General features: G+C 39.6%; 22 protein-coding genes and 1 pseudogene across 29 annotated transcripts in view; 9 read left to right on the forward strand and 14 right to left on the reverse strand.

Moving 5' to 3' along the window:
• Window positions 1–15,178, reverse strand: part of LOC140539023 (phosphatidylinositol-binding clathrin assembly protein) — a 16,637-nt gene extending 1,459 nt beyond the window's left edge. Inside the window, exons 1-17 of one of the 3 annotated variants that reach the window (XM_072661615.1) lie at window positions 14,204–15,178; window positions 11,127–11,269; window positions 10,870–10,945; window positions 10,670–10,772; window positions 10,428–10,521; window positions 7,802–7,913; window positions 7,527–7,633; window positions 6,380–6,421; window positions 4,028–4,113; window positions 2,717–2,771; window positions 2,381–2,523; window positions 1,952–2,049; window positions 1,505–1,621; window positions 1,394–1,424; window positions 896–1,028; window positions 656–679; window positions 430–486 (exon numbers count right to left, since the gene is read on the reverse strand). In XM_072661615.1, coding sequence (XP_072517716.1) covers window positions 430–486; window positions 656–679; window positions 896–1,028; window positions 1,394–1,424; window positions 1,505–1,621; window positions 1,952–2,049; window positions 2,381–2,523; window positions 2,717–2,771; window positions 4,028–4,113; window positions 6,380–6,421; window positions 7,527–7,633; window positions 7,802–7,913; window positions 10,428–10,521; window positions 10,670–10,772; window positions 10,870–10,945; window positions 11,127–11,269; window positions 14,204–14,333 — 1,551 coding nt within the window. In that variant the 5' untranslated portion in view covers window positions 14,334–15,178. The remainder of the gene's footprint in view (window positions 1–429; window positions 487–655; window positions 680–895; window positions 1,029–1,393; window positions 1,425–1,504; window positions 1,622–1,951; window positions 2,050–2,380; window positions 2,524–2,716; window positions 2,772–4,027; window positions 4,114–6,379; window positions 6,422–7,526; window positions 7,634–7,801; window positions 7,914–10,427; window positions 10,522–10,669; window positions 10,773–10,869; window positions 10,946–11,126; window positions 11,270–14,203) is intronic. The other 2 variants (XM_072661617.1, XM_072661616.1) reach the window with 2 other exon arrangements.
• A 134-nt stretch (window positions 15,179–15,312) lies between these two features.
• On the reverse strand, window positions 15,313–22,506 carry rab38c (RAB38c, member of RAS oncogene family). The gene is made up of 3 exons (XM_072661712.1): window positions 21,960–22,506; window positions 21,103–21,383; window positions 15,313–16,546 (listed from the first exon to the last, which is right to left on the reverse strand). Exons 1-3 carry the CDS (start codon window positions 22,150–22,152, stop codon window positions 16,379–16,381), a joined length of 642 nt encoding a protein of 213 aa, XP_072517813.1. The 5' UTR covers window positions 22,153–22,506; the 3' UTR covers window positions 15,313–16,378.
• Window positions 22,507–27,620: 5,114 nt separating this feature from the next.
• Window positions 27,621–33,857, forward strand: rab39ba (RAB39B, member RAS oncogene family a). Its single transcript, XM_072662833.1, has 3 exons — window positions 27,621–28,000; window positions 28,791–29,017; window positions 30,822–33,857. The coding sequence occupies exons 2-3, from the start codon at window positions 28,803–28,805 to the stop codon at window positions 31,246–31,248; spliced, it is 642 nt and encodes a 213-aa protein (XP_072518934.1). The 5' UTR covers window positions 27,621–28,000; window positions 28,791–28,802; the 3' UTR covers window positions 31,249–33,857.
• On the reverse strand, window positions 32,648–45,374 carry slc7a3a (solute carrier family 7 member 3a). Of its 2 annotated transcripts, none has more exons than XM_072662831.1 (12): window positions 45,278–45,374; window positions 39,458–39,918; window positions 39,136–39,297; window positions 38,776–38,947; window positions 38,544–38,662; window positions 38,175–38,397; window positions 37,759–37,898; window positions 37,473–37,575; window positions 37,134–37,360; window positions 36,676–36,842; window positions 36,305–36,413; window positions 32,648–34,800 (listed from the first exon to the last, which is right to left on the reverse strand). In XM_072662831.1, exons 2-12 carry the CDS (start codon window positions 39,822–39,824, stop codon window positions 34,655–34,657), a joined length of 1,935 nt encoding a protein of 644 aa, XP_072518932.1. In that variant the 5' UTR covers window positions 39,825–39,918; window positions 45,278–45,374; the 3' UTR covers window positions 32,648–34,654. The 2 variants fall into 2 exon arrangements, with proteins under 2 accessions (XP_072518932.1, XP_072518933.1); XM_072662832.1 differs by lacking the exon at window positions 45,278–45,374 and adding an exon at window positions 42,372–42,431.
• Window positions 45,375–50,295: 4,921 nt separating this feature from the next.
• On the reverse strand, window positions 50,296–56,708 carry snx12 (sorting nexin 12). 2 transcript variants are annotated; one of them, XM_072662043.1, is made up of 5 exons: window positions 56,332–56,708; window positions 55,504–55,599; window positions 53,448–53,572; window positions 53,244–53,334; window positions 50,296–52,234 (listed from the first exon to the last, which is right to left on the reverse strand). In XM_072662043.1, exons 1-5 carry the CDS (start codon window positions 56,494–56,496, stop codon window positions 52,229–52,231), a joined length of 483 nt encoding a protein of 160 aa, XP_072518144.1. In that variant the 5' UTR covers window positions 56,497–56,708; the 3' UTR covers window positions 50,296–52,228. The 2 variants fall into 2 exon arrangements, with proteins under 2 accessions (XP_072518144.1, XP_072518143.1); XM_072662042.1 differs by lacking the exon at window positions 50,296–52,234 and having other exon boundaries at window positions 52,273–53,334.
• Window positions 56,709–57,475: 767 nt separating this feature from the next.
• Window positions 57,476–64,959, reverse strand: LOC140539061 (porphobilinogen deaminase-like). Its single transcript, XM_072661672.1, has 14 exons — window positions 64,742–64,959; window positions 63,637–63,690; window positions 63,282–63,354; window positions 62,330–62,379; window positions 62,104–62,159; window positions 61,893–61,970; window positions 61,625–61,702; window positions 61,418–61,493; window positions 61,184–61,297; window positions 60,681–60,719; window positions 59,949–60,068; window positions 59,613–59,666; window positions 58,457–58,543; window positions 57,476–58,374 (listed from the first exon to the last, which is right to left on the reverse strand). The coding sequence occupies exons 1-14, from the start codon at window positions 64,781–64,783 to the stop codon at window positions 58,198–58,200; spliced, it is 1,098 nt and encodes a 365-aa protein (XP_072517773.1). The 5' UTR covers window positions 64,784–64,959; the 3' UTR covers window positions 57,476–58,197.
• A 2,187-nt stretch (window positions 64,960–67,146) lies between these two features.
• Window positions 67,147–89,659, forward strand: afap1l1b (actin filament associated protein 1-like 1b). 2 transcript variants are annotated; one of them, XM_072662329.1, is made up of 19 exons: window positions 67,147–67,245; window positions 79,130–79,255; window positions 80,385–80,468; window positions 80,573–80,661; window positions 80,846–80,957; window positions 81,058–81,156; window positions 81,628–81,839; window positions 81,945–82,124; window positions 82,279–82,371; window positions 83,090–83,168; window positions 83,892–84,047; window positions 85,243–85,454; window positions 85,591–85,736; window positions 86,014–86,086; window positions 86,290–86,404; window positions 86,517–86,684; window positions 87,545–87,720; window positions 88,396–88,524; window positions 88,846–89,659. In XM_072662329.1, exons 1-19 carry the CDS (start codon window positions 67,224–67,226, stop codon window positions 88,870–88,872), a joined length of 2,298 nt encoding a protein of 765 aa, XP_072518430.1. In that variant the 5' UTR covers window positions 67,147–67,223; the 3' UTR covers window positions 88,873–89,659. The 2 variants fall into 2 exon arrangements, with proteins under 2 accessions (XP_072518430.1, XP_072518431.1); XM_072662330.1 differs by having other exon boundaries at window positions 86,293–86,404.
• A 2,765-nt stretch (window positions 89,660–92,424) lies between these two features.
• Window positions 92,425–96,670, forward strand: grpel2 (GrpE-like 2, mitochondrial). The gene is made up of 4 exons (XM_072661651.1): window positions 92,425–92,585; window positions 93,898–94,051; window positions 94,245–94,326; window positions 94,836–96,670. The coding sequence occupies exons 1-4, from the start codon at window positions 92,506–92,508 to the stop codon at window positions 95,159–95,161; spliced, it is 642 nt and encodes a 213-aa protein (XP_072517752.1). The 5' UTR covers window positions 92,425–92,505; the 3' UTR covers window positions 95,162–96,670.
• Window positions 96,671–97,574: 904 nt separating this feature from the next.
• Window positions 97,575–99,466, forward strand: nhp2 (NHP2 ribonucleoprotein homolog (yeast)). The gene is made up of 4 exons (XM_072662077.1): window positions 97,575–97,848; window positions 97,954–98,023; window positions 98,700–98,805; window positions 98,968–99,466. Exons 1-4 carry the CDS (start codon window positions 97,692–97,694, stop codon window positions 99,091–99,093), a joined length of 459 nt encoding a protein of 152 aa, XP_072518178.1. The 5' UTR covers window positions 97,575–97,691; the 3' UTR covers window positions 99,094–99,466.
• A 16,736-nt stretch (window positions 99,467–116,202) lies between these two features.
• Window positions 116,203–117,406, reverse strand: foxi3a (forkhead box I3a). The gene is made up of 2 exons (XM_072662288.1): window positions 116,854–117,406; window positions 116,203–116,741 (listed from the first exon to the last, which is right to left on the reverse strand). Exons 1-2 carry the CDS (start codon window positions 117,404–117,406, stop codon window positions 116,203–116,205), a joined length of 1,092 nt encoding a protein of 363 aa, XP_072518389.1.
• Window positions 117,407–119,124: 1,718 nt separating this feature from the next.
• lcp2a (lymphocyte cytosolic protein 2a) lies at window positions 119,125–136,433 on the reverse strand. Its single transcript, XM_072661894.1, has 21 exons — window positions 135,903–136,433; window positions 135,474–135,536; window positions 133,841–133,887; window positions 132,998–133,063; window positions 132,826–132,854; window positions 131,160–131,203; window positions 130,871–131,051; window positions 130,391–130,482; window positions 130,231–130,288; window positions 129,758–129,820; window positions 127,591–127,613; window positions 127,126–127,145; window positions 126,337–126,450; window positions 123,668–123,692; window positions 123,226–123,238; window positions 122,774–122,864; window positions 122,578–122,618; window positions 122,417–122,499; window positions 121,251–121,325; window positions 120,970–121,119; window positions 119,125–120,491 (listed from the first exon to the last, which is right to left on the reverse strand). The coding sequence occupies exons 1-21, from the start codon at window positions 135,978–135,980 to the stop codon at window positions 120,366–120,368; spliced, it is 1,482 nt and encodes a 493-aa protein (XP_072517995.1). The 5' UTR covers window positions 135,981–136,433; the 3' UTR covers window positions 119,125–120,365.
• Window positions 136,434–139,769: 3,336 nt separating this feature from the next.
• Window positions 139,770–142,721, reverse strand: zmat2 (zinc finger, matrin-type 2). Its single transcript, XM_072661980.1, has 6 exons — window positions 142,687–142,721; window positions 142,186–142,276; window positions 141,174–141,297; window positions 140,848–140,921; window positions 140,617–140,762; window positions 139,770–140,497 (listed from the first exon to the last, which is right to left on the reverse strand). Exons 1-6 carry the CDS (start codon window positions 142,702–142,704, stop codon window positions 140,354–140,356), a joined length of 597 nt encoding a protein of 198 aa, XP_072518081.1. The 5' UTR covers window positions 142,705–142,721; the 3' UTR covers window positions 139,770–140,353.
• Window positions 142,722–143,347: 626 nt separating this feature from the next.
• On the forward strand, window positions 143,348–145,247 carry slbp2 (stem-loop binding protein 2). The gene is made up of 8 exons (XM_072662662.1): window positions 143,348–143,394; window positions 143,497–143,631; window positions 143,775–143,843; window positions 143,953–144,036; window positions 144,115–144,261; window positions 144,378–144,545; window positions 144,862–145,006; window positions 145,077–145,247. The coding sequence occupies exons 1-8, from the start codon at window positions 143,348–143,350 to the stop codon at window positions 145,245–145,247; spliced, it is 966 nt and encodes a 321-aa protein (XP_072518763.1).
• Window positions 145,248–147,153: 1,906 nt separating this feature from the next.
• Window positions 147,154–154,779, forward strand: fam53c (family with sequence similarity 53 member C). Its single transcript, XM_072662390.1, has 5 exons — window positions 147,154–147,532; window positions 148,682–148,860; window positions 148,963–149,028; window positions 151,697–152,541; window positions 153,207–154,779. The coding sequence occupies exons 3-5, from the start codon at window positions 149,022–149,024 to the stop codon at window positions 153,480–153,482; spliced, it is 1,128 nt and encodes a 375-aa protein (XP_072518491.1). The 5' UTR covers window positions 147,154–147,532; window positions 148,682–148,860; window positions 148,963–149,021; the 3' UTR covers window positions 153,483–154,779.
• Window positions 154,780–161,889: 7,110 nt separating this feature from the next.
• Window positions 161,890–164,489, reverse strand: LOC140539775 (claudin-10-like; annotated as a pseudogene).
• Window positions 164,490–175,606: 11,117 nt separating this feature from the next.
• timd4 (T cell immunoglobulin and mucin domain containing 4) lies at window positions 175,607–181,558 on the reverse strand. The gene is made up of 7 exons (XM_072661772.1): window positions 181,348–181,558; window positions 180,168–180,506; window positions 179,988–180,056; window positions 178,662–178,753; window positions 178,422–178,533; window positions 178,297–178,330; window positions 175,607–178,197 (listed from the first exon to the last, which is right to left on the reverse strand). The coding sequence occupies exons 1-7, from the start codon at window positions 181,403–181,405 to the stop codon at window positions 178,116–178,118; spliced, it is 786 nt and encodes a 261-aa protein (XP_072517873.1). The 5' UTR covers window positions 181,406–181,558; the 3' UTR covers window positions 175,607–178,115.
• A 1,622-nt stretch (window positions 181,559–183,180) lies between these two features.
• Window positions 183,181–191,204, reverse strand: havcr1 (hepatitis A virus cellular receptor 1). 2 transcript variants are annotated; one of them, XM_072662226.1, is made up of 7 exons: window positions 187,909–191,204; window positions 187,277–187,618; window positions 185,650–185,751; window positions 185,464–185,504; window positions 185,274–185,364; window positions 185,142–185,178; window positions 183,181–183,920 (listed from the first exon to the last, which is right to left on the reverse strand). In XM_072662226.1, exons 1-7 carry the CDS (start codon window positions 187,979–187,981, stop codon window positions 183,800–183,802), a joined length of 807 nt encoding a protein of 268 aa, XP_072518327.1. In that variant the 5' UTR covers window positions 187,982–191,204; the 3' UTR covers window positions 183,181–183,799. The 2 variants fall into 2 exon arrangements, with proteins under 2 accessions (XP_072518327.1, XP_072518326.1); XM_072662225.1 differs by having other exon boundaries at window positions 185,650–185,754.
• Window positions 191,205–191,300: 96 nt separating this feature from the next.
• havcr2 (hepatitis A virus cellular receptor 2) lies at window positions 191,301–195,990 on the reverse strand. Its single transcript, XM_072662227.1, has 6 exons — window positions 195,817–195,990; window positions 195,353–195,691; window positions 194,640–194,711; window positions 192,873–192,928; window positions 192,670–192,754; window positions 191,301–191,762 (listed from the first exon to the last, which is right to left on the reverse strand). Exons 1-6 carry the CDS (start codon window positions 195,860–195,862, stop codon window positions 191,698–191,700), a joined length of 663 nt encoding a protein of 220 aa, XP_072518328.1. The 5' UTR covers window positions 195,863–195,990; the 3' UTR covers window positions 191,301–191,697.
• A 37,270-nt stretch (window positions 195,991–233,260) lies between these two features.
• Window positions 233,261–242,397, forward strand: adra1ba (adrenoceptor alpha 1Ba). Its single transcript, XM_072662296.1, has 2 exons — window positions 233,261–234,574; window positions 239,293–242,397. Exons 1-2 carry the CDS (start codon window positions 233,614–233,616, stop codon window positions 239,865–239,867), a joined length of 1,536 nt encoding a protein of 511 aa, XP_072518397.1. The 5' UTR covers window positions 233,261–233,613; the 3' UTR covers window positions 239,868–242,397.
• Window positions 242,398–245,401: 3,004 nt separating this feature from the next.
• ttc1 (tetratricopeptide repeat domain 1) lies at window positions 245,402–252,956 on the forward strand. Its single transcript, XM_072662780.1, has 8 exons — window positions 245,402–245,473; window positions 246,020–246,604; window positions 246,956–247,016; window positions 247,543–247,655; window positions 248,898–248,934; window positions 249,113–249,261; window positions 249,434–249,488; window positions 252,646–252,956. The coding sequence occupies exons 2-8, from the start codon at window positions 246,044–246,046 to the stop codon at window positions 252,780–252,782; spliced, it is 1,113 nt and encodes a 370-aa protein (XP_072518881.1). The 5' UTR covers window positions 245,402–245,473; window positions 246,020–246,043; the 3' UTR covers window positions 252,783–252,956.
• Window positions 252,957–256,368: 3,412 nt separating this feature from the next.
• Window positions 256,369–265,034, reverse strand: pwwp2a (PWWP domain containing 2A). The gene is made up of 2 exons (XM_072662779.1): window positions 263,912–265,034; window positions 256,369–260,618 (listed from the first exon to the last, which is right to left on the reverse strand). The coding sequence occupies exons 1-2, from the start codon at window positions 265,015–265,017 to the stop codon at window positions 258,689–258,691; spliced, it is 3,036 nt and encodes a 1,011-aa protein (XP_072518880.1). The 5' UTR covers window positions 265,018–265,034; the 3' UTR covers window positions 256,369–258,688.
• fabp6 (fatty acid binding protein 6, ileal (gastrotropin)) lies at window positions 264,030–272,350 on the forward strand. Of its 2 annotated transcripts, XM_072662783.1 has the most exons (5): window positions 264,030–265,267; window positions 269,828–269,896; window positions 270,705–270,880; window positions 271,640–271,729; window positions 272,195–272,350. In XM_072662783.1, exons 2-5 carry the CDS (start codon window positions 269,830–269,832, stop codon window positions 272,255–272,257), a joined length of 396 nt encoding a protein of 131 aa, XP_072518884.1. In that variant the 5' UTR covers window positions 264,030–265,267; window positions 269,828–269,829; the 3' UTR covers window positions 272,258–272,350. The 2 variants fall into 2 exon arrangements, with proteins under 2 accessions (XP_072518884.1, XP_072518883.1); XM_072662782.1 differs by having other exon boundaries at window positions 264,031–269,896.
• Window positions 272,351–277,508: 5,158 nt separating this feature from the next.
• Window positions 277,509–285,394, reverse strand: part of ccnjl (cyclin J-like) — a 13,578-nt gene continuing 5,692 nt past the window's right edge. The window contains exons 4-6 of the mRNA XM_072662056.1: window positions 279,446–279,745; window positions 278,964–279,123; window positions 277,509–278,546 (exon numbers count right to left, since the gene is read on the reverse strand). Of these exons, the coding sequence (XP_072518157.1) occupies window positions 278,066–278,546; window positions 278,964–279,123; window positions 279,446–279,745 (941 nt within the window). The 3' untranslated portion in view covers window positions 277,509–278,065. The remainder of the gene's footprint in view (window positions 278,547–278,963; window positions 279,124–279,445; window positions 279,746–285,394) is intronic.

Below are 285,394 nucleotides of genomic sequence, written 5' to 3' on the forward strand. Positions count from 1 at the left end.
ACTTGTTGCCAGTCCTTATGGGTCAAGTTAGAAATCTCACAAGCCCAGGTGAACGCTGTGTCTGGTGTTGTCGTGTTAACAGAGGCACTCTGGCAGAAGCTAAAGAACGCTGCACATCTCACAACTTAAACGTTCCCTGAAGTAACGCCATTTATAACTTTTCGCTAACTTTTTTTAATTTACATAGTTCTCTCACGCGACTTTTGGCATGTTGGTGTATGTCAGGAGATCCAAACTGACTAGTTGACTGTTATTTAATTGCTGAAATATACTGAAAAAAGAGCTTATTCTACCTTTTCTGCTAAGTTTCAAGTTTTTTTCTTTTTTATATCTAGCAGTATTCAGGCACAAGGCAATTAAAAGTGCTTTACAAATGGACAGAAATATATTTAAAACTGAGAACTACTATCTGTTCATAAAAAATCCTACCATCCCATATACAGGCACTTGGGGGGTTGTCATTGGAAATGCTACCGGAGCTGGTGCCTGAAAGGTAAAAAGAGAGAGATTTTGTATTATAAATATTATTTTTATACATCAGTGCAACATTGCTGACAAATTACTAAAAATTATTCTTAGAACCATTACATAAATGAAGACATTGCAACAAAGTACATCACAAAATGGTTACAAAAAAATCACTGAGGGGCCTTACATAGCCAGTATAAATCATTCCATTCTGCAGCAAACAGAAAAAAAGGAAAGGAAGAAGAAGAGGGTTAGCGAGCATTGTGCAGTTTCTATTCACACTTACTAACATTCAGATTATAAGACTTTTCTTTCACCTTTGCAGTTGTGATAATATGCAGACCCCAGGCACAAAAAACATCTAAACGTAAATGTACTAAAAAAAGAGGGCAAGACATGTTTCACTTAAAGGAGCAAATATTTTTACCATTTGTGGCATGGGAATGGGAGCAGGAGCCAGGTGTGTGTGCCCCCATGGTGCAGTGCCACTCATGGCTTTAGACTGCCAGTGAGAACCTCCTGTGGTTTTCTTTTCCAGGTGAGTCCACTGCATCTCTGGCCTAATGAAAAGGAAGCATGGAAGAACTTCACACACCAAAACCATGAATAGTGTTCAGTTAGTCTCTCCATATTTATGCCCTGAGGCCTGTGGCCTTAATCTAAACATTATATTGTGTGATAGTAAATAATTATTTAAGCATTTATGTATGCAGTGCATTTTTGGTTTAATATTTAACTTTATACAAATTTAGTTTAGTACATGTTTATAACATCCAATTCTTTCCTGGTCTATTCACACAGAGTAGCTTTAACCTCCATTGTTCCTTACATTGATTAATGGTTTACTAGAATTGCTACAAATTGTGTTTTTGTGTTGCAGCAACGAAATACTGCATATTGTACTAAAAATAGAAAAAAAACTCACTTTTTGGCCGGAGGTCCTCCAAAGTGCAAATCTGTGGGAAACAAAGTAAAAAGTGAAACTATGTACAATATGAAACTGAATAGTTAAGTGCGATGTGAATAAAAGACCTACTGCCCACAAGGTTGGCCAAGGAGGAGTCCAGGTCGTTAGTCAGTAACTTTCCTCCATTGTGGAGTTGTGTGCCTTGACCATGGACATGTGAAGAGAGAGTGGGCTTCAGCAGTGGCCCTGCAAGACAATCAACCTACAATAGGAGAAAACAGAATAAATAAGATAAAAGGCAAAGGGAGACGGAGAGTGAGATTAGGTACTAATTCCTTTTCTCACTTTCTCAAAGATATTATCTCTATATACTCTTATAGGACTCATTTGTGTACTTTTGACTCACCCAGAGAAAGTCCAGTCAAAGAAGGCAAGTTGCACAAAAACAGAAATGCATGACAAAGGTATCACTTACATATACAAGAACACATTCATGGTATTTTATTTTTCATAGTAAAAATGAATATTCGATGCAGCAGAAGCCTCTGTGCTCATTAATCTGGTCTTAGATCTTACCTCCCCAGCCATTATTATTGGCAGGCAGGGTGGTGTTCTGAACAGGGGTGTTGAGGTTGTGTTGAAGGTCAAAATGATCACTGGTGAAATTGTGCACACTGTAGGAGACAAAGGATGAAAAAAAATCATGTTTTATTTTATGAATTCTCTCTCTCTCTCAACTAGAACACTTTCCCAACTAACAGTTATACATATACATACATACACCATATTGTGTTTTAAGCCTTTTCTTTTGTATTTAAGATGTAATTTGTAATCTGTATTTAAGTTTGTATTTAAGATGTAATTTTATTAACTTCACTATTTCTTTGAGTGTTATGTATAAGTGTTTCAGCTTTGCGCCAACATTTAGCTGATATTCACTAAAATATATTCACTATAAATATAAGTATCAGTTGTTATTAGTTGCTTCAGAGGCATTAACTGTACCCGTTTGTGATGGGTAGATCTGGTGGAGTGGAGAGGAGCTCAGTTGCACCGCTGCTGGTGCAGGTACTGTTGGCACTTCCCACAGACTGCCCGCTGGGAGACACTGTTGGGGTCTGCATGCCAATATCTTTGAGCTGTACTCCCTGGATATATAAAATAAATAAATAAATAAATAACAAAACAATATATATATATATATAATTCTTACTAAATTTGTCATGTTGAAATGATCAATTATTAACTCCAATTATATTACCTTCTCATTTAAAGGAAGTAATCAAGGAGATTAGACACAAGAGAAGCTAGACACAGAGACAAAAGTATGAGTTTCTGCACCTTTGTAGGCTGTAATCTGTCACCCTCTGCCTCCTGAGCCTGCTGTTTCTCATCCCTGCAGATGGAAAAGATAAAAAACAATAAGAGTGTCTGGAAGCAAAGATGCAGATGCTAATCTAAACAACTGGGGACAAGTCAAACTTTCAGATTTAGATCCACTCCATAAGCACCTGCAACTACAGATGATTTGTAATAGCATGAGATAAGTTCTATTTATACACATGGGTGACTGAATTACTGTGTATAATGATGGTAAATGATACAATGAGAAGCTGCATCAGTAAGAATGTGTCTTATCTGTAAAGAGTGTTTCCTGTCACGCCTGGGGGAACGACTGATTAGTCAAATTTTACAGAATGCATAATGAAGATTCATGTCACTCTGGCATAATGAGGTTTCTCTCGATACTGATTCTAATACAGAGTATTGACTTAATACCAGTGCTACTTCTTATTGTTCAAAAAACATATCTCTCTCTGAGTGGAACTGCATGAGATCATTTCTCTGTGTGTAGAGTCTGTAACTACGTCACTTACAAAACAGGAGAATAATTCATACACAATAAGAAATGCATGAGGTGTACAACAAAGTATGTTATGTGGATCAGTTACTTCTGGCTGATGCCAACTCCTTTTAATAAGATCAAAATTGGTCCCAATACTAATCCAGTATTGTATCTGCACAGCCAAAACTACAGAGAAATCACACTTATATGAAAGTAAGAGTACATTTATGATCATTTTAGGTCAATAAGTGGAAGTATGTCTGCACGAATATACTTGACATTTAAACATATTAAAGTATCTAAAAAAATTACAAATCCTTTAAAACACAAAATAAACCCTCAAAGGCTGAATTAATCAAATATGATACATGATCTTTTGACTTGCCTGTTGAACTATTGAAAAGAATGGCAAAAAACTTGCGTTTAGGGTCCCCTTACTGGACTATGAGTGAAGTACAAGCATGCATTTATCACACCATTACAACATGACATTTTACTACATTCATGCAATTTAATGTATGATTTGAATAAGAATTGTTCTATGTGTTTGAAAATGAGTGTTTAATGCACTAAAATAACTATAAAAAAGTCAATAAAATGTGTGATTTTTATTTATTATTTATGTGCCATACAAGGTTATGTATAGTAAAAAAGTACAATTACTCAAGTATTTTCCACTTTGTGTGTCTGTGCACCACTATCAGTGACAAGGTGCCATCCTACAGGGACTCAATTAAGCAATTGTTTTGTAGGGGCTTATATAAGCAGCCGTCTGTACGATGAGGACAGCTACAGTGTAAATGTACCTGTTGACAGAGGAGAGCTCTTTGATTTTCTTGCCCTCCAGAGAGGCCAGGTGTTGCTCAAGAGCTTGTAAGAGACTGCTTGGGGCCTGATGGTGATGTAGTTTGAGGACAAAAGAGAGATTTTAGGCACACCAGGATATCTGTGGACACAGAGTACAATACAAAAGCAAACACACACACACACACACTTGTTCATTCACACAAGTGTACACACACCTACTATTACACTTGACAGGATACACATAACATAATGTGTGCAGAGGCACACCAAGAAAGACTCTTACTCGCTCTTACTTTACCTCATCCACACACTTTCACACACACAGACATAACATATACAGAATCACAAAAGGAAGGTCTGCATTACTGACAGAGCCTAATAGTGTTCATGAGCCTCTGAAATCAAAGGGAGACAAAGCAAAAAAGGTTTCAGGTAGGAGACGCTTACACATGCAAAAATGTGTTATTTCCCATGCAAGCTTTCTGACACTTCATACGGGGCTTTGTGAAGCAAACTGAGGTCGAGGACCTCTCGAAGGGAGGGTTGAGGCTATGAGATACGAGTACTAGACTGACCTACAAGAGGAACCTTTTCTGACCATGCAGAGGATTTCATAATGCACAGATAAAAGAAGCCACAGCAGAAACCTGTTAACCTTTGGATTCCACCTGGATTTCAATTTTTCAGACTGCGGCACTGCAGCAAATGAAATAAGGCAGTCTATGTTTTGTGTGCTATGTCTTTTGGAATTGTTCGGTAAACATTCGTCTTTCAATCTCTTTAAGGAAGCACATTTTAAAAAACAAAATCATTTGGAAGCCAAAGGAGGTTATCTTGGGAAAGGCAAATGCTGGATGAGAACATGACTTAAGCATTTAACCCAACTGCTTTTTACACAACCAATCAGCTGAGAAGATGCATTCGCTCTTCAAGGAGGTGGTTTCTGTTCTTACACAACATTTGCCTTTCGACCACTAGATGTGTCCACTTTGCATGCCAATCTGAGGAAGGCTATCCATGAATAACAAAAGAACAGATTTCTCAGACATGTAGCTCTACAAAAGAGACAATTCAAGGAGAAGCTCACTGAGAAATCTGAAACATATGCGACAAAACAACAGATTGTTCAAAGAAGAGAGTAAAACAAAGAAAGAGCGAGAAGTTAAGGAAAGGGTAACGTAGCTGTAGGAGTGTACAAAAGGCCATGATGTTATCTGTCTCAAAAACGCAAAACATTCATTTAACCAGAGAAAATTGTCAGCACGGAGGATTGCTTAACAAAGCTGCTCATTTTTGGGAAGCTGCAGCTTCGTACTATTGATGAGGATCCATTTCTGATAAAGATATTACACAGGCCTTCTGAATACTGCTTCAGCGTAAGTAAACAAGGCACTCCTTCCATTTAAAAATGTTTTTTTTGACATGGTTAGGTACCACTGTGTAGTATGCCAGCCCAACACCTTTAGGAGTCCCTGTCTGATGTAAATGAAAATGTCAAAAATGCCAAATGGTGGCAAACTGAAGGGGGAGATGTATTGCCCAGCACCCCTCTGGCAGTCGGCGTGGAGCACAAGTGAAAGCAAGGTCCAGCATAAGTTGGAGGCCTAGCCTATATTTGGCATGGCTGCTGACTATAAAACTTCAGATGGTGCCAGGCAGAGTCTTGTCCCCTGCTCCAGTTTTAAGGCATTCTTTCGTTTGTGCACATTCACTGCTCTTCCTGTGGCTAGTCAAGCACAACACCCGACCAGTGCTAGAGATATATAGCAATGGTGAGCGCCTACAACTTAACAGGTTTCTTCGTTGGGTGAGTGCCATACCCACAACGTGACACTAGTCACAAGAAGGATGGTAAAGTCCAGCACGGTCAGCACAAACACCATTGAGCTATATATCAGTCAGCATTGGAATCAGAAGCGATCGGATTTCTCATGGGTGTACCAGTAAGAAATGGTAGCTTGAAGAGCAAGCACTAAATCTTGATGAGACAGTACCGCAAACCTCAAATAGCCTTAAGTGGCTTTCATTCCTAATAGAACACACTGAGCTAACACACATGGTAATATTCAAGGCATAAGCTTTAAATGAGAGCTTCTCTGAGGTCCAAATAGAGCAGCTTTAGTACCCATTTACCTCGGATGAAAACAGAAAATGCAAAACAGCACATCAGATTCCCAGGGAGAGCGCGGGTATGGAGTAAGTTTCTGGAGGCCCCTATCCTAAAAGTCTGACAGATGAGGGGTAAATCATAGAGGAATGGGGGCTGGGGATGGACGTCTATGGGGTGAGGTGGTGATGAGAGTTTAGGGTGAAGTCACATGGGAGAAATTGAGATGAAATGTGCCACTAACCTGTGAGAGATCTGGGATGTCAACCTGATCAATTCCAACTTGCTGTGACACAAAAAAGGAAAGGAGGGAGGAGAACGAAAAAACAAAATGTGAAACCAAAAAGGTAAAAAAAAAAAACGTAAAAACAGAACAGAGGTATGTGGAGGAAGGAGAAAGAAGAATAAAGAAAAAAGAGCCATTACTCCATGCAGTGTGTGTGTGTGCATGTGAGCGTTAAAGAAAAGATGGACAACGGGATGTACATAGAGACAGACATCGAGGTTGTGGACGCTGGTTTCATGGATGATAAAACACTGAAATGTCACTTTAGGTCATGTGAACGGAGATGGAATATTCGTATGACTAGGTGAGAAACATCCAAAAGAAACACACAACTAATGTTGACTTTGAAAAAAGGACAAGAAAAAATGGCATACACACATTGTTATACAAATAAAGAAATGCGCTCTTAAAGTCAACTTTAGTCTGTTTTTGGATAGCACTGCACCCTATTCCTGAAGAGACAAATTACTCAGCCCAAAAAAAAGAACAAAAGGAAAAGAAAAGAAAATCTAGAAATCAAGAAGGATGTGCTTAGCATTTTTCCAAAATATACCTCCATACACAGCAAAACAATATGCTATATAAAGAAAAAGAAAAGGCTAAACTCCAGCCAACAAAATGTGGCACAGTTGTCAAAAAAGTGATTTTCTTTTTTCTGCACAATCTCTCATTGTCTGACTGTGCTGAAAGTGTCAAGGAGTGACTCACTACTAGTGCATCTACAGTATGTCCTTGCATCTTGCATCTTTTAGATAGAGTCCTTGTGGTCGTACCACCAAACCAATATCCTGCCAGCATTGACAACTGTGCCCCGCATTTGGACTGCAAAACGTAAAAGTCAATGTTTGCACATTTACATCAAAAGACTCAAACAGTTGATTTTCATCTGAATAAGTAAGCATTGTTCTTATTGTTGCTGAGAGGGACAGATAGATTGAGAGACATCTTGCTAACGCATGCAGTGCAGGCACCAGATCAGGCAGCATGAGGGGGGACCTTTGATAAAAAAATTGAACCGAAAGGCAAGAGGGGCAGTCATCAAAAAAGAGCCTGCATGGAGGAGCCCAACCAACCCATGCACTGCGGGAATACAGAAACATTTTACCTCAGCCACTTTGAGAAACTCTGACAGCTTGGTCATCCTGGTAAGAAACCTCTTGTATATTTCCAGGGCCTCTTTACACTGGTGCTTCTTCATATCAAAATATTTCTCTTTGAATTGAAAAGAGGGTTTGTTACAACAGCTGCTCATTGATTATTTTACACAACGTTCCCATAAGACCATAGCAACCGAATTCCAAAATGGGACTGTAACTTATAATGTAATTTAATGTAAATATTTAATTATATAGTTATATTAATGACAATGTACAGTATTACCTAGAAGGTTAATGACACCCTCATTGTAAGCAGCAAAGATGCGGATAGAGTCCTTGAAGAGCAGCATGAAGGCACCATTGATCACGCCATTGGTCAGTTCATTAGAGCTGGCCTACAGGAAAATTCACACATACATATAATTACACTTCGAAAGTGGATCTTGTAGGATTCTCAGGTTCTCAGACAGTTCTTTGCAGATCTCTGCATATTCACGGCAATCATTATCAGGGATGCTGCACATCATAATCATATTAAATGCTTTTAGGGATAGCTAATAAGTATTAGACCAATATCAGCAGAACATGTTGGATTGAATATCAAAGGTAAAACGGGACTCAAATCCAATTCTGTTACAAATTAAGCTTAATACAGCACACACATCTACTATGTCATGTTGTTAGCTGTTTATGTTCTCCAGTGGGGTTGTAAAGCGCTTCTGCTTAGAGCAGGTTTAGCAAGATAGACCAGTTTTAGATGCTCATTTTGACGACTTTTAGAGCATTGGTATTGGAAAAGCGATATTTTTTCATTTCAAAATGCCTTTTAAGCAGAGAATGAGAAATAGTATAATTTTCAATGCATAACAAACACAAACTAAAATGTCAAACACTGGCCTAACTTGAAATATGGATATACGCTCTGCGATATGTACATGACATATGCAATAGTCTTTAGTTATGTATTTGCTTTTGTTTTCACCCTTTTCCCTCTACTACATTTATCAGTGGTCAGTAAATTCGAGGATGACACTTGGTCTTCAGACACATCTTAGAACTGAATTCCTCCAATAGCAAAAAAAGAAAAGAACAATAAACAGTATTTGGCATTTTAGGACATAAGACTTTTCTTCCTTTTTTCTTTTTTCCCTTAGGTCCACTTAGGAAATTTGTGTGGGTACCAAGAAACTGGTGTTACTAATGTATACATGACAAGAATGAAACAGGCTGTTTTTATTACTGTGCTTTTAAGACTGAAATATGAAAATAGTCTCTGTTCTGACTCATTTTCCTGTGTTGTGGCTTGTTCAAAAGGCAGTCCAGGCTAACTTCTAAACTGTTATAGGCAGATGTATATGAAAAGCAATGTTTGTTTTTATTACAAAATATATATATATATATATATATATATATATATATATATATTATTTTCTATATATGGACTCTATAGACTGAGCGACTCATGACGCTTTGAAATGTTACACTTTTTACATACTACATCAAATTATGGAGCATTTTTGCGTTAATATAACAGCTTAAAAATCATTGTAATGCTGCACTGAAAATAGTGTCACTATGGTTACTACTGTGGGCTCGGCAAGCTGTGTAACTTCGGAGACGCGCAGGATAACAGTCAGGAAAACGTGGCATATCTGTGAAAAATCCTGTAATATTACTGTACCACGTCAGTCCACATGCTTATTTTACTTTCAATGACAATTTTGTTTCTATTAGTTTGTTTTTTAGTGGCGGCTCAACATGCGAATTACACTTTCCGACTGCAAGGGGAGCCTAGAGATAAGAATTACCATTTTTTTTCATAGTGTTGCTTTAAATGAAGCTCATGAAAAAGCCACAGGTATTAAGAGCCAGTGTAATTTATACAATTTATCTTTCATTACTGTCATACTATGCACACCTTGCAAGTGAGGGTTCCAAGGAAATTAGGTGATGCAAGGCGCAGGCTTTTGCCATATTTTTGTGAGAATTAAGTAATTGCTGTAAGAACCCAACTGAACTACACTACAATTTCAGCTGCTAATTTAGCAATTCCACCAGCAGGTGCAAACAAACTGTGCTGTTTATGGAATAATGTCTTTAACAATCATAGTTATAAACACTGCATGGCACCTAGACATGGTTATGACAGCTGTTTTGGATTTGCTATCTTTTATGAGCTCAAAAACCTATTTGGCTATAGGCTACATGCAGAGAGACATAACTAGCTCCACCCTCATTCCATGCACGAACAGTGTGGGTATAGATGGAATTAACCTCATAATACTTAAAACCCACGCTCTACTGCATTTTTACTCACAGATGTGCTTGTTCTATTGTCTTTCGCTGCACTGCACATATTAGCGTTTATCTAGTACTAATTCCTGTCTCCACTTAATTTGCTGTGTTTTAACAGTAAATCACGCTAAATAAATACATCAATGTTTTATTATTTCTTTACTTCATCAAATTGAGGAGGCTTTTTGGCAGGTTTAAATATTTGCTCACATCTAGTATGCACCTTGCACACAAGCACCTCAGTCTCCTCTGCTGTAAAGCTGTCTTTGCTCTGCCTCTCTAAGTGAATCTTTCATTGCTCTTAAAACACTGGTTTTAAAAGTAAGAGACAAGCAGCATGATTAGCTAAGAGGATACTAATTAATCACAACACTCCTATTTCTACTTCTTGTGCACATAGTACACTTTACTTGGATTATATGCATAAATATTGTTTTTTACACACCCTCATTTCCTTCTAAAACGTAGCTGCGATTGAGCAGGTCAGAGAAGACAGAACCTCAGGTGTTAAGCTAAGATTAAAATTGACAAAAAGACTAAAATGACTTGGCTTTCTCTCTCGGTCATTAATTCACTACCACACTTCTCTATCTATTCTGATTCATGATATTTACCTCAAAGTCCAGGAGGGCGTCCAGCTGGTTCTGAATGATTGGGAGAGTTTTCATCAGCTTCTCTGTGCTCATGGTGCGCATCACCCCATCAATCCTAAGGAGAAGTGAGAGCTTACAGGAGGTTGCACAAAGGTGAAAATGAAAGACAGGTTTGTATTTTTCCATGCTCGTGTCCATGGGGGCTTTCTCATTATATGCATAACCTTCATCTCTGGAACTCCCGTCAAAATCAACCAACTCACCCTCTCTTCATCTTGGTGAAGTCGACCGCTACCAGCCTGTAGGACATTGCCCGTTCGTTAAGGTATCTGCTATACCGTCTGATGTAGGTGGACATATCATAACCTAGCAGAGAGCACAGATTTTAAGGTAACTGCACTGTCTACTAACAATTTTTAGAGATATCTCTGCAGTGTGGATTTCTTGATTAAGTCTCGCTCACCTTGTAATGCACCTTTATCTATGAAATTATTCAAGTTAAAGAGTGTGCTTCTGGATGCAAGGTACTGGATGAACCTCTGTTTGAAAGGACACAATTAAACATTGGACAAAGCCATCATCATTTAAACCGAGGAGGAATGCAGCACTTCTGAAACTTCTGAAATGTTTAAATACAACGACCTTGAAATAATTACAGTACAATGCTTAACATACAGAAAAGAAAAGGTACAAATGCATTGCAGTTCGTTGACAGCTTACCTCATTGCCGTACATCATGAGATGGTGAGTGGTGATAAGGGTCTTGAACACCACAACCCAGCTTTGATTGGCCGTCCTCTCAATCAGCGTGTCAGCCAAATGAGGTATACTCACACTCAGCTCATTGGTGCAGTGCATCAGATCTGGGCATTTTATACAGAAACAGGAATACATAAAATATCTTACACCCTTAGCAACAGTACAGGCATACATGTGGGGGCATATATCCCACTGCATTTTCCTACTTTTAATGGAAAGGCACTTAAGACCTTTTCTTAATTCCCTCAGGCTTGCCTCTGCTCTGAACTTGTTAACAGACAGCTTAATTGATTACCTGGTCCCTTAATCAACTATGCACAGCCGTTATTTGTCAACTGAAGAAAAACTCATTTCGACTTGTGAAGCCTGGTGCCTGGTCACTTTCTCAGCTGGCCCTTTTAGGCATGCAATCAGCAAACAGTGGAAACACATTCCTGTTTGGGATTCAATTTACACTGGAAGTCCACACTCTTGAAATATATTACAATCCTTCACAGTGTTGGAGAATGATAACGTTCAAATAGACCTAGGATTATTTATTCATGATACAGCCAGGTGAGGACTTTGTTAATGGCATAGCAATTGCAGAGGGGGAAGAGGGGCACAGTGTTCCAGTATCCTGGAGCAAGTTGAAGTTAAATGCCCTTACTTCAAGGGCATAATGTAATTTCCCCAGCGTGAGGGGAGGGACTTCAGAACCTGCAGACATACCACCCAAGTATACAGTATTACAGGAATTCCACCCAGTTTTCAATTTCTACGCTATTCCATCAGGATTTGATGTGAAGTGGAAAAAAAACGACTGTGAAGAAACGATTTACAGTAAGAAAAAAACAATTTACTTTAAGGACTACTTTACATGTACGTTTCTACCATTTATTTATTTTTTACCATATATTTATTTAAAATTTCCTTCCCAACCCACTCAGCACTCTCCATATCACATGTATTGCTTCTGACACTGGGAGGGGGAGGACTGACACATGCCTCCTCCGACACATGCGCAGCCACTGCATCTTTTCAAACTGCCGCCGTGCAACCAACGGGTACTCAGATTTGGTGCATCGGCTAGCAGACGCCTGTGCTGGTCAGCATCACACTAAAGTGACGTGGAGAGAGATAGGGAGCATCTACCCACCTGGAGAGAGCAAGTCCAATTGTGATCTCTAAAGCTCTGGCTGCTGAAAGCAGGCAGCATGACCCAGGCTACCCAGGCTGACTTCTCTACCATTAATATATTTTAAAAGCCTCATGTCTCAGGCTAATATTTGGTCATACAATTATTGTGAACAATGTCTCAGGCATCAGACAACATATTGCTGAACCATATTGTGTAAGCAGTACTATTAGGCAGTAGTACAAAAGACTATGGACTTCTTGTTCATATTAAAGTATGAATTTGTACACATTTTAGGGTTGTATTTGCAAAATTTTTGAAAACTCTTCCTGTTAATTGGAATTCCACAGATAAAAAAAACAGTTTATTAAACCATTAACATGTAAACAAGGTTTCTAGAGAAAGTTACCAGGTCAGAACTCTTCACATTGGAGGTGACAATAACCAGACATCTGAAGAATGCTATACAAAAAGGTTGAACATACACTGCCTGCTGTCTGAGACTGCTGCCAGTTTTACAGTGAGTTTGAGATCAAATTGTGGCCTAACCATGGTAGAGAGGTACATACAGAGAATTTTAAGGCAAAACATTTTTACTTTCACTACTATTTTACTATTTTCATTGCAGGTAAAATTTGAGTGGATTCATTGGTCATTGTGGATAATAAATAAAAAGGTTATACCTCTGCTGTAGCCATCACGACCCCTGGCTTCTATCACCACTGCTAAAAAGAAGTCTAAGTGGCTCAATTTCTTTAGAATGAACCATTTCACATTTAGCCTCTCTGAAAGGCAGCATTTATATCATAACATACAGAGATGTTGACATTTTGAAAGATCAGTGGAATTCCCCTTTTATATGAACTTGATGGAGACTGAACTGGGATTAGCCACTGGATTACAGTGGTGGCAGGGTGGTGAACAGCCAGCATGCAGTATGGAGAAGCTGTTCTGGTCAATTCAGCATCAAACTGTAATTAAGCACACAATGAAGCATGCAGTATATATCCTCTACCAACCCAAGCACCTCTGCACTGACAGTCCTCTGCTATTAATGACTCAGAGGGCAGTGAAAGGCAATAGTCGATTTGAACGGCATCAATGAGGCAATGTTAAACAACCATTTAATCACTGCTTTTGTGCATGTGCCTCAACCTGAGCGTTTACACAGCAAACCTCACATCAGCACACAGTGCAGCACGGCCATACACAGAGATCAATATCCTTTTATATATTGATATGTAAGACAACAAAGGAATAGCGAGATGTCAGTGAGAGGTGTGTGTATGTATGTGTATTCATCAGGCTGCTTTGTAATAGTGCAATGCTTTACCATTACCCCCTTGCCCTTGATGCTGCATGTCATTTGCTATTGATCAGGCAGCTTTGAGGTGATCAACTCCTGCGTAGGCTGCTCACTACCTGAGACACCTGGATATGTGTCTTAAAATTAGACACACTGAATCGAGCCTATATGCATTGAAAGCGTGAAAATTGAACACAATGTGTGTCAGGACATTGCTTATGCCAACAGCTCTGCCCATTACGTTACAGTGAGGCCCCATATTCAGCTGGGGCTGCATATCGGCGGCCAGTGAGGCATTAAGACGCTCTAATTATGCTTGAAAATTAATGCAAAGAGCTGTTAAGACTGTACGGGCTGCAAACTGGGCTACTACTCTGACCTTCAATATAATGAATGATAACCGGTGATAGTCTATCTGAGACGTGGATGGGATTTAAGCACATAGACATAGCTAGAGCATAGAAAAAAAAAAACACACACACACACACACACACACACAGAAACACACACACGAATCGGAGTGGAATCGAGGGCCAAAACCCTTGAGCCTCTGTAACAAAGCGCTAACGCTCCACCATCGGCTTGCCAATTCAGAGGGCCGTCTACTTAACCTACAGTCGAGGTGCTTCTTCTTGGGGGCGCTGACTTCGTGCGTCGTGGCCTTGCACACGGCTTTGCTGATGGCCGATCCGGTCATGCTGTGCTGAGCCGCGGCGATCCGGTCTGTGATGGACTGTCCCGACATAGCTAATAATGATTCACGATAGAAAAAATCGTCTCTGAGCAAAAGAGAAAAAGGAGCACTCGGTGCAGGGGTGGAGGGAGGGGGGGGGGGAAGCCCGCTCACGTCGCTTTTCTGTGTGCGGAGAACAGCAGCCTATCCTGACAGAAACCCGAGCGGAGAAGAGGCACTGACATTCAGATACAACCGGGCTACCGGCGAACAGACCGTCAAGGGCGAATGACTGGCGCGGATGCGGCTAACGTTAAAAGCCCGATGTCATGGATACGGCGATGTTCAAAGCGCGTTAACGTTAGCCTACTGAAGCGGACCTGCCCTCAGTGCGAGCTATAGCACATCACTACTGCTGCTGCTGCTGCTGCTGCTACCCTCCCGTGTCGCCGGTTAACCATGTAACTGCTGCTCGAATACGGCTAGCCGGATGATTTCGACCTTTCGAAAACCGACTAATCTAAACGGAACGGGCCGAAAGCAGGTCCAAAATGAACGTGCTGGGTCGCTAGTGTCAAGCCCGAAAAGCAGCAGCAGCACAAAAAAACAGTAACGGCAGAATTCACATCCCCACTAGTACAACCCAGTCAGTCTGATTAGGCTAGCAGCTACAGCTCAGCATCGTTTTCACATTCCTTCGGCTCTCCCTCACGGAGCGTATTCGTAAGATGCTTAAAGCGCGGGAAAAAAAAACACATAAAAGGGTTATGTGATTATCCGAATGGCGGCTGCACAGTGACACTGGTCCTAACCGTGCCAGTTCAACATCTCGTCGCTGACATTTTTTTTCTCTCGTCCACAGAGGAATTTCTCCCAGTTTCTGCCTCACAGTTAAGGAGCCGGACGCTGCGCGCAAAATGGCAGTTATGGAAATCAGGTGACTCGGGGAGGCTGCTGATTGGCCTGTGTCCGAGTAAAGGGGGCGGTGCCTTACCGCGGCATCAAATGGTCCAGATTTCATAAGCACCGTATAAGAAACTGAAGATGGCCGTTTCAAAATGCTTTATTGATACATCATCTCTCAAACAACACTGACAACACCTCAGCCTGCACTTGATGGAGACTTGAGACAAACTATGAGGGAGATTAGTCATTGACAGAGGTATGGCGGTGTAGTCCTCCTCATGTTGATTAATGTGGTCCAGTGAACAGACCAAGAGTAAATAAATACTGTCTCACAGGTGAAGAAAGAGGGCTAACACCTAAATCAACAGGCTGTTTTACATTCACACAGTTGGTCCTATTTTTAATAATCATGACAATAAAAACATTGGAATGTTTGTCTCTCAAAAGCTGTTGTGTATTTCCATAACCTGTCAGAAATGGTACTTGTTCCCTAGGATGAAAACCATGCACATCTACCCTTTAAAGGTACGAAATGTCCTTATGCTGTCCAATTATGTACACGGAATAGTTTCAAATAAACACCTGCAGTTAATATAGGACTTTAAAATGTTAAAATAACTGAGAATAACAGAATATGATACAAGTAAAAGTATCTGTACCCAGAAAAGTAGAATGTAGTACCTTTCGAGGATCATACATTCTACTGTTCAGATGTTCTCCACCATCTGCTCTACCGACCCAGTTTACTCAAGCAACCCATCTGCCACATAACAGCACACTGTAATTTGAATTGATTGCTAGACCAAATAACCTTGTGTCCTGTTTTTGCATTTCTCAAGATGTTATTGGTCCAACAACCTGCTCAGTGCTGTGCTGCTTACTGAATATCTAACATAACATAACTATGAACAGATACTTTTCTATATTTTTCTCCACACTGTTTTTCTTCCGGGCTGGAAAAAGTACTGGTGTGCAGCACGCTCCACAAGTTATTGGGGTCACACCACATCCACTCCAAGACACTAACACAGATGAAGAGCTCTATGTATGCCAACAATAAATGCTTTTCTATATTGTAATTCTTTTCCTTTGTCTTATTTTCATAGATTTCCTATGGAGGAAGGCAGCATGTGTCTTGTTCTTCCTCCCTCTCTATCTCTCTCTCTCTATCTCTCTCTCTTTCTGACTTCTGTTCCTCCTCAGCACAGGTTTCAGAACTTGGAGCATGCTGAGCAACTGGCTCGGCCCTGATCTTTGGTGTTGTTGTTGTAGCCAGGAAGGGTCACTGTGTCTGGATCGGAGTCGCTGACAGTGTTCTCCTCATGGGCCAGTATGTGTTGCACCAGGCATCTGGCTGCTGTTTCAATATTTGTGTTCTCCTGCGACAGAAGTGAAGAGCAGACAAGAAAGTGTCTAAAATCAAGTACTTTCATACCACAGTGCAGTCAACAAGTATTCCCTCTTTTTCAATGTTTGTCACTCTAAATGGTTCCAGATTCTCACAGGAAAACAAGATAAAATAGCATATAAAACAAGAACACATAAATACATGATTACAGTTTTTAAATGACCTATTTATTTACTGAAGGACACAAGCTTTACAACTGCTGTTTTACCCATGTGAAAAATACCCCCGATGTGTCATAACTAATTGTGCCACATCTCATCTTTCTCTCACATCACTGTAGATGAAATGTGGCTCACTGTCCTGTAAAGAACTGCTTTAGTACAATCACACTGGAGGCCGTCCAAGCAAAAAATAAATAAATAAATAAATCGTAACCTTTGAATGGTGATGTATTTATATGCATAGTCATCAACTAAAAATGTGGGGGCAAAGGAAAGTAAAGGGCAATGATACCTCAGACTAAATAAGGGAAGGGGGGGGGGTGGCATGTCATAAATATATGAGATGAGTGCACATGAAGGCCACCATAAACTTTATGTTGAGTGGGAAATTCAGATTTTTCGATGAGCCCTGACTTTTGGAGTTTGGGGTGTGTCATTAAAAATGCGGATAACTGTAGAAATTGGTTGTGTGTTAATTTAGAAGCAACACTTAAACACTGCAGTCTATTTTTTATGGTTTACTCTCAAGCACACATGGATGAGTACATGCTACTTGTGCATTTTTACAGTAATTGTAAATATATTTGCTCTAAAAAGCATTTTCCCCAGGGTGTTTGTGTTGTTTTCAACCAAAACCACTTGAACAGAAATCATGCCGTTCTTACGAGCTCCAAAGTACGTTAGTAAATGCCTCTAAGGGGCACTTAAAGGCAGCATAAAAGTGTTAGGACACTCTGAAAACAATCATAATAATGAAACTGTACTACGGAGTTGGAAAACAGGACGAATTGTAAGTTTGAGAGTCGCTACTTCAACCAGAACCCTGCACTATTTTTTTATCATGCTTGGGTTGCAGTGGCAGAAAATTTTATACTTTGATGAAAACAAATGTTCCTGTGAGCGAATATTGATTTTGTTGCTTGAGGTCTTTAAATGGTCTTAAAATATATATTATTTACATTTTAAACATGGCATGTTTTAATTGAAGACTGGTTTATTACCTAGGGAGATTATTAGAGTTAAAAAGCTTTAGTGGGTTTTAAATCCTGGACAATTTTTGGACATTCATTTTGAGTTACTTTCTGCTCCTGCTGGGCAGGTTTTAAGGAAGATTTAGGATCTCAATAATGTCTTTTCAGCCATAGTATCATTCAACATGATTCAGTCATGCTGGTCTTCTAAGGCAGGCAAAAACACCAGCACAACATGAGGTATAGCTGAATTTAGTGTTTTTTATTGTTCTTTAAATATCATTTTGATCTAATGTTATTATTGGTGTGTTAATTATTGTTGGTGTGGTGCAACAGTAACACCACTACCTGCCAGTCAGGTAATACACCATGTGGGAGACCGGGGTTCAATTCCCAGTCTATGGATGACTATGCTACACTACACCAATAAGAGTCCTTGGGCAAGATTTCTAACACTGCATTGGCCCACCTCTGTAATAAGAGTAACCTTGTAAGTCACTCTGGAGAAGGGCATCAGCTAAATGACGTAAATGTAATTATTATTACTTTTTAGCGCTATTGTTTTTTTTAGACACTCGCTTTTTTTATTTATTTTTTTATTTATAATCCCTATTTTCCCCTTTTTATGATCTGCTCATAATATAACAAGAGATGACAGCAGTGCAGACTGTCTACACTGAAACTGAGCTAACTTACACATTTTCTATGATGTTAGGTCAGGGGATCACAAGACCCATTTCAAAATCTTGTAGAAGACTGTTTTCATCTTCAGCCTTTTAGTGATTTTTTTTGTTTAATGCTATTGTATAAGGCTTGCTAGATCCATCCTCATCCTTCACATTTGGTAAGGTGTCCTTTTCGTGAAATGCGGGTCCTTTTTTTCTCCAAATGTAGCGAGCTTTAAACATTTAGAGTTCTTTGAATCGGTTGACAGTTCCAAATTACAACTGCTGACATGCCTCATGATGTTGTTGATCAAGGTCTGAGATCTTGAACAGTGAGTTTGTAGGGTGTTCATACTTTGGTACAAGCCACACTAATTATTTAGTTTGTATTGAAAGGCAGCGTAACTGTGCATTAGAATTTTCTTAAAATACTGGCCTTTATATTTGTTAGCTACAGAGGCTGTTTACTACTTTTGCAACAAAATGTGTGCATATGTCTACATGTCTACATAAGTATGAGATAAATACAGTTGTGTAGTTAAAATGCTGCTCTATGATGGTAACATACTTTATACTCAAGCCCTTGATGATCACATGAAATATGAATCACAATTCCAACACTGCATGCATACCAATGTCCTTCAGCCATGCACTATGATCCCTTTGTTATAACGTGACATGCTTGTGTAATGACCTATTTTGAATTCTGTATGTTTATATCTATATATTCATGTTTTTTCAAGCATTGCAATATCTTCAGCCTGTGCTAAAATGACTGCCCTGATACAGTATATGAAAATCATGTGACTACAGTGACTGCCTACAGAAAATGGATTCTGCAGTAAAAACCCTTTGGCTGAAGGCTTTAACAGAATAACACTTGTTCTCAGGGTCTGGCCATCGTTGCAATAGAAGCAATGGGTTAGATCACATTTTTCAACTCGTTCTATTCCTCAAACAAATTCAAGCAACCTTTACTGAATATGAAGGGCCAGTTTAAAGGTTCTTTACACTCACATTTCAACAATTCTTTATGTAGGTTGGTGTGGCGCAACAGATAACACCACTACCCACCACTGAGCTACCACACCATGTGGGAGACTGGGGTTCGATTCCCAGTCTGGGTGACTTTGCTGCGCTACACCAATAAGAGTCTTTGGGTAAGACTCCTAACGCTACACTGACCCACCTCTGTAATATGAGTTACCTTGTAAGTCGCTCTGGATAAGAGCGTCTGCTAAATGCCATAAATGTAAATGTAAATGTAAACAAAAGAGGTTCTTCTATGGCTTTTATTTTTTTATTTCTTTTTAAAAGTGTACTTCATTTATACAGGAATAAAATAGATTACATCAATGCAGTTTTGTCTACTTCTGCAGTTTAGTTCACTTCTTTTCTGAAATAGTTGTCCTGATGTAATACATTTTCTTTATGTGAAAATGATTTACACATTAGTTTTGCATGTAAAATTGCAGTTGTAGTAGATAAAAGGGAAGCATATTTAAAATTTCCTTCCAGCTTTGTGTTTGTTATAATTAAAACATGGTTCACAAGTCACTGTCAAATCTTAACTCTGTTTTAAGAGCAGTCGCCTCCAGACCCCACACAGGTGTTAATATTTATCTCAGTTGCTGCTTTATGGCCTTTTCGTGTCACATTCTTACTGCTCCTGTCTCACACACTGCTGTGTGTTTCATTAGAGAGGTGCTGTGAGTTGAAATGTGTGCCCCTCTAAGCTGTCATATGGAGTCACACTGGGTTCATGTGTTTGTGGAGGCTAATTCTCTCTCTCTCTCTCTCTCTCTTTCTCTCATACACACACACAAACATTAAACACTGACCTGTAAATCATCCCTACCACTGTGTCAATAGACAGAAAACACCAAACAGTCATTTAGACAATTCCTTTGGGTGGAATTGTTGATCCAATTATTAAACATTTTACAAGACGATGCCACTCCTTCAGCCAGTTCAACACACATCCATGCAAAGTGAAAAATCACTGTGTAGTACAAGTTCTACTACAGTTCTATCATACAAGTTCTTCCATAGTGGACAGTACAACTGTTTTACCTCTGTTTAACTGTAACTGTTTTTTAATCTGACTCTCAAACCTCTAAAACTGCAGGCAAACAATTTCATAACTAATTTCTATAGAACCTCATGATTTATATATCATTTAGAAACTACTATGAATTATTCAGTAACTACTATGAATCATTCAGTAATTACTATAAATCCTTCACTAACTACTATACATCCTACACTAACTACTATGAATCTTTCAGTAACTACTATGAATCATTCAGTAAGTACTATGAATCATTCACTAACTATATAAATGATTCACTAACTGCTATTAAAAAATTCAATAAGTACTATGAATCATTCAGTAACTAAAAGGCATTATTTAGTAACCACAATGAAACTGATATCTACACTGTAAACCTTTCTTGCAGTTTTTTAGTAAATAATTATTTACAGCATATGTTATGTGGGCATGACCATGTGGCACTAAGATGCAGGCTTACAGTTAACAATGTAGGAAAAAAGTGCATGGTAAATTAAAGCGTGGCGACACCTATGACCAAGTATGGTTTTCTGCACTGGTCTGACCACCAGCATTATCAGACATCAAAACCTTAACATAAAATAATATTAAGATCCGGTATCTGATGGCTACGGAAAGGCAATTTGGCTCTCTGACACACCGTGATACTGCTTACTAACCTTGGCCGACGTTTCAAACCAGCCCACAAATCCGTTTTCTTTGCAGAAAGTGTCAAGTTTGGGAATCTGTGAACACACACCCTCACGCAGCTGATCAGATTTATTGGCCAGCAGAACTGCTGGCACGGGCTTGCCGTTGCTGAGCGTAACCTTTGAGTCCAAGTCATCCTTCCACTTCAGAACTGCATCAAATGTGGAAGCTCTGGTCACATCGAACACTATCAGTGCTCCCACAGCCTCTCGGTAGTACACCCGTGTCATATTCCCATAACGTTCCTGCCCTGGAAGACATGAGAAAATAGGATCACAACTCCCATCAAGTTTAGAGCATTTATTGGTATTGTTTATGATTAGGAAATGTCATCTATTCATAGTACAGTGGAAAAGTGAGGGGGAGGAGGAGAGAGAGAGAAGGGGGAGATGGTGGAAGAAAGAAATTGGGGGAGGTGGAGGGAGAGAGAGAGAGAGAGACAGAGGGAGAGAGAGAGAGAGACATTGGCACTAACCTAACTCTCATGTGACTCTAACACGAGAATGAGAGCAGCAGCAGAGATTGTACCAGTAGAGACATGCATTCCTCAACACTCCCCAGAAATAAACACCACACACACGAGCTAGCTAATGAATGAGTCAGGCAATAAGATAGAGCTTGTAGGAAAGCTTATTTGCCAACAGCTTATTTGATTAAAAGCTATTTACTAATTTTTCCCAACCCACTCCCTCTTACAGATTACACAGATGCATAAAATAAAGCCTGTCCAATTCCCTAAAGCAAATTTAACAAACTTACTAGACCCATAAGTAAAGCATCAGCTATATGCACAACTCAATAAGAAGGTGGAAAGGGATTAACATACCAGCAATGTCCCATAACTGCAGGCGGATGACTGTTTGGCTGTCCCAGTTCAAGACTTTGAGAGCAAAATCCACCCCAATGGTTGCGCGGTAGTGCTGGGAGAAGATCTGATGAACATAGCGCTTGATAATGGACGTTTTCCCAACTCCGAGGTCTCCAATCACGAGCACTTTGAACAAATGCTCTTGCTGCATGACTAAGATGATCTACAGGCTACAGGAGAACACTAACCTGCAGTCTATCCGTTCAGCGAGCGGTTCACTGTTTAGATCCCACCGGCCGTACAGTCTGCACGAGGATGTTTCTCGTGAGCTCAGTCATTCTGACAAAAAAGTCATCATTTGCAGAAGATTCAAGTAGTTCACGAAGAAATCACGATTCACTTATTAGGAGTGTGAGGTAACTTAACAAAAGAGCAAAAAACAACCAAACTTTAAAACCGTCGTTCTACGGAAGGAAAACGAGTGTTTTGCTAGTTTACTAGGAAGCACAATTTCCAAAAACACCCAAATACTTACTGCAGTAAAACCGCACGCACAAATTACTGTGGCGTTATTTCTTCCCACCCGTATTCACGCAATCCCTGCCCCTCCTGCGTCGTAATTGGCTGATTCCAGGCCATGTTCTGTGCTGGGATTGGATAGTCATTTGTACTGACAAAGCTTTCCATCTATCAGCCGTCAGTCTAAGTGAGGGGGCGGGGCGTTAAAGAACAAAATAACGCCTCACTGTGAGCCGCGAAGGGAGGAGCTCCCGCTGCCCCGTGCTAGCACTGCTAACATTGCTACGGCCCGTGTGAAAGTGCATTTTCAGAGTGAAAACCTTTGGTCATGTGCAGATACAGCACTTCTGCAGTTCTTATGATCCATACAGCTGCCCAATCACTTTAAACAATGTGTTAATGCAGTATGTAAATCAAGACCATTAGTTTACTATATGATCCCACACAAGTTAAATCAATTATTATGGGACAACATGAATAATATTATACAAACGTAAACCTAATTTAAAGGCATCGTAATATTTGGGACATAGGTCTTCACCGGTGTTTATTTCTCAGGTTTTTCGAACCTGTTTCCTTAAGGCAGGGATAAGAGAGCCTTCAGCTTCCAGTCTTCAGTCTAGACATTTTGCACATTGACATCTTTGGAGCTTGCTTTTGCAGTTCCACAACGTCCGGACCAGAACTGGGCCAACGCAAGTCAACGCAAGAAAACCAAAGGCTGAATACAGTATTACATATGGCCAAGCAATGTGCCAGTTAGGCTTGGATCCCTGCGTGCCAGGTGCCATGCGTCACTTCAACCCGGAACCAGCCGGCATATCATACGGCTGCTGGGTGTTGGTTGGCATCTTACAGCAGCAGGCACACCAACCGGCACATTCTAAGGCACCCTGTATACTACCTGGCACATGTTAAAGCAGCCGGCACACGAACCGGCACATCTTAAAGCAAGGGGCATGCCATCCAGCAAATCTTAAAGCAGCTGTCACACCAACCGGCACATTCTAAAGCAGCCGGCACGTCGACTGGCACATCTGGCTGCTGCCAGTCCACCGTTTTCATCTCACGAAATGCGTGAAAGCGCACCAGCTGCGTAAAAACGCACAAAACCGCGTAAAAACGCACCAGACGCAAATTAATGTGCGTTTGGTAATCATGCGTAAACGCTATGGAGAGCGCTCAGACCAAAACCAGAACCACTACATGGAAAAGCGAACAGGGTAACGTGGGACCTTTTTGGCACACATGAGAACAGTCCACTAACACTGCAGTTTTATTGAAACGGATCTTACACGCAACTCAGCTCCGTGCGTAAATTCCTAGTCTCCAGCCATATATGTTAATATTTTGCTGTTTTCACATTTTATGATCTATGTACAATCTATGTAAACTGACTGTAATTAGCAGCGGGAGATAGCTGGACTGGGGTAACATTTACTGCTCATTGTGGGTTTTATGACCATAAAAAATAGACTCGTCGCGTTTAGAAAATACACTGAAATTGTTCCTTTATTTATCTGTTAATAAATAGTCTGAGACATTTTCGTTGTGCAGTGAGTGCAGATTCGATTGAAATGTTAATTATTGACATTTCGCCACCGTTAAACTGATGCACCCATGCGTTTTAGCGGCGCTAAGGACTTTCCACATTAGTAGCGCTTCCGGTTAGACATTACAAACAGTGGCTCTTCTGTGGTATCCCCAAAGAACCATGTGAAGCAAGTGTAGCATATTTAAAATGTACATCTTTTTTCATTGCAGTCTTTTTATCAACCCTTATCAACAACACAAAGAAACGACGAGTGCACCATGCGTAAAAAGGCACCATGCGTAAAGACGCACAGAGCGTAAAAGCGCCCTACACACGGGAAAATGCGCGCCCTGCGTCAACGCCCTGGAGAACGCTCAGACAAAAAACTTCAACATAACAGCTGAATTACACACTCCTTCAGATCACACAATGTTCTCCGACTTACTGATTCACCCTCTTTACTATTTACAGTCAGTGCCATCAGCGCACGGTGGAGAATGTAACGTAAAGACAAAAATCTAAATCTTTTTACTTTAACGTCCATTGCTCCAAAGTTTTTTTCTTCTCCTATAAAGCTGCTGCCTTGAAGACACAATTTGACAATGAATTATATGACCCATTCTTAAAGAGTGAGATGTCTAGACTAGGGTTTAATTTACAGCTCAGTTAAAGTCTAATGTCTATAGATAAAACACTTGAGTGCAATCTGACTCAAGGAAATGTTATATATTATCATATTATCATATTGCTGGACCATCTATAAACAGTAAACACATTTACTGGTGTAGTCTTAATAACAACCAGTATTGTTCTAATACCAGTGTTCTAATTGCAGAGTGAGATTTACAAAACACATCGAATCAGGATTCAACATTTGAACTTATGTAGAAAGAGAAAACAAGTGAAAGAAGAGATAAAAAAGAATCTTCTACATTAGAACTCCTTCATATGGATGCAAAAAAAACAGTTTATACTTAAAGCATAAAATTACATAAAATTCTAAGAAACAAATGTTGCTCAGGGACCCAATAGTTGGTCATAACTGTTTCGGCATAAATAAAATGTGACGAAAGGTTTGCAGGCTGTTTTAAGATGTGCCGGGTGGTGTGTCAACCGCTTTAGGATGTGCCAGGTGGTGTGTCAACTGCTTTAGGATGTGCCGGGTGGTGTGTCAACTGCTTTAGGCTGTGCCGGGTGGTGTGTCAACTGCTTTAGGATGTGCCTGATGGTGTGCCGGCTGCTTTAGGGCTTTCTGGTTGGTGTGTCGGCTGCTTTAGGATGTGCCTGATGGTGTGCCGGCTGCTTTAGGGCGTTCTGGTTGGTGTGCTGGCTGCTTTAGGGCTTTCTGGTTGGTGTGTCAACTGCTTTAGGATGTGCCTGATGGTGTGCCGGCTGCTTTAGGGCTTTCTGGTTGGTGTGTCGGCTGCTTTAGGATGTGCCTGATGGTGTGCCGGCTGCTTTAGGGCTTTCTGGTTGGTGTGTCAACTGCTTTAGGATGTGCCTGATGGTGTGCCGGCTGCTTTAGGGCTTTCTGGTTGGTGTGTCGGCTGCTTTAGGATGTGCCTGATGGTGTGCCGGCTGCTTTAGGGCATTCTGGTTGGTGTGTCAACTGCTTTAGGATGTGCCTGATGGTGTGCCGGCTGCTTTAGGGCTTTCTGGTTGGTGTGTCGGCTGCTTTAGGATGTGCCTGATGGTGTGCCGGCTGCTTTAGGGCATTCTGGTTGGTGTGCCGGCTGCTTTAGGGCATTCTGGTGGGTGTGCTGGCTGCTTTAGGGCTTTCTGGTTGGTGTGCCGGCTGCTTTAGGATATTCCGGTTTGTGTACCAACTGCTTTAGGATGCTGCAATTCTCAGCTAGAGGCTGAGATGTTTCTTAGGATTTTTTTGGGTGTGAGGGATCCCACTCATGTGCTAGGTCTAGTGCTATGGAGAACATTGACCACCCAAGGCCTGTTCTCAAGACTCTACAGACAGAGAACATCCAACCTAACTGCATCAAGCCACCCCAAACAACATCACCAGCAGTGGCTCACTGATCCTCTTCTGTGCTCCCCCAGCCACCTGTTCTGGGGTAACAACCACTTGCTCTAGCTCCATTTTCTTTGAATGCTCCAGTTCTAGCTCCCCAGGACATTCAAGTTTCCTGTGCCTGCTCTCAAGAGGGCTCCAGTTCTTGTTCCCTGGGTTATTCTAGTTCCCAAGATGGCTCTAGTTTCTGTGCCCTAGGACAGGAGGCCTCCAGTTCATGTTGCCGGGACGATTCCCATTGCTGGCTTCAGGTCTTGTGAGCTACCAGGATTGCTCTGGGCTACCTCCAGTCCTTGCTGTCCAGCTGCCATTTTGCTGGTCTGATCTGATTTCGCCTCAGGGGCCCAGACACCCTATCTCTGTTGTGCATCAGGGGTTGCTCCTCTTCCTGTTTCGGTGCGCATGGCCAGGCTATGTGCTTCCTTGTAAGCTTTTGGACATGTATCATCACTGCCAAGCTCTTCTCCTGATGTGGATCTGGAGGCCCGTCTGATGTTAGTGAAGTCTGCTCCAGGGATAAACACATATGCTTTGTCTTACCAGTTAGTGACATCTCTGATTTCCATTTCTGAGCCCTGATTCATATTTGATTGGATTTGCTGTTGTGACCCATTGTTTTGTTTCTTGGTTCTATGACTATGGACCTGTCTGTGATGTACCTGCAATGCCTGTCTTGACCCCTGCATGCTTTGATGATAAATATTGGACCAGTCCAAATAACGTCTATCTACACATGCAACCTGCCCCCATTCCCTAATCATTTCAAGAGGCAAAAACATTATGGAGGGCACTGTATATTATAGTAGAAGTATGGTACAAAACTGTAGAAACTGTTCTTGTACCACAGATCTTTCTCAATATATATGTTTCTGTTGTCAGTAATATTTGGTTACCGATAAAAAAATTAATACAACGTCAATATGCTAGTCATGTGCAACTGTATAGCTTTACAGCAGCATCTAGTTGTGCCAGAATGATAAATGGAGCTGTAATCTTAAAATGACAGTATATCATAGAAACCATAACAGTATATTTGACCTATTGGATAAATATGAATAAACATAAAACAGATAAAATAGCCATTACCAATAAAATACATTATTATCTGATATTTGATTCCACATTTCTGAACAGTAATATACAGATACACAAACAAATATATTAAAAAAACATGAATATTAACTAGCTGCCATCTGCACAAATGAAAGAAGTAGCCTTCAATAGTACAAGCCACTAATTAGTACAAGTACTTCTTCCAAGATATCATTAGGCAGTACAGTAAACACAGCTACATACAAGCTAACTGCCTTCAGCCTGGTTCGCCTTTTCTTTTTAACAGCATCTCCTTTTACTGCACGTTTGCTGTAATGCGTTTAAAAGACCTGCACTCTAGGCCTAAATGGCCCTGTATTGATTGGACCATCTGGACAAAGCCTCGGCCACCTTTTCCTGACAGAGTTATGTTGGTGGTCGACCCCTGTTGTAGTAGCACTGCTGGCAAAGCGCCTCCCACCGCCGTCCAAGTGGCTAATACGGGGGCAGTATGCTGATGCAGCAGGGGCTACGCCACGGCGCGCGTTGGTGGTCTGCGCCTCCACTGCGTGGTTTACGGTACTGGTACTGATGAGGGATGAGTCAGGCTATATGATGCTGATGATCCTGCCATTTCATCAGCACATTTTTACAAACATCTTTTCATCCCTTATAATGAGAGTGGCGGCGTGCTTTTGCGAGCTGTTTGGGGGATTTCTGAAGACAGTCGTTGTGAAAGTAAACGGCCTGCCCGGGTGGGCTTCTCGGTAGCTTGGTCGCATCTATAAAGCGGAAACTAGTTGCATATTATTTCCTAAGAAGCGTGCTCGGGGTGGCCTTGAATGCTCTGCCTGGGAACGGCGCTGACGGCATCGCTGCTTTTCCAGCTCGGAACACAATGAAGAACATGGGTTTTGCCATCGCAAGACACTGAGAGGCTTAACTGAGGTAACCGCAGCGCACTGCTGGTCTGTCGGTGTTGTGCGTAAATGGAGGGCTTTAGCTTGGTGTATGTAGCCTAGTTTAGGGCCCACACACACGCACGGGCCTTCATTACGGCGTTTGCTTGCAAAATAAGATGTACACACTGCACTGGATCAGTTGTGAAGACGTTCAGATGAAAATTGAGAGTTGTGTGGCTGTGCTAAGGCAGCTCTGACAGGGCCTTCAACAGTAGAGCAACACTACACAGAAGAAGGCTGTCGAAAATAGAAGTAAACATGATGTGACAGCTGGGCTTTTCTCCATATACTCCATATGAAGACACCCAAACCTACTGAGCCTTTGTGGATCCCATAACTTCATTTAGTTGTCAGTGCTGATTTCATAGATATATTTCAGGATGGGGAAAAAAGCAGTGTACATTGTGTCCCAGCTTACTTACAGTGCTGCAATTATCAGTAGTTGTTGATATGAACAATATTTTTTTATGTTTACATGCAATATATTGTTGTTGTCACATAAAACCTTGTAGCTACATTTTCCAGTTTTCACTTTTTGACAAAATGTGAATCTGTCAGTTATATCAAAGTCGCGTGATAAATAGACCAATAGAAATGCTCTGCAATGAGCTGGAATACAGTCTTTGTACCTTGCCTTTCTTTGAAAGCTAAGAACGGTTTTCTCGTCTTACTGTAAAGTTGCAGTTTTGGGGATACAGGGTTTCGGTACTGGTATATAACTTTTAATGTTTATAATTAAAAACATGCTGTGTCCCTGTTCTCCTCTTCCTCTACAGATCTCATAAGATATGGAAGCTATATGGCTGTACCAGTTCCGATTGATCGTCATCGGCGACTCGACGGTGGGGAAGTCTTGTCTGATCAGGCGTTTCACAGAGGGTCGCTTTGCCCAGGTTTCGGACCCCACAGTCGGAGTGGACTTCTTTTCCCGTCTGGTGGAGATTGAACCAGGCAAACGCATCAAACTTCAGATCTGGGACACGGCCGGGCAAGAGAGGTTCAGGTATGTCTAACGATATTCTCTGACATTTCACATGCACCCGAGCAGCCCTTTCTGAGTGTGTCCTCTGATAAAAGTAAAGTTCACCCTGGCCTCCAGGGCTCCGCTGTTAGAACTCATAAACTCAGACGGAAGGAATGCTTGTGGAAAGCTAGACTTTCTCTCCTTGTCATCTTGCGGTGCGAGCCGTTCAGCTTATTTTTAGGCTACACCTGGCTGTCGTCTGCCTGGTTCCTCTTTTCTGTTCTAATTTCATACTGCTTCACTTACAATCAGCAGCCTTTGCTTGAAAATTGATTCTGGAGTTTTTTTTATACCCTTTCACTGTGCATCGCTCTGCTCTCATCACATTTGCTTTCGTGTGATAATAATTTGGGGTGTAAATCCGACAGTGATTCCACCGTGATTCATTTACATTTAAGGCACTCAGCATGCATTTTGCTATAAACTAAAATGAGCACATGCTTTAATGAATATTATTATTAGGGAAGTTATATTAGAGATCTGTAGATAATTGTTTTAAAAATGATTATTTACTGCATTTGTAACCCATTATAAACAAATGGTGCATTTCTTCATAATGCTAATCCAAACAGATCTAGTAGCAACTTCTGCATTTTCTAAACATGTAGCTATCACTGGCTTGTTCAATTTTACCAGTAGCTCACCTGACTTTAATGAAGGATTGATTAAATAAACTAGGTACTCTATGGGGATAGTAAAAACTGGGCTTCTTGGAACAACACACTTACACACATCAAATCACAATGTTTTGTTTATTAATTTATTTATATTTATATAAAATATTTTTTCAAAAACACATACACTTATTGACCCAGAAACATAGCTTAACAAGTCACTTTTGCACAGTATTGTATGTCAGTAAAAAAAAAAAGGATATTATCATTGATGTTTAATTCTCTCAATTAATTACATCGGTGCCGTTACATTGTATGATTACACCACACTTCAGTCTCAAAACAACTTCTACTCCCAAGCAATTAGGCTGCTGAACCGCTAGTAGTACAGTGTATCAGTCCGGTCCGCCACAAAACTATCTCTCCAGTCTCATCACACCTCCACCCCATACAAACACACTCTAAAACCTGCAGCCTACTTACTTACTGGAGCTGTGACCTACACTTGAATTCACACCTTATCCAGTGTCTAAATGTAGATAGTAATGTAAACATTTCAGATATATATTAACCTGTACATTTTAAACAATAAGTGCCATATTGTGTGTATGGTGTAAGTTAATGTGTATATATTCTTTATTTTTATTTTGTATATATTGGTGTATAATATATTTTTTTCTACCGTGAGGGACTATGCACCAGTTTTTCATTCACACATTTACATTTACATTTACATTTACATTTACGGCATTTAGCAGACGCTCTTATCCAGAGCGACTTACAAAGTGCTTTGCTATTTACCCAAGAAAAGCCTTAGCTAGTTAGAATAGACTAATAATACAAAAGATACCTCCAAGCTTAGACATTACTAAACACAATACAATAAGGCGACCACACGATACAGGAACAAGACTAGAGGCATAATCTATGCAGTAGTACGATATAGAAAGTACAATTTAGACAGGTCAGACTTGAGTTACAACCCTGTTATATAACATAAATACATAAACATGACATAGCAAATGTCATTCTGTCATACATTTGATGTCATCAAACATTAAAGCATCTGTCATGACATCTGAATTGCCACCTTTGTATCGATCATTCTTTACATAAACACTTCCTAGTGATCATGCTTCCTGACCTTCTCCTCCATGTGTCTATTTTAGGTCCATCACCAGAGCGTACTACCGTAACTCTGTGGGCGGCCTGCTGCTGTTTGACATCACTAACCGCCGCTCCTTCCAGAATGTTCATGAGTGGCTGGAGGAGGCACGCAGCCATGTGCAGCCGCATAGCATCGTCTTCCTGCTGGTGGGCCATAAGTGTGATCTGGAGGTTCAGCGGCAGGTGAGCCAGCAGGAGGCGGAGAAGCTGGCGGCGGCATACGGCATGCGCTACGTGGAGACATCGGCGCGCGACGCCATCAACGTGGAGAGGGCTTTCACCGAGTTGACCCGAGACATCTTTGAGCTAGTCAAACGGGGCGACATCACCATCCAGGAGGGCTGGGAGGGCGTGAAGAGTGGCTTCGTGCCCAACGTCGTGCACTCATCCGAGGAGGTGACCAAGAGCGACCGCCGCTGCCTCTGTTGATCGACCGATGCTTGCAGGTGTACCATGCTCCTTTGCAAAACCCAGTCATATCGTGACCCCTTAAGCTTGGCAATCTAACACAGCTCCTTTCCTCCCTCTCGGTGACCTCCCAACCACAGCTGAACATAACAGTGCCCCATGCATTAATCACGAGGACACATTTTAGGACACTTCTTCTAGGCTTCAGCTTCTCCTGTTTACTTCAGGTAAACTTCACTACTGATTCCTAGAGCTTGATCATGTGCAAACATCAGTTTTAAGTGCGAGAACTGCCCCACTTCACGAAGCTATGAACTTTGGAACGTGAAAAAAGGATGGGCCCCTGCATGGAAAAGCATAAGCATATCCAGGACAAGGACCGCTTGAGTATGTGAATGCATTGCCTTCTTGACTTGGTCCAAGTCTTCTGACCCCAAGACAGAAGCTAAGTTCACATACCTAATTCAGTCATCGGTGCCCAGCCCCAGTATAAATGACTTGAAAGGGGATGTGAAAAAGGATAACCAATCAAATCGGAGTGTCTGTGCATCTGTGCTTGTTAGTTTTCTTTAGCGAATGCATTGTGTCCTTCATTTTCAGCGAATACACGCCCACTCTTTTAGAGGAAAATGAACTGTCCAACAATTAAAAAGCTTCTGACTTCTGGTTTTATGTCAAGCATATCTTTGGTCACATTCTGTCAGCTTTACATTGAACTAATGTTAATTCTCATATATTGTTCGTCCCCATATATAGCCCCAAAATTTAAGTAATGACCACAAATCTTTGTCCAATATAGATGTCACCCTTTATATGTTTACATTTATTTAGCAAAAATTACTAGCTTTTTTTTAACTGTTCTTAAATGCCTCAATTACTGATTTACTGTTACCTCTGACTTTCACTTCTTCTTTGGGAAGTCAGTTGGAATCTTTCTCTAGGGTTCAGAGACGAGTAGAAGGATGGCAGTTGTGTGTGTGTGTGTGTGTGTGTGTGTGTAAACCAAAACCCTCTCATCTGACATTCCTTTCACAAATCAAAATTGCACGTCTAACATCCAAACCTGTATATTTTTACCCCTTCATATATTTTTAACTCCTATATCTATCTTTGATTGAAATGCTCATATGGGAATCATTTTTGGAGCTTTCTTCACTCCTTCATCTCCATCTCCTGTCAATTCAGACCGGTAGCTGCTGAGGTGTATCTTTTTGACTTACTGACGTTCTCATTTAACAGGTTGAACTGGCTATTAACTGTATTTATGGATCTTGTAAGAAAGTCCAAATGTAATACCAATAAAATGTGACTTGAAGAAAAAAAAAGAAAAAAAAAAAGAAAATCACATCACTTCTGGACTGATGTCTTAAGGTTTTGGGTGCGAGATGTTGAATCCTGTGAAAAATCCTGTGAGAAGTCATTTAAACATAACGATTTTATTTAAAAAAGAGGACATTTAAAATACAGCTCCATTTGACATGACATGTATATATTTACAGTGTACAAAATCCAGTGACCAACAAAAATACAGTTTGTATTAAAGGTACAGCATGTACTGTAAAAAAACAACAACTAAGCAACAGTTCTAGGAAGGAATCTCAAAGGCATGTGGCTTGAAATGACTTTACAAGCCAGTCGGGTCTTTGAGGTTTAATTTGAACTTCAGGCACTGTTCTATTGGAGTCACAAACCTCCAAATGATAAACAAACCACTGTTGGGAAGCGTAACGCCTGAAAGCAGACACAAACGTATCTCTGAACACTTGCAAATTTACATGTAGGAAACATGTAAACATAACTGTCGTATTTTTGTACACGCACAAAGAAGATGGTGAAGCTATACAAAAATATGTTTCTAACCAAGCAGAAATAATTATAATAATAAGTACTTAACAAACCTAAACAAACAAAAGTAAATAAAAGATCAATTGTTACAATATCATAGTTCAATATATATAATATGTATATACAACAGTAAACTATCACTCACTACATAAAAAATTATTCTACAAAATAGAACGAATAGATAAAAGATGAGCACAACAAAAAACAAAAAGCAAGTTTCAATGGAAACCACAAGTATCTATACCATGAGATATGATACAAAGGCCATTCATAGCCAATTCATTTGGGATTTTTGCTTTAGTATCTCTCCGGATGACTGTTTCACAGTTATTCTACAGTTTGCTAAAGCAAAATAATGAGAAAGGGGCATATAGCAGAGCATATTCTTATAACATAGGTCCCTAAGCTGGACTAATTCGTATTACAAGGGGTTTAAACCAATGTTTCTACTGGTTTCCAGTCCATAAGCCTTTAAAACAGTTGTTTAAAAGATGTCAGTACTGAATTTTGGCCTTGTGTGTTTCTGTAAGGTTTCTAGGAACCCTGTTTGAGAGTAACTCTGCTCTGGTAGACACTTCATCATTTGGTTAAAAGGGCAGTAAAGACAGCAGAATGAAACAGAGATAATTAACAACCTAGTAGGGCATTCTCCCATTGCTGAACACACACACACACACACACTCTCTCTCTCTCTCTCTCTCTCTCTCTCTCTCACACACACACACACACACACACACACACACACACACACACACACACACACATCTATGCCCACACACACACACTACAGTACTAATCAATCACATTAGTAGTCCTGATTGCTTTGTCTAATTTTCATTAGAACTCATAGAAAATGCAGTACGAAATGGTTTAATACTGAATGAACTGCAAACACACAGGCCTAAAAACATCACTGCCAATTCTCTGCATGTCCAATGTCAATGTGTTTTTTTGTGAACATGCAATGCCCAAACACTGATTTCTGCTACCAGTATTTAGCACTGTTTAGTGGTTGTGGCTGCATTCTGTACATCAGCCACTAGAGGACTGTACAATGTCACACTGCTGCACTCACAGAAACCACAGGGTGGGTTGGAAACCATTTTGGACTTTGTAGCAGCTTTAAACAGAAAGGCCTTGGTCCTAGCTGACAATGTGATTATGGCGAGATTAGAAACAAAAACAAAACGGACAGTCGCCACAACTGCTCACACATACCCTGTATACACTTTTCTCACTGTCTAATAGACACAGGCTTCTACAGTACTAAATGAGTACAGCAGCTCCAAAAGCTACAGCACACATGACCAATATTTTCTGCTCTTGAGGTGCACACTGTATAATGAGCATGAGCACAGACTAACCAATATCATGTAAAATGTCTTCAATGAGTTTTGACTTAAATTCTGTAATATGCGTTTTTGTGAATGAATGCAATCAAGGTTTGTTCAAATAAAGCTTTAAGAAAACGTCCAATAAAGCAAAGATCTTGCCGGCTTTTTAGATTCGTCACACTGAATTTGCAGTCTTCACTATGGAGCTGTAGTACTTCATGGAACAGAGATGATGTCGGAAGTCTTCATCAGGGAGAAATGCCCTCTACCTCGCTCTCATCACCTCCTAAGTAAATGGGGCTTTTAGTCTTGGTGCTCGAGCCGTATTTTCGCTGGGTGCTGTTTAGGGCCTCTGTGCTGTTCCAGATGCCATAACAGAAGTAGATCAGGAAGCCTGGGAGAAAAACAAGGAATTATAGCAGTTAGGATGATAAAAAGAAAGGCCGGAGAAAGTGAGAGGGCAGTGTTAGTGTTTTAGAATGATTAAAGTAGCTGCTTATATGAAAATGAAATATATTGCCATATGATAAGGAAAAGGAAAGATATCCGAATGTATTTGAGACGTTCTTACTACATGTGGCTGAGGGGGGCAGGGGGTGACAACAAAACTACTGTTACCATACTCCTAAATACAATACCAACAATACCACACAAATCCAAACTTTACTTGCTAACAGGGATTCTACGATACCAGAAATTCAGAAGACATTGCCAATACCACTGAAATTCTGCGGTTCTGAATACCAACTTTAATATCACAACGAAAGATAAACCATTTAAACAGATTTCCACATGAATTCTTCAATTGTTCTAGCAGGATGGAAGTAGGATGCAGCCTTCGGTTAAATGTGCTATCTTCTCTTCAAGTAAGTAAAGTAAAAAAAAGAAGAAAAAAAAAAGAAAAAAAGAAAATACTGTTAGAGGTGTAAGAAAATATCAATCTAACGAAGTCTGGTTGAAAATGAACAGTTTACAGGTAAAGACTGGTGGCAGACAGTGGTTCATTTTGTGTTGTGTTTAAACTCCGACTGTTTGGTAGCAGTGTTGTACTCGGTCTTCAGAGCCCACTGTTCTGATTGCACAAACCGAAAACTTTTTATTTGGCAGTTTTATGTATATTATGGAGTTTTATTATACTATGACAAAAACAAGTAACAGAGTATATTGAATTATAGCCACAGTATCGTGACACATCAAATTGCCAGGTTCTTGCTAATACGCAGCCCTAATAACATGTGTCAATAACATAATAATAACAATTTCAAAGTTATGGTGGCATAGCATATCTATTGCTTTATACCCAATATGCAAATAGACGCCTATGTGTAACAAGACAAAATACAATATTAATATTACAAAAACGTAGTCTTCAACTATTTAAAACAAACAATAGTGTGTTATGAAACACACTAACTGACCTTGTTCCCAGTTCAGTGAAAAGTAAAAACTTTAACATTTTAGGTTAAGAATGCCTCGTTTGAGGCATTTCCCCTTTTTGTTCTAAAAGCTCGGTGACACCGTTTGCATACTAGTTCATGGAATACTCGTCTCTGATCATCGGACTCAAACGCAAAAAAAAATAAAATCCATACTCAACTTTTGGGATTCCACCATCCCATGAATCGTAACAGAACAGGTAGTTTTGGTACTAAAACTCGTGCTTGTGAAATTTGGTTATATATTACATTCATCCACATTCATCCATCACGTGGATACTTTGTCCATAGCTTACAGCGTATTTCCCATAAGACTGTGTGCACCAAACCATGACATCTGCAACACCTAAACAACCACATTTTTATTGTCTTACAAATTCCTCTTTCGTTGTTGGGCCATTTAATGGGATTAAACAGCACTTTGATCAATGCCTGTTTATATAACTTGACTTTATTACTCACCAATGCCCATCCACACTGCAAAGCGGCACCACGTGGCCAGGTCCAGCTGCATCATGAGGTAGATGTTGACAAAGATACTGAACAGAGGCAGCCAAGGCAGCAAAGGCACCTGCAGGACAAGATTAGGCTTAGCTCCACTACATAATACAAGGATCATATCAGTCTAAATTGGTTATGTTGATTTAATAAAAAAAGAAACAAAAATGGTCTGCATCATGGTCTATCAATGGTCTACACCTAAACAATTGTCCTTTTGATACACATTCCCCCATTTTATTTTACATGCAAATGAATTCAGTCTTCGCTCATACAGGTCTTCCAGAGATCAGAACAAAAGTACACACTGAAATCAAAACCATCTGATGAAGTACCTTGAAGGTGAGAGCCTCCTTGCTCTCAGGCTGCCTCCAAATGATGATTACGCAGAAGAAGCAGAGCAATGCCAGAATGACACACACTGTCACCCATATGGGCTGGCCTGCCATCAGCTCATCCAGATTCACAGCCAGTACCACACACAGCAAAGTAATCAACACCGCTGTGGAGGAGACACACACAGATTACTCACGGCTCCTGATGGACTAATCTGGATCAAAAAGCCTGAAGACCTTATTGGCTTTATGCAAATTAATAATTATCCAGGGCTACAGTTTAAGCAAAGTTATAAGTATATAAAGGGTTTTATATAGTATGTTTTAACAATAGTGGAACTCTTTTTGGTGCTATATAGAACTATTTCTTGCCTACAATTCAGGGCAATTTAGGAATTTAGGAAAAATGATCCACAACAGAGAATGTTTTTTTTTTTTTTTATGTACAAAATTCTTACAGATAATGGCTGTTGTGGCATAGACAATGGTTCCAGACATCTTGGTCGGGATGTCCCTGGAGGGAACAAAGAGCAGTTTTGCAGAAAATTTCTCTCTCGGAATATGATCCTCTGAATCCAGGCCATATTCATCGCCACTGTCTCCAGAAACAGCCACCTTCTCTCCGCCCACCAGCTCCACCAGCTTCTCACTCTGACTGGATGAGTTCAGGGTACCTGGCTGGTACCTACACACACACACACACACACACACACACACACACAGGTCAGTCATTTAAGATGGCATATAACTTTGAATATTTATGAAGTTCATTTTCTACTATCTGATCTCTGGCATACCTGAGAATGAGAACACACACAGCAACCAGAGAGTATGCCAGTAAAGTCCCAATAGACATGAGATCAACCAGTGCAGCCAGGTCAAAGATGAAGGCCATGAGTGCTAAAAGAGATAAAAAACCAGTTCAATGTGGCATACATTGATTTGAACTGAAATGCTTCAAGTTCTTTGAGGTGAGCTGTTTGGAGGTCAAAGGTGAAAAAGTTAATCTAATTAATCTAAAAATCTAATTATGGTAGAAGTAGTATGCAGATGGAACCACTAAGCACACAGAGCTTCTCTCACCTGCTACAAAGCCAGACACCGCAGTGGCCAGCAGAGGTGTTCTGGTGCGCTTGTTCATTCTGGAGAGAGCACGAAACAGCAGGCCATCCTCCGCCATGGCATAGATCACTCGTGGCATGGGGAACATGGAGCCCAAAAGACTGAAAGACAAACAATACATCCACGGACTGTAGTGAACTTTGCTTTTCTGGAATAAGGCATGCCATCATCAAACATGCACTTGCGGCACATTATACCAATATGCTGAGGAGTTTTTCAGCAATGTTTGCCTGATCTTGATCTTGGACAGGGATGTCCAATTCTAAATTAGGTGTGCTTAAGCATAAAAACATTAAACCGGGCTGGCCTACAGCCCTGCAGGACTAAAAACCGGACTCCCCTTTTGTAAGGAAAGGGAACAGAGGCTAGTTTCTTACCTGGTAGAAAGGGCGCAGAGTGAACCCACAGCTACAATGTAGCGAGCTGGTGCCCATCCAACATAGCTGAAGGCCTCAGGCAGAGGGCTCTGAGTGTTGAGCTTGTAATAGGGCATCATGAGGGTGAGTGCAGCAGACACACCAAAATAGGCAAAGAAACAGATGAGCAGAGATGCCACAATTCCCACTGGAATGGAGCGCATTGGGTTCTTGGCTTCCTCACCTACATCAAAGTGTATGGATAAAGTGAACACCTTGTATCTGTACTCAGTTATACCAACCAATAAAGTGACCGACACTGACAGACACAGTATAGAGGAAAAGCAGTTCTTGTCTGGAAGCTGAAATGATGAGGACACACTGACTCACTTGTGGTTGCAATGCAGTCAAAACCTACAAAGGCATAGAAACAGGTGGCAGCACCAGACAGGACTCCACTGAAGCCAAATGGTGCGAAACCTCCAGTGCCAAACAAGTTCTCCACGTCCCTGAGATAATGAGAGCACACTAAGTCTGCAGCCATAAAATGCAAACCAGACTGCAAACTGATCATTTAAGTAGTCTACAATAATAATAAAAAAAGATCATGTGCAGAACTTACTCTGGCGTAGTGACGTTGGTATCATTGACAAAATCGTTGTAGGTGAGGTTCCAGTTCTCTGCATTGCCCTTAACAAAACCAGAGATGATGACAAAGCCCAACACCACCAGGTTGACGCCAGTAAAGATCTTGTTCACTAGCGCGGACTCGCTCACACCAAATGCAAGCAGACCTAAAGAGACATAAAAAAATATTATTTTACAAAACTTCAATATAACAATATTTCCTTGCACACCTATAAATGTCATTTGTACAAAATGTAAACATGTATAACATGACTTCACTGATGTACTAACAGTACAGTGAGTCAAAGGAGTGTTCAAGTTAAAGAAATGCCATCCACGCTTATAGTTTGCTTACCAGTCAGCAGTAGAATGAGAATGAGGGCGAACAGATCTGGATACTCAGCAAGCACGTTGCCTGGAACCCTTATGGCCATGGAAGATTTGAAGAAGCTGGATATCTTCTGCTCTACCAAGTTATCAAAGGTGGAGCTCCAGGCTCGAGCCACACTGGCTGTACCTGTGTAATGTGGAAGGGGAAGTTCATTAGCTACTATGCTTAAAGCTGTATGCTGTAGACAAAATGGGAGTACTCAGCTACATTATTGTGTGTGACTGCAATTTTATGCACTGTTTTAACAACTGCTGCCTTCTGCAATATCAGTGTTATGAAGGCTCACCAATGACATAGGACAGAATGAGGTTCCAGCCAGTGATGAAGGCCCAGATTTCTCCCACAGTTACGTAGCTGTACAGGTATGCCGAACCCGTCTTAGGGACTCGAGCTCCAAACTCTGCATAGCACAGCCCTGCCAACATGGACGATAGGGCTGCCACCAGGAAGCAGAGAACGATAGCAGGTCCTGCTTTCTCTCTAGCCACTTCCCCTGCCAGCACGTACACACCGGCTCCGAGAGTGGACCCCACTCCCAGTGCCACCAGGTCAAGAGTGGACAAGCAGCGGGCAAAGCGTGTCTCCTCCCCCGAGCAGTCCAGAATACGGCGACGCAGTAGCATGCGCCCCACAGAGGCTATTTTATCCACCATGACTAGACGTAGCAGAATTCAGTTAATAGTCAGGAAATTGGAGATCTTTGTCAAAAGTGACAATTCTTTAGCAGCAGAGGTTTATGGACAACACCTGGATGAAGAGAAATGAGACAGAAGAAGCAGACAGGATTAATTTGGGTAGGCATGTCTAGGTGTGTAAGAGAGCTTCCTGTATTATGTGACTTAGCTGTACTATGTGCAAATAAAACTGCATTCCTGGGTTTTTACGTAACTGCTCCAGGCAGTACATGACTGGCTGATCACCATCATCATCTGCCGCACCTCTAGCTCATTAATTCCAGGCCGTCTTTAGGGCTTTTTTGAATTCCAACCACAAATGGAGAGCCATGAAGCATCCAAGCAGCTAATCATTCCTACAGAACAACCAGTTCTGTGTCCTCAGATTTCACACTGCTAATCAAATGTTTGGCTTTTATTGAAAACAGACAGCGAGACAGTGATGTTCAGGCCACCTTCAGGGTCCTGTGTTCTTTTACTCAATGAAGAACTTTTAAGGACACTCATAGATTAATCTCTCTCTGTGTGTGTGTCTGTGTGTATATATATATATATATATATATATATATATATATATATATATATATATATATATATATATATATATATATAAATACATAATATGTCTGTACATGTATATATTACACACATATACAAACACACATGCCATCCATCTTCATTTCTGGTATTTTATTGAAATCATTATTTGAAATATTCCACTGGCTGCAACACAAGCCCAATGATCAATCCGCCCCGTGATTAACAGTTGGAAACGTGTTCCTATCATGAAACATTGCACACCTTTTTTCTCCAAAAATACTTTTGCTCATTGCTGCCAAGAATTCCAAAATGCAGCAGACTTGTTAAGATGTTCCTTTAAAAACATTTGCTATGTTTTGTAAAGATGATTTTCTTCTGATGATTCTTCGATGAAAGCTAGAGCATTTATAAAGCTTTGGAATTTGCATTACCTGACCTTTCCTGATTACTGCATACAAGCCACAGCCCTAACAAACTATTTAAGGCATGAGAACTTAGTTTAAAAAAAACTTTAGACATCATCTTAATCAGTTTGTCTTCAGGGGATCAGTTCATCTTCTAATCACTTTTCAATAGCTGACATTTTGACCAGGCTTGGCCACCTTTGCATGCCACAGTGTATACATTTTTTAACAAAACTCTGTTAACAGCAGCACCAACAAAAGCCAATTCCCAATCGGACCACACAATATAAATGTATAAATATTCAATATTCAGAGTCTAAATATTAGGTATTTATATCACAAACAATTCACATAGAAATGCTACACCCTGAGAATCTCTATACAACAACAAGACCATCCAAGTTTATGTAATCTGCAGAGGAAAGTCTTGCAATATCATGAGAGTAACTGATAACCAAGACAAACTCTACACTGTTCGGTGTAAACCTTCACCATGGATATCTGACCAGCTGGAACCATCACGCCTACATCAACACCTCAGGCTTTGTTACTGCTATCAGAATCGAGCTGTGTTTAAAAAAAACAAAAACAAAAAAAAACAGGTCTCAAAAGAACCAAAGCATCTACACTGATACTTTTCATGGAAAGTTCAAGGATGAGAACACTGCACAGCTGGCAGTTTCCCTTTACTCACAGTATATCAATTCACATGACCCTTACTGAGACTGAGCTGGCTGTGCTTCACCAATATTGACATTACACTAAGAGTGTCTAGTTCCTTACCAAGGCCATCATGTTCCTATTAGTGACATTTACAGTGTCAGTACACATTATTCCTGCGTCATTGTTCCAGCCTAATAATGGATTATGGATAATGGACAATTCAACTATATAAAGAGGCAACAACTTGCATAGTCCAAGTATTGTTATGCAGTGGGTCCAGACTGAGGACCAAAGAACTCCATACTGGGAGGCAAAAGCGTGGGACTACAGAACTACTCCTTCGTGTCAAAGCACTGACAACAGACAAAACACTGCTGCATTTTCCAAAATCAGACTTCCTGTCCAATAAGAGAGATCAATTACTCAGACAAAGTCCTAACATGACCCATTCCACCACGAGGATGTGAAAAGTTAAACAGCTTCAATCGTATGCTAAAAATGGGCTCATAAAAAGTAGTGGAATGTCTCGTACAGTACCGTGTTTGTACATCAAAGGCACGTCGGACAAAGAAGAAAGTCGGGGGGGGAAAGGTAGAAAAACTTCCCTGTAATTCGGCATACAATGGTGAGGCTGAAATAGACCCTTTTATCTGTAAGATGGGCTGTTTCTCTTGGCAGAACACTTGGCGAGACTTAAAGGTTTGATCAAGATCAGTCTGGGCAAGAACGGAGCGCTTAAGCCACCACTAGGGCCTTACACAACACACATACAATGACTGCCTTCATTCGCTGCCCATTGGCATACCCTGCATTGGCGAGAGAACACACTTTCAGAGTGCATGCAGTGTGATTTCCATACAATAAATAAAGCAAATAACCCTAAAACAAAAGCTTCCACGGCCTATGCCTTTCAACTCACGGAGGTGAAGTCGTCTTCCCTGCTATTCAAAGCGGTCTTCCTCCCATTGCCTTGAAGGCTATCAAAAGCAAAGCAGAAGGTTAAGGAGTGCAAAGCAACCCGTGGCCTTGAGAGCGTTCCTTCCAGTGAGAGTCTTCCAGAGCTAATCGCTCAGCGTGTGTGAGGTTCTCGGAAGGGTTAGAGTGTTTTGTTCTGGGGCTACTGCGAGGGAACAGCTAAGATAGGCCACCCTGCGTCACCTGGACCCGACTGTGCTAATCTCTTTCTTGTGGTCTCCACGAGGGCGTCTAGGTGATACGCATGTGCCTAATTCTTTACGGTCCGACCTGGCCATGAGAAAGTAGTGCTAATGTCAGAGATACTCTTTCCAACCACTGCCCTATTGCTTTGCTTTATGGCCCATCGAAAATAAACACAAGAAACCCACTGAAGCCTCCTTTTGGATTTACGTGACTAAAACATTTGGCCAACGACCCATTAACTATAAACAACTAGACTGCTGGACCTTTAAACAGAAAGGTCAGGGAGGCGTAGGGAATTGTGTGTAGAAGAGGAGGAGATGCCTGCTCGAGTGAATGAGGATGGCAAGCGAGTGAATGGGGACGGAGATATCGCGTTGTGACTCATCAGGCTTTTCTCAAAATAAATGCCGCAATGCACCTTAAGCAGATTACGCAAAGACCAACCTGCTAACCTGCTTAGACAGAAGGCTTCAATTAGAAGTGTGTTTTTGTTTTGCTTCCGTTTTCCACGTCACATTACGACTATTTATGAAGCTCTTACTACAACTACTTTAACCCATTTAACTTGTTACAACTGATCTAAACTACATCTAGGGGTTCAGTGTGATAAAACAGAATTCACAACTCTCAGGGTCCAGCACAACACGGCCTGCAAATCTGCGAGGCCTTATCGGAACACTGTACGGGAGCACATAAAAGGCCTATTCAGTCTTATTACAGTCACTCAGTGTGACAGGATTTACTAAATCCTCACAGGAACCAGCTTTCCCAGTGTCTTTTTCTTGCCAAATTGGGGTCAGTAATGTCTCTAGAACAACCGATCATTTCACTGAAGCTGGATGAAGCCAGCACTTGAATTGGGTGGTAGGTTGATATTACAGAGGATTAGCAACATTAGGCAACATTAGTTCACATCTCTTGCAGGCGCACACACACACACACACACAGACACTGAAGGGTCCACATGCTGTGACCAAACACACTAGGAGTTTATTTATTTTGTTACACACAGAAACTGTCAGCTCTTCAGACCTGGAGAAACTGCTCGGTGGGGGTTTAAGGAACCACAGGTTCCATTTGCTCTTGGTGCCGTATTACCAGGACACAGCATGAGGACATGAGTGTGATCTCCACATGGTTGAGATGAAAAAGGCCTGATTCCAGTAAAGATTCGGGGTGGCACACCTTGCTGAGAATGAACCGTGTAACGTGTCCGCTTGGTGTCAATACCACCTATCCCAGCAGGCACTGCACGTCAAGCTGATTTTAGAAAGACGTCGGACAGACGATGACAATTAGATCGACGTCAAAACTAAATGTTGAATTTTGGTTGAGGATCACGTAAAGTCACGTATACGTCAACAAACCCACACTGGGTTGACATCACGCTGCAACATCAGACATGCGTTGACTTGTGCTTACTTGACATCATGCCATAAAACGATCGACGATGGCTGATCGCTGGGATGATCGATTAGCTAGTATAGGACTGCAAACCCGCGAGTCGCTTCAAAGTGAACCGGATTTGTCTGATTCATAACATGAACAGATTTCATCATCCCGACTGACCAAGGGAGAGGACGGGCTGTATTGGTGGGACTGTAACAGTGCCCCACACCTGGACACGAGCTAGCTAGCTACAAAAAGATCACACCCATATAAGTCATTCAGAGCTAGCCAGTTAAAACGGGCATTTCCAAAAGCGCTCAGCAACAGATGACCTGATCTGCTTCCGCCACTTTTAGGGTTTGTGCTCGTTCAAATTCCAGAGAAGAGCGGGAATTTACACAGGGGTCAAAGACTGCTGCTAATGTTTGCTGTAAATGACGTTATTTCGCTAATGTCTCTATTACACAAGGGCAGCGAATATGAGAAACATGTCAGTTTGCAAATAACGTGGCTAGCGTAATTGTGCACAGCTTGCTGCTCAGCAAAGCTGAAGCACTCGCTGCAAAACCACTAGCAGGGGGGCTAACAATAACATTGGGGGTAATTGCAATTCTAGCACGCGCAAGTAAACAAACTACATCGTGCTTAAACTAGCTACATGGATGCCAATATCCAAAAATGCTAGCTAGCTAAGTTTACTATAAATAAATAGACAAATAAATCCATGAATAAATGCATGCACCGAATGATGCAAGAATCTGGACACGCTACTGACTGCTCGTTCAGAATTACACCAGCACCTTAGGCACCCACAGTGATATCTAAGGTTAGCTAGCTAGATTTTAACTAGCTAGATTTTAGCTAGCACTTTAACTTTAATGTTAATGCACTGATTAGTAAGCTAGGCGTTATATCAATTTTCTAGTACCTAACACATGGGAACAGACATTCCTCGTGGATCCATTCATTCATTGTTCTCATTTGTCGCTTTTCCTATTCACACAATTTTTATTTAGCATGCATTTAAATAATTCTCAAATGCACCGCTTATTTCCCCCCCCGTTGTTATAAAATTACAGCAGTACGCTAAAGCTAGCTACCTAGAAAGCAGCGGGAAGGATTGCATCATTCTGTAATACTATCAGGCGAGGCTCAATGTGTAGTAGTAGCTTAGTAACGTCGCCTTTCTTTAGCAACGAGTAAACCCGTGGCTTAAATGCACAAAAAAATCGCACAAAACAAAAGCCTGAACGCGTAGTCGAATAGTGAAGTTACCTTTTGTAGATCTTGGACTTCGCTGTGTTTCTATCTGCCGGCGATCATTCAATGAATCAGTCCCGGGGAACACGAGCCCACCGTTTTTCTGCTTGGATTGTGACGTTGCCCCGCCTGTAAACAAACCCGCCCCCTCACAAGCCCCGCCCCTCATTCATAAGGGCAGCAAAACCAGCCACAGTGAACAATTGTAAGATATCCTTCTCAAACTGTTGTGAACTGTAAAGGCATAAACATTAGCGAAACAGTAACAATACTCTTTCTCAGCAGTCATTTAGAATGCTAGATATTTGAAAGTGGATAGACATGTCCAAAAATGCCTGCAAATGCCTGCAAATCTGTTTAGCCTTCCTTTCTGAAATCAAAGATATTCATAGGGAATTCATCCCAAAGGTATTGGATGACAAACTTAGAGATCAACTCAGAGGTCTTAGCTCCGCTGCTCCGCAGTCCAATCTTTAAGGGGTTGACACCCCTCTAGCAGATGCTTGGCATTGGGTATGGTGACCTTAGGTTCATGTTTGTCCCATCCTATTGGCAGTGTTTTTCTATGGAGATTATATTAACAGTGTGTGCAGTTGAACATGTGTCAGTAACGGCTGTGCTTGCAAGTGGACAAATAGTGGGCCATACATTGGATTTTAAAACAACAGCTTTGCCTATAACCAACTGTATTTATGGGCATAATGGCTGTCATATCCTTAATATACATTCAATCATTCATTCAATTCATTTCCGGTAGTCATACCTTGTAGGATTACTCAAACGCTTGTGATGTATTGGACATCCATCCATTTTGTATACCTTTTCCATGAAAATTCAGATGACTTACATGGTTTCTCCTGTACAGTAAACTGTTACAACTCCTGCTCTATTTTGTGGGTCTATGGCCAAGATTAATTTCCCTTCACTTTGAAGCCCATAGGCACAAGCTACGTCACCTAAAAACTGTTGACTGAGGATTGTCATTTAGTGATAGTCTTCTACAGAAAAGTACAGGTAATAATATAATAAAGCGTCCACTTTTAATGAAGTGCATTCTTTACATATATTTGCATAAAGAGCGTTCAGATATGGTAACATCTGGGAACCCCTTGGTCAAAACACAGTTCGAATGTGCTGAATACAGTGGAGTGTAGATAACCACATCCTTTTAGTCCACATGGGTCACATGCATAAAGAAACGGGCCTGTCCAAAAATAGTAAAAAGTTATTTGATGTCTAGTAATCTGGCTGAGCCCAGAATATTTCTGTTTCACCTATCTAGACAGGTCAAGTATGTGTTGTATTGTCTCGATAATATCCGACTGATGTCTAAATGTGACCATACATTGTATAGCGTTTCTATTTCTGCAGGAGAATGACAGATCCTTCCGTTGTAGATTCTGCATAGAGTCTTCTCCAGGTATTTGCTTTGTATATGAAAACACACACACTTTTTCCTGTTTGCTCTGTCACGTACCTTTTTGTACTATAAAGGCTTACTTTGTCTTGCGTTTGTGTGCATGAATGCATGTTGGGCAGTGTTCCAACAAAAGGAAAGAAGCTTACTGTTGGAAACTTTCAACTTCTTTCAGTGTCAGTAATAAGCTGACCTGAGGGGGGTGTACCACGGTATCCGCTCCAGCTTTGCCGTCAAGCTCAATAAAATAAACAGTAGTGTGGAATTCTGCACTCACTGGCCCTGTGAGAAGTGAGGGACGTTGTACTGTCCGACCGCGGGAAGCGGTTTTCCTCTCATTGCTGAACCTAAGTGCACTTTTCCAAGGAGGGAGAGCCTTTATTGTAAGGAGCATCTTTGTAATGTCATGTTTTTAATTATAATTTGTTTATCAAAACTGTAGTGATAATACATTGAGCCGTCTCTTTCAGTCTCTAATTTGCTGTGTTTCATAGAAACATTGCAAGTTGGAAAACAATGGAATGAAGTACTGCAAGAGTAAATTCTGCATATTTGTAAAAATTCTTCCATTGGTACATGTTGACATTGGAGTTTTGGGAGATTGGGAAGCTGAAAAGGGAAATATACTGTAAAAAATGTTGCATAAGGCAGTTGAGGTTTTAGTATTGTTTATGGAACAGATTCACTGGTTTATAACATTTATTAAATAAAATAGATTAATGTCACAGAAACCAACACATGTACAGACATTATTATGCAGATTTTTAGTTTTTTGCTATAGGAAATAACAAACACAGCCACTGTAGCAAATCAATAATAACATAATTATTTAATAATCATTATAATACACAATTACTCTGTCTTTCATAACCTAGAAGTATGCTACATAATATATAGAGAAGCCAGATGAGTTTTGGGAACAGGGTAAAAAAAGGAATATCTTACCTACTATGAAGCATGAGGCTGGATCTATCATTCTTTGAGGCTGTGTTGTTGCCACTGGCACTGGCGATATTACATGGGTGGAGGGAAGAATGGATTCCACAAAACACCAGCAAAGGCTGTAGCCTCACAATTACTGGTTTGTACTACCTGAAGAGACGCAGACTGAAGCTTCTGCAACGGCCTTCACAGCCTGCTGACCAAAACATCATAGATAATTTGTCAATATTCCTTAAACAAGCTGTACATGTAAGATGACCCAAAAGTATCTCAGAACTGGAGTGAGAATGTATTCCAACAATAAGAACGTAAAGATCTTTAACTGCTGCATTAAGAAGAGGCAAGCAGGGGTTTCTGCCAAAGGGGGTGTTCCTATTTATTGACTCTGTAAGTACTTAGTAACATAACTTTTTATAGGCCTCAATAATAAATGCAGTTTGTTTTTCTGTTATGAAAGACAGAGTAACACTGCATTAGGATTAGCTATAGGATAGATTTATTTGTGTTTAATGCATGATTGCCTACATCGGCTGTGTTTGAATAGACTTTATTTGTCACCTACTCAGACGGCAGTGATAAACCTGCCTAGACTTCTTAGTACAACTGGTCTTCTAGCGATTCTACTCTATGCTGGAGCCTCGTGGGCTCTACTGGGCTTGTGGAAACTGCTTGGGCCTGTATTTCTGCTTTCATCTGCTTCCATCCCATCAAGTTGAGTGAACTGCTAGTCTCCCATCAGTAAAACAATGGTGACCAGTGGAAACCAGGTCACAGCTTTACATCCTGTGATCTCATCCACTGCATTTTCACTGTTAACAAAGCACTAGTAATCTCAGTCCTGTCCCATGTGGCTGGACCCTTCAGCAGGGTTTGGACAAAGAGGGCTGAAGTGTCTGGATCAAAGAAAGCCCTGTGCTCTTTGACGTCGGTGGATATGATGTGTCGGTTTGTATAGGCATCAAAAATATCCCCTTTAGCTTCCACTCCACAGCTTAATGTGTCAATCATGCGTTATGCCCAAATTCACTGCAAACTCTCCTACACACACACATACTGTGCATAAGTGAGAATGAACTCTCAGAATAATCAGACATTCAGAGAAGGCCCCGGAACAAAACCGGAGGAATGCAGAGGGAAATAAAAATGTAAATTTATTCAGTTCCTGAATAAACTTTTGTGGTGTTTGATCCATTGAACTGAATCAAGACCGAGCAGATTTAGAGCATAAGCAAACTTCTGAAAGCTCTCAAAAACGGTTTCCAGGCAGATTAAGACTAGTCCTAAAGTCTGTCTCATTTAACCAGTGTCCAATGCTTTACTAGTTTCATACACAGTTTGCTGTGTAGAAGTTTAAAAAGTGCTGCAGATTTATAAAAATAAATAAATAAATAAATAAAAACCTAGAGACAGTTCATTTTCAGAATGACAGTAATTATGAAGGAGAAACCCAGGGAGTAATCTATCATTCCGGGCTTTTTCCTGGCGTCTCCAGACACAGCCTCTGGCCTCCCAACACACATATTGTGTTTGGCTACTTCTGCTTCTACATCTCAAAAAGACTAAAGCTTAGGTTAATATTCTCAGCACAGACGTTTTTAAGTGTTGTTTAAACTACTGTTTACTGTTTGACTCACTTAACCATGTTTGCGGCGTGTTTACAGTCATTTAGACACAGCGAATGTCATGTTCGTGTATATACTGTATGACACCAGAGTGTAACGCTGTGCTCGTGTTGCGTAAGAAAAGAGTGCAGGTGGGTCAAAGCATTGGACGGAAACAGCGCCACCTGTCGGAAAAAGACAGAGGCAGATGTAGGAAGGAAAGAGGTGAGATCGCCCCCTGCTGTTTGCCTTCAAAACGGAGGTCAACAATGAACTCGATGAAAAGCGCACATAGCACAATCCAGTCTGCGTAGATCTGCTAAATAATACCAGGCGTTTACATCCCGACCATTTACCATTTGTAAACACGTATAGAGGAATTAGTTATCATCTCTACTGCTAAAACCATTAAATGGGCACATCAGAACATTTGCATTATGTTTAAGAAACTTGCCTGGGTAGTGAAATGACCCCAAAGATTTTCCAATTACAGAACATCCAGCACATCGTATGTAGTTGTGTGTGTGTGTGTGTGTGTGTGTGTGTGAGAAGGATGGAGAAGCTGAAATGAAAAGTACACATTAATTTGCTCTAAATATTCAAAGTGTCTCCAAAGACCTTTTTCCACCACCAGTTTAATAAAAAGTTGTATCCCACCCCTAAATCACAGGTCATATTCAATGATATCTGACATTATTCCGAAGGTCCAAATTATTAACCCACATTAACAAAAGAAATACATTTTTTAGTGTTTCTAAAAAAACAAAAAATAAAAAAAAGGACTACAAAGTATGTCGCGGCGGTGACGTCACTCTCACACATTCCACGAATGGGTGGGTTTTGTAGTTCAGTAAAAGTCCTAATTCTGAGAGTTCATTAATTAGAATTATTTCAATAGCAAAATAACAAGTGAATATTTTACTTATTACGACCAGCAGGTGGCGCTGAACTGCAGAAACAAAATACCCAACCCCACTGTTCTGATTATGTGTATTTAATGCTTAAATAATTATATTATATAAATAAAAAAACAGTACTAATTAAACGCAACACAGGACATTAAGTAGTCAGAGTAAAGCAAGCAGGGGGAGATTTATTTAGGGGTAGAAATGACATGACAATCTGTATGAAAATAACTGTGACAATAACTACTGCACTTATACATGTTAATCATAGATAGTCTTGAATCAGCAATACCACGAAGCAACCAAAAAAGAAAAACAAACGAACAAAAGAAAACATATAATCTTGCAAAGGATGTGAAATTATGCCATCAAACGTGACCTGGTGTCATTGGGTGGATGAACATTTCTTGTTTTCACAGTGATTGAATATGTACATTCCCGACAGCAGTGTTATAACACCAATATAAAGACTAAGCTAACAATGGTACAAAACTTTGCAATGAATGCTTTGATATAAAATATATTTAGTCATTTAAAGATATAGAGATGACACATGAGGGGAAACATGGAATGTGGAACAGGAAGACATTTTTCTTTTTATAAGGGGTGGTCGTAAAATCTCTCGTTGTCTTGCCTTGCTACATTTTTGAAAAAAGAAAGAAAATCTGAATAAAATGCGAGCCAAAGTATACTAACGGTACAGAGCCCCTAACCTATTACTTTAGAAAAAATAATATTTAGAGACTTAAGTTTTCTTGATTTAATAAAGCATTCCCTCAATTGAATAAATCATTCCCTCTTAAAAAAATCTGTTCCCTCAAGTCAATAAATCGTTCCCTCAAGTCAATAAATCGTTCCCTCAGTTTAAAAATCTGTTCCCTCAAGTCAATAAATCGTTCCCTCAGTTTAAAAATCAGTTCCCTCCGTTTAAAAATCTATTCCCTTAAAAAACACCCTCTGTTTAATTAAAGCATCCACACTAAACTGAGGGAACCATTTATTAAATTAAGGAAACTATACATTAAATCTTCTCTAAATATCATTTTCTGCTAAACAGTTAAAGGCTTTGATGACAAAAAGCAAAAATTCTTACAACAGCCGAGTAACACTGAAACAAACGGGGTCCTCGTTATAGGATACTCTCCCCCCCTTCACTCTGAGAGCAACCCTTCCTCAACCTAAGGCTAACACATGACCCCACCCTCACTTAAAAAAAAAACAAAAACAATGAGTCATGCACGTGACACCCTTGTGCAGTGTCCTCAAGCCTGTATTGTTTGGCCTCTACATGTTGAAGAATGCAAACCATGGGGACTGAGATTTAGCACGAAAATAAAGCTTATGTAGTGAAAGGATCAGACTTGGTTCATTTCTTAATTGCTATTTATATGTGTAGGTTTTAAATCAGGGTTTAGTGAGAATGCATCTGATTTTTATTTTCCCAAAGAGCACCTGAGTGAGCGTGCCAGGCATATACACACACAGCCTACAGATGAGGCATTCCTCTGAGGGGAAGGGTGGGCGCTTTAGTCTTGCTGTAGCATCTGAGAATACAAGTGCAGACCATTTAATGACCTTTAGTTGACATGGTTCTCTTCAAACTAAGCAACCATTTACATTTGTCCCCAATTTGAGGACGCCACATCCAAGAACTACTAGGAGCTATGGTAGAACATCTAATATTACTTAATATAACTAAATTATGCATGTTTACAATGTGAAATTATACAAGAAAATACAGAATTGCTGAGTGTGGCGCTGTAAACAACATGTTTGATCAGTGCAAATAAAATGGACTCACCTGTTACATAACATTATATGCAGCAACATGCAATCATGACATGCAGTCTACAACAATTGAAAGTATCTGTACTACTTGATGTTGCATGATTCGAGAGTGACAAGCAGATGCAAAAAGAATTAGCAAAGCAAGAAAATGGGGGACAAAGTTATGCCTGTTGTAAGTATGGTAATGATTATGCAGCTTTTGACAATAGTGTTGAATTAAAGAATTAGCTTCCATGCAGACACCGGGTTACCCCAACAGTAGTTTACAACATTATGATCTCCAAAGGAAAGAAAACCCCAAAACTTACTTCATTCATACCTAAAATGGAAGAGAGAATAAGTAAGATAAGGTGGGAAATAAAGACACATTTCGCTTGATGTCATTAAATCTCCAGTCAGCAGCACTTAACTAGTTTGTTATACTTTATTTACAGACAAATGTCACAGGCACAGATTGATTAACACAGGAAGAGAACATAAATATAGCGTCATTCTGAGGAAAATGACTAGACTTTGGCAGGACAACTTTTACAAAGTGGGCAAATACTTTGTCCTCTAGGTAGTGGTGTCTGAATCTCCGGATCATCATGATCTACTGGGCTCTTTAAGCACTTCAAGCACCTCTAGTCTGATACCACATCAGAATGGGCAAGTTCATTTCTCAATTTCTCTCTGGCTAATGGTCATACAACAATACTTGCATTCCAGCAGTGTGATGAATGTAAAGGCCCTACATTTTCTAGGTTACTAACGGGAACGCATACGTACAGCGAATTATCAAAAGTACTTGTGGAATGTTCATAATACAATATATAATATCAGACGTGATATTTCTAATAATTTAAGGAAAATCTCCTACATGAACGTCTATATATGTGCGAGCTGATTGGCAGGTACCAGTAATAATTAGAAATTTGAAAGTTTGTTTGAGAGAAAAGTGAGTACTTTTAATTCTGCTCTCCTCTCTTATAAAAAGACTCCACAACTGCCTGAGGACAAAGACATGAGCCGACCATCTTTGTTTAGTGCTACAGCGTTCATGTATAATCATATAATGCACACGTACACACACGCTCTAACAAGGACATTGCATGGATGTAATAAAACAAGATACACTGTGTGTGTAAAGAGCAACTCTCAGACACGTGTACAAAACATCATCTGCCCAATATATTCAAGTCCTGCATTGTTTATGATGCATCTAGATTTACTTGGTGTAAAAATAAACGTTACTCTGCACTGTCTGCAGATGAAAGGGAAATAGAAGTTGATAACAGCAGAAAGAAGACCCTCCCCGAGTCCCAGTTTGGAAAGCCCTACTGCCGTACTTTTCCGGGGATGTAGTTCCGATCAATGCTCTCCTCCTGCAGGAACATGTGAAGACAGCGCTCGTTCTGTGCCAAGGGATGCCCAGCAATTCTGGAACAGCAAGGGGGCGTGGGGGTTTACAAACCACTGATTAGTATATTTTGTGCAGCTCTTAATTTAATAACTACAGCAGCGTGGTAAAATGTGTCCGTTTGGCTGCTAACCTGTTAATAAACTGTTCAAGTCCAACTCGTCTCTCCTCAATGAAGGACTCCTCAAATATACCTTCATCTCCACGGAAGGGCAGCTGTCTCTTCAAAGCTTTCCCAGGCAGAGGAGGCACAACAATCTAGGAGATGTTGTCATATGCAAAGTCAAAAGCAAGTATAACCAAAAAGTATAACCAAAATGAGATTTGCATTATACTATCCAATATATGTTATATGCAAGGAAGAATTACAATCATAATTTTTTTTCCCCAACAATTTATTTTTTTTCCCAGCACGTGTCCAAGAATGAATGGGTGAAGCCACGCCTTTTTAAATGACTAATTATAGACTACGGTCAATGACACAGCTGAGAATAAAGTGGTGGACTCTGCCATGTGTCTGTCAATTTTTTGTTTTGGCCCCTTCGTTCTTGCAAAAGGCATCTAGTTCAGTAAAGCTGGGGTTACACTTCTCTGATTTCCCAAGGCTTTAGATTTCTCTCTTTTTAGGTCTAGTCACAGAATTCTGATGATGTTTAGGTCAAGTGGCTGTAAGGGCCATGGCAAAACCTTCAACTTGTGCCTCTTAAGGTGGTCAACTGTGGATTTTGAGGTGTGCTTAGAATGATCATCCTGTTGTAGATGCAATACTCCCCCCCCAATCGACCGCTGCTTTTTTATTTTTATTTTTTAATTTTTTTTTTTAAACATACACTTTGATACTTTCTTCCCAAATTGTATTCAGTTTAATCCAATCTTCACTTCACCAGTAAAATGTTCTCTGTGCCACTGGCGGCAACACAATCCTAAAGCATCATCAATCCATCCCTGTGCGTCACAGTTGAAGAGGTGTTCTTTTCATCAACTTCTGCACCTTTTTTCTCCAAACACACCTTTAGTCATTGGGTCAAAATGTTCTATGTAACTTCGTCAACAGGACTTTTTTTCTATGAAGCTAGTTTAGATATCCTAACCCCCCCCCCCCCCAGTCAAACAGGGGTTGTGAGATTTGCCCATCAATCTTACAAGCAGTTTTCTCCGAACCTTTTCCTGGTCTTCCTTGACCTGCACCGTTCCTGTTAACTGCCATTTCCTATTTCCATAATGAACTGAGGAAACAGCTACCTGACAAGCTTTGCTATCTTCTTATAGTCTTTTCCTGCTTTGTGGGAATCAATTAATTTTTCTGAGTGCTAGGCACCTGTTTTAGAGGAGCCCTTGATGAGGTTGAGGGGCCAGAGTATTTATAAAGCATTAGAATTTGCAATGCTTAAAATGTGCTAGCCTTTCCTAAAGATGATGTGCAAAGGCCAAATCATCTAAATTCTATTTTATTTATAGACAAGACACCCATATTCACCATTTGTGTTGGACACAGATGGAATTTGGCCTCCGCCTTTTAACTCATCCATGCAGTAAACACACACATACACATTAGTGAAACTCACACAGCGACTGTGAGCACACATGCCCGGAGCAGTGGGCGTCTGGGGAACAGACAGGGTGAAGGGCCTTCAATAAAGTAAATCAGGTGAGCTGCTGGGAGAACTGAACAAATCCATAGAGTGTCTGGAGTTCAGGAGAAGTCAGCAACCGAACCTGTGTTTATTTGTGTTTGTTATGTTATACACTTTTTACAGGTACACACACAGTCTTACCATGTAAAAACACTGTATTTCTGTATATACTTCTCAGAATTTACTGCAGCAGGGTAGCTGAATTAATATATTGGCACATCATGCAAAAAACATTTCTCTCCATGTTTGCTATTTTTCCCTTTTTTGACCATTTAAAATCAGGCAGTTATTCTTAACATTATGTCCAGATTTAATGATATATACAAAAAAAAAAGCTCCAAAACGACTTGGTAGTGAAATGATTATACACAGACATCTACTGAAGATAAAGAAGGGGTTTTCCTTCTCTTGTAAAACCACTGTTTTAGAGAAACAAGGCTTTTACATGAAAGCATTACATCCTTGTCGTGCTCCACGCCAGTAGGCAAGAGTAATATTAGGTGCAGAAGTGATCTAGTCTTATAACGTTAGTGTGTTTTCTGCTTGCTTTCTTACCTTACTGTCTCTTTCTAGCTCATTTTTCAGCCACTCAAAGTCGCTGTACCGTCTTCGAACACAAGAGTCCTTCAACTTGAAAATAGGGAGGTTGGTCTGTTTACAAAACACAAAGGCCAGAAGGGTTTAAACACATGACTTTAGTTCGCAGTCGAAATGCCTGATTTTGTTTTTATTAGTGGCCTGTTTTTCTGACAGACCCGAGTACTACGCCTTTCTTAAAAACGTGTATGACTGCATTAACGAGGGTCAGAAAATGTGGCTCGTTAGCGAAGTTAACAACAGGCTGGTCCTAAAAATACTCGCGAATCAAGAGGATCACTGCTTCTGCTAAAAACAGCACAGATACTGTTAGCAGAAGCCTCTACCGATTCCTACAAAGTAACCTAATTAATTAATCAAAATCGTATTAGGGCCGGAGCTAACGTTAGCCAAGTTAGGAAACTAGCTAGCTTGCTTGCTAGCTGGGGCTGTCAGAACCCAATTTGCGCAGCTAGCTAGATAGCTAGCTAGCTTAGACAATTAGCCTGCTCGCTCTCCTCAAAATAACGTTATATTAAATAAATTACGATGAACCGACAATGAAAGTATACAGCACAATAAGTAAAGCAAATCAACACAACGATAACTACTTCATTAACTTCAGTAAAACAGATGAATCAGGCAGGTTGTGTTAGCTAACGTTGGAAAGCTAACCTAGCTAGTGCTAGCTAGCTAGCGCGAAGTAGGCCGAGACAGATTCCAGGTCTCTGCATTGGGAACTCAGCCCGCCGACCTCAACCAGCACAGCCAGCTCTCACCTCACTTTACCCATCTGCAGTCACCTACCCTCATTCGGACTTCGTAAGTAGTAAAACGATTCCGCCCAACTCCGATAGTTTGGGGGTCGTAGACGTCAATTTCCAGAAAATTGCTCGGAGGTCCGTAAGCATCCGTGAGGTCCTGGGGCTTTGAGTTTAACCGGCGAGTGTCGGCTACCGTGGGTTCAGACATTTTTATTTCTGGCTAGCTAGCTACTTCTGGATGTAGTCTAGGACACGCACAGACGATATTACGTGATTAAGACATTAAATCCGAAAAGATGACACTGACTAGATACTTTGCAAGCCTCAACTAAAAATTCTGCAGCTCAGCAACACCACAGGAAATCCCGTCTTTCTCAATCCTGTGCGATATTTGCAGGCTTCTAGAAAACGTGTGACCAGCCCTGTTCTCCACCCCGACCAATCAGAAAGCCGGCCCCAGCCTTATTGGCAGGCGGTGGTCCAATAGAATATGGAAACATGGCTAAAGGAGGCGGGTTTGCTAAGGCTCCTCGGTTACAGAAGGGAAGACGCGAAAGGATTTTAGGAATTCGAGGATTAAAAACATATATTTTTGTATGATATGGTTACATACTATGTTGTTATTTGACACCAAACTGTCGAAAGTCGTCATTTTGTGCTCTCATATATTGTTCTTGCATTATTCAACTAGTGGACTACCCCTCCCTCTCCCAAAATATCAAGAAATGCCAGCATAAAGAACTAGTATCTTTAGCCAAAGGTGACTGAGAATGAACTGAAGGGGGGGGGGGGTGCTCAGAGACCTTTGATAATGTGTTAGTCTGAGTAACAATAAAATATTTTATTTTTAGAAAGCTATAATAATACAAGGGCAGATAGCATGCTACCCTTGTCTGATCAAGGGGGACTGGAGGCAACCACCATAATGAACTTAGGCTAGGGCAGAAGTGAAGTTTTGCTGGACTTGTTCTGTAACCAGGGTTATCATTTCTACAATAAGAAGATACTGGATGCTACACACAATCCTAGTGAAGATGTAGGATGTTCATCACATGATCAGAGGGACACTCCCCTATAAGATTATGACCAGAGGGCCGAGAAAAAACATGTTACCAGAAGCAGGTCAAATTCAGGGTACAATAATCACTCAATAGCAATTCAGGGTTTAAATATAAATACAGTGTTTAATGTGGGGGGGAAAGGCTGCAGTAAATCAGATTGGAAAGAAAGATAAATGCAGCCATAAAGGCAAGAAGACATGTTATCAGTAATATGACTGTTAAAACATTAAACATGGCAAAAATCACCCAATAATGAGTTTATGGTATTTGGTTGAAATGATAAGAGGCACTAATCACACAAATGCTAATGGTATCTAAACAACACTTACACATGAAGGCGATGAGGGGAAAAAATGAAAATAATGCAGCAAATGGATAATAATTCAAGTTTCATTTCTGCATGTATTGTGTCATTTTTATAAGTAATAAATATAAAACATTGTTTTTTAGACTCTAAAAGACTGCTGAGGTAAAATGAAAATAACATTGTCTCTTAGGCATCTAGCTTTCACAAGGCTGTCAGACACCCTTCAGACAACGCTGAGACACGCTGTTGTCTATTAGCATCTCAGCAGCAGGTATAAAATGATTATCACTTAAACTTGTGAATCTGAAAAAACACATTACTGCATTGCAAATCTTCGGGTCAGTGACTGGTACTTGGCACAGGATGTTATGTTCATATTTATCCTAGAATTGAGTATGCAGGTCAGGTAGGTACATCAATCTACAATAGTTACAGAAGTAGTAAATGCCTTGGTAAAGATATTTTTATGTATGCAAAGTATACAGGAGCTCAACTGTGTCTGAAGTTTTCCTGAACACTGCATTGTGGGACATGAATAAAACTACCGCGCATCATTCAGCTGTCTGGCCACGGTCAAAATCTCTTTGGCCCCTTTGCTCAGAAGCAGATTGGCGAGGTCCACCCCCAGCTTTTCCGCAGCATCCTGAGCAGCACCGGACACTTTCAGCGCTGTAATCCCCACGCGCTGGACTTTCTCATCAACCTTTTCCTGCTCCTCCTGTAAAGACATTAATAATAATCAGCCTAGGTGCACTTTTAAGCTCATTGTTCATCATTATTGAACAAATGGGCATAATAACCTGATTGTCCAAAGCAACGCTGGTCTGCATCGTGTCCTTCAGACTATCCGAGCCATCTAAGCTGTACACTGCTCCAGTCAGGTAAAGCTGGGTAAAGACACAACAACAAAAGCTGTAACAGTTTGAAGATTTTTCAGATCAAGGGTGGCAAACCTTTTTGAGGTCACATTAAATGCAGTCCAAGGTCAAGGCAGCAGGACCCATTTTGTCCACATCGTTTGAAATGAGCATGAAGTTCTAAATTTGCTAATGGATAATTACATATCATTAGTACATTTGTAATAAGATGAATAGTGTGTAATAAACCTATTCATAGTAATAGGTTTGTATACCTATTAATAAACAGTGTCAGTATTCAGTGTTTGCCTGCAGATTCTCACAGTGCTCTAACTGCGATAGTGAACATCTCAGTTTCCTCAACTCACTGATCCAGTGACTGAGATGATCACGAAATCAGATGGTGTTACTGGTTGGGGAAAAATCCCACCCCTCATAGAAATGAACGGCAATTTTGACTGGTTCTGCCTCGGAGTTTGACCACAGAGGGTTCACAACCTTATATATGATATTTGGTTTGAGTATCTGATGCCCAGCCCCAGCTAAAATACAGACTGCTTGGTTTTGCTGCGGAGTTTAACCCCTTAAAACAACCTATGGCCCGCAGTCAGCCCGAAAGGGTTACAAATGACAAATTAGTTCTATTACCAAAGAATAGAAAGGTGTCTGCCTGTTTGTGGTACATTAAGTGTATTTCCCCAAAGCATTTTAGCATGTAGATCATTCTTAATTGGTCTAGCAAGCATCACACTGAACACTCTCTCTATCAGTCAAGATTATTTTAATTCTAAGATGCTTTTGGGCAGCTGGGCCCAGTGCAGTTAGAGAGAGTGGATTTCTTTTAATGAGTGTCTGAACTCAATTAAAAAGCTGCTGTTTAGAACATGGGTTCTAAATTTATCTGGTGGGCTGGATTAGAGCCTTTATTGGACACCCCTGTTTTAGATGTCTGTTTTAAGCTGTAAGGGTAATAATTTCTTATGTATTACTTTAACTGAACCAACTGAATTACATGCGTTTGTGTGTGTGGACCAACTGAAATAGAAATATTCTACTGAGCAGTTTTTGACCGTGTGTGTAGTGTTAGGGTTTGCTCTACCTGGGAATTCTTCACTTCTGTGTGAACTGCAACTGGAACACTGCAGCCTCCTTCCTGAAATAAACAGCAACACATTGAGACATATATGAGTCTAAATGACTGATCTATAATCAGGATTTATCACTCCTTTTAGTTTTATCCAGTGCTATGTGAAAACCAGAAACTGAGAATTTTGAAAAGTTTAATAAACATGGGTCATTTTGAGTGGAGAAAAATCTGCCATTTTAGGGTGGGAAGATGCTTAAAGGTGTGTGTGTGTTAATGAGTGAGAGCATGAGCACAAAGGCTCAGAGAGAGACAACAGACCTACTTCAGTAGGAACAGTAGAATTCTCACCAGATGTCTGAGGAAAGCTCTCTCTGCAATGCAGCGCAGCACAGTGTCTGGATCATGCAGCACTGACACCATCTCCAGAATGTCCTGATCACTCGCTCTCACCTCCACGGCCAAAGCACCCTGATACAGCACAGCACGACAGCCTGGTCAAAACTACACCCCACAGTTGCTGCACTTTATCTAGTAATAGCCTTCTGCTTCTTACATGAACACAATTGCACAGATTGTGAATCACCTAAACCAAAAACATTAGTCAATGAGCAGAGACATGTTTGATTTTCATAGTTAAAAATTGCTTCTTTTGTTTTGCACTGGAACTACAAGGCTAATGTATCTAACACAGAAATTCAGAATTGCAGAATTGCAGAATTGAACTGCAAGCATATTAATCACGCATTTGCCTCAAACTGCATTGAGTTATTAGGTAATCCCAAAAAAGTGAGCTCATTTGGTTTGTGACATTTTATGACATGTTACATGTTGACATCATGTTTTTTAATTAAAGAATATAAAATGCAAATACAAAGACTGAATATTATGCAAACTGTGGCCTTTTAACCTCTTTATGCCCTTTTGACTTTTGTTACACAGGATTATGTTACTAAGTAATCAGTAACTACACGCAAAGCCTAAGTTTATAACAATGGGTGGTTGCTTACAGGATTACAAGAAAATTGTGTGTGTGTTTTTCAAACTATCACTTTATTGAAGAATTACAATCAAAGAACCTACCTGTCCAACTGCATACATGCAATCTTCAGGACCAAGGATCTGAGAGAGCAACAAAACATCAAGTAAATACAATAGCAAAGTACTTGAGAATGACCGGAAATAACAACACCTTAACCTAAAAAAACCCTTAGCTTGAAACAGCTATTAAACAAATTCAATATAATTTAGCTGAAATTAATTGATTAGAAGACTCTCAACAGCGGGCTGTACGATACTGGACAAAACTGGCAGTGATATTTTGTTGTTCTGCAATATTTATTGCAAACTTAAACAAATAAAGAAATTTATACTAGGCTTCTTTAGATCCAGCATGTCATGATATTAATTGTGTCCTCTGTATATTGAAGTATACTGGAGTAAAATAAATCATATTTAGCAAATATAATCTGCCTTTGGTAGATATGTCATGAAAAATGAGAACAATGGGAGTTTTCCTTTTGTACTGAGCAAGTATATATTGTGTGCAGCCCAACTCTAAACTTCCTGAGGAGATGCAGACATACCTGACTGATTCTATTGTCCCAGCCCATTCTCCGCAGCCCAGCCGCAGCCAGGATGATGGCGGAAAAGTCATTGTTTTCATCCAGCTTCTTCAGGCGAGTGTTGAGATTGCCTCTCTAGGTCACATCAATAAGGAATAATCCCGATATCATATGTTCAAAGATTAATTAATTAATTAATTTCCAAGTTAATACCTCAACTGTACTCAAACTGAATAGAACCCATCAAAAAGATACAATGTCCTTAAACTCCAAATGGGGAAACCTTTTCTTTAACTGTGCAGCCCGGCGAAGAGAACTGGTGCCTATGACACTAAAAAAAAAAAAAAAGGAATATGGAGGCATTCAGGCCAGCCTGCTTATAAAAAGGACTACATACAAGACATACGGATTAAAAATAACTTCCAAAGAAACACATGAAAGACAAAAGTGTCAAGATCATACCTCTTGTTTGGTAGCAAATCCAGAGATTTGCCTGCATTTTTTGGGTGCAAAACCACTGCATCATGGGGACTTTCTCGCCTTTAAAAACAAAACAAAAAAGTATGTGTTCCTCATAATATACATACATAATATATTTAATAGCAACTCAAAAATGTGTTTTTGACCAGCTGTTTTACTAAGGGAGGGTCTCAGGCCAAGAAACATCAGAAAGGCTTTGAGCCAGTACATCTGTTTCTCAGTATAGAGGCCCCACTGTTATTCTACTTACTTGAGCACAGCTCCTATAGTGAAACCCACAGGAAGGATGGTGGGTAAGTCTTTCAAAGAGTGCACAACCAGGTCCACCCTATGGAGAGACAAGGGCCAACAGCGTCTTTCATTTAGCAACACAAGCACTGGGTTACAATGGATCAAACGCAGATCAAACACAGCTAGGACAAGTTAGTGGATGTGTAGAACATTCGCAAGAGCTGACTTACTCGTTTCTTTCCAAGGCATTCTCCAGCTCCTTTGTAAAGAGGCTCTTTTCACCTATCTTTGACACAGAAAATGATTACTGTTAGTAATGCAATGTTTGTGTTTGTGTGTTTGTGTGTGTGTGGGGGGGGGGCTTTCATTCTGTCTTATGAAAGCTTTATGTTGGCAACATATGACATAACATTTCAGTTTTTAATTTTCAATTTTCAATTTTAACAAAACACTTACCTTTGACAGAGCTGTGTCAAGTATTTTGTCACCTGTTGTTGACATAGCCACTGAAACAAATAGAATAAACCAGATTTTACTGTCTGAGCTCACTGACAAGGTCTGATCTCACAATGACAGTCAATATCTCAATATCTCTCTATATATACATACACTTATATATAACACTTTTTATACCCTTGCTTTCGAATGAGCAAATGTCCCAATACTTTTGGCCATGTAAGGTATTTAGAATAGTTTTCTGTCAAGTTCCAAATTTTGACCACACAAGGCATGCTGACTTTACAGGTTTCTAATTAGAAGCAAATTAAGAACGTGGAAGGAAAGGAAATATTATTATAATTATTATTGTCCAACAATATCTAAATACATGAGAAATCTGCTGGTGACTGAAATTAATTAAATGTCTAATAAACCGAATAGCAAGAGTGCCTTGTGTGAAAATACATTCTAAATACATTACATGGCCAAAAGTATTGGGACACCTTCTCATTCGAAATCAAGGGTATAAAAAGTGTGTTGGAATTACTGCCCAGGAAACGCTTTCTACTGAGGATTTCATTGTATTTAGGGACAAGAGCGTTAGTGAGGTCAGGATGTTGGATGATCACCACCCCCACCTGGCCCCCAACTCATCCCAAAAGTACTTCATGGAGCACCATCATTCCACAGAACACAGTTCCACTGCTCCACAGCTCAATGCAGGGGGGCATTATAGCTAGGCATTAGGCACGGTGCCAATAGAATAATTTAATAATGAATGCTAAATGCATTCATTAGTAGAGGTGTCCACAAACATTTGGACATATCATCTACATTACTATATTAGTGTTTAATAAATCATCTAAAATACCTTTAGGTGTGTTTATAATATGTCAATCAACATCACATGAAAGTGACTCAAATGTGTTAAACATCAGTAGGCGCCCAGTAAGTGTTTCAGAGCTCTTACCTATTTCCAAGAGCACATCAGGGTATAACTCTTTAAGTTTCTCAGCTACGCTGTCTGTCTGAATGCGGGCCAGCTTAAGAACACAAAAATATTAGGATTATTTTGCTTATTTTCAAGTACAAAATGTAGTTAGTTCATAGTAGGCTACCTTCACAAGTATAATTTAAAACAACAGCGGCTGAACATGAGAACAACATATATAGGAATGAATTAAAAACAATATAAAGAGTGAAATCTTATTTAGATATATATCACAAATATCTCTTATAATATAAAAATAGTAAAAGTGCAGCAAGTATTACCAATTACATATTTCCAATTGAATACTTCCATTGTAGTTCCATTGGGACCCTACCTGGCTTTTTCTTGTCCCAATACGAATAACCCTGCTGACTTTACCATCTCCATCCTGTAAAACACACATAAAACCACAATGAAGGAAATATACTTAGTTAGCTCTCAGTTTACCTGATTTTCCCCAAATATAACCCTTTCAATGAATGTACAGAAGCTAAACATCTAATTAGAGCTTACTGATTTAAAACCTTCTCTTACCCTGAAGTATTTATACGCTCCGTCTGCCATAGTTTTAACTCAGTGAGTAATAATGAGGTGCTGGCGCTTTGGATGCTTGCTCTGAGTAAGAAAGTGTAGAATGGCACATAGATACAATGTCCCACTATCAGTCCAGATGTGTGCAGGGGTCTCCGCCCCGTATCCTGGCTTTTGGTGATAAGGATGCCTGTTCACAGTGTCCGTTACAGGGAAGGGCGGCGTAAAACACACAGTGGTAATCTGGTAATCTTTAAGATTGACAGCGCTAACCATATTAAGCACTTTTACTAGAGTTGCATCACCAAAAGGTCCAACAGCACTGGTAATGGTTATCCTCACTATTTTTAGCCAGTTTTTATCTGTTACACACTATACACACACATTATATTAACATATTCCCCTTCTTCATACACTGATGAAGTCAAGGACCAGGGTGCAACATTGCTAATCCAAAGACAAGCCTGCACTATTCTTGACTTCATTACCAACACAGTTTATTTGACCCCTATCATCAAACACGTCTTATTTAATCCTCGTTTTAATGTTCATTGCTAGCTCATTTTTAGTCTATAGAGTTCCTGCAGAACTAAACTGCAAAAATGACCCACGTAAAAAAATCGCTGGTTCAGTGATGTCCTAAAAACAAACACATCTAAACTATTGGTTTCCTCAGCCTCCTTTCTTAAGAGAGCCCTGACTGAGATGCAGATCATCACCTTGCAGACTGCAGACTTCACTGCGATTTGCATCAGTGTTTAACTTCTTCACACTTTTACACTTTCTCATCTTAAACTCATTTGAATAATAATAATAATAATAATAATAATAATAATAATTAATAATAATATTATTAATATTATTATTAATAATAATACACATAAATAACAGAGCTCGTATATACTAACCTTCACCTGAGATTTTGTTTCTGAATTTTCTTCTACAGACATGTTGGCAACCTTAATGATGTTCAGCTAGACCCCAACACGATGCTGCACATCCTAACCACCAGTGACTTTTAACTGACACGCTCTTCTGGACTTCTCAGTACCAGGTTTTGTGTCTGAGCGCTGAGATGTGGAGGTTGAAGCAGATCTCCTCAATGACTCTGAACCGGAGAAATCATGTGGACCCCAAACCCGGAAAAGACCGTTTGGTTATAGTATTCTTTTCAAAGTAAAGGTAGGAAACGGCGCTAACACTGTTTTCAAAATAAAAGTCCAGGCTTAGCTCTGCACAGCAGTCTGAACCTCAACTATGAATTGAACTAAAATTGCAAAAGCTGAATGACTGCATGTAAACTTATAAACAACAAATGGTTTTGAAATTAACATAACATAATATACTACAGCAATTCACATAGAAATAGAAAATGAACAGGCAAGTCATCTAAAGCCACAGACCAACAGTCAAACAGGTCAATGACTCCCAACTAACTCGCATAATCACAGTGTGGGCATTGCCTGATTAAATTAATAATTAATAATTCGAGTGGACAACTTCATCCTTTATCACCATTTGCTGTTTTCATTAAGTAGGACTTTCTGCAGACATATACACAGATAAGGCAGAATTCATTGTATCCTACACCAAGACTGCAATGACCCACAAGAAATGTGAACATACATTGCAGCAGAATTTTCCAGTCCAAGAGCAAAATGGGAAAAAAATGAAAAGAAGTATATACTTCTTAAAGTAAAGATACCTACAAGCTGAGTTGGGGCAACTTCTGCTGCTATATCTGATTAGAAAAATAAGCATTTCAGGGCTGTCCAATTGTACTGAATGCAAAATGCTATCCTTAAAGCCTACAAAAGAGCCTAATAAGATACTAATGTAAGATTAGGCACTTACCTGTTTATACAAATTCACATTGCAGGCCTATAAACATCCATACATCTGTACTGGGACTCACTGAAAAGGTCTTGGTTAACTGACCTTTAACGTGCATCAACTACATCATTTTTTCTTTTCATTTTTGATGTAGTTTGTGCCACAAGTGATCTGATTCTCTGGCTGACCATTAGGGGGGAAAAATAACACAATCATTTCAAGGAGATCTGTAGTCTCAGTGCTGTGCTGACCCTGATGGTGACTTGATTAAAAGTGGTCAGTAAATCTAGTAGACGGGACTTCACTTTAACTGCACTGGTGTAGGCCTGTGGCGAGCCCAGCAGGCGGAGCTACAAATTCATTCATTGAACTTAGAAAAAAAACAATGCGGTTTGTTGAGGCTGAGACTATTTCAATAGGCTCTTAAAAATACAGCCTGGGCCCTGCAGCTTTGTGTCAGAATTAGTGTCTTTTATGTGGGCATATACAGATTTGTATGAAGGAGTTGAATCAAAGAGCACTTTGTAGAATTTTGTTTTATTTTATGTCAGAACTTTTTCTGTCGTCTTGGTTGATGCCTTTCTTTAATTTTCTTCTTTCTGAAAAAATGAATTAATCTGATTAGCTTAAACTATGATCTATCATACATTTTCCTCTTGAATGAAGCCTAAAATGGTATGTACTCTTTATAAATCTCTTAACTGTGGCTAACACTGTTTTTTGCATGAAGCTAGATAGACTGTTGCATAGTCATTAAAACCTGGTCCATTATGTGTCTACAGCATGCATCAGAATCACAAAACAATATACACCCAACAATGAAACCAAGCACAAATTAAAGGCAAAATAATATTTAAAAATATATATAAATGACAAAGATAAAGGACAAAGGGAAAAGAAGAAACACTGCAATTTACATTCAATTCTGTCCATCATGGTCAGTCGCTATTTCACCCAAAAAAAAATAATCTTCCTTGGCTAATAAAGTGATTGGTGTACACAGTGTATAAAGTGTCCAATACCGTATGCTTAATAAATACCCAAATCAGAAGAATACACTACATAATCAATAATGCATCTATTGCATTTCTATTCCAGTATAGTATTAGTGTGGCATAAGCTTTTAGACACAGCCGTTCTGCTTGTAATAAGGAATTAAACCTTTGGGCGCTTAGACCATGAAGACCGTTCAGCAGGAACGCTCTTTATTATTATTTTTTATTACCTACCCGTATTCCGACACATCCCGCCTCCTACGCGTGGATTGGCTGGTAGCGCATTCTCACGGCAGGCGGGCTGCTCGTGGTTCTGGTAGACCTAAACTACCAGCCAATCACAGCGACGGAGGCGGTACTTGTCAGAATTCTCGACGCGTATGAGCAAGAGCTACCGACCAATCCCCGCGCAGGAAGAAAACGGGTGGTAAAAAGCAACGTTGTTCTCGCATGGTCTCCACAGTGGCAGTGTTGTGTTGGCCGCTGACGCCGTGTGGAGTCAAGCTTATGGTAGCTGCACGTTGGAGCGCTCCGGTGAAGTGAACGGTCCTTTCTTTTCGCGATGGAGAGCACAGATTCTAACTGTAAGTACCAGTTTCCTTTAAAAACTTCCTTTAACGACTACATTCTTCAAAGACTTTTACTCTCAAAATCCTTCTTTGCTTTCGGAGACTTTGATGAAGAGTGTGAGACTGTGTCAGTACTTCTGCGATGTAAAAGTGCATCATAAAATGCACGGTTAGGCCAAACTAATCCAAAATACACTACATACGCATGTAGTAGAATATAGTAATGACAGAATATATAATAGTGTTCATCAAGCCAATCTCATCATGGTATTTCCGTGATATATAGATAAATAAATAAGTTGACAGACAACAAAACATTAATAGAATGGGATAAGCAGATAGGAAAGGTGCTTCTGTGTCATCACAGATGAATTGTGATCTAGAGATGTTGTAGCAATTTAGAAATATTGGTATAATCAGGAGACAATGGAAACTACACCTGGAAGGACTTACCTGCTCTGTTTAGTGGTGATGCAATAGCCAAGCAAACTTCAACTGCATGATGTCATTATTGCCTACAGCCTATACAGTCATTCTTGGTGTATATTCAGTCACCAAAAGGAAAGCACTCATGAGTACTTCACTTCCTCTCTATTACTCTATTATACATTATTACAGCTTGACTATCTTGGCATTTCTGTCCTCTGGGTACTAGGGTGAATAATAATAATTTATTAATAATAATTAATAATAATAAGAAGACATTTTCTTAAATGTTTGTAGAACCTCTACATTACATGGAGGTTCATAAAACTTTACCTCACCCTCATCTCCCTTAACCATCCACTGAAAGGTTCCTCAGAAGCCAAAAGTGGTTCTTCTATGGCATCACTCCAAAGAACCCATTTTTGGCACCGTGAGGGGTCAATGGACATTAGCTGGACCTTTTGTCAGTGACACTTTTTATCCTTTTCTGTAGTCCACCTCATCCTTTCACCTACCTATCAGTTTCCCTTTCCTATCACAGAGTGGTTTAGAGCCAGGACAGTGTGTTGGCTATTTCTGACCTGAGTGAAAACGGCCTTGCCCCTCATCCGGGAAATCCGCTCCGGAGTGTGTTCAACTGTGTGTTTGTTGCATGGATGCCAGGAAAAAACAGGCCATTCACCAAGTGCTGGTTACTCTTTTTAGTTTCTGAATCATTTGGAAACTTCCCTTTCTGGGTGTGCAGGCTTTTCTTCTCTGTTGAAAAGGTAAGTCCACTGTGGTGATGAACCACTCATCTTTGCCTGTGGTTTGATCCCATCAAAGGGTGTACAGTTTCAGCCCTCTCTTTTGGCTGTGCTCTGAGCAGTAGTTATGAATAGTGTGAGTTGTGATTCTTTAAACTCCTCTCAGTTAAATGAAACTAAAGTTTGTAGCTAAAACCAATATGGGTTCAAGGAGGTCACCATGCTTTTTATTTCTAGTAGACTTCTATTAGTCTGATAGCCTCTCTGCTGTGTTTTTAATAGATTTGGACCTGCAGTGTAAGCCTGCATCCTATAATGGACCCTATTGATGAACGTTTTAGGCAAACTTTACACTCTTAAACAATAAAGGTGTGAAGAACCATTACATTTGTAAAGAACCTACCTTTACAAGGCATCACTCAAAGAACCCTTTTTAGAGAGCTGGATCACTTGTAGATTAAAGGAATAATTATACGAAAAATAGAGAAATACACTATATACACATCATATTAGCTTTGATATTTGGAATATCTGATACTGTAAATACATATCTGTCTTAGATAGATAGATACACGGTATGTCCAAATGTTTGTGGATACTCTTTTAATGAAAGCACTTAAGTTGTACCCATTGCTAATACAGATGTGCAAATGGTACACGTGGCTTGCTTATCCCCTGTAATGAATTACTGCCAATAGAATAGGATTCTCTGGAGCAAATATGAATCGATTGGCCCCATGCATAATGCCAGGCGTGAACTAGAGGGATATAAAGCCCCCCAACATTAAGCTGTGGAGCAGTGGAACTGTGTTCTTTGGAATAATGAAGCTCCATCCAGTACTTCTGGGATGAGGTGGGGAGTTGGAGATGAGGTTTGGTGGTGATCATCCAGCATCCTGACCACACTAACAATCCTCACAGCACTGCTCCCAAATCTAGTAGAAAGCCTATCCTGGACAGCAGACACAGTTATTCCAACAAAAGCAGGAAACTTTTTAAAATACTAATAGTGTAGACAGACAGACAGACATGGAGATATTTTTAAATTGGAATTTAAATTCCAATATTTAGAAAGCGCGTGTAATACAGATTACTTAAAAATCCACCTAAACATTTTCAGTAATTCTGATTTAACATTATTTTGCATGGGAAGAAATGATGTGGTTGTGTTGATGTGGGTCTTTGCTTAGTGGGTAGATGTTTTTGACCTGCGTACTGGACACATGCATTGGCTAATAAAATGCTAAAAACATATCAAGATTCATTGACATCCTTCAAATATTATAGCTATAGAAAAGACATGTCCTGTAAGATCTGTTTTTATTTGCTGATACTGGTTGGGCCCTGGCTAGAGATTTGCACTAATGCCTTCTCCTCCACATGGCACACGTCTATAAATACCCACAGTTAGAAGGAAACAAAGGCTCCACTCATTTGCAGCCTGTGAGCCCTGATCCACACAGACCTTACAGTGTGTCTTCCACTTGCATTCCTCAGGAGAAAACATCAGCCACCAAGAGCAGCTCTTCTGTGGAGCTCTTAACGGGTTAGTGGAGGACATGACTAGTCAAGCCCTGGCTCAAACGGCCTTTGTGTTCTGGTCGGTAGCTACTCTTTGACTCATGTCCTCAAAGAGCAGAAATCAAAGCTAAACATCAGACGAGTTCGCTGCAGGTTACTGACTAATGTGTCAGCGTGTTAATAAGAGGTTAGGTCAGATGTTGAAGAGGATGGTCTGAGGTGATGTTGAGAGTGATATGCTCTTCTTCCTGAAGAGATTAAACTTGGAAATGAAAAAAGATTTAATGTGGAATTTTTTAGAGTGAGGGCTTGAAGTGTGAACTCACATATGAGATTTATAGCCTCATAAAGACAAAACCTGGAGGATGATGACAGCGACAATGATTCACTCTGGATAGTTTGCCTCAAGCACAAAAGAGTAAGTACCTATTTTACTGTAGCTGCCCTGGGAGCAGGGCCTGATGCAACCTGGATGGCCAGAGCAGGAACAGGAGCCGTAAGTGGCGCAATCTGAACAGGAGCCATCTGGAAACTGGAGTGACAGGAACTGAAGTTGTCTGAGGAGCAGGAACTGGAACTGAATTGGCCCTGGGAACAGGAACTGGAGTAATCTTAGGAATAGGTAGTGGAACGGACTTGGGCACAGGAACAGGAGCCCATCTGGGAGCAGGAACTGGAAAAACCTAGAAGCAGGAGCTGGAGCCTTCATGGGAGAATGGGGACTGGATTTGTAGTTGGCAACCCAGTCGAGGCAGCTCAGGGAGCCACCACAGGCAAGGTGGCTCAGAGTGGCATATTGATGATGAGAGTCTCAGGCTCAGTCGCAAGTGCTGTCCAAAGCACCTAGTGGAACCTTGGGGGCAGGCATTGGATGTCCAGTGCTCTCTGTAGCACCGGGCGGAGCCTTGAGGGGCAGGTGTAGGACGGCCAGTGCTCCTCCAACCAACAGGCGGAGGCCTTCAAGCAGGACAGGACACTCTGAACCATCGAGCAGGATTGGAGATTTGGAGGCCTCAGGCACGGCTGGAGTCTTAAAGGTCTGTAACAAAACAGGAGACTCTGAGGTCTTGTGCCTCAGGCAGCGCATACATGTGGCCAGTCCGAGTCAGATCCTCGCAATGACAGAACCGTAGCTGGTACAACTCACCATAGTGGGCTAAATAACATAAGTGCTCTGCCATAAAGTACATTCAGTGGTCGGGTCCTCATGGTAAAAGCTGGGATGTGCTGATGCTGTGGAGACAGACTTCCCAAGAGCTGATTTGGAAACCTCAGGCTTTATGTTGTGTTTCATAAGTAGTGGACCAATAGAAATACGTATTTTGTAGGTAGTCAGGTGAATTGGGATCTTTGGTGCAGGTTGTTTGGAGCAGACTGTGTGGGTGTATAATTATAAATGGGACTCTTATGACTGCGTGACTTAGATCTCATGACTGCAGCCCAGAATTAAGCAGGCAGCCAAGCTCAGAAATGGCAAAACCTTTTTCTCTGAGCATGAAATGTCTTAGATGAAGCATTGACCAGACTGTGGTGGAACAGAACATGTGGTGACATTATGTTTTTTTAGCAAAATGTGCAAAAATATGTATCTATTATTTGTCTGTATAAGTGTCTGTACAGGAAGGTTCTCTGACCTGGGCATGCTTTTCTGCACTGGCCATATGCTCGTTTATTTTTGCTATCAAAGATTTGGTTGAGGTTGCCAGTCTTATGATACTGATTTTAGCTAGTTGGTTAGCAATGTTGTATTTAAGAAAATCCATTGGCATTCTGAAGAAAAAACATGTTTTTTTACAGCAGGGCATGATAGCGCTGATTTTCTAAAGTTTAGTTCACTTTTGTCAAACAGAAATCCAGCTTTTACTCCTGGAGTTTCTAATATGGCCATGACTCTGTCTACAAAATGATGACACAACTTTAGAGGTCTATCTCTATCCACAAGGGACTCTAACAGTCTACTATTATCAAGTTCCTCTTGTTCTGGAGTTCGTGCTCCATGCACAGCTCAGATAATCTGACCTTCACTTCTTTTCCCAGGGTCACTTAGCCATCAAGATTTGATCTTCAAAGCTTCCCTCCCCTCCCTTTTCAGTTATGTGGTCTGTTGCTTGTCTGAAATTGACTCCACCCAATAAGCTGTCGTCTGCTGAAATAGTCAGCATTAAATTATGCCAACCCTAAGACCATGTGGCCTCCATGTGACCTTGAGTGGTGCGCACAAAAGCCTCTTCTATGTGCCACTCCTGCATATGTGTGTATTCAGGGGATTAGTGCATGAGACGCCCACCCGCAGCATGAAGCTTCAACAGCTGATGAGCCTTTTTTAGGGAGTGTGTAGCATTTGAGGTCCAGTGCTCAGTAGATGAAGAAGGTCTGAAATCTCATACCTGTGTCTGTGCCACAAACACACAGCTGGGTTGCATCAGTTTTGGGTAAATTTGTGATTTGGGTCTTTAGTTGAAGTTTTACTAAGTTCTTAGTTTATACAGGTTACTTCAGATTGTACCACTGAAGTCATGTCTTAGCAGGTAAAACTCATTAGTACTGGAAAAGTACACACCTAGTGCTCGGCGATATGACCTTAGGTCAAAATCACGATTAATTGACCATTTTACCTTGTTTATGATTAATGAACATAGGCTGCTCGAGTTGCTCAGTTGGCTCTGTGTTTGAGTTCTCCAAGTTGCTTTCATGTCGCAGACTGGATGGGGCAGAGTCACGTGACTGCACATGCTGTAGTATGTTTTTAAGGGGGCAGTACATGAACATCAATAAGAATTTTAGAGGTTCTTTAAGGTCAGTTTTGATTGATTTTCAATTCATTGCCCAGCCCTAGTTTACACCCTAGTGATACTTAGCTAAGTTAGCCGAGCAAACAGAAAAAGTAGGCTACTGGTAGCAGTTAACCTTTGTTCTAAATGAGCCACTAGTTTCTGGAGAGCTCCTAGCATAACCACTAAAGAGGTACAGGTTCAATGTCTCAGATGGAGGTGATTGAACAGTGAGGGGACAGAGCAGTGAGGCATTGCGGGTTGGGGGTAACTGACAGAGTGTCATATTTGGGAATCTGAAGCGTAGAGGAATAGGAAGCAGAAGGTTGGCGTTGATAGAAAGTGCTTTCGTCAGTCCAGACAGGAAGCCACAGCTGCAGGACATATCCTCTGACCCACAATGCCAGCGCCTCTGGACACCACAGCTGCTCTCAGCTGCCTTGCCCCATGAATGTGTTGTGTTGTGTTGTGTTGTGTGTGTGTGCGTTTGTGCATGTCTGCAAATGAGTGAGTGATTGTTTGTGTTGCGTTTTTGAGTTCTCCACACTGCATTGTCTCCTTTCCTCCAGAGTGATCTCACTGTCTAATTTTGGCCTTCATAATAGTACATTGTTGAAGGGGACCTCGCTTTGGGTTGCTGGTCAAGCCATTTCTCTGTAATGATGCATGTGTAAACTGAGATCTTATACTTTCTGCTATAGATAGACTTTAAAAGCATGTAGAAAGTCATAGTTTTCCTAAACATATGTGGTTTTAGATGAGGGAGGGGGGGTTATTATATTGCTTTTGTATTTTCACTTTATGTGAAATGTTGATTTGTAGGGAATCTACACTACTGAACCAAAATCAGTGACATTGCTTTAATGACAAGCTAACCAAGTGTTTTGAAGCTATGAGGCAGCTAACACAGCTAACAAGTAATGGACGTTTTTATTTCACCTAATAAGATAAGATAAGATAAGATAGTCCTTTATTAGCCCCACAGTGGGGAAATTCACAGTGTAACAGCAGAAAGGGATAGCAGGACACTCAGTTACAAAAATTTGGATAAATAATTTACACTATATACACAATATAAATAAGAATTAAAAAAGCAATAAACAATATTATCTACAGCAAAAGACTCTTAATTGCACATGGGGGTGGGATATTGCACATAGTATTCCCTGAACATGAACATGTGTGTGTAGTTAAGTGTGTGTGTATGTGGTCCGCTGGGAGCAGTGTTGGTTGTGTAGTCTGACGGCAGCAGGAAGGAAGGACCTGCGATACCTCTCCTTCACACACTTGGGGTGAAGCAGTCTGTCGCTAAAGGAGCTGCCCAGTGCTGCCAGAGTCTCATGCATGGGGTGGGAGCTGTTCTCCAGCATGGATGCCAGCTTGGCTGTCATCCTCCTGTCTCCCACCACCTGCACTGGGTCTAAGAAGCACCCCAGGACAGAGCCGGCCCTCTTTATGAGTTTGTCCAGTCTCTTCTTATCTGCCGTCGAGATGCTACTGCCCCAGCAGACCACTCCATATAAGATGGCAGATGCCACCACTGTGTCGAAGAACGTCCTCAGGAGTGCTCCCTGCACTCCAAAGGACCTCAATCTCCTCAGCAGGTAGAGTCTGCTCTGGCCTTTCTTGTAGAGAGCTGCAGTGTTGACTGACCAGTCCAGTTTGTTGTTCAGATGAACACCCAGGTATTTATAAGAGTCCACACTCTCGATGTTCATACCCCGGATGTTCACTGATGGAGGGGGGTGTCTGCACCTGCGGAAATCCACTACCAGTTCTTTGGTTTTTCCAGCGTTTATCTGCAGATGGTTCTGCAGACACCAGTCCACAAAGTCCTGAATAAGTTCTCTATACTCGCTGTCCTCCTCATTGGATATGAGGCCGACGATCGCTGAGTCATCAGAGAACTTCTGGAGGTGACAGGTCGGTGAGCTGTACATGAAGTCAGCAGTGTACAGGGTGAAGAGGAACGGTGCCAAGACCGTTCCTTGAGGGGCTCCTGTGCTGCTGACCACCAAGTCAGAGACACAGTCCCGTGCCCTCACATACTGTGGTTGGTTGGTGAGGTAGTCCAGTATCCAGTTTGACAGGTGACTGTCCACTCCACAATGTCCCAACTTGTCCTTTAGGAGGCCTGGCTGTATGGTGTTAAAAGCACTGGAGAAATCGAAGAAGGTGATCCTCACAGTGCTGCCGGGCTTCTCCAGGTGAGAAAGAGCTCTGTGTAGAAGATAGATGACAGCATCATCCACCCCGACACCAGGCTGGTAGGCGAACTGAAGAGGGTCCATGGATGGGCTCACCAGAGGGCGGATGTGGTTGAGGACCAGCCTCTCCAGTGACTTCATCAGATGGGAAGTCAGTGCCACCGGCCTGTAGCTGTTTAGTGGCATCATACAAACCGCACTCCTCAATCCTTGCACACTTGCTTGTTAAATAATCTCAAATAGACTTCCGTGGCTGCTATGTGGTTTTTGACACCGCATGACATACTGTTACCAATGAAAGTGGATGCTAATGGATGCTAATACTGTTTAATACTGTTTTTATTATTATTTATTTATTTAATTCAATATACTTTTTTTTGTTCTTACGTGTCATACATATTACATATCATCTTAAAAAGGGTCTTATACTTGTTAGCTACTTGTTAGCCAGCTTGTCAGCTCCAGTTCAGAATCCCCCCAAAAACATTTTTAGGCTGATGGACTGCGTTTGGAACAAGAGAAAAATGTACATCTGATTTCTGACTGATTCATTGGCTTGTTCGAACCTGACCTAGTTTTTGGAGTAGGTTAGTAGAGGGCCAGACAGTGGATAGGGTTCGGAGGGGGAAGCTGTGTGGGAATGAGAGTCCCTCGGAAACAGGACGGGTGACTCCCTCATCCAAGCCAAAGCATACACACACACACATACACGCATACAATGGCCCTCTGGAGAGCGGCAAGCATGGAGTTGTGATTGCGCTGCTCTCAGTACAATAACAGAGATATCCTTCTCTCTGCACTCTCAGCTTCCGCCCCATTCACCTTCCTCCTATCTCATTTTTGGTTTACACACATACACACACATACACACACTTCCACTTCCTTCTCTCAAGGAGAGAGGAAGAGCATGTCCTGAGGAAACAACCTGTTGTCCATTAAGTGCTTTCTCAGTGAAAAAACGAATGAAAAGAGTCTTAGCTGTGATTTGTGCTAATTGTGTCCCCTCAAATAAGGTCAGCTAGCAAGAGCCACTCAGCGTCTGATTGCTGTAAACGTCTGAATGAAAGGTCTGTGTCCAGCAGCTTAGTCTTTAAAACCTATTGTATGACAAAAGTGTCATCTTTTTGATGCTATTAGTGATTTTATATATATATATATATATATATATATATATATATATATATATGTGTATATGTATATGTGTATATATATATATATATATATATATATATATATATATATATATATATATATATATATATATATATATGTATGTGTGTGTTGCAAGTCAATTTTATTAAATTGACTTGCAATCACGTCTTTGTGTTCTTTCTCAGATTCAAAACAGCAAAACAGTCAGGAATGAGGAGGAGGACAGAGAGAAAATGAAGAGGGGGTGGTTAAAATAGTGAAAAAGTAAAGTATGTCTCTGCAGATAACTGTAGCCGTAATGAAGAGGGACTGAGAGTGAAGAGTAAGTCCAATCGTACAGCAGCTCTGTGCACTAAAACCACATTTCACGGGAGAGTTCAGCTGCACTGAGGATTATCCCAGGATTTCTGACTGCTTCTAGTTTTTGGAAAATGGTGATGTCCGCTCAGCTGTCGAGTCTGGAGAGATCTCTTGCTGTCTTTTCTTGGCAGCTCTGAACTGAGAGAGATTGAGAGCGTCCCTTGTGCAGTAATGCTAAATTAGAAACGTGTGGATGTACTGCTGACAGGTTTGCCCTGGTTTGCCCTGTCCTTCACTGGCCTTCTGATTGAGAATACTCACATTCATGGACGCAGCTCCACTGTGGATCTGTCTCAGTGGTTCTGTGTGATTTCATGCTTTGCTTTAAAGTGATTGTTTGTCTGACTCGTAGTTCTAAGGAAATTGCATTGTTTATTTACGTACGGCCAAAGAAGCCTGCCACCAGATGTTTTTTGGGTTAAAAAGAGAAAGTGCTAGTGGACAGGCAGAAGAAGCTTTCCACATGCTGCATTCATTACTGTTGTTTAATAGCAATTGCACTCATATCAGTAAAGCTTAATGAGTAGCAGGTAGCCTGCAGATCCTTATCTCAACAGAGAGTCGCTTTCGGTCTCTTCTTACCAGAGTCAGGGTGTGGTCTGGTGTGAATTGAGAAGTGTTAGCATGTGTTGCTGTGTGGAGCACACTCTCAGTGACCATGATTTAAACCTGACCTTTACCAGATAAGGAAAAGCTCAGATGCTTTAATCTATACTCTTAGAATAGGGGGGATATTTAGGAATCTTTACAAATGTAATGGGTCTGCTCTTAAAAAAGGTGTTGTTTAAGGGTTCTTTAGTAAAGGCTTGATGTAGAACCATGGAAACCATGGGTTTAATGTCTATGGTTCTTTGCCTGGTAAATGGTTCTCTGTGTTGTAAAATCTTTTTATATATGGTTCTTCAAATAAGTGTTTTCTCTTCCAGTTATCTCCTAAATCTGGTCATTTTCCAATTCCCATCCAATAGCTAGGACTCCTTTATCACACAATGCCACCAATGCTGGGAGTTGAGGTGTAAGGCTAGGGTGTACTTCACATGTCACAAGCAAGCCAACCACATTTTTTTCTGCTGCTAACAGAACATCATTGGACACCTTAACACACTTAGAGAAGAGTGCTAAATGCCAATTCTGTCAGATCATCCAACAAGACACCTGCTCTGACTAGCAGCATGCAGAGGGATGGTGGTAAAGGGAGGACCATTTATGCTCTCTGGGATTCCTGGCCACATGTTTAGGTGGCTGCACCTAGTATTATTAGTAGTAGAATCAACACAAAACCGCATATAAAAAAAAATGACAAATTTTATTAAAGGAATATATGGATATATGTTTTAATATACCAGTGCATTTATATTGTAGTTGTAAGTAGTCTGTTTAGTACCAAAAGATGTTCTACTTCTAAGTCATAGACGCAGCAAAACGGTGTCAGGAGAATGGTGTCAGGAGAGCCGGTTTTGCACAGTTCTGGATTGTGTGTTTGAGTGTTTTGTAATAAAACCGGCTCTCCCACAATATACGTACAGTGACATGATGAAACATGAAAGTGTGTGGACAGAATGTTTGAAGTTATCATAGAAAACTCTTGGAAAGTTGATCTTTAGGTCTGAGTGAACTAAAAACTAGCCATGACCAGATTTAGTCTTTCAAGTTGGGGAAAAAAAAAAAAAATATCTGAGGCTTTGCTGGCCTAGAATTTGAGGTTAGTCACTGAAGCCAATCCGTGTATAGAGAACTTTCACAAAACTTGCAAACATCATTCCTTACAATGTGTGAGCAAAGTTATCTTCTATACAGAGTAAAGGTTGAGACCAGGGTTTTCCAAAAATAATTCCTTGTTTGAGGAGGGGGTGTCTGGTTTCCTGTGTTTGTTAAGACCTTCAGAACAGTGCTGCTATTGTTTTACGTGCACAGTATTAGAAGAACACTGACATTTGAAATCAATTCAGGTCATGCCCTTATCATTGCCTGTTTATTGCGTTAAGCACTAGTTGTTTTGGCTTGCTTTTTGCCCAGCAGCCAGTCAGAATGGCCAGATGTCCAGTTTCGACAGCTGAGGACCTTTCCCTCAGTGCCATGTTGCTGAATAGTGTAGTGCTTGGGCATAAAAGCTTAACGGTAAATGAACGACTGCAGTCGTGAGTTTAAGGAGTGATGAATGTATACCTTTACCTGGTGGTAGAGTTTGGCCATGTCATGGGTGAAACCTTGAGCTAGTATTTTTGCAGTTATTTTCTCTTCAATCAGCCGATTCAAGGCATGTCTGATGTCTGAAATTTGCTTCTTTGCTTTTATTTTGGAGCTATGAGGCTAAAACATGTTTGTTGCTCACGGAGGCTCATTTGGTATCATGCTAACCCTAAAGTGTATAGTATGCTATAAAAAGAACAGAATTACACCCCATGGCTATTAACAGAAGCAATCTGGACGCTTGTATTTTACCCATGCTTTTACTCCATCGCATCATTGCTTAACTTTACATGAGTTGAGGCAAGTGTGTGATAATTTACGTGTGCAGTTTGCACAATGCTTGCAGATGGAGTATAAGCTGCCATTACCCGTTGGCTAGTCTGTAACCCCAGCGCAAAACTAAAATAGGCTTTAGTCACCAAACATTTTGGAATTTTTTGGGGGTATTTTTTGCTCCTTAGCTGATGTAATGATAAAAAAAGCTTAATTACTTCCCTTCACTGATCCCTCCACTGTGTGTGTACAGCCATGGAGCACCTGTGGAAAGAGCTGAACGTGCTGTTGAAGCTGCTGGAGCACGAACAAGTGAGCTCAGCCACTGCAGAGAAGATGACTGTGGTCAGAAACCTGCTGGGACAACTACAACCATCAGGTAAACCCAGCACACACACACACACACAGCTTTAGGTCATTATGTTTATGATCTAAAACACAGACACATACATTAGGAAGCAGACTACAGAGATCTGGGTCTTTTAGTGGATCACAAAACTTATACAATATACAATATACACTATAGTTTTAAATGGGATAAACTGCACTGTTTATATGATAATTCAATATTTTGTGAAAAACAGTAAGTTCTACAATCATCTCCAATCATCACTATTAATATATTGATGCTATACACCTGTAAATATTGATGTTTTGTGGAGTCATCGACAATTGTGCTCATAGTTTAGATTCATATACAGTATGGACAAAAGTATTGGGACATCTGCTCATTCATTGTTTTATCTAAACACAAGGGTAGTAAAAAGAGTTCATGCTGATTTTGTTGGAGTAGCCGTCTCTACTGTCCAGGGAAGGCATCCCACTAGATTTTGGCACATTGCTAAGAAGATTTGATTACATTCAGCGACGAGTGTTAGTGAGGTCAGGATGTTGGATGATCACCATTTCACATCATTTCCAGCTCACTAACTCATCTCAAAAGTATTGGATGGAGCACCATCATTCCAGTCAACGATTCCACTGCTCCACAGCTCAGTGCTGGGAGGCTATAACCCTCTAGCCCCCGCCTTGAATTAGACATGGTGCCAATGGATTCATGTTTATCTGTTCCAGAGAGTCCTGTTCTATTAGCGATACTTTACCACAGGGACTAGACAAGCTGTGCATGTGTGTATTTGCACGTCTGTGTCAGAGTAAGGGGGTGAACTTAAAGTAGCTGAATGCATTTATTAGATGGGGTGTCCACAAACATTTGGCAAGTTGATTCTCAACTTTTGCACACTGTTGCCGTTGTGCTATAGCATTCTTTATTTAATGAAACTAATTTTAATACATGGCAGTGAACACAAAAGTCCGTTAATATATGTTCACATTGGTGTATTTAAAAAGAACTCCATGGATTAGCATTTTTCCTCATGTTTTAAACCCCGAGCCATAGAGCACCTTTCATATCTAATTTTAGTCAATTCCCCTATCAGATTGTACTTTCTTGATTATTGGTGTCTTGATTCCATTTTCTGATTCCATAATCCTCTTTCTCTGTGCAGTGACTGGAAGTGACTTCATTTATATGAACACTTCTCTCTATGGAAATGGTACAAGCTTTGTGGAATCACTGTTTGAAGAATTTGGTAAGTTTGATTTTTTTCTGCAGGTTCATGGACATACTTATTGCTGTGGACATAGCTGACCGTTACTTTCGTTTACAGTTCTATTGTAAATATTGTATGTTCAGATTGCGACCTGAAGGAGTTTAGGGAGTCTCCTGAGGCGCTACAAAATCAGGAGGAAGAAGAAACATCTAAACATCCACCATCAAAATCAGTAAGACATGCCAAACCAATAACCAGTGTAGCAGTTATAGACCACCATGTGTGTTAAAAATCTGTGACAGCATACATATCTGCACCTGATGTTTACAATGTAGAAAAATTAGATTGTTTTTGTTACATGCAAATTTTTAGAATTTTTGTTTCTTGAATTTAATTTAATAAATGCCTTTCCTCAGAGCCCCACAGACACGCCCCCTCCATTGCCCACCACACCCCCTCCTGAGGATTACTATGAGGAGGCTGTTCCACTGGAAGCAGACAGTATACCTCAGTATATCACCACCCACAGTAATGCTCTCAGAATATTATTATTATTATTTACTGCCATAAATCTGTATAGCATAACAGACACAACCTCATCTCTTACTGACTTTGTCTTCTATATCAGGCAATTCCAGTCCACCAAATTCAATTGAGGATGCCTATTACGAAGATGCTGACAACAATTACCCAATAACTCGTCTGAATGGCCCATGCAAAAACTCTTGTAAGGAACATCCGTTTTTAAAATATGCATACAGTCTATGTCTGTTGAAGGAGTGCAAGGTTTTTCCATGAAAAGAATCATTTGTTTTGGGAAACTGCTCTAAATACACGTTAAAATACTTTCCTTGAAGCCTAACTCCATCCAGTTGCACAACCACAAGCAGAAATAAGTTGGCAACATCGTATCCCTTGGTTTTTACATAAATTCTGAACGTGTATTTTAGCATTACCCACTGGAATAGGTGTATGAGTTACTGTATGTGTCTATACTGTACAATATGTATTATGTGATATCAGTTACTGTGCTCTTACTGTGCTTGAGAGCTGAACTGCCTGTGAAAAGCAATAATGGATTGCATCAGCAACCACAATATCTTAAGAAAATAATAGCACATCTGTAAAAAATACAGTATTCTGTTCTATAGCTTACTTGATACTCCCATGATTGTGTTTATTATTTATATATTACCAGACAACGACTCAGATGCCCTGAGTAGTTCTTATGAGTCATATGATGAAGAGGATGAGGAGGCTAAAGGTAGAGAGAGGACACACCAGTGGCCCTCGGAGGAGAGTCCTGTGGGCCCAATGAAGGACTGCCGCAAATATGCCTTCTTACTACGCAAGAAGCGATTCGGTCAGTGGGCCAAACAGTTAACCATCATCCGAGAGAACAGACTACAGGTCAGCAGTGCTGGCAATACACCTACAGTACAAACTAAAGCAATTTTAAAAGTATAAGTATGGTCATGATGAACAATATCTAACAGTTATCTGCTCCTTCCCTAGTGTTTCAAGAACCCTAAAGACCGCACTCCACACACTGACCTGCCTCTGAACCTGTGTAGCGTCATATATGTGTGCAAAGACGGTCGGCGCAAGAAGCATGAGCTTAAATTCTCCATGCCTGGTGGAGAGTCTTTAGTGCTGGCTGTGCCGAGTAAAGAACAAGCTGAAAGCTGGCTTAAGGTAATTCAGTTGTTGTCTGTAGACAGTGAGTGTACATACGGTGGCCTTCTAATAAAGTGGCCAGTAAATGTTCATACTTGGCTCATAGAGCCCACCATGTGACTAAATATCAGGGGAGTTCACAGATGTTCTCTCTATGGCTTAACCAATTTAGGCCATTCAGGACGTTACAACTATGTCAAACACCACAAGTGCACAAGAGACGTCCTGTTCTCCAATGATCCATCGCAAGACAGAGTTGGACAAGGTGAGCCATATATACACTGATCTACCAGTTATATATATATATATATTGTGGAAAAGTCAAAAACCACCCTTCAGTTATTTATTCTCTAGTCAATATGGCACTAACAGTTAAAGTTGTTCCTTTTCTATGAGATATTATTGAGGAGATTACATATAAAATGTGCACAGAAGTCAAAGGTGAAAAATAAATAAAACAGCATCAGAATACACCAATAAATGGGACTCCTAACAACTGTGCAGGACCTGCTAGACCTTCCTGTCAGATTAACAGTACTTTCACCTTTGTGAGAGAAAGAATATAAAGCTCTCTTGCTTCAGATCTAAATAAGGTCCAATGGTGTTTCTGTCCCAACATTTTACTTTGAGAAGATGTCTCAACACCTTGTGTCAGAAAAGGCTGTGGAACTGCTGTAATTCAATAAAATCTATCTGCCTAAACTGCTGCTGTCCACAGAACAATGGACTGACCACCCCTGTGTCCAGATCTTAACACTATTAAATGTATTTGTGATTACTTGAAATGTGAGAACTTCGAAGGAGTGGAAAAAAAATAGTGGGAAAATAAAAATATTTATATATATTATATATATATATATTTAAGGCATTTTGTCTTTTCTGCATTTTATTCTGATAATGAAAAAGGAATAACTTGTAGCCTACTGTAAATGTACAGTATTGTGTGTTTTATGTAATTTATGTGACATTTTCTGTCTTTTTAGATGATGACTGCTGATAAACATACCTCAGATTCCGACAGTATTGCCAATGGAGACTCTGCTCGGGAGAGTGGTGAAAACGGTAAGCAACATGTTCATTTAGTTCTGCTGTTCCTGCATTGTTTATGGGTCCATTCTTGTATTGAAGGTGAAAATAAAGGGTTAACAGGCAGATGGTCACTAACCACAGTGAGTCAGTTTACTGTCCTTATACGGCATACAGGGAAATGCGTCAAACTTATTGTCTGTGGTGATTGTATGCTACAGATTTAGTTCACAGTGATTAGATTCAACTAAAACACTGGAGTTTTCCTTTTAAAAAGCATCAATTTAAAAGTCCCTTAAAGGTTCTTTAATCCATGTAAAGGTCTCTTTAAGGGCATCAATTCAAAGAATCCTCTACAGCCAACTTTAGGGGATATGGTCTTGCCTGAAAATCCCCTGCTGAGGTCAGAAAGTAGACAGTGTGTTCCAGATACAACCTGCTTCCCTTGAGTTCTGTCACATAAGGATTAGACAATGGCAGGAGGGATCGGAGGAAGGATGTATCTGGTTGAGCCCATACTTTTTGTGTTTGATGTGCAGTTTTAAGAATCACAGTGTATTTTGTGTGTGTGTGTGTGTTTTTTCTACAGGCTGTTTCAAATGTTTTTGAAACCACAGAGAATTACTGAATTCAAAAGTAATCGTTAGCATATCTATCTAGAAAAGAAGCTGGAGCTTGAACTTTGAGCATGTGTGCTGAAGTTGTGTCATATCCTTTGAATGACTCCTCTCACGGTGCCTGCTGTGGTTGCTTCTGTAGGGAAGGTTAAGAGGGGGGCATTCTCTGAGCTGACTGGATCTATGAGTCGTGCTGCCGGCCGAAAAATCAACCGCATAATCAGTTTCTCCAAGAAGAAGCCTCCTCTGCCTGGAGAGACCACCACTCTCTCCCACACTGATGACAACCCACGCTGTGGTGAGAGACTTTCATCTGAAAGTTATTCAGTGTAGTCATCATTTCAGCTCACATTTTTAGCCTCAGAGTGATGCATCAGCATTTCTAGCTGCACTAGGGGGGGGCATTGAAAATGTGGTAAATGTTCTTGCTGTGTACATCATTGCTATCTGACCAAAACCTCACAATTCTTGTCATTTCGATTCGTTTTCCAGAAAGGGATCAATTTACACTCTTCATTCAGAATGCTGCATAATTCAGTGGTTGAGATATAAACAAACTCATTCAGATGTGATTGTCTTTAGCTCTGGATTGTATTTAGCCACAAGTATTTACACTTGGTAGCCAAATATGTCTCCAGGTACTCTGATCGCTGTGTGGGACAGAACATGCAAATTTGCCCTTTGCTAGACAATTACTACTGGTGTTTCTGTTGTACTGGGAGGAGTTCTGGTTGTGGAATGTATCTTGGAGAGAGATATGAAATGCGTCTCAGACCACCTCCTGAAGTGGTTTGAGTGATCGGATTTTGTATCTGCTTTAAATGCATATTCAGTGCGTTTACACTTGCATTTTATGTGGCTTGGCCATTTTCAGATATTATCTTGTGACCAGATGTAAAGTAGGTCTTACTGATGAAAAGATTCTGTAAATGTAAATGTAGTAATTTTATTTACTATCCAAAACCACCAGTGAACCTACATGTGTCTTATAGTAGTAGCTGTTATATGTAATTTTGACAATTGTAAAAAAAAAATCATAATTTCAGCTCACAACAGCCAAATAACAATATCTGACGAAAGGCAGCGTATTTGTAACTATTTGCTGGAATATTTATGTAGTCTATGTAACCAATGTAGACATTTGATCATTTTTATTCTATTAAATTTCTCTACAATTTGAATATAATATTTAATATTATATTATATGAACACTTCGTAGTGGATGGAACAACAGAAACAATCCAAAATTACTTGAAACAGAATCTTGTTGATCTAAGAACTATAAGAATCACATATTTTAGAGATGAAAGCATGTGCATATATCTTCTAATGGGTGACCTTTCCCACTTGGTGATGGCTATCCAATTTAGTCTTAGTATTTATTTTGTTTGTTAGCTATGCTAAAGAGGCTAATGGACCTAACAAGATAATGGAAGGTTATATCAGTTAGTATCAGTTCAGTTAGGATCATCTGTGTTCTTCTCTCCTCTCAGGTTATCTGAATGTTCTAGTGAATCAGTGCTGGAAGGAGCGTTGGTGTTGTGTGAGGAGTGGCACTTTGTATCTCCATAAAGACAGAGGAGATATACACACTCACGTTAATGCTGTGGCTCTTCGTGGTGTTGAGGTTTTACCTGGTCTTGGGCCAAAGCACCCCTTTGCCTTCCGTATCATGCGAGAAGGCCATGAAGTAACTGCTCTAGAGGTATTCAGTTAGACACACATCATCGATTGATGAAAGTTTCCATTTTGTAATATTAGATTTAACCTTGCTAAGAACACAATCTTGTGTGTGTGTGTGTGTGTGTGTGTGTGTGTGTGTGTGTGTGTGTGTGTCACAGGCCAGCTGTTCTGAAGAGATGGGTCGCTGGCTTGGCGTGCTGTTAGCAGAGGCTGGTTGCGCTACCACTCCTGAGGCTCTACACTATGACTATGTGGATGTGGACACAATCAGCTGCATTAGAGATGCAGCCCGCCACTCGTTCCTGTTAGTAGAGCTCCTTGTATGCTCATACTTGTTTTATTTACAGTTGTACAGTTGTGTATTCGGACAGTGGTGTAATTTTTTCCCCCAAGTACTTCAAGACTAAAAGTAAACAGTGAAGTAACGCAACATGTAGTATTGGGATGCAAATCCTAGTTCACTTTATTTGCTTAAATTGAGTGTTTATTAATTTGATTGTAATGTTTTTGCACAAGGTTGGAGTATCCTGAAACTGTAATCCTGTATTTGCTAATACTCCTCCCTGTTCTGCTTTCTCCAGATGGGCCACGTCCTCCAGCAGTGCCTCCACTGACTCTCGCACCTATGACGAGGTTCCCTATGAGAGTGTTCTGGTATGTTACTAAACTGATAACGTATTACCACAATGGGGCCAGTCATCAGTAGAGGTGTAAAATTGATGATATATGCATTATACCTTCTCCCCCCATTCACAACTTCTCTCTTTTTCAATTGACCCTCTTCGTTCTGCCATTGTTCTGCATCTTTCCATTCTCATCGTTTTACTCTCTATACTGTCTCCTCATGATCCCATTAGCAGATAGAAGAGACTCAGGCTAAATCAGGTCCCTCAGTGAAGCGCCACTCGTCATTCTCCAGCACTGATACGCCAAAGGTCAACCCCCTAGTCACTGTGAAGAGACACGGCTCTTGTAAGTCCTTACTTGCTCTTTCAATGGTTTAATGAGAACCGTCTGTATCATTACCAGTCAGTTCATTGGAAATGAATGGAGATCTAACAGTTAAGTGTATTATGTCTCTCAGCTGTGAATCAGTATGGGAAATACGGGAAGACGAGAGCAGAGGAGGATGCACGTCGATATTTAAATGAGAAAGAGCAGCTGGAGAAGGAAAAGGAAGAGATCAGAAAAGCTCTGGTGTTGCTCCGCAAAGAGAAAAGAGAGGTGAAAGAGGACCTTAAAGGAGCCACGGGTAAGCATGACAAGCTCTCTAATTACACAGCCTGAGCAGAAGCAGTGCTGTGAATGATCAGAATTTATAAAACCTCAAAGATATTTAGTGTCCTGAGTTTTCCCTTGGATCATGTATGATGTTATGGCGCCACCTACTGACAAAATCTCTTAATTAAAGGAGTTTAAATGAAAGAAAATCTGCATATTTACATACAGTACTGTGCGAACATTTTAGCCACCTGTGAAAATTAGAAGTAAAAATCTCCTGGGCAGTAATGTTTTAATTACTCAGTAAAATACTAATATTAGAATAAATATCAATGACATACATAAAAAGTAGTGATTTTATGTGTTCATTAAAACATTTCCAAAGCTCTCCTCATGGGACTCATTTGATTATTTTGTATAGTATCATCCAACAGCTGGTTTGGTAAATTAATGCTTCATGATGTTAAATCAGATGAGCTGCTGATGGAATTGATCGAATCCACAAGCTGGCTGGGAACGTTTAGGAGAAATCTGGAACCAAGCTACAAACTAGCTCACAAGATAGTAAATACTTTCTTTAAAATAAGAAATTCTTTTCACTGTATTTATTTGCATCTGTGGTAAAATATGGGCCTTTTAATAACAAAATAGAAAGGTTCAGTGTTCACAAAGTTTTATGAAGAGGCCCTGGTCATTTGCTCCGCATATTAATATAATCAGTACTCATAAATCTTACAGCTCTATTTTTGCACCATTTGAAAAAACATTGAGCGTTGTATGACAATTACATTAACCGATGTAAAGGCTTCTGGAGATACAACATTTCCTTAGGATAGCAATAATATCTATGATGTATGGCATTACAAGTGTGTGTGTATGTAATATGTGCAGGTAAGCAGCAGAAGAATTTGGAGAAGCGTGTGGCGGAGCTGGAGGAGAGCTGCAGGGGGAAGGAGGCTGAGAGAGTGGATCTGGAGCTGCGGCTCACTGAGGTGAAGGAGAATCTGAAGAAGTCACTGGCTGGAGGTGTGCTGGGGGCACCTGCTGAGAACAAACCTACTAATAAGGTACTAGACCTACATGCCAGGGTCTGAACAGCACTACACTACCACTACTGTTTACATACATGCACTAAATGTCCAAAAGTATCAAGCCATCTCTTCTAATTAGTGAATTTATCTACTTTAAAGTGCACCCATAGTTGATCCAGGTGTACAGCCAGTTTCACAGCTTGTTTCATCTTTATAGAAAAGCATTGGCAATAGAATTTGCAGCTGGAGCAACTAAATATAAGGTCACCATGCCCAACTTTATATTGTTTAGGCCTTTAATACAATATACATATATAATTATGTAACATACATAATATAATTGCAAACAACATTAAGTTTTTTAAAGCTTTTTAAAAAAAAAAAGAGAATTTGCATACCTTGGTCTTAGGCTCCCCCTACAGTTGATACAAAACCATCGCTGAAAGTGAAAGAAGCATGTTTGAAGAGATATCAGTTGTGACTCAGTCATACCGTACTGATGTTATATGTCTCCATCTAGACCTAATAAAAGCAAATATTATACAAAGAAGATTACACATGTCTACATTTTAATGTTTGGCCACCTAAATGTGTTATGTTTTTTTAGGGGGGCATACCTGACATACCTATTATTAGCTATTATTAGATCTAGCAAGTATTATTATAGATTTTTCCTCTTGAGTTAATTTTTTTATACCTCTTTTCACTCAGGGTCAGATAAGGAAAGCTGAAAGTCCTTACAGTGAGGCCTCTCTACCTGTGAATTGTGCATCTGAGATGCGCAAGCGTCCTCCATCTCTTTATGCATCCACCAGAGGAAACGTCATGCAAAAGGCCAAGGTACTGTTCAGAAAACTAAACTAAAGTAAACGTTACACATTTTTTTGACCTAATCTCTATCTGCTGCATCTGTACCGTATCAGTAATTACCACAGATCATTTTGATGCCATGAAAACATGTGAAACCCTGTTGCCTAGAAACACATTCCAGTGGGCAGTGGGCAGTTGCTGAATTCTCTGTGGTAACTGTCATTGATACAGATGCAACTGCTACAGATTATGGTGAATAATGCTAAACTGTATGTTTAAGCAAGCAAAGGCATCTTGAGATGTGTTGAGCTAAATCTGGTCTGTCTCCTGTCTCTTTCTTCCCAACTCCAGGAATGGGAGTCAAAGAGAGGGACTTAAAACAGAGACTGTCGAGAGAATCCATGCTGTGATTTGTTTGAAGAGCGGAGAGTCTTGATCCTATCTGACCTTGTGGTCAGTGTGCACAGTGGACTGTAGATTCAGCAGCTTTCTTTTGTTCAGCTTTCATACACATATGGTTATATTCTTTTAAGCAGCGTGGTGTTCTGTATATGAAACGTCTGCATGCTGAGAGATATGTTTCTGAAGAGGATTTCAAACCTTTTGGAGCAGCTCCATCATAAACATTGAAGGTGTAATTATTATGTTGTCTGTTGAGGAGATGCATCAGCTTGACGGTTTACATGGTATTTACGTATCTCTGCCAATAATGGTGTAAATACACATATGTTACATTGCAAATACGGACCACAACAGATGAATCCAACCAAACTGTGCATTATTTCTGAATTAATAAGGTATATTCTAAAGATTTATTGAAAAGAAAAGGGGTTGTACATGTTCAAAGTTAATTGTAAGATTTGAGAGAAAAAAGAAGTAACTTGTTTGACATTTATGGGAAATATTGGAAGGATGAAAAGGGAAAGGGGTGATTTTTATGAACATAAATAATAATAATTCTTGTCTATTACAAAAATGAGTTTATTAAATCCCTACTTTGGGACTGAAGTACAATGTCATGTTTTTCTATCATAACCCTATACTGTATATCTAAAGAGTACTTTATTTGACACTTTTCTTTTACTCTATGGCACTTATTTGTCCAGGTCTATTTATTTATTTCTGTTTTGTACATAAAACCATTTTTGAACTCCTCTCAAAGCTGTTTTATGTGTCCATTAGTAAAAATTGTTTATCCAGTTGTAAAAAGGACCAGTTGTAATAGTGGTGTCAATCAATTATTGTGTTAATCATCACATTATACTGCAAATCATCATGATTAATTACAAGTTTTAAATGCTAGCTTATTACTTTACTGACTTTGTTTATATTTAAAATGTGATATTTTTATACAAAACTACCAAACATTCAAGCTACTTAAATGTATGCAAACAAACAACCAACATATCCACAGCCCTAATTTCAGTTAGATTGTTTAGTATGTTGAACTAGCAATTTGCTAAATGATTCAGTCTGTGTAAATGGCAGGATACTCAATGGACAGTATATTCAGTGCACAGTATAAGTTAAATAAAACTGCAGGCTACTGAGCAGTACCACCCGGCATATCCCACAGCAGATGACACAATCTGCCACACCCTAAAGCAACCAGCACACCAAGTGGCACATCATAAAGCAGCCAGCATACAATCAGGCACATCAAAAAGCAGCCAGGACACCAACTGACACATCACCCGGCACACCCTAAGGCAGCCAGCACACTAACTGGTAGTCTTAATGCAGCTGAATCACCAATCAGTACATCCTACCACAGCTGGCACACCATCCGCAACATCCTGAAGCAGCCAGCACACCAACCGGCACATCCTGAAGCAGCCAGCACACCAACCGGCACATCCTAAAGCAGCCAGCACACCAACCGGTACATCCTAAAGCAGCCAGCACACCAACCGGTACATCCTAAAGCAGCCAGCACACCAACCAGCACATCATAAGGCAAAAGGCACACTATCTGGCACATCCTACAGCAGCATGCACACCAACTGGTTCACCATCCAGCATATCCTACAGCAGCTGGCACACTGCCTGTCACATACTAAAGCAGCTGGCATCTGTATGAACAGATTCTAAACTCTGGTCTGACTGAAGATGGATTTTCTTTTTATTTGTATTTTTTAATTTTTTTGTCATTCTGTGTTTATTCTAAGGTATTAGGTACATTTTTGAATCAACAAAATATACAACAAATAATTTTATCAAATCATACTGGAAACTCTTTTCCTAACCAAATTCAAGCTCAGATTAGTGTGTGTGAGGGAATTCTTAGCAGTGCTGGAGCATGAACATGAGTCCTTATACATTCAGTTTTTCTAGTTCTGAAGTTCATCTCACTGCTCATTTAGAGCACATACTGGTTTGTTAAGAATACACTGGTAAATGTGTTCCCTGTTTCTGCCCCAGCAAGATTGGCAGCATGATTGACTGGTGCAGTTAAGGGGCATTCTGAGATATAGAGCACATTTTTACGCATATATTGAGTTTTTACACATCTGGTTTTTATGCATGATGTGAAAAACAAGTAAAAACCAAAGTACACTCAAGGATAAATGCTCTGCTCATAGTGCTGCAACAGGTTGATATCAGTTTAAGGGTGGCGGGTTCAACTGCGTCAATTTCTGGAACATTATAATCGATTTGTTTAATTTGAATTTGTATTGACTTTTTTGTGTTTTTTGTTTTGCCACATTTGGTGTGCCGATAGCCTGTTGATGAACTGTCTGCTTTAATGTCCTGATTGGTTTGCAGACTGTTTAGGATGTGCCGGTTGGTGTGTTGGATGCATTCATATGTGTTAATATTGTTTGCCTACTGCTTTAAGACATAGTCATTGCCGTTAGATGCACAGCAGCCTGGTGATGTGCTGGTTGCTGTGCCAGCTGTGTTAAGATATGCTGATTGGTGTGCCGGCTTTTTTAGGATGTGCCGGTTGGTGTGTCAGTTGCTTTAGAATGTGCCACTTGATGTGCCAGCTTTTGTATAATGTGCCATCTGCTTTAGGATGTGTTGGTTGGTGTGCTGGCTGCTTTTGGATGTGCCACTTGATGTACCAACTATCATAAGATGTTCCAGTTGTGTGCTGGCTGCTGTAAGATGTGCCGGGTGGTGAGCTGTCTGCTTTAAAATGTGCTAGGTGGTGTGCCGGCTGCTGGGAGATGTGCGAGTTGGTGTGCCAGCTACTGTAAGAAATATTGTTTTGTGTGCCAGCTGCTCTAGTATGTGCTGTTCGGTGTGCCGGCTGCAGTAGGGTGTGCCGGTTGGTGTGCCAGCTACTGTAAGAAATATTGTTTTGTGTGCCAGCTGCTCTAGTATGTGCTGTTCGGTGTGCCGGCTGCAGTAGGGTGTGCCGGTTGGTGTGCCGGCTGCTGTTAGAAATGTCGTTTTGTGTGCCAGCTGCTCTTGGATGTGCTGTTTGGTGTGCCGGCTGCAGTAGGGTGTGCCGGTTGGTGTGCCGGCTGCTTCAGCATTTGCCAGGTGGTGTACTGGTTGCTTTAAGGTTAAGGTTGTTTGTAGGCCTAAACTGCATTTCCTCTATTTCATACATTTTTCTCAGTTACATATATAATTTATATTCACACAATGTGCTTTTTAAGTAAATATAATAGGTCATACTACGAGTTTTTCAAATAAATATAATAGTAAAAGAAGCTTAGGGTATAATAAACAAGTTATTTTACCATTTTTACCTTATTCTTTACTGTAATAGTAAAAGTAGCCAATAACATTTTGACTTAAGTCCTAAAAGCCTTCTTAAAATTTTGCATTTGTGAAATCAAAAGTGTATTTAAAAAAAATATTATTTATTTAATAACTGATAAGTCATTTTGTTTTGTGGTATCTTGGCTGTCGCTGGTCAGTTTATGAAGTTGTATTCTCTGTAATGGTTTTAGTGTCAGTTCACTATAATAAACCTCGCTTGGTAACTGCAGGGAATCCGGAGCCCAGAGAAGGAGCAGTGAAGGACGCCGCAGCGACTGATGTAGCTCGAAAGAAATGGCCGTACGCTTTCTGTCTTTGCGTGGGAAAAATTCAGTCGACATAGGCAGGTTACCACTGAAGCTGTACAACGTAAGGTAAGGACGTAGTAACTAATTACTATACAATTATGCCTCTACTGACTATATTAGTGAGCAACATATGTTTACTATCCTAACCTGTGTATGTACTCGCTAACGTATGCTAGCTAGCTAATAGCTGTGGATGCCGCTGATAAACTCACGGTGAGCTGAATTATGGACAGCAAAGCAGGTTTTATATGTATTGTTGATTTACGCACTTATTGTATCTAGGCTATTTTGCTCTTGTCAAAATGTCAGTTTGGCTGACAGGTCCCACTGAGGCGACAGAAACCCCGCTGTCTACCCCTTCTTTAGGCCTCAGGCTGTTTTTTCCCCCATTAGCCAGAACAAGCTAGCATAGCTAGCTAGCTAGCTAGCACTAATACGGCGTCTCCCTATCCGGCTTCTGTGTGCTGCATATATTTGTAACGTTTCTCATACTGTAGTATATCTACCTGTAACGTAGCTCTATAACAGCTCATTAACAAACATCTCTCAGGTTAAATGAATATGGAAGAGAAGAGAATCGACAAGAATGTGCCTGTGTGGGGAAACGGTTCAGGTTTGGTATCGTTACACAGCTCAGTGTAAAAAAAACAAAACAAACAGCTATTGTGTAAAATGGATGTGTGACTCTGTTTGTAAGATAATTAACACAAAACTGGGCACACGGGTTGTCAGGTTTTTAGACGGGATACAAATGAGGTGTAGCTAGTCAGCCAGTACTGTGTGGCTAGCTAGCGAAAGGCCAACGGTAACGTAGCTACGTGCCGGTGGTGTGTAGTGTAATGGTGTGTCGCGTGACCGCCAGTAATTTAACATCCAGCCGGTGATCTGGAGAGGTCGCTATTTTATTTGGAGAACTGTCCGCTCTCATCATCTACTAATCTCTCTCTCTCTCTCTGTCCAAATCTATCCAGACACTGCTACTAAATAGGAAATCGGCTATTTTAAGATGCTGACAGGTGTTCAACTGTGTTCCTTTAATTCTGGTGCTGGATTCACAAGTGTGAAGTCTTCTGAGATGTGCTTTTCCACCCTTAGTTTCATAACTTAAAAAAAAGTCCAGATAAATCTTATCAGGAATTGCTTTTTATCACTCTAAAAACTATAATAATTGGTGTTATATTAATTATGTTCCTAAATATTAGCTTAACCTTTGCCTCACAGTGCTACTTTTAGTAAAGGAAACCAATGGCTTTGTGACCACACTTGTGATATTTTCCTAGGATGCATTTGTCCCTCTTTACTGCAGTGAAAGGCTCTACTCTTTAACAATAGATGTTGGAAAAACTGCTGTTCTTCCTTGCATCTTTTTGTGCACTAGCTCCAATATTGGCTTCTTCAGTACTGTAGCGCAGAGAGGAAACGACTGTCATAGTGATGATGGCGACGATGATGATCGAAGTCACACTGTTACACATGTCAGGATGTTGGAGATGAGGACCAACAAACTGGAGGAGCAGGTCCAAGATCTTACAGTGAGTTTCTTAAGTAAAAGTATGCACACAATGTGCTTCTGTGCACCTGTACAGTAAAGAAAGATGTACTTAAACTGCTGGTTTAATAATGTGTATTTTGTAAGAACTAAAAAAAAGGTCTGAGCATTTATTTTACAAGGTAGAACATCCTTATTAAATAGCTGTATTGATGTAATGTCTGTGTTGTTCACAGGAAAGGTACAAAAGAGCTCTAGCTGACTCAGACAATGTTCGGAGAAGAACTCAGAAGTTTGTGGAAGATGCCAAGCTCTTTGGTAAAGCTGATAGTGGTTTGCAGACACCGTAGACTAGAGGTGTTAAAGTATTGGTTAGCCAAGATTAAATTTGCATGGTTTTACACTTAGTTTAGATGTAGTCAAAAACATGTTTGATATTCTTTAGCATGGTGTTAGCTTTTAAGAAATGGTTGTTGCAAAAGACTGATGTGCATATGACCTCCCTAACCTTTTGTGTGTTTGTGCATGCACTGTAAGCAGTTACAAATGAGTGTTTCTGATGGATCAAGGTAGTAATGTGCTCCAACAAAAGTTAATTATTTAGGTTATATACAGGCTGATAATGAACCTCTGTGACTTGTTTATTTTATTTTTATACACCCTCAAATTATGATTCATTATATTTAAGTTATAGATGTGAGAAATTTAAGCCTGGAACCACCAGTGGTTCCCCTTCTTCGTCTTGTAAAACTAGACAATATTTCTGTCCCTATCCAGTAATCAACCGTAGTTTGATAGTCATTAAATTTGTAATGTCTCTTCAACAGGAATTCAAAGTTTCTGTCGTGACCTAGTTGAGGTGGCCGACTTGCTGGAGCAAACTACAGGGAGCATGGAGACGATGAGCCTGACTCAGAACCTGGCACAAATCCAGGGAAGGCTGCAAGAAGTTTTCACCAAACATGGACTGGAGAAGATGACTCCCATGGGGTCCACGTATGACCCCTACCAGCATGAGATAGTGTGCCACACTCCAGCAGACGGAGTGGAGCCCGGCACTATAGCCGTGGTAAAGCAAGATGGTTACAAACTTCATGGGCGCACTATTCGCCATGCGCATGTGGGCATCGCTGTAAAGACACAGGAATCTTGATTACAGGGTTTGGTTTATTATACCACCCTGACTTGAAGCTCTTGTACATTGCATGACTGCATTTGTTTGAATTTCTGCCTTCTGTAAATTATGCATTTACACACCAATCAGCCATAACATCAAAACCACTGGTGCGATGTGAATAACATTTTATCGTCTTGTTACAGTGGCACCTGTTAAGGGGTGGGATATACATATTAGGCGGCAAGTGAAACTGATTTGTTGTAAGCAGAAAAATGGGCAAGCGTAAAATGATGTGATGGCTAAACAACAGAACATCTCCAAAACATCAGATCTTATGAGGAGTTCTCAGCATGCAGTGGTTAGTAGCTAGTAAAAGTGCTCTGTGGAAGGACACTGAGTGAACATGTGACTGGATCATGGGTGCCCAAGGATCATTGATGTGCCTGGGGAGTGAGGGCTAGCCCGTCTGGTTGGAGCACACTGAAGAGCTACTGAAGCACAAACCACTGAGGAAAGTTAATGCTGGCTATGTCTGGTCAGAGCTGTTCTGGTGGCACGAGGGGGAACCAAAACAATACTTGGCAGGTGGATTTAATATTATGGCTGATCAGAGTGTATGTAGATGCACACAAACATGGCTATAAAGCTGATGATTCAGTCCCTGATAATAATTTACTTGTTTAGTTTGTTGCAGTGTTGATTATCGATGTGTTCTTGCTTATTTTCATGTACAGATTTCTGTTTCTATTTAAATTCTGTAGTTAGTTTGCACATTTTTTTTGGTTGGTTGATTAAGACAGATGCTAAGACTGTTTTTATATGTATACGTTAAGATTCAACCACAGTGGAATCTACATTACCCTTACTGGTACCTTATTTTTCAAAATAAGACCTCATTGAACCTTGTGATTGGGAGGTATTGTGTTGGAAATTGTTTATTTGGGACCCTGATATCATGAAGTTTACAGCAGCGTATGTGTTTGCAGCAGTACAATGTGCAATCCAGATGTCATTGTACTGTAACTTCTGAGGTTAGCATTTCTACGGAATTAGAGAAGGTAAGAGCACAGCCTGAATAGCCTCTTTGTAAAGGTTTACTCAACAGTGGTCATTTGACATGCTGACAGTTTTGGGATGTGTCATATTTTGTGCCTTAATGTTAGATCAGCAGTGCCCAAAGAGCAGACTCTAACATTTTCTAATATTAATAAGTCTGTATGAAAAACAACTTGGAAGATTGTTAGTGCACCTTACACTGTACATATGAAGTGCAAAAACAGAGGGACTTGATTTCTTCAGTGTTAGATATTTTTTATATATATTATAAATATATAAATATAAATAATTTATGTTATAGAAATAGAATTGTAATATTTTATGTGTATATATTTCAGTCATGTGTCCAGTCTATATTTGTCTTGTAGTGTGAAGTCACTGAGAGCTCAGATGCCTGTAGGAAATGTAGTTTGTGTATAATATGTGGCATGTTCAATTTAGCATTACTTCTGCTTTTTGTAGCTGTTTTAATAAAACAGTTAAACTATATGATCCTGGCTCCTGTTTTGCTTTGTTTAATCAACAAAAATGTTTGGGGGGCACTAATGTTTATGAATCACAACCAAGAAAAAAAATGGGATATGGGCAGTGTTTTGCTGTGGTGACCTAGTTGAGGTGGCTGACTTGCTGGATCAAACTACAGGGAGCGTGGAGATGATGAGCCTGACTCAGAACCTGGCACAAATTCAGAGAAGACTGCAAGTAGAAAAAAATGGGATATGGGCATCGTAATGTTCATGCACAATAATCACATCATAGGGTGTGCATCATCAAATTATTTAAAACATGTCGTACTACAACATTTTGCTACTTGATACAAAAGAAAAAATCTGCACAGATCTCATTTTCTGTGATATACAGTCTGAGCAGAGCCAGATTCTATCTGCCCAGTGTCCTTAATTTTGCTCCAGTCTTGGATACACTGAGTGCCTTATTAATATCGTGCCATGTTGCATCATTTACTCCGGGTGACAATTCATATATTTCTTTTAATATCACAGTGTATTTTTTTTATATTGCCAAAAAATGTGTAGTATCAGTTTTCCCAAGTTGAGCATCCCTTAAAGCCATAAGAAAAAAAAAATATTTTGAGACTGTTCCCTTGGTTTAATATATCCTTCCCACATTAATTGGTGGAGTGTACAATTTATTAAATGGAGGGAACATTTTTTTTATGTCTAGGGAACGATTTGTTAAGTGGAGGGAATTATATATTTTTAATTGAAGGACTGTTTAAGATCTATAAATGTTATTTTTCTACCTTGATACTTTAGAGGCTCCATAAAGTGTAAACTTGCATTACTGTAATGTTGTGAATCTGTGTTGTCAGGATCGTTCCGCCCTCACACTAGGGGCACTGTGTGTGTGTTTGAACAGAAACTGGAGGAGAGCGTGAAGAGGGAGCGGAAGGTCTCTGATAGAAATAACTCAGGTCTAACACGTGTGTGCTGTGCGGCGACACAAAACATCACTAAAACAGTGGGTGTCTGCGATTAGTATATTATAAAATATGACGAAGATAAAGAAAGAGAAGAGCGCTACGGAGGAGGTAGAAGCTGGAGGTACGGAGAAATCCTACCAGGATCTAATAGCCAACATAAACCCCATCGCTAACCCTTTAGCATCGCGAAAGTTGAGCAAAAAGCTGTACAAATGCGTCAAAAAAGGTAAGAAGAGCATGTTTACCTCTTATATGCTCGCTAACAGACTAATACTGATGTGTACAATCTGAAACAGGCCCTTATGAACCGTTTTCACTGTTTATTCTGCAGCGGCCAAGCTAAAACAGATTCGCCGAGGCGTCAAAGAAGTGCAGAAGTTCATAAACAAAGGAGAGACTGGGTAAGATATTAAACCACGTGTTAAACCCTGGTCTTATTTATGTCTTAAGGCTTATTTAATGTTGTAATGGTGAGTAAAACGTTCACTAGCCATACGGTGGCTGTAGAACATGGGTTCACTCCTAATCACGAAGAACCAACTGCTCCGTTCAGCAGCCCTGATACTGCATGGCCAGGGCTAGGAAACGCTGCCCTGGGCGTGCGTTGGGTGCTGAGCATGGCTTGGCTGGCCAGTTGCACCCATGGTCTGTGCTGGATTGCGTGTTTTTGATTTTTCTCAGGGAAAGCATGTTTGCTAACTCAAGTTGGATCAGTTGGATCACTCTTAAACATGCAGGGCAAGGGCACTTCAGAAAGCACTGCTCTAAGCAATGCAGTACTTGAAGATCAGGGGTGTCCAGTTCACAAAGTGGTTAAGTGGATTAGGTTCTCTTATAAAACAAGCTGGAGGACACCTTACTCCATCCCAGTTTCCTTTGTTGCAGTGAAAACTTGCAAACGTCCTGACTCTCTCTGGACAAGACTGGACACTTCTCTAAGCATTGAAACAGCTTTAACCTGTCAGTTCTGTGTAGAACAGAATAGTTTGCTTTACAAAATGAACCATTTTTAGAGTGTAAATGGATGAACGTAGTTGATTTTGTAAGTATATAATTTTTTTTTTCTTGCTTTTTCAGGATTGTGGTACTCGCCGGAGATACACTTCCAATCGATGTATACTGTCATTTTCCAGTCATGTGCGAGGACAGAAACCTACCCTACGCGTACATTCCCTCAAAAGTGGTGAGTTGGACCATTTGTGCTTTCTCTTCAGACATACTGTCAAACTGTGTAGCGTGTTCTTCATGCCTGACCTTTATGAATTCAGCTAAATGTTACATCCAACAGACAACTTTATACTAGTACTGCATTAATTGGTAATGATCTGTTCAATTTCATCACCAGGATTTGGGTTCCTCAGCTGGTTCAAAGCGGCCCACATGTGTGATCATGATCAAACCCCACGATGAATACAAGGAGGCTTATGATGAGTGTCTGGAGGAAGTCTCTGCACTCCCTAAACCCCTCTGAGTGAACTGTCCTCCATTGCTGACCTTTGAACTTTGACGTATGTTGATGTGTGGCAGCACAGTTGTAGTAAGATGTGATGATGGGCCTCACAGGTTCATGGACATTTTCTTCAAAACCAGCAACACCAGGAGTTCTGACGTAATGACCGTTCGGCTGAGAGAATGACCATTATGCTCTTGGGGGTTTCTTTCTAAACCTGTTGCCTGTATTTTTCATAGCTTATTCTGTACTGATGTTCTGTACTGATGCTACTTTATGTTTTTCCTGATATTTTAACTTTAATTTGGAAAATTCTGTATTTTTACTTTAAAGGCTAACCTGTTCTGTTGGTGTGAAGATATCTGAAGTGCTCTCAGTAAAGTCTTTAAAATGAGTTCATTTGAAACATTTTTTCTCCCTTCAAATAAGTGCACCCCCCCCCCCTTTACATCCCATTACCTAGATTACAAGTTACATGGGCCCAGATAATTTCAGACAGTGTTTAACTGGCAGAACATTATTCTCTAATTTTGAGTCTCATTATTTGTCAGCATTTATTTTGCATAAGCATTTGCTACAATATTGGCATGTTCAGCTGGTTTACTCACTGTTTAGGAGAGATCCCCCCCACCCCATTCTTCCTGGCAGGTTTGCTGCAGGTTGCACGAATGGCGATTTTTCTGAAATTTCCACAGGTTCTTGATTCTCGGGTTGAGATCTTGGTTTTTGACTTGGCCGTTGTACAACATGGGACAAACAAGGATAAAACTGCAGATATAATAAGCCCTCCAGCTGTGGGCGCAGAGCATCACTGAAAGTTAATCCCACACAACAGTTAGCAATGATCCTGCTCGGTTAACAGTCAGCGTTGGGGTGGGAATGAAGTGTGTTGTAATAAAATGTATACTTGAAGTGTGTATGGCACAGAAACGCCTGTACTTTTAGTCCCTACAGTTAAAAAAAATAGCCCTAATCAGGTGTCTGATCAGGCACTGTACGTTAGCATTTTCTCACACCAAGCCTTTGGTTTGAGTGACAGGCAAACGGAGCTGATCCTCGGTTCTGTAATCTGATGGAAATATCAGTGAAAACCACCTAACTGTTCAGTGTGATGAACTGCACTGACAGGTAACCTGTAACTGTTACACTCTGTAACAGTTACACAAACCCCTCACCACACACACACACACACACACACACACACCCTTTCCCCCACGCGCAAGTTCGTTCTTGGCCCCACACGGATCGCCCCCCTTAGGTTTGATTTCTGCAAACGTAAATAATTGTCATCAATCTGGTTAAATCTGCAGTAAAATCACTATATATATATATATAGCTGAGGTATGAGGAGCTATCAGACGTATAACAGGTGGCACAGACGGTCTAAGGATTTTGGGAATCGCTAGCTTGTATAATACTGTATTTGGTATTTAAACAAATCAAATCAAAAAATAAATAAATAAGTAAATAAATGAAATACTGAAAGCTCAAGCTGGCCTGAGTTCATGTCCATAAGCGTAGAGTAAACTGGCATAAGGATTTTGGGGTAGCTTTGTCTGAAAGAACCATCCCTCTGGACCTCTTAGAAGGCCTGTGTGTGTCACTGCAGTTCTCCCTGAAGGTTTTATTGACCTTTCAGACTTCAACTTGACCTCCACCACGGAAATGACCGTTTGGTAATTACCGTTACCGTTGGTAATTACATTACGCTCTGCTCAAATAGCTTCCTCAAAATGCTTTGCTATCTTATATATTCTAATGGTCTTCTGATAGCTTTGTGAACATCAGTATGGCAGCTGCTTAGAGGAGCCCATGGATGGCTGCTGACTGTTTGAGGAGTCATTTTTATATTTTGTATTTATAAAGTTGTGAAATTTGCATCATCTGACCTTTCTTTATGATGATTATGAACAAAACAAAGCTCTACAACAAGCTGATTAAGGTCTGAGAAACAGTTATTTGAGAGCGCAAATCTCTTGTGGTGCCCAAATGTCTGCACGGCGCACCTTTCCTTGTTTTTACTCCAAAATTCATCACTATTTACAGTGACAGAAATGTAGACCAGGGGTGCCAATTTTTTTATGCCACTGTAACTGCTTTCACAGAAACCCACAACCCCCCCCCCCCCAGATTTTAATATTGTATGTGAATTTATTTTTAATATAAATGTAATGTAAAGCAGCTGTAATGTAATACTAAGAATTGTCATAAAAATAAGAAGAATTGGAGGGGTATTTTGTGTCCGCAGAGAATAAGCATAAAGTCTAAAGATGGGATGAGATCCTTATATATGATATTATCTGAATACATCTTTGCTATTTACAAATTTGATAATTGTATTATGACAGCTGGAAGTATGATGTATACAAATGAAAATGAAACCATGAAATGCCTCTCCAGAACTAGCTGCAGCTAAACTGAACTTAATATGGAGATGAACCCTGCTATAGACAGTAAACCCACCCTTTCATGAAGTATATGTGGTAATACTACAAGAAACTATGAAGTTTTTATATGATCGTATAATACTTCTATATTAACACACATTACACTCTTTATACAAGCAGTCTAGTGTAGCTGTGTTGTTCCTCTTGCATGAATATGACTAAGGTGTCCACAAGATGGCAGCATTGTCTCTAGTACAGAGCCTCCATATTGGCCGGTGATGAACGCTGTTGAACAGAGCGTGGCGCTGTTCCGCCATTGCTTCTCTTCTCTGTTCCCTAAGTGTAGATATGTGAAATAGTTTGTATTTTCATCTTCTTTAATATTATATTATTTAATATTCCACTCTCTCCTGATCACTGTTATCATGTTTCCCCCCACATTCAATCTCAGCCTTGATGCAAGGTGAGTGAATCAGGGATGAAGCCTCTGTGTTTAGTGAGGAAACAGAGTGTGTTAGCTGTTGAAACTGATAAACAGACCCCACTCTGACTGATTCTCAGTTCTGCTTGGCTTCGGTGCTTGTTTTCTCTGTGTTGACATCTTAAATAGTTCATGCTGAAATACACATTAATGCTCTTGGTCCCATGATGTTTGTTGTGTTTAAGCATTTATTTTACCCAAATCATGTATATAAGCCCAGGAGAGGAGTTCTCAGTCCCTCAGTCACTCCAAGGCCTGAGAGCAGTGCTGCTGGCATGGACCATATGAGCCATATTCAGGAGGTGCTTTTTTTTTTTTTTTTTTGGGAAGTTAGAAAGAAGACTAATATGTCAAGGACAAAATACTGACCGTGGATGACGAGGCTCTTTCCATGAGAATGAGGTCATTTTAGCTGCTCGCCCGAATACCCAGTATGATTACCACGGATTACACCTGAGGACTTGAGGGCTACATTTCATTCAAGTAACTTTCAAGAGGATATGGGATCAGGATATGGTCTGAGAGAGCTTGCATGAAAGCCACCATTGGCCGTTACCATTCCCTGTGTAAGATCAAGGGGCACGAGCTGTTGGTTTTATTCCACGTTTGAGAGAGAAACCGAGCCCGAGCGTAACAGTCTTTTTGACATAAAGAAGCCAGGTTTCCCTTTTCCATGGATTTCCTTTATTTTTAATGTCGAAACGTCATGATTTTATGTCATCAATCTTGGTTTTGGAGCCAGAAGGGGCGTTTTAATTGGATGGGCACCTCTATGATAAATGGAGGTCAGAGTCCAGAAAGTCAAAAGGAAGTTTTGGCCACATGGCTGGGCTTGTGCCTTGCTGTTTACTCTCAACATCACACACCTTCGAGGTACACACCTCTGAGTCAGTTGTGTCCAGGGGCACACAGCCAGCAAGTGCCATCAGTTTACAAAATGGCCTTTGTAGTTTGGCAATATTTTGGTGTACACACTCCTAGACCTGGCCACCTGCAAGCCCTTGGGCTCTGAAAGACCTGCATCATACACTATTTTACATTTCTGCCTGAAGTTCTGCTATAACGTTTGTGTACATTTTTTTAAAACACTACTTACCTTCAGGATGAATAGATGTGTATTTAGAAACTTTAGTATATTTACATACGGCTGTGGATGCCTGTACTGGACAGCTTTGTGTCCACTGGATTTTGGGAATGTGCTGTTACTGTCCTTTCCTAGAGCTTGTTCAGGTGCTCTAACTGCCCTTTCTGCTGCATAGATTGCGTGATGTGCACCAGTGATTACAATGTTGTGAATCAAAGCATGATAAGAAGCTCGGAGCACAACGCACTGTGCAGATACTCTTTTACTCTTTCACAACCTTGCTCAAAACCTTTTTTTTTTTTTTTTTTTTTTTTTTACATCTACCGCCGCCGCCTTCATCTCTGCTCACATTTTCCTTCTGTCTCTCTCTTTTTATTTTTCCATTGCTCTGCTGACCTGCTTTATGTACCAGGCTGGTTGTGTAAGACAGAGAAGAACAGAGGATGCAGGCAAAGCACTTAAATCATGCAGATGATGTTGTCCGTGTGTTAGTGCACTTCCTCTTCTGCACCAGGGCCCAGCTACTGCGCTTCTTGGAATCTGGAGTTTTAAGTTGAAAAGTCTTATTTGGGGTTTGGCATGGTTCTTGCGTGTGTTTATTGTGTCAACAGTACACCTGCCGCCTGCCCTCGTCTCTCTGGCATCAGCACGCGCCGCCGTGACACCCTCAGTGCTCACACTTCTCCCTCTTGTCTCCTCCAGGCACAAACAGTGGTCCAACAGGGAAGGCCACTTGCTATTCTGCTTAAAAAAAAGTAGAGCATTGGTTCAAAGCCAGGTCCTGGAATATGTCTGTGTTTAAAAAAATTAATGTTCTTTGTACAAATGTTCTCTACAAATTATTCATAGAACATTTTAATGAAATTAATCTTATGAATACTTTGAGCAGCTTACAGAGTCAGGGCTGAATAACACCCTTTTTGGCAGAAATCACAGCTTGCAAATGCTTTTTGTAGCAGCGAAAAAGTCTTTTAGTGCTTTTGGTTGAAATTTTCTCCCACTCTTCTTTGCAGACAGTCTCTGAGATATTATTGGATAATTTTCATGTCGTCTTCTTTTCTGGTTCTGCCCTAAAACTGGTGGTTTTGCTAGTATTTTGTCAAATCCATTCACCTGTGCAATATTGTCAATGCCACTGGCCTGATAGATGCTGCCCCCCTTCTTCAAAGTTGACAAGTTCTTTTCGTAAAAGGCTGCAAATGTACTTTTCTTTCTTGATTGTGGCCAAAGAGTTTCATTTTGACATCATCACTCCACATAACTTGGTTCCAAAACTCATCTGGTTTGTCTGGATGTTCTGTACCATACTTCAGAAGGTGAGTTTGTATATGATATTTCTCATGGCTCTTTTGTGAAGATTGTATCTGAAACCGTGCAAACCTTTGACTCAGATGAACTCCTTGAGATTCATTTTCTTGGTCTTGCAGAACTCCTCTTGACCTTTAACAGTTTTCTTGAACTTACCTTTCCTAAAAACAGTCTACACTGTAGAAACTGCAGACTAAACACTCTTCTTCTGAACTTCCTCTGCCTTATGGGCCTCAGTTACTGTTTTTAACAGTTGCTTAGAGGAGCCCATGTGAAATGTGTGTTAGTGTGAGGCTTGAAGAGTCAGAAGATTTATGAAGCATAAGAAAATAAGAAAATTTGTAAAAGTCCTGCAATGCTTAGGGGGCTCGAACATTTGGTATAGGCCATGTAGATGACATTTTATGCTGATAGGCTACAGAGGCTGTGATTACTTCTCAATTACAAATGGTCAAAACTTTGAAAACATTTGTGTTTGAATACAATATTCTTTTAGAAAGAATAATACAATAATACAATAGCAATTATTTGCAAAAAATATTCAGAACAACAGTGGAAAACTTATTTAAAGAACCATATTGTCGCTGTTGGACAAACATTCTTGATGTTTTTTTACTTAATGGCATAGTTAGAAGTTGTCAATTTGGAGATTTTTGGAGGTTTTTGCATGACAACAAAGATATACAAGCCAGTCATAGAGAAGAACCATTTAACTAGACAAAGAACCGTTCAGGCATTCAAATGGTTCTTTATGTTTTTGTGGTTCCATCCAGAACTAATTACTACCTTTTAAACTACCCATTTTTAAGAGGGTAGCTTAGTCATTTTTAAGATAAAACGTAGGATCACTGTCTATCAGCTGGTATTCAAGATTTCAATATCAGCATTGTGAGGGAACAATAACTTTGTTCTATCTATTAAGCTCCCTAAATTGTCTTTATAAGAATGTATTTCCCCTTTCATGTAATGTTTTGGATCCACTGCTGTTTCTCTTTTTTTCTTTTTTTTCTGTTCAGTGTAGCATTTGGCTTGTTAATTGGCTGATTACTTGAATCACATATGTACAAGCAGGCAACACCACCAAAATATGCAGGACAGGTGTATTCCCAGACCAGGTTTGAGAGCCACTGCAGCAGTTCCAAATGCTACTGTGCTGTAGAAGTGCTTCTATGCCACATGTCTCAGCACACACAGTGTATTACATTTGTCTTGTACAGAACATGCAAACACCTTTCCATACCCCTACTCATAAATCATGTTCTTCTGGTGTGCTGTTCCCTTTCTCTGCCCCGTGCTTTTCACTTTTTTTTTTTAAAACCCCACCACACCCCACCCACCAGCCCCCCATATCTATCCCATGCAGTCTGGCGTGGTGTATACCGCTGGCAGGTGCTGGTGATAAAGCAGGTGTAGCAAGAGATTTATTGATTTTAATCACCTCCTGTTGAGCAATAATTCTCAGTATGGAGAGACACTAAGACATACACCCACTCATTTGCTCCACTGAAGGGATGGGTTAGGGATGTTTAATGCATGGACTTCTCATAAATAAACTGCTCTCAGTATATCCTACCATCGCTGTTAACAAAACATAAGGGAACCTCAAATATCATTATATATTATATATATAGTTATATATAGTTATATATTTCATTTAAAAAAAAAAATGATAAGTGTACTACTGTTAAAAAGTTAGAATTAGTTTTTTCATTTGGTTGCGGACAGAAACAGTGTAAAAGTGTTCTAATGTGCAAGCAGGACGGATTCTGATGAGGGTGGAAAAAAGACATGTCCAGAGGGATGAACGGTTAAATGTACCAAGAAAGCTGTGGAACATTGAGAATGACTCATCCAGAATGACTCAGAACTGGTGTTCAAAACCAAATCATGAGGTGGAACTTGACAGAAAATTATTTTTAGTAGATAATAACAGCACATTGATACAATATATTGATATTGTAAAACCAACCAAAAAGCCCAGAATAAATTGAGTGTGATATTTGTAAAGAATAAGCTTGTAATATTCACTGCTGTTCTGAACCACTTGCTAACATTGTATTATTTGTGATATATTGTTTTTTTGTTTTTGTTTGCAAAATACATAATTGTATAAAACATAAAAGTAATAACCACGTTTTGGGGTGTTCATAATATAAATAAAATAAATCTGCATTTATATATAACAGCAGTGAATCTGTGAATATTACAAGCTTATTCTTTACTCAAATCACACACTGTTATTCCAGGTAATTCTGTTTTTGATTTTGTAACCCAAAATAAAGGACGGCTGACATTTTCAAATGGTCATTCACACAAATCGACTTTTTGTAATCATATATAAACAGTAGGTTTTGATTTAACAGTAACCATATATGATATCAGTGGAACAGTTTCAGATTCTGAATGGAACTTGTATACAAATGAAGCCGAGTGGAGGATGAGGTTTTAGATTGTGATGAAAGATTCAGTGGGAGGACAAAAGGTTTGACAGTTAGCTTCATAAATAAAAGTTCACGTCAGACTTGGAAAGAAACTACTACTTGACCTTTATTTGCATAAGAGTGACATTTGTGTGTGTGTGTGCGTCTAGTAGAACTTAGCTGGGTGTCAGTGGGCCTGCAGGACGGCTTTGGGGCAACCTGTTCTCCTTTTCATTGGGGGCTTGTGGGGGCTTGTTCCATGACTTTGACAGCTTTGCAGTTCATAAACTCCTGTCAGCTTGGCTTTACACTTGAGTGCACTGAAACTTTACACTCGGAGATCAGTTCAGCAATCTACTGTTGTTCTAACGGAGAGAAAAGCTACTGATAACTGATAAACCTCTGGTGACAAGCCACCATCTAACATTAGCATCCCTGTGCCCTTGCTCACCTCACTGAGACATTCTGTCCAAAGTTCAGTTACAGGAGACTCTCACTGCACGTTATGCTGCTGGTAACACGTGACTGAAATTCTGAAATGTACCTTCCTCTGATATTCAGATTTTTTGATGTTTCAGATCCGTCTTGGATTACATCTCTAACCATTCAACACTTTAAAAAAAGGTGTTAAACAGAGAACATGATTTGAACAATGATTATGAATATGAAATGGTGTTTTCAGTTTTTTAATTGATCAGGATTGGTTCCAGTACATTTATAAGGGATGCACTGAATTGATCACAGTAAACATGTGATACGTTTGGCAGTAATTACGTTGACCCAATATAATTCTTGTTCGTAATGTCAATCCTAAAAATGTACTGATATAGGAATTCTTGGCTGATAGTGATTTCCGATATTTTTCATATATAGTTCTGCCAAAAAACATTTAACATATAATAATAATAATAATAATAATAATAATAAGTTAGGCTATGCCTACCTGGATTATTTATTCCAGATTTCTATAAATGTTAACAAATATTGGATCAAAAAGTATCATTGTGCATCTCTAGTAAACTCAAATCACCCTGTTTTAAATGATTTTTTTTTTTGGGAGTTGAGTAAAAGTCAGTTGACCTCAAGTCATCCAAACCCTTATAGGCAAGTACTTAGGACAGTAGGGCCACTGGGTGGGCAACTCTATTGGAGAGAGTGACTCTGGATTTCTTCAGACTAAGCTAGAGTCACCTCCCCCTGTGCTCCATACATTTAAAGGCTTTAGCTGAAGGCCAAAGCCCAGCAAGCGGAGTCTGTGTGATCTGAGCTGAATGCGTCATCAGCATATGTAAAGGTGTGTCTGGAAGCCAGTTCAAATAGGGCGTTGTAGTTCTTGGTGCCACTTTCCTGGCTATTTTATCACGTTTCTGTTGACTTTATCTTGGGCACTAACTCAACTCTCAAATATCCATTGCCCCAGCAAGTGTTTGTTTTTATAAAGTTTTAAAGTTCTGGTCCGACAGCATTGTAGTGTTGTGTCCTAACCGCAGCGTAATTAGTCTCACATAATAGATTTGAATGCAAATCTACAGAGTAAATTGTGGTGTGGAGACAGTATCACTTTTTATGGTCTTTTATGGTCCTAAATATCATACCTGTGATTAAAAAAAATCCTTATCCTCTTGTGAAATGTTTTCTTTCAACAAAACATTTTAATCTTGTGTGTCGTAGACAGTTATAATCCCTTTCAACCACAAAAACATGCTGATAAGGGTCTAATAGATTAAGGCGCTGCCACCAAATGTGGTAAAGTAGGCCTCTTTTTGGTCACGCTGTGAGCCAGAGTGATGACTATGCTTGCCCAGGAGACATTTAGCCTGATTTGATTGATTACTGTGTTTGGGTGTTTGGGTGCAAGCACCTCTGTGCGTATCGCAGGATCTCAAACCTGTCACAAAAACGTTTTTTTTTTGTTGGTCTGTAAAAGTAATCCCCTGTCCAGACAACAGAATTCATGGAAAACGGGGGATCTTTGGTGACTGTCGCCTGAGTGCTCAGTTTTAGAGTGTGTGTGTGTCTATGTGTGTGTTTGTTTACTCTGTCTCGTTCAGACATGGTGGCATATGATACGGGTAGAGAGCGCAGTTATAGGGGTGTGCAGTGCAGGGGGTGAGGCAGGCTGGGGCAGAACCACAAGGACACTCAGAGGTCTACACTACTTTTGAATAATACAATCCCTATTAATTAAATGTTTAAAGTTACAGTTCCGCTCCATTTTGTACAGGTATACTGACTGTCTGATTAAGACTGATGGCTAATTAAAAAATGTATTTTATTTATTTTATCCATTTATTTTATTCTCCTCTGTCCTGCATATGTAAGATGGTGACAATTGAATTAAATGTTGGTCTCTTTATCTTGTGCCAGTGAAACTGATTCCCCACAAATTTAGAATGCATTCAGAAAGTCTTCAGATCCTTTCACTTTTTCACATTTTATGTTGAGGCCTTAATAAAAAAAAATGTTCCTCAGTGTGCACTCGATATCCCATAATGACAAAGTGAAAACAGAATTTTAGATTTCTTGGCGAGTGTATTAAAAAGGAAAAACAAGAATTTCACATGGGGATAAGTATTCAGACCCTTTGCCATGACTCTTGATATTTAGCTCTGGGGGCCCATTTCTCTTGATCATCTTTGAGATGTTTCAACACCTTGACTGTAGTCCACCTGTGGTAAATTCACTTGATTTTTACATTTACATTTTTCACATGATTTGGAAAGACACACACTTGTCTATTTAAAGGTTTCACTGTTGACAAAGCATATCTAAGCAAAAACCTAGCCATGAGGAGGAATGAACTGCTTGAAAAGCTCAGGACTAGGTTTAGGCACAGATCTGGAGAAGAAGACACAAACTTTCTGCTGAACTGAAAGTTCCCAATATCAGGCACTGCCTCTCACCTGCCAACATAAAATGTGAAAAAGATGAAAGGGTCTGAAAGGTGAAAGGGTCTGAAGACTTGAGTGTCTTTTATTTTTAACAGCTAATCAAATTCATGTACAGAAATACACTTTTAGTTGATTGGTAAAAATATTTAAAGCACTTCTTACTCTTACGTTCTTGATTATGTTTTTAATGTAGATATGTTTTGACTTTCAATCAAGTGTATTTTTGGCTCCATTCTTTTACTTTTACTTTTACTTACCCAAACTTTCACTTGGGCTCATTAGTGTGTTCTGTTTTTTAATAGTCTTAACAAATGAAATATTTTGACACACAGTTGGTGCATTGTGGGAACATTAATTTCTTGGTTTGTTCATTATTAGGGTACAGGGGTAACAGTACAGCATATCACATTGTATAGAATTGCACTGCAGCATATCCTATTGCGAGTTGTAATGTATTAATTTAATACTCAAATAAACTGACAGATGCTACCATATTGAATCAAATTCAGAATTTTGTGAATCACTACACCCTTACTCATTGTAGTTAGTGATTTCTTTCAGTTTTACTGGACTACAGAGCTAAAATGAGAAATGAAAAAAATATAGATTCATGCGTTTATTAGCACACTCGACAACTTTCCTCTGTTTGCAATAAACCATTTAAAAAAGGGAAAATAACAAGTTCTTTCTCCACACTCAACACAAAATGTCCCTTGTACTATTCTGACCTGCTGCAAATGTGATGCATAGCCAGACCTGCTTCTTACAGCATTTCTAAGGAACCATAGCCCATTCCTCATGAACAGTGGCCTTCAGTTCATACTTCTGAATCAAACATCCCCGAAATTTCCAGTTTTGGAATTCTGTTTTGTGGAGCGATGAATCAAATATTTTCAGGTCTTAGGATCAGCAGTATGCCTGGAGGAGGAACAATTATGGATTCAATCAAGTATGAGTAAATCCTAGGAAAAAAACTCATGCTTTCTGTGAGGAAGCTAAAGCTTGGGCGTCATTGGACCTTCCAACAAGACAGTGATCCCAAATAGACCTCAAATTCTATCGAGGATTTGTTTCAGGAGAAGTCCTGGAAGTCTCTGGGGTGGAATAATAGAAAATCTTTGGTGGGATTTAAAGATTTGTCACAGAAACCCATAAATATTAGTGAGCTGGGGGCCACTGCCTATGAGAACTAGACTAAGATTCCTCAGGAACATGGCTGGAAGCTGGTGTCTGGCCATGAATCAGGTTTGTAGCAGGTCATAAAAGTATAAGGGAGCTCCATTAAGTACTGAAGACGCTTGTAATGAAGGGGTGAAATAATTCTGAGACTGCAGTAGTTGTGGCATTTTGTGTTGAATTAGGAAAAAACACTCATTCTATTAGTTGTGTTGAGCTATTTAAAGTGTTCTTGTTTGATTGATTTATTACAAACAGCTGAAGGTTTTACATCTTGCTAAGAAACCAGTTTGCAGTAGTTCTGGGCTGATTCCTACCTTTCTCAGAATCATCCGTAGCCCATGTAGTGAGATCTTGCATGGAGCCCCAGACCGAGGAAGATTGACAATAATTTTGTGTTTCTTCCATTTTCTAATAACAGTTGTTGCCTTCACACCAAGCTGCTTGCCTATTGTCCTTTAACCCATGCCAGCCATGTGCAGGTCTACAGTTTTGTGACAGCTGCTGGCCATGGTGGAGAAGTTGGAGTGTGATTGATTGTGTGGACAGATGTCTTTTATACAGGTAATGCATTCAGACAGGTGCAATTAATACATGTAATAAGTGCAGAATAGGAGGGCTGATCAAAAACTTATTTCATGCAATAAATTATTTTGAAATCATACAATGTGATTTTCTAGGTTTTTTTATCTCTCCATTCTTTGTAGGTGCGGAAACTTCTGCAGTGTATCTGCAGTGTATCAAATACATTTTTCCCCATTGTATGTATACAACAGGAGCATGCCTGAACTGTATGGTGCGTTTCATAAATATACTGACCAAAGTTCTTAATGATTGCAGTTTTACAGTAACTGCATCATAAAATGAGTTATTGTACTCTTATATTCTTTACTCTTTTGCAGTTTCTAATATGTAATTGATTAGATACATTCTCACACAGTGTCACAGTGTTGTCCTGACACCAGTTTGCAGTGATGGATTGTATTAACTGCTCCTCTGTACAGTTATGAATGGTTGTTGTTTTTTTTGAGAAGGGGGCCTTGAAGGAGGTGAAACTGCACTTACCCAAAATAACACTGCAGTTGCTGTACAACCAGAGCAGCCACCTTACCTCCCAATCAACTTGTCACGGACATCTGCTCATTTGGAGGCAGCACGTTTTTTCACATCTGCACTTGATGGAGCTGCAGGGCATCTTTAATCAAGCTGTACTATCTGTCCCCCATCGGGACATGTGTTTACAAATAACACTGGCCTCTTGATGTGGCATGTGTCAGTAAACACCAAGCACACTTGTGCTGTTGTTGGACGAGAGATGGCTTGTCAGAATTGACGTTTCTCTTATTCTTAGTTAGCTTAGAACAGTACAGCTGCTTCAGACAATGATCATGTTGTTGCATCAATAAAGATAAAAGTGTAAGTGCGTGTGTGGTAAAAGGACTGGGTTGGGCTTAGTGTATGAACAGCACACGGCACACTTATCACACTATCAGAACATCTCTGATGACCAGATGATCAGTTGAGGTTTATGTTGCCAGAAGATCTACAGTAACACTGCAGGACCTTCTGCAGGGTTTGTTAAAAAATAAAGGTGCTACAAAGATGAAAGATCTTTGAAAGATGCCATGGAAGAGACAGTTTTGGTTCCACAAAGAACCGTTTTTGCAATAGAAGACTTTATCAAGTGAAAGCTCTTAAAATATTTTTCACACACATCTCTATTACAAACATGGTTCTTTATGGAACCAAAAATGGTCCTTCTGTGTTTAGCACCTTTATTTTTGTAAGAGTGTAGTGTTACTATCCTTTGTAGATCATTGTAGATTGTGTGATGAGAACTGTACAACTGTAGATTATAACATGTCAAATTTCCCAGGCCAAGATTATGACTAACGTCAGACTGTAAAGGATTTTTGGTGATTAAACATTGAGAGATATTTAGTCTTAGGCTAGGCTTAGTGTCTGGGAAACATGGTGCATACCTCAGGTATGAGTTTCCAAGTATTTGCAGAACAATTGAAAATAGTTTCTCAACAATAGGCATTTAGATTAATAATTGAATAATTAATTGACTGACAAATGACAATTGCAACTGACAACCAAATGATGGCAAGACATGACTAAAACTCAAAATTGTAGATACAAGACTTTGTTCTGACAGTGATACTTAATTTGATCTCCACTATGGAGGTTCTTGATGTTCTGAAACTAGGACACTGACAGGACATTGATATAAAGTAGTGGATAAGTGAAGAACACAATACTATTTCAACAGAAGTCCTTAGACAAGATTGCTAACTTTGCATTTATCCACCTTTGTAAAAATAATTAAATAGTAAATGCCATAAATGAACATTGCTATCCATTTTCTATGACTTAAAGTTCAACAGAAAGTGTTTCAGCATTGAGTTGAGGGCCGTCCAGACAGCTTCATCTTCATCTAAATTAACATGGCAGGCGCATAACTGTAAATACAAGGGCACACTTTCTCTGTTGTTCAGATCCAATCAATTACTATTGATAAGTCAGTGAATGGCTGTGTTTTGGAAATAAGCAGCGCAGGGGGGTGGTCAGGAATGTGTAATAATAGAGGAGGAGGAGGAGGCTGTAGACGAGAGGCAGGGCAAACTGCAGCAAATGCCATCCTTATCTGATCATCAGCACAGGCTCATCATGGCCAACTGTCTTTGGCAGCGTTTTACGAAACCGCTGTGAGTCTTAATTACTTTATTAGGGCCTTTTTACATAATTAGTATTTTATTACTGTGTTCAAATGTAGCTCATGAACACTCTTTCTCATTACTATGTGCCACAGATTAGGCCATGGTTTGGTCTGCTCCTTCATACCCTTGGAAGGAAAGGTTTGTCTAGAGTAATGCCATAGATGATACACCTTTGGTTCCCTAAAGAACCTTTTATTGGATTTTTTGAGAAAGACCGTTTGAGAAAGTGTGTGAGTTTTTTTTTACGTTTGAAGAACTGACATTTTTTTTCTGAATAAAGGTTCATTGGATGCATTGTCAATTTTATTGCCCCTTGAAATAATAATAATAATAATAATAATAATAATAATAATATTTTTAAAAAATTACCAGAAGAGAACTACTGAACAAAAGGTTTAGGGCTTGAGTTGAGTTCCAGACTTTATGGCTTTGAAAATGAAAGCTTTACAAGTTTAAAATTTCAACAAGTTATAATTTTAACTCCAATCTTTCTGCTGATTTCAACACAGATTTCAAGCATAAACACGACAGTTTAGGGTTAAACAGGTTTGTTAATTAGTTCAGAGATCTGAAGGTTATGTCATTTTTCACAGGTTTTAAAGATTCAAGAGAACCTTTGAAAGTCTTTATGCATATATTGGATGTTCTATCATATCTTGTGTACTGGGCTTTTAGCAAAAAGATTGCCTGTGGACCTAATGCAGAATTCTTTGCGTTCTCTCGGGAAAGGCATCCCAGTGTCAGGGTTTAAACACACAAATCTCTAACTTCATTTGACCTATGCAAAGTAAGAGCTAATTTGACTAGTGACCTGAGGGTCGTGTCTGACCTGTGAACAATACCAAAAGGCATCATCCTCTTAAAATAAGACTCATTTGTTTCTGTTGTTGTATTTTATCTTATTTGATCTCTTTCAGAAAAGAAATACATACATTTAAAGCATATTTTTCTAGACTTTTACATTTAGAAAACTGCCTGCTTTTTTAACCAGAAATACTGAAGATCCAGCCTACTGAATCTGCATTACAATAAGTAGCAATGAAAAAATATGTGAGTAGTGAAAAGTCGAATGATGGTTCTTTATTTATTTGTAATGGAGGTCAGAGATAAGCATTTGACGCGGCAGCAGAGTGTCTTCAGCTTCTGATCTGAGAAACTGATCTTGATTAAACCTGTCATTCCCAGCTCCCGCTGCTACGTGGTCGTTAGAGACTCTGCTTTGTCAGAGGGAGAGAGGTAAGGGGTTGATTCCCATGCAGAGGAAAGTTATGCAAAAGACGACATCAGCAAAAGAACCTTCAGTGGGGAGCTTTTCTACATTGACACATCCATTATATAGGGCAAAGGGCATCCTGCTCCTGTTTTACATAGAGTACTGTTACTATATACAGTTAAGGAGTCAGCATGTACTTATAACCTTGTATCAACTTAGTAACTTTACAGGAATAATAATAAAGATTTCCCTAAAAGTAATTTTGAAGCATTTCTATTGGTTCATTTTTTAGAAAGGTTTGACACAATGTAAAGATTCACACTATGTCAAAAAGTAAAAAAACTTAAAATGTTGTAAATTTTGACACTGGAAGGTCTGGGTTAAATCATTACCTTAGTCTTGCCCTATGAATTAAAGCATTTAATTGTTTGAATTGATCTACATCATCTGAACTGACTCCTTTAGGAGTTATCAGTAGTAACATTAAGGGGCTTCAAAAGCTCCTGCCACAAATATCTAACAACACCTAACTCAATATAATCTCATTAAGATTTGACTTATTTTTCTCTTTCTGTTTTGTGAATGGAGTGTGGTAATGTGTGTGTGTGTGTGGGGGGGGGGATACATAGGATTCCTTGAAACCTCAAGGAACATGTTATGCTTCATTTATCTGTTTTTCCCTGCTGTCAAACCAGTCTTTTTCCCCCCCTCTCCTCTAGAGTTTGCTGTTTAACGGTTCCTTTGTCCATTCCTGTCACCCCCCCACAACCGCTCCCCCCCACTCCCGTTGTGTGGATCATTGACAACAATAACAGACAGACAAGCTCTGACGCTAGATGAAAGTCAGATTCTATTTGCATTTGCTTTTGCACTGTTCGTTTTTAGAGTAGCTTGCATCATAGCAATTTATATCCCAACATGAGGAGGAAAATGAAGACAATCGTTGCAACTATTGTAATGAAATACATTAAAAGCTCATCAGCATCATCTTATTAAATAAAGGCTTGTGTGTTTTAAATAAAATATTCATACCAAAAAAATGTGTTTAAAATGTTTATTTTATTTCTGCACAAATACATAAACCCACATACATACACATATATCTATATATATATATATAAAACATTAAAAAAACACAAATAATTTTTGTAGTTGTTATAACAAACTCCAGTGCAATAGTATACTACAACATCAGTCTGTTTCAGAAACTTAAAACAATTTACAAAAACAACATAAACATCAGCACTTCTGAAACACCTAACTGCGACTCGAACTGAGATCACATCAGCATCTGAGGCTCAGATTGGACTCACACAGGTGGGAGGTTGTCTTCAGTGTCTGCTGTGACCTGCTGACTCAGGCAACACCGGGAATAGAGTCAGCTTCTTTGGCCAACCGCTTTTGTCAAGTGCCTGGTGGGAAACCACTCGCCCACTCCCAATAAGTTCTATACCTCTGTGCCTTCTCGTGAGTACACCATGCCTGTGGAGTCCAGGCTTGGATAAAGGTGGCTGCTGAAGTGGCTGAGCACTGAGTCACTATAACTGGCTGTGTAGTGAGAAGGCGAGGTGGAAAGGGTGGGCTGAGATGGGGGAGGAACCTGGGCATCCCAGTGTGGAACTGTAGCGCTTGGAGAGTATGGGCCAAAGCCCCCAGGCGGAGAAGCCCTGTGGGTCTCTAAGGGCAGACCTAATGGCATCGAAGGGAGCAGTGCATCCGCTTGCACATTATTCGAACCTGAAACCACCTCATTCATCTGCGACAAGAAGCCGTCGAGACATGGGCCTGAGCTTCCAGAGATTGGAGAAGGTCCCCTTTCCGGGTTGCTGCTGGTGCCATTGCTGTGATCCTTTGGGCTGGATGCAGCAGAGTCTGTGCCTGCATCTTCAGACAGAGCATCAGATTTTCTCTTCCTCTTGCGACGGAAGTTGCCATTGTCAAACATCTTCTCACAGTTTGGGTCGAGAGTCCAGTAGTTGCCTTTTCCTGCACACAAACATAGATTATAAGCATTGCTCCAATAGCACACATAAATGGAACCATTAAATATTAGACCCGCCCCCTCAAAACAAACAAGCCAAAAGAAACACATTCTCACCTGGATCATCGTCATCCCTTGGCACCTTCATGAAGCAGTCATTGAGTGAGAGGTTGTGACGAATGGAGTTCTGCCAGCCAGCTTTGCTTTTGTTGTAGAAAGGGAAGTTCTCTGCCACATACTGGTAGATTTGGCTGAGAGTAAGCCTGCGATTTGGGGCCCCGTTTATTGCCATGGCAATCAGAGCAGAGTAGGAATATGGGGGCCTGACAAGTTTCATCAGGTCCTCTTGAGTAGGCACAGGGAACCAGCTGAAGCCCCCTTCTGGGCCTCCCATTGCTCCTGCACCCAAGAAGGGTCTCTGCATTCCGTAGGGCTGGTGTCCTCCCCCAAAGTATGGCGCAGGGTTAAGGCCTGGACCACCAAACCATAAGTATGGATTGGTGGCCGGAGTGGTGTACTCCCCCAGGTCGCAGGTGGATGGCAAGGTCTGCTGCGGACTCGGCAGAGGTGGAGAGCTGTAGAAGTTGTCACTGTACAGGCTGTACTCTTGGGATTCCTGCCCCATATTGTGGAACTGGGGTGACAGGGCTTGTGGCACAAATGACGTCATGCTCACCCTAATTCTGTCTGGCGCCTTCTAGCCTTCAAGTTGAAGAAGATCTCGGGCTGAAAGCAGTGTGTGGAAAATCCTGTCCTCCTTGTCCCAGTCTCTAAGTTTCTGAACGCCCAATTCAGGTGGGCTGGTCAGGTACACTATAACCTCCCACCTGTCCTACCTGGAGAATTTATACCTGCTTGGCTACGCCCTCTTTACTCTGATTGGCCGTTCCTGCTATGCCTCACACCTAATTTGTTTTTGATGAAATTAGAAGCGGGCTGGAAAAACACCTTTGGGAATTGCAGGTAATGTTCCAGGGCTACATTTTCTTGGAACTAGCCCACACTTTTAAGTTGTTGCAGCTGTGCCAGTGAAATGTCTATAAAACGTTTTTGTGTATATTGAGAATTGTGTATATACAGGAGTCCAAATGCAAAAATCAGAAATGAAGAAATCCTTGATTTTTTTGTCTGGAAAATACCAATAAATAATAAAATATATATAGAAATAAGAAGATATAAAGAAATTCTGAGGGTAAAAATAAAAATACACCATTAACACAGCTACTATTTTTTTTTTTTTAGTTTAGTTAACCTAACATCGCTGCTGCTTAAACATTTCGGGTTAAAAATGAACCATTCATTTTTCAAGTTCCCTGTAGATGGTTTGTAGATGATCAACTAACATTCACCTAAACATCTATTAGCCTAAAGGCCACTGAGCCCCTACCATAAAACCAAAGTGTGTCTACAATTTAAATAAGATTTTTATCACTAATTGTGTTTTACTCTTTATTTGACATTTGCATACGTTTTATCTGACGTGCCCATGGTAACAATCAGTTTACAAAGGCCCCTTAGTAACATTTGAATAGTCTTTAATCCTAAAATAATGGGCAACATGACGACAGTCCAACAGCCCACAGCCGCCACCCCCTAGGCGCGCGCACGCGCGAGCGCACAGGCGGCGTGGCGCTGGTATTATCTGTAAGCATTGGTACCCTCATTCCTAATTTCCATTGTAAAGCAGAAAGCCCACCCAACCGTAAGAGACGCAAACACCAACGCCTCTTGTACCGCTGCAGACGGAGCCCGGCTTTGGCATCGTGAGCATTTAGGAGCCCTTCCAGCAAGCCTGCCTTGTTTTCCCTCACAGTATATCTATCTCGATGAACGTCGCCAATTACAGGCTAAAGCAGGCCGCCGGGATAAGGAGCTACACAGCCCACAGCAAGCGCCCCAGCAACCAGCCGTATTGGATTGCCACTTTATTGGGTTGACATGTTTAACAAATTCTGCTGTAATTGAATCCCTTTGTGCAGCCTACGCGCGGAATCCCTGATGACAGTTTGATAGTTTTCTCTGCGGGTCGTTTTTAACTGTCAGGACTTTAATTGAAAAAAAAAGGGAAAACCCGACTCGCTTGCCAGCAATGGCAGTTGTTCCCATTATAATAGTACTTACCCTCACGGCAACAGGGTACTTAGCTTTCCTAAATACCCGTGTGTGTCAATACGGGATACCTACAACTCCAGTTCAGCACGCTGCCCTTTCCCCCCCAAGTGTTTTATTGAAGCAAGAATTACTTCACGTGTTCAAAGTTATCCAAAACAGTCTGGTCTGAATGACAGATGCCGTTTTACTACCCCTGGTCATGTCTCATGTATATATTTTCTAAGTAAACACAAGTTTACAAAGCCTGAACAGAAAACACACCTGTGCACATCTTAATACTTGCTAAATGCTTCTTTATTTGCTTAATTTAACATGTTGACCAAGACAAAAAAATGGCATTTCAAAATGTTTTGTTTTCATTTTCCAATATGTTAAATTCAGCGAATAAATAGAAACTGTACAGAAAAAAAAAAATCATGTAGATTTGTTAACTGATCAGCCATAACATTGAAGCCATTGCTGTGAAGTGAGTAACTGATTACATGGTTACAACGCAACACTGTCCTGCAGAAACATCCCAGCAGTTGTTCTTTACATTGTGTCAAAATGTCAAGACGACTGGACCAATAGAAATTCTCCATGAAGCGTTTTTACAGGTTTTTTTTCCCTTCTCCTGTAAGGTTCATATTTTGGAGATATAAGGTTTTGGCACAACAGTGATGAATGGCCCCTCTCAAGGTCTAAGATATACACATTAGGCAGCATTAGTCAGTTCTTGAAGGTGATGTGTTGGAAGCAAGCATAAGATCTGAGCCACTTTAACAAGAACTGGACAACTGGACAGGTCTTGTGGGATTTCTCTGGTACGCAGTGGTCAGTGGTCAGGAGTGTTCAAAGCAAGAACAACTGGGGAACTGGCGGCAGAGTCATAGGCACCTGAGGCTGAGCAATGCATGTGGAAGCGAAGGCTAGCCCATTTGGTCTGATCCCGTAGAAGATCTAGTCAAGCATAAACTGCTTAAAGAAATGCTGGCTTTTTGGAGTTAATGCCATGGCAAGTTAGAATGATCAGGCAGGTGGCTTTAATGTTATGGTATTTTCACTTAGAAAATCAACAAACGTACAGGAGTGTACAACTGTATAGAGCCTATTCCAGTACCTGTACTCAATAAAATACTCGACCATACAGATCACAGATCTAACGCACAATGTAATCTACTTGGTTATTTGCCCTGGTTAGGATGTCAGCAGTGGTCTTCGGTTCCTTGTTGCTTCTCCTTTCTTCATAAAGCTGTAAAGAGCAGCACAGACAAACTTCTCCACAGCTTATGGCACTAACAATCAAGAGTCCTCAGAGTAATCTCAGCATACTCCTGTGACTAGATCCATAAAACATACAACATAAAACCCCCCTTTCTTTCTGCTCCTCAGTAATCCCTCAGCAGATGTGTTCTCTGCTCTGCAAGTGGAGTAAAAAAAAGATGCTTTTCTTCTTTTACTGAGCAGGTCTGATGTGACCTTCTGCACTGTATTGTCCTCTAAGTGGCATGGCCATGTTGTAGTTGCAGGGTAGGGGGTCAAAACCCAGCAGGGTGAGTCAGAGCACACTGGTTCTGATGGCCTGATCCGCGGTTCTTGGCATCGATCAACAGCAGGGGCATCTGCTTGTGTTGGTTGACAATGTCACTGACACTTGGAAATATCTGGAATATAAGGAATAATGGAAAGCGTAAAGTAATTGACAGTTTACAGTATGTATACGTAAGGCATATTCATATTTATATACACATACATATGTATATATACACACATATACATATATATAGGGTAATAAATAGATCACAGGGTTATGGGTTCAATACCCCTGTTTGCTAAGCTGCCTCTGCTCCAGGGACACCATAGCATGGCTGGTATGATATGTGAAGACACAATTTCAAAAGTATAATGACAATAAAGGTACTTAAAAATGATCTGCAGTGTCATTTCAAAACCCTGAATCTTTTTAGTTTTGCACAATTTCAAAAGTCCAGCTGCTCCAGGAATACTTACATTTAATGAATATTTTCTTTCTTGTATATATTTCAGAGATTAAACTCAGTAACAGTACAGTGTAAATGCAAGTAAATAAATGCTGTAAGTAGCCTAATGATGGAGGTTACAGATACAGGAAGCAGTGGATACCTCACTAGATTTGAGGCCAGTGCCAAGCAGGAAGCCATGCTGCTCTTTGCGAATCTGGATGTTGAAGACTTTGCCCTGGAAAAGTACCATGAGTGTATAAGGCTGGGTGGCTGAGCCCTTTGAGCTGTCCCGTATTAAGAATGCTCCATCCTGAAGGAGGAATAAACAAACATCACGTCGCTATCAAAAGTGTAGCTCATCAATGGAAGTGAAGGTCCAGTGTTAAACAGCAGAGCAGGTCAGGATGCTGGAAAAGAATAAAAAGAGTGAAAATGACTCACCCTGTTTACCCGTCTCAGATTGCCCTCTGCCTGATTGCGTGAAACCTGGCCCACATACCAAGCAGGATCCATGCCCTAAAGACAAAGCAAATAGTGAAAATGATCCTCAGTGGTATGATGGTTTAGCATTAATACATTTTTTCAGCTTTACAGAAAATACAGCTGTATGCAGAAATTTAGCCACTCCTGGACTAATTACTTTTTTTCTAATAAGTCCCAAACAAATCCCCATGCAGAGAGCACACTGCTGTACAACACATACTTACGGTTTACTTGTTAAATGTGACACATTGGAATAAATAAAGGATAAAATGTGGCATGTATGAGGGATATGGCGCATTTCGTTTATAATTTTTGCCTCAGTTTTCCTCCCCAATTTAGAAGAGCCAGTTGCCCAACCCACTCATTAGGTCTCCCTCTATCACTTGCAGTGCTCCTAACACCAGGATGCTTCCTCCGATGCATGTAAGGTCAGTCACTGTCTCTCCAACTTCTGCAGTATTACTAGGTAGCCAACATAGGAAAGTGCTCCCGAGCTCTGATACATCAGCTAACAGACACCTATACATGCAAGCATCACCCTAAGAGAGCTGTGGGTAGAGAGTGTCACTTAAATACCCAGAAATAGCATGGACAATTGTGCTCTCTCAGGGTCTGGCTAACCCGGGACTTCCCAATATAATATATAATATAATATCATGCAAATAATTTGAAACTGTGCTCCAAATGTTTCAGAACATATTTTAACCCCATAATACATATAATAATATAAAATATGAATATAAAAATCTAAGTTTATCTAAAATAACTTTAATTGAAATATTTTTTATATCATTTAAAGTTAGGTAGTGTTTGAGAGAAAGTAAAATAACCTATCTTTAGCTCTAGAGAACACTGATGATAAGAGTCTGAGGCCTTTTTGTTTTAAAATCATTCTATGCTTTGGTTCAGGAGTACAAATATACACTCTCCTCCTCACAGACACCCTTTAAAAAACAAAGATACAACAGAACAGCTTAATCATCAGTACAGAGATCACCAGAGCAAACCTTTCTTTGCCTGAACTGGAGGAGATATGGCTAAGTGTGTGTCATGCAATTATAGTGAAATGGCGCCACCTGCTGAATACCCTCTGTATGACATTCACTACCCACAGCTTCACCCACCTGTTCATCCTCTATATCTGGGTCAGGGAGCCTCATTGGTTGTTGCGGTGGGCCTCTTGAACTGCTCCTGTGGCTGTGCATTGCTGTTAGTTGACAAAAATAAGTTTACAATTGTTTTTTTGTATGGTAAAATTGACTACAGCACTTTTCTTACCACTTACCCTCTTGTAGTCTCAATGGCAGGGTTCCAGGTTGTTGTATACTGTATATGAAATAGCACAAATGTTTTGTAATGTACATAAATATATATTACAAATAACATGTTTACAGTAGATAGCTGTATGATATGTTGTTATTTGGTTGAGATTGAACCAAATAACAGTCTAGCTGTAGTGAAAAGGTACTTATAAAATAAACCTCTCGGGTTGACCACCATGTCCATGCAGTGGTGGCCTTGGTGATGGGTTTCTGGAGTGCAGAGGAAAGGTGTTGGAGCTAGGTCTGATACCTGTGAGCAGAAATAGAGCCACCAATTACTGTGTATCAGGGCTAGTATATCGTCGCTGTCTAATAAAAAATGTATCTCCAAAATGGTGACTTTACAGGAGAAGACAGAACTGTTTTAACTTTGAATGTAAGATAATGTAAAGTACGTGTTTATTCCAAGTAATTTAGAGCTTTTCTATTGATCCATTTATCCAGAATTATTTACATGGTATACAGAATCCAAACAATGCAGAAAACTAAAAATGGACAAAACTGGAGATGTTGTTGGTGTTTTAATTGGACAGCAGCGATATATAAAACATTTTAATAACTGAATTAAAAAATCTTTATAAATGTGATCAGGAAACAAAAGAAAGGCTTACTGTCATCATGAAACTGTGAACGAGAGACAAAGGCAGAGCAGAGAATTTTGTAAGAACATGATTAAACATGAGAATAACATGTAAACAACACATCAGCTGTGCACAAAAAACATTCAGCCATATTTATACTAACTACCTAGAATACAAAAAAAATTCTTGCTGCAGTACAACACCATAGACGTTTGGGGGTTCTGTGGGTTGTTCACGCAATGGCAGTGAGAGTTGAATGTCTTGTGTGGTGTATGAGATGTAATGAAAAAAACAGGATCAGTAAAAAAGGATCAGTTGAAGCCAACCCCAGAGAAGCATTTTAACCGTGATCCTTGCAACACGTGCAATACAGTACATGTGCTGCTTTTAAAGTGCTTAGGAAGAATAGTAATAATCACAGGAATAATAAAAGAGAATGCACTGATCTAAAGAAATACAGAATGATTCCCACCTCATTTCTGGGATCAGGTGCATGCCTGCCAACAAAAGACAAAGTTCATGATATATATATATATATATATATATATATATATATATATATATATATATATATATATATATATATATACAGCACTCAAAAGTAGTCCTGAGACATCTCTATTATTTGTTTTTTAATCAGTCACTTAATTGGTCTATGTACTATGGAAATAGCGCATTATGTCAGCTTCATTTTAATCAATTTTCAATTTTAAGCTTCATCAGTCAATGCTTTGGGTCCAACTAAACAATAGCAAACTAAAAGATATAAAAGATATTCATCAAATCCATCAATTTACTTACTATTATTTAACTAGACCGCATTCACATTCGTCACGCTCAACTCAGAGAGCTTCACCTCTTTACCTGAAAAGCCATCACCCGACTTCCTGACCTAAAATTCCATTACCATTCTGAAACTGCCTTGGAACAGCTAAAGCCTGAGTTAAATGAATCTGTCAGGTATATCGGAAACAAAGTGTCTGTTGAAAACGCTGAAATAAAGTGTGAAAATGAAGTAGTGAAGAGTGAGGAAGGAAGTGTTCAGAAGGTGCCACACTTTGGTCATACCAAAGAACAACAACAAAAATAAAAACCCTGAGCATAACTTAAGCACTCCACACCTTTCAAGACTTGAATTTGCCATTCAAAAGTAGACTTATGCACCTAAAAAATACTATACACTAATCTACACACAGTGGAGTAGTTGGAGTAGCACAGTGGGTGACAAAACCACCTTTCTAGCAGCAGTCTAGGGTTCAATTCCCTGGCCTGGCAAGCACACTACACCACAACAATAAGAGTCCTTGGGCAAGTCTCCCAACAACACTACATTCATCTACTTAGGTAACATGATTCAGATGTAAGTTGCATGTCAACAAAAGATACAGAAATGCTACATTACCAACGGGAACCTGGCAGTGGTCCTGTTAACTTGTCTAGTGCATAAGAATGAATAAATGATACAACCGACAGGAATCAATCAACAAGCTGTAAACCGTTTTGTCTGTTTTGACTCTATGTGTTTGCATCTACATCATGAGCCACATAGAAATACACTATACACACTATTGAATACATTCCTCTACTTTAAGTTGCACCCATTGCTGACACAGATGTGCAAATGCGTATACACACAGCTTGTCTAGTCTCTGTAGAGAAATACTGCCAATAGAATAGGGCTGTGGAGCAGATAAACATGAACCCACTGGCAGAGTGCTAATGCCAGACATGGGCTGTAGGAGTACAAAGCCCCCCAGCACTGAGCTGTGTTGGGGAGTTAGGGATGCAATCAAATCCTCACAGCAATGCTGCAAAATCTAGTAGAAAGCTTTCCTTGGACAGTAGAGACAGTTACTCCAACAAAACCAGGACAACCTTTTTTTAATGCCCTTGATTTGGAAGCAACAATAAATGAGCAGTGTCCCAATACTTTTGTCCATATTGTGTATGAACCACATAAGAATCACATAACTTTTTGTGTTTAGTCTACACAAATCACATATCAGGGGACGATAAAAAAATATGACGAATTAAGATCATCCCTTATGGTCCTTGCACAGAAGAGGAACAGAATTGGGCCTCCACATTTAACTCATCCGTGGCAAAAACGTACACAGACACACACACACATACACTCGTGATGGCAGTATGGGCAGTGAGCACACACACACGAAAACATTGAGCATCCACCTCAGTGCTTGGAAAGCAACTGCTCAAGGGCACCTCAGCCACACTGGTTCAGAGGACAGAATAGTTGACCTTCTGGTTCCAAGCCTGCTTCATTTACCATTAGGGCATCTATTGCAATTGACCCTCCGTCAGGGATAAAATGCAGTTACTTCACACATGTCTTTTGGGGCCTTCAGTCTTGTCAGTTGGTGAAGTGCAAGTGCAAGCGGAGGTAGCTTGACTTCCTAAGAACACATTTCATTTTTGGCCCTGCAAAACTCCATAGTTGCTTAAGCAGTATGCTTCAGATCATTTCCTGCCTCAAGACTAAGCTTCTGCCACTGGCAGTGACATCAACTAAAAGACATGTGAGTCTGTTCCACTAGCAGCCAAAGACACTCATATCAAAGGTACAGAGGTAGAGGAGAAGCAGCTCCTTCTACTGTACTGAAGTACAAGTGTTTAATCACATCTGTAGGTGACTGGATTCAGCTGGTTTTCATGACATGACCTTCATTCCCTGTAGTTCGTAAGGCTTACCCCAGTGGTTTACATCTTATGATCAAATGAGGTCAAGTCTTTGACTGCCATTAACACATCCTGGAACATGTTCTAGATCTGCTCAACAGTTTTTCTTAATGACTGCAAGATTCTTTGTTTTCCAACATCTTCCATGTGTCCATAGCTCACCAGTTTCTCCTTATTTCATAATGTACCAAGTGAAGTTACCATATGGAATGCTTTGGCTTCGGCTCTTTGTACAACTGTAACCCTTCTGTTAGCAAGTGAATACAAAGACATACAGCTGGCCACAAAACCCCTGAACGTCTGACTATCCAACTACTAATGGTCTTCTGGATTCTTGGGTCTACATATAAAAAGGGCTGTAATTCCTAATAGATGTCTTTGTGATATGTAGCCATTTAGAGTCACTCAAGCAAGTAAACATTTAAAATAATGTGTCAGTTCTACCTGTTAAAAGAGTGACCTGGGGTGACTGAGGAAGCAGTCCTCCGTACCCCTGTGTTGGGTACTGGAGGTTTGGCCATTCTTGGAGGTTCTGGGAACTTGTCTGAACATCCCAGCCTATGGGTTGGGGCAAAAAGAACAGTTCAGAAAAGGTTAAACGTCATATTTTGTTCAATACTGATAAATAATTCATTATCAAAGATTACACGTTAGTTACACACTATTACATTCACAATTAATAATTCTTCATTACAAATGTGACACATTTTGTGCAATCTGTTTTTCCTGATAAAGAGTCACGCCAGACTTATTGCTTAGTTGAGCGAATGTGATAATACCATCACAGCCACTAATTATAGACTGGCCCACGCATGGCCGGAAGTTATGGTTTTGCATGAGTCACTTGTATGTGCAGCACGCATATTAGTAACAAGCACTCTGTTTGTGTGGTGGGCTTTGAAATCAGACCCTCTCATTCTTGTGACGTGTGCTACAGTATTTGCAGCAACAAGGCCTTTGTTAACTGAAAGACACATCACACAACTCACATGTTTTGCAGGCAGATTAAGCTCCTGCCTCATGTCACATTTGTATAAGCTGCATTTGCATTTGTCAGAAACTTGATCACGTTTCTGAAGGCCAGATTGGCCAGCCACCAAGTACTTGCATATAAAGGATAAAGATTAACAGCAGAGACGGTTATTCAAAAGATATTAAACTAAAAGCCACAGGTAGCATTATAAAGGTATCATGTTTAATAGAAGAAGAAAAAAACAGAAAAAAGGGCAATACCTCTTTGGCAGTGGGACGTTCTGTACGGGACAGCAGCCATTAAAAGAAAAAAAGAGACAGATTATATCACAAAGCTTTACAATATAGTAATTGATAAATATCACACTGTAAATAAATATAAATGTCACAGTGTATAGAGCATTAGTAAAACTGCTGACAAAGTGCATGACATGGATTACCATAGCTATTCTGTCTTTCTCATTTTGGGACACGCAAAATGCCTTGCCTTTGACAAGATTTTAATCTGCCAGTTGTTTAGGACATTGTGTCTCAATTCCATGATGAATTAATCAATAGATACATTACAAAAAGACTACAAAAGCTTTTGCCATAGACTTCCATTCTACAGGTCCATAATTTAAATCATACTGCTAATCCTTGGGTAAAAATCACACATTATAAAGGACATATGTGTACAGGATGGCAACATGTACTGTGTAAAATAACAACAGAGATGGACCTTACCCTCTCATTTGTGAAATTCTCTCCTGTGAGAACAAAGAACAGACAGGAATTAGTGTGTATAGTTGCTGATTCTGCTCATTCCACAACTCATCCTATAATGCATACATTTCCCATCCTACATACAGCTGTAAGCAGCTTCTAGAGATAAGAAGAGGCAAGCAAAGATTACAACAACTCCTCTGCTTCAAAACTGTGAAAAGACAGTCTTTGTGGTTTTTGGACCTGTGACTATTAATAAATTAAGCATGCCTCAAATGTAAAAGACAAAAGCCTGTTAGGTAAAGGCATGGAGACCACTGTTACCACCAATAATCCATTCTTAGAGCTTTGCATTGTTCCTTAAATGAAATTCCACTGATTTTTCAAATTTCTTTTAGGTCTGAAAATGGTTCATTGTAGAAAAACTGACTCATATTGCTTAACAGTGGTGATGATGGGAACCTGAAGTCGCATGTCTACGACAGTTTATTTACAGTCCAAAATGGAAGAATTTATCTTCATGAATAGACAATAATACAATGTATCAGTCAACAGACTATGTATTTGTAACATGTAGTTACTTTCTGTGATCACGTCCACTTGTCCACTTGTCAACAAAAAGTACATGTACAGCTGTTGACAAGTGACAAGCTGTTTATATGTGTCAACTTGAGGTTATTGGTATCCATATTCACCACAACAGGACGATAATCATCAGTTAATCATATCATTCCTAAAATACTCTGAAACTGGTCCAGTAATACCAAAGAATTACAAAAGGAATCTACTGGACAACTTACTGCCCACCTCTCCGGGCATGTGTGCTCACTGTCACTGTGTGTGTTTGATCACTAGTCTGTATGTGTGTGTTCACTGCACGGATGGGTTAAAGGCGGAGGCCAATTTTATCTGTGTCAAACACAAATGGTGAATATGGTTGTCTTGTCTTGTCTTGTCCTAGCCAACTCCGCCAGGCTCATACCCACTGACTGTTGAGCCAGAACATTCTTAAACATGGTGCTTTGGAAAGAAGCCACAGAACTACATCTTTTACTTCCATACAGAACTCCACTACCACCTGCTTCTGAGCTCTCAACACTGCTCTGAAATCTCTTTTGATCACAGCTGATTGTAAATAACTCCTCATTTGGGATCAAATGTTGTCATCTTTGACTATTTGATGTCATAGCACAATTGTAGTGGTCTTAAGAAACTTTTACAGCCTCAGTCAAAGAAAGCTACAAAATCTGCATTTATGTTGTTTATTGTTTATAACCAGTGGTCTTGGTTATTCCACTGATCTAGCCATTCGGTGGCCAAGTCATCCGAGCTGTTTCCCACATCACTTGTCTGTGAGCTGTTCTGGCCTGGTTTTTAGATATTTTCTTGTCTGAGGAATAGAAATATCTCCACTGCTATAGATGTAAGCATACTGATAATTCAGAATAGGGATCTAACGGATATTATTTGTCACAAATTGCTAATAAGAGCTATTCCTTTATCAGAGATACAGTACAGTGGAGATGTCCAAAGGTTCTGTCCAAGCATGTGTGAATGTTTTGTTCTAAAGTTTAATTCTATCAGTTCTATTGTGCAGGCATTCCCAACATGGGTTAAAATAAGCTTCTTTTTCTAGCATAGTTAGATCTCTCTATATATTTTCAAGCTTAACAAACTTTGGTTGAAACCTCTTTGTGAGAAGAAGTATTAAAACATCTCCTAATAGTCAAGCCTACAGCGTGCTGTTGTTACATGGCCAATACAAGTGTTTTGTTTTGGGGAGCGATTGTTCACATATGTCACAAGTTCTACATGACAACAAACTAATGTGTCAAAGTCCTCCACAACTATAGAGATTACTTGTTACTACACTCAAAAACAAATACTGAATTTACATTACTCAAATATGAACATCAAAATGTAGCTTAATTTGTGCTAATGGAACACAATTAAGTAATTAACACAATTTCTTGTTTTTTCAATGATATCAAAAATGATAATTTTTTAATGAACATAGATATGGCATTAGACCATCAACGTATGCTTTTCTGTGTGAACAAAAACTTGTTCTAAAATCTGTACCCCCTTCACAAGAATATATAAATACAGTGTGATGTATTGTATTGTTATAAGGAAGTGCATTAGGACAGACGTTCCTCAAAATACAGTCTGTAGTGAAGCAAATTACCTTGAGCTGGCACAATGTTAGCGCCTCTTTCCAGAGTACCTGGCTTTTTGCTGCGGTCAGGAGCTGAAGTTGAAAAGTGAATGTAAAGTAAAAGAATGATGAGTGTAGGAACAAACCAGGCTTTTATTTCATTATTTAAATAAGCACCAGATGATGAATAGTTGGGATCTTACACCAAGAGCTAGGTGGGCAAACCTGTATACAAGCATTTGTTGCCATCCATTATATTCTATATTTTTCTTGAATTAAGAATTTTTATTGCCTCAAAATATTTAACCATGAAAAATATTTTGGTAGCTTAAAAATGTGAAAGTTCATTTTAGTGAAGTTTGACACCTCAATTAATTGTCCTAATAATAAGTGGATTAGTTACTAAGTTAATGCCTGACTACATAAAAAAGTATACATAAAAATAGATATCAACCCTCCCCTCAAAAAAGAACAAACAGAAAAAAGAATCTATTTTTACTTACGTGGCGGTTTCTGAGTTCTCTGAGGAGACTGCTCTGACCTCTGGAATAAGCCAGCAACCTACAAGTAGATAAATTCATTCATTTCCTTGATACAAATTAAGGAAGTGAAAAAGGAAAGTAAATGAATAGGAGACAATTCTGAGAACTGAGGAGAACTTACACTTGGGCGTCCTGGGGTTGGAAGTGGAGGACCAGGTCCAGGACGTGCGGGAGGCACTGGCGGCTGGCTTTTAACTGAGGTACTAGCTCGGTCTGCATACACAGCGAGGGCATAGTGAATAAAAATAAAGATATTGAAAGAACTCTCCTGGATTTTCTCAACCAAAACAAGTAAAACACAATATATATCCGGTCTGAATCTGATTGGCTAAGCCGCCTTCAAAGCCAATACTCACTCTATAAACACACATATTTGAGCACAAACATAAACATCTACATAAAAACATATTTATTCATCATGTTGCGATTTTAAAAACACAAGTTATTCCAGACTGTGTATTACGGTGATTCCACAGTGGTTAAGGGTCCTTTACGCACTTCACTTCAAGCTGTGCTTAACAATAGCCTTACTTGTGGTAAAATCCCTGTAATGCACAGCCTTAAGTGCCGTATTGCTTTGACAGACAACAGTGCTCTTTACCGATGTACTCGCTGTTTCCAATGGGCTTTGGAGCACGAATCTGGAGGTCATCAGGTGGTTCACTTGGGGGTGGCTCATAATCATTATCACTCTCCCCCCCTCCTTCTGCTGCTGACTCATAATCTCCTCCGCTGCCTTCACCATCATCATTCATATCTGGGCTCTCATAGTCATCACTTTCCTTTACAGCAGCATTCATCCATACAAAGAAACAAAACCATGCTTTAAACAAACAAACAAACAAACAATCTTCATCATGTCAAAAGAGAAATAGAAATGCAGTACTTACAAACTCTTCAGAATCCCATCCCTGGTCATCGTGACCAACATCCACTGTAAATAAGAAAAAATAAGGGAGTCTTCTGTTGTGATTTCTGTGACACCTCTTCCTCCACAGCACTATAGCTCACTGACATCCTGCCTACTCATCATAGCAGCACACATTTGCACTTTTGTGCCTGTTTATGCTCTTTGATCTTCTTGTTTCTGTAACTTTGCTCCTCATCTACAGCACCATCTGCCTGAAGCTAGACTGTTTCTTCTTGATGCAACGCTTCAGCCAAAAATAAAAAAAATCTTTTCCTTTACCCTTAACTTCATCAATCAGCCAAGATCATGCCTGGAGTCTGAAGTTTTCCACTCAAGTTTTCCACAACTGTGATGTTAATATACTACAGGCCAACACGTATTGGAAGCTTGGAATACCCACCAGCTTAGCATAATGCACACTTCACACCTAAATCACGACACACTTGCCTTAAACCATGCTGGTCAAGTGGTTTCTGATACTCTAGCACACTGTGAACTATAAAAATAGACAAAAATACAGACAGCTTTTAGACAGCTGTTAATACTGCTTTAGCTATCTAACTTACTTGTGCCTGTACTGAGTCAGAAACTACACAAGTCTGCTTGAGATGATGTGTGCGTGATTTAGGCATGCAGTTTGCACAATGCTAGTCATAAGCCTCCATTAGCCTGATTTACTTAGCACTCAACACTGGGAACTGGGTTATTAACTGATTGGAATGATGAATAATTATGTAAATTAAGCCCTTTGGTTCAAATCATTACATTAACTTTGTTTGTATGCTAACTGTCCTGCTGCTCTACCTCAGTAGTGAAGCATTTCAAGCTGCTTCTTCAGGCAGGTGGAAAAATGATGGGGTGCAAACGTCTATAGGACAAGTACCTTCATCCATTCTTTATTAAAGTAAATATAAAGTTAAGAAAAAGATGCTTTAAGTGTGCGACCAAAAGCTCTCTCTAATATGTTCTAAGGCTGCATTGTCTGCTTAATGCTGTCAACTGACTCCAACAGAGGTTCATTTGAAGTTTCTATAACGTCTAGATGCTTTGCTCTACCAGCTTAAACTGAAATGTTTCAGTCTACAAGTAAAAGGAAAATAAGTATGACCTTACAAATGCTTAATCTATGGAGCCTTTCTAATTGCCAACCTTTTTGTTAGCATAGGCTTCAGTGGACACAGAAATTAATAGCTCTTTGAAGAACCTCAAGGTTACTCCAAGGACATATAGGCTCTTTTAAGACCTCAAACATTCATCAGTGCTCTTAGAGGTGCCTGTAATAGCTTTTAGGATTCCTATGAAAACTGGTTCTGCAGAGATCCCATTCAAATGAAGGTTTCTAGAGGATCTTTGGGCTATTATATTTGTAGACCCATCTATAAGGAACTTTTTTATCTCACTAAAATAAACTTTAGCTCTTTGCAAAAGGTGCCACCTTTAAGAATGAGTTCATCTAAAATCCTATTCTTAAAGGTTCCTTACAGCACCTTACGTGGTTTCTCCACAGATTAAAATAAAAAGAACTTGCAAAGGTTTTTCAAGAATCTTTTTTTTTTTTTTTACAGTGCAGTAAAGAACAGTATTTGAATAATATATATATATATATATATATATATATATATATTATATATATACATCATCTGTACCTGTTTCTTGGAACTTTGGTGCAGGAGTCCTATAAATATACAAAAATACACAAAGATACTTGTATGTTTACACATGCAAATATGTAAAAAAAAACAAACAAATATTTATGTTTTTATAGATGTATAAATATTTAAATATTTAAGTCTGTACAAAACATTTGAAACAGTTTGCCTTTTGGGAAAAATACTCCTCTTCTCTTCTTTCTTGTTGATTTCCCGACAGATCTTGGAGATCAGTCTAAGAGAAGTTGATATGAAATTATAAAACATAATATTTATTTACCATTCTTTCTACTGTGGTTTACTTTAGACAGCTATGTTTACATAATATTGCATGCTTATTTGCTAAGCACAACGCCTTAACTCACACTGACTACCACCAGTTCACCACACTAAGTGTCATGAACTGGTCTTCGAATGTTTACTCTATGCATGTAGAAACAGCTCACTCAAAGTACAATATGTGCAAATCTAGAGAGTTGGAACTGGTGGGCGCACTTGCTGAGGGCTCAGCTTAGGCAGGATGTGGTAACTAAAAAAGATCGTTTTCCTCCATGTACTTTTAAACTGCTCTAAAGGCAAACACATACTCACAGTGATTTTTAATACCACTCTCCTAGATGCCCAATGTTTTGACTAGTCCTCAATACTGTATCTCTCAGAATCTTTTTCTGTTCCCTAAAAGGGCTGCACATTCAGCCATTTCAGATCCCTGAAGTATCACTGAAGTGACAAATGATTCTGCTGTGCAATGGTTCCTGCCACATCTGCATGTGTTGCACTATCTTTCTTCAGCAGTGCTTCCTCTTAATGTGAGTGCATGCACCGAAACACAGAATTTGAGTTAGCACTTTATACTGCAGTGTGGACCACAGTCAATTAAACTGCATTACGATGGTTGAGGAAAGCAGAGGATAAACATGATCAGGTAGAAAAAGATATGCAAACGCAATCAGTGTAGATAGATCACACTAAACAAGCTTCAAACTGAACTAAAGAGAAAAACAATACTCACGGGGCGTGAAGTTTGGGGAATTTCTGAAGGTCGTTCTCTGTCATGTTCTGTAAACGCAAAGAATAACAAACCTGTTTAAAAGTTTTTATTAAAAGTTTTATTTCATGCATAAGATATACTGGAAAACAAACCGAGAGGGGAAAGAAAAAAAATTTATGTCTACAAATGTCTTTTGCAGACTGACTAAACAATATGTGAAGTTATTTATCTGAGCATTTTTGTTTATTTGTTTGGAAACTACACTAACAACATAACACATAAACAACATAAAAAGAAAGACAAAACAAAAACAAACAAACAAATAAACAATGCATTGTAATCATAGGTGTGTTTGTTAGCTTAACCATTTCCAACATTCTCATCAAGAAAGCCCATCCAACATTTACAGTTACCATCCAGTATTTAGTTCATCTAATCAGCCCTTCGATAAAGTAACTCAGGTAAGCTGCTGACGGAACTGAACAAATCCATACAGTGCCTGATCAAGAAGTCAACAACCAAAGCTGTGGTCTTGTAACGACTTCACATGGTAACTAAATGTGAACTTTGATCACGTATTATTCATCTCAACATATGAGTACATGAGCAGTGTTTTACAGGCGAGAACACATTTACTGCCAACACAAATGTCTTGGATAAACAATTGTCTTGGCTGCCTAACACTGCTGCACAGTCTTTCAATGTCAGTGTTGATCTTTTACAGCCGAAGGCATTCATTTTTCTTTCTTTTTTTTACCTATCAAAAAAATATATACACACACTACATGTCAGAATGTTTGGACACCTTTTCTAACAAATGCGTTCGGCTACTGTAACTTGCACTCACTGCTGACACAGATGCGCGAATGCACACACACAGCTTGTCTACTCCCAGTAAAGAAGTATTGCCAATAGAATAGCACATTCTGGAGCAGCTAAACATCAACCCACTGACACCACTCCTAATGCCAGGTGTAAGCTAGAGGGGTATAGCGCCCCCAGCATAGAGCTGTGGAGCAGTGGAACTGTGTTTTTTGGTATGATGGTGCTCCAGTACTTTTGGGATGACTTGGAAAGGTGATCATCCAAGCTCTTGTAACTAAATGCACTCAAGTCCTCACAGCAATGCTCCAAAATCTAGTAGAAAGCCTTTTTTGGACAGTAGAGACAGTTACTCCAATAAAGGAAGGATAAAGTCTTCTTTTAACAACGTTGCTTTTGGAAGAAACAATGAATGAGCAGGTGTCCCAATACTTTTGTCCATATAGCATGCCTCTAGTCTTTTGCACTAATCTATATAGATTCATTGCTAATTATACAGATCATAGCTTTATGTTAACATGTAAAAAACACTTCTAATAATGGCACTTCCTTAATCCAGGGCAACATGACTCATATTGCTGTACGAAGGGGGAATGTGTCTACAGTCTGCATGCTCCACACATCTAGACAAAAATGCCAAAGCTGTGCCAAAAAAATGCAAAGTTTTAAAATCTCTACAAGGTTTTACAGCAGGTGCTTGAACTCATGGTCTAATGTGTAGTAGTGAACACCCACATGGCTCTTTTTGGAAGAGGTTCAATTAGCAAATGAAGCAGCAGCAGAAAATATAATATAAATGAAGAGATCTTCAGAAGGTGAATGAGATACATACCAGAAATCTCTGTCCGTTCATGTTACATTTCATAATTACTTTGTCACAACCTGCCATCTCCCGCTGTTGACAATAATCACAAAACCATGTCAGTCAGTAATGTAGAGGACAGTGTAGTTTAAATATAGTATAGCATGAACAGTATCAATTTTACCCATACAATATCAGTGTCAGGATAATGAGAATAATGTGAATGGAATCTGAATATGTAAAGCAACCATGCCTAGACTGTTATATGTCTGTTATACTGAGCAGACCAGTAGGCCTCACTGAAGAATAACGCTCTGCACCTGTAAACTCAAGGCCCTCAGGTTCGAATAACACTGAACACCAATAAAAACAACCTTTAAACACCAACAAATATATTTTATTACATTTATCTGTCCTGAAAGGTAGAGGAAACACAGAGACAGTAAGAAAGTAACTTACCCTCTTCAGAAAGTCAGCTAAGTGAAGAGGATCCCAGCTCATAACCTCTGCTTTGGAGGGAAGGCTATTGAAACTCATGGTTCCGAGTTTGCCAATCTCTAGGATAAAAATCAAACAACACAATCCCCCCCTCAAAAAAGGTATTTTAACGCCAAGTGCTCATTGCGCCAGTCATGACTCCTGAGAAGCTGAAAGGATGTTACACTCTCACATGCCACGATGCATCTGAGAGCAGCACACAATCTGACTTTTGGGTGGAGAAAAACACCCACTAGAAAAGTTTTAGCTGAAAATCCGACACAAGAAAGGGAGCCTTCTTCACAGAACGCTCAGCATAAAGAAGAGGACAAAAATAAAACGTGTCAAATCTGATGCTGTGAAAAAGTTCCTGTACGTTCACATGGGATGAAATTTTAAAAAAGGTTAAAAGTCCTCCCTAACACAGTTGTAAATCTTTAAAAAGGCAACCAACACCCAGGATTTGTCTGAGCACACTGAGAAAAGAAAGAATGACAGTACTTCCCTCTAGGTTTCCTGTTGATCACAGTGGTAAATAGGGGAAGTACAGCCCCTTATGTGAAAAAGAAATGAACAGTTTACTGTTTCATTTGCATACCAGTGCTTTTTTACCCAGATGTCTATTCTTATTCGACAGCCTCCTCTTTAAAAGTGTGTAACCTATTCTCTACAAGTAAGAAAACAGACAATTAAGGATCTATGGATGTATGAATCTCCCTGCAAATACTATACACTCTAATTGTTTCTTTCTGTATTGTGGATAATGCCCCCATGGAGCTTTATTGCTAACTACTAGCAGAGCAGGTCTGACACCACATAGAGAGGTCTGACACCACATAGTCTATCTACTGCAATACATACTAGGCATACGTGATACAACTGATTCTATTACTTTCACGATTACAGAGGTTAATTTTTTTTTTATTAATTATTTATCTTAATCCTGAAATGGATGCTTTTTAAATGGCCTTTGCATAAATCCTAAATAATCTGCCACACAACCATTTAGTGGAATGAAATTACCCTATATGACCAGCCATTAGGAAGCAACCACCCGTGACCTGTGTCTGTCTGTGAGTGTATGTGTGGGCAGAAAGTGGAAGCAAAACTAGTTCCTATCCAACAGATGTATTTGTATAGAATTTTTCACCATTTCACACATGAACACATATTATATATATATATATATATATATATATATGTTTAGAAAGAAAGACATTTAACTGATCAATATTTTGTTTCCTTGTTGTTTGTGAGGGCTGTTCTCGAAAAGGATAGGATCTGAAGTAGTATCAGCCCACCTGTCCTGAACACATACTTAGCTCCCATTTAGCTTAGCTCTAATAATCAATCATAAGCAATCTCCAAAACTGCCATTCTAAACCACTGTCAGTTTTCATCTATGGTTCATATTCTGGCCAGTTAACAGCTGTAATCCAAATTCCACCCCCTCCACAGCGTACCATAGCTTGTTGTAGTACAGAACATTCATTTTTAGCTATTAATGTGGGAATTACACCAACCAATAAAAACATTTAGGTTAAATTACTGTATGAGGAAGCTCGATCAGGAGGTTAGCTTAGCAGTTAGCTAGCTGTTTATTGCCATATTCTAGGTTCCTTCTAAGGGACAGGCAGATCGTTGTTTTTGGTCTAACAAGGCAGGCCTGGAATTTGGCTCCAGCTTTGTAAAATGAACTGTGAGTAAAGCAGATCCCAGGAATGTTCTAAATATCATTTAAGCATCAATAAGTGTCAGATACATATGGGTTAGCTGTGTAAGTAAGGCCTACACTGATACTTTAATCAGAAAAATTGTCAAACACTCTCAGCAAAAAAGGTCCTGTTGTAACAACAATAGAGCCTTTTTAAAAGGTTATTACCAAACATATGTGTGTATATACATACATACATAATCACTACCTTTACAAGCCCAGCTAACAGAAAGTAACTTTCTGACTGGTGAAAAACAAAGGCTCTAGTAGGCCAAACAAAACTGTACACCCACACTTGGAAAATCTGAGCTTTCAGTTTTTTCCCCAGGTCTCTAGATTGTTACTGGAAACCTTTAACACTTGAAGTTCTCACACTGTTTAGTTTTATTTATATTCATTCCCAGCGGTGCAAACTCCAGATTGCATGTCCCCATAACTTTTAACTTTGTATGTCATTCGTTATAACAATTTCCACTTCCTGCGAACTAAGGTTGTTGCTGAATGTATACTGGTATTGTAAGTGGGTGTACTTGAACTAGATCAGGAGGTAAAAGTCAACTGTCAGACACATTAACATGTGTCTATTACAGAATTTCACTCAGTTATTACAGTCATGATAATGAGACTATACTGTTGCATAAGAAATGAACATGCTAAAATAAGGCACAATTTGTTCAAGTGGAGCAGATTTGTTGGGTTCTTGTCTTTGGCTCTTTTTTTACATCCATGTGTACAATTATATATATATATACATATATATATATATATATATATATATATATATATATATATATATATATATAGAATTTGAATGAATAAGATCTAAATAATGAGCATTTCAGCCCTATGAACACATGGGTGCAGAGTAGTTTTAGTATCATTTAGGTAAACAATAGCGCCATCAAAGGGTAATATGGGTGTTGAGGCAAAAAGGCAGGCAGTTAGGATTAGCTTGGCTAATTCTAGCTATAAGAATACTATATAGTAGTTTAAAATCTAGCAAACTAGGGTAAAGTACACTGGCCATGAATTACAACAGGTTCTAATGCCTGCATCTGAGAGAGGAGGGTGGTTGGCGGTTGGAAGATATGATACCCTATTTAGGCAAATCCTTTTATTTTTATTGATTGTATGTTCGTTTCTTATTGCAATTGGAAGTTTGCCTTCTCCATTCTGTCACTAATCAAAAAGGGATCAAAAAGACCTCCTTATCCATCTGAAGTAATTTAGATTTCAGCTACATTATTTCACATAAATTTGCCCTTAAAGCAAGAGTATGTAGAATTTTAAATAACAGCTTCAACGTTATTGTGATGCTCCATTGACCTGTGTAAGGAGAAAATGTATTGCATTGCTACTTCAGGCTTGGAATGCTGCTAACTGCACTATGAAACTTGAGATGAAGCAGGCAGGAAAATGTTATTGAGCCAGTCACACTGTGTACAATCATGCAATATCACACTATCCCCTCCATCCACCTGCTTCTTTCACCTCAGTTTGGGTTCTCTATCTCTCGAAAGTCTAGAAATGCATGTAAGTGTGTTCTTCTTAAGGGGAGGCTCAAAGTGCAAAACTACACTTTCTGACTGAAGGGGGGAGCACAAGAGCAAGAAATGCAAACTCTATTCTTAAACCCAAAAAACCAAGCTGTGGTCAGTGTAATTAATCTAAAATCCTTTTTAGAGACAAACTTTTATTTACTATGATTTAAAAGCCTTATAGCTTGTGTTTTAACTAAGGAAAAATACTTTAACATTCTGTCTACTTAAATCTAAGGTAAGAAGATAACTGTAAATGAGATTTTTCTGTAAATCACCCAGAAAAGAAATAAAAATGAAGCATTGACTTTACAGATGTTAATGTGTCTTTGATACCTATGCACCCTTAAATGAACATCTTAGGCAACTAGACTTGTATTCACTTATCCTAGGGCCTGTACAGCTTGTCAAAGTGTTCATTTTTCTTGTTGCTAGTTTCATGACATTACAAAAAGTGAACCCCATCTTAAAAACTTTCTTTTAGAATTAAAAAAATAGAATAAGGTTGGCCAGAGTAATGCATTTTAAGCAGGGTCCTGACAAATCAAATACCTATATACCTATATTAAATGATCCATGAAATTTAATTAAAGCACATTTTACTGTAAAATGTATATAATACAATTTATTTGCAAGAACAAGTTTGAGTTGCATAAAAAAGAAAGAAATTACAGCCCTGACACAAAGCCTGTCTTTAGACCATGCTTGAGTATTTCTGATGATTTCTTATGCCCTATCCCTTGCAGATCTGAAAAGACAAGCTTGGTGTCAATGAAAATACCAATCTTTGTAACTTAAAAACAGCATAGTCATTTAGCCTACTTCATATCACAAAATCTACAAGAGAAACTGGACAAGTGAGTGTAATTAAAAAACAACAAAAATGAACAAAAATAAAAATCATATTTACAACAAGAATCAAACTAACAACAACATTCACCTTCAAATGCTCCATCTGTACTACACGTTCAATCGTGAAGGTGTAATAAAATAAGTGAAGGAAAACAGGTTGATTAATTGTTGGTTTAGTCCTTGCTCACTGAATTTGCAGTAGTGGACAAATAATAATAAAAGCCATGTAGTCCAGTCCAGAATGGGTTCTTTCGCTCTTGTCTGATAGCTGACCAGTTCTCCTCTCGGTGAGAACTGTGAGGGAAAGGCTTTAGCGAGGATATGTGTAATCAGTGGCTCTTTTTAGAGGATCCAAACCCTGAGAATCCCATTACAGCAGCCATTTCATCATCCTCTTCGAAATTGAGGTCCTCCTCTGCTTTTCTCTTCTTTTCTTTTAGCTTCTCTTTTTTATATGCTTTGGCTTTTTCCTCCTAAAAAAGGAATCAAGATATTAATGGGAAAGCCAGAAAGTCTTCATGAATAAGGCACATCTTGGTAAGCCACAGCAATACAGCAAAACAGGTTCCCAAATCAAATTCTGTACACAAACCTCTTCTCGTAATTCCTTCATTCGTTCCTCAAAATCATACTCTTTCTGTTTTTCCTCCATCTTCTTCTTATTTATCTCAAAGCGTTTTTTAACCTGGTCCAACGAGGAGCGCTCCACTCGCATGGACATTCCAAGGTTCCTCTGGTCTAGAAAAGTGAGGAAAAAAGTGCTTTATAGATTGCATTAAATTTGTCAAAACATCAACTAAAAGAACAAAAATGTAATACTCACGTTTTTTGCCATTGATATGATCCAAAAAGTTGATGGAATCTTTCACAACACAATCACAAACATTGCAATAGTACCTGAATGAAAAGGTATGAAAACACAAATTAGAAATACTACCCACTGCAAGCAATACAGAACATTTTTATAGATTTGTTTTTGGATAACAAAACCTACAAAAACAAAAACTGATGAATGGACTGACTGATTGTAAACACTGTAAATAATTCTCAACATTTCATAGTACCATAACTACCAACTGCATGTCAAAGGACGAATAAAAGACCAGTCAGACGGAGAATGAAATCAATAGAAGTGCATTAGTTACTCACCCGCCCATCTCAGCCTGTGGTGTAGTTTTAGTGATGACAATGGTTTTCCCCAGTTTAGACTCCAGATCAACCTTGTAGTCTCTGTGCCTGAGGAGCTCTCGCTTGACTGGCGGCATGGGTTTGCCTACAAAGTGAAATAAATGGGGTGAAAAAAACATAAAAATAAATGTTGTTTGCATCTGGGCCACAACACTCACTTTACACAGTGTTGTGGCCACAGTTCACATTTGTCTATAAAAATATATTTTACCCTTTGGCCAGGTGAAATTAGTTTCTATTTCTATATTTAATTTTGAAACGTAAGCTATGCGGAAAAATACAGGATATCAACATGTTCAGGAGATGCAACAAAGGAAAAAAATATATTCTTGTCATAGAGAATCTAGTTGACAATTTGATAGTAGGCATTATGATATTTTATCGTATCTAATAAAGAATATTCTTTTCAAGGCATTTTGAAGACCATCATCCATGCTGAACACTGATCAACTGAACGCTTCGTTAGAGTGCAATTTATCCTGGTTAACTGGACGAATTACTGGAAGCTTTGAACATAAATCACTGTACTCAGTACTTGAAAAGCAAAACATAAAGCTTCTGATGCATATGTCTACACGGTGTATCGCGATAAATACGGTGTATCATTAAAAAGGCTTTAAATATCAGGATATGATATTTTTACCATATTGGCCAGCCTCAAACACAATGCAAAACATAATGTGAAAATGAGATTATTGTCATTTCAGACATGTTGTACATGAAAGGGAAACAAAATGAGGTACCCAGGTCAGGGTCAGGATAGCAGTAATACTAAAAACACAAAGTAATACCAAAATAAAACCATAAATAATCAGTATATCCATATAGCTACACATATGGACTATGGAGATTAAGAGATAAACAGCGTGGCCACGCAGCGCCTGAGCAGATGAATCAAAGTATAACAGCAGAAAGTCCAGTAAGACAGTAATGTCAGTACACCTGCACCAGTGCTATATATGAATGTACTCACCATCTTTTTTCTCCCTTTCCTCCGTGAGACGCTTTTGAGCCAGTTGTTCATACTCATCTTTGTCCCACTTTCGTCGAAAGTCGTTCTTTGACTATAAAAAAGAAGCGTTAGTGACCATCAGGTAGATAACGTTGCTAGCTGGTTAGCTAGGATAGCTAACCACAGACAACACAAAAGATCGCGACAAAAAACACAATACATACTAGCAATAACTAGCTAAGCGTATCAGTTATTGTCAGCAGCTCCATTAAGAGTATTAGCTAGCTAAATCTAACTACAGTTATGTGGTTGAATTCATTTCGCTAAAGTTCACCTAAAAACAAAGTGTGCTAGCTCAGCTAGCCAAGTATCACAGTGCCGTGTTACTGAAAGAAAATGTTGTAATTCACTCTTCACACCTCTATGCTTTTAAACTGAAGAGCAGCATCGATTAAAATCACTGAAACGTTTTGAAATCTTTCTCAGAACATAAATAATAAACAAATAAAGACTGTAACTCACTCCACTGCCCGACGCCATGTTGCTAACCAAGAGACCTTCTTCCTGTCTGAAGAGAAAAACACGCAAGAGTCAAAATAAAAGCTCCGGTTTAATAATAATTCATCATTTGTCCACTTCATTTAATAGTTCAAATTAGAAACACCATAAACATATGAACTACGACGGTAGTACTTTATTTTTTACATAAAGGTGAATATGTGATACTACTTGCTGTGCACTGTTTAATCAGTTAAAAGTGGACAACGTCCCAAAATTAGCTCCAGTCAAGTCACAGGAACAGTAACAGTAAGGTTCGGGTCAGATCATCAAATTAAGGATAATGCTTTTAATAACAAGGGTTTTTTTGACTTTCCAATAGCATAAACAAACACTGTTAATGGAACAATAAATCGAAAAATATATGATTATGCTCAAATGTTGAGATGTGTGTAGAAGACGAGAAAAAAGGAGGAAGGGGGAGTAACACAAATGTACCCTTAAAAACTGGGATCGTACTAGTAACATTATATATATATATATATATATATATATATATATATATATATATAAAAAATAAACAGAAAAAATTGCCCCCCTTAATTGTGTAGCCCCGCCCCTCCTGCACCTGATGCTGATTTAAAGCTCTTTCAAACTTTTGGGCACACTATGTGGCAAAGTCAGCATGACAACACGGATTGAAGCTGCACTTCATAGCCCTTTGGAGTCAAGGTCCAAATACCTACTTCTTTGACGTTGTTGTTGTTGTTGAGTGCTGGTGTCTTTAGAAGTTTTTCTTAATCAGGTTTGTTTTTTTGTTCAACTGAATTTCAGGGGCCTGTCTCTTCCCTTGTGGCCAAACCTTCCAGACCTTCCCCAAGATATGAGGATCAGACCACCTCTCGAGCCAGGCAGTCCAGAGCCCTGGCTTCTCCCAGGTTGCAGTTCGGTGTATGACAGCCTGGTCAGGTAAGAAGGTAAAGATTTAAGCCGTTGGTTGTAAAGAACAAATGAGCTTTTTTTTCCCCCTTAAATCAAGTGCTCCTATTAATGTGGGTTTCATTTCTATTTGTTTTTGTGATTGTGATCTCTGTCTTTCTGTGCTTATGTAGCTCTAGGACCCCAAGGCCATCCACTATAAATGAAGAAAGGAATACCTCAGCCGTGTACAAGCCTCGCAGGTCTTGAGTTCTGAATAGTTGTGAATTGCTAACTTGATGATTATTTTAAAGCTTCAATTTAAACGTTTTATTTATTTATTATTTTATTGTTTTTTTTAACTCCAATTAGATCCTCTATTCTTGAGCGATGCATTCTCAAGATATCTACAGCTAATGTGGCTGTAGGGACTGAGGATCTAGATGAGATCAAGAGGTCAGGAGCAGGCTTTGAAATATGCAGTTTGTTTGGGGGGGTTATTTTGTGATTATCAAAACTAACAAACTTACTTAGGTCGCCGTCAAGACTTCGATGGTGTTCCCAAAATATGGACCCGTCTCATTTTGAGACAAATGAGTCCGTTTTGAAGCGCAGACAGAAGCAGATTCAGTATGGAAAGAACACCTGTGGCTACCAGAACTATCTGAAGCAAGTGCCAAAGTAAGTACAGATTGCTTTCAGGCTTCATCTTATGCACACAGTTAGAATTTCTGACTGTCGATATATTTTGCTGACTTGCACTTATTGCTAGCGTTTCCCCTATGCTATAACTTCAGGCGCCTTCGCATCCCTGGGTTTCACCCGTCCACTCCCAACAAGTATCGTAAATATAGCCGAAGGTCTTGGGACATGCAAGTCAGGCTTTGGCGGAGAGCGCTACATGCTTGGGACCCACCTTCGACTTCTCAAGGGAACCTGGAAGGACAAGACCCAGTTGATCAACTGTATGTGTAGGACTAAAACTACTTGGGGGGGGGGGGGGGGGGGGTTTGTCTGATCACACCACTTCTGTACTACAGGTCCACAATGAATTGTCTGTGTTCAGTAATGATTGACCAAATTCACATGGCATATCAAATCTCTACTTGAAGTGTCCTAGGCCCTTTGCTTTGTCCTCAAAAGCTGATTAACAACCACATGTACACATCTGCAGATAGGCCAGTATTTCAAGGTAGAGCATGAGGTTATCATGCAAATTTAGTCTTGTCTGATTTAAGCTATGAGTTTCAATAGTAACTTGTTGCTTACAAATGCTCTCAGGCAGGACTTGCTGGAGAAAATGAATACTGAGCCAGGAGAAGAAAAGGAAAGGATGTTGGAAGCATCTGACTCCAGTGCTTCTATGCTTTCTCAGCCTACCGAAGCCTCAACCAATTCAGGGTTCTGGAAGCCTCTTACTCCTCAAGTAAGTAGCTCCAAGTAAGAGAAATTGCGGTGTGTGTGGTGTCCTAAAGCATGTTTTTGTTCATGTACAGGCTGCTGTTACATGCCCCCAAAGCCAGCCTTCTGGACTGGGCTATTCCTTTAATAGTCATCTAACAGCTGAGGAGAACGTCCTTGGATGGCTGCGATTTCTCTTGGAGACCGACCATGCACACGGCGAAGCTGCCCCGGAGAGTGAACAGCCACTATGGCGATTTTACTGATTGTACCATGAAGTCTTCAGACCATGTGTAAAGCTTGTTTTCCAGGAATAAATAATGACACAGGAACCGTGTCTAAGATATGATCAAACATGTACTTGGATCTTAATGTTGAACACTGAGCACGTTGCTGGTAGTTTTGCATCAAAACTCCAAATGTATTTCAAGTCACTTAATGAACGCTGTTAAAACCACTGAACTTGCACCTTCCTTTTTTCACTACTTGCTCTAAGTTGTTCCTTCACTCATTGTCCCCTCACTAGTGTAGCCACCTCCCTTCCCTTTTTTTTGCTGTTTGATTTTGTAAAGTTTTCTCCTCCTCCGTTTCACACTGCAGACTCTTGTCAGGTTGTTGGGAAAGGCTGTTACCCTTATTTTGTAGTTTGAGTATTTTTGTACAACTTTAAGTAGTGGAAAGCAAAACCAATAAAGATGTGTTAAATGTTTGCCCTCGTAATTCATATGGTCATGAGGACCAAAGCTAGGCGAGTAATATAAGCACTGTACTTTGTAAAAGTACACCTAAAGCTAACAATTCTGTAGTGCAGCACTGTGTCTCGCAGATCTTCAGCTTGACAGTGGCTTGTCTTAATCATACAACCACCGAGAATCCCTGCAGTGTTCAACCGATCCTCACTGCTGGTGTTAATGGACCTTGCTCAATCCAACCATGCTAGCATTGGTGTAAACCTTTTAAAAAGTGTGACTGCAGGAGGTGTTCTTTCTGAATAAGAGCAGCTGCTAAATAAGGAAAAATGTGTGTTCAGTCATTCAGGGGGGCTTTTGTAAAAGGTGATTTCTGGGGAAAGGTTATTTAATATGCCACAGAAAATATTGCCAAAAAAAGAGCACATTAAAATCCCCTAAAACCCACAGCAGCTGTAGTGTCTTTCAGTTTAAGCTGTGGTTTAGTGGTTAGAGTGCTGGGTTATCGATCACAAGGCTGCTGTTGCTGCTTGTTGGGGCCTTGAGCAAGCACTTAACCTTTCTAAACCAGGAGAGCTGTAGCAAGGCTGACCCTGCACTCTGACCCTAAGCTGGGCTCTATGAAGATAAGATAATGCCATTGCATTGCACAAGTAGACACTAACATTAACACCACTGACCGGTGATGTAAAAAACATTTACACTGCTGTAGTAGGCAGCAAGTAAACAGTCAGTTCTTGAAGGTAATGTGTTAAAAGCAGGGAAAAGAGGCAAGAATAAAGATCTGAGGCACTTTAATAAGGGCCAAATTGTGAGTGGCTAGACAACTGGATCAAAGCATCTGGTCATGCAGTGGTCAGTACCCCTACCAAAAGTGGTCCAAGGAAGGACAACTGGTGAACCAGCAACATGGTCATGGGCACCTAAGGCTCATTGATACTCATAGAGCCCCATCTCGCAATTTACTAAGAACTTAAAGGATCTGCTGCTAATATATTCGTGCCAGTTGCAACAGGGCACCTTGTAAAGAGGTCTTGTAAAGTGTATGTCGCGAATGGTCAGATCTGCTGTGGCAGCACAAGGCATATTAGACATATTGGCATTAATGTTATGGCTTATCGATGTAAATTACAATAAAGATACATTATTGGTTAAATGTACAATAATTCTGGGGTGTAAGGCAGTCGGTACTGTCAGTTTCAAAACAATGATATTAAACATAAAATTAAATGTTATGTTTAATTTCAGTTTTAATTTTGGATGACTAAAATGCAGCTGAGTAAAAAACAAAAAAGTAGAGTATTCTCTCCCAAATACTGAGAGTAGACATTTGAGCAGAATATAACTAGGCCTATTTACTGCCCCCTCTGTCCTTCTTTTATCTGAAGCCGTTAGCATTGGGACTGTGTGCTGCTACCATAAAGAAGAACACTAGAGGGCGTTGACGGTGGTCTGCATGGTGTGTTTCGGCGGGGGCGGGGGGCTGGAGGCTCTGCAGATGGAAGCCTCTGAATTTCTACGGGCGTTCTTATTTTCCTAGTGGGAGACGATGGGAAGGCGGTGAAATGTCGAAATTTCAGTAGCAATTCTACATCATAGCCCCCCTCACACTCCATTTAGCTGATTTCTGTCGGCGTATCGTGAATCGTGGATGTTGATTTAACGGTATGTTCGTAGTAGGTGAAGAGAACGGGGATTGACAATAGCTAACGTTACGCCATGGGTATCCTGGTCGGTTAGCCCGCTAGTTGCTGGTCTGAATTGTTTGATCTCGTGCAAGCAATGATAGACCAATGTTAGCTAGCTAGCTTGGCTCCCACAGGCCCTGCGAGACGGCTGCTCTGGTCTCCGTCGGTGGCGAGGTAAGTCAAAATCGTTAAACGTCCTCCATAGCTCATCTGTGTTATTGTGTGGCTTATATCAATTAATGCCAGGCTGTTGCATCAATCGTTTTCAGGACGATCGCGTGGATCGTTTATCTTGCAGGTTTTGCTAGATGTTATTTTGCAGTGTGAAATGTATGGCTTGCGTTATTTGCCGCGGTTGGTTAAGCTAAGCTAGCCATGGTTGAATGTCCTGATTTAGTGGGCCTGTGCCGTTGCTGCTTTCTAGGTAGCCAGCCAGCCAGCCAGCCAACCTAATGCTCATCACGGGCTAACTGGCTGGCTAGCTGGACGGCTTTTTTGGCTAGCTTTCCATTGAGAGGTTGCAATTTTGCGTGGATCATCGTCTGTTACGATGGTTAAATTTGTAATAGAAAATAAGGGGAGTGTCTATTTTGATCAGGTAGGGCTATATTTGTCGTCCTACGCAGCCTCTCGTTATGAATCCACAGTTGAGCTCCGTGACAGACAGAGCGACCGGCCGACATCAGACGGACCTGGCGAGGTTTAGCCTGATGGCTGGATCTGTGTTATGCTAGACAGCTAGCGATATGGTATTTAGCCAACACAGGCATTGCTTAGCTTATTATAGGCCTTATATAAGCCTTCGGTTGCTACACATTTTGCCATGGCAGAGGCTTGCCCCTGCTGTTGTATCTGAATAGCTAAATAAACTTGACGTTAGCTAGCTGATGTACTAAAGCCTGGATGAGCCTCTGAGAGCCTGAGGAGTGAACTCGGAGATCTTTTAACCGTTGGGATTTTTGTTAAACGTTAGCTACACCAACGTGTGTAAATGTACAGAGACGTTGTTTTTCTAGATGACTGAGAAGACTGGTGTTACATGTCATCCAAGATGAATGTCAGGCAGGATGCCATTTGACTGTGTTTTTTTTTTCTCTCTCTCTCTCTCTCTCTCTCTCTCTCTCTCTCTCTCTCTCTACCCCATCGTCACTTCCGTTTCATTAGACTCCCTTATCGGCAGCAGGAGTCTTGTTATGGCTGATAGTGTGTTTTATTTGTATGTAAAAATATCAAAAGTATAAGGATAAACATTGTACATACGCCAAATGCTAATCCTGTAAAATCCTGAGCCTTGCAGATGTTTTCCCTCTAATGTGTCCTCAGGTAATGAAGTCATCATGTTGGCCAGAGCTGCTCTGCGCGGGGAGCCTGTGCTACCTGTGATTCCCTCGGCTGGTTGACTGCTTCACTTCAGACCTTCCTTCCCGTCAAGCCATGGTTACGCTAAATGTTGAGCAGATCTGTAGTCTTGACGTCAACTACAACCACTGGACATCGCTCTGGTGAGGCTGGGTTTAGTAATTTGTCTTGGTATTTATTATCACCGCAAAAGCACATGAAATTCATGCAAAACCTTTTATTCCTATATCTGTAATCTCTCTCAGCTTCTGCATGATCCTCACAGCCTCACTGAAACCTGCTGGCCCACAGATCAGATGGATTGATGCCTGGTGAGTATGCAGGTGTTTAGAAGCAAGATTTGTTACTTTGGAGACTGTAACAAAATGTAAGAATATGATCTTAAAATATAGTATGTAATACAATCTTTTAACAATTTTTTTTTTTTTTTTTTTTTTTTTAAATGTAAGAAACCTGTATAATTACATTTCAAGATATTTTCAGACCATTTCTATTTGTCTATTCAATGTAAACCTCCAGATTCACAATATATTTCAGAAATGGACACGCATACAAGGTTTTTGTATGACTGCAACTGTATGTCCTGTGTGTGAGCAATTCTATAATTGTTTGATCCGATCTCCATTGAAAACCTAATCCAACAAGGGAGATGCATCATTATGTATCGTGCATTTATTTATTGAGCCAAATTACAATAATGTGTTGGATAACTGTGAACATTTGATCTAATGTGACCACCTTCAGTAGCAATATCTTAAGCTAAACGTTCCTGATAACTGGTGATAAATCCTGCTATAGGAGGAATTTTGAACTGCACTTTTTATTTTGGTCCCACAAACAGGTCTGTCAAACAAAGTTTAGAGATGTCCTGATCTAGTCACCACAGGCGCCAGTGCAAGCTTTCTGTAGATAACAGCTACACAATTTTGGCTAATAAAACTGTAAAATGACTTTGCACTGATTTGGTTTTCTGTTACATGTGTGCCTTAGCCCACTGACCCACGCAGTGTGCAGAGTGTTTCTGGGATGGTTTTGGGTCTATCCTGCCATGATTCAGAAGTAAATATGTGATAAGAGTGCAGTTCCACTCATGAATAAACTAGAATACACTACTGTAATTGAGCAAGTACAACGTAACTGGCTTGGTTTAGCCCAATCACAGCATAAGAACCCCAGTTACTACATTGCAAGTTTTCACTGTAAAATAGGTCCACAGGGCAGTTATTTAAATGTTTTGTCATCTGCTGAGATGGCTCCTCACTGTTGAATGCTGCATGTCCATTAATGGCGCTGATGGAGTATCAGAGCTTGATCTGGTAGAACGCTAATAACTAAGGATCGGCGCTGGATTGAACTTAAATAGCTGCCACAGATCCATTGAAGCATACCTGGGTCTCCCTGATCCCAGTACCTGATACTAATCTGTTAATTAAGCAATGAATACAAGCTGCTGGACAGCACACATTTTGAATTGTTGTGTTTTTATGTTTGGTTTTGTTTTTGTTAAAATGACAATCTTGGTAGAAATCTTTTTGTAACCTTTTCAACTGGGACGAGTAATAGTGTCTCTTTTCTGAGGTTCTCAGGAATCTACTTTGATTGAGGCATAGGACACACTGCGCTAAATCTGTATAGTGACGACTGCATTTGAATTGTGAAGATTTATGTTCTTGAAACATGGGAGGGGTAGCTCAACTGCGAAACGTGGCAATATTTACTTTGTCACCACAAAGCCTTTACAGTGTCCTCATTTCACACCAAATCACACTGAATGATCTTTGCATTATATCTCTTAACAGCATTATGTGGAAATTTTTAAAAAATGACCCTTTAGGGCGTAGTCAGTTCATCTCGCTTTTGCTGTCTGGATTCACAGCATCAGTAAATATCAGTAATATCTCCATATTTTACTGATTCCACCACTCTTGTGCAGATTAACCTTTATCTACTCATACTTCAGAACACTTGCTGGGTCCTGGCCTTTCTGTTTGAGGCACATCAGTACAGTGTATACTATCTTTGATGCATTTCCATGTACATACAAAACCGAAGAGCTAAAAACATGCCCATATGCTGATCTAGCTGTTGGTGTTTTGCTCTTGTTAAGCTCAGCAGCTAGACTTGCATGCAAATGTTTGTCCTGGATTAAGTAGAAAAGTAACTTTAGAAGAGAAGCGAAAACGCCTATGCCCTGTTTACACCTGGTTACTTCATGTGACTAGTATTTGAATTGTATCCTGGTAGGATTTTAGCCACCTGTATTTACACTTCATAGACAGATGTGTCTCCGGTTAGTCAAACTGAAATCTTGCTGTGTGTGAGGAAATGCTAATTTGCTCATGGCACAGCAATTATTCCTGGTGTTTCGATTCTACTTGAAGGGGTTAAATGCATCTTGGGTGCGTTTACACCCAAGCAATTGGCATTTTTATGTGGCTTGGCCTTCTTGGTCTGATTAACCAGAGATACGTGTGACAAAGTGTAAATGCATGTGGCTAAAATGAGGATACAATCCGGATACTAGTCATATGAAGTGGACAAGTGTAAATGGGGTCTGAGTTGCAGTGCAGATATTTTTGCATTTTGAATGTCAGTTTCATTAATTGTTTTCAGTGAAAGCTGTCAGAACCAAGTCCTATAATAAACATGTGTTTTTACAGCATAGAAAAATGCTTAATTTGACACTGACATAACAAAACTGTAGCTAGAAAAACATTTGCCATGAAGTCGTATTTGTATAATTCTTCAAAACATCCTATTTGAAACTCCCTATGTGTAGGGAAACCTGTATTAATTTGCTCTATGTTGTAAATGTAGCAAATACTGTAATCCTCTTTTGCTGTTGTTGGTGAGTTTGTGTTTAAAGGTAGAACTTCCCATCCCTAAAAAACAATGAAAACTCAAGTTCTGAAGTTTTCTCCCATGTTGCTAATAGATGGTGTTTGTGAAATACTTGTGTTTTTTTTTCATGTTTCACAGAGAGCAGTTATTGGCAGCTCTGCCCTTCCTCAAAGTCTGGCCTGCAGGGCGTGCTGAGCTCCAGCTTCCCCCCCGGCCCTGTGCCTCTTGGACCTTCTGCTGCCCACCTGCCGGAGGGGGACACCCTGAATCGCCCACTTGCCCCAAGCACCTCTGTGACGGACCTGTCTTTTCCCGGGCCACCCCCTCCCCCCCCGCCACCCCCAAAACGCCACTGTCGTTCGCTGTCTGTACCGGAGGACCTCTCACGCTGCCGGTACACCTGGCGGCCAAGTGCCTCCAAGGTCTGGACACCAGTGAACCGTCGATGCCACAGTGGAGGGGGCGCGGGGGGGCCATGTCCGCTGCGTGCCCCCAGTTCCTCTCTCAATTCGTCTCTGCATTCTTCCTCCAGTCCTACCTTCTTCAGCTTAGCCCTTTCCCCAGATTCCCCACTGCCTTGGAGTTTCCCTTGGGACCCGAGTGACACTGCCGGAGGCGGTGCGTGTTGCTGCTTTTTCCCTTCACCTTCCTCATGCTCTTCCTCACCTTCTCCTCTTCACCCTCCTCACCCTCCACAGCGTCGCTTCTCACTCTCTCCTGTGCTCATCCGTGAAGCTGCTGCACACTTCCTTCCGCCTCCCCAGGTGCCCCCACAGCCAACAACCCATCCTCCGGCAGTGCCCGCCTCACCGTCGTCTGCGTGCAGCACTCCATCTTCACTGCGCCGCGCGCTTCCTCCTCAGCTTCCACGCTGTCACTCTCAGCCATGTGACCTACTCCTGCTCAAACCTGGTCTGAAGCGCCGAAGGGATCCAGACAGACCATGTGCACGGCCTGTGCTAGACTTCGCAAAAATGACACAGGTAGCTTTTTGGTTTCTTTGTACACTTGCATATATATGTTGGGAATATATATATTTTGGGAAGGAGAAAAGGTTTAATCAGGTTTAATCAGCAATACATATATTAAAGCAGTGTTATAGAGTAGGGATTCTCGATCACTCACAGTAGTAAAATGTGCAGCCCCTGTTACTGGGGTCCGAAAAACTGCCCTTCAGACTACTACTTCAGCCTTTTTTACTTTGTGAACAGTGCCCCGACTCCCAGCGGGCACATAATGCCTGGTTGGGAGTCATATGAGCTTCTGGATTCAAACCCCTGGTCTATACTGTGTGCACCACAGTGAGCTGAGCCTGATTCAGCAGTAAAACTGTATGGAAGCCTAGCTAATAATTATCTAATAATATCTAATAATTATCTAATAATTGTTTTTGGATAAAGTTTCCAGTACAGAATTCTGATTGGATATAAGCATAGAAATTTAAACATCATATACAACAAAATATCACACACATACTTCGCAACTAACTGTGTAGATACAAGTCATTTTAGTGTATGCTCATCATTTTAGTAAAATGTACTGAATACAAATTCAGTATTTGTCACCTCAGTTACAGATTTTACTGCTTACTTAGTGCTTTGCATCTTGTCTCTTTTCATAATTTCACATTGTTTACCTTTCTTTTCAGACCCGAAGCACGGATCCCCTAAGTTGTTTGGAGCGTGGTAGACTTGCCTGTGGAGGGGACGTCTGCATGGGCCTTGAGCCTTTTTTTGGAGACTTTAGAGGGTCATGTTCACCCGCTGAAGGCTTGGGAAGGACGAGTATTGGACCACTGAGTGAAAGTGATGAGGAGGAGGAGGAGGACAGAGAGGAAGCAGACTCTGCACGTGATGGGGGACAACAAAGTGTTTTTGAGAGGGATTGTACTGAACTAGACATTACCCTTATCGAGGAGAATTAAAACATTGTCTAAAGGTTGCTATTTTTCCTCCCCTGCATTGCCAGCGTTCAACACCTCTGTTCACCACCTGCTACCCTACTCTGGCAGGCCTCTCAGGAACACGGCTGCTCTCTCACAAGTCGTGCAGATGTAAAAAACAAAAAAAACCAACAACAACAAAAAACAAAACATAAAACAACAAATCTCATTGATGCATTAATGGAGACATGTCGACTACTATCAGTGATTTACAGGTAATGCAGTTGGTCATGGATGCTGACCCAAAATCATATTACATTCCACAATCAGTTGCTAAGAAACTCTTAAGGATGTGAATATTAGAAGGCTGGGGACACCAGCTGGGAATTTGGTAGCTGTTCTCTTTAAAAAAAATTAAATAAAATAAAAAAATCACTGGCAGATAGAACTTGAGGGGAGCTGGTCTTTGGCTTCTTGCTGTCTTTCTTTTTCATGTCTTTTTCTCTAAACATGTTTTGTTAGTAAGAATAGTCTTTTGTGGATGATAGTTATGAAATACCAGTGTTTTGTTCAGTTTGAAAAAAAAAAGGTCAACATAAGAGCTGTAATTTACTCTTTGGACCTCTCTACTTCCTGAGAAACGTCCATCTGATTCAGCATATAAGCCTTAAGATGCCTTTTTTCTTTATCAAAAGACTCTTGGAGGAAAATAAGTGTGTATCTGTTGTCCTTCTTACTGTTATTTTTCTGCTTTTTTAATCTGTACAATGCATTCCTCTGAAACTGAATACTCTGAATACATTGAGTGAACATCAATTAATGCACTGTATTTGAGACAGAAATAGAATGAACGCAACCACTGTATTCTGAAGGCACATTGTAATACTGAATACATTATATTGTACAGTGAGCATTTGTTTAAAGCAAATTGAGTATAAAGATGGTAGTATGAAGGGTGGAAGGTGTTTTTTTTTTTTTTTTTTTTTTTTTGTCTTTTTTTGTTGTATGTGTATTAAGATTGAAAATCCAGACTCAGTTTATGCATAAATAAAGTTTATTTGAAATTATTTTGCAGAGAAAGAAAAACATCAAGTGTCAAGTATTTCCCAAAACCATAGATGTGGGTTTTGTCCCCTTGTTGGGAGACAATACCATTGGTAGACCGTCACTGTGCTAACAGTGAAATGAAAAGTTTTTTCTCCTTTTGGTAATTATGTTTGACACTTATCATATTTAAAATGATTTCAGTGGATCTGTTTATTATCTTCATAGGCTATCCATTTGTGCAAGTCACCTTGCCTCAACACCACTCATTAAAGGTCTTGGAACCAGTGTAAAACAGTGTACATTCATAATTTTTGTTTCTTTAAGTGTAATGGAGATATTTGCCAGCCAGTTACAGTATTCTTAACCAATGTAATACAGTTGTACTACAAAAACTGTAGTACTGCAGATTTACTGCAGTGTGCATCTACACAATTCACATTTGCTAGCCGCTTGTTCAACAAACGGTTAGCAAAAGCCTAATCTGCATCAGTTTTATGTAATTGTCTGCTGCAGTTTGAGGGGGTGCTGGAGTTAGTCGTTCCTTTGTAAGAATGTGTTGCTTATTACTTCCAGACACTGCTGTTGAATATACAGTGAATGATATTCAGGTTTAACCAACCACACCTTCACCCTATGATGATTTTAAAAAATGTTTTTTTTAAAACCAACAACAATTTATTAGTAATTAAATGTATCTGTAATCTCTGTAAATATCATATCTACAGATTCATAAAGCCATTTTAACACATTTTTACTATGTAATGAAATAATGGACATGAATGGCTGTGGCAATATTGGGCTTTCAGTTATTTCTTTTAACTGTTTTCTTTTGGAGCAGAACAAGAACTAAAATGAGGACATTGTGTTTGTGTCCACTGTAAAATTCATATTTTACAAAGAAAGCAGAACTTCTTATTGGGTAGAAATTTGATACACTTTGTTTATACATGTTTCTTTTTATGTATATTATATGCTAGTCCATAGAAAGTCCATTGCTAGCACTAGCTATATTGCCAACTGAGATAGCTTTTACTGTAAACCTTTACTGTAAATGCCCTTAAAGCAGGGGAAAGCTGGAACACAGATCTAGTGTTGTCCTCATGTGGTTTCAACAGCGTGGAATGGAACTAAAGAAGGGCAGTTCAGGAACTGTGGAGGTCAAGATAAGATCTGGAAGACCAAGAAAAGTCTGGACGAAAATGTCTCGTTTGCTGGTAAGACGTCAAGAAATCAAAATCCCCATAAAACTGCCAAGAACCTTCATGAAGATTTAAAGTTAAAAGAGAGGATCCAACATGGACTTATGAGACACAAACTGAAGTGGTTCTCACTTCTCTGACCTAAACACAACAGGACAAACAACTGAAAAAATTGCCGATTAAAATGACAAATAGGTTATGAAAACCTACAAACTAGTTCAGAAGATAAAATACAGTGCTTACTGTTTTTGAAGGTAAATGTTATTTGATCTGTTTAGATAAGGTTACCCCCCCTCCCATTTTATTAATATCAGTAAAGTCCATATTCATAATTTGTGCATAGTTTATGCATAATTGTCACTGAAAATGATGGTCAAGGACAGATACTGATAATCTAGATAAAGAAAAGTTGTTTTAAATGTGTTAAGTTTTAATTGTTTTAGACTTTTTTTTTTAGACTTTTTTAGAGAAACAAGTCATGTAATTCTTAAGTCATGAACTCTACTGGATTTACACTACACAGAAAAACTAGTTACACTACTGTAACCTGTTTTTTTTGTGCCATGTTACCACCAACAGTGCTGGTGACATAAGAGCAGTGGCACAATATGTCAACACGTGTACAAATGAACAACTACAACTACATTGTTAATTAATACTCTTTGAACTAATTAACACAATAATGTGCATTTCCCATCCCATTTGATTGATCTCTGAATTCAGGAGCGTTTCTACATTGTCCTATCTCTTAAGGGTTACTGAAACAGGATCATCACTTATCATGTTCAGTCATTTTAATGTCCTTTTCTTATATTAAATGACTGATAATATTACTATCCTGGCTCTTTTCTGTATTTTCTGAATCAAGAGCCATTTGTCCTGACCTGCTAAAAAATGCTGAAATGCCCATCACTAGCTGTGCAAACATACAGCTACAGGCTGTTCCTGTAAACACAGCTTTAGCATCACCATTTAATTTGAACTGGGCCTAGTAACACTGCAAATACACAGCAGAGCTGCACGTGGTAAAATGCATTGTTCATGAGTAGGAAAAAATGAGATTTACATTCGTGTCCATGAGGGGGCAGCAAAGGCAAACAGCATGACTATCTAGCAGGTCTTTATGTAGACTGTGAGACATGCTTCTTTTTCACTTTATGTTATTTAGCAGGTTAGTTGGAGTATGACTATCCAGGTGGGAGGCACTGCTTGTGATTTTGTGTGATTTATTTAATTGGAATCTCTTTATCTAGTTGCAGGATCACACACACACACACACTATATGTCCTATAAGTGTTTGTGGACACCCCTTCTCATAAATGCATTCAGCTACTTTAAGTTACACCCATCGCTGACATAGATGTGCACATAGCTTCTCTAGCTCCCCTATTCTAGTATTGCCAATAGAATAGGAGACTCAGGAGCAGATAGACCTTAACCTATTGGCACCATACCTAATGGTGTGGGCTACAGTGGTACAAAGCCCCCCGAGCAGTGGAACTGTGTTCTCTGGAATTCAGAGACTTACCGTCCAGTCATTTTGGGATTTGTTGGGGAGTTGGGGCTGAGGTGGGGTGGTGATCATCCTACATCCCGACCTCCGTACTGTTCTTGTTGCTTAATGCGATCAAATTCTCACAACAACGCTCCAAAATCTAGTAGAAAGCCTCCCCTGGTCAGTAGAGACAGTTCCTCCAACAAAAGTATGAACTCTTTTTAATACCCTTGATTTCAAAAGGAACAATGATTTTGTCCATTCGGGTCAAATCTATGCAGAAATACAAAAGGAATGAGTATAGATACTGCGTTCACTGGTCAGATATACAGTCACTTGTCATGAGCATAGTTGTTTACTGTACTGCTGTTCTATTTGCTGCATTTTTGGAACACAGTGGTGGCTGGGTGGACTTCTTTCGATGGTTCAGTTATGTACTGCAGGAACTGTTTGCTGCTGTGTATTGCAGTGACCTCAGGTGGGGCTTCACAGTTTTGTGGTCATTGCGAAAATATATTGTATGCCAGGTGTACTTGGTACAGTTTTACACTACTGTGAAAGTGTGATCAAACTGTGGCTCAAAGTGTTCTCTTAATGGTTTCATTGGCTCAGTGATCTATATTATGTTCATGACATGGCAAACAAGCTAACTGAGCTAAATTGTTTCTCTGAAGTTGAGAACACTTTACATTAGTTAGGCATAACGTGAAAGTACCTGCCTAATAATGAACGACTCCTGTTTTTTCTAGAGCCGACTCGGACTCTTGACTTTCACCTCAATTTGCCAGGAATCCAGCTTCCCCTTCCTTCTGTGGCAGCTAATCATGAAGCATTAAAGAGCCTAATTTTCTGTAGCCTGATTTTGGATACAGGACGCTAAGGTGGAAAGATTTTAATTGACCAGCATTAGCATAAAGGCTACTAACCAAACAATGTAGTGAAAAGAACAGCAAGAGAATAACACAATTTATAGTCCTCCGAACTCCCAACTGAACAGGAATGAACAATTCAGGGGTTAAAGTGGGGTGAGGGTTTGGGTATTTTCAGTGTATGTATTTTCAATAAATACTAGCCCCAGGCCTGTAAAAGCCAGCTAACTGGCTCAGCACTCTTTTGCTCAGTTAGAAGCGGAAATGCTAAAGTTTGGGTAAGAATGACTGATAATGTGTTACTAATGTGGCCTCATTAAAATCTGACTGGCAAACCCTTTAGAGAAATGCTGTGTGTAAGAAATGATGTGTTATTCAGTTGTTGATGTACTCAACCTTTTGGCTTGTTGGTTGTTAAATTGGCATTTCTCCTCTGCATGTTCAGTGAAGTGATTAAAATCTTCGAAAACTGGGCCAAAAACGTCTTACATTTACTTTGACATTTACATGAATGTAGTGCTGTGTGGAATTGATGTTCTCAGCTCTTATACCTTGAACAAGTGGTGACAGCAATAAAGTTTTTAAATTCAGGACAAATGTGTTTTGCAAAATTTGTAAATTCTGAATTATTTGATGCTTTTTACAACAAATAGTCACAAAGCAGCTTCGCAGAGATCTGCCTCTGAGCCTCTTTTGAGGAAGCCATGGGTGACAATGGCAAGGAAAAACCCCTTCGGATCGAGAGGAAGAAACCTTGAGAGCAACAAAGAATCAAAGGGTCCTATCCTTTATCCTCCTCTGGTCAATACCGGATAGTTGAACAGATAACGGATAAGAATAACTGGATACAAATAGGGAGGTGCTGTGGGCAAATTTGAAGTCAATTGAGAATGAGTGAAGGACACATGCTCAGTGTTGATGTGAATGTTAAACCTGCATACACTGCCATGCACAGCTATGCAATAAAGCGTTAATGAAACAATGCAAAGATTCAAGCGGGGAAGCAGGGTAGTGTGCAGCCCCAGAGCAGGAGGAAAACCTCCTCATCAATACCTTCATTTGGGTTAAGACCTTTAAACAAGCAAATTCATTTTTTGGAAATGCAGTAAAGAGTTTTCAATGTTTTCTTTGAACTGTTTTACAATATTATACAGTTGCTATATTGTGCAATGTAATCCAGTACACCTGACAATGGCTGTTTTTTTTTTTTTTTTTTTTGCTGTGGTATGAGATTACTGGCCCACTTGGCCTGTAATCTAAAGTTGTAAAGTTTTGTATTTTTCAGGCCAATCTTTCAAAGCATTCTCTGCACTGAAGTGGTCTCTGCTCTTGACGCCCTATCGTCTAAAGCACTGGCGTCATACCAGAAACTCCTCTCTTACATTGCATCTACACCCACATGTACCACCTACTTGCTCATGCAATTATCTAATCAGCCGATCGAGTGCCAGTGTAATGCATAATTGCAGAGGGACAGGCAAGCTGCCAGGTAGAGGTAGAATGTGGTTTATTGGATTATAGCTTTCGAAGTCGTTTCTTGATTAAATGAGTTCTAAAGTAGTGATCTTTTCTGGAAGTGGCTCTGGAATAAATTACATTAAAGAAATGCTGTGCGTTCTGTGTCTTGTTTGATTTCTTGCAAGTGAACTTGCAACTTGGTATCTAGAGTAACATTTGAGTTGGAGAACTTGATGTAAAATAATGGTGGTCCGAATTGACTATTTTATTAAGGCTTTGGCTTTGACTAAATATCAGACTAATGCCAACACTACAGTAGAAGACTTTGAAAAGACATTCTTATCTAAGGAATATGTATTTTGTAAAGACTGAAAGAATCTGGCAGGGACACTAGGTTGCAAGACTGCAACCAGCCTCCTTTTGAAATTGTTAAAACAAAAATTTACAAGAGGAGGAAACGCTTGAATAATGGCGCAGAAACAGAAATAGCTTTTGGCTGTTTCATAGCTGCCCTTGTGTGCAGGAGTTTGTCCAGGAAGTGAAGACACAACCCTGGTTAAATAAATGGGGGCAGCAAGGTACTTCCTGTTTGTTGCTGGAGAGAGCTCACCTATTGGTTAGTCACAATATCCATGTCATAATTTGCATGAGCCAGGATGAGAAAAAGACTGAGTTAACACCGTTATCCTGACCACCTGGCACCGGACGATCAAGATGCTGGGAGTGTGCTGCAACTCTTTATTCTGACATTGGAAATTTGTCTGTGACAGTAAAATAGCAGGAAATGATTTTTCTTTTTTTTTTTTTGGTGTAAGGCCGACATAACTGTGAATAATGAAGAGCAGAAAGCTATTACACAACAACATGAAAGCTTAAAGCAAAAGCAAAACAATTAATTATCACAATCTGGCAATTTGGGGGAACAATACTGTTACTTGATTGCTCTCAAAAACACCCTCTCACTTTAAAAGCAGTGTGAAATGATCCTTTTTATAGTCCTCAGAGAGAGATATAGGAGGCACTTTTCATCAAACTAGTTTTGACAGGTCGTCTCGACCAATCAGATCATGCCACGTCATCAAGCCACGCCCCCTGCATGTCCCTCCCTCGACCAATCAGAAGCGTGCATTTTCACCGGAAGTCCCGCCTTCTGGATATCCCTCCTTCCGGAAGTCCCGCCTATTGTGTTGCCGTCCAATGGGATAGCTGGGCACTTTTCATCAAACTTTTTTGACAGGTCTGTTATCTATTCTCACATACCAATGCCTAGCCGGGGTCAAAAGGTCTGAACGAACCTAGACCCTGATTCATTATCTGAACTTATCTGACTTATGAGTAACTCATCTGTTACTCAAACACCCCACCCCACCCCACACCTGTGCCCATGTGTATGTGTATGTGTTTGTGTGTAAACAAGGGAAGCCTAGCCGGTGTCAAAAGGTCCGAACGAACCTAGACCCTGATTCATTATCTGAACTTATCTGAGTTATGAGTAACTCATCTGTTACTCAAGCACCCCACCCCACCCCACACCTGTGCCCATGCCCATGTGTATGTGTTTGTGTATGTGTGTGTGTGTGTGTGTGTGTGTGTGTGTGTGTGTGTATAAACAAGGGAAGCCTAGCCGGGGTCAAAAGGTCCGAACGAACCTAGACCCTGATTCAGCAAAATATAGATATCCCTTCGGACATCTGTTACCCATTGCCAAACCCATCCTGTGCCACGTGAGAGAGACGGAGAGAGAGTTGATCAGAGATCTATAGACTTTTATTTACGAGTCAATTACGTATTACACGCAATGATTCGGTAACATCATTTAAAAAAGGCGCCCAATCAGGTGACCGAGATACATACGATCGAGCAAATCAGAGTATGCAACGTCATAAGTCTCCACCCATTCATTCAACAGGCCCTGTAGGCCGAAGGATTTAAAGGGTCAGTGTTTGTGCGGCGGTTAGGGTTAGAAGATAGCCGTAATAATCATGGCGTCCGATACTCCCAAAAAGATGAAACTGACTCTGGCTAAAAGACGATTGCGCTTGAAAGACACAGACACGATTTTTGCATGGCTTTGGCTAACGGCTATTATTTCGGGTTCTATTTTGATCAAGAAAATGACAGAGTTGTGTTGTACAGCGGGCCGACATCAAGTTTTGCGGATGCCTCTGAACTTTTTTCCTTGCAACGCAATGAATGGCATACTTTCAAAAGACATTTTGGTTGTATGTGTACTTATATTAAATTTAGATATTCGGATTGCAAAGTGATATTGTGGATCCTTTTTGTCACAGGTCATCAATAGCATTTTGTCATCATTATCACCTGCTACATCTTGTTGCCTGTGGATATTGTACATTCATTATTCAAATATTGCACAGGGCTTACCTGGAGTGGAGTCCCTCTTTTCCAGAGAAGTAACACATAACAGCACTTCCAGCTATAATCAGAGATGACCCTCCCCCGCCTATGAACACTGCTGCACCTATTTCAAATCTGAAGAATGAACAAAATCTTCAGCCCTCACCACTCCATGTGCAGTGCTTTTAAGAACGGAGAGGAGATGAGGTAATGATGTTAAGCAAAAAATGTCATGATACAAAACAAAAAAGTTGAGAGAGAAACATGTAGGAAGGAAAGGAGATTTGGGCAAATTCTCTCTCTCCCAAACCTTAATTACTTCATAACTTTATAACTACCAATAAAAACAACCTGTTATTTTACTGTGTTTTGGTGAGCAAACATACATTTTGGTTTTTATGCATTCCTAAATGACAAATGTAAAAGGATACAAGCTAGACAAAGCATTGAATGGAGGATCCAGTGTTTACAAAGTTTGATGTTTTGGCAACAGTTTCTACTTTTTGGTTCTTAAAACATTGTATTGACATCATAGTTAAAATGCCAAAGCACTTTGTGAAGTTAAATTAATAACAACTGCTTCTGAGCTCTTCTAAAATGTTGAATTGTGGATGTAGCTGTAGTATGCCTATGACTAACACTTGAAAAGTTACATGCTGCCTGGAAAAAAGTGACCGATCTAGAAGATGTGTCATTGGAACTCAATAAGATGTTTTTACATTAAAATTCAATTTTATCAAGCTAATATCAGCATAAAAATTTATGCAATTATAGACTTTACTATTCTAAGAATAAACTATTGGAAATATGGAGTAGCGTGTAAATGTATGGGCACCCCTAGTCAAAATATTGTTGTTTACTGTGAATTGTTCACAGTAACAACTGATCTTCAAAAAGCATAATTTACAGATAAAAGTCTTTTCAACATTTTAAGGAATGTTATTGTACAATTTTTGTTTTGTACAAATATAAAGTGAGAAAAAGAATAGCACCATGAAAAACGTTTTACCATTTTTTACAAAGGAATCTTTGGAGGTGTTACTAAGTATAGACCATGCAAGGTGTCCAAACTTTTGTATCAGGCCCTTTTATCTTTAATTTCTATCAAGCTTATACCGGCATAAAAAATTTATACAATTATAAACTTTACCTTTCAGAAATGTCATTTTACTATTCTGAGAATAAACTCTTGGAAATATGGAGTAGCATGTAAATGTATGGGCACCCCCTGGTCAAAATATTGTTGTTTACTGTGAATTGTTCACAGTAACAACTGATCTTCAAAAAGCATAATTTACAGATAAAAGTCTTTTCAACATTTTAAGGAATGTTATTGTACAATTTTATATGTATAGACCATGCAAGGTGTCCAAACTTTTGTATCAGGCCCTTTTACCTTTTAGAAATGGTAAAATTAAAACTAATCTAAAGCTTAAATAAAGAAATTTCATCACTGTGCACAGACATTAATCAGGTGAACTCAAACATGTACATGCCACTGTATAGGAAATAATAATAATAATAAGCGTATAAACTTAGTTATAGTCATAGTTGATAGTTCACCCGCAGACAAACTACATGCTTAAAACATCAACATTTACCTCAAACCTTCATTTCTTATGCAATTCTGAATAGACCTGCTTATGTGTTTTCTAAACAAGTAGATCACATAAAAAAAATAAAATAAAAAATACAGAAAACTAAAAAGAAAATTCTTTGCTTATTGACTGCATTAGATTTTTGGTCAAACAATCACAATCAGGCCCAGATTAGATTTAATAGATTATGTAACAACTATCAATAACTGATGAGCAGTTTCAGTTTCAAGGGTGTTTATTAATGATAAGCCTGCTAAAGCGTTAGTGTGGGTGTTTTAAACGTATATATATAAAATGAGGGGAAATCAAAGTAAATGCAATTATGTTTTAATGGCATTAGTATATGTCTTGAACATTACTTTTCAATCGGCTTTACATTTATTTCAAGAAAAGTAAAAATTTAAATTTCTGTGTGAAAGCATGTTCACCACATCTAAAAATAGCTTACTTCTGTGGCTTGTAGTTTGGATCCACATATTGCACCTGTGTACAGTATCATACCACTGAACCCTGTGGCACAAAAAGCATTGCATCATTTCTGGAATTATTTTACTATGAATTGAACAAGAATGAAGTTTGAAGGCATCATACCTAACGCCATATAGGTCAGGGCAGCTGCAAAAGTTACCCTGGCATTGGCAAGTTCAGAACCTCCAATCTTAGTATATTTCATTCCAATTAAAGCAAGCACAGCTCCCCAGAATCCCAGGATTACAGAGACAATAGCCAGGGCACGGCACACATGCAAGAAAACTTAAGAGACAGTGGTGAACTAGTTGCTGAACTTCACTGCACTGTCTAATTCAATCTAAAAACATCTGACATTGGTGGTCAAACTGTATACTGTTTTTTACCTGGCAGTGCTATCATGGATGGGTAATATTTGCAGTCCATCCACAGATTGGAAAAATATTTGACAGTGGTAACAACGGCTTCTCCCACCAGTACTCAGTGGGCAGAGTAGAACAGTTCAGTAACCAGCCACAAAGACAACAAATGAAGCAACCAATCTCCATATACATCATTTCTGTGTGATTAATTTTTTCAAGTCTTGTAATACAATTAAAACAGCAGATATAGGTAATAGTTTATGTAATATAAAAATATTTTTTTTTTAAAAGATTTAAAAAAGACACAAATAGCCAAATCTGAACTCATCATTCACAGTTTTACACAGTAAGCAGTTGGTTTTGCACCATAAGCAGCTTCTTATTGTTGGAGGGGGGGGCTCTAAGTTACTATATCTGAGCTCATAATTCTAATGGGGGCAGTTTCTCTAATTACCATTTACTATGTGAAAAGACATTACTCCTATAGCACAGCCTGTCATAAGGGCTGAAGCTGTGACCAAAAACAGCCTAAAGATTCTGTATCTTGTCCTTTCTCAAAGCCTCAGCTCTTTAAAATAAACTAGCAAATACTGATGATCCTTTTTTACATAGTAGTGCATAAAATACAAAACAGTAAAATACCTGCTGCTTATATTGTAGTTGTTTCTCAGCTCTCATCAGACTGAAAGCAGTACATAAAATGTGCCATGATTCCTTTGTTAAAGCCATACATTTACAAATTTGAATGTTTTGCGTATTACACAAAACTGAAACTCATTTCTAGCAAATTGTCAAAATATTGCATGATTTTTGCAAACAGTCATGACAGCTGGCATGTAATGTGAATGCTAGCTAGTCAGTAAAATTCTGGTGGAAAAAAAAAAAAAAGAAAAAAAAAAAAAAAAAGATCCAAGCCAATAATATTCTCCGGGGCCTTTTTTCTTACCCCCAAGTGTCTAACTTTACATTTTCAATATATAGAAGGAAGATCCTTTTTTATAGTTCACATTTTGGGCTAAACCATGTATATTAATGGTAGCATGTTCCTGGATATTTTTTTTTTATAATAATGAGATGGAATAATGAAAAAACAAACTACTTAATACTTTTAATACACAGTCATTGCCTGTATAATACATGCTGTATAATACATGCCATAACACATTAGGTCTGGCTCTCTATGATTAACGTAAATTTCAATCTTTCTGAGTAATTTTGTTCATTCTATATTAGTTATTGTCCACCATAAAGAATGTTAATAACTATTTGAACAAACAGAATCTAAAGACTCTCAGCACTTAGGTTTGATCCGTCAACATCATTTTAAAATAGAATAGGTCACAGAATGAGCATAATGTATAGAACGGTCATTCTCTTGGGCTTAAATTTTTTTTTTTTTTTTTTTTTTTTTTTTTTAAATGCAGGATGTTGTATACATTTGTAGAGTGACATTTAAAACGTAGGTGTTGGTGATCATCCAACATCCTGAATTAGCAACGCTTCTGTAACTGGATGCAGTCAAAGTCTAGCAACAGTTACAGTTACTCTACCTGTTTTTAATACTTTTTCAGAATACATTTTAGAAAAAACAATGAATAAGCAGGTGTCTGAATACTTTGTCCATATAGTGTATCTTGTATTTGTATTGGGTGTGGTTTGAATATATTGGTGCTATTGAATATTATGTTATGTGAATATTTTTTACTTTACTTATGAATCAAATAAATGGTGAGTAATTATTGATGTGATGACATTGAATGCCACACCTGTTAATATTCTAAATGTCCATACAGTGTTTGTGTGTGTGTGTGTGTGTGTGTGTGTGTGTACATTCCTGCAATAATCAATATGATTATGTCCTTGCATGCATGTGTATATTAGATGCCAACATGGTGAGTTTAAGCACCTGGGCCTTTGTGTGTTTCTTTGTATGTGTACACTCTTAAATAGAAACTAATTTGATGACTTTGAATGGCAAACATGTTGATATTCTTTTAGTAAGTATATGGTGAGTATGCATCCTATTGTAAGATCACCTACTCTGCCTGTGTGTGTACTCCTGATCTTGCATGTGTGTCTGGGGGTTGGTGTAAAATTTAGTTAAACATACTATTAGAACTATTTTAGAACTATAGAAATGACAAACATGCTGTAATCTTTGGTTGTTAGATATTTTTCTATAATGTGTCAGCTTGACAGTGTTTACTCTAACTGTGAAATTGGTTATCAGATTGTGATCAGATGTGTGTGCATTACTGGACTTTTGCATGTAAGTCATCAGTGAAATAGTGTGTCATCTATTTCTATTTGAGAAATATATGTACTGGAAATGTCACACCGTCAGTAACAAAGCTGAAGCCTGGGAGTTGTTGGACCTTTCAACAGGACAACGATAAACAAGTGTACCTCCTATTCTACAATAGCTTGGATGCAGAAGAAGAGCTGGAAGATTCTGGATTGGCCATGAATGTCAATGAACTGGAGGCCTTTGCCCCAGGACATATGGGCTAAGATACCTGTAGATCGCTGCAAGATAGTTGTCAAGCTATGTTCCCAACTAAAGAACAGTATTACTGCCAAAGGAAGTTTTACAAAGTACTAATGATGTATGTGACAAAGGGGTTGAATAATTTTTTTTGTCAATGAGGAAATTTGTTGGAATGTTAGAAAAAATATTGTTGTAATTGCTATATCATACAGGTCCTTATTTGATCTGATTGTGAACAAGATAAAAATTAAATGTCTTGTCAAACTTGCTAAAACACTTAACTGCAAGGGGTTGAATAATTTTAAACACAACTGTATATATGGCATTTCCAGTACATATATTTCTCAAATAGAAATAGATGACACACTATTTCACTGATGACTTACATGCAAAAGTCCAGTAATGCACACACATCTGATCACAATCTGATAACCAATTTCACAGTTAGAGTAAACACTGTCAAGCTGACACATTATAGAAAAATATCTAACAACCAAAGATTACAGCATGTTTGTCATTTCTATAGTTCTAAAATAGTTCTAATAGTATGTTTAACTAAATTTTACACCAACCCCCAGACACACATGCAAGATCAGGAGTACACACACAGGCAGAGTAGGTGATCTTACAATAGGATGCATACTCACCATATACTTACTAAAAGAATATCAACATGTTTGCCATTCAAAGTCATCAAATTAGTTTCTATTTAAGAGTGTACACATACAAAGAAACACACAAAGGCCCAGGTGCTTAAACTCACCATGTTGGCATCTAATATACACATGCATGCAAGGACATAATCATATTGATTATTGCAGGAATGTACACACACACACACACACACACACACACACAAACACTGTATGGACATTTAGAATATTAACAGGTGTGGCATTCAATGTCATCACATCAATAATTACTCACCATTTATTTGATTCATAAGTAAAGTAAAAAATATTCACATAACATAATATTCAATAGCACCAATATATTCAAACCACACCCAATACAAATACAAGATACACTATATGGACAAAGTATTCAGACACCTGCTTATTCATTGTTTTTTCTAAAATGTATTCTGAAAAAGTATTAAAAACAGGTAGAGTAACTGTAACTGTTGCTAGACTTTGACTGCATCCAGTTACAGAAGCGTTGCTAATTCAGGATGTTGGATGATCACCAACACCTACGTTTTAAATGTCACTCTACAAATGTATACAACATCCTGCATTTAAAAAAAAAAAAAAAAAAAAAAAAAAAAAATTTAAGCCCAAGAGAATGACCGTTCTATACATTATGCTCATTCTGTGACCTATTCTATTTTAAAATGATGTTGACGGATCAAACCTAAGTGCTGAGAGTCTTTAGATTCTGTTTGTTCAAATAGTTATTAACATTCTTTATGGTGGACAATAACTAATATAGAATGAACAAAATTACTCAGAAAGATTGAAATTTACGTTAATCATAGAGAGCCAGACCTAATGTGTTATGGCATGTATTATACAGCATGTATTATACAGGCAATGACTGTGTATTAAAAGTATTAAGTAGTTTGTTTTTTCATTATTCCATCTCATTATTATAAAAAAAAATATCCAGGAACATGCTACCATTAATATACATGGTTTAGCCCAAAAGGTGAACTATAAAAAAGGATCTTCCTTCTATATATTGAAAATGTAAAGTTAGACACTTGGGGGTAAGAAAAAAGGCCCCGGAGAATATTATTGGCTTGGATCTTCTTTTTTTTTTTTTTCTTTTTTTTTTTTTTCCACCAGAATTTTACTGACTAGCTAGCATTCACATTACATGCCAGCTGTCATGACTGTTTGCAAAAATCATGCAATATTTTGACAATTTGCTAGAAATGAGTTTCAGTTTTGTGTAATACGCAAAACATTCAAATTTGTAAATGTATGGCTTTAACAAAGGAATCATGGCACATTTTATGTACTGCTTTCAGTCTGATGAGAGCTGAGAAACAACTACAATATAAGCAGCAGGTATTTTACTGTTTTGTATTTTATGCACTACTATGTAAATAAGGATCATCAGTATTTGCTAGTTTATTTTAAAGAGCTGAGGCTTTGAGAAAGGACAAGATACAGAATCTTTAGGCTGTTTTTGGTCACAGCTTCAGCCCTTATGACAGGCTGTGCTATAGGAGCAATGTCTTTTCACATAGTAAATGGTAATTAGAGAAACTGCACACAGAAATTATGTATATGGAGATTGGTTGCTTCATTTGTTGTCTTTGTGGCTGGTTACTGAACTGTTCTACTCTGCCCACTGAGTACTGTTGGGAGAAGTCGTTGTTACCACTGTCAAATATTTTTCCAATCTGTGGATGGACTGCAAATATTACCCATCCATGATGACACTGCCAGGTAAAAAAAAAACAGTTTACAGTTTGACCACCAATGTCAGATGTTTTTAGATTGAATTAGACAGTGCAGTGAAGTTCAGCAACTAGTTCACCACTGTCTCTTAAGTTTTCTTGCATGTGTGCCGTGCCCTGGCTATTGTCTCTGTAATCCTGGGATTCTAGGGAGCTGTGCTTGCTTTAATTGGAATGAAATATACTAAGATTGGAGGTTCTGAACTTGCCAATGCCAGGGTAACTTTTGCAGCTGCCCTGACCTATATGGCGTTAGGTATGATGCCTTCAAACTTCATTCTTGTTCAATTCATAGTAAAATAATTCCAGAAATGATGCAATGCTTTTTGTGCCACAGGGTTCAGTGGTATGATACTGTACACAGGTGCAATATGTGGATCCAAACTACAAGCCACAGAAGTAAGCTATTTTTAGATGTGGTGAACATGCTTTCACACAGAAATTTAAATTTTTACTTTTCTTGAAATAAATGTAAAGCCGATTGAAAAGTAATGTTCAAGACATATACTAATGCCATTAAAACATAATTGCATTTACTTTGATTTCCCCTCATTTTATATATATACGTTTAAAACACCCACACTAACGCTTTAGCAGGCTTATCATTAATAAACACCCTTGAAACTGAAACTGCTCATCAGTTATTGATAGTTGTTACATAATCTATTAAATCTAATCTGGGCCTGATTGTGATTGTTTGACCAAAAATCTAATGCAGTCAATAAGCAAAGAATTTTCTTTTTAGTTTTCTGTATTTTTTATTTTATTTTTTTTTATGTGATCTACTTGTTTAGAAAACACATAAGCAGGTCTATTCAGAATTGCATAAGAAATGAAGGTTTGAGGTAAATGTTGATGTTTTAAGCATGTAGTTTGTCTGCGGGTGAACTATCAACTATGACTATAACTAAGTTTATACGCTTATTATTATTATTATTTCCTATACAGTGGCATGTACATGTTTGAGTTCACCTGATTAATGTCTGTGCACAGTGATGAAATTTCTTTATTTAAGCTTTAGATTAGTTTTAATTTTACCATTTCTAAAAGGTAAAAGGGCCTGATACAAAAGTTTGGACACCTTGCATGGTCTATACATATAAAATTGTACAATAACATTCCTTAAAATGTTGAAAAGACTTTTATCTGTAAATTATGCTTTTTGAAGATCAGTTGTTACTGTGAACAATTCACAGTAAACAACAATATTTTGACCAGGGGGTGCCCATACATTTACATGCTACTCCATATTTCCAAGAGTTTATTCTCAGAATAGTAAAATGACATTTCTGAAAGGTAAAGTTTATAATTGTATAAATTTTTTATGCCGGTATAAGCTTGATAGAAATTAAAGATAAAAGGGCCTGATACAAAAGTTTGGACACCTTGCATGGTCTATACTTAGTAACACCTCCAAAGATTCCTTTGTAAAAAATGGTAAAACGTTTTTCATGGTGCTATTCTTTTTCTCACTTTATATTTGTACAAAACAAAAATTGTACAATAACATTCCTTAAAATGTTGAAAAGACTTTTATCTGTAAATTATGCTTTTTGAAGATCAGTTGTTACTGTGAACAATTCACAGTAAACAACAATATTTTGACTAGGGGTGCCCATACATTTACACGCTACTCCATATTTCCAATAGTTTATTCTTAGAATAGTAAAGTCTATAATTGCATAAATTTTTATGCTGATATTAGCTTGATAAAATTGAATTTTAATGTAAAAACATCTTATTGAGTTCCAATGACACATCTTCTAGATCGGTCACTTTTTTCCAGGCAGCATGTAACTTTTCAAGTGTTAGTCATAGGCATACTACAGCTACATCCACAATTCAACATTTTAGAAGAGCTCAGAAGCAGTTGTTATTAATTTAACTTCACAAAGTGCTTTGGCATTTTAACTATGATGTCAATACAATGTTTTAAGAACCAAAAAGTAGAAACTGTTGCCAAAACATCAAACTTTGTAAACACTGGATCCTCCATTCAATGCTTTGTCTAGCTTGTATCCTTTTACATTTGTCATTTAGGAATGCATAAAAACCAAAATGTATGTTTGCTCACCAAAACACAGTAAAATAACAGGTTGTTTTTATTGGTAGTTATAAAGTTATGAAGTAATTAAGGTTTGGGAGAGAGAGAATTTGCCCAAATCTCCTTTCCTTCCTACATGTTTCTCTCTCAACTTTTTTGTTTTGTATCATGACATTTTTTGCTTAACATCATTACCTCATCTCCTCTCCGTTCTTAAAAGCACTGCACATGGAGTGGTGAGGGCTGAAGATTTTGTTCATTCTTCAGATTTGAAATAGGTGCAGCAGTGTTCATAGGCGGGGGAGGGTCATCTCTGATTATAGCTGGAAGTGCTGTTATGTGTTACTTCTCTGGAAAAGAGGGACTCCACTCCAGGTAAGCCCTGTGCAATATTTGAATAATGAATGTACAATATCCACAGGCAACAAGATGTAGCAGGTGATAATGATGACAAAATGCTATTGATGACCTGTGACAAAAAGGATCCACAATATCACTTTGCAATCCGAATATCTAAATTTAATATAAGTATACATACAACCAAAATGTCTTTTGAAAGTATGCCATTCATTGCGTTGCAAGGAAAAAAGTTCAGAGGCATCCGCAAAACTTGATGTCGGCCCGCTGTACAACACAACTCTGTCATTTTCTTGATCAAAATAGAACCCGAAATAATAGCCGTTAGCCAAAGCCATGCAAAAATCGTGTCTGTGTCTTTCAAGCGCAATCGTCTTTTAGCCAGAGTCAGTTTCATCTTTTTGGGAGTATCGGACGCCATGATTATTACGGCTATCTTCTAACCCTAACCGCCGCACAAACACTGACCCTTTAAATCCTTCGGCCTACAGGGCCTGTTGAATGAATGGGTGGAGACTTATGACGTTGCATACTCTGATTTGCTCGATCGTATGTATCTCGGTCACCTGATTGGGCGCCTTTTTTAAATGATGTTACCGAATCATTGCGTGTAATATGTAATTGACTCGTAAATAAAAGTCTATAGATCTCTGATCAACTCTCTCTCCGTCTCTCTCACGTGGCACAGGATGGGTTTGGCAATGGGTAACAGATGTCCGAAGGGATATCTATATTTTGCTGAATCAGGGTCTAGGTTCGTTCGGACCTTTTGACCCCGGCTAGGCTTCCCTTGTTTACACACACACACACACACACACACACACACACACACATACACAAACACATACACATGGGCATGGGCACAGGTGTGGGGTGGGGTGGGGTGCTTGAGTAACAGATGAGTTACTCATAACTCAGATAAGTTCAGATAATGAATCAGGGTCTAGGTTCGTTCGGACCTTTTGACACCGGCTAGGCTTCCCTTGTTTACACACAAACACATACACATACACATGGGCACAGGTGTGGGGTGGGGTGGGGTGTTTGAGTAACAGATGAGTTACTCATAAGTCAGATAAGTTCAGATAATGAATCAGGGTCTAGGTTCGTTCGGACCTTTTGACCCCGGCTAGGCTTCCCTTGTTTACACACAAACACATACACATGGGCACAGGTGTGGGGTGGAGTGGGGTGTTTGAGTAACAGATGAGTTACTCATAAGTCAGATAAGTACAGATAATGAATCAGGGTCTAGGTTCGTTCAGACCTTTTGACCCCGGCTAGGCATTGGTATGTGAGAATAGATAACAGACCTGTCAAATAAGTTTGATGAAAAGTGCCCAGCTATCCCATTGGACGGCAACACAATAGGCGGGACTTCCGGAAGGAGGGATATCCAGAAGGCGGGACTTCCGGTGAAAATGCACGCTTCTGATTGGTCGAGGGAGGGACATGCAGGGGGCGTGGCTTGATGACGTGGCATGATCTGATTGGTCGAGACGACCTGTCAAAACTAGTTTGATGAAAAGTGCCTCCTATATCTCTCTGTCCTCTCAACTCCTAACTGAACAGGAATAAACATTTCAACACTGGCGGGAAGGAGGCTGTATATTTTGGATGTACATGCAATAATTAACTACAAACTGTGATCATTTAGACTGAACAAAGGGACAGAAAACATCAACATCACAGAAAATAAAATAAAACTTATTTGCGTTCCCTTCTAAGGTCCAACCAATATGGTTCATTCTGGATATGCCCCAACTTGCCCTGGGCCTATACAAGCCATCTATTTACCTCAGAACTGTTTTGATTATGTTAAAGCTGAAATGCTAAAATATAAACACACATGATAACATGTATAAATATCTTACAAATTATGTTGCAAACCGGGACAAAAGTGAAAGCAAATTGACACTGAGGCAATTTACTAACCTAGCATTTAACTGCTAAAGAGAAGTTCAGTAACCTCTCTCAATGTTTTGATCCAGAATCTATCTACAATCTATAACGTATGCTGATCCATTAAAGTTAAGTTGTTTGCAGCATTCTAAAGCTCTAAACTCTAAAGACACTAACCTGAGCAACTAATAAAACCCTGCCATGTGAGTTTCAATGTTCAAGTGCCACGTTTGTTTTTGCTTTGCAGAGATATGTTCCTAGTTTGATGTTTTTGAGATGCTGTGTATTTTAGATAGTCATTTTTAGCTAGTCATTTTTCACTACAAAATGTAAAAGTGTTACTATTTCCTTTTTAAGTGTTATTTTTTCCTAATATTTGTAATAAGTACATAATCTTAAAATTCAAGTGAATTACAACAATTGTCAGCTCTTCTGCACCAACAAACAAGTCAATTGAAGTTGTCTTTGAGGGGAAGCTGGAGGTAACTGCAAACACACAGTATAACTATATATCTTCACAGCAATTTGTAACTGATTATCTATATATCACATGCAAGAATACACACACATATCAGCCATAATATTAGTACCACTGACAGGTGAAATGAAAAACCAGTGGTTAGGACATATCAGGCAGCAAGTGAACAGTCAGTTCTTGAAGGGGATATACAGGAAAAATGGGCATATGTATACTTCTAAGCCACAAGGACCAAATTGTAATGGAGAGACGACTGGGTCAGAACATGTTCAAAACATTAGGCAGGTCTGGTATGCAGTGGTAAGTACCAACCAAAAGTAGTCCAAGAAAGGACAACCAGTAAACCGGTGACAGGTCAGGGGCACCTAAGGCTCTTTAATGCGATTCCCACCACTCACCTGGTCACTTCATTTGACTGGTATCTGGATTGTCTCCTGATAAGATTTTAGATGCCTGCATTTACACTGGGTAGTCAAATGCATCCGGTTAGTCAAACTGAAATTCCAATCTTTCTGTGTAACTGAATATGCAAATGTGCTTATTGTGCAGCAATGTTTTACTGGTGTTTGGGTTGTCGAATGGGTCTTGAAGAGATGGATGCATTTACACTGATATAACATGGCTTCAGATCACCTTCTGAAGTGGTTTAACTGATTGTATTTGTATCTGTTTTCAGGTATAATCCTGATACTCAAGACGCATTAAGTGACCAGGTGTAAATGAGGTCCTACGGTACATAAAGGGTTTCCTGCTAACCTCTTAGTGCCAGATATCACAGGACTGTTGGGCTTAAATGGTCAGATCTATGGTGGCGGCACAAAGGAGGACTTACTCAATATTAGGCAGGTGGTGCTAATCACTGAAATGAACCATGGCATTTGAATATGATTAATCACAAAGGTCTTTCCAGCTTTCCAAGTTTTTGCAACAATGCTACAACGTCTTAACCTATGTATCAGTAGATTAAGCAGATTTAGCAGATTAACCTATGTATCAGTAGAGCACTGTTGCGCACAAAAACAGTGCAAACCCTAAGTGCTTACCTTATAGTTTTATAAGAGACTATAAGCAGCAATGTACTGTGCAAAACCCAGGTTTTGAACCCAAACCAGAGCATTAGTCATTTTTTTGCAAACAATTCTACTGTGTCTGATTTAGCATCTCTGCCAGTGTGATCATACTGAGATGTTTGAAATGTTTTATTTACAGATTTTATTTATTTCTTTGGTTGGTATGAGTTCCAGGAATACAATATGTCCTGAGGTTGTGGTACTTCAGCGAAATGTAGCTAAATGAAACAGAAACCCATCTGCTTTTACAGACTAAAGAAGTAAATGTATTTTTCTGCTGTGAGAGATTTCTCCTGGAAACCACTGTCCAGTCATTTTCACTAAAGCAAGTATCTGCATGTTGATGACAGTCCAGATCCTGCAGTCTGGCAGTTTCTTGGACTCTGTGGTCACACACTGCTGAGGCATACATTTTGTCCTGCCAAATCTGAATTTACAGATTAAGCACTAATGTGATGCTTTGGTACTATGCCATGTTCTCCATTTCTGAGCTGACCAACTTGACTGCAGAGACACGAAAGAATCAAGACACACAATCTTGATCTTGAAGTTTAATTCTTTGCACCTGCAAAGGCACAGGACTACATTCCAAGTTTATCCAACAACACAGTATTTTAAATTAGTTTTAAGGTTAAACAACATTGCATTTATTTTACTGCCATGCACCACAAATCATAATAACTACTTGCCAATTTCTATTACAGCATTTCAAGTTGAACATGAAACACCATCATGATGTAAATCAAATGTTTCATGATAATGTTACAAAAAACATTTCAAAAAGAAAACTGACAGAAACAAAGAAAAATAAGAGCTATATAACAGAAAACACATTCATTGAAACATTTTTGTATGTAGCACACTGGGTCAAATGGATTTCTCTGCTCTGGACTATTCAGCAGCTTCAAAAAGCATTTTGTTACTGCTGAAAAAGGAATGCCTGCTTATAAATAAATATGTTTACATACTGTTTCCATAATTTACCTCCATTTTAAACTTTCAGATCTTCAGACCTTGGATCAATCCTTGTACGTCAACCCTGTATGTAAGCCCACACTTCATGATAACAAATACATTACTGTCAACATTACATTAACATCATTTTCATAGGCCTTAAAATAGACCCTTGTGGAACACCTCAATATGCTTAAACAAATAGATTCAACATCATTTCTGCAATAGTTTCCGCATTATGATTAATGACTGGATAACTTAGGGTTCAAGCGGTAAAGGAAGACATGTAGCAGAGTTGTATGAAAACAGCAGTTTTTTTTTATGGTAATTTTTATTTATTACTACAAGATATTTGAAGATCGTCCTGCCATTTCTTGGAAATATTCAAATAATGTCAAAGGATTACATTTCTTCTTACAATTGTAAATCCATGTGCAGGCAGCTGTTCAAAAGTTAAGCAAGCTATTTACTTGCAAGCTTCATTGAATTAACTGTACACACACACTTACAATAAACATGAAATTATTTTATTTTCCATTTACTTTGATTTTTAATTGACTGATACATTTTATCAAGTGTTGCATTTTATCAAGATCTTTATATCTCTAATGAAGGGAAGGCAGAGTGCACAGAACATCAGACCATTCAGAACATGACATGTCATTTAGCCTCATCACATTGTACATCACCTCAATAGATTTTGAAATGAACCAAGCAAAATATGAGTGAAGCTAAGTGCTTTAATTTACTGGGCTTAACAGAATCATTGCATTAAATGTTTAGGAATTTCAGTCATTGTTTGTGTAGTCCCTGCAATTTCTCAAAAGTAACTGGACAAAGTAACATGACTAAATACCCATGGACATCACCAAATGCTAAGTTTATCCCTTGATATGGTTTGCCAGGCCTTTACTGCAGCCACCTTTAAATGCTACTTGTTTGTGCCTTAAGTTTTGTCTTCAGTAAGTGAAAAGAATGCTCAACTGGATTGAGACTGAGTGACTGACTCTGCCATGCTTCTCTGGTATTTCTTTGCTGTAAGATGTTCTAAGTTTGCATTTGCAGTATGTTTTGGGTCATGATCCATCGGTTCCCTGAATTGCCATCCCATTTATTTTGCAAGCTGTGACTGAAAATACAAAATCAGCTCTGCTTACTTCAGAATTTATCCTGCTACTTCTATCAGCAATCACATCATCAACAAACACCAGTGACCCAGTTCCACGGGCATCCCTACTTGCCCAAGCTATGCCATCAATCAAGACAAATGATGCGGCATACCTTGGATAAACCCTTCCCTTATTCCTCCACACTCAAGTAAATATTGGTTTCATGTGTACAAAGAATTGCCCAGGCTTTTTTAGATGTTTTTAGCAGATGTTTTCAATCTGGCCTTTCAGTTCTTGAGTGTTGCCAGTGGTTTGCATCTTAAGGTTTAATCCTCTGTATTTGCATTCATTGTTTGAGAATGACACACCTACATCTTTGAAAGTGTTCTTGGCTCTACTAGATGTTATAGGCTTTTTCTTCATCAAGGAAAGAATTCTGCGTTTATCTACTTTAGATGTCTTCCAATGTCTATCAGGTCTATTGGTGTTCCTGAGCTCACCAGTGTTTTTTTTTCTTTTGTAAAAGAATGTAACAAATCATTACTTTTGCCTCACCTAACATTTCTTTTCTATCTTTAATGTTTTTTAGGCCTAATGATGTTCTGCTTTACTGACATTAACACATCTTTGGACTCCATTTAGAGAGATTATATGAAGGAAATGTACTAAACGTTTTTTTCCTTAATTTGTTATGAAATAATGAGGCAACAGGCCACAACTGACCATGGAATTGCTTATCAGTCATATGTCCAAATACTTTTGAGTTTGTTTAAATGAAGGGACCATGTGGTGTAATGGTGTGACTAATGCACAATATCAGTCTGTGCACAAATAAGCATCAAATACATGGAATTTCATTTTAATAATGCTTGAGAAAAAAGTAGAACCTTCAAACTAATACTGAAATATAGAAACTTGTGTTTTTACAAAAAGTTGCTTTTGTCTATGGAACATAAATAAGTTGAATCATTTTTATTTTGCATTAAAAAGTGTTTGTGTAGGTGCCTTAAGCTTAGTCCAGAGTGTAAATGTTCTCCTCCACTGGTCTTCTTGTCCGGATTTCATAAATGATGTGCCTTGGCTCGTTTGAGAAACTAAAGCATAAAATGGAAAATTTTAAATAAAATTTTAATAAAATTGTATTTGTTTACATATGGAGGTCTCTTAGTTCTTTGTATTTTCATTATACTTACCAGCCACTCTCTAGCACCTTCATATGAAATCCACCTGAAAGCAATGCCATGAGAACCCAAAATTAGATCTCAGATTAAAGAGCAGTTTATTAAATTCACTGAGCAGAGTGGGCCATAGTACATACGTTTGAAGGCTAACAGGGCCAGTGCCCCCAGCAAGAGCAAGAGCAGGCTGAGTGATAGCGACAGCACAGGGATGTTAATCTGTAGTGTGATGCTTGACACGGCTTCTTCAGACTACATGATACAGCAAGGGAAGATGTGAAGGGGATAAAAAAACAGCATTCTAGAGTTTTCCAATTCCTACAAAAAATTTATTAGCAGTTATGACAAGTGAATATGACTAAACGACACGTCATACTCACCATACCCCCTAAATTAAGTAAAGTTACGTTTTGCCTGGAAATGTCAAATCTTGAAGACCCCTCGTCCTTAGGCACGTCTGAGAGAGAAGGTACTACGGAGAAAGGTTTCATATTGACACAATGACTGCATGTGGTTTCTGTTCATCCGGTAATGATGTGTGACCACATTGGTGGGTGACATTTTAGAAGACGGGTTTAGTGAGCTTTCTTGATGATGCAGAGGAACAATGACATTTCAAGACAGAGGCTTAAACTATAACCAGTCAAGCAACATTGCTACAACACAGTCGAAGGTCAGTCAATTATTTGGTTTTACAATGATGTTAGCAACCACTCACAACACTGCTGAGAAAATGTATTGGCCATGATTTTAGCATAATGTTGTGTATTGTTGGATATTTATTACAATTAATGAGTTTAAACAAAATATAGTGTTAGAAAAAAACAATTATTAAATGCAAAACAGTTCATGCCTGAACCCCTGTGAGAGAGCCTTTATTTACAAATTGAAAAACCTACAATCATTGCTGAATCTTTCCTGGAGTGGCTGGCCTGACAAAATGCACCCAATGGTACCATTCCAAATAATACAGGAAGGCACTAAAGGATCCAGGAGAACCCCCAAGGACCTTCTTTCTAGCTAAGGCAAGTGTTTATTACTCCACAATATGAAAGAGAATGTGGGAAAAAGTCAGAAAACTAACCAAAAGAAACTCACAGCTTGTCTCACATTTGCCACAACACAGTTGTGGAATCCCTCATCTCGATGGAGAGAGTCTGGTCTGAAGTGTAACCTTTAGACAGCAGAGGTGCCTTTATACTGTATCTGGTTTTATGAAATGCTGCATTTAACAGCAAGGACATCAACAGCAGCATGCACACATGGTAGAGGTAGTGCGAGAGTGTGGAGATGCTTTGCTGCCTCAGGACCTGGACAACTTGCTACCATGAGTTTTGTTCTGTTTTATACATGAGCTGAAGCTGAAACATAATTGGGTTATGCAGAAAGACAATGACGCAAAACAGTAAAGAAAATCCATATTGGCTAAAGGAAAAACAATATCTATAAATAAAGGCTCCAGATGACCTGAAATTCAGAAGTCAGAAGTCATTTTGATAAGATAAGATAAGATAATATAAGATAGTCCTTTATTAGTCCCGCAGTGGGGAAATTCCCAGTGTAACAGCAGAAAGGGATAGCAAGACACTCAGTCACAAAAATTTGGATAAATAATTTACACTATATACACAATATAAATAAGAATTAAAAGAGCAATAACAATACTTGTACTCAATTAAATACAATAACACCTTTTGTTTACTCACCCGTCTGAGTTTGTGGTGGCTCTGTAGTGAGCAGTGTAGTAGTAGTTGTTGGAGCCACTGTTGTTGGAGCTTTAGAAATAAAGGTATGTGTTAATTTGAAGCACCCTTAAAATCCAGGTATCTATAAACTCACAACGCTGTAGGTCATTGTAGATGACAGAACCAAAACACTTCACTTGCCTCTCAAGACCTTGAGAGTGTAGGTCACCTTCTTGTCATTGAAAAGTCCATCTATGTCTGTCCTGCAGCAATAAGGCCCGCTGTCTGTCCTTTGTATCCGCTGGATGCCCAGGTCCATTTGTCCAGAGAGAACGTCTCCAATGAGTCTGTACCTGTCTGAGACCTTTGAGATGACCCCATTTTCATCTGTCTGTACAATGATGTCATTACACCAGAAAGTTCCACAGTCTCGACCCCAGCACACATGTCTCAGGCCATGCTGCTTTACTGAGTAATGACAGGAGAGAATCACTGTGCTGCCCTCGGTCACTCTGAACGCCAACACGGATGATTTGGCAGCTGTGGGATATGGAGAGAATTCATGTAAACAACACAAATAGCAACACTAATCCTTTTGTGTCTGATGCTAACAGGCCTAGCATAATATCTAAGACATGTAGCCTACCATGTGTTTGTCAGATTACTTAACTAGATGTGGTATACCATGGTATACCAGCCTCTCATTCCAGATTTAGCATTTGTCTTATCTGTGAATATAAAGTACTCCCACATAAGAATATTTTAGGCTGGCTTTACACCGATACATTTTCATACTTTTTTCAACTTTTATTGGAGACGATGCGCTGATAAATAACTAAAAGCTTGAGGCAATGGCAGATAGCAAGGATAAGAAAAATAAAACAGAACTTGGGAACTTTGACTATTTTGACACTTTGATTATTGACGAATAATGGGGATAGCGTAATGTTGCTGTCATGCAAAAACCTTGTACCTTGATTAGCAACTTTACAGAATAAGTAAAAAACCTTTTTAACTTTAAATGGAAGTCAGTGTAAAAGGGTTTAATTCAAGTCAGTTTGGTTCATTTCTGTGGCTCCACCGAAAACAACAAAGCTTGATTTCATTTGAACAGCTAAACTTATTGAATGAGTTGAGTGGGAATCTTTTTGAATTGCTATATGTTAATGCTAAGATCCCCCTTTAATTTCAGTTAAAGCTATCTGAAATTATGTTAGAACAATTTAAGCTGTAGTAGCTTAGTAGTTTTATTTTACCTACAATCACATGACACTTTCTACAATAAAATTATAATGTAGAGGGGACATTTCTGTGCTAAGTATACACATTCACAAGCTCTCCCTAGCTTTAGAGCTATTTATTAATGTCATTAGTGTCTTACCTGAGATGGAGAGGACAAGGATCCAGTGCAGCAGATTTAAACTAGAAGAAGTAGCCATTCGGACTAGGTTGTGTGTTGTAGCATGGCTTTTAGGCAACACTGCCTTGTGCTGGGGACTGCCAGGAGCATTACAACGAGACTATGTGAATAGGCAGCTGTGTTCTGAAGACCTCAGTCTGTGACATCTCCAAGCAGAACAGGGCCACTGACCCCTCTCGTCCCCCTTAACTGTTGAAGGGGACGGATGAAAGAATGGGGCAATTGTAAAGCCAAGAGTTATCTACAGTTGCAATGCTCCAGCAAACAGGCTTCATTAATGGCTGAGTACAGCTGGACAGCAATACAGATGAGCTTCGCTTCCAGTTAGAAACCAAGAGTCCAGAACTCAAATCTAGAACATAGAGACTGTTACTACAGTTCTTCAGATTAGGCCCAATGGACCTATAGCTCATGTTTCTTTTGCATAACTGACTGCAAATCTGTTAGCAAGTTATTATATGCTATAGAAAAGGCATGGAAGAGGGCGTTTCATGTGAATATGTCCATTCTTAAACCACTTTTGGTTCCTAAAAGAAACATCTTCATAATAGAGATTTGTGAATGTGAAGAACCTTTAAAATGATAAAGAACCAAGTGCCTTTAAAAGGTTCTTCACACTCATACATCTCTATTACAAACATGGAGTGGTTCTTCTATGACAGTACTCAAAGAACCCTTTAATGCACCTTTATTTTAAGAGTGTATATTAGCTAATTTGGGTGTTATTCACAGATGATATGTTAATGATGAAGCTATGTTCAGGTTCCAAACAAAGAAATTGCCATGAACAGTGCTAATGTCCTTTATTTTGAAGGTCGTGATCAAAGACAACCTACCCACTTGCCTTGCCAAGGCCTTGGAGATTGTTTTGTAGGATGGTGTTTGTTTTCAGGGGTCTGAGATGTTCTGCTAAAGACTGAGGGACTCAACTGAAGAAGTGAGCTCGGGCCGCAAGAGTATGAACTGCTCCTGGGACACCAAGACCCTGTTTACACCTGGTTGCTTCATCTTTCTTGAGCACCAGGATTATATCTGCCAAGCCACATTTAAATGCCAGAGGAAACACACCCAAAACTCATTTAAACCAGATACAAATTTGACCACTCAAAGCACTTCAGGAGGTGGTCTGAAGTGTCGAATGTCTTGGAGAGACAATTAAAACCCCTCCCAGTACAACTGAAACACCAGTAATAATTGCTGCGAATTTGCATATGCTATCTCACACAGTAATCGGATTTCAGTCTGACTAACCAGTTGACTACCAAATGTAAATACATGTGGCTACTATCTTATCAGTATACCTTCCAGATACTAGTCACATGAAGTGACCAGGTGTTTAGGGGGGATCCAAGCTGAATTAAATGGCCAGTGCACACACCTGTTCTACGTGCTTGTTGAAAATACACAAAAACTCTCTTGACATATTGAGAATGATTGTTCAAAAATGAGGAGGCATTAGATAAGAGCCTGTTAGTGCTGTTGAGTAGGTGTGACAGTTTGTTAAAACTACACTTCTGCATGCATTCACACATCAAACATGCATTGTGTCAGCTATTGCCAGACTTAAATACTGTATGACGGCACTGTTATTTCACAGAATTTACAACTTAATATCACCAAAAAAATTTGTTTAGCAGGCCTACTTTCCCCTTCAAACAATTGTCTCTAATCTTATAATAATTACTGCCCATTGGGAATCATTATATAGATTTCTGATTGTTGGAAATTCCTATTTAAATCATCACAAGAATACAATACCAGAACTGAATAACACAGTTTAAATGTGAGCACAGGTTAAACATTGCATAATATTTTAATGTTGATAACAATAAACAGTTCATTTGTTCGCTAAACAGAAATACAGATGAACTTAATTTTCTCAGAAAAACTCAGAATCCAAAGGTCCAGAGCTCTAGAACATGTTGCTAGAGTTGTTGCTGTTTCTATTGGTATTGGGCCCAATTTGCAACACTACCATACTCTAAATAATAATGATGTGCTCACATGTCAGTGTATGTGTGTATTAGTCACTGAACCAATGTTACTCAAACCGTGGTCCATTTTGTTGTGTTTTGTGTTGGGTAACACTGCAGCGCTAAGCCTGCAGAACTAAAGTCTATTGAAAACATTCATATTAAATTATATACAACTGTTACACCAAAATGTGTAGGATAAGGACATTAGACTCACTGGAAAAGACCATGCTGTCAGTATCAGGTCTGCTTTTTAAGCGTTTGAGGCCAGAGATGTCATGAAAGTTAGCCCAGAAATATGCGTTTGCACAATTTCTCTAACAAGAACAAATAGAGGTTAGAAAAAAACAAACCTCTCTGATAATTTAAAATTATTTGAATCCTTTTAACTAAAAAACAGTGTTATTGAATTTCATGAATTATCACAATTGCTTGAATAATCATGACCATCGTTCATATTCATTCTCAGTGTCTATCTGATAGACATTCTCCACTGCCACTTCCCTGTTGTTTAGGCCCTCACTGCTGTTCAGGTTGCTGTAGATGACAGAGTTTTGGGTTCTGCAGGAAGAGAATTATTATTACATGTTAAAAATATCTTTCTTCAGTGTATTTCTCTCTTTCACTCTGAAAAATTTTAAGGCATTTAGCAGACACTCTTATCCAGAGCGACTTTGGATCTAGGACTAGGATCCAAAGATACCTCTAAGCTTAGACACTACTAAACACAAATGTCAACATGGACACCACCTCTACAATACACTTTGCCAAAGTACTCTCGGAAGAGGGTCTTCAGTCTGGGTTTGAAGACAGTGAGGGACTCTGCTGTTCGGACACCCAGGGGAAGTTAGTCCACCACTTCGGTGCCAGGACTGAAAAAAGCCTGGACGCTTGTCTTCCTTGGATTTTAAGAGATGGTGGGTCAAGCTGAGCCAAACTTGAAGCTTGAAGGGCTCTTGGCACTGATCAGCTTTTGACTATTGCCATTAAGTATGGAGGGGCTGGTCCATTCTTAGCTTTGTAGGCCAGCATCAGGCTTTTGAATCTGATGTGGGCACCTCTGTCAACAAAACGTGTACCCTAAAGAAGCAAACTAATTATAACAGATTACAAAGATACCTGAATAACTGTGGACACATACAAGGTACATTTGCCAGTGTAAAATCAATGCTATTGATTTAGTGTTGAATTGACTAGTGTTGAATTACTGTGTGTAAATCTGCTGTGTAGAGTCAATTTCCCAGACCATAATTCATAATGGTGTCTGTATAAGGACTAATCATAAATAGGGTTAATAATATAAAGGTAGTAATCTAGTGTTCAATGTGTTATGGTTTATCCACAAAATGTATATGAAGACCTTATCAAATGGCTGCCTAAACTTTTGCACAGGCTACACTGATGATTTTTGTTGAATTGTTTTTATCTGATGCAAGTTTGAGTAACTATCCATTAGAATTAGCATAAAATAGTGTTAGTACATTTGATTTAACTGTTTACTAGTTCTCCATTTAAACAATGACATTAAATACTACATCTAGCTTAAGTATACAATTATGGCATAACAGTAAAATGAACTTATCTGTCATTTATGTAGTTGCTAAGCTAAAGTTCTCTCATAGCTTTCCAGCATACCTTTCTTTGGATCTTTGTTAATATTACAAATAGTTTTAGTAGACACTTATTCCACCTCTCATTGAGTAAGCCCTCCCTGACTCATATGTTTATGCTGTCTTTATGTATGACTCTTCCACATGAGTCAGCATTTTAGATTTCACTTACGTGTCAAATGTGGGGGACATTTTTTTCTTTTGCTTCCCTGAAAAGAGAAGTCATTAAAAATGTAGCCTCAGTCTCAGAGAGGAAAGACCAGTATTGCTGTAAACTGTGCACTACAAGAATTGATATACTTACACATGAGATAAACAACAAGAAGCCCCAGAAGCAGAAGCAGTAGAACTGACACCACAATACCAGGAAGCATATTGTACGTTGTATCATTCGCCTTAACAATACTCAGAATTAGTGATTCAACAGTGATACTAAAACTGAAACTAATGATGGGCATAATCTATCATTTCCATTTGATGGCATGCATACTAACCTTTCTGTTGTGCACAGGAAGGGATGAGTTGGTGTAATTTGCTGAGTTAATGATTTTCATAAACAATGGGGAGAAAGAGTGGGAGAGGAAATTATTAACGTGCATCATCAGATTTTTCTGCTACCTACTTACAGACTTAATCTCCACTAAAAAGAGCCCCTGAAGGCAACTAAATTAATGTGATACCTGGTATTGTGGATAGAGAGAGCAGCGGTCCCCGGGTTACAGTGATCTCAGTGATTCTTGATAATGAAGAATTCTCTGTTGGTGATGCTGTTGATGCAGGTTCTGCTTGTGGAAAAAAATAAAATAAATTCAAAGTTTATTTCTCACATACATATAATCATACACAGTACAGCTTGCAGTGAAGTGCTTTGATAAGTGCCTGCTCACATGAAACAGTAAGATACATTCATCTGCCTTTTCATATTCTACAACAGTATATTACTACTGTCACAAAAACTTGGTAACTTTACTTCTTAACTTTCAATGGAAGTCAATATGAAGCATAAAGTCATTTCTATTGCTCTATTTAGCATGTTAAGCAAATATTGACACAATGTAAAGAACAAGTGAAAAATTGGAGATGAGGTTTGCCTAACAGCAACAATATATCTGAATACGACTAAAACTAAGACTAAACTATTGACCTTTGAAGTGTGTAGAGAAGTCTAAACACAAATCTAAATGCAATAGTCTTACTGCAATAGACTTACTTACTTATTTAACTTATTTTACTGAGCACTGAGTAGTTGTAGTATCAAACTGCAGTTGAACTTCTTAGTATATCCAGCATCACAGGACACTGAACAGCATAGGAACTGACATGTATGAGCTATATTATCTGCTGCACCCTCAATTTAAAGTAAAATGAAGTCATAAAGTAAAATAATGAAAAACCTCCAAAGTTAAAATGTGACTAATCAAAAAACTGATGAAAAAATGATGACTTAAAAAATAATAACTAATTATTAAAAAAGTAAGAAAAAGTTTAATGTTGAAAAGCTGCATGAAAAGACATGTAGTGTAATTCACTCTTGGCATGAGCAATAATAAACAGAGCCCAAATGGTCATTATAACTCAGCATTGATACAAACAGATCAGTTACAAAATTACAATATGGTTAATGACCAGTTAAGAAGTTGATTTACGGTTGTTAACTGCATATCTGGCAACCAGTTTGATATTGCAAAACTATCAACAAATTATAATACAAGACCAAAAATATATATATTGTGCAATAACAATTATCATAACTGGTGCACAACACCCAGTAACATCTACACCTGGTTTCATTTTCATCATTCAGTTATCTGAACAAAGCTGAATTTAAAATCTATTGTTTTTCTTCCTGTTAGTTCAGGGCTCTGTGGTTCAGTGGTCATACACTAGAGGCCAGTGGATGGTGACGTTACACATCAGGTGTAGTTAAAACAGGTGCTGCAAAAAAGGATGTGGAAACTTTGTAAATTTAAAAAAATGTTTATATATGTTTAGAATATCATTGGTGGAGAGAGTGATTTTTAGATTGTGTCAGAGATTAATGGTTCGGAAACAACATATTTGATGTTGACTGTCTCTTGGGTTGGTGGGAACAGTGTTAAAGAATAGGACATTTTATAAAATGCTTTAAATTGTTACTAAACTGTTGATTTCTGCTTTTTTTATATAGTGTTTTATATAATTTCTAACATTTCAATTCATTTCAATCAGTTATTGTTCACTAACTATTTTTAATACCACAACTGATTATTTAAGCTTTAAATAGTAGTGTAGTCATGGTTTTGGTGAATGTGTATAGTCAATACATACCTTCCACAAGAACTAAATGGACTGTATTCTTTTCATCATTGAACCATCCGGGCACATGCACTCGGCAGCCATATTTTCCAGAGTCATTTTGTCCAGCGTTGAAGATCGTCAAAGACACATCTCCTTTTTGGATGTCTCCATTTAGTGTATATTTGTGCGATGTTTTCCTTGTCACTTTATCTCCATCTGTAGCAATAATTTCAGCACCACATCCTGATGCTGGTATGTCTCCTCTCATCCAGCATATCTCACATGTGCCGTGATATCGCCAGTTATACTTGCATGGCAGAATGACATCCTCGCCGTAAAAGCCCTTTACAATAACTGCTTGGCTTGAAGTAACTAGAGAGAAGATTGGAGAAGAGGCTTCAGACCCACAACTTCTGACTGACCACTGTTAGCTGATTCATTATTTAATTATGGCAGATAGGTTATTTAGCTCCTTCAACTCAACAACACTCCCAAATGTCCTCTTGGAGATCCTTAACCTACACCTATAGGGGAAGTGATCTCTGTAATTTTATTTAAACTAAGGAGTCTTTAAGAAGCATTGTACAGCATAGAACTGTAGCATTTTATAGAATTCCTTTAAATCAACACCTTCTTTGTATATTATGAATAAAACAGCAAACCTGTCATGTTGAGAAGAAGCCAGATTGAGGAGATGAGGCAGTTAAGCAGATTCATGGTGAAACTCTGAGGCATTTGGCAGATGACTGTGTCGCTCTACGTTTTACTGGTTTACCCTCAGGTTAACCCACTGGTGCACATGACTTCCTCCTTGATCAGTTTGAAGTCATGCTTCCTTCTATGCTGTTTCACTTCTACTTAGTCATAAGATAAGATGTTGAAAGTAAGGCTGCTGAAGCTGTGCATGTTTATTTTCCTTTTCTGTCTTTTTTAATGCTGTATCAAAACTAATGTATGCTCAAATATATGCTTGTATCAGAATTCAACAAGCTGTAGAATTCTACCCAAATGTGATGTAGCTGAAAGAAAACACTAGATGCCAGTATTGGACCAGTCTTTCCAAATGTCATGACGTAGCCACAGATGCTTGTACTGTAGTCTGTAATTAGCTGGCTGAAAGTAACTTGAGTGCTTTCATGCTTTGCAAAAAAATCTGATCTCACTGCCCAGTTACTAACGGTCTGCGCTTTCTTAGCTCAAGCGCCACCACCAGACTTTGCACTTTCTTTTAATAATGTGTGTTTATGTCTCTAAGCTATTGCTCTTTATTATTCTATTCTATTTCCACCATCCTTTACATTTTTAAGGTTATTCCAACAGAGGAAAGTGCTTATCCTATATTTATTAATTTCTCTGGAGGATAAATGTTGGCATTGTTAGCCCAATGATAGATTAGTCTCTTAAAGCTATTATTGTATTTTATTATTTTGGATCATCTTCATCAGGTCGTTGGAAAAGGCACAAGCACAAAGCACCAGTGCATTTATTCTCACTGTATTTGTTGATGCATTATCCAGCTCTTTTGGAGGTTAAATGCTAACATTGTTATTCCAGAGGCTGGTTATATAAAGGTGTTTCAAATGGTTATTTGAGTGGTTACATGAAGAACCATGTTTGTAATAGTGATGTATGAGTTTAAAGAACCTTCAAATTGGTAAATAATCTTTACATGTGCACACTAAGACATTCCTATAGTGGTTCTTCTCTGGCATCGCTCCAAAAACCTTTTGAAGCACTTTACACTTTTTTGGGTTTCACTCTTAGGGCCTGTTTACAGCTAGCATTAACATGCAGACAGTATCTGGATATACTTTGACCATATTCTGTTTACACTTTCATTAAAATGTACAACTGGGAACCAGAAAGTTTTGTCCATGGGTTTCATGGATGGCCATCGGGGTCCCACCAGGGTCAGTGATGGGACCAGGTGGGTTTAAACATGGGCCCCATCTGGGTTGTACATTGCACATGGGGCCCAGATGTGACCCATGTGAGATTAGGGTGGGCTGTAACAACGGGGCCCATTTGGGAAGCCCAACTGGGTCCCAGTAACAACAGTAAAAACCCACTCAGGGCCCATGCCTACCTGGAGCCCACGTTTCACCCATGTGAGCCACATATGAGCATGTTGGCTGGGACGGCTCTAGCAAAGAAATGCAACAAACTATTTAAACTGCAAAGGTAAACTCTGTCATACTGCTCTCATCTACCAGTAAGCATAAGCGCGACTGCGCACACAAACAAACACACACGAAAAAGGGAGAGAGAGAGATAGAGAAAAGAAAACACACACGAGAGAAAGGAGAAAGACAGACATATTTCTGCTTGCCTGAGGGAATCCTCTCACAGACGTTTACACTTGTGGTAAATGTGGACAAGACCTGACCAACTCTGAATGTGGTTTAAGTGATCTGATCTGATCGTGATCAGAATGCATCATGGAGGTGTGGCTTTTCATGTGGACATGTGAAATCTGCCCTTGATACGATCACCAAACCTTTTTGCACCTTTAAACAGGCATGCTAATTCCAGGTGTAAAAGGCCCTTGAGCACTTTACCTTTTTATGTGCTTTTTGTTCTTGCTAATGTAAAGCACACTGATTTGCCTCTGTCATTACCTCGCCTTGTCTTGCCTTTGGTAATAATATAGATGGTGAATGGATGAACTTTTGAAAATTAAACATAGCAGGAAACACTGTTGTCTAAAGAAACCTGCATAAGAGTTGTAGTTACATGAAGCACTTGCTTCAAGCACAAGCTTACCCATTTAAAAGTCTTATCAGTGGAGCAGCTGTCGCTAAAACATCTTTAATGGAAATGTTTTAAGTGAAGAAATCCCTTCTATGTTTAATAGCTTAGATTAAAGTGTTGTAAGTGCTGATGCAGAAATTGGCCAGTGTGTGAAATCAGGGGAATTGAGAGAAATAAATAATGAGATTCAGTCCAAATGCATTATTATACATACAGTGCAATACAAAAAAAACCTTTAGCACACTAAGACTACTGATCTGTATATCACTGCTGTCCAATTAAAAACACTTCTCCATCTCCATCCAAAAATCATTTACATTTTTGCCTATTTTTAGTTTTCTCCATTCTTTGAGCCCTGTAGCTGCTCTGTGCAATTAATTCTGAATGAAAAGACCAACTGACTTCTATTCAAAGTTAAGAACATTTTGCCTTCTCTTGTAAAGTCACAATTTTGGAGATACATGTTATTTATGTAATTATATTGCACTGAAATTGCTTATATGTGTAAAGAGTAACTTTCAAATGATTAATCAGGAAAACAGAGTGGATGAAAATGACTCTTCACATTTCACTGTATTTAGACTGACAGAAGATGATCACAGTCATTTGAGCACTATTTATTATGAACATCAGAAAATTAGTTTAAAAAGTGTTTAGAGCTTGTGAATAAATCCATTGCTAAGGTATGTCCAGAACAGATCACAAAACAGGAATAAAAAGTACAGGATCAGCACTATGGTAATCTTTGTTTCACTCTCAGCACTGTTAAACATCCATCTTAACTGGACTGTCGCGCTTCAGAATGTCATATTAGGTGAACAGAGTTCAATGTTTAAAGGCAAATCTTTTGGTATCTTTTTTCTTCACTTGTGTTTCTGTGTATATTTGCGTGCGTGTATGCGCACATGTGTATGGAATTGAGTTCCTCCCCTATAACCCACATAAAGGAAGCATTTATACCAATGACGAAGTATAAAGCAATATTCCTAAAATAGCTCTTTGTGTTAACCCTTCTGTTGACTTAACTTTATGTATACCTGCCTTGTCCTAAGGCTCACAAATGACTTATTGACACTCTATTTAGCCTGGTGGCGTACAGCTTTCATGAAAGTATGAACAGAGGTGGTTTCACTTTCTCTAATGTTGAGGTCACTTAAAAGTCATTCAATTCTAAACTGTTTCTTTGCTGTTAAACATGGTGGTGTGTCATGTCTGACCCAGAAGACAACTCAGGGGTTAAAGTAAATGCAATAGAAGCAACCACAGGGTACAAACGATGAAGAAAACTAAAACCTGACAAAAGTGGAGATGCAGATTTTTCATTGGACAGCAGTGATGTGCATGTTTTACACAGATTGTGAATTACATTAGATTTAAACTGGTAAATAAAGTCTATGCTGATGAAAGCAGAAAGAAAAAAAATATTACAGATGTAATATTTCATATTACATAGGAACTTGTAAATGGATGGTTCTTTAAATAATTACAGATTTTCTAGAACTGTAAGTCCAAGCCAACAACCAATTAGCATCCTTAATTTTAAGAGTGTAGAAGGAGAGATTAGATGTTAATTAAATTAAAATTAAGAAAGTTTCTCCATCTACATCTACATTATTCTACACCCAGCTCTGTGTACATGAACTGATTTTTAATAATCCACATTTTAATTAGCCTCCATGCGTGGTGTTTGCACAGGCGTGTTAGTCTGCTGTTGGGGTGTTTTCCTTTCTGCTGCTGTTTGTGTTTCCTCTGGAGCGCTGAAGTTCTGAGGGCGGAGTGAAGAGAACACTTTAGTGCAGAGTAAGCAATTTTACTCATGAATCACCTTTTTCACTTCCACTTTGCCTGGGAGACACTGTCTGAGAGCTAATTTAAGCTGTCATGCAGTAGCACGGAAACAAGGAAGTTTCCACACCGTTTAAGATAACTTTTAAACAAGACACATTGGTGTTGACTTCAGCTGTTATTGACTGTCACAAACATTTTGTCCAAATCTTAAGCGCTAGAGAAACGTAACATAAAATGTAACACAGCTTTTCTATGTAATTAAACTTGTTTAGGAAAATTGTGCTTATGGCCATCTTCTCATATTCCCAAAGCAACATCTTTTTGGTATTTCTAACTATTCCAACTACTAAGTTGTGTGTATTAAAGCTTCTGCTCACTATAATACAGCACTGTTTGAAGTACAAAACCAATTCATAGGAAGCATTAGTCAGGCTAATGTCCCCCTACTGTAACAACTAAACTACCCTCAAAGATTTTTTCCAGATCAGTTCATGTTCTTGGAAGCTTAAATCCACAGATTTATCAGAAACGTACTACTGATGCTATGCAAACAAAACAGATTTAAGTTTGGTGCAACTTTATCCTCTGACTAAAGGTACTGAAGATGTGCCCTTAAATGTACTTCCCCAGTACCTTTTTTTGAGATTGCAGAAAACAAAGTGATGTAAAGTTTATATTTTCTCATATAACAGATATGTTTGGGTTGCTTCTATAAAAATTCATTAATCTAATTCAAATATTAAAAATTATTATTATTAAGGAAAAACCAAAACCTGTACCACACTCTCCACTACACTGACAAAAGCAAAAATTGATGTGCACATTGGAATCTTTTCAGTACAGCACAAGAGGATTATTCAAAACGACACTAAAATCTTACTCACTCCATAGAAGTGCAATGATCAAACCAGGAATGAATATGATTGCTCCTACTCGCAGTGTGGTCAGAATAAAGACCTCTAGTGCATCCTGCCAAAAAACAAGATCCATGTTAAACCTTAAACATTAAATCTTCACTGCTGAACTTCTTGCAATTATGAAGTTGTAATTTCTTTAAGACCATTACAGAAAGGATGTGTACACACACCTCAGTATTTACCAGCTGTGCAACTGAACCAACTCTGGGATATTGAGCAGTGACATCTGAAATTGAATGAGTTGGTAAATGTTAGCTGTCAAAACATTGGGCGAGATTCAGTTAAACTCACCAGCGGATCTACTGTGATGTTCAGAGCAAACAGTATTGCAGTAACACGTTTTCTCCTACTGGGAGAAAAACTCCTACTCATGTCCTCCAAAAAACACCATATAAACATGTATCCTGGTAAATGTCCTGGTAAGAAAGCAATGCACATTTGATTATGTTTAATATAATGTTTTTTTGGCTTTTGGTCACATGTGCAAGCCAAAAAACAACCATGCATGCACACTCAATTGGAAATACCTAAATACATTTTTTGATCCAGCTGCTGCTTTTGGCAGTTAATGGAAAGTATTATTACATTTCACACCACTTATTTTTATTTTACTGTTTATTTGTTGCTATACTTTACACACAAAACCTTGTATCTTCCCTGTATAAACCTTTTTAACACAATTTGAGAAACTTGCAGCTTTGGTTTACATTGTAACAGAGACTTTCAGCTTTGGTTTACATTGTAACAGAGACTTTCAGCTTTGGTTTACATTGTCTCAAAATTTCATGCCAAATGAACCAACAAAAATGACTCAGAATAAAAACTTTGACCTCCACTGAAAGTTAAGGATTTTTTCCTTTAACTCATTGGAGCGTATAGTCCTGTTGGAATACCCAATTGTGTCTAGATTCTAGCTGACAGTTTAAGGTTATGCTGAAGTATTTTTTTCTTTTCATTATGTGCTGCCCCAGACCATGATTTGCTAGTTGAAACAATGCTCTTGAGGGTAAATGCCACATCTGGTCATTATGGTCAAAAAAACTTTCCTTGTCTTCTCTTATCATAAAACTGCTGCAAACTGTATTTGAGCTTAAAAATGCGACTGAGAGTCAACTAGTCAACTGGTATGTCTTTAAATGGTGCCACTGTTATTCTACGTGCTTCCAAATTATGGCAGGCTTGTGCCTTCATGGTTTTTAGGTTGTTCCTGACCATGCAAACCATTTTTTTTGCTTTGCTCTGCTAAAGGGTGATCATTTGGGTCTTCTTTCAGACGTTGGAAAAGGGGCTAGTAACCTGTACTTACGCACAGTAGTTTGGACTGATAATCTTGGAATCTGCAGTTGTTTAGAAATGGCTCCTACAGACATTCACGACTTTGTGACAAGTCTATGATCACCCTATGATCACCCTTCTCAGATCTGAACAGAACTCATTGGTCTTTCTAATTGTATGTTGGAGTGATTGTAAACAATCCCTTTTTATGTGGCTATACAGAAGCTACCAGCTATAGTCAATCGCTAACAGGAAGAGCTTTGGTCCTGGCATGTTAAAAGAGTGAATTAATTCATAAACTAAGAGAGTATATGTATATTCTAGACCCTGTATGTATAATTTAGACCCAGTGTTGATTTCAGAAAACTGCCCATTTAACTTGTACAAATTCTTGTTGTTTTTTCCTGTTAAAGATGTTTTACAAAAGCCCAGTATATCATGACAGTATTCTGACTGCTACTGTAATTTTTTCAAATCATGGATTAATTTAGTTCTAAAATAGTGTAAGAGATGTACATAAACATTATGTATGACAACATGTTATAACCATTAATTGTTAATATTGTTAATATCACTAGACATAGCATAAAGACGAATAGTTGCTTAAGACAAGCCAAGATGATTATGTTGAATGTGTGTGTAGCTGGTGGTAGATTACTGACCTTGTGTTCCCACTTGCTCATCTGTCGGAACAGGGGGTTCTGTGTGTGTGTTGACTTTGCCTGGGTCTAGTCCTTTGGAAACAAAACAGAGAAATTCCATAATTCTGTTAGAGTACTACTAGCTTGGTTAGCCATGTTGCAGCATTCTGTTCACTACAGAGGAAAAAACAAGATGTGGAGCATTTTATTCTTTAGAAAAGTCCAAACAAAAGTCTATGCCAGATTTGTGATGTGTTTTTAAACCATAGAAGTGTTTTATAATGACTGACCTCATTGTCCTTGTAAACGGAGTCTCAAATAAGAAAACATTGGTAAATGCCAAATGCCAATAACTGCATCAGTGGGTTTTATAAAGAAATTTCCTAAGAATGAGGTTGGTGAATAAGGTCCAAGGTTCTATATGGAACAAAGGGAGGTTCTTCTATAGCATCATTTGTAGCACCTTCCTTTTTGATAGTGGACATTCATATTAGGAACATGTTCTTTATCTTCTCCCGTAGAAAGTTAACATTTCAGATGTATCATATTTTCTTAAGACATTAAATACACACACACATACACATATATTGCAGTGCAAAAATAGTAATTTGAGAAATATATAAAGCTATTCATCTGTTTTTTTTTTGTATATAACAATACTAACTTCATGAATACTATGTTGTGTATTTGTTTAATGCAACACAATGGTGTGTGTAAATGGAGTGTGTGCTCACCATTTGTGACAATGAGGAAAACAGTGTAGCTGCGGTCATTGAAAAGCCCTGGTACCTCAATACGGCATATGTAAAATCCAGTGTCTGCCTTTTGGACCTTCTTGATGGTAAGTGAAACATCTCCGATGTGCAGCATGCTGGGTAAACTGTATCTGTTAGACTGTCTGAAGTTTACACTCAACCCATCAGTGGCAATGAGTGTATGCTCACAGCCGAACAAGGACCGATCTTTCCCCCAACATATGTTTGACAGGTCATGGGTTTTAACATCATATTTACAAGGCAAAGTAACCGTCTGCCCAACCAGTCCAACCACAGTCAAAATAGAGGCTTCATAAACTAAAAACACAAGAAAACGTTTTTAAGCATTCACCTTCAACAAACAGCACACACTGACACACATTCACTATTTACGACACTTAATGGCTGTTTGAAGGTGTATGAAAAAATAAATCAGTACTTACATGCAAGAAAAATGCCCAATATGATTATTAGAACTGAAGTTAGCATTGCTTCCGTGGCAGCACAGTCTCTCTAAGCGATGAAAAAATGGGTTACATGCTGGAAATACTCTCAGTACTTCTGTTTTCCATGAGTGTAGCTCATCAACAGGAAAGATTTCTTAAATAGGTTTAGTCTTGCTATTTGGAAAGAGGAGATAAGTAAACATCTCCACATAGCTGAACATATATATATATTTGGTATATATATATATATATATATATATATATATATATATATATATATATATATATATATATATATATATATACCAAAATGGCAACTTTGCAGGAAAAGGAAAACACCTTTGTAACTTTCAATGGGCGTCAAAGTGTGAAAACAAAAAACAGCAAAAATTAAGATGAAGACTTTATTTGCTAGAAAAAGAAAAAAATGACCATGATTGAAATGTTTACTATAATCTATATGTACTTTTAATTATTTTAGCAAAACATCTAAGTAATAAAGAAGGTGATGGTAACACCCGTCCCCCCTCTCTGAGAGATTTATCCCCCGTCCCATTCAGGTAACAATATATTTGACTTCAAAGTTGTAAAGTTCACAGCGTTTTACTCGAAATTGTGAGCTTTACTTGTTTTAGAGTGATATTGATATTTCATATAGAGAAGTTATCAGAAAATAAATTTGTGGAATTAAAATAAATGATTGAATGAACTTCAAAGGCAGACGGTTTGTTTACACTGTAATATTTTGTTCAGTATTTCAGTTTTTTAGGCAGTAAATAGATGGCATATTGTTGCTGTAATACAGCATCTCCATTTTTCTTGTTTTCACTTTTTGATGAATCTGATGAACGAATGAATTTTGATGAATCTGTCAGTTGCTCTTTGCATTTGGTGATAGACGGACCAATAGAAACAAATGAATTGCATGTGCTTTTACATAACCTTCAACTGACAGTTAAGACATTTTTTCCTTCTCCTGTAAAGTGACAGCCATGATATTTTGATTAAACCTTAAACCTGTTCTTACCAACAAATATCATCATTCATATCACAACAGTATATACAAATTCAAAATCCAAAAATAAAACAGGCAAATGATTATTTTAATAAATGCTAACCTTAGGCATTTTAATATTTTCACCTCCCCATGAATAATACATAACATAAAATGTCACATCTGCTTATCACAGTAATCTCAATGCGTGAACCAATCAAAATTATGTAATGGGAAATGAAAATTGGTTACAAAATAAAACTAATTAATATTCATACATGAATCATATCTGTACCTTAAAAAATATTTATTAAATGCATCTATAATTGAATGATAATGCAAATGTCATTCCGGATCTGTTTGCAGAAGATCACAGATAAGTGTTGGCAGTTTAAGGGGCACTGAGTTAGTCTACTTCTGTTATTCTGGAAAAGTAGTTTCACATGGAAATGATGCTCAGTTGTTTTGGGATAAATGTAAAGATACAGTAAATTAATATCTTAAAATTCAGTCGGCTTCATCATTCAGTGTGTGCTTCTCTGACCTGCCACAACTTCCTATGTGCTTGAAATCTACAGAGCATTGACCTCTTCTGCTACTACATTGCTGATGAGATCAAAAGGCAAGTTCATCTCTAGAAAGTAGTATGTTTTACAGATTGGAGTAAGGGAATTATTAGGAAAAGGGAAATTGCATTAGTTCTGCTAAAATATTTCTGATGTATTGTGTAAGTCACACGTGCTGGCCAAAGGAACACGTTGTTACAGAGAGTTTATTTTCTGCTCAGCTCTTCTGACAGCATGTTTCTTTTGCCCCTTCACTCAGAGGAAAGTATCATTCGGTTGAGAAACTACTGTTTCTAAAATAAGCTGTTTATGATCTCATTTTACTGTATTTACTGTATTTAAATTGTTTTATGCTCAGAAACTGTACCAATGTTAAATCTTTTTACCATAACCATGGCTCATTTGTACCATCACACCTCCACCCCACACAAACACACTCTGCACTTGCTTACTGGAACTCCTAGGCTCCATTTACAGCGGTCAGAGCTCTGGGCTATTGATCCCAGGGTTGTGGGTTTGATACCCGGGCCAGGCAAGCTGCTACTATTGGTAACTTGAGCAAGGCCCTTCACCTTCTCTGCTTCCTGGGCGCTGGAGTTAGCTGCCCCCTGCTCTGTGTGTGTGTGTGCTCACTACCCTTAGTTCACTAGTGTGTGTGTGTGTGTTCACTATCACTGATGGGTAAAATGCAAAGGACACGTTTCGCTGTACATAGTACAGTGACAAATATGTGCACCTTTACCAAAGACTTGTACCCACTCACACAATGCTTGTATTCACACCTATCCCACGTCTTTTGTAAATAGTAATGTAAAATTTCAGATTATATCCAACCTGTACATTTACATTGCTTAATTAGGACACATGTCTACATTTTTTTGTCTTTGTCAAAGTCAACCAGAAAATGTGGATAAGACATATTAAATAAAAGCCAAAGGATACAGTATTCCTCCAGTTTCAGGAATAGAAGTTGACCACTGTCATCAGTAATTATATTACTGTAAATTCCTGTGATATAAATCAAATTAGCGAGGAGGTAACTTGAAAGCTCTCTGAAAGCTGAGCTTTGTCTGTCCCTGGAGCTCTGATTAGGAACTTACATAAGCATTTTTTGTTTACTGATAAATATAATCAATATATCATGCACGTGCGTGCGTCTTTAAAATGGCACCATTAAAATCCCAAAACTACTGAGCAGTATCTGTGCTATGCCATGCAAAATATGCAGCACAGAAAACAAAAAGTTTATAAAGTTACTGTGGAGATTAGGTGGCGGTACTCTTGCAAGTCAGACTTCTGTCTATTGTCAGATAGTCTGATACGTTTGATCACTTTAAGTGACCAAGACCTGCCTACTTTCACAGGAGGTCCATTTGATTATAAGGCAAAACAACAAATCACAGACCGTGTGGTGTGTAGGGAGAGGCAATTATGTTAAGCATCGCTGATTTACAGCGTTATGCAAATGTATAGTTGCCCCTGGTGAAACGACACTGTATATTTACCTCAGTATAGTAAAATATAGGCATGGTACATGAAACTGACAAACCAACCTCAAACACTGTTGTCTCCTGCTATAGGAGAAAATCCAGCATAACTAAAACAGGAATGGAAAATGGGCCAAAACTCAAAACTCTTAACAACTGCTACATACATGCCGTAAACAAGCCAAAAAACAAAAACAACAACAACAAAAAAAACCACAGCTTACCATTTTTCCTTTTACTCTTCATTTTTAATTCTGCGACAAAAATAACAGGGTTGTATATAGGCCTGTTATATACATGTTATGTGTTACCTGTTAAATGACGTCAGAGCATTTTTCGCCCCAACCAAAGTACTGACAATTTATTTAATAAAGACATAAACTTAAAATACTCAATAAATGCATTCTTTAGTTTTTCTAAACATGCTGTTTGGGTGATGGTAAAATAAAACATATTATATATACAAATTATTTGTTTGTTCTGTGTATGTAACATTTTTCACACCCAAGATTGCTGCCGCATAGAATTAAAAAAATATCAGCTACACAAACAAGTAGAGGAAGAGAAGTGCTGAGTGAAGAGGTAGGTCTTCTGTTGAAATACTGAAGATGGAACAGAAGAGCACTCACACAGAGCTTGGGGAAGTGCCACCATACTTAATGACCTGCCACACATAGAGGAACACCTAGACTGTGAGGTACAGCAAGCAGATTACTGCCAGTAGATGGAAGAGTATGACGCATAAGAAAATATTGATAAATAAAAATATTGCAATATTATGTGTCACAATACTGTATCATTTCACATGTAGGTCACATGTAAAGATTGGTGTCAGACAGGGGTTCATTAAGTGTTGCGTTTAAACCATGACCACTAGATGGCAGTGTTGTACTCTGTCTTCAGACTGCATAAAAAGTAAACTTTTATGCATGTGATGGTGTGTTTTCAAACTACGACAGTTTTTCTAAAATCTGACCTTAAAATGTGCAATATATGACCCTGTTTACGGAATTGCAACATATTGCAAAATACTGTATCATAACCCCTGTATTGTGATAAGTATCGTATCACCAGCTTCTTTCCAATACACAGCTCTAGTGGCAAGGTGTGTAAAGGTGAAGATGAAGTGGGAGCAACAACAAGAAGGGAACCAGTGCAGCTGATCGGACTAAAATGTGCAGATCGATGTGTGTGTGTTAGGACCCCGGCCGCAAGGTTTTGAAAGTTGATGACTTGCCTGTAAGACCAAACACGTTTTAATATTTTATAGAAAAGGTAATTCAATCAATTCCTATTGACTTCTTGCCGGGAAATGTATTCAGTTTATCGGCATGAAATTTATTGTGCTGTCAGCACATGCAGATGAGAGAAAGTGATGGAGCTGCACACCACAAAAACAGTAAAACAGGCCTTGTTTATGAATGAACGTCACTGTAAACCTGGTGGTGGTGGTGGGATAACCTCTGTTTTCTCTTCCTTTTTTCCAATGTATTCTGTTCTGTCCCGTTACTGCCAAAGCTGTCTCTCCACTACCCTGCTGCCCACTGCAATGCCGCCTGGCTGTGGCTCTTTACATTGTTTCATTCTTGCCTCACTGCATAGCTGTAGGTAACTGTTTACCTGCACGGACTTTCACATTTTACTGACATTGTCATCATGTAGGGCTTGATGTCATGTTTGCTGCAGCTCTTATTTACGCTATTTTCTTTTTGTATTTATTTTGTTTGTTGTTCTGTCATTTGTTGTCCTATCCACTGTCCTAAAGAGGGTGGGTTCCCCTTTTGAATCTAAGTTCCTCTTAAGGTTTTTTCCTGCTGATCTGATGGAGTTTTTCCTTGCCACTGTTGCACTTGGCTTGCTGAAAAGAGGCTCGGACCTGGATCCTCTGTAAAGCTGCTTTGGGACAACATTCATTGAGTTATATATTTACAAATGAATTTATGCATTTTCGAATTTTGACCATAAAGTTGTTTTGTAGATAATGTGCATGTCCTATCCAGGAACTATAAGCTTTAAAAATGATTTATTATTATTATATTTATTAGATTATTATTATATGTGAGGTGACATATAATCCTACATGAGATGATAAATAACAGGATAAGGCAAGAGGAGCTAGAGAATCCCTCTCCTTCTCCCTCCTTTTCTCTCTCACAAGGACACATGCACACACACACACACACACACACACACACACACACATAGACCACATTAACAAATGAGATTTTATGTGGCCTGCTCCTTCTGAGTGCATTGTTTAGAATACTTAGCATAATGAGATACATTCACTAGCACCCTTGTGGGTGAGTCACACCTGTGCACTGATTGAGTGCACATTAAAGCAAGCGTCTGCAATCCTTTTGTCATTATGCTTGGGTTTATTTCTACATGAAATCACACATGAATTGTTTTGAAGTGCCGTCCTCAAGTAAATCACATATAGGAGCGTTGTAAAACCTATGCAGCTGGAATTCTGTGTAATTAACATGTGGTCCTCATCAAAATTCACCACAGCTCATACTGATCATGATCAAAACAAAGCTGTTCTTCAGCCCTCACCTTTCATCAAATATTACACTAGATAGTATAAAACCACCCTGAACATTTGCATGGTAATGAGTGCTGCAGTTGAACAACACCATGTAGCATTTGTTTCCTTAAAATAAAAGTTATACTGTTCTGGCTTGTAATAATAGGGAGAATAGCATGTTTGTCATTGCCACTGCATGCTTAGCATGTTGCTAACTGCACTATGTACCTCTGGTGATGCAGGCAGGAAAACAGTCACAAAGACCATGTAATGCTGCGTAACCCCAGTCACATTTGTGTAAAATCCTGTAGTATAGCTTTACTACCACAGTCCACATGATTCTTTTACTTTCAGCAATGGTTCTGTATCTCCCAAAAGTCCAGAAATGCATGTTGTTCTTGAGGGGTGGCCCTAGGGGGAAATAACTTTTATAATAATTTTAACATAATGCTGTTTTAATTCTACTTCGGAATATGTAATAAAACAGTATCAGCAATCAATTATTTCACTGGATTCAGAGTATTATCAGGCAAAACTGTATCAAGTGTGTATCATGTATTACACTATCAAAACCAGTTTTAATGATTCCCAAATAGAACAGTACCATCATCTTCTGCCTGCATACAAAACCACTGCATCTTCTCACTATCACCTGCACTCACTGTTATGTCACTTAATGATAAAATGCTGCAAACATGACCCATTACACAGAAAGTATCACTGCTGGGAGACTAGAATCAAAACACTGAGACTATTAAACAACTAGCAGCATCTTTATTTTATGGTATTCTGTATTGCAGAAGAACATTTCTCTCTGCACACTCACCAGATATATTGGTATATAATATATATAATATTGGAAAAACAAACAGTCATAAAATTGTTCTGAGAATATTTTATTTTATTAAAATTGTTCTTAGAATATTTTATTCTTTTATTAAAAACTGTTATGAAAAATGTTCAAAATCTTATTATGATAAAGTGATAAATACAAACACTTGATGTTTATGTCTATTTTTGTCCTCAACATTTACCCAGACAAGCTACACCCAGACTGTGAGTAAGTGTTCTGATTTGTAAGTCACATGGATATACTACAAAGCGTGTTTCCTTTTTTAAAAAGCATGTTTATGTGGTGCTGTTTTCAGCGTAGTTTTGTGAGTCAGATTAGTGTGAGTCATGTTGACGTGGACAAGTTCTGGTTTTAGGGTGGGCATATGAAATCTATTTCATTAGCCTATGTAGACACCCTGTAGTCTGTTTGAAACGAGACAGTTTGAACTGCATTTCTCTAGTAAGATATTCTCTTAGTAAAGGTCTAATGGTTTAAAGGTTTTATAAAAGTAATTATTTTCTTTGAACCATTATTTTGTATTTATCTGGTCAGATGAGGTTTGTTTGTATATGTAGTTTATAGTTTTGGCTGCTCTGCTTTTCATATGAATGAAAACTACTTTACTGTTGATTTAAAGGACTTACTGCTTTAAACCTGAGGAGAGTGGGTGACGTTCTGTCATCAGCATACAACACGCTGGAAACATCTTGTTGATCTTGGAAAAACAAGGAGGTTAGTTTATTTTGTACCAGATGAAATGCTTTAAATCAACACACATATGCATGTCAAGGACAGTAGCCACAACAGTGTACAGAGTAACATACCCTGCATTACATGCATTACATGCAGAAACCTAATGACATAAACCATGAAAACCACACTAGCCGCTACCCAGGGTTCCCCCAGTACTCCTAGCCGGAGTCTAAACAAACATAGAAGACAGATAAGCAGGTAACTGATGATTGCATTAACAAGATATTTAGAATCAATGACGTCCAAAAAAGGGCAGAGGCAGGCAGTATTGAATGAAAGAAAGGTGAATATATTCTTTTTGGTACTCTTCTAATTAATAATGTTAACAGAAGCAGATTTTTGTTCATCTGAATATATAAGTGCTCACAGCGAGATATATCTCTGTCTTATATTCAGAGGTCTATTCCTGTGCTCAACACTAACCCAGACAAAATATTCCCTGCCTGTGAGTAATTGTCTTGATTTGAGGTGAGCTGTTGTTTTGGGACCACTTTTCAACCTCAGAGCCAGTCAGAATCCCAAATGAAGCATTGAACTCAATTTAACAGGCTGTTCTTATCTGTGGCCCTGAACATTATGTATTCCTGAAGGCTGCCATGTACCTGAATTAATTATACCATTCCTGAGAATTAGCTCCTACTGTGTTTAGCTGGAGCAGCTGAATCACATGGTGGAGAGCTTGTTTGAGCATTGATTTTCCACACAAAGGACTCATTTGAAGCACACAGAACGTCAGGAGACACACCTCTGACCTGCAGTTGCATGACGTCCATCCGTGCATTTTGCATTCACAAAAACGGTGTCAAGCATTTATGCATAATGGCTGAATCGTGAATGGCACACGATATTTTGTATCTAATCAAAAGCTCATCATTCAGGCTAATCAAATCCCTCTGCTGAATTCTGATAACACAATATCAAGGATTAAGACTGTCGGGGGCTATGCACGTCATTTTGCACTTTGTACACAGGACTGACACACATTTCCAGCAGTTTCACTCATTTCAACACATTATTTACCTCCAGCATGTCTCATATTGAATGGAGGTGGAACTACAGTTAGTGTGACAGATTTTGTGCAGTTTGTTCTCTACTTGTAACGTTCTTAAAGGTTACAAGTAAAAACTGCTGACGTTGCAAAGCGTTCTGAACATGGGTTAGTAATCTTATGTTGTTCTGTTGCAAACAGCAGAGAAGAAAAAAAGCTGAGCATTAAAAAAGCTTCCGTTTCTCTTTGTGGTGGTCATGATGGATGACACCTCCCTTTTGCCTTCCACCTTATTTTAGATACAAAGCATTTTCTGGTCCACGCTTTACATTATATGGCTTGTAATAATGTTCCACAAAAGCAGCAAACATCAAAAAATATGACCAACACAAACAAAAAAATCTCATCTAGGGGGCAATAAAAGGTACGAAAGAGCTTTTGTAAATCAGTGATCCATCTAAAATTGTTTGTGATGTGAAAGATTTTCCATTTTGATCTGCAATGGCTCTTGACTACCTTCTTCAGAAACCCTGAAAGAAGACTAGATGAATAGTTTTCTCCTTCAGATGGATTAGATCTGTAGCTGACAGCTGTAATAGCTTCTTTAGAAGCATATAATGTGAACCTCTAGGGTTTTAGGCCACCTCCTTCTACTCTAAGTAGAAATATGACACTCTCTGCAAACAGGTGGGACAAACGGAAAATCCTTTTTAATCCTTTCATGCCCAAATTATTTTCTGCTTATCTGAAAAAATAACCCATGTCTAATACAAGCTTAAAGTACATCCAAAACACAGGTCAGAAAAAACAAACTGGAAAATGGGTTTCAATGGTCAGTTTTGATCTGCTGCAAAGATACTGGTGTTCTACATTTTGAATGTAAGAGTGGCAAAACACTGACAATTCTAAAATTTCAACATAATAAAATAGATTTATTTATACTTTAAGGGCTTTGCTCCAAATAACCCTTATTTTATAATATGAATTTCAAACACTGCTGTGCTCTTCCAAAAAACAAAACCACCAAGTCCATTAGCAAAAGCTTTTCAAAGCTAAATCCAATGGCTACTTTGGGAGAGGCTAAAAAGGCTAAAAGCAAACACTATTCTGGTGTGGGTATCTGCTGGGCTGCTGCAGGTATCTACCTGAACCACAATGACTGGGGAATGAGTCGAGGAAGTGTGACAGCCCACTCACCAAAGCCTTTCAAGGTCAAAGCAACAGCTACATCTAGAAAATAAAGGGAAAAGCACAGCTGCTAGTATCCACATGATGGCCAGAGAAGATCCACAAGGACCAACAGTCTCTTCAGCTAGCTTACCACACACCCCAGCACCTGCACAAGAGGACAACATTAATACGTTCAAAAGTCCACCAAAATCAACCTGTTTCATTCTAAGACAAAATAAAAGGATGTAAATAGGTTTTTGGTTCCTTTCTCAGATCAACGATGCAAATACCCTTGACATGACTTATGCTTTTGCGATATTACAGGGTGGTCTGAAATATTGATGGGAACCACTTTATGATAGTTTGTAATTTGTTTCTATCGTTTGCAGCTTTTTCTTTTTATATGTCTGATCTCTCTGATTCTCAGACTTTATCCAAGGTTACTGTCCCAAGTTTCTATCCCCTTCAACACTGGAACATGTGACATGTCTAATCCCATGGGGCAGAGATGACATTCCATGTGAGCTCTCACAGATTTTTTCTTACTCTCAGTTTGCAAAGCGATGGTTTCCTGCAGGGAATATTCATGCTATTCTTGCTATAAGCACTGAATTTCAGTTTACATCTTCTGTAATTGTCCTCTGTGGTCCTTAAATGTATGAGTAAATCTGATCTAAAAGCAGTCTGAGGACAGTAATGCGATTTCTCATGCATTTCTCATCATGACATATCCTCAGGACTGTTATAAATATTGCTAAAATAAGCAATGAGTGGTCTTTCTCATAAGCAAACCAGTGCCCAATCAGGCCCGTTCCCTTGTGTACACCTTAGACAAATCAAACTAAATTCAAGTTGTATTCAAGTAGATGATATAACACAGTTTCTGTTCTTGTGTTGTGTGTACTCTAAAACACATTAAATCATTGGCAAGACTAACCACATCAACTGATCAAAAACTAACGTTAAGGCCCTCAGGGAGCATCTTGTAAACATTGCTTAGCCATGCAGAATTGGACCTTACTACAAGGATTTTGCTTCAAACCCCAGTGGTGCCATCTGTTGGATATCCTAATTCTCCCTCCTGACGAAAATGGAAAAGCAAGACTATGCTAAAATCCTTTCAAATGCTCTTGGGCACAAAATGCTGAATTTGAATACACAGGCAACTCATACATTACATCCAACATCCTACTTTGTCTATAACTTTGCCTATTATGGACTTCTATCTGAGGGCCTTCTTACCCAGTTCACAGTTGCTGCTGCTGGCTTGGCATCCACCACCTTCTGACTCTTGATGCTTATCAGACTTGGTTCACAGACCCAATATCGCTGAATAAACAGTCCCTGCTGTCAAACTCTGTAATATTTCTTTTATTCAATTAATTCTGAAGTTGGGTTTTATGGTAACACATTCTGTGTTTAAAGACGGAAGTCTTAAAAGCTTGACGCTTGGTTATTGCAGATAAAGCTGGCTCTGAAATGTAATCTTTAATATTGAAATGATCAGAAGTGATGATATGTATCTTTTGCAGTTGTGTGGCTATGCTGCCTGTTGAAAAGCCTTTGGAAGTGTTTTTATTTAAAGAGCAGAGCACAGTGCAGTCTAAGCAAAAAATGTAGCACCAAACAAGGTTATTGTGGCTGGTAACAGTAGAGGAACCCTTTGCCTAATAGAAACATTTAAATAACCAGAAATACAAGGTTTTCCATCATGAAGATAAAACATAACACTAATACATAATACATACTTGCATATACATATGACTTGTAACAGTAGAGAAACCCTTTTTATTGGTGCTATATACAACCATTTTAAAGGGTTCTTTAATGAATCACACAGACAAGGTTCTCCACCATGGAGATAATACATAACAACAATGCATACATTACAGAACATTGCAGAGTACACTCCTAGCAAAAGCACAGCACCAAACAAAGTTATTATGGCAATAGTAGGGTTTTTTTTTTGGGCTCTATATTGAACCAATTTTCTATAGTCATTGTAGAACCATTTTAAATAGTTATTCAAAGAACACCACAAATACCATTTAAAACCATAGACCATCATGAAAATAATACACAATACCAGTAATACATACATACATATACACACAATAATAATCATCACATTATTATAATAATGCCCTTTTTGTGAACTACAAGGAATCATTTGTCCACAATGACAAAAGTTCACTAGATAGGACTTTTTTCTCCTCTGACAAAAGACAGTGAAGTAATGTGGAAGCAAAAAGGACAGGTGACCATGCTGGCACAGGCAGTGCTGATTCAGTCCTTTCAGTCCATTGTCCAGCGTCGTTTGCAGTTCCACTGCAGAGGCTGCTGACCCAACTCCATGTCATGCACCTGCATTTTAATGTAGATATCTGCACTGGAGGAGAGCCAATCCAATTACTGTCGGATTCCAAACACCTCTTCAGTTGACGCTGATGTTTTTCAGACTCTCCCCTTCCTTTGCGAAGCACATCAAAAAAGGGGGCACAGTTTCTGCTCGATTGAGATTCAAGTGGAGCCGCGGTCTAATGAATCAACCCTCAGATAAGCAGTCTGCTAAAATGTCACCCAAAACTCTGACACAGGCATTTAGTTGTGCATGCACAGCTTGATTAATCACCATAGCACTGCCACTATGCCCAATGCCATCCAGTAGATAGAGGGGTATAAAGACCCTCTATCTTTACTGGGCTGTGGAGCAGTGCAACTGACTTCTCTAGAGTGCTGGAGCTTCAGCCAGTACCTCTGGGATACATTTAATTGGCATATCTAATCTATAATTAAACATCTATTTTCAGTACCCGACTTCTGCACTAAATCTTCACCTCTTGATTCCAAAAGAAACTTTGGAGGAGCGGGTGTCTACAAACTTTTAGTGGTGACAGAACTCATTTAGTTATGGGGCTGTCATATCATGCAAAGCCATGTTTCCTCATATTGTTCAATAAATGACTTTGACACTAGTGAGCAAACATACACAGTGATGCATTGAGCAGTGAAGCAGAGAGTGTTAAGGGCCTTGCTCAAGGGTCCAACAGCGGCAGCTTAGTGAACACAGGTTTCAACCCCTACAACCCTGGCATCAATAACCCAGTGCTCAAAAATGGTCATGTGCATGTGGGTTCAATTCCACGACTGGGTAAGCAGTTGTTGCACCAATAAGAGTCCTTGATCAAGGACTCCTAGATAATTTAAATATAAGTGTGCCAGTCAAATTCTGTAAGATTTTTACGTTCAATAAAAATGATTTTTTTTTATCATGGCACATTTCATACCACAATCCCAATCTCACTCACAATACACAGGCATGCACACAGCAATACACAGACTCACAGTGCACATACTACACACACACACACATAGGCATACTCAGAGTACCCTAAAAAAAGACAGGAAGGAAAACAGAACTGTGCTGTTCTCTCCCATTCAGGCAAAGGCCAGGGAAAGTATATTTAGAGCCTTGAGATGTTGCATGTTCATCAGAAATATAAACAGAGTGATTAGGACGTCCACTGTTTTCTTTACAAATTGCTCCTGGTTCTACCTGGATGAGAGCCATATGGCTTATGGCTTATTTCATGGGAATTCGACGTCCAGAAGAGCTGATGTGGCCTGCCAGAGCTCAAGGAAAGTCTCTTTGGGATGACATCCTCCCCACGGCCTCATTCTCATGCTAGCACTTCATTCCCGTCTCACACTGCCTGGGCAGCTGCCACTGTTTCCTCTTCAGAAAAGCATACATCATGTTTTCTTATCAGTGTTAGTAACAGTAGTTTGGAGAAGGACGGCACAATATGCGACTTATGTTGTAATTTGATCATTATTGATTGCTACAATGTCAGATTTTGTAACAGCTGGTTACAAACAGCTGGTTGTACTTCTCTGGGCCAGTTCCAGCTGGTTGCGCTTCTCTAGGGCTGTCCTATGGGCCTGAAGAAAATGATGATGTGCTTTTACATGTAAATATGCTGGCCTGTGTCCTGCTGCATTGCAGAAGAGAATGCTAATTCAGTAACAAAAGAGCAATCTAGTAGCTAAAAGTAGTATTTACAGCTGGAGTTGGAATTCTGTTACATATGCTGTGGTCTTGCCCTGATCTGGAGGGATATTGGAGGGTGGTTTTGGATGTTATTTCAGAGGTCACCCAAAGTGGACATACCCCATTTAATTAGGCTTACCATACTAAGAGATGAGTAAATGTAAAGAATTTGTCACTGTACAATAAAATGTGTCCTCTACATTGTACCATTCCATGGTAGTGAACACACACACAGAGCAGCCAACTCAAGCGCCCAGGGAGCAGAGAGGGTGAAGGGCCTTGCTCAAAGGTCCAACAGTGGCAGCTTGCCGAGCCCAGGTATCAACCCACAATCCTGTCATTAACAGCCTGGAGCTCGCAGTCCAGAGCTCTAACCACTGCCCTGTGTCTGTGTTCCTAGAACAACTAGAGGTGAATCTTAGATATTTTAGGATAGCACTTCACACTACAAAAAAAAGGTGGAAATCACCTGAATCTATATAGATAAGAGACATTTTCTTTTATATTCCCTCCAATACAAAAACAATACTGGGGAGAATTTAAATCCAGGACAACATAAGTCATTGGGTTTTTTTTTTATCAAATGTAATATTTTGCCTAATTTACTTGTCTCTATGCTAGACCTGCTCTGTGCATATATTTTTTTTTGTTTTGTTTTTTTGGCACTACTTGGAGGGAGTGATATTGGGGTTGTGAGGTTGTGAGTAGGTTAGGTTTATACTAATGAATCAGTTATGTCATTTTGATGTAATGAGACAAAAACTAATAAACATATTGATTTAAAAGAGAAAACACATTCTGCTCATTAAATACCAACTCCTAACCAAACCTACTCTACAGTGGGGAAAAAAAGTATTTAGTCAGTCACCAATTGTGCAAGTTCTCCCACTTAAAAAGATGAGAGAGGCCTGTAATGGACATCATAGGTAGACCTCAACTATGAGAGACAAAATGAGAAAAAAAAATCAGAAAATCACAGTCTGATTTTTAAAGAATTTATTTGCAAATAATGGTGAAAAATAAGTATTTGGTCAATAACAAAAGTTCATCTCAATACTTTTATATAAGGTTATATATCCTTTGTTGGCAATGACAGAGGTCAAACGTTTTCTGTAAGTCTTCACAAGGTTGGCACACACCGTTGCTGGTATGTTGGCCGATTCCTCCATGCAGATCTCCTCTAGAGCAGTGATGTTTTGGGGCTGTCGGTGGGCAACACAGACTTTTAACTCCCTCCAAAGGTTTTCTATGGGGTTGAGATCTGGAGATTGGCTAGGCCACTCCAGGACCTTGAAATGCTTCTTATGAAGCCACTCCTTTGTTGCCCTGGCAGTGTGCTTGGGATCATTGTCATGCTGAAAGACCCAGACACATTTAATCCTCAATGCCCTTGCTGATGGAAGGAGGTTTGCACTTAAAATCTCACAATACATGACCCCATTCATTCTTTCATGTACACGGACCAGTCGTCCTAGTCCCTTTGCAGAGAAACAGCCCCAAAGCATGATGTTGCCACCCCCATGCTTCACAGTTGGTATGGTGTTCTTTGGATGCAACTCAGCATTCACTCTCCTCCAAACACAACGAGTTGTGTTTGTACCAAACAGTTCTACTTTGGTTTCATCTGACCATAAGACATTCTCCCAATACTCTTCACATCCAAATGCTCTCTAGCAAACTTCAGACACGCCCGGATATGTACTGGCTTAAGCAGGGGAACACGTCTGGCACTGCAAGATCTGAGTCCCTGTTACTGGCGGTAGCCTTTGTAACGTTGGTCCCAGCTTTCTGCAGGTCATTCACTAGGTCCCCCCATGTGGTTCTTGGATTTTTGCTCACCGTTCTTGTGGTCATTTGGCTGAGATCTTGCGTGGAGCCCCTGGTCGAGGGAGATTAGCAGTGGTCTTGTAGGTTTCCCATTTTCTGATTATTGCTCCCACAGTAGATTTCTTCACACCAAGCTGCTTGCCTATTGCAGATTCAGTCTTCCCAGCCTGGTGCAGGTCTACAATTTTGTTTCTGGTGTCCTTTCGACAGCTCTTTGGTCTTCACCATAGTGGAGTTTGGAGTGTGACTGTTTGAGGTTGTGGGCAGGTGTCTTTTATACTGTTAACGAGTTCAAACAGGTGCCATTAATACAGGTAATGAGTGGAGGACAGAGAAGCCTCTTAAAGAAGAAGTTACAGGTCTGTGACAGCCAGAAATCTTGCTTGTTTGTAGGTGACCAAATACTTATTTTCCACTATTATTTGCAAGTAAATTCTTTAAAAATCAGACAATGTGATTTTCTGAGTTTTCTTTTCTCATTTTGTCTCTCATAGTCAAGGTCCACCTATGATGTCAATTACAGACCTCTCTCATTTTTCAAGTGGGAGAACTTGCACAATTGGTGACTGACTAAATACTTTTTTCCCCACTGTACATATCCCAACTCTGTCAAAACACAGCAAACACAGCAAATCTGGCAAAACACTAGCACATGTTTTCTTTCAAGAGGAACATGCTGTCAATATGCTACAGTTGTTGTTATTATAGAAACAGTGTTTCTGTGTTTCTTTCTACCATCCAGCTACAGACACTATGACATCCACTGCTTTTATAATTCTGTTCCTTTTAACTGTAGACCACATATAGTGAATGTGTGGAAGGAGATTTTTTTTTTTGAATGGGCAAACCACTTTTTACAGAGTTGGAACATGAAATTGCTCCCAGTGATCAACAAAAAATTCAACATACTCGGCCTTCTGCCTTTGTGTAAAAATGAATTTTGTCATGTGGTTAATGATCATACACCTAACCCTCCAGGCTGAAAAGAATCCTCAGTGGTATGTGGTATACAATATGTGTACATGCTTTTCAGTCCGTACTATTGCATGTATGGTAACCCATGCTTACATGTGGAGAAGCATAGTGTGAAACTCACTATAGTCTCAGAGGATCAACAGCACTAATACGACCATAACTTATATAACTTATAATATTCAAATGCCCTTAATCTTATAATCTAATGCATATCCATGATGTTCTTGCCATTGTTGTATGCTTGGATTTACCTTGTTGTAACAGTTTTTGATATGTATTTAATATTTTAGTAAAATAACATTTGATGGTACATAGAATTGACTGTCATTAAACACTATACAAACACACCTCAGTGAAAGTACCAGTATGTTGTTTGTAGCTTATGTTAATATCTATTGTTTTTAAATTATATATAATGCATGATAAATAATTACACATGTATATAAGTATCTGAACTGTATATGAGTATATAGAACTGTTTTTCTATTAAGATCCTTCCTGATAGATATTCATTAAACCAACTCTTATTAAACTCATTTTGGACCATTTATCAAAAGAATCAAACACATATATTCCTTATCAACAAAATATATTTAATCAGTTAGCACTCTTAAAAAACAGAAGTGCTTCCAAAGGTTCTTTAGCAGTGCCAAAGTAAGTTCCCTAAAGAACTATCTGTAAGTGAGAATGCACTATAAAAAGTTTCTTCACCTTTTCATAAGATCTTTATAAAAAAAATCCTTCATAGTTATCGCCCAAAGAACTATTTAAAACATCTTTATTTTTAACGGAGTGGTTTTCTAGTTTCCTTATTTTTGCAGTAATTGTGTTGGAAAAACATACATTTATGGGCTATGCACAATGATATCGGAATCACACGAAAATTGACAGCTACTTTATGACCTGTATTTTAAACAGATATGTGATAATGTGTTTCCCAGAAGATACAAATGTTTAGGTAATGCTGAGTTCTGCATCTACTGAATATCTGCATTTACTGAACATCTGCATTCACTACATTTACTGCGTTTAGTGCATTTGCAAGCATCTACAAATAACTGTTACATTGTCTGTAATGCTGATCCTAATGGATTCATTCTGTATTTATTTTCATCCATCAAATCAGCACATCCCTATATTTTTTATTTATGTAGACATCTAGGTCAAGTAAGCCACTATTCGTTTCAGGGCATAAAGTCAGTTCTCAGGTAGATTATGATAATAAGGAGGGTGCAGGTGAAGCTAATTTAGGCTCCTGAACTCCTGAACTCATGAGCGTTATTTACTGTGTCCCTTGTGGGCGATGAAAGACAGGGCTCAAAGCCAACACAATCTTGGTTTCCTGCCCAGTGGCTAATATTGATTTTCTGATGTATGCCTATGATGGTCCAGCATGAGTGGTCCAGCAGTGTGGTACTGGGGGACGAGGAGACAGACCCCTCACACTTGGTAGGTTTTGGTTAGTCTCTCACATTCAAAGCACATTATCTACTAATCGCCTGTTCCTGCTCTCTGTTCCTATGCTCAAATCATGCTACAGGCCCATCAGGGACCCAGGATGTGCCTCATTACAGACTGTGACTGACTCATCATGTGCAGTGCTATAGTCCCTAATGTAGAATCTATTTGATCCTAAATTCACAACACCATGAGAAATGCACAGTAGAATGGAGCAGGTCACAGGTAGAGCTACAGATTATCTACAGATGCTTAGATTATTATTAAACTCTACAACATAATTATCTACAGCATAAAGGTTAGGTTTAGCATTAGGGTAAGATTTTTAGTTAATGTGAAGAGTCAGGGTTTGATTTTATAGCATGTGATGCATTTAACATAATATTAAATTAGATGCAACATATTTTTAGTTGAATGTTAGGTAAAAAACAGAGAAACTTCAGCTCTAAACTTCATAGTAAGGGTACATGAACTGACTCTTTTAGACAAAGAATATTGCAATAGAAAATTCCATGATTAAACAGGAATAAATGAACCGGAAAGATGCTAATTCAACACTTGGACGCAACTACACATCCTAATTTTCATCTACTTAATTTGAATTTGAAATAATGAGGGAACAGGCCTCACCATGAAACCGCTTGTCTGGTAACTGTCTGATTACTTTTGAGCCTGTAAAAATAAATAGACTATTTAAAAAACGGTTGCAATATTTTTGCAATGTTTTTGTTAAACCCCTTGAATTGAAAGTCTACTCTTCAATCACACCATGAATGCTTCATTTAAGATCCACTGAGGGGGTGTGAAGAAACAAAATGACAAATTAATTCAGTGTCCAAATACTTTTTTTACTTTTACAATTTGAAATTATTTGACATAATTTTTTTCATTAACTTCTTTTGAAAGTTGAGAAGGTGTTTTTCTTGAATGCCATCAATAAAAGGAATAATTGTAATTTCGGCAGTTATTATAATATCCTACTAATATGTATGTAATCAGTAATAAAGTCAGAGAATTGTTCAACTCTAGTTTAGGGGGCACAAACATTGATATTTCATCAGGAATAATCAGTAATTAGTGCTTACTTTATAATAAATTAAGAATTCTTGTCCTAAGAAAAGAAAGCACTCAGAGCACTTGAATTCATGGCAATAGTCTTTTATTTTAAAACATACTGTGGTAAAAATGGGATCAAACAAACAAAGACTTACTGCTCCTGTAGTGATTCGGCTCATTCTCTTTCTTGTGGTTCCTGTGTGTTGCGGCAGAGGGACAAACTCCAGTTTTTTATTGGTTTCTAGAAAGGAAATTGCACCAGTGTAACATGCATGCAGCTTTGTTTTGTTTACAAAAGCTGGTTAGCAGCTTGAGTTGCACCGTTAAAGGGTGTGGAAATGTGCCATTAGGAGCACAGTTAGTAATCAGAGTTCATTTCCATTAAAAAGGGGGGGCAGACACTACAGAGAAAGTGTCATTCAGACTTCCTTGGTAAAATGTATCCATCTAGTTCGCAGCAAAATCAAAGAGCTGTTTTACATCCCAACATGAGAAAAACAGAAATACCAATCAACTGTCTTCTCTAGTAGGAAAAAAAAAATATTAATGCAAACAATTCACTAATAAGTTTTAAGTAAGGATAATAATGCTCTAAAAATTGAAACTGTGAACCTCAAACACTTTTGTGTCCTCCTTCAAAAGAAGCATGAGACAGGAACACACAAAAAACAGGGGATTATTCCAAAATCTTCAAACTGTTTCATGACAGTTTTGCCCCCAAAATTGCCAGCCCACAAATCTGGCAAAATGGTGTAACATGATGATGACTTTGGGAGAATATGCTGTCAGCTCATCACCTCCAGTCTCTAGTTATGAGAACACGTAGCTTTTTCTGTGCCAGTATCCGCAGAAGGGGAACTCAAACTCGGCACATGGTGAAATGAAAGCCAGGGCAAGCAACTGATGGTCCATGCTAGGCTAAAGGCCAACAATAGCTTGACCAGCTTCTGTCACCTCTTCTGTCCAACGTTTTATCACTTGAAAATAAACCTCAGCTGAACCAAACTGGAGGTTTTCAGAAGGGAAAGATCTGGCTTATTATTTGCTGGTAAGACTCAAGAAAGCCACACTCAGGGAAGTGAGTAGGAATAAAGCTAAACGCTAAACTGGTTACAATCTCATCAGCTTGCTAACAGCACATTGCACTGAGAGGACACTAAAAGAAGACAGCAAGTCTATTATTTAATCATGCTTGTCATGGGAGAAACTGGGGGACATAATAACAATTAGAAAATACTACTTTACTGAGCAGTTTAGAATTCACATCTATAAGTCTATTCAGCAAGACTCACAGTGTTGTATGTTTGCAGTGTTAGAGTGTCTAGAACTAGATAAAACACACAGTTTGTGTGATAATGTGCAAGCTGCGCTACAGTCGTCTGGAATGAGTTTTATTGACCAGAAGTATCAACAAAGTCATTACGAGGAACATTTGTATCCGTATCAGCTGAAGCGTGCGTGTACAATGTGTGTAATTTGTATTATGTCACAGAATGTGAAAGTTTTATGGGATATGAAGTGGTTTTATTTCAGTTAGTTTTAACAAAGTAATTTAGCAAATACTGCACAAGGTTCGAGAATAATTAATAAACCCAATAAATATTTGGTTGTGAAATAAGTTCCCCTTCAAACATCACTGTCACTTTGCAAACAGACCTCTTCAACATCTTTCGGTAAAAAGGGTTTTTTTTGTGTGTGTAGGCTTGTTCTCATAACTAGGATTCAGTTCAAAACAGCATTCAAGTTGTCTTGTCTTGCATGAATGTGGGATATTCCGAACGTTTATGAAGGCAAAAACAAACAATGATTTGTCACATTGTAGATTTACATAGAAATAGGCTTGTGTTCTGTGCGTCAAAAGGAAGCTGACAAAGTGTCATTGGTGCACTGCAGAGAATTCAGTGTAAATGAATGGAGAGACACTACATTCGTGCTGTCAAGTTAGTGGCTGATTCTGGGGGTGGCAACAATAATAAACAAAGGCTATTCTTTATTATTATGCAGAAAAGACTTTGATTTGTAGCATTGAACACTGAACACTGAACTGCTCCTAGACAATAAAATATTCAGTGTGATCCTTCGAAAAATACAATATTTTCTGAATAAGCATAATTTCCTTGTTCTGCAATGAACAAAGAAAAATGTGTAAATTGTAATAGCATAGAGATATATGGTAAACATTCTACCAAATGCTTGCTTATCAAAGTATATATAAATATGTATATTTGTGTACATCCATCACTGTCTGGTTTGAAGCAGCCACAAAGCAGGACAGACTGCAGCGAGCAGTATGGACAGCTGAGAGAATCGTTGGTGCTTCTCTGCCCTTTATTCAGGACTTGTACTGCTTAAGAACCAAAAAAAGGGAATAGAAAATCATTTCAGATATCTAATGCAATGTCATTGAGTTTGATATAGAATATCATCTTCTAATTCTGATTGTATTGCCTGGAGTGCTGTGGGGTAAACACGACTATCTAGAATGACCTAATGGCCATAGTGGTGAGAGTGGTGAGTGAGCAACCAGAATGTCACAGATTTAAAACCAAGTGCTGACTATTCTGAGTATTCTTGGTTGTACCCTTGGGCAAGGCACATAGCCCCCGCTTCCCCAGGGGGCGCTCCTCTGCTGGCAATGTTGTACAGTTCCCAGACTGGGCATAGATGGGTCATTCCATGAAAGGATTGCCACAGGAATCCACATTATCTAATGTCTTGTATGAGAGGTTTCAGATTTCAGCAGATTTCATCATTTATATAGTGTGGGGTTTATTGAGTTACAAGAAAAGAAGATATGCTTTTTAAAATGTGTTTTTTTAGAAATGCATTGAACTAAATAAATAAATAAATGTTGTATTAACATCTAACCTTGCTCAAATATACACGATATGGGCAAAAGTATCAGGACGCAGCTTTGAATCATTGAATTCAAGCATCCCATTGCCACAGGTGTAGAAAAATTAAGCACCCAGTCATGCAGTCTGCCTTTAGAAAATTAGTAAAAGAATGGGTGGTTCTAGGAGTGCTAAAGTTGCTTGTTGTGACAAGTGAGTTGGTGAAATTTGTTCCCTCCTAGACATTTCAAGATGAAATGTGAGTGTTATTATTAAAAGGTGGAAGCAATTAGGAACCAGAGCAACAAAGCGGCATTGAGCTCGGCTGACTCAATGACTGCAGAGAGCTGAAAACCTGCTGTTAGAGCTGCAAAGAGACAAATTTTTATATTAATGCCTACAGATTTAGATTGGGATGGTATAAAAGCTCCTGTAGGTGTAATATGTAGGTGTCCCAATACTTTTGTTCATATAATGTATTTCTGTTATCGCGTAACACTACCTATATAAATGTAATGTAACTTTAAGTAAAAGGTAATAATTATAATATTTTTATGCCTATTTACAAATATCAAGCCATTCTTAAGATGTGATTTTATGAGTGATGGGGACATTCTAGGAATATTGTGAAAACATCAGAAAACACATGCAATGAGCAGTTTCTGGGACCCTACAAAATAAAATCCTTCCAATATATTTTATTTATTTTTATATCTGCTTCCAACTTTTCAGACCATTCTGACAATGCCCTAAAGACATCGTGAGAACATCAGAAAATATGTAGCCTGAATTTTTTAATGTCTATGTAATGCTATTTGCAACATCCAGGCAACTAAAGAATGTTGTAAGGACTTTCAAAAGAAAACTGTTTTAATTACTGAGAACTGATCTGTGTCCTTGAAACCTAATCAACGGAATTAGCCATGAAAAAAATGTTCAGTCACATTAAGTGATATGATGAAGACTAATTGAATAATTTAAACTTCAGAGAAGCAGAGTTCAAAAGCTGGTAAATGTGACGTTTATCCAATATTGATATTTTGTTGTTTTCTCCCTCCTGGACAGGGTCCAACCAACTATTATTATTGGCACATGTTTGATGTGATGGGTCTGTAATTCCCCTAGTAATTTGGCATAAAAATATAAAAGGTGGGAAAATCTAGAAAAAAGGGTAAAATCGAGAAAACAAAACCTCACAAAAGCATGTCCATTTGGCACACAGTTCACAAAATCACACAATTAGATGATTTTGATTAGTTTTTTAATGGTAAAATGGATTAATAATTTCAGTTTATTTAGTGTTTGGAAAGACGTTCAATTTGACAGAGAAAAGAACTTTTTACCACAACACATTCAGCATTAAACCAATCATACGTGACAACACACTTTCAACAATTAATGATAATGTTGTTCACTTTGTGCATGAGCTGAGTCCCAGAAGGCTACTCATTGGATGTGTAATGACATTTCCAGCTGAACCAGGTATGAAAGTTTTCCTCCGTTACAACATTTTCAGTCTCAAAGGTGCACTTATGGCCACAAAATAGAAATTATTCAGTTCAAAGTCTCTAAGATTTAGCAATGCCTTGTTGTCCCAACGTTCGAGTTTGATGAAAAATGTCTCTGAGGATGTCTGGCTGGACCATTTTCAGTATCGCTCAAATCATATTGAGTGGCCTTGGTTCTTTTTCATTTTAGAGGTTCTGGTGTTTATCAGTGTTATGTTCTGTTCTTCAAAACTTTACTTTACTTTATTACTGCTTAAAAAGTATCACAGCTCCCCTAATGAAGTGTACGCTAACTCTGCATCCTACTATACACATCATAGAGCTCAGCCTACTCAAGCACTATGTTGTGCCAGATGACAATTGATTATACATTCTTAATTTAATTGGTATAGAGTGGTTTTCCTTCTCCCGTTCATCTTATAGAAAAAAGTAATCATTCTTTAAAGAACCGCCTATTGAAAGGTTCCTTAGGGAGTTAAAAGTGATATCTTTCTGCAGAAAAGATATCTTAACTCAATATCTCGGCACATTAACTAAGTGCACTTGTATGCTTGTAAATGTTGTTCTCTATAATAAGATCTGTGTAACACTCTCTTCCCCACTCTTTGCCAGCCACCCACCAGCCTCACAGTTTCTGATCCAGTCCCACCTCCAGACCTCCTCATCATCACCACCTTAAACTCATCAGTTTTTTATAGTGACTTACAAAGCCTCTAGTTTCCTTTTGAGAGTCTTAGCCATGCATTTCCATGTTCTCTGCAGTGCAGTAGTTGTGTGTGCTGTGATGTTTACTTGTAAGAGTGCTTAAAGCTACAGTAGCTAGTAGCTAGTAGTTGTAATTTGTTCTAATTTCCTTGAGAATTGTGCACATCTGTTTAGTGTTGCAGATGTGTACAGAGTTCAATTTAACACAGATTGCATTTCAACTAGGAATGGAATAAAAAAATTGACAGGTGCTGTCAAACACCTTGTATCTCCTAAATGGCAACTTTACAGGAGAAGAAAAAAAAAACATCTTAACTTTCAATGGAAGTCAATGTTCAAGCTATTGGAGTCATTTTGGAGCATTTCTATTGGTCTGTTTATCACAAAATTGTGACCCACTGTAAAGGACAACTGCCAAACCAGTATAGTTAAAAACCAACTATTTAGCAGAAAGACCTATTACACACCAAGGCATGTTACTCAGTAACTACAGGGATGTCTGTACAGACTGGTGGGGCTATTCTGTGATAATAGAAGTTTGTAAAAACACTTTCATAGGCTTTTCAAACATTAAACCAAGTAGTGTCTCCATAAACCAATATATATAGTTCAAATATGTAATATGTAATAAATTTAACTATACTGGTTTGGCAGTTGTTCTTAACAGTGGGAAACAATTTAATGATAAACAGACAAAAGATTCAACAAAATGACTCCAAAAATCTTTATATATATATATATATATATATATATATATATTTATATATATATATATATATATATATATATATATATATATATATATATATATATATATATATAAGCACAGGGTAGAGGGGAATTACTGTGCTGTCAGAATCAGTGTAAGTGGCTCCAGAAATTGAAAAATGTGCAGTTCATTTAAACTTGGCAGCAGGTAATCCCTGTGGTTTTTGAACAGTATTCAAGGAATTTGTTGGTCCATATTATAGAACATATTTATCAAAGGTACCTGTGGCTTGTTTAGCTGACTTTACTATGGTGAAAGATGAGCAGATGTGCATTCCTTTTCTGTCCAATGTCCAGCAGGAGAAACGGTGAAGATTTACCATTTTTGGGTTTATTTTCCCATTGTTCAAAAGTTGTATGTTTAAAAATAAACAGTCGCGTTGATATTCCAGACCTGTGTAACAGTACTGTGACCAATCTACTATAAAGACACAATAATAATAATAATAATAATAATAAGAAGAAGAAGAAGAAGAAGAAGAAGAAATAATAATAATAATAATAATAATTATTATATAGGCTTAGTATGTCTTTGGTAAGCAAATTCCTGTTGTTTTCACTAACATTCTGGAAGAAGGCTTACAAAAACTGTTGCTTTTCAAGGCCGTTTAAGTTTGCATGGAACTTGGGACAAAAGTCCAAAGTTTGGACAAATATTAGTCTAAAGTAAATATTATCATTAATTAGAGATACAGTAATGTGGGAATGAAGAGCATGCTGAGATAGAACTGCAGTTTAATTACAATAAACATTTGCATTAGTGAACTGAGGCAGCAGTTTGTATTGTCCTAATGTAAACCGGCTCATCAGATTATGTTCCTGTGTCACTGGCTTGTCTAGACACATGAGTTTCTATCAGTTCACACAGATGACAGATAACCATCTGACTGAGATGAACTACATTGGTCTGCAGCAGAGAAATGGTCTAGATCTCCTGCATGTTTAGAACTTATTAAGGATGGCCTTGTGCTAAAATAACTGCCCAGCTCTGCACTAAATATAGAACCATGATATACAGCACGTAGCATTTCAATATGTCCCGAACGCACCCACAAACTGCTTGATTTATCACTGGGTATGCCATAAAAGCTCTCTGGAGAGCACTGTATCTGTATGTACAGTGATTTGGTTAAATGATTTCAGATATAACATGCTGCACTGCATTGGAGCTACCACAGCTACTAAATGACAGATTATGACAGAACACTTGCAGTCCACGGTTTGAGTTCAAAGTGAAGCATGATATTTGTGAAAAGGTCTGTATGTAAACAAGTTTAAACAGAACTTTGGTACGTATACTCAATGATGGATTACTAACCAGGCCTGTGGGGCCGGTGCCCAGGATCCTTTGAATGCCACAAGCCTCAGACCACAAGGCCAGAGCTGGGTCACATACTCAGAACAATCTATTGCAAATGTAAACATCAGGAATATACCTTAAACATGTACCAATGAATGAATAAATGAACTGATAAAAAAACTAAAGAAATATATATATATTTTAAAATATAAAATAAATTAGTTATTTGTAACAAAACAGTTTAAAATTATTGCATTTAATTCTTTCAAAATTATGATTTGTTGTAGACAAACAAATCTAACACAAAAAGCACAAACCGCTGGGTTGCAGACATAGTAAGATATGACACATTCATATCACTAATTCTGTTCATTTTCAACCAAATATCCCTAAAACAGTGTATACTATTGTTTAATATCACTTTGGGATCTTTATTATAAGGTATTTATTATTGTTGGAGTGTGAGAGAAACCACCAACAACACTTGTGTCAATGGGCCAGACCATGGGCAAGACCATGATCCACCCCTGCTTGGACTGACCATATTTAAACTTTAACCACAACATGCTGTAGTGTACTGTGTAGAGAATTCCAGATGGGTTAAATGTTGTGAGGTAGTCAAGTAATGCAGAGGGCATTATGAAACCTACAAAAACATAATTTCACCAACCAGTAAACAAGCAAACAATAAAAATAGACATCAACAAGTAAGCAAACAAAAGTAAAACATTTTCGTGCTGAAGGATTTTTCCTGAAACCACTTGTGTAATCTAAATATTTATGACATATCCTTTGTTTTTATTCACTGCTATGGGTACACAGAGCCAAGAGCAAGCTATGCATTTAGCTAAGAAGCATGAGCTGATGTCTTTCTATCTCTCTTTCTCCTATATACTCTCTCCCTCTCACTCACAAAGCAAACAAAATAAAAAAATCTGCTGTTATTAATGTGTTCTCGCTGTGTTGCGAATTAGCGCACAGTCACTGAATTACACCCTTTGCTTGAAAGTATGAGTGTTTAAAGTGACAGTGTGTAAAATTGCCAAAATTCCAGCTTCTATATATAAATGAGCTTTGCAGCTGCTTTCTGTTCTAGGTCTGATGAATTGTGTATGTGGGCTTTCATTAAATAAGAGAGGGATGAATTAAAGGACGCATCATCAGCATAACATAGTCATAAATCTTCAGGACTAACAGCAGCGGCTCTCTTCCTATGATCTAACACATGGCATCTCTCCCTTCCCACCCCACTGAGTCTGTGTGGTATTAATCGGTGGTGATGGTTTCTCCAGTCAGGCACAAATTTCCACACCACCGATGATTCCAAACCTACCATGATTTTCCATTTGCAGAAAGAAAGACTTGATCCTTTATTAGGCTTAGTTATTGATCTTGATTATAACTTGAGGTTGAATTGAGGTTTTCTCGCCTGGAAGTGACTGTGGCTAAGGCTATTACAGGTCACTGGAAAGTCCTATTTGGCTGATTCTAATCTGAAAAATATATTTAGTCAATCGAACGTGAGAGGGAGTGTGTTGCCACGTATACCAATTCACACTGTCAATACCTTTTGCCAAACAGTAGTTCCACAACAAACATGTTATTGCTATGGACCGGTAACAATTCCCTAGCCTGCCTTAACAATGTAGACTACAAAAGCCATATGGTTCATATTACATGCATTAGATCAGACCTAATGGTTTTCTCATCTGTGGGTGAAACCGAGGGATGATGTGTTGTTTTGTCTCGTTGTCTCTTTGTTTGAATTGTTCTGAGGAGATGTTTGCAGGCTTAAAGTCAGAGTCCTTTTTCAAACACCAGGACAGACTAAGTGGAGGTTTGTTGAGGTACCTGTTAAGCCCTGTATGCAGTCCAAGATAACTGCTGATATTATAAAGCTTATGTTTTGTGGTACGGATAGCTGTTTAAGTAGCAGGTTCAACTCAGCATTTGTAGTTGTGGTCGACGCGTGATACAGTTTTAGTGTGTGAAAAGGCTGTGCTGTTATCACAACCATCAGCTCACTAAGAACGCTTCTCAGCCAATCAGAGGGCGGAACTAACTGCATAAAGCTCTTTTAAACACGGTAAAAAGAAATACACAATTAAGCCATAGTTCGCTGAATGTAAAAATACCTGTTGTTGCAACTTGTTTACACAAAACCTTGGTATTTCAGTTTGCCTGCCTTGATCAGCTAGCAAAATTAGCATCATTATTTTTTCAGCTCTACTACACTTTAACTTTACAACTATGTTAACTGTCCTACATTTGACTTTTTTCTGGATTCTGCATTTATTAGTGTAGGAAAACATGTACCAAGCTGTATGTACTGTAAGTATGTACTGTACTGTAATGTAAGCAAGACCCAGCTTGTAGTAGACAATTATCACACTTTAATGCTGAGAAGTGCAATGACAACAAGACCTCAGCTAGACTAATAACACCCTCATACTAACATGCTATATTAGTTAACTAGCTAGCTAGCCAACCCTTGTGGCTTAGCTAAGAAAAACGTGTTAATAATACTTAGAACTAACCAGGAAATCTCACATTTGGTTAAAAATGTTTTATTATACTAGGTCAATATATTTGGCCAATGGGCTTTTGAGTTGAATGCTTTGCATGTTAGAAAGCTAATGTTATATTATTAAACTTTATTACTTCCTCCACTGAAGTTGCTACTTCAGTAGAATGAGATTTAGTCACTAGAGGAACTTATCAGTAGTAAATTAGATGTACTATTGTAATCCGATACTTTTTTTATTGCGAAGTTATTTTTACAGTAAAGCTATGACAGTGAAGAGACCATGGGAAAACACCCACCCTAGAAAAAAAGAACAAAAATAAAGAAATGCCTGTACTGATTTATATAGCAGTACCTAATATGGCAAGCAGTGTTGTCACATAAGCATCGCTTCCATGTGACTATAGTGCGGTAGCAAATAAAAGGATCTCCAGGGGATTGTACTGTACCTTAACTGGCATTCATATAAACATCATATCATACAGCAGCTTTTTGTGGTAAGGGAGGACTTTCAAATGATGGACTGTGCCCAACTACCAGCAAGTAGCTACTTGTAAATAATGATTTTCCCACACATAAACGCAAAAGATGCCATTTTTCATGGTAGCAGACTAATCCACGTTACATAACTATTCAGTTTAATCATTACCGCTGTTCCTTTAGGAGACATGCTTTCTGATGGCAATCTTCAAGATTATTTAGCATGTCAAGGATTTAAATGACTATATGCCAAAACATGGAAACATTCATCACTACCAAATGTCAGTGCAGCTCCTCATTTATTACTGAGCTCCTCACAAAGCTTCTGCCTTAACATCAAGTTGTAGACAGCGGCTGGAGACTACAGCTGCTGACATCAGCGCCAAAAACAAAGGCTTACTCAAGATGATTTGAGAATGCTAATAATCAGGGCGGTTCTTTCTTATTCATCACCACAGTCCTCCACCACGTTACAGCCATGGTTCAGCTCATAGTCCCATATTCTCTGCAGCACATTGCAGCTAAGTGCCTTGCACCCCTGGCTTCAGTCCAGTCAGATGAATTACGGTGACTTTTATCTAGATTCCATTACAGGGGCATCTCAGGAAGCTTTTAATAGCCAAAAACTCCATAACAATCCCATGAATATTTTTAGTTCTGCTTTTCCACATTGAACATTTAAAATAAAGATTTTTTAGCCATAAATTATGCATGGCAGTTTGTTGATGTCTACTGTCATGTTCTTTCGATTGATTACATGGTCCATATATTATATACATTTCTCCTACATTGGGAAAAAATGGTTAATGCAAAAAAGCACTAGATGCACCACAACCCCCCTGTGTAGTCTTAACTGTGTTCTTAGTGGGTGTGGAGGGAAAGCTTGTGTACTAAGGGTGTTTCTGAGGTGGTAAAACACAATGGTTAAGGCATTTTAGGATAAATGTGTTTAGTGGGATGAAGAAAAAAAAACCTTTTAATATGAATTCATGTTAATGGTAAACTTTCATCTAGTTGTGCAGCAGCTTGTGCAGAGAAAACCTCTATGGGTAAACTATGCTGTTATAAAAAGGGGCTTTTAAGCACCAGAACTGGTGACATCTGAGACTCATCAAATGCAGTACTGTATATATTAAGGTTATTATTTAAAGAATATGAACAGTGTGAGATCTCAAACAGCAGGTTTTTGACACACTCAGCGTGAGAGGTTCTAAAACAACACTTCCCTTGTAGATCAATGCTGCTGGTGTACAGTTGGAGGCCTGTTATAAAAGGTCAGTTTCAGACCACAGAGCTGCTCTGATATGCTCCTACCAGTACCACACACACAAACACACACACACACACACACACACTACCATCAATTACCATTCTAGTGTTACTGCTGTGTTGAGAGTGGTCAACCATCCAAATAATGAGGTCAACAGGGGGTTTGTGGTCTGAAACGATTGACTAATAAATTGTGCAACAGATCAGCTACAGTCAATTACTATCATAGTGGAATGTATAAGAAAAGCGTATGGTGGTCATATATGAAACCATTGGTTATGATATATGATACAGAAAACAGTCTATATTCCTATTTATTTATTAGCTTATTATTATTATTATTATTATTATTACTATTTTGTTCATTTCATTGATTAAATAATTTTAATGGTACACTAATATGTAAAAGGGGAAATTGTGTCCATATTGTTGCCACTCCAAGACTGGAATGCCAGCTACTGCACTATGTAACATTGGTGAAGCATGCACAAGACCTCTCATAAGAACTGTGTGAAACTTTACATCACATGCGACAACTATGGGTCTTATGCTAGCTCTAAGAAGAAGCTAGTCCGGTATTTCCCGTATGAACATCATGGGAGAGGCTGCAACAAGACCTTCCTGTTGGACTAGAAAGTAATAACTTACTTGTGCTTGCTTGATGTTGTGCTTTCTTAACAAAGCTGTTTTTGAACATAAGCTAAGTCAGTCCATTTCAACATGGTTTGGCCACTAGCTAGAGCAAACCTCCTAAATAAGTTGCTCAAGCATCGGTACTGGTAATGAGTGCTCTCGCGTCTAATTGGCTAGCTCCACTAACACAAAGTAACTTGGGTGGCCCAAGTGGATTCCAAGTTTCATGTGTATTTAAGAAAGTGGTGTAAGGCCCTGAAATGAACGCAGACGCTTCAAATGGTGCAGACTGGGTTTTGCACATAGCTGCATTCAAAAATGTGTCACAATTAATTTCATAATGCAACACATGCGCAAGCTGCCAGGTTGTCTTGCACTGACAGCGTGCTTTTTTCCAGTGAACTATCATGGCAGAGCCGTTTTGATTTAGATTTGTCCTCTATGCCCCCCGGGTGCTGTTTTAACTGCCACAGTAACTTAAGAACACATGTTGAGCAGGACTGTGAGTTTGCGGAGCGTTGGCTAGGCATTGGCTCTTTTTTACGCTAATGTACTGCGGGGGGAGCCCAGTAGCAAAAAACACCAATTCTAACAAGTGCCACATAATCCCCTGTAAAGTAATGTAAGTTACAAGTTAATATTTAAAGTCCTAGGATCTGAACAACATAGTAGGCCTTTTCTTCTTTAGTCTATTTTCCTCCAGAGTCTTAATGAATAAGATTAAAACTGTTCAAGCACATTAAGTATTTCACAAAGACCCACATGATATTTAGTGGTTTCAAAGCAGCTTTGTCAGTTGAGCTGTAACACAGCTGTCTCATATGACAGTGTTTATACACCAAAATGGCCTAAATTAATTGTATTTCCTAATGCAATTTCATTCCTTCACCAAATCCACCGGCATACACATATACTTCATTTCTAGCATTCCAAAATCTGTCAGCATGAGATGGAATACAGCATGAGATAAAGATTCTTAATCAGAGTCTCATGCAAAAGATCTGCCCCATGCCACTACCGCTGTCCCTAAGAGCAAAACATTTGTTTCAGGCCTTCTGTTCAGTGGCTGCACACAGTTCTGATCTTCATCTCTGTGGGAAAACTCCATATGTTTTCACTGTATTTCTATTCATCTAATTTTTGCCCTTCTGGAATTATTGTGGAATAATTGAGCATCTAGGTGCAACAACAGCTCAGCCACAAAACAGTAGACCATGCAAACTCACAGAATGGAAATGTCATGCTTAAGTGTGCAGTATGTAAAAATGGTCTGTCCTTGGTTGTATCACTCATTACAAACTTCCAAGAACTGCAAAAGATGTGCTGGGAGCTTTAAGAAATGGGTTTCTGTGGCCAAGCAGCTGCTCACAAGCTTAAAATCACTTTGTGCAATGCCCCACTGAATACTTTTGGGTTGAATTGAAACATTGATTGCCAGTCAGGCCCTCTCGTCCAACATCAGTGCCTGACTGCACAAATGCTCTTTTGACTGAATGGGCATAAATTCCCACAAACACACTCTAAATTCTTGTACAATGCCTTCCCAAAAGAATGGAGGCTGTTACAGCTGCAAAAGCAAGTGGGTAACTCCAAATGCCCTGATACTAATTTAGAAATGGGATGTCCGATAAGCTTATATAGGTACGATGGTCAGGTGTACACACACTCTTCTCTGTATTGTATATGCTGTGGGTAGTGAGTATGTACAAATGTGTAGTGAGTCTATACATGAATGAGGGAATAATAAATATGGGTTGATACCAGTGGAGAACCCTCAGAGACTTCTAGGTCCTCAGCAAAGGTGATTGGGTAACAAAAAAAGAATTCTATACAATTTTGTCCTCTTTTATTCAATAGAGTGATGCCTGGTTTTACACTTTGCAAGAATACAGTATTAGTATTAGTCTTATTTAATTGTTATGTTTTTACCAGCAAACCAATGTTAAATGGAAAAGTGTGCAAACAAAATAATTTAAAACCTAATGTATCAGATTACCCACAAAAACGAGCTGACAGAGGAATCAACCAATCATGTCCTGATGTCCAATGCATGGCACCAGTTTAATCTTGAAAAGCATTACTCTGGACCTTCAGGAAGTCCTAGATACATCAATAACAATGAATCCAGGCCATTTCTGGACAACTCTGTGCCAGCACTGTTTACTGAAGGATACAATGTTAAACTGCTATGTTCAAGGGGGCTTCGCCATCAAAGATTGGCTGTGCTCTCTCTTACAGTGATGGTGACAGACGATCTGTGACCTGGTGAAGTGGAGCTGCTGTGCATCAGTGGCAGGTTGGAAAGTGGCAGGTTGTGTTAAATCCTCACATTCCTAGTGTCAGAAGCATTGCTAGTGCTAGGGGGAGTTATGAACGGTTATGCAGGGAACAAAAAGTGGCTATGCTGTAATATTGCACAAAGAACCATTTTGCCACCTCTACAGGGGCCCTAAAATGTATTAATTGAGTATTTTGGCAGAATTGAGTTATGGGATTTCTTTTTATGGGGCCCAAAATCTCTGGTAGCGCCCCTTTCTCAAATACAAAAAGAGACCTTATGTTTATGGTACTATAACCTTTAAAAAAGTCACATATAGCACTAAAAGGTTTCCACTAATTAATCAAATCAAATAAAATTTATTCGTATAGCTATTTGTACAACTGCCATTGTCACAAAGCAGATTTACAGAATCAGTAAACAGTAGGTGGACAAGAGATTAACAAGACATTAAAGCGTAAGACCCCCAGTGAGCAAACCAAAGGACATGGAGCTGGAGGAAGAAACCTTGGGAGGAACCAAGACTCACAAGGGGGACGCATCCTCCTCTGGTTAAAACTATTTATAAATTATTGACAAAAATCACTGAACCACCGCAGAAGACTTTTCTACACCTCAGGTGTGCAAAATAATCATAATATAGTATAACCAATATGATCATAGTAGAGATGGTAAGAATAATGAGAGTAGTGATGGTTAATGGTGGTAATAATAATAGTGGCAGATAGTTAAAGTCCATGTAAATATTTACGACTCCAGCAGGTCTGACTGTATGCTATGTACTTTATGCTTAGAGTGTAGCTTCTCTGACACAAACTGGGCTTCTGACACTGAGAATAATGTGCCAGTGTGCAATAACAGTGTGCAAGCAATCAATAAAAGCTGTAACACTAAAGGTTCTCTATGGCAGTGATCCTGAGACCCTTTTTTAAAGAACGCTTGAGTGAATGAACTTTTCACCAGGGCGAATAAAAAGAGAAAATAAATGAAATGAATTTGACTTCCAATAGCCATTAGGAATTCCCTGTAATTACTCGCCCTGTGGAGCTGCCTGCAGACAGTAATACATCCCCGCTCTTCTTTGTGGGAACAAATCTCAGACGTTGGACGTGCCGTAAACATGTTTAATTTAGTAAGGAAAAAAATGCCTTCAACTACAAACATGGTGCCATAAACAACATTTTGTTGTCCCAGATGCCGCTGTTGCCTGTGCAGCTGTGTGGTAGAGCCCTGCAGAGTTTCCCCAGGAGGGAGAGAGAGAGGGAATTTGGAGGGTCCAGTGCTGTGCACGGTTGCTTGTGGTGTTTCTCTTTTATCTGTGCAGTGCTCAGTGGCAGAGTGCAGCGCTGGAAGCAGACAGCATGTTTTAGCACACTGCAGTTCACAGCTCAGCACATTTTTGCCTTCATATCTCACATCACTCCACCTCCATTCATCAGCTGCAGCTCACAGGCCTATTAAATGTAAGCACTTTAATTTACTCTAAGTGTTGGCTGGACTTGATCCTGAGGTGCTCTCAGGAGCTATATAGAGGCACGTGTGTGTGTGTGGGGGGGGGGGGGTGCAGGGGGATGGGGGTGGTCCATGCTTGGGTGTGTATGCTGAAATGTGTGATGTCACATTTAGTTGTGGGGGCTTCTGGGTAAATTTATTGTTTAATAAATGATTTCTGCTCTTCTCCTTAAGCTGACAAATGAGTCACTTAATGGCTGTTTAGATTGAACATTAGATTAATAAAGAGTGATCTTTGACTTTTACACAGTTCTATGCTTGCATGCGCAGCCCATTCATAAGTGTGTGTGTGTGTATGTGTGTTTGTGTATGTGTCAGTGTGTGTGTGTGATGTTTCATGTCACATCTGAGACCACACAATGCTGTAACTCGCCCGTGTCTCCTTTATGTGTGGAAATGAAATGCATCAGTCTGCTGCCAGCCGCCCACACAGCCACACAGCAACAGCAGTCATAACTTTCCACTCTGATCACATGGTGCTATCTCACATTACTTCCAGCCAGCGGGAGGTAAGGACGTCGCGGCTGAGCTGAAATTCATTACTAAATAGCACCAGTCGAGCCCCATTGAACCATGCTCTTATTGTCTAAACAGCAGTGTTTAAAGCCTAAATGCAACTTTTTTCCCCCTCTTTGTTCAACTCTTTATTTGATGCCATAGTCAAACCCGATTAGTTCTCAACCTATCAGAGTTACCCTCAGAAAGAGTCAGTGAAAAGTGTTGAGACACTAAACATTTGGGTGTACAGAGTTTAAGATTTTCAGAGGTTCTTCAGTAAAGGCAATGGTTGTATATGGAAACATGGCAAGCAAAAGAACCATTTGAATGCCTAAATGGTTCTTTGCTTGGTTCATTAAAGCTTTAGATACCAGAAACACCTTTTGTAGATTATTCCTGAACCTTTTTAAAAGGGTTCTACAATCTTAACAATAAAGGTGCTTCACATGGTTCCTTGAGCAATGCTGTAGAAACACATTTGCAGTAAAGATTTGCTATTGTGAAGAACCTTTACATTAAGTGATGGTTCTTTAGACCTTTAAAATGTTCTTCACACCCTCTTGTCTCTTTTATAAATATAGTTCTTCATGGAACCGTTATTGTTAAGAGTGTGTAATTCTTTTCAAAGACTCCATACAGAACAAAATTGAAGATCCATTTATAATGTTTGAAAAAAATGATGTTTGTAATCGAGAGAGAGAGAGAGAGAAAGAGAGAGAGAGAGAGAGAGAGAGAGAGAGAGAGTGTGTGTTTGTGTGTGTGTGTGAAGAGCCTTTTATGGATCTACAATCACTTAATATAGAGGTTCTTCATCAAGAACCATTCGAAACAGCTTTATTTTTAAGTGTGTGCTGTACCAAAAAGGGGCTCATCTAAAGGTTTCCCCAGGAAAGAACCCCAAGACGGCATTTAGGAACCTTTTAGTTTTACAACTGTTACAGTTTAAAGCACAGGTTTCCAGTCCTGGTGCTCGAGTACCCCCTGCCTTGCACATTTGAGTGTTTCCCTGATCTAGCACACTGATCTCAACCCAATTAGGGCTAGTTAATTACTTGATTAGATCAGCTGCGTTTTAAGCAGAGAAAGCACTTAGATATGCAGGACAGGGGATGTTGGGGGGGGGGGGGGGGGTGGCACCAGTAGTTTAAAGTGAAGTTAATGTTCATGTTTACATCCCGCTCTCAAATCAACCATGACGATTCACTTATCTGTTTCTCCCATTACTGCAACACTCAGATACTCTTCTTGGTGTGAGCTGCAAATGATTCTCTTTGTAAGGCATCATTATGATCAGATTAACTCTGACTACAGCAGATGGTTAGAACTGGAAGCTGTTCTAAAGCTTCACAGCCATAATTTCCTAGAATAATTTCTGTGACGTTTTGGATTTCGCCTGGCATTTCCTAGTGGATTGAGTTACTTTATGCAATTACAGATGATTTGCTGAATATCTGGACGCTGTGCAGTCCTGTGAGTCTGGCCTCCGAAAGGACAGCGTGGAGACTTGTGCCGTGACATAACCTTTCCTTTTATGAGATTTATTATCGCCCTACTACCTGGGAAAAAAAAAAATTTGCAGATGATTATGCAAGGAAGAAAAACGATTTAATTAGGGCTGAAAGGAACACTGCAAGAGTGCTGGAATGCAGGTAGTGTATTAAAGGACCCATATCATGGAAAATTGGAATTTTCAACAGTTTGAACAGTGCTCTGCCAACATTATTTTAAAACATACCGCCTAGTCATGCTGAGGTTATAAGGAGTGTTTTAGCTTGGACTGTTTTTTGAACAAAGTACACAGTATAATGAGAACAGAGGTAACTTTACATATATCACGTCTTAAAGGCAAAGTAACACAACCAGCCTCCTCAGCTCTATAACACATGTTGAGTTTTGCTGATTGCAGCTGTTTTTGCTAAATAAATCCACACAGATATTAAAAGTGGACTCTAGGGAGGTGAAAGGGCAAGAAAAGGTAAGACATTAGACCCTTAAAATACATTTAGCAAGATGGAAAGAAATAATGTGTCTTATATTGGATGATTGCGTGTGTTTTTAGGCCTGCATAATCTGATTTGATGTTGACATCTGAAGTCCTCGCGTGGCTCCCAGTGTTTTGCACCAAAGTTACCAGCAAAACAGTGCAACAACCGTGACATTGTCCGCGTGTCTATAACCTGAATGGCAGGACGGCTCTAAAAATAGAGCAGCTGAGAGACACTGCCACGCGCTCGAGGTCACATTGCTTTAGATTACCAAACAACATATGGAACAGAAACGAGGGACTCCTCTTGACCACACTTTGTGTCCTTGGTGTAAAAGAAAAAGGGAGTAAACGAGTGAAAAAGGAAACGGAGAGGGCTCAGTCGATCTCTCCAGCGCTTGGCTGAAGGCTGGAGTCTCCAGTGAAGTTTGAGCTTGGTGTAGGGAACGGAGGGAAAGAGGGAGGGGGTTGGTTTGCTAGCGAGCGCATGGGTGAATGCAGGAGTGGTCAGTAGGGATGCGTAGGGACAGCCTGGAACAGCGGGAGCACTGCAGAGGACGAGAGCTAGCTGCTGAGGATTGGTTTGTGAATGGACCCGAACTAGGCGTATGCGTCACATAGAACACAGAGGAGAGCATGGAGAACCTCGAGATTGCGCTTTTTACGCACCGTGCTCGTGCGGAGACCCCTTTCAGAACGAGCCCCGGAGCAAGAACACGTGGCAACAGCCTAACCCTGCACATGAAGTAAGCGAAATTCACAAGAAAACACAAGAACTAAATCTGGGTATGGGGATTCCAGGCTGGTCAGGATGAATTCCGATATGGATGATGCCTGGAACATCTGGAATAATGACTCGGGGAAGCTGTACAGAGAAGTGCCCTCGCACGCGCCGCAAAACATATCCAACTGGACGGCAGGGAACGCGTCCGAAAGTGCCCCGTTCAGCCTGGCCAGGGCAGTGCCACTGGCCGTGGTCCTGGGCGCGTTCATCGTGTTTGCCATAGTGGGCAACATCTTGGTCATCCTGTCCGTGGTGTGCAACAGGCACTTGCGCATTCCCACCAACTACTTCATTATAAATCTGGCCATGGCCGATCTACTGCTGGGCACTACCGTACTGCCAGTGTCCGCCACGCTCGAGATCCTCAACTACTGGGTGTTCGGCCGGATCTTCTGCGACATCTGGGCTGCGGTGGACGTCCTGTGCTGCACGGCGTCCATCATGAGCCTGTGTGTGATCTCCATAGACCGCTACATCGGCGTGCGCTACCCTCTGCAGTACCCCAGCATCGTGACCGAGAAGCGCGCGCTCCTCGCCATGCTGGGCGTCTGGGTGCTCGCCATCGTCATCTCCATCGGGCCCCTGCTCGGATGGAAGGAGCCTCCGTCTGACGACGACACCATCTGCCCGATAACGGAGGAGCCCTTTTACGCACTCTTCTCCTCGCTAGGTTCCTTCTACATCCCCTTAGCGGTCATCCTGGCCATGTACTGCCGCGTGTACATCGTGGCCAAACGGACCACCAGGAACCTGGAAGCGGGAGTGATGAAGGAGCGCATGGACTCCAGCGAGCTCACCCTGCGAATCCACTGTAAAGGGGCTCAGGCGCAGGAGGAGTGCGGGGGAGCGGGGAAAGGCACCATCAGGAGCTCCCTGACCGTCAAGCTGCTCAAGTTCTCCAGAGAAAAGAAAGCAGCCAAAACCCTGGGGGTCGTAGTGGGCATGTTCATCCTTTGCTGGCTGCCCTTCTTCCTTGCGCTGCCCATCGGTAGGTAACAACAAACAAACTTATTTTATGCTTCTACTTCTACTCTTTACTTGGAAAACAGAAAAGGTTCTATAGTACTGAAAAAAGGGTTCTTTGACACATAGTGGAACAATTTAGGTGCTATATACAGCCATTTAATGTTCTATAAGGAACCATACGCAACAGGCTTTTATAGAAAATAACCATTTCAGCATCCAAATGGTTCCTTAATTTCCTATTTGGTCCTATAGAACCATTACCCTGAAAAACTGTTTTCTGAAGAGTGTTTTACTGGTAAGCTCTTTTATGTTCTTCTCAGTTGTTTCTGCTCGTTTAAACCCTTGTTGCTTTCTTTTACTTCTTTATGCTTCGTCTCTATAATTGTACACTTTTACTCTCTTTAAGTCTAGGCCATTCTGCAGCATCAAAACCTGTTGACAAGATTTCTTGGCCTTCTTTCATAGAAAGAAAACAAGAACAAAATGTGTAATAAATTACAATAAATATGAATATTATAATCTGAAATCTAATAGTGGTGTAAAATAGTGATGCACAATTTAACAAACACCACAAGCCATATTTCATATATACTAGCCCCTTGTTTTCTATCTTTTATATATTCTTTGAACAGTGTTATGTCCAAAGCAAGGCTGTCATCAAATAGAAATGATATTCTGCAAGTCAATTAATGATCCACATACTATTCATTGATTTGATTTGATATTTGAAAGGTAAAGGTTTTAATAGCTATACAATTATGGACACTAAACAAGCATCTTCTAAAGTAGAGGTGGCATCCTGATTAATTAAAGGAATCGATTCACAGAGTAAAGTGCCTTATGGCAGAATGCAGTCAGTCCATCAGCCAGTGAAAACTCTACAGAATGATTCATGTTGTGTTTGTCTAGCCCAGAACGATGAAGCAAACTAGACGTCTCAAGCATATCGCAATTCTTACAAAGCTGGGCTCTGTAGAGCTGTCTGGGTGTAAGAAGCCTTACCATAAGGCTACGTAGAAATGATTGTTTAATCTGAGTGATTTTAAATGGTGTAGATAAACAACTCCCTAAAGTATAGTCACCATCTTTAAAAACCTTGCCTCCAAACTGGCAAGATAATACATTCATAACTATTGATTATGTAAGAAATTAGGACTGGGTTATTCATAACACAACATTGTCACATCATTTCCCCCCAAATAAAAGACAATTATACAGGAATATATAAGACTTGGTCATGAATCAGTTCACCATGCCTTTCGCATCATGACCGTCCGCATCATTTTTTCTGCTCAGCATTGGCTGGTTTGTTGTAGTGTTGGTCAAGTGGAATCCAGTAGGTCCCTGAAGCTTGTTGAGGTCTCCTAGAGGAATGCAGAGGAAATGCCAATGTCTTCGAAGAGCTCTCTCATTCCCAGGCTTGCTCCATGTCTGAGCTAGGAGAGTGCTGAGGTGTGGGAATAAACATGAGGTAGTATTCCCACCACACATACCCTCCTCCAAACAGGTCAAGAATGAAGCATGTATCTATATTCACTTTATGACCCAAGTTCCCTGCTCTTCTATATCTGACCAACTCATTAGATGGGTCACTTGTGTTTGTCCTGATGATGGAAGGAAAAACTTTCCATGTGTCTGACCTTTGGGAAGTGAATAAGTCTGTTAAGTCTTAATATGTCATTCTAATAATAATAATAATAATTTAATTGTAGACAGAATGTGAAAAGTTTTTGGAATTGAAATTGCATAAGGGCCTGGAAAAAAAAAGTTTTTGGGGACTTGTTTATCAAGACTTTGGCCATATCAATTATTGTCCTTTGCATAATGCTGCTGCAGAGGTGTCATTTTACAGAAATGGATGTACAATAATGTGCAAAGGCACTAGGATAGGATGTACGCAGAGTGTAAGGTTAGAAGGCAGTAGGTTTCATTGGTTATGCCCTGTCACAAGACCACTCATCCGCTTCATCCTACCTCTTGATGCTTCAGAAAATAAAGCTTATTGGAAAATCAATACTAATATTTGCCCTGGGCCAATGCAGCAAGCCGTGCTCAACAAGCAGCATCTTCTACAGTAAAGTTAGCTTGTGTATTGACGGGATGACCCCATAACATAAAAAGATCATATTTTGTAAGACTCAATGCTTAGTGCTATTACACTTATAGCCTTTAAAAGAAGGTCAAATTATAGCAATGGATGGTCATACCCTGCGAATTAGCATCACACACTGCATGCCTAAATTGTTACACACTTGCCTCCAATTACAATAGATGAAACCAAAATAAATGTTATATAGACTTTTTATAAAATGTTAAAACGGACACATATTAGCTGTAAACCATAGCAGCATCCATAGTATTTTAGCCTGCGTTTTGTTCATAATTTTGTCCTTTTTTTTAGATAACTGTACATAACCTTCAGTGTCAGCATTTTGGATGATCGACTACATCTAGGTTAAGAAGAACATGCGTATTTTGATGGCTTATCGCTCCAAGAGTAGCAATATTTATTGTGATAAATGAACTAAATATTCCTCTGGGAAAAACAGTGGTAATTCAATTACCTCAGTACCAGTGTTCTGGGTGTGATAGAGCCCAACAGCATATGATTTACAATCTTGAGGGTGATTTGGAGCAACTTGAGGAGGTTTGCTGTAATAGGACAGATGTACTTGAATTACTGTCTTAATGAAGTGCTGTAATGAAGCTGCTTTTAAATCAGTCTTGCACTCATCACCTTAGGCCAACAGAGATCACCCCTGAGCTCGCTGATCTGTCTGAGCACTTCACATGCCAAGATACAGTGTGATTATCTGAGGAGAAAGAGTTTCTACTGGTTAAACATGGTAAATCACAAACTAATGCTCAGAGTATGTGAACCTACAGGTCCCTACTGATTGTCATTCTCCCTTTTTTGCCTTTTTTTGTAACATCAGCAATTTATTATGTCAGTTTACTGATAACTAGAGTACTACAAGTTCTACAAGTACATTCTGGCATGTTATAATATTCTACAGTAATAACCCCAGAACTCAGTGAGAAGGGAAAAGGCCATAAAAGGGTACGAGATGTGCAGCATGATGTAGATAGAAGATCTCAAAAGTGATGAATTCCTCTGGGATGAGGGAGTTATGAGTGTAAGAGCAGAGATGGGCAACAGTGAAGAGTTCAGATATGCCCAATGGATTTTTGTGACCTTTTCTAATACCTCTTCAGTATCCACAACAACTCAACCTGAGAGATCTTCTCTGCTTCAGAAGGCTTCTCGGTTGGTTTTAGGAACATCCACTGCTCCCTTGTGCATGGCTTTTAATAGAGTGTGACCAATTGTAAAAGCAACATTATTTTTACAGAGGAGACAGATTTTTTGAGAAGTTGAGAAGTTGAAAAACATCTGTTTGAATAAGGTAGCCAACACCACACAAAGCCAAAAGTGGGTTGTTATATAGCTTATATTACAATTATACAGGTGTTAATAATACATTTGTATGACAGTTCACCCATACAAATATTGTGTACTGCTTTACACCAGCTAGTTTATTGTGGGAAAAGCACTATTGACTGCATCTACACAAACATCTGTATAATAGCAAGCCATTTGTATAAGATGAGGGACAGAACTGAAATCTATAAATCAATCAGGTAACCTTTATTTAAACCTGGACTACATTGAGGGTCACCCTCATTTACAGAGATAAACGAGATAAACACAGTGATATGTTAATACTGAATCAAATTCAGTAAAATAATCAATTCTTAATAAACCATATTAATTAATTATATAAAGGAAGCTGTAAAAGAACAAAAAAATAATAACCTAAACACAGTATGTATCACAATCAAACCAGAAATCAGCCACAACAATTGCGGTTAGAGTGGTGTGGATAAAGATTAGAAATTGCAATGACCGAGCGACACCAGCAAGCAGAGCTTTAAAGTGTCTTGTAATAAGTTCCAGCTCACTGGTGCGCTGTAGCTTAAGGCCGATTTTCCCAGTTCAGCTTAAGCTCTCAACACCTGAAGGGTAATCCAGTCACTGGAACGAGTTTGATCATTTCAGCTAATAACAGTGAGCATAGATGTGATGTCGGATGGTTTATAGCCAGAGAGCGTCTTATAAACAGAGAAGCTGCGGGGTGTGTAAAGCAAGTCTCACACATTGGCACCCCTTTGATGTATTCATAAAATCAGAAAGCTCCTTTTTGGTGGGTCAGCGTATGTGGCTGTAGTGCCTTATGTACCTTTCAAAGCTTTCAGCACATTCAAAAAAAGTCTATTGTGGGCTGATGGCTGATTGTTAAATAAAGCAATGGAGGTTTTGCCTTATTCCACATCTGCTTCACATTTCTATGGGGTTGATAGAAGTGGTGAAGGAGTGCTCCTGGTCTGCTAACTCTGCACGGCATGTGATAAGAATTTGTTCATAGTTTAAAAAAAACATAGCTCATCATAACCCATCCTGTTTTGGAAACAGCTGACAACAAGACCTTTTTTTAAACTCTGTGCAGGTCATTGTTTCACTGGGGTAATAAATAACCGACAATAACTGGTGCTGTTGTCTTTAACAACTCCTAGTGTTATTTATGTTTCAAATATGTTTCTGTTGGTAATGATGTATATTGGGCTGGCTGGTGTGGTAATGCGCCTCATAGGTTGAAGTCTGCCACCTCTTGGTGAAGAAGAGAATTAACCAAAACAAAGAAAAGAAATGATTTCACTGTGTTTGCTTGCATTTTTCAGGTTCTTTTAATGCCAACCTGCGTCCCCCGGAGACTTTCTTCAAGGTGATTTTCTGGCTGGGCTACTTTAACAGTTGCTTGAACCCAATCATCTACCCTTGCTACAGCCGCGAGTTCAAGCAGGCCTTTATCCGGATCCTGCGCTGCCAGTGCCAGCAGCGGAAGCGGCAAAGCTGGAGGTCATACAACTACAGGTCACACATGGGTCCCACCAACCCATCCTACAATGACAACAGCTCTGTTTGCATGAATGGCAGTCAGCAGACGCTGGCCTCTGTGCAGCCTAGCCCACGTTTCTTCAGCAGAGGCAGTGGATCTCACAGAGCGGAGGGACTGTTACCAGGCTGGGGTCCGTGTGCCTCCTCCTCCAGCTCGGACTGTCCAAGGCACTTCCCCAGTCAGTTCAGATCCAGCCTTGCAACTGTGTGCCAGACTGAGAACAAATCAAGCAAGATGACTGTGCTTTTCCCTGGTGGGCCACTGGCCAAAGGGCCACTGCATGGCAACGTACAGAACGGTAGAGAAGACTTAGAACAGGGACCAAATACCAGGCCTGCACCTGAAACTGTGATGTAACTGGGTGCAGTGCGTCACACCGGCTGTTTTTCCTTACATTTTATACTGATTTGACATTTTTGTTGTATTGTAGATATTGTTATAAAGCATGCTTGCATTGTGAATGACGTTCAGAGACTTGAAGTAGCTACTGATGTTGAACAAAAGACTAAAATGACAAAAGGTTTGCCAAAAATCGAATATTCACAATTTTCTCCTTATCATCAGTCAATTAGCCAAAACACACACAAGGTCTCCAGTCTTTTTAGCAAAACATTTTACACAGGTTTTCCAGAGCATTTTCCATTACTTCCATACATAGCAACAACCGTATTAAAAGCCTCCCAGTATGAATTGGTTTTACATGTACTATTCAACAGGTAGTAATATATGCTCATCTTTTCTGCAAGATGCAAATCTCTCTGCAAATGTTTTTAAATGTGATGATCTTTGGTTTCAGAGCCACCCTTCAGAATGTTATTTTGGTAGATAATTTAATAATGTCTGTATAGAAAAGAGGTAAAGTTAGATGCATTAAAGATTAAATAACATCTCATTTATGTGTATAAATCGTTTTAAAAATGAGTACATCTGTCACTGTCACTGATGCAAGGTAGCTATCAAGCTATCAAGAAAACAAATCGACAAAGTTGCAAACTTTTGTTAGAGAAATCTTAGCAGTACATGTGTTACATGTGTTAGGCAGTGTCCTGTTTATCAATGACAAAAAAATATTTTGACAAAACATTGTCCAAATGAATAAGCTAAAATATGCAATCTCAGTGGCTCAATGGCTCAGTTTTTCCAAGATCTCATTAATGTTTCCAGGACATTTGTAACACCCTTAATTTTCCAGGACCTTCCATGACTAGAAAAACAGTCTGTAAGTTGCCAGATTTTCCAGACTTTTCAGGACACATGGGGACCCTGATACATTGTCTTAAGTTTGGTCCGTTTAATTATGCACTGGAGCCACAAAATTCTGACACAAAGTAAAAAAAAAAAAACACTAAAAAAACATTGCTATGAAAAGGTGAAGCTAAAACCAGTCAAATCTGTCTCTAATTTTGTTCATTTCTATTTAAAACTTGGTCATCCAGTGTCAAGCACCACATAAGCAAGTCTTTAGGAGATTACTTAGCCAACAGCTCCATGCAGTTGGATGTAAGTGTGTGATGATTTAGACATATATTGTGCTAAATCTGTGCTATAAGCTTCTTATACTTGTTAGCTTGCTACATTAGCATAGCTCCAGTGTAAAAACAACCAAAAATGGTCTTGGCTGATCCACTCCATTTTTATTGAGAGGGACTAAAGTTTGGATTTCACCCCATATATTATATTTGCACTGTTTGTGCTGGGAGGTTGAAGCGCAGAGCCGAAAGATCGCTGGAGGCTGTAATAGTACAGTGTGCATGAACAAAGAAACGCCTCTGACCCTGCATCAGCGCCAGATGTCATTTAGCATAGATGCTTAGCAGACGGAAAGGTGTTATTCCTGATTTATTTATTCTCCTGCTCTGGTTTATCTAGACACGCTGTGCATCTGTGTGATAGCTCTTATTGATTTGTTTCTGTGGAAAGACACAAAAATGTCAAAATCGAGTTCTAGATAAGACAAGACAAGTTTAACTTTTAAGCTCTTTCAGCTGGTGCTTCATCCTCACATAATGCACATTATGTCTTGTGGTCCAGGGAAAGGACAGTTCCAAGATATTTTACATAAAAGCATTTTTTTTATTTATTTAGCCATATTTATTGTAAGTTATGTTCTTCGCAGTTACTGTGGCTGTTGACTGAGAAGTGATTTTCATCTTTTGGAGTGTTTGATTCTGTACACCAATCAGCCAGAATGTTAAAACCACTGCTTAATATTGTGTAAGGCCTCCTCCTGCTGCCAGAACAGCTCTTCCCTGTCGAGGCATGAGCTCCAAAATAAGTAGCGTTAGCAAGGGCCTTTTTCGCTATTTGTGCTACAGTTGCTCTTTTGTGGCATCAGAACAGATGAGCTAGCCTTCGCTCCCCGAAAACATCAGTAGTCTTGGGCGCCCATATCCCTTATGAAGGTTTACTGGTTGTCCTCCTTTGGACCACTTTTTGTAAATACTGACCACTGCATAGCAGGAACACCCCACAAGACCTGATGCCTGATGTTTTGGAGATGCTCTGACTCTAGCCATCTAGCTGTCTAGCCATTACAGTTTGGCTCTTGTCGAAGTGGCTCAAGGATTGCTGTATATCCTATCCCTTGACAGATGCCATAATAACAAGATAATTTATGTTATTCGCATGTCAGTGGTATTAATGTTATGGCTGATCGTAAATGTTTTTCAGTTGTACCTGCATTGCATTAAGTCAACTGCCCCTATTCATTTAGGATCTGGAGTAATGGGCAGGCGGTTGTGTTTAAGACGAGTGGCTGATGAAGCAATAAAATGAATTGCTTGAGGTTTTTGTTGGGATTTTTATTTTTCTTATGTCTTCATATCCTTCGTTTGTGATTTGAGCTTCATTACTATGCCTCAGCCAAAATAAAGAATATGGGAAAACTTTGGACTCTGGAAAACAGCCATGCTACTGTCATGCTATTCTCTACACAAAAAGAAAGAGGCTTAGGCCTATAGTTTGAGAACAAACTCAAACTATTACAAAAGGTAATTGTATTAGGACCTCAAAGAGTTTGCGGAGTTAAAAATACCTCTTGTACACAACAGGCTTGTTGTTTATCTGATTTCTGATGACATTTTTGGAATCTGGGAATTATATTGATTCATTAACATTTACTGTATTCTTTTAGACTTGATTATAGGGAAGACATGAATCCTTTGTTGTCTACGATTGTCTGCAGCCTATGACCCAAGGGCATCACAAAAGTCTGATTTTCAGGACATTAAGAGAGTGAATAAGAGATTCATCAAAAAAACAGATTTACCCCAAATTTCCTCTTACCGCAAATATAGCTGATCAGCAACGACAGTTTTTGGGCTGGTGACAGTAGACAGATGTAAGTAACAAGTAATGAACGTTTGTGTCTCCCAAAACTCTTCTGGTTTTGGTCAAAGTGTTGTAGCTCCAGTACACAACTAAAGACATAAATGTTTTTGCAGTCAGAAAAAAAGGTTTGTTGTATTGGTGAAACATTCCTGCTGAAAATAATGACAGTACCAAAACAATGACAGTGTTGCAACATTCAATTTTCTGTTCCCAACAGAAAGAGTCAGTTAACAGGTATCATTTATTCATTGGAATAGATGATGTTATCTAACGACCTACACTTCACTCTTTACTTTACTTCTGCTCATTCATTGTTTCTTCAAAAATCAAGAGGATTACAAAGAGTTTATCCTGTTTTGTTGCTGTTATTGATGTGAGGATTTGATTGCATTTAGCGACTAAAGTGTTAGTGAGGTCAGGATGAGGACAGAAACAGTTTGGATGGAGCCTCAAAGCGTGACACGTGGGACTTATCATCAGACTGTCTAACATGTCAGTTATTTAATAAAAACAGAAGCCCTGAAACAATAGCAGCAGCAGTAGAACAGAATCACATGCAATACATTACAGAATGTCATAACATGCAGAGTCATTTGGGCAGTAAGGCATAGTTTGCTGTTTTGTCAGGAATCATGTACCCCATTTTAGAACCTCAAGATATATTGCAGAGGTAAAGGCGATTCTAAACAGTGAATTCCTTTCTTTTTAGTATTGAATTTTTGTTTTGAAGCGTCGCTACTGTCTGAAAAAACAACGGCCACACGCACACACAAAGAAGTACTCACCAAGTAATCAGGCCATCATGTGACTTTGGCCTTCACCTTATCACTTCATCAGTCCCGCAAGGAGAGTTCTGCAGTCAGCTTTGGTACAGATGCACTTTCAAATAATATTGAAAGCATATCAGACTGTTCTCTGTTCTGTTTTTTCCAGACTGTTTTCCTTTCAGTTAGATTTTATGGGTGACATTACAACTTATTTACATTCAGTGAATCCAATCAGAGTTCCCTGGTATCAAGCCAGGAATGAATCTCTATTAACAGAATTAGGGGAAAATTACTTAAGGAATGTTTAGAAATATGGTGAAGAATGGTACACTTTGTGTGCACTGGTGATGTCTCGTCCACATGTAATTTAAAGGGCAATTACACACATTTATTCCACTAAACCTTTCATGTGAAATGGTGCACTGAAGAGAAACGTACTGAGTCACATTACTGAACAGTGGTGGTGTTAGGAGCCGAGCTGTCCACAATAACCATTTTATTTACTAAAAGCTGGACATGACTTCTAAGTTTTTCTTTGTAATGCTGCTATTGGTAAAATAATGGAAATAAAAGCCTTACAATCTAGGTTTTAAACATTTCTATTAACTCATTTGACATAAAAGCTTTAATGGAATGTCCTTGTGTTCCTTAAAAGTCAGCATGGAGAGAAAATAACCCCAATATTATTCCACTGTTGGTTCAAACCTTGCATTGTGATTGGCTGACAGGCACAATATAAGCGCCAATATTTTGCAATAATGGAGAATAATGGATCCTAAAGCTGCTGGCACACTACCTGGCACATCCTAAAGCAGCCTGCACACTACCCGGCACATCCTAAAGCAGCCTGCACACTACCCGGCACATCCTAAAGCAGCTGGCACACCATGCTCGCAGTGGTAGTTTAAGGATGTGCCGGTTTAAGTGCCGGCCAACATCCGGGTGATGTGCCGGCTGCTCTAGGATGTGCTGTTTGGTGTGACGGCTGCTTCAGGACGCGCTGCAATGTGTTGCAATTTAACTGTATTTATTAAAATGGTAAACACTTATTAGCAAGATCAACAATATAATATTGTTGCTGCTACGCTGGCATATAAAGCTAACTCCAGCAGGTAAAGCTAGTTATCGTGCACTTGCTATCCGCTATCGAGCTAACCTTGTGCAAAATCAGCAGATAATTGGGATCCAAATAAAATAATAAAGCCATTTAAAAACTACCACTGGATAAAACACACTGTGAAGGAAGGAGGGGGGCAACTCGGCTGGCTAACTAGTAGCATGATAGCTCATACAGTAGAGGGTGTGGACCATCTCTGCTGCTAACGTATTGAGTGTAAGATGACGTCAGAGGGGATAGGATGCGTCACGACACCGGCTGCTTAAGAATGTGCCGAGTCGACGAGCCAGCGGATATTAGGAGGCTTCAGTGAGGAACACGGAGTCTGTCTAAAAGACGAAACGTTGCTATAATAATAACATATCCTAAAAACAAATAACGAAAACACTGTAGCTAGCTAGTGAACGCAGCTGTCTTTCCTCAGGACAGAGAGCTGGACGTTTTTCTTCACAGATGTGATTAAACTTTGTTCTTAGTCAGCTTCACACACTACACTTTTTTTTTTTTTTTACAAACCACAAACAATATAATATCTGTCGTTGAAATATGAGCTTTTTATGTTTTTATGAACATTTCACTGACGAAAGGGGACATAGTTTTCTTGTCAAGTAATCTTGTCTAGTGAAGTCTGGACTCAATATCCCACAATCCTTCCGCTGCTCATGTGACCTGTAGGGTCCGGGACTTGCAGGAAGAGGCTCGTGACGCGTTTCTAGAAGGTGGGAGACACAGCTAGCTCCGCGGGTCTGGTAGGAAAGTCATATTTCTCTAGAAGTCTTGAGCTAAATGTATAGCTACACACTGTGTGTTTTGTAGCAGACTGCTTTATCAGAATAGCCGAGTGGTCTTCTCTCATTGACAGCGAAGAAACACAGACTGGATATGACTACAAAAAGCAGCGCTAGCTCCGGGCTGCACTAGCTAGCCTAGCACTAACTAAAGGAGTGTGTCTAGAATAGACAAATTTACTAACGACAGTATTATATGTTTAATACCTTATCTGATGTTAAAATAAGCGCCAGCATTAAACTATTGTACGTATTTGATTTGTTTCCTGAACATTCGTGTACGTTTTGCTAGTGGGTGTGGTGTGGGTGTGTGTAAATAACACAGCTAGCTTTTCTCTAATATAGCTATGGTAGAGATATACAAGCTGTGTGTGCAGTAGCAAGCCTGTGTTAGTAAGGGGTGTACCTGACGATGGCTAAATTGACTAATTAGTGTGGGTGTCTGGATAGTTTATCATATAGTGTATTTCGGATGACCGATCCCTTCTTCCTCCAAATGTCGTCCAGGTTGAAGTGCCAGCAGACTTTGTGATGGAGGGCCAATCTGATGCACTCCTGAGTGCCTTGACTGACGCTTTGAAAGTCTCTGACTCAGGTAGTCACCCAGATGCCCAGAACGCTACAGTGCAGGAGGAAGACCGCTTCTATGACTGTGAGGAGGCATTTCATGTGGAGAGCACGTCACTGCCAGGGCAGACTGCCGTAAACCACACAGAGACGACACACAGTACAACGTCTGATGAGGGACAGCACAAACACTTACAGACAGATGCTTCTAGAGGGCCAGTTGACCCTGATGCCTCAAGCACTGATAAAGAATCAGCAGAGGTTTCTGAACCTTGTGAAGCCAGAGCTGCTAAAAGGAGACATGAGTCACTAGAGGGAGATGCTATGTTGGATGATGAAGTGCAGCAAGAGCAAGAGCAAGAGCAGTGGGAGAAGATTGTAGAGGAGGAGGAGGAGGAGGAGGAGGAGGAGGAAAAGAGGACAGACTCTGATTCAGAATTCAAGGAGGAATCTACAGAGAAATGTGAATTTGATGAGGAGTACCTCCGGGAAGCAGAAAAAGACCTCACAGAGGAAGAGAAAGAGGTGAACATAATGTCTTATTGCCTTCAGTTTAGCACATCTTTGGATAATACCAAAACTGCTTATTTTAGCAGTTTCGCCAGCCGTTTCATGCATCTTTAGCTCATCAAGAGCTTGTTAATTAGCTAATTAGTTGTGTCAGTTGTGTTGGAGCAAGAAAACAAAAACTATAAATCTAAATGTGCAGTGGTACTCCAGGACCAGGGTTAGAACCCATTGGTTTACCTTATGGGCAAATGTGAATGTCAACCACAGTCATGTTGCTGACAACTAGTGAACAATAAATGCAATTTATTTGCATTAAAACCTGCTTATTTTTTATTAATAATAAATTGTTACATCATTTTTTTATAGAGCAGAAGAGCAGAGAGTATGGCACTGAAGGAGAAGGGCAATGCCCAGTTCAAGAGTGGAGGTATGACTATTCTGCTTATCTGCTGACATTTTCTGTACTTGGAAATCTGACACAGGTTCTGTAAACAGCAGAAAAACTAAAAGGTGTGTACCGTCAGCATATTAGGAGAGAAGTGGTAAGTGAGGCATAAAGAGTGGTGCTAATCATTAATCTTGCTCTATAACTGTTAGGACAGTAAATATTTAGTATCTAAAGCTAATAAAATTTAACAACGAGTTTAACACCAGCATTCAGGCATTCTAGCCTAGACAACACCTGTTCATGTGTTTCAGGAGTCAACTTTTATTAGGGAGGGGGTCAGCTACATTTGTTTGCCTATTTAATTTCAGTACAGTAAACTTTGATAATCCCTCTTTTTCTGTGTACAACTTTTAAAGAGGGCACTATGTTGTATGCCACTTTTGCATTGTTTTTAATCTTACTTTATCAAAATGTCATTACTATCCAGTTTTAGGATTCATGCCAAACAAAATGTCATATGTTTTAAATATGTGTAATACTAATTTAGTAATGTGAATATTCACAGATCATGGAGAGGCTGAGGAATCATATACCTCTGCGCTGAAGATTTGTCCCGTGTGTTACAGCAAGGAGAGGTCCATTCTCTTCTCTAACCGAGCTGCTGCACGTCTGCACTTGGTAAATCTTCACACATGCTTGTACCTCACACAATGATTCTTTTTATTTAAATTTGATTAGATTGAGGGAAATTCGGTTCAGGTTACACCATGGTTTGGACCTCATGGTTTAGCCTAAGTTCGGTACGACATGAAAGTTACAGCTTGTTCCACCAAGTGTTGCCTAGTTCCACCTGGGGTAGCTGCTGCATATAGTGCCTGTAGTGTTTTTTTTAGTGTAAAGTGTAAGTGTTAGTATGTTTGTTACACCACACAAACACACAACACAGCTGTCCAACACAGACACTCCGTCCTCATCCATTCCACCAAGATTTCGTGAATGAGTTGAAATAGAATAAAAAAAAGGTCAGAATGTCACTGAAATACTTGTTTATTTTCAGTCAAATAATAAAGAAAGAAAAGATTGTTCAAAATGAGTCACTCTCTCTACGAACTCTCTGCGTACGCTCGCTTAGGACATAATGTGTACTGTGTATTCTTTATGCGACTGCATGCACTGATCCGTGATGTTCGTACCTTGATGTCTGTTCTGTGGCATTCGTTACCAATACACATAATGTAATGTTTACATCCCAGGCAAAGTGCTAGGCAAAGCTTACATGTTTAAAAAAAACAAACAAACAAAAAAAAAAACAAGCAAAAACACTGTTCTGTAAGCAAGCATGCTAACAATGCTAAAATTAGCAGAGTAGCCTAACAATAAACACACATCACCATATACTGACCGCCTGCCTTTTTAATCATTCTTGATTAGTAGCAGTCACAGTGTAATGTGTGTATTTAAGGCACAGAACTCTTGTCTTTTATTAGTTATTAATCTTCCTCGTAGTGGCTATAATATAGCTCTGTTTTGAGCAGTGTAAATAACTTGCAGTGAAAGCTATCCAGCCCGATTATACAACCTCCATGTGGTGTGCTTAGTTGTAGCACAGTGTTCATTTCCCCTTAAATAAATTAATTAAAGTTTTTATTCACAGATTCTTCGCAAATGTGCCTGCAATGACATTACAATTTTTTTATACTTTTAATTTTGTGGTGCTGACATTGCTTTTCTACTTTTAAATTAAAAGTAAATTCACAGTCCTAACCTCTAGGACAGAGTCTTGATGAAGTTTAAAACATCATAAGATGTTTTTAAAAAAAAGTAAATCAAGAACAGGTGGAGCTCACTTCAGTGAAATGACAATAAAACGATCAACCTACTTGACGTGTTAATAAATCAGTCTTGTTTTTTCTCTGGCAGGATAAGAAGGAGGAAGCCATCAGTGACTGCTCCAAAGGTGAGATTTTATGGACTATGTAATTGGAATTCAGCTCTGTGTGAGAATATTTCTCAATCAATTGTAAACCAACCTCCTTTATTATACAAACCTCCATTTACATTGGGATCAGTAAAGCGTAATAGATTACAATTAATTTCAAGTCTACCCTTCCCTACCCTTATCCCCCTTCCCTCAGCCATAGAGCTGAACCCAAACTATGTGCGTGCTATTCTACGGAGAGCAGAGCTGTACGAAAAGACAGAGAAGCTTGATGAAGCTCTAGAAGACTATAAGAACCTTCTGGAGAAAGACCCCGGCATCCCAGCAGCAAGGGAAGCATGCATGGTGAGTAAATGTGGGGGTGTAAGGATTTTGAGTGTGCTTTGTCATTAATGCAAAATATCCACTAACTTTGACTAACTGTATTTTTGGCTGCATTACCAATAAACCATCAATGCTCTGTCATGTTGCTAAGCTCATGCACTTTTGCTTTCATTTTTTCCTCCTCTCCCAACAGAGATTACCACGGCAGATTGAGGAGCGAAATGAGAAACTGAAAGAAGAGATGCTTAGTAAGATTTCTTTTTTCTTTTCTATTATATTGTTTGCCTTTCATAAGCTAAAAAAATATGCCATGAGGACTGGCGCTCAGCAGTGCTTGCAAGCAGAGTGACCAAGCACAGAAGGCAAGCAAATGTTCTGATGAAAATGCATGGCTTACTTTCATTGTTCTCTATTGTTGTTGTTTTCTCTTGGATCTCTTCACGTAATCTAATCTGTGGGCTTATGAGTACGTTAACAGAACAGAGCGGGATGTGCCCCTTAAAAGAGAACACTGTGACTGCACTGGAGTACAGAACATTTTGTAAAGGGTCGTTAGCAAAGCAGCTCCCTGTACGGTTTCTAACTGCTGAACTGTCATTATCAGCCAGTTTGTTGTATTTGGACTGGAGAGGGCTGACGTAAGTGCAGGCATTCTGACCTATTTAGAAAATGTATTCTTTTTAATATGTACTTATGGTACATAAAGAACTGTACATTTTCATTAAGTTTTAATCCTTCTCTAATAGATTCTCTACCCCTTCTTTTGAATGGAAATACAAAGTACGCAGAAGATGCATTATGCATGCTGGGGTTGTCACAATACCACCTGCTTTATTTGGATACTGTAATATCACAGTGCACAATATTTAGCTATTAGGGGTGTGGTAGTCATTGAGAATACACAGTATGCGGTTACCTTTAGATTAAATGTCCACATAACTGAAGGTTATGATCTACTACAACTTATTGAAAATAATAATCTCCCATTGAACTGGACAGGGACCACGTGTCAGCGTTGTTCAGCGGTTGTAGGATTATTTTATTATTTTTATTTACATGTTATACATACATACTTGATGACATTGACATTAATATTGTAAGCATATGCAAATTGTGTGTATGTACAGTGTGTGCAGAAATGTTAGGCAAGTTGTATTTCAGAGGATTCTTTTTATTATTGAACAACAACTATGTTCTCAATCAACCCAAAAGACTCATAAATATCAAAGCTTAATAGGTTTGGAAGTTGGAGTGGGTTTTTTTTTTTTATCTTAGGAGGATATCTGTTTGTGCAGGTAACTATTACTGAGCAGAATTATTAGGCAACTTCATAAAAAACAAATATATACCCGTCTCACTTGTTTATTTTCACCAGGTAAACCAATATAACACAATTTAGAAATAAACATTTCTGACATTCAAAAACAAAACCAAAAACAAATCAGTGACCAATATAGCCACCTTTCTTTACGATGACACTCAAAAGCCTTCCATCCATAGATTCTGTCAGTTGCTTGATCTGTTTACGATCAACATTGCGTGCAGCAGACACCACAGCCTCTCAGACACTGTTCAGAGAGGTGTACTGTTTTCCCTCCCTGTAGATCTCACATTTCATGAGGGACCACAGGTTCTCTATGGGGTTCAGATCAGGTGATCAAGGGGGCCATGTCATCATTTTTTCTTCTTTTAGACCCTTACTGGCCAGCCACGCTGTGGAGTATTTGGATGTATGTGATGGAGCATTGTCCTGCATGAAAATCATGTTTTTCTTGAACGATACCGACCGACTTTCTGTACCACTGCTTGAAAAAGGTGTCTTCCAGAAACTGGCAGTAGGTCTGGAAGTTGAGCTTCACTCCATCCTCAACCCGAAAAGGTCCCACAAGTTCATCTTTGATGATACCAGCCCATACCAGTACCCCACCTCCACCTTGCTGGCGTCTGAGTCGGAGTGGAGCTCTCTGCCCTTTACTGATCCAGCCTCAGGCCCATCCATCTGGCCCATCAAGAGTCACTCGCATTTCATCAGTCCATAAAACCTTAAAAAAATCAGTCTTAAGATATTTATTGGCCCAGTCTTATGTTTCTTGTTCAAAGGTGGTCGTTTTTCAGCCTTCCTTACCTTGGCCATGTCCCTGAGTATCGCACACCTTGTGCTTTTTGATACTCCTGTAACGTTGCAGCTCTGAAATAGGGCAAAACTGGTGGCTTCACGCTTGATTTTCCTCAATTTATGGGCAGTTATTTTGCACCTTTTTTTTTTTTTCTTTTTTTCAACACGTATCTTGCGACCCTGTTGGCTATTTGCCATGAAACGCTTGATTGTTTGGTGGTCACACTTTGGCAATTTCAAGACTGCTGCATCCCTCTGCAAGACTTTTCAGAGTCCGTCAAATCTCTCTTCTGACCCATTTTGCGAAAGGAAAGGAAGTTGCCTAATAATTAAGCACACCTTATATAGGGTGTTGATGTCATTAGACCACACCCCTTCTCATTACAGAGATGCACATCACCTGATGTACTTGATTGGTAGTTGGCTTTCAAGCATATAGAGCTTCCAGTAGGACAACATGTATAAAAAGGATGATGTGATCAAAATACTCATTTGCCTAATAGATCTGCACACAGTGTATTTACATTTTCTTTAATTTAAAAAACTGGTAGTAACGCTATGTAATTGCGCAAAATGAACAATAATAAGTCTAAAGCCAGTTTAAGATGATTTATGCAGAACTATATATATATATATATATAATATATATATATATATATATATATATATATATATATATATATATATATATATATATATAGTCAGTGTGAGGTTTTTCAGTTTTCAACCAGCTTTATAGATGTTGCATTTCTGGTGGTTAAAAATACAAAACTATTCTATTTAAGTCAGGTAATAAAAAAACCATTGCTTTTAAACTTAAGGGTCTAAAATGGAAACTAGAAACTAAATACACAGATCCTATCACAAGTGCTGATCTTAATGCTAGTGTTATTCGGTTGTGGACAGGTTGAACAGTCTTAGAGCTATATTGTTTGAAAAACGTCTGCAATTTGTCTTTAGACGTTTCCTAATAAACATGTGCTAAACTGCTTTTCCTGATGTGAATCATACTCTGTAAGAGAGCCAGGCAGCATAGAGCTGAAAAGGCTGAGTGAAATTTACAGCATATCAGTGAGACACCAGACAGGGGTGTGTCTGTTTAAATACTCCATATTGATCTCACTGCAGTCTCAGCCTAGCTGTGAGCAAAGACAGAGAGAAAGACAATGTGTTAAACAAGTGAGAAACGTTGGAATATTCAAAATGTGTGAGATTTTAAGTGACTGTCTGTTTGACATTTCCTCAACTTCTTTGCAAAAATTATTCTTATGTTTTGTTTTTTCTTCCAGGTAAACTTAAAGACTTGGGAAACATGTTTTTGCGTCCTTTTGGCCTCTCCACGTCCAACTTCCAGGTCAACCAGGATGCCAACACAGGATCCTACTCTGTTAACTTTGTTCAGAATCCCAACAACAACAACAGATAGCAGCATGGAAACCCATTCACCAAACAGATAAGAGACTAACAAACTACAGTCTCACAGACTTTAATGTCAGACCCCTTCCATACTCATATGTAAAGTGAAGCGTGGGGCTATATGTGTGCTGCTTAGGACTGTTTCATCAGGCTGTTTTCATTAAATTATGAAAAACCTTTCCAACTTGACTTTTGGCCATATTTAGTCTGCCGGTTACTGAATGCTACAATTTATTTATTTTTATTTTTTTCCCTTTGGGTTTGGGACTGGAACCGGGACTTGGGAGGTTACCGGTTCAATCCCCTGGACCAGTAGAAAGTGGAAGCTAGATGGTAGTGAGAGCTTTTCCCTCTCTTAGCATTAATGACCCTCTAACTGCTCCCCAGGCGGTAAGGTGGCTGACCACCACTGACCACTCCATTTAGTGGAGAAAACCTTGTCCTTAAGGGTAGTGCACAAGTGCACTCTGCCTAAGCTGCACCAGAAACGCCCTCATTAATAACAGTGTACATATCCTGGTACAAGGCAAAAAGCAAATGTTTATTGTTCATTTCATAAAGATAGACATATACAGTAATAAACAAAACATTTCCCCCACAACCACCATTCCTGTATATTCAAGAGAGTTGTCCGATTGTACTGAAACGCATATGTACATCAGCCAGACAAAAAGGTGGGGGTTAAAAAAAAAAAAAGAAAGAAAGCCGACACACACACAATTGAGAGTGCATGTGTGCTTGCAGCAGTACCCTTACTCATTCTCCTTTACCCTTCTGCAGTGCTCAGATCAGCCCGTGCCATTAAAGAACCCCTTAGGTGCAAGAGGCTGCTGCTGGGATAACAGAGAACTCAAAGCATAGAATCTGATATAGTAGAACTGAAGAGACTGACACTGGCTCACACCATATAACGATATGGCAGGTAGGCACAGGCTGTTGTCTTTAAGTGGGTCAGTGGAAACATTAGAAACCAGTGGGTGAGAGAGGGGATCATACAGATACATGGACCGTCATCAGTCATGACAGGGTATGACGACTGATCCTTCAAATATTTGTGTGTATCTACAGCATGTTTGCCAGCGAAAAAGGTAAACTTTCAGCATTCTGTATACCCAACTCAGCGGTGTCTCTTTGGATCTTCCTTTGGAGAGTCATTGTGCTCTGAAGATTCTCCTTAGACTAAGTCCTGATTATGTTGATCAATGTACGTATCTAGTAATGTTAAACAGGTCACCATGCCTTTTTGTAGTATTGTAGTCCTCCAGTATTTAAAACAATGCAGAACATACACTATATTGACAAAAGAATTGGGACCCCTGCTCATTTATTGTTTCTTCTGAAATCAGGGGTATTAAAAAGAGTTTATCCTGCTTTTGTTGGAGTAAGTGTCTATACTATTCAGGAAAGGCATTCTACTAGATTTTGGAGCACTGCTGTGAGGGTTTGACTGCGACAAGACAAGAGCGGTCAGGATGTTGGATGATCACTAACCCCACCTCCCCCAGCTCTAGCCCACACCTTGTATTAGGCATGGTACCAAAAGGTTCATGTTTATCTGCTCCAGAGAATCCTAATCTTTTGGCAATACTTCTCTACAGGGCCTAGACTCACACAAGCTGTGTAACTGTGCATTTGCACATATGTGCCAGCAATGGACGCAACTCAAAGTAGTCGAATGCATATATTAGGAGTTTTCCACAAACATTTGGACATGGATATAGTGTAGATTTCTTTCTAACATAAGAGTTTTACTTAAATAGGGTATTTCTGTTTTTTCCCCCCAGAGGACATTAATCTGCCCCCTTCAATATGGCTCAGAATCTCTCTCTTTCTCAATACAAAAGGAGCACAAATGTGTTCTGCAGAAACACTGATGGTATTATTCATGACTTCAGCACAGTAATACCAAGTGCTCAGCTGTGTTCACTGCACTGTGAAGCGTAGCACATGCAATATTTATTGCATTTCACATAGAATACTTTTCAATCTTTTCTAAATGACTTCTTCATCTTTATTTTTCACTGTTCCTTTTCATTTAAGACAGACAAACATACTAAAACCTTGCAACACTCTGGCTCTTCACACCACACACATTTAATAATAGTCTGAACTCTTCTGTCATCCAGTATTGCAGGTGTCGTTACTATAAACATGCGGAGAACATGAATGCGTGAACGGAAAGAAAGGGGGGGGGTCTGATTTTGATAAATGATCAGCATGACTGATTGGGCAAAAAGTGGATGGAGTCCTTGATTCATTATTATAAATATATAATTATTCTTAAATAAAAAATAATTTCTCCATTACACCTGTTTCTCCCTCTCTGGACGGCTCCTCCCATCTTACTGGCTCTCGACCAATGGCAGTATCCTGGGCAACAGACCCATCAGCATCCCTTCAGTGTTGCAGCACTGAAAGAGAGCAAACAGAATGGCAGGTCAGATCTTTGAACCCAAGGCAAGGATGATGTGCTGTGTATGGTGATGTTGCTAGAAGAGCAACATCGCAGCTGGAACAAGCTAATGTGACCATAACCTTATTAGCCGAGCATATGGTTTTATGGAAGACATACAATTTGTGAAGGTTTCGGACCATGGGCATGTTTGGCCAAATCTATGGATTGTACTGATTAAGGCCTTCTTATTACATTTAATAGGCCTCTGTTTAACTTAACAGTTAGGGTAGAAACAAAAGCAGACTGGAACATCTTGCCGTTCATTCTTGCTTGGCATTGTGTATCATGCAGAAATGCTGCACCTAAAAATAACCATCTGTTTCACTCGTTTCCCCAAATACTGTTACCTCAGGCAAAGACTTGTATCTACTGAGGTTAAAATGTTTGAGAGTGAGAAGGCTACCACCATAGGAGCGCCTTCATATATGTATCAGAAGGAAAACATGAACATACGGTGAAGGCAAATTTTTTACAGCTGCAATGATCCTCTGACGTTCTTCCTTTTAAGATGCATCTTCCTGATAACAGAACAGCCCACAAACGCTGGAACTGATTAAGAAACTAAACAAGCTATTTTTTCTCAGCAAAATCAAATCATAAAACGGCAAAGCGAAGAAAGGCGAAGGCCTCTGGACATATAAAAATGTCAAGGCCAGCCTTTTCCGCTGAAATGTCAGAAACAGCAGAATGTGGGATATATATATATATTTTTTTGCTTACAAGGTCTCTCTTAGAAGCACAGCTAAAATGAATCAGTACTGTTTTCAACATCTGAGCATCATTATGCTCAGCCTGAGCTACCCTTTACTCATCTGTTTGCAGGTAAGAAAATAAGCACATAAGCACCTTTTTTTTGACATGTTTAAATGTTTCAATTTCGCTTTGTGCTGCTGCAAATACCATACAAATGCATGAGCCCCGCTATTTAGGCACTGTGGAGTTTGGTTCGTTCCTGGCAAAACTAATCCGATCCGATTCAGTCGTTTTTGTTTGTTTGTTTTTTTTTTAACCTAGGTGCTGAAAAATACTTCTTTCAGACTGCTTTAAAACTCAACAATCTCAAATGCCTATTACTGTTTTCAGTAAGCAAACTGTCAGCCGGAGGACTGGAAGATATGAAAATAATGACAACTAGGTAAAATTCTTGAAGTTCACATTTTATTTATATACTCTTAAAACATCAGAAAACATGTACACAATATCTTCAACTGTAACTTTTTTTTCAATGGTTTTACAGCATTCTCTGACCTGCAAACAGATAGAAATAATAAAAGTAAAAAATAAAAGAGGTTGAAATGAAACAAAGCCAACCACCAAAATAAATACCATTTTTGCTCTGCTTTTGACAAATGTCCGTCAGTCAGTCAGTCAGTGTGGTCTACCAAGCAAAGTGTTGGATTTTCTTTCCCCTCTCAAGCCATTGATTTCTGCCAACTTGATTGCTGTACTTGGAAAGACCAGGCTAGCTTACAGTATATCCCTTCTCAGGTGAGTCGACACAGTCCAGAATGCTAATTGGTGTGCAGTTTAAAGACAACGATGATTACAGATCAGAGAGGTTACACATTTTCTTTTCGACATAACGCTCGGTCGAGCCACACAAACTTAAAACCTTTTGTTCTCAGGTCATGAAAGAAGTCATTTCCCCATCTAATTCATCTGCTGAAATACATTTTGAATACTGTATATACAAATGTGTATTTCCAGATGTTCAGCCCTATGACCCAAAAAAGTGAAATGACAAAAACAATAAAGTTCAGGCACAACAAATAAATTTAAAAACACACATTCCTCGGCCTGAAACGCAGCCGAGAGACGATGAACACTAAACATTAAAGAAATCATTTAACTACTAAAGCCAACAAGAAGTTCCAACCCATAATCATGGTCGAAATCATACGAACTTATCAGAACTGCTGTCTTGTGCTTCAGTGCTCTGGTTCACAGCAAGACAGTACGGGCAGTCTTCGCTCTTAATGCAACTCAGTAATAACGGATTTTGATGCTCTGCTGCAACAAAGTGTACGGATTTTGAAGCAAAAGATATGGATGGCTGGGATAAACAAACAGTGGCCTCAAATAAACGGTTGAGCTTCTACGTCCGCACAACAACAAAGAGGTGTAAACTGAGCATGGGAAGATCGAGGCTAAAACCAGACATGACACAGTAATAGAACACAAACAGACAGACAGGTATGAGGAAGAGCGAGAGAGACAGAGAGAGCGCAGAGGAGAGAAAAGAACAGGCGAGCTGTGCAGTGGGTGAGCGGTTAGAGGAGAAGTGAGGGTAACAGATGTTGTAACTGTGAGGGGTGGGAATCAGGGAGGGGCTCGCGTCAGCTGGCAGGGTCTGTCCATGGTTCTCTCGACTACGAAGTGAACAGGGTCCCTGCTCACTTCTAGCCGGCTGGCACTTGAGGTGACTTTGGCTTACAGACACCTCCATCAAAAACCCGGCTAAAACCACCTGCAAAGTCACGACTGGCCGAGAGCCACACCCAGATCGCGACTCCTCTGTTCAGACCCCAGGACCAAGATCCAGCATCTGATTATTATTATAAGGAGGAGCAGCACCAATCAAGTCTCTTCATCTACCTGAGTAAGACATTGTGTACCCACCAACCAGGGTCCTTTCTGACATTTTGCTCTCTTCCATATGCACAGTCTTTCTCTTTGGGCACGCCTCAAGATGATGGCCCGAGTCTCGTTCTGGAATGAACAGGACCCAACAGATCTAGCTGAGTGGTTCTAACTCAACATAAAGGATGCTAAACGGGTGCAAGTCCCCCATTGCCCAATCTTGCGCTCTCCCTATTTGTATATCCAAACGGAAGCATAACTCTGATCCAATAGCCACATCTCTCTAAAACAACTGCTTCAACTATTCAACAGTTACATGTCTAACCTCTGGGAGAACTTCTCAAGGAACGTCTGATTAAATGAACTCTCTTTAAAAGAATACGAATACAATCCAACCCCAGTGACACATGCTTAAGTGTATGGTGACAGCTTCTTGAAGTATATGATGGTATTTTTTTTAGCAAATGAGTGATTTCAGAGGAAAGAGAGTGATCTATCCTGGAATCTTGGAATAAGAGAGTAATATACAACTGTGAAAAAAATCTAAAGTGATTCACTAAATGTGGCATACGGGTTTAAAAGAAAATCAAATCATACCCGACAAAACTCCAACTTAACATGACTCATGACAACCATGTCCTTTCATTATCATTATTCAGCATCATCAATTCCCAACAATATACACCTCCCCTGCCCCCTGACCTCTACCTGTTTCACAAAAAATAAATAACAGTCCTGGTTGTCTGGCCTGACACTTTCTGAGCTTCTCTGTGCGAGGTGGCTGGGCACGGTAAGGGGGCAAAGAGTTTTTTTGTGGGAGGGGAGGGCTACAGGACAAATGCGAGTGCCTGCTTTGCCTACCTTTCAAAAGGCACACAGCCTCACGTCTCAAACTGAGTTAGCAAGGCGCGAACCTCAGGAGTAAGCTGTTTGGCTGCCTTGGCTGCCTCTGTGATGGCTTTACGGTACAGACCCTTTCTCTTCTTGTCGAAGCGAGATTGGAAGTTTTCTAGAAAGGGGGCAAGCTGAGTAATTGCCAGGAAGGAAGTGGTAGGCGACCCAAACCAGGAGACACGGGCCTCCTGTCTGACTAACAGCCCATTATCTTTGCGGCTCACTGTGATGGCTAGGATGCGGGCGGGCCACCAAGGGAAGCCAAGGATTTTGGCCCACACAATGTCCCCTACGCAAATGGTCCTGCCATCCAGGGCAACACACTTTGAGACGTTTTTGGAAAAGACAGTGGCTTTGAGGGATTTACTGCGCTTTTTCTCATCCTTGGGAGCAGAGGGAGAGGTGGAGGCGAAAGTGGAAGATGTGCCGGGGGCAGGGGTCGAGCGTAAATCGCCGGGAGGGGGAAAGTCGAGGGTTTCAGTTGAGCTACACTCAGAGTTTGATGACTTTAAATCATCTGCACTATCGACGCTGCACATGGAGGTACTAGAGGAGTCGGGCTGGCTGGGGTTAAGGGTCATGTAGACCACCAGGTTGCCCGCCTTACTCCCTCGCGTCTCCTGCCCCTCCTGTTCCTCTGGCTCGGGCTGGGGGTCCCTGTGCTCCGGAGCTGTGTGGGGATGCGGTTGGGGTTTGTTTTGGGCCTGCTGGATCAACGGGGGCTCGAGCGCTCTGTCTTGCCCCCGAGGCTCTGCAGCAGCAGCGGCCTGGCCTGCGGAGCAGGAGGAAGAGGAGGAGGAGGAGCGTGTGGAGGTGCAGCGGGCTGCGGCTAACTTAGGCAGCACTAAACGTCCCCCTCCCGGCACTTTCTCCAAGCAAGGCGGCCTACATGAGGAAGAATCGTTTTCTTCGTTACGGTACCTTTGGGGCTTGATGCGCATCCTAGGTGGCAGCGGGTTCGCCATGCCTGGTCCTCCTCCACTGATCTGTTGAAGTCGTCTGGTGAAGTGGACCTTCTGGTGGGCTTCCTGGAGAGCAGCAGCCCTGGTCATGGCCTTGGTGTTACCGCTGCTGCTGCTGCTGCTGCTGCTACTACTGGTGCTGGTGACTGTCTCTCTCTGCCTCCTCTGAGCTTTGGCCATCTTCAGCACTTCTCGTGCTTTTGAGTGGTCAACGTTTTTGCTCTGCAGGACTTTCTTGGCATTGAGCTGCACTCTGTTGGCTGAAGACGGTGCTGCAGTGGAAACCCCTCTTACCACTCGGTTTCCCGCAGCTGCCCCCTTAACCTGGCTCTGGCCCAGAGCAGAAGAGGCAGAGGAGGAAGTGACCCGTATGGATGCAGCATGGCGCTTGGGTCCATCAGCAGCACGGCTTCGGTCCTCGCTACGAGGCCGTTTCCCAGCTGCAGTGGCAGTACTGTCGTTTCTTCGCCGCTTTGCGTCGTCGCTCCGGCAGTCTGAAATAGGGCCTCTGCGCGTCTCGCGCCTGTCCCCTTGTACCACAGCCCCTTTGCATTTATCACACAGCACTTGTCTTGGTCGGAGCTTAATGGCATTCATAATGGACGTGGGCTCCTCACGGTACAGCCTGCGCTTTGGCCGTTTGATCTTGCGGGGTAGAGGCTGAGGTAACGATTGGTTGTAGGTGTCCCTGATGAACAACGGAGGAGGATAAGGGGCCCCCTCTTGAAACAAAGGGGGTGGTTTCGAGGTCCATGGGGTGGGCTGAGGGTTAGGGCTGGCTTGGGGTACTGAAGAGGCCTGGGCAGGTTCCTTTGCAGGTGCATCAGGAGTTCCTTGAGTGGCGCCCTGCTCAGTCTCTGACTGGAATGCCTCCGCCTTAAGCTGCATAGATTCTGGTTTGTCCTTATACTCTCTCTTCGGGAATACAGTTATTGGGATTCCATAAGGTCCAAACCTGGGGTGGGAAAATGGAAACAATTAAACATTAAAAACCTGCAAAGCTCAGATGTCAATGAACATCTGCCAAGATTTACTATTAAAGAGTCAAAAGTCTCCATACTTTGCTGAATTGTTTACATTATTAAAATATTTACATAACTGAACAGTTGCCAGAGTTTCTTTCACTCCATTTACATGCAGAAGACTGGCTAAACATGGCATTATGGAGATCACATACTCCTGTGAGTTTTGAACTGCCAAAGGTGACCACAGGATTAATACAGTTCTTATCTATTCAAATGGAAGAAAAGAAAATACTGCTACTGGAATTGTCTTCACTTTCCATTTCTCTTCTTGACAACTAAATGAAAAATGGTAGTACTTTGTTTATAACAATACTATAAGTGTCTCATGTTTGCTATAGGCATTGTGCCCACTCAAATAAAAATATCACATCATGTTTTACCAGTACACAAAAATAAGTTGAGTACAGAAAAGGTAGGACTATGCTAAGAAACCTATTCAAGGTTAATCTCTGGAACCTGATGAACACTGATCTTCTGGTGTTTAGACTGTACAAACTAATTAGCTTGGATAGGTCATGGAGAAACGAGCTACATGGAAATCAAGTATCTGGAAGGAAGAGGAAATGAGAAACTACAGCACATTTCAGCACATTTCACCTCTGAAACAGCTGCAGTGCGGGACCTTGATTCGTTAAGCATCAAAGGCACATGAATTATACATAACAGGTTAGGTTCAATGTTTTAGAGGCAGGAATCAGAACATCCGGTTCTCTTTAAAGAGGTGATGAGATCTAACAATCCCATCGGAGACCAAGTTAAGGCTAGAAATGATCATGCCAAGAAAATGCAAATTAAAACTGCCCTAGAGCTGCTCTTGACTAAAAATAAACTGGACAATATGACTGGCAAGTCACTTCAAAGCCCCGACATTTAATGGTTTAGGCACAGTGTTCAGAGGCTGATCTGCAGTAATGCCTTCCTTTAAAAGAGGAAGAAAGGTTTTTATAAAATACTAGGCTAACACCCATATGCCTCAGATGTTCATCACATTTAACCAGTTATATAGTGGGTCCCTCTTCATCCTTCCATGACAAGCTTATCTATGTAAATATGCCAAAGTAGCACAGGCAGCCTTGAGTCAAGACACTAAAGAGAGCAAAAAGTGGCGTCTAGGTTTCCTGAGTGTCACACATAAGGCCATTCCTGCTCAAATATGTTTTTTGTAACAACGTGCACCACAGAACATGCCGTCGTCGTTATCTTATTGCTAAATAATGTCGTCAAGTAATAAGAGTCTTCTAGATGCAAAAGGTCACCTGCACTACTATATTGTCGAAGTCACGCAAAAAAAAACTTGTATGTCCAAAATGGCATCTTTACAAGAGAACTTTCAATGAAAGTCCATATAAAGAACAACTGCCAGATTCAAATAGGCGAAAACTGAAAAACAGCAAGGTTTCTGTCCAACGGCAACAATATATTGATACAGCTCTGCTGGATTGTCACATCAAAACATTTAAAAAATAATCATTAAAAAAAGCTAATAGTCTGTTGTTTGAAGCAATAAATTAGCATGAATGTAGGCATATAACTGGCATTTCCTGAGCCAGTTTTGCTCAAAACACTAATGTGACTAACCAAATTTACAGCGTCACCGGCATACACATGGTATTTATAACCACTGTTAAGTATTTGAACAAGATTACAGCCCATCTATGACATTTGCATCAGAGAAACTACATTAACACAAACCGGGTACACTTTTGTCACAGATTATGTAAGAATTTAGCACTACAGCTCAGCAACAGCCTAATGCTACCGACAGCAGACAGCACAAGATTCCATCAAGATGGAATCGTTATGAGTGGTAGAGCTTGAACTTAGTCTGTGAGGCTTTTATCTAGATTTCACAACACGTCTAAGACTGAACCTGCAGTCCGTGCTCTTGTCTGCATACAGTCCAGCACATCATACGCCAAGCTCCAGGACTGATGCACCTACCTACCCACCCTGCACATACATGCTGGTTGACATTGCTGCCATCTTGGATTTGTCAAACATTCCATAACGCTCCAGACAACAGGCCAATACTGCACAAGCCAAGATGGCTGCAGTGTCTATTGACGCCATAGTTCATAAACTGCTTATAACATTATGATTTAGATGTGTGTGTGACAGGCTTTCAACAATTCAATCAGCCTTTATATAGCCTGGCTATAGCTAATGAAACACAGTGTCATGAGTGTACACGCAACCTATGGGTGGGCGAATGTATTAGAAGGCCTGGCTTTTATGATTGCAAGACTAGACTGCATCAAACTACGATGGCAAGATTAAAGACAACAGCACAGAGGCTCCACCGGCCTTTCTCAGATTCTGAAAAGATTTGAGTCAGACGGGTATACTTATATTATCAGTGGTGCTCTGAGGGCATAGACACAGTGATCTTGGCTTGGATATATATGAAGCTGCATGCTGAAAGCCCTAACAAACATAGGGCACAACTCCTTTACAGGGTTGATCACTATAGGTGACATAGCATTGCTATATGAGATGAAACTGACAGTGGGTAAACTCAATTAGACTTAGGAGGCACTGCTGCAGTGTTGCACAAAAAACTGGGGGTGGGGTTTATTAGAAACCACTCTCTGGAAAGGTAATTTATTTCATAGGTCCTACACCAGTATTAAGGAGATATTAATGAGAAATCACAATAACATGCCTCATTGGCTAGTACAATGAGGAAATTAACAACATTAGTGTCAGGATCTATTACACAAATTAATCATATGGGCTCTGCACGTGTGGCCATGAGGGCAACGCTTAGCTTTGATGCCTGATATAGGATCTGAGTGAGATTTGTGTGTGTGTGTGTGTGTGTGCTGGGGGGGGGGGGGGGTGTTGATTGAAGTGAGAAAGTGTTGGAGGAGATTTTTTGAAGAGGAGGCTGGGTGTGAATAAGTCAACAGAATCTCTCTGTATATGGGCTTTTAGTAGTTGCATCACACACACACACACACACACACACACACACACACACAAGTGGGGTGCAAGGACGGGGTCCAGCGTGTGGTGTCCTCACTGCAGCACTGAACCTCACCAATATTTTCAACACTTGATGTATAACAGTGGTATTGGGGGGGGCATTTTAGGCACATACAAAAAAAAACCCAGATAAACAAAGACTCTGACCGGACTGGACAACGAGGTCTAGTCACTAAGTCTGAGCAGAAAGGAATGGTCAGGTTGTTAGCCCCTCGATGTAAACGAGGCAGGTGTTTACCTTTTGGAAAGGTCCATGAGCACCCCGGAGAAGATTTTCTCTCCTAAACGAAAGGACACAACAAGTGCATCGTCGATGATGTGATCCAGTGAGACTCGAACCTCCGAGCCCAGGACGAGACCCATGATGCTCTCAGGCTGCCTCTCGGCGCTTTCCGCGAGGGGCACCTGGGGTTTGAGCTCGGGCTCGCTCTCGGGCTCGCTCAGGTCCGTTTTCAAACTCAAAACAGGATGCGCGCGCACCTCCCCGGGTTCTGATGAGATGAGGGACTGATCCGCAGCTAATGGGAGTTCGTTGCTAATGGAGTCTTTGCTGGAGCCGTTAGAAAAGTCACTAACGCAACTTTGCCCGAGCGAGGTCTCCTCTAAAATGGACAGAGATTCGGGGTGGTCTGAAGGCTGGGGGAGTTCGTGGAAAGCGTCCTCGGGAGGTTTAAATTCGGAGCCGGGAGCATCGTTGGCGGCTTCGGGCTCCAAGTTTGCCTCCCGAGACGGCTGTATCAAACCTATAGAGTCAGTAGGATGAGGCGACTGCGGATTATTGTAGTACTCGGCCGCCGGTTCGGCCGCCTCGGCGAGAGACAGCTCCGTCTCCGATTCACCGGGATGATGAGCGGGCAGAGAATGCAAGAAGACCACGGATGGCTGCGAGTCGGAGATGGAGCTGGGCAGAAGGCAGGCGCTGGGCTCTCGAGCACTGACCTCGTTAGGAGCCTCCACGCTGGGCGAAAACGGCTCTTTCAAACGATCCTCCGCCGTGGCAATGTCTTTATACCTACAGTCCGTGAGGACGGGCTCTTCGGTCGTGTCCACGCGGCTCCACGCGTCGCCCGTCTCGGCGCGTCCATCCTCTGCACGGACAGACAGGGCTTTTCCCGCGGCTTGGAGGTCCGGCCTTCTCATTTCCATTTGGACCTGGCTGCATTCCTGAACCGCATCCACATCCCCGGCCGGGTGACAGAGGTCCATTTTGGCGGCAAAGTCCTGCGTCGAGTGGGATTCGAGGTCGGCCACATGCTCGCCGGGCTCCGGCTCGTACTCGACCCCGTCCCCCGCTGTTGTTGATGCCGCCGCAGCAGCTCCTGGCTCCGCAGCCACGGCCGCCATTTTCTTTCCGCTTTGCAACTACTACTTGGCCCTCTCCTACTGATAAGATGTGATCCCGCCCCCTGAAAACTACCGGCACTCACAATTGGTCAAGCTGGCGTGACGACGTCGTTGGTTGGCCTATATTTGTGCCAGTCAAATAAGCTCCCTGGAAACACAATTGTGATTGGCTTAGGCTTTGTCAATATCGTTTGCCTTTGGAAGAAAATACGAATTGGGTGCCACAAGGGGCAATGTCGAGTTGAGCTGGGTGAGCGGGAGGCTTTAGGGAAGATTTACTTGGCGAATGGAGTTAAATAAAATAAAATGTATTATGTATGTAAATGTGGACATCAGTAATACTTCTTATTATTATCCTAATATTTGCTTTAGAAATTAAACGTAAATCTCCATAGTCTCGTTTTTCTCCATTAGTGTAAAATTGCCAACACGTGTAGGTCTCAGGTCCGCTGTTAGCATACAGTTCTATGCGAAGTCCCCTCGTTCAGAATACATATTTTGTCATTTTGTTAACTGAGAAGTCGTAAACACAGCCTCTGTAGCTAATCACTCATAAAACGCAGTATTTTCAGTAAATCCTAATGCACTGTTACTTCTTTGGACACCTTACGGCGTCAAATCTTAGGGACAGTCATCTCCTCCTTGACAGAAATCTCAGCCTGCAAACATTTTTTGTAGCCTGCTAGTTGAAAATCCCACTTTTCTTCACAGAAGGTCTCTAATCCTGAGATATTCTTGGGTTGTCTTGCTGCACAGCTTGTTTAAGGTAGACACACATTTTCTGGGATGTTTAGGTCAGGGAACTGTGAGGGCGATTTCAGTATGTGTCAGGTTGTAAGATGGTGGTTTGCGAGGTATGTTTTGGATCATTATCATTTTCCATAATCATTATTTTTCAGCTGCAGAAGGTTTGTGCAATATTACCAATGCCACCGGTGGCAACACAACCCTAAAGCATGACAGATCCACCCCTATGCTTCACAGTAGGCAAGGCCTTCTTTTCACTAATAGCAGCGCCTGATTGTGGCTGAAGTGTGCTATTTTGACCTCTGTACGCAGTACTTGTTTCCAAACCTCATCTGGCTTTCCCGTAACCTACTTCAGTTTTGTGATGAGGTCGCAGGTTAGATTTTCTTCTTATTCCTTCTGTTCCATGAAGACTATGTTTGTGCAAGCAGCGCTGCACAGTGAAACCTCTTGACTCAGCCAAACCTTCCTGCAGGTTCTTGGCAGTCATATGGTGGTAAGCTGAAAATGCTTGGCCATCTTCTTATAGTCTTCCTCTGCCTTGTGAGCATCAATTGCTTATATTTTCAGCCCATGGCTGCTTAGTGTTAGCGGAAGGTTTGAAGAGTCCAAGAATTTAAAGAGCTTGGAATTGTAATTCAACTGACAGTTCCTAATTAAAGCTGGTGATATGCCTCAGGTCTGATTTGTTAATTAAGATCTAAGACTGTAAAAATTGGTACAGACCACACTGATGATTTTGTGAATACCTCCAGGGGCTGCAGAAGAGTAGGAGAGGTGATAAAGAGCTGTTCCTGTCAGGGAGGCCATGGTAAATAAGAGAGCATAATGGTTCCAGGCATCTAGAGAGGCTTCATGAATACGCTCTATAAAATTGTGGTGATCTGGCAGCTCTAATACACCTATTTAAACTGGTATTAAATGTGTAATGACAGTGCGTTTGAGCAGGAAACTCACCAAGCTGTGCAGGACTCTGGTCCAGGTCCAGGAGGCCAACCCTGTTCTAGACTATGAATCAAATTCTACAGAAATCAGTAGTGACTGTTTTGACTGCTATTATCTTTGGATAACCATAATCATACAGTATTTGGAGGTTGTAATGGGATTGTGGGAGGATTATAAAGTTACAAAAGCCAAGTGTGTTCTAGACCCATTATACATCATAAAAATGGAGATAAATTGTCAAACAAATGGGATATATTTCCTCAGCTTGCAACAGAGTACAGTACTTTCATTAGGGTCATACAAATAAGCTTTATTTACACATTCATTTATTTATGTGTAAAAAAAAAAAACACCATGGCAAATTTGCAAAAGGAACAATTAGGATTTATGTGAATGATTTGTCAGCAAAGTTTCGTCACATTTATTGTTAGACCCAGAGAGGCGCTGTGAATGCCCATCTTGTAAAAGTTTATGTTTCACTATGGTTTACATTCATCAAACTGATCTACCCTTGGGAACTGTAACCGAAGGACGCTGGTTAAACTGCCCTGCTGGTGCCCTGCTATATATCATGCTATGATTTGTGCTCTTTCACGAGAATTGGCACAACTTGAAGACAAAGGGGTCAATGACCTGTTGGCCACAAATGTACTGTCTTTTCTTTCTTACTATTACCTGAGTAACATAAACCAAACATGAAACCAAACATTTAACCTTTAACTTTGAAATCTGGCTTTAAACAACAAACACACTTGCCTGGTAAGAACTAAGTAAAATATATAGAAAATATGTAACATGCTGTACACCCAGTGTACATTACACAGTGCTGTATAATGCTTTTCTTATTTCTGCGTGCTATTCTGGATAGACCTGAACTTTCCGATGATGATATCTCTTGATCAGTGGCCTTTAGTTGTATGGAGGGGGAAAAAAAATCCAAATCCAGACAAACATACACCATAGTCACGTAACCTCCAGAGTGAATGTGGGCATTCAAAGGCCGGCTTTTATAGCTAGCTCAACAGATTCAAGGGAAAGCCAGGCTTAAAGTGGTGCTCTATTTATCTCTCTTGCCCATCGTTATGTATTAGGCTTGAGGCTACGCTGTATTTTGCACAGCCTGGCTTTTTCCAAGCATGTCAGCTTGAGACTAAAGACTGAAGAAAGAGGAAATCTAAGATATTACTTGACTTCTACAGAGAGGAGATATGGCGTAATGAGAGTTGTAATCCAGGAGGAGTAGGCATGGGGTTTTATGTGTTGAAGGGCATTGACCTGTAGCACATTTTTCCTTCTCAGCAAACTCTTTGAGACCTTGGTTCAGGCCTGCCACAGCACTGCACAAAGCTTTCAGAAAAGTTAAATTGACCACTGAAGTCAGAACACTTTCAGTGCTTGGTGCAACTAACACTTAATAGTATTGTGAGTTGTTGACCTCCCCACAGCATGATACCAATAAGAGTCCATCTGAGCCCAATAATGTAGTGTAAAAGGAGAACAAAACGGGTCCAAGAACTGACCCCTGGGACACTCCGGTAGCGAGACTGTGAAGCTGAGAGAGCCATTTCTGGCTAACTGGTAGAATACACCTTGAAGATCGAGTATGAGCAGTATCGCAGAATGCTGAAAGTGCTGTAATAAGAATCTGCATCAGGTTCAATGGTAGCCAGAAGGTAAAGGAGGGCTGAAGACATACAGTTCTCTCTGGTTTTATGGAGAGCTTCTGGTGGTTTCTGTTGAGCGACCTGGCTTGTATTCACAATGGTTGGTGTGAAGAAGGTTATCCAACTCAAAATGGCAATGTTGCTGCATCAGGACAGCCTGTTCCAAGGTTCCACAGCATCCTTTATTTCCATTGAGGTTGGCTCTGCATCATACCACTGTGCACTGTTCAATATGCAGAGAAACCGGCTGTGCACAGACATTTTCAGAGGCAGAGACTCAAGGTCAACATGAAATGAGCCTAATATAATTGACAGGATATTGCAAACACGTTGGCCTTTCTCACAATATATTAAGAATATTAATTAGTAATAATTTGTTTACTTGCTTGTGTGTCTGTGTGTGAAATTTCATAAGTAATGTGGGCTTTACATGATGCACAGAGACACACTGCCCATCACCAAGATTACTCGGTGTGTTCTGTCCCCAGTGTAAAGAGCTTACTGTCTGCTCATGAGCAAGGTCAAGGCACTTGCCCTTCTGTGTTGCCAAGTTCCATGGCTTTATCACATCTACCGCCCGCATTCTGTCTATTCATCAGCGAAAGTGTTCAATACTAAAACGGTTATGAGTGTCTAAAGTAAAGGGATGGATGTGTGGGTTGGTGGGGGACTACTGATATAATTTGGAATTTTGTTATTAATACAATATGGATTGTGAGATTATTAGGATATGGTGATTGATGTGGTACAGAATTTGAAGACTGATACTATGTGGCTTTTTGAGATTAATATTATATGGCATTTTGAGATTTTTAGACTGATTGTATTGACATCTGATACTGATACCATATGGAGGTTTTGGAACTGATCCAACGTGAAATTCTGAGACTGATACAGCATGAACCTTTGCAACTAATACTACAAGGAATGTTAAGACTGATCCTATGAGAAAGTTTATAATTATAAAATACAAATGATAATATATATATATATCTCAGAAAGTTGTAGAAATTAGTAATGTATTAATTGATATTTACATTCTGCTGGCTTTAAAGATTAGTGAAATTGCTTTTAACAATTGTTCTGCTATTTAAATATAATTAGGCAGTTTCACAAAATGTACACCACAGCACTAAAACTACAGCAGGAGAATTTTATGGCATGTAGTAATGTGGCTGTGCAAAGAAAAATGAATGAAGTCAATGTCTGTCATCTCTAGGTGAGCAACCTCACGGTCAAATCCTTGATGACTTGCCATTTTACATGCAATGTGGGGCCATCGTAAAGGTTTATGTCCTGGTTATGATGAGGACGGGCTCATCAGGTCATAACAAAAAAGGCAGAGTCAGATTGAGGAGAGAGTATTTAAAGAGAGCAAAATCATGCATCGGTACCTTTCTCTGGCGCCAGTCCTCGCCTTACTTCTCCCTTTCTCTCTGTCGTCAACTATCCAGCCATGGCTTTCTCTGGCAAGTGGGAGACTGAATCTCAGCAGGGATATGATGAGTTCTGCAAACTCATTGGTAAGGAACATACTCTTAGAAACTTTGAAAATACTTTGGTCTGTGGGCTGTTACACACTTTATACTTTTCTGTGTTTATGACTATAGAATATGACTTGAATATTACTGTAGTGTAACAGTCGAATTGTTACATTGCCAAGCAGTAGAAGAGACCTTAAATGTACGTCTGTGTCTACTGGTTTATTCATAATGACATGCTCACAAAAATGGGTTCTTCAAGGGTTATTTAGTAAAGGCAGTAAAGAAGTTGTTCTGTAAAGAACCACAACAACATGAATGCTTACATGGCTCTCTGCTTACTGCTTACATGGCCCTCAAATATGGTCAAATAACACTTTGGCTAAAACATAAAAACAATTAGGGTTAAGAATACAGCGTTGTTATGCTTAATCAATCCAAATGATTCCACCAAGCTTCTAAAAACGTCTTAGTGTGGCATCCCATCATGTCTATGGGCCTTTAGGTGTTGCTGCCTTGTGATAGCTGCACCAGGCCAAATGAAATGTGATGGTTTCAGTACCGTAATCAAATTTAATCAGTTCATAAAAGCTGCCCATTTACTCTTTAGACACGATCAGTGGTGCTGCCAGGGATTTTTTCCTAATGAAAAGAAAGCTCCACAACTCAAACAATTCTGCCAAAATATCTTTTAGTTAATACATTTTTAGGGCCCCTGGCAGTCATAGACCCTTAGAATCATCTTAACTTCCCCCCCATATGACGCACTGCACACAATTACGCTAAAAATCCTGGACGTTTACAAATATCTTAAAGCAAATATGAAAACAAGCTGCCTTTTGCACTTCAGGTATCCCTGATGATGTGATTGAGAAGGGTCGGGACTACAAACTTGTGACCGAAGTGGTTCAGAATGGTGATGAATACTCGTGGACTCAGCACTACCCCGCCAACCACAGCGTCACCAACAAGTTTGTCATTGGCAAGGAGTGTGACATGGAGACCATCGGAGGGAAGAAGTTTAAGGTAAGACTAAGACAATCGAAGGGACAACATCCTACATTTTACTGCCATTTAATGTTGTCCCTGAGGGCACCATATGACTAGGGTGTGGGTTTATGTATCAAAGACGCACTCAGAAGTCATTTTACCTGACCGTTTCTCACCCTCTCTTAATCCCTGAATGGAACAGCCTGCTTTTGTTACTGCGCCTTTAAGACTGATGATGAAATAACCTTTGTTTTGGGTGACTGCCCTGTCTTGTGCCTCATTCGAAAAAACAGTCCTGGCTAAAGCACTTCTAATTAACCTCTAAATGAAGGGGCAGAGCTGAAGTGCTGTAGGCCCAAAGGGCAGATATGCTTTATGTACATACACTGGGTTTTTCTGACATCACCAGAACAACAGTAAATTCTGAACAAGCTGTTTTCCATTCATTTCATGACACATATATGGACTGGGGTGAACTGGACATTAATACATCAAATACTTTTATTTCAGAAAAGTGAAATTGAAGGATATTATGTTTTTCAAAATATATGGACTCTTTAATAACACCACAAACAAAAAACGTATAGCTGTAAGAACTCATCACACCATCATGAAACGAACACGCTTAGTGTAAACATTCACCTGGACATAACAGCTCAGCAAGACAGCATGTTAATGAATAATCTAGATTTGGTTGTTAGGTGTATTTGTGTTTCGATTGTCCTAAAACTGAATCAGTCGATCAATCAGGGATTACATCTGTGAATGGGCTTCATTCTTATGTTGCATCACCAGGCAACCGTCACCATGGAGGGCAGCAAGCTGAGCGTGCGATTCCCCAACTACCACCACACGTCCGAGATCAGCGGGGGCAAACTTGTTGAGGTATGTCACTAAATAGAAAGCAAGTACTTGAAGGAAAATGTACTTTGTCACATAATGTCCAAGATAGACTCCCCCTTTCTAAACACATCTACAGTGGGCTCCACAGGTCTGAAACTACAAGCTGACATGCTGTAATTCTGCATTCCTTTCCTAGACCCTAGATTTCCAATGTGGTCTCCTCAAGACTTGGTAAATTAGCCTGATGTGGGACATTTTTTGCACTGGGGTGGGTGGGTGGGTGGGGGTGCTTCCTGTTTGAAGACTGCTCCACTTTAATCTAAGATGGACATTTGAGACATTGTTGGACATTTGAGACACGTGATAGTCTGTCATTTTGATCATAGGCCAGCACAGCTCGTGTTTACCCGTGGTTTGTTGATTTAGATTTCTTTGAGGAAGACTGACACTAAATAAAGCTTAGGTGTCCCACATTCTGGCAATTTACCTCCTTTCTCTGTTTTACAGACCTCCACAGCTACTTCAGCTAAGGGTCCAGTCGTTCTGATCCGCACCAGCAAGAAAATCTAAGGGAATCAACTCCTGTAAAACTTTTGGCCCCAAACATACTTGAAACAAAATGTAAAAAGAAAATGATTAAAATAATAATAAAAAAATCCATATACTGCCAAACACCAGCATGTCTCTTATGTGTCTCTCAAAAAAGTCTGTGCACAAGCAAATGCATTTTCATATATTAGACTGCTACAAACGGCTCCTCTACACTGTTAAAATGACAACTTTAAGAGGTTCTTCGGGTTAAAATCACCTCTTAAGATGATTAAAGGATCCTTCAAGAAAATGTTCTTAGAAGAGGTCATTCTTAGGGACGACAGTCTTTGCAAACAGATTATGTACATTTTAGAGATAAAACTAGTGGCCTAAAGATTACAAAAAAACTGATTTTATACTGAGGAATCTTAAAAGTCTATACAGGCATCACTAAGAGCACTGAATAACATTTGAGTTCTTGTAAAAACCCTAGATGTTCTTCAAGGAATAGTTTACTTTTTACAGTGCATGATGCTTTATGAGAACCACTCTTGGTTCCATGAAAAACTCCATGAGTGTGAGAAACCTTTTAAATGTTTAAAGAAGCTTCTCCTGATGTAAAGGTTCTTTACACTGATCTCTCTTCATCAAATCAAACCAAACTGGGACATTTCCATGCAAATCTACTACCTACTTTTTCTTGTGATAAATAATGATAAAATATTAAAATATATTATACATATTATATATATTTACATTATATTTATATAATATTATATATAATATTATATATAATATAATATTTTTTTAATTGTTTATTTTTTATTAATTTATTTTTTTTGCTATATGCCTAGAGCTTTATGTGGCTCTCAAATTCTCATGTGGGCAACATATAAACTAAGGCAGGAAAAAGCCCTATTTAAATTCAAATAAAAAAATAAAACACACACACACACACACACACACACACACACTGGTGACTAAGCGGCTACCACTGGAGGGCAGTCAGCCTTCAAAATGTGCATCTACCCTGAGGGCACGTTGTATCCCTAACAAAGGCCTTGGCAGCTCTCTTTGTTGTAGCACACTGTGAAGACAACATTAGCGCAGCTTCTGAGATTTGATAAAAGGATTAATGTTGGCAATACATTGGTTTTAATACTCAGTCTGTCTTAATCAAAGATCTGATGAGGCAAAGCACACATCCATGTTTTCCTCTCTGAATTACTGTACTGGTTAAAAGAACAAATCCAACTAGTCCAGCCTCCATTCATTTCCAGCATGTTTACTCTTTAACCAGCCACAACAACCATTTAATCCCCCGTCTCACTTCATAGTTTATATGGGCTAAATGCTGTTAAAAGCAGTAGAATAAAGACACACACAGACACACACACAATGCAGTAAAAATATCTGGGAGAGAGAAGGCGGGGGGGGGGGGGGGGTTGTTTCAGTTTGCAAGTACTCCCTCTAATAATTAAAAGGGTGCCAGCCCTCCCCCCCCTGCTTTGCAAACAAAGCTTGCGAAAATGATCCATTACCCAACTGCCCCTCGCCCTTCTACCAACTGCAACCCCCCCCCCCCCCCCCCCCCACCCTCCAAACCCAATCCCCTCGTCACACCGGCTCAGACATGTGGCCCACCTCCCTGGGCCTGCACATGTGCCCCCCCACAGAGTGCTAACACAAAGGAGACTCACCCCTCCCTCTCGCTCTCTCTCTCCTAGCTTCCCCTCCTCTTCCACCCAATCTCTTTAATTACTCAGATAAGACGGCTCTCTCAACAGACGCACTAATCCAGCGGTACATCCCACCCTGTGCTACTCTACCCACCAGGCCAACCATACTTCACACTCTTAGACATTTTATCTGTTTTTAATTGTTTTCAGAAACACAATTCTACCTTAATTCCAGTCTAATTTCCCCAATAAATCATTGTCAAATGTAACATGTTCTTTTTCCACTGAATGGATCAAAAACAACTGGTCTAAAATGATCTGGGGGGAAAAAAGTTATTCTTTATAAAAAATAAAAGGATTATTATTCTGAAAAATGCCAAATTCTATACTGTAACAAAACAGGTCATTAAACCAGGCTTGTCCAATAAATATAAATAAAACTACAGAACCGTAAAGCAGCAGAAACAAAGTTACAGTATGGAAACATTTAAACTCCAGCTGCTTTCAGGCTTTTTAGGTCAGTTTCCCAAACCTGGATTACGCCTAAACTAAAATAAAAAGTACAATATATGTCCAAATATCTGTGGACACTCTACTCAGCTACTTGAAATTGCACCCATTACCGACACAATTTGTGGACACCCCTTCTAATATATGCATTCGGCTATTGCGTCCATTGCTGGTACACTCATTGGATTCTGAGCCATATTGAAGGGGGTAGATTAATGTCCTCGGAGAAGAAAAAAACAGAAATACTATTTTTAAGCGAAAAGCTCATGTCAAAATGAATTCTACACTATATCCATGTCCAAATGTTTGTGGACACCCCATCTTATATGTGCATTCTGCAACTTTGAGTTGTTGAATGCATACATATATGCCAAATGAGCACACAGCTTGTCTAGACCCTGAAGAGAAGTATTGCCAAAAGATTAGGACTCTCTGGAGCAGATAAACATGAACCTATTGGCACCATGCTGAATTCTAGGTGTGGGATAGAGGTGTATAAAGCCACTCAGCCTTGAGTCGTGTTCTCTAGAAGGAAGGTGCTCCATCCAATACTGGCATGAGTTGAGGATAATGTGGGGTGGTGATGATCCTATATCCTGATCTGACAAAACACTCTTGTTACTGAATGTAATCAAATCCTTACAGCAATGCTCTAGAATCTAAAAAGTGTAAAAAGGCTTTCCTTGGAAAGTAGAGTTACTCCAATAAAAGCTGGATAGACAATTTTAAATACCCCCTTTTTTTGTAAGAAACAATGAATGAGCAGGTGTACCAATAACTTTGTGCATACAGTGTATTTCTAATGGTGATTCACCACAGATGTGGCAATATAGTCTAAAACTGAGCTTAATTCTGCTCTAAAAAACTTTTAGCTTTTAGGAAAAACATCCCAAAATAAATGTAAGCCAATCGCCAATGTGCCAAAAACCAACTGCTTTCGCAGAGATGTTTGTGTGGTTTATGAATTTTCTTAAAAGCTTCATCCCTGCTGTTTATTTTTTTCACAGCTTTGCATTGAATTAACCTCAAATCAGTCTTTTTTCTGTCCATCCTGCTTAACATTTATCACCTAATCTTTGAGAACGGCTAAACAATGAGCAGTGTGTTTGCATGTTATTTGTTTAGGGCTGTTTAGTGACAGGAAAGTGAGCCATGCAGGGCAGGAATCGGCTCTATTGTCCTCAGTCAGCACTCCAAAGAGGGGAGGGGGAGGGCACTGGTATTTGGGGGCGGGCCCAAATAAAAGAGAACACCCCCCCCCCCTCCATTGCTTTTCACTTGCAATGAGTCCAGACATTCATATTAATCAGCACTTGAGCTATGCAAATTCACCGCTTTCAGTACGTAGAACAGTGTGCTAGCAAATCAAAGACATTCATACAACAGATATGCCTTTTTTTTTGGTTTTATTTTTTTCACAAATTATATCGAAATTACATGGTTTCCTCATCCCCACAGGCCTTGTTCTCCTACACAAATTTAGGCTTTTAAATAAAACCATAGACCACTGAAATGAGCTCTATGAATACTCCCTGGTCTACTCAACTTCTAGAGATTTAGGAGACATTGGTTGCAATGTGCAACAGTTTCTTGGTGGAAAATAAAAATCACTGCCTCTCAGCAGTAATATCTTGGTATACAAACACTAATACTAAACTAGGGGAACAAAAATAAAGCAGTGGTTAAAAAAAAAAAAAAAAAAAAGGGTTATCTAAAGTAACAGATGAAACTAATGATGGTTACATATTGCACACACAGAGGCTTCACTTTACAATGAACTGAAATACAAAACAGTGCGTATATCTGTTACAGTGAACACAATGCATCTACCTACATAAAACATGGGACTTCAACGTTAAAATATATAAAAGGAAGAATAAAATGGTTTGGGGATAAAAACAAATACTGGACCTTAAGATCGATCAGAAAGAATGTTTTTCCAAAAAAAAAAAAAAAAAAAAAAAAAAACCACAACCCCTAAGTCCTGCAAAATCAGCACAAAAAAATTGGCATACATTGAGGTAGTTCAAAGTTCAGGACTATCAGAGGACGATTTTGATCCAAAGTCCAGTAAAGTGGTTAAAAAAAAGCTTATCATTTAGCAGGACATAAAGCAGCCACTTTGGTCTTGCTGCCAGTTGACAACATATTGTGCAGTCGACATCCCTGTAACATTTACCAGAACCTGAGAGAAATGGACTGAGACGGGTTTAACGTTAAAGTCTGATCTTTAGTTTCAAATCATAACAAATGGCTTGAAAAACTATGGTCGAGTGCTGTAGTATGCTTTATGGTAATCCTGCTTCACTTTAGAGTTTAGATCCTAGCATAACACACCTGCATGGTCCTGTGTTCACACATACAAAAGAAAATTTGGAATGATAGTGTTCCTCAAAACGGGACAGAATGTGTCATCTCATCTGTCTCACTCATTATAGTGTCACCAGGTTCCATAGATATCCACTGGTGGGAAACCAGAACCCCCACAAAGAGACTAAAACACATCAGTAGTTTGGTCTACAGAACCTGATCACGTTTTATAATTCCGCTCAGTGTGACAAGCGGGTTCTAACCACCGTTTCCTACAGTCAAGTGTGAATGGACAATGACTGTCGGAACTCACAGCAGCCGTGCGAGATAGTTTGCATGGACCACGGCGACTAAAAGGATGAGGTAAAAAGACAATGAAGACATCTTTTGACTGTACTGAGCTTAACATAGATGAATCAAGGGGTTCACCCCCTGGGCAAGAAACTTGTAAAGCTCAGCTTCCTCCAGTATAAGCTACAGAGAGAAGAGCACAGATGCCTCTATTCCCTGGGGTTTCCCCCCTCCATCTGCCTGCAGGGAAACCAGAGGGACAGGGCCGTGAGCAAAGAGCGTCACAGTGTAACAACATTCCCTACAGTCATCTTTCACCTTTAAAGCAGATAAAACAAAAATACACTTACAAATGAACCACTTCATACAAACATCAGCTGTTTCAATGGCATGGTTGCTCCCCCCCCCCACACCCTTTCAAGTAGTCTGTGCATCCCTGATATGTGGTTTGTCACTGTAAACGATACCATAAAGGGAGACAGGTTTCTTGGTCATAAAGCCATCATTTCATTTTTTTAAGGCAGCAGCTTCAAAGGACGACACAGTAAATCCAGTGTGAAATTCAAGGATTTTAAAAAGGAATCTGGATCTCCACTGTTTCTCTTCTTAAGGCTTTGTATGGAAATAAAATGCTCCAGTGGGACATTTTTGAGTGTCTAATAGTCAAGTATCTGGTGCTGGTATTTTTCATTTTTTTCTTTTACCCACTCTCCTCATCTTCTCCATGTAGGTCTTGTAGAAAATTCATAATGTATTAGTTCAATGTCACCAAAGTCCTCAGTCTTTTCTGAAATGGCTGGAGAAGTAGGCACCTGCACGCTGAAAATAAAAAGAACAAACCCGCACAAGGCCTGTTTTAAGTTAATACTATGACCTCTGTTGGGTCCGCTCGGCTGCGGCTTTTCTGTTTGGAAAGTCTGCGCCTCTGGCTGAGGCGGAGCCCCTCGAGGCCTGTGGTGGGGGCAGTGGTGGAGGAGGAGGAGGAAGAAGATGAGGCAGCAGAGAGGGCGGAGGACAGCGGGCGGGCCGAGTTCAGTCTGTCCTCCCTCTCCTGGCGTCACCTGTCGAAGCAGCCGGCTGTGAAGGTGTGGTGGGAACCCAGGTAGCCGTTGCCATAGGCAAGACCCACACAGTGACGAGGCTCTGCCCCCATGCCCACCTGCATGGACAGCGGGCCCTGCAAGGGCAGGCCACACAGGCCGGACGCCAGGCTGGGGAAGGACGGGAAGGAGCCGGATGGCAAAGAGGCAGAGAGCAGGCCGGCCTGGTGCGGCTGGAGATAGTCCCGTGAGGCCACGGGGCCCAGAGCCTGGCACTCAGCCAGCATGTGCAGCTGGGACAGCGCGGGGGAGTGCTGCGAGAGCTGTGGGTAACCGCCTGCCTGCAGCAGCAGCTGCTGGGAGCTGGAGGTTGGCTGCCTCTGCAGGGATGAGGCGGCTGGGCCGGGAGAGGCATGGGCCTGCGCCTGCAGACTCACCTGTCCAGGCGAGGGGGACGATTTGGACTTGTTGGCTTCTTTTACATCATTGTCGTGGGCACTACAAGAGGGGAAAAAATGTGGAGATTAAAAACAACATAGATTCCACACCAAAAGGAATCATAGTGTAATTATTGCGGATGTAATACTATACACAGTAGTGGATTATTTAAAAAAATATTTATAACACCATATACAAATAGTAATTTATATAAGTAATTTATATAGCAGATTATTTATGCTTAAAAATAGTCAGAAACCTTTATTTTGTTAAACAAAATAATTCTATAATTATTCTATAATTTATACTATTCAAATTATTATTTATTCATAAATTAAAAAGAAATGCAGTTGCTTCACCACCTTCATATCATTGCATCATGGTGTGTTAATGCATTTCTACACATTTTTTTTTTACATGCGTGGTTTTATAGAACATAATGGCCAACAATGGGTATAAAGGGTAGCACGCTCTTACAGCAGCATGAGCTGGATGCACTGGGTCAGGTGGTCCCAGGAATAGCCAGTGAGCAGGTGGAGCACTGTGGTCCAGCTGGGAGAGATCTGCAAGCAGATGCGAGAGGCAGCGATGCAGGCGGCTGCCACCTGAGAGGGTCTAAAGCTCAGGAAGGCATGGTCTGGAACAGAAGACACACAATTTTAGTCTATTTTTTCAGAAACTACTGACATTTCAAGCTATCCATTAAATTATTACACCAGACATTAATCCAACAATATGTGCAATGTATTTTCCCACCATGTGAGAACAAATGAGCTTATAATTTATCATACGTTGCATGATGTACTTATTAAATAAATAATAATCTATTACATAATATTATTCTATAATAAAAATCGAAAAATAAGGAAAGAAATCAATAAATATTTAAATAAATATATTTTCCTTCCAAGCTTATATTTACATCAATTGCTCAAATGACTCCAGTTTCTGAAACTCACCTTGGAGGGAGACCTCCAGAAAGTAGTGTGTGTATTTGTCCATAAAGGCTTTGGTCTTGGACAGCGAGGTCAGGGGCCAGCCGTTATGCAGATCACCTTCCTGCACTGCCGCATGGAGGTAATAGTCAATGAAATGAGCAGGCGTGGGCATGCACAGGTTCCAGCCAAACGTCTCCAGCAGCAGCAGCTCCATTTTGATGAGGTCGCGCTTGTTGAGGGCAAGGTTTAAACTGCACATGAAGCCCAGTGTGTTCAGCTGCTCCAGCTTGGGCACGCGGTCCTCCTTCTCCTCAAATTTGCCTGCAGGGAGACAAAAGGAAAAGAGAGGCTTAACAACGGAGATGAAAGAGACACTTTTTTCTGAGTGCGGAGACAGTGTGGAATCTGTAGATGGAACTACAAAAGTACAAAACCAACATATGTGGCAGCATAAAATAAATTCTAATGGCTTCAAATGGTTATTTTAGCGATGCCACAGAAGAACCACTTTTAGGGTCATGTAAAATACATGTGATCAAATACATTTTAGAATTCTGCTGAGAGAGCGGAGTGACGTAACTGAAGATCCACTAATGGACTCCATTAGTTTTGCCAAAATAATGTGGTTGGATTGCATGAATGACTTGAGTCATCACAGAATTAAAACAGAAACACTGATGTAGATGTGTGATTGACTCGAGACACACTCAGTACAAGTACTAATCAACAGTGATTAGTCAGAGCTCTTCCAAACAATAGATGCAGCAGGGCGTTGGTTACTGAGCTGAGAACTGGGGACTACTGAACTCGGGACTGGGAGGGAGCTATTAAAAATGTTTTTGTTTTTTTTTTACAGCAAAAAAAGACAATTAAAAAAATATCTATATGAAATGCCCCACACCGTTGATATCCCATTGACAGCTAGGACTGAGCAGCTGCATAAGTAAAAGCCTGTGCACATTGACTGTAGCAATCAATCAATAGGTCAGTCAATCAAAATAAATCAATAAAGAATAAATCTTCAGTAGTTGGGTAGCAGTGTTTTAAAGCATCCACATTTGGAGTGCTGACTGAGAACAAGTCAGGAACCTGAAACACCCGACCATTCAGTCACCTCAAATAAAGGTCAGTCGGTTAGTAGAATAGATTTGTCATTGTTTGGTATCTTTATGGTTAGTAATCATTTTTTAGGCATGTTGGGTAGCTACATGTGACAACATTATTCATAATTAATTATTCATAATTAATGTTCTGGGTACTGCTGCCGATAACTTTCAACATTTAAATGGACATGGTCTACAATTACAATTAAAGACATTTGAATTGAACTTGGATCTAAGAGGGGATTGATTCACCATTATTATAGGATGGTTTGCGAGTCAATACTTTTTAGCTCAGATCGGATTTGGCCATCTTGACGGTTCACGTTCATAAATGGATGTGATCGGTATCTGTCAAATGTGATAATCTGATACGCTTATGCATGTCAGTTCCATTACAAAACCCTAAGCGCATTCGTATGAGCAAAACGATACACATTCATGTCGCATGCCCACAAATCAGATACATATCTGATCTAGGACCACATACGTAAGTATGTGGCCACCCGCCACAGCATGACAGATAGGACAATGACAATACTGACAACATATTAAACCAAAAACACTCTTTCGTGCCTTATCAAATTACCTCCAAGATCAGGTGCAAAATATATGAAATCTATGACAAGGCAGATAAAGGACAACACATTAGCATTTATTGGATAGCGAAGGTCATTTTTATGAACCTCCATTCACACATTTTCCTGCTGGCATTTCAGGAATTGCAATCTTCGAGATGTTGTCAGACTGCCAAGCAGAACAAGCAATTAGCACCCAGACTAGACCTGAAAGCCCGCACTGGGCTGTGTGTTTATCAAACAGAACGCATTTGCAGATTCAGCTCGTTTCTGAATGCAAGCCACTGCAATCAGATAAGGTAGTCTTTAGAAAACGTCTCCATATACCGGTCATATCTTTAAAACTGGCATGCTGGAATGATTAAGCTACATACCAGAGGAAGCATTCGGCATGTTCCATTAATGAGAGAAAGCAACTGGCCTGTGGTGACTATTCCTCTGATTAGAATTCCTTTACCCTCTTTGCCCCCCTCCTCCTCTCTATCCCTATCTGGCTCTTTCTCCTCCCTGTGCTAGGTGTTAATATCTTTACGGCAAAGTCCTGGGCTCCCCTGTATTACTTCCCCTGCAGTCGGATGCCCCAACAATAAAGGCCCCATGACCCCTGACCCCTCCAGCTCATGCTTCAGCGCTCACAGGGGCCCCCAGCCTTCAGATCAGTGGCGGGTGTGAAGGGAAATCCAGCCAAACAGCAGAGGTTCAATAAAAAATCCCCACAAACTGTGGTCACACCTGCATTCCTGGAGGAAAGCCGATTCCACCATCCATGTGCCATGTGTGCCATGCTTTAATCCTGAACTTTAAATATTAATTAGATATCTAGAAACATTTCTCGGAGGACAAGCTGAGTCTCAGATGGAACTGGGGCTCCATTCAAAAGTCAACCTATTCATCATTCCGAAGTGTGCTCAGAAAGCCTGAAAAAAGTGGAGTGTGTTGACAATTTGCAAGTCAAATCCCATTTCAATAAAACATCCAACACGTCAACTTGCTAACAGAACATTAGCTTTCCTTATCGCAGTCTTAAATCGCTTAATTCAAACATCACCATTCTGTGATTCCACCACAAATACGGTTAACGTTCGTATTAGGAACTCATTTTGTACAGCTAATCTTTATTATTATTATTATTTTTACTTTCACAGATTATATTCGACAATATTCCTCCAGTGCTCGCAGTACAAGGCTCTCTTTTCTCAATTATCTGGGGCGTATTAATTCCTTTCATTAGCATCCAACCTCAGGGGGACGTCCGTCACACTAATCTGAATATCAGGAACCCTGCTGTGTGTTTCAGTTCAAACATGCCCCTCCAGGCTGCTCAGACTAACTCCTCCCCCCCTCTCAGTGTAAGGGAGGAGAGAGGGGGGGGGGTTGAGAGAGAGAAAGACAGAGCGAGAATTGGATATGCTACTCTACACCACTTTTTCAAAAAGGTGTGCTCAGGCTACATTATTCACGCTGCAGATAAGTTACTATGCAATTCGTCTTGAATCTTTAATAAAAGAAGAGTCTATATGCAGGGTCAGGAAAAAAAAAAGCATCACAATAAATACTGGGGGTGAGCAGCGAGGTAGGAATCATATCGGCAGAAAAACTATAATAAAACCACTCAAATGAATAAAATAGGGCTACATTTTTTTTCTTTTAGACTTGACTGACATTTCAAAGAGATGGTTGATGGTGTTTACTGAACTCCAGTAGAGCAGACCGTTTGGGTGAGGCCAGACTATTGTGCTGAAATACAGTGAGTTTATTTATAATTTACTCTAACACTTCAGATAACTGCTACAGTCCCAATTTCTACATTTAAGAAATGTTAATGCACCAATGACTGGATCACCAGATACACTATATAGTCAAAAGTATTGGGACGCCGGCTCATTCACTGTTCCTTCTAAAAATTAAGGTGTTTAAAACGAGTTAATCCTGCTTTTGTTGAAGTAACTGTCTACTAGATTTGGGATTTTTTTTCTGTAAGGCTGAAGGATTGCACGCCTTGCATTAGGCATGGAGTCAATAGGTTCATGTTTATCAGTTTCAGAGAATCTAATTTTAATACTTAAATTCAATACTTCTCTACATGAAAAGAGTCGAGCTGTGTGCGTGTGCATTTGGGCATCTGTGTCAGCAATGGGTGCAAATGTTTAAAGCAGCTGAATGTATTCATTGGAGGAGGTGTCCACAAATATTCAGCCCTATTGTGTATAAGAAACGCAAAACGTATTAAATAGCAGCATCAGCAAACAATTCCCATATTGGTGAACTTCTATAAAAAAAATAAAGAAGAAAAACAAAACTACAGCTGTGTGGGGGTGACATTTACTTGCCATTTGGAGTGACCCGCGTTCGGCTAAAGAAAACGTAACTCTTTAAAGTCAGCCTCTTTTTGACAGGCATTGTGCTGAGACACGCTCTAAACTAGTTAGCATAACAAACCTAGTGTTTCCCAGGCACATGAGAGGAAATCCAGCGTGCAGGTTTAGAAGGAGGCCTGCTCTCCTCCCTTATCCTTCCCCCTCACACAAACACAGCTGATAACACCAGACGCTAGGGTGCATCGATGCATACCCCAAACCGGCTCATGGCCATCTTTCAAGCATTACTATCAAAACATCGACTTTAAGAGCGGCCAGCGGTTAGTCTCGCCTTCAGCGGCACGCTGTGTCCTGCATATCCCTACACAAAAAAACCCTTCACACTGGCGAAGTCAACATGAGGTACAAGACTTTCTTTGAGGCAGATGAAAGCTCAGATTAAACCACATCAAAGTGACATGGAGGTTTCTGAGGGGGCTATAGCAGAAAGCAACGCAACCATAAAGAGCGACAAACTGAAATTTGTGAGGACTTTCCAAAAAAAAAAAAAAAAAAAAAAAAAGCTTTAAATGGTTTCTGAGAGGTATACTGTTCTGCTTAAAGTGAGCAATTCCCCCTCCATTTGTCAACATAAATAATGTCTTTGGCCTGAATGAAAATGTAGCCGTATCCCCCGGGTAAGGCCTGGAGCAGGCCTCTATTGCCTCTCTCACACCCAGCCCAGCCCAGCGCTTGGCTCACGAAGCAACCCAACAATAGCAGCAGCCGCATGAATCAACCAGTCAGAGAGGAGAGGGATACTCATCAGCAAGGTCATTATTCATTCAGGCCAACGCAATTAATTAACGTCTGCACAGTGCCAATTGCAGCCAGCACAAAAAGCGTCTTCATGGACGTTTGAGAGAGGGAACAAAGATTTTGGACAAAAAGGGGCTGTTGTTAAAACAAACTGAATCATGTTTTAAGCAGGGAATGAAGTGTAGGGGGGAAAACAGGGGGCTTTGTGTGCAGCAGTATAATCCTGTTTTTCATCAAACATTTTACATCTACGAGGCTCAGAGGTCTTAAACGTACACAACTGTGACATGCTGACCTAAAAGCCCTGGAATGGGGAGAAAATAAATAAATAAATAAATATTGAGTGTTTGGGAAAGTGAATTTTAATTTTGGAACAATGAAAGCTTTCTATGCTCTGGGTTTATTAAAACGCTCCTGCTAAAATGGCATAACAAGAAAGGCGGGTTAGATGAAGGGCACAGATTGAAGGACACAACCACAGCCGCCACACTATACAAGCAAGATCCTGTATCTCATCGGTGCGCCTCATTTTTTTTACCATGTTGTTTAGTTGTAAGCAGCCATGGCGGCAGCTGATAACACATCTCACTGAGCTGCTTTAAGCACTGATAGATGGTTAGTCAGTCTTGCCAGTTTCCTCAGTAATAAATCTCCTAAAGATATCAGGCAGTGTGGCCAACCCACCGCTGCGATGTCTACTGCAGGCTGCCTTGCACTCCGCTCACTCTAAATTCAGCTGTGGGATAAGTCAGACGCAATACTAACACAGTATCCATGCATGCCAGGACAGCTGTAATGGCTAAAAACTGGAAAGCTGGGGACCTCTGGATTTGTACATGTGAAAGTTGCCTTGGTGACAAACTGAGGGGTCTGTGGGGCCATGGTCTCTTCTGCACCCAGCTGTCACAGAGCACAATGCAGCAGCCTGCCAGCAGCACTGACACCACAACCAACACCAGTCTGCACAGTTTGCAGAGTCAACTTCAGTGTGGAGCATTCCAACACACACAGACTACAACCAACTAAAGATCATGAGTTTGTTTGTATTGAAGCAGGCGCACCATTAAGAACAAGGTCTTTATTTATAATGGTGGCCTATATGGTCATGTGTTGAGGTTTGGGAACTGTTTTGCTGATGTTTTATTTATTTACTTATTTTAAGCTAAGATTAGTTAA

The sequence above is a fragment of the Salminus brasiliensis genome, chromosome 18 (genome assembly GCF_030463535.1).
Source record: "Salminus brasiliensis chromosome 18, fSalBra1.hap2, whole genome shotgun sequence".
Lineage (NCBI taxonomy): Eukaryota > Metazoa > Chordata > Actinopteri > Characiformes > Bryconidae > Salminus > Salminus brasiliensis.

What these genes read in the sequence shown, in the direction of transcription:
- havcr2 (XM_072662227.1), bottom strand. Translation starts at nt 195,862, where the DNA reads ATGCTAACTTCAGTTCTAATAATCATATTGGGCATTTTTCTTGCAT. An exon ending in TTTCCTCATTGTCACAAATG is followed by an intron (nt 194,712 to 195,352) that starts GTGAGCACACAC and finishes TTGTTTCCAAAG; the next exon opens with GACTAGACCCAGGCAAAGTC. An exon ending in TGAGCAAGTGGGAACACAAG is followed by an intron (nt 192,929 to 194,639) that starts GTCAGTAATCTA and finishes ATTCAATTTCAG; the next exon opens with ATGTCACTGCTCAATATCCC.
- slbp2 (XM_072662662.1), top strand. Translation starts at nt 143,348, where the DNA reads ATGACAACACGGATTGAAGCTGCACTTCATAGCCCTTTGGAGTCAAG. An exon ending in GTGTATGACAGCCTGGTCAG is followed by an intron (nt 143,632 to 143,774) that starts GTAAGAAGGTAA and finishes GTGCTTATGTAG; the next exon opens with CTCTAGGACCCCAAGGCCAT. An exon ending in TATCTGAAGCAAGTGCCAAA is followed by an intron (nt 144,262 to 144,377) that starts GTAAGTACAGAT and finishes CTATAACTTCAG; the next exon opens with GCGCCTTCGCATCCCTGGGT.
- rab38c (XM_072661712.1), bottom strand. Translation starts at nt 22,152, where the DNA reads ATGCAGCAAGAGCATTTGTTCAAAGTGCTCGTGATTGGAGACCTCGGA. An exon ending in GCAGTTATGGGACATTGCTG is followed by an intron (nt 21,384 to 21,959) that starts GTATGTTAATCC and finishes CATGTCTTCCAG; the next exon opens with GGCAGGAACGTTATGGGAAT. An exon ending in GGTTTGAAACGTCGGCCAAG is followed by an intron (nt 16,547 to 21,102) that starts GTTAGTAAGCAG and finishes CTTCTGTCGCAG; the next exon opens with GAGAACACAAATATTGAAAC.
- fabp6 (XM_072662783.1), top strand. Translation starts at nt 269,830, where the DNA reads ATGGCTTTCTCTGGCAAGTGGGAGACTGAATCTCAGCAGGGATATGAT. An exon ending in TGAGTTCTGCAAACTCATTG is followed by an intron (nt 269,897 to 270,704) that starts GTAAGGAACATA and finishes TTTGCACTTCAG; the next exon opens with GTATCCCTGATGATGTGATT. An exon ending in TCGGAGGGAAGAAGTTTAAG is followed by an intron (nt 270,881 to 271,639) that starts GTAAGACTAAGA and finishes TTGCATCACCAG; the next exon opens with GCAACCGTCACCATGGAGGG.
- havcr1 (XM_072662225.1), bottom strand. Translation starts at nt 187,981, where the DNA reads ATGCCTCAGAGTTTCACCATGAATCTGCTTAACTGCCTCATCTCCTCA. An exon ending in CTCTCTATCCACAATACCAG is followed by an intron (nt 185,505 to 185,649) that starts GTATCACATTAA and finishes TCATTAACTCAG; the next exon opens with CAAATTACACCAACTCATCC. An exon ending in TCTTGTTGTTTATCTCATGT is followed by an intron (nt 185,179 to 185,273) that starts GTAAGTATATCA and finishes TTCTCTTTTCAG; the next exon opens with GGAAGCAAAAGAAAAAAATG.
- fam53c (XM_072662390.1), top strand. An exon ending in ACTTCGCAAAAATGACACAG is followed by an intron (nt 152,542 to 153,206) that starts GTAGCTTTTTGG and finishes CTTTCTTTTCAG; the next exon opens with ACCCGAAGCACGGATCCCCT.
- afap1l1b (XM_072662329.1), top strand. Translation starts at nt 67,224, where the DNA reads ATGGAGAGCACAGATTCTAACT. An exon ending in GGGACAACTACAACCATCAG is followed by an intron (nt 79,256 to 80,384) that starts GTAAACCCAGCA and finishes TTCTCTGTGCAG; the next exon opens with TGACTGGAAGTGACTTCATT. An exon ending in TCGGGAGAGTGGTGAAAACG is followed by an intron (nt 83,169 to 83,891) that starts GTAAGCAACATG and finishes TTGCTTCTGTAG; the next exon opens with GGAAGGTTAAGAGGGGGGCA.
- lcp2a (XM_072661894.1), bottom strand. Translation starts at nt 135,980, where the DNA reads ATGAGTTTCAATAGCCTTCCCTCCAAAGCAGAGGTTATGAGCTGGGAT. An exon ending in AGAATTTCACAAATGAGAGG is followed by an intron (nt 127,146 to 127,590) that starts GTAAGGTCCATC and finishes TGTCCCGTACAG; the next exon opens with AACGTCCCACTGCCAAAGAG. An exon ending in ATCTGAGACGGGTAAACAGG is followed by an intron (nt 121,120 to 121,250) that starts GTGAGTCATTTT and finishes TTCCTCCTTCAG; the next exon opens with GATGGAGCATTCTTAATACG.
- foxi3a (XM_072662288.1), bottom strand. Translation starts at nt 117,406, where the DNA reads ATGACGTCATTTGTGCCACAAGCCCTGTCACCCCAGTTCCACAATATG. An exon ending in AAGGGATGACGATGATCCAG is followed by an intron (nt 116,742 to 116,853) that starts GTGAGAATGTGT and finishes GTTTGTGTGCAG; the next exon opens with GAAAAGGCAACTACTGGACT.
- zmat2 (XM_072661980.1), bottom strand. An exon ending in CCACAGGCTGAGATGGGCGG is followed by an intron (nt 140,922 to 141,173) that starts GTGAGTAACTAA and finishes CTTTTCATTCAG; the next exon opens with GTACTATTGCAATGTTTGTG. An exon ending in TGAAGGAATTACGAGAAGAG is followed by an intron (nt 140,498 to 140,616) that starts GTTTGTGTACAG and finishes TTCCTTTTTTAG; the next exon opens with GAGGAAAAAGCCAAAGCATA.
- timd4 (XM_072661772.1), bottom strand. Translation starts at nt 181,405, where the DNA reads ATGGCTACTTCTTCTAGTTTAAATCTGCTGCACTGGATCCTTGTCCTC. An exon ending in GGCCCTGTTAGCCTTCAAAC is followed by an intron (nt 178,331 to 178,421) that starts GTATGTACTATG and finishes CATTGCTTTCAG; the next exon opens with GTGGATTTCATATGAAGGTG. An exon ending in AAGGTGCTAGAGAGTGGCTG is followed by an intron (nt 178,198 to 178,296) that starts GTAAGTATAATG and finishes TTTATGCTTTAG; the next exon opens with TTTCTCAAACGAGCCAAGGC.
- pwwp2a (XM_072662779.1), bottom strand. Translation starts at nt 265,017, where the DNA reads ATGGCGGCCGTGGCTGCGGAGCCAGGAGCTGCTGCGGCGGCATCAACA. An exon ending in CTCATGGACCTTTCCAAAAG is followed by an intron (nt 260,619 to 263,911) that starts GTAAACACCTGC and finishes TTCCCACCCCAG; the next exon opens with GTTTGGACCTTATGGAATCC.
- nhp2 (XM_072662077.1), top strand. Translation starts at nt 97,692, where the DNA reads ATGACGAAGATAAAGAAAGAGAAGAGCGCTACGGAGGAGGTAGAAGCT. An exon ending in ATAAACAAAGGAGAGACTGG is followed by an intron (nt 98,024 to 98,699) that starts GTAAGATATTAA and finishes TTGCTTTTTCAG; the next exon opens with GATTGTGGTACTCGCCGGAG. An exon ending in CGTACATTCCCTCAAAAGTG is followed by an intron (nt 98,806 to 98,967) that starts GTGAGTTGGACC and finishes TTTCATCACCAG; the next exon opens with GATTTGGGTTCCTCAGCTGG.
- slc7a3a (XM_072662831.1), bottom strand. Translation starts at nt 39,824, where the DNA reads ATGGTGGATAAAATAGCCTCTGTGGGGCGCATGCTACTGCGTCGCCGT. An exon ending in GTGTGTGTTCTCATTCTCAG is followed by an intron (nt 37,361 to 37,472) that starts GTATGCCAGAGA and finishes GTGTGTGTGTAG; the next exon opens with GTACCAGCCAGGTACCCTGA. An exon ending in TGCCACAACAGCCATTATCT is followed by an intron (nt 36,843 to 37,133) that starts GTAAGAATTTTG and finishes TCTCCTCCACAG; the next exon opens with CGGTGTTGATTACTTTGCTG.
- snx12 (XM_072662042.1), bottom strand. Translation starts at nt 56,496, where the DNA reads ATGTCTGAACCCACGGTAGCCGACACTCGCCGGTTAAACTCAAAGCCC. An exon ending in AGCTAGAAAGAGACAGTAAG is followed by an intron (nt 53,573 to 55,503) that starts GTAAGAAAGCAA and finishes AACATCTCCTAG; the next exon opens with ATTGTTGTGCCTCCTCTGCC. An exon ending in CTTGAACAGTTTATTAACAG is followed by an intron (nt 53,335 to 53,447) that starts GTTAGCAGCCAA and finishes TTGCTGTTCCAG; the next exon opens with AATTGCTGGGCATCCCTTGG.
- ttc1 (XM_072662780.1), top strand. Translation starts at nt 246,044, where the DNA reads ATGGAGGGCCAATCTGATGCACTCCTGAGTGCCTTGACTGACGCTTTG. An exon ending in CAGCAAGGGAAGCATGCATG is followed by an intron (nt 249,262 to 249,433) that starts GTGAGTAAATGT and finishes CTCTCCCAACAG; the next exon opens with AGATTACCACGGCAGATTGA. An exon ending in ACTGAAAGAAGAGATGCTTA is followed by an intron (nt 249,489 to 252,645) that starts GTAAGATTTCTT and finishes TTTTTCTTCCAG; the next exon opens with GTAAACTTAAAGACTTGGGA.
- adra1ba (XM_072662296.1), top strand. Translation starts at nt 233,614, where the DNA reads ATGAATTCCGATATGGATGATGCCTGGAACATCTGGAATAATGACTCG. An exon ending in CTTCCTTGCGCTGCCCATCG is followed by an intron (nt 234,575 to 239,292) that starts GTAGGTAACAAC and finishes TGCATTTTTCAG; the next exon opens with GTTCTTTTAATGCCAACCTG.
- rab39ba (XM_072662833.1), top strand. Translation starts at nt 28,803, where the DNA reads ATGGAAGCTATATGGCTGTACCAGTTCCGATTGATCGTCATCGGCGAC. An exon ending in GCCGGGCAAGAGAGGTTCAG is followed by an intron (nt 29,018 to 30,821) that starts GTATGTCTAACG and finishes TGTCTATTTTAG; the next exon opens with GTCCATCACCAGAGCGTACT.
- grpel2 (XM_072661651.1), top strand. Translation starts at nt 92,506, where the DNA reads ATGGCCGTACGCTTTCTGTCTTTGCGTGGGAAAAATTCAGTCGACATA. An exon ending in CTGAAGCTGTACAACGTAAG is followed by an intron (nt 92,586 to 93,897) that starts GTAAGGACGTAG and finishes TTTGTGCACTAG; the next exon opens with CTCCAATATTGGCTTCTTCA. An exon ending in GGAAGATGCCAAGCTCTTTG is followed by an intron (nt 94,327 to 94,835) that starts GTAAAGCTGATA and finishes TCTCTTCAACAG; the next exon opens with GAATTCAAAGTTTCTGTCGT.
- LOC140539061 (XM_072661672.1), bottom strand. Translation starts at nt 64,783, where the DNA reads ATGTCTGTAGAAGAAAATTCAGAAACAAAATCTCAGGTGAAG. An exon ending in GCATGTATGCAGTTGGACAG is followed by an intron (nt 60,069 to 60,680) that starts GTAGGTTCTTTG and finishes GTGCTGTATCAG; the next exon opens with GGTGCTTTGGCCGTGGAGGT. An exon ending in CAGAAGTGAAGAATTCCCAG is followed by an intron (nt 58,544 to 59,612) that starts GTAGAGCAAACC and finishes GTCTTTACCCAG; the next exon opens with CTTTACCTGACTGGAGCAGT.